The 227612-nt window shown below is 32.6% G+C and overlaps 7 protein-coding genes and 1 pseudogene across 11 annotated transcripts; 5 read left to right on the top strand and 3 right to left on the bottom strand.

The window, feature by feature from the left end:
* Positions 1–7031: 7031 nt before the first annotated feature.
* On the top strand, positions 7032–24436 carry LOC135141182 (sodium- and chloride-dependent GABA transporter 1-like). The gene is made up of 11 exons (XM_064072028.1): positions 7032–7153; positions 10214–10477; positions 10529–10792; positions 15780–15876; positions 16074–16206; positions 17125–17363; positions 17418–17634; positions 17718–17870; positions 23555–23758; positions 23813–23980; positions 24029–24436. Exons 2-11 carry the CDS (start codon positions 10225–10227, stop codon positions 24152–24154), a joined length of 1854 nt encoding a protein of 617 aa, XP_063928098.1. The 5' UTR covers positions 7032–7153; positions 10214–10224; the 3' UTR covers positions 24155–24436.
* Positions 24437–32030: 7594 nt separating this feature from the next.
* Positions 32031–35270, bottom strand: LOC135135899 (uncharacterized). The gene has a single exon (XM_064065023.1). It carries the CDS (start codon positions 35268–35270, stop codon positions 32031–32033), a length of 3240 nt encoding a protein of 1079 aa, XP_063921093.1.
* An 8774-nt stretch (positions 35271–44044) lies between these two features.
* Positions 44045–135903, top strand: LOC135141189 (leucine-rich repeat-containing protein egg-6). 3 transcript variants are annotated; one of them, XM_064072060.1, is made up of 9 exons: positions 44045–44119; positions 117584–117713; positions 130613–130892; positions 130940–131162; positions 131784–131920; positions 131997–132149; positions 132550–132730; positions 133929–134068; positions 134116–135903. In XM_064072060.1, the coding sequence occupies exons 2-9, from the start codon at positions 117642–117644 to the stop codon at positions 134379–134381; spliced, it is 1452 nt and encodes a 483-aa protein (XP_063928130.1). In that variant the 5' UTR covers positions 44045–44119; positions 117584–117641; the 3' UTR covers positions 134382–135903. The 3 variants fall into 3 exon arrangements, with proteins under 3 accessions (XP_063928130.1, XP_063928112.1, XP_063928122.1); XM_064072042.1 differs by lacking the exon at positions 44045–44119 and adding an exon at positions 85894–86026; XM_064072052.1 differs by lacking the exon at positions 44045–44119 and adding an exon at positions 112156–112548.
* A 1125-nt stretch (positions 135904–137028) lies between these two features.
* On the top strand, positions 137029–140162 carry LOC135141202 (uncharacterized). 2 transcript variants are annotated; one of them, XM_064072074.1, is made up of 3 exons: positions 137029–137176; positions 137223–137514; positions 138233–140162. In XM_064072074.1, exons 1-3 carry the CDS (start codon positions 137118–137120, stop codon positions 140030–140032), a joined length of 2151 nt encoding a protein of 716 aa, XP_063928144.1. In that variant the 5' UTR covers positions 137029–137117; the 3' UTR covers positions 140033–140162. The 2 variants fall into 2 exon arrangements, with proteins under 2 accessions (XP_063928144.1, XP_063928152.1); XM_064072082.1 differs by having other exon boundaries at positions 137232–137514.
* Positions 140163–140230: 68 nt separating this feature from the next.
* On the bottom strand, positions 140231–141374 carry LOC135141211 (troponin C, isoallergen Bla g 6.0201-like). The gene is made up of 6 exons (XM_064072096.1): positions 141333–141374; positions 141253–141280; positions 141053–141196; positions 140887–141006; positions 140703–140834; positions 140231–140650 (listed from the first exon to the last, which is right to left on the bottom strand). Exons 1-6 carry the CDS (start codon positions 141333–141335, stop codon positions 140616–140618), a joined length of 462 nt encoding a protein of 153 aa, XP_063928166.1. The 5' UTR covers positions 141336–141374; the 3' UTR covers positions 140231–140615.
* Positions 141375–142726: 1352 nt separating this feature from the next.
* Positions 142727–202719, bottom strand: LOC135135018 (troponin C, isoallergen Bla g 6.0201-like). The gene is made up of 9 exons (XM_064063958.1): positions 202584–202719; positions 144144–144307; positions 144014–144092; positions 143510–143961; positions 143427–143454; positions 143204–143347; positions 143031–143150; positions 142853–142984; positions 142727–142799 (listed from the first exon to the last, which is right to left on the bottom strand). Exons 4-9 carry the CDS (start codon positions 143510–143512, stop codon positions 142765–142767), a joined length of 462 nt encoding a protein of 153 aa, XP_063920028.1. The 5' UTR covers positions 143513–143961; positions 144014–144092; positions 144144–144307; positions 202584–202719; the 3' UTR covers positions 142727–142764.
* On the top strand, positions 143870–145332 carry LOC135135909 (troponin C, isoallergen Bla g 6.0201-like; annotated as a pseudogene).
* On the top strand, positions 145342–146557 carry LOC135135004 (troponin C, isoallergen Bla g 6.0101-like). Of its 2 annotated transcripts, XM_064063947.1 has the most exons (5): positions 145342–145596; positions 145648–145705; positions 145747–145862; positions 145910–146195; positions 146334–146557. In XM_064063947.1, exons 1-5 carry the CDS (start codon positions 145594–145596, stop codon positions 146357–146359), a joined length of 489 nt encoding a protein of 162 aa, XP_063920017.1. In that variant the 5' UTR covers positions 145342–145593; the 3' UTR covers positions 146360–146557. The 2 variants fall into 2 exon arrangements, with proteins under 2 accessions (XP_063920017.1, XP_063920010.1); XM_064063940.1 differs by having other exon boundaries at positions 145342–145705.
* Positions 202720–227612: the final 24893 nt, after the last annotated feature.

A 227612-nucleotide genomic window follows, 5' to 3' on the forward strand; every position in this document is an offset into this window, starting at 1 on the left:
TTTCTAATGATGGAGATGCAAAGAAATACATAACGTATTTCGTTGTTTCGACAGAATTTCCCTCGCTTCCGAAGTACAGTCCAACAAATACTGCTTTTCTGAAAAATTCTGAAATTTATTTTTTCGTGATAACGTCTATTGAGTAAAAACAATATAGAAGGTACTAGTCACAGCGTACTAGAAAAAAGAGAATTTCACCTTCTTAAAAAAGACCAATGGGAGCCCAGAGAAGATTCAATATTCTTAAAAAAAGACACTTGGGACCCTCGAGAAGGTTTCACATTCTAAAAAAAATACATTTGGGACCCAAGAGGTTTCGCCTTTTTTAAAAAAGGACAGTTGGGACCCCCGAGAAGGTTTCACATTCTTACAAAAGACATATGGCACCCCCGAGAAGGTTTTACATTTTTAGAAAAGACAGTTGGGACCCCCGAAAAGGTTTCACATTTAAAAAAAAATACATTTGGAGCCCCCGAGAAGGTTTTACATTTTTAAAAAGGGCAATTGGGACCCCCGAGAAGGTTACACTTTTTTAAAAAAGACAATTGGGATCCCCGTGAAGGTTTCACATTCTTAAAAAAGACATTTGGGCCCCGCGAGAAGGTTTTACATTTTTAAAAAAGACATTTGGGATCACTGAGAATGTTTCACAATAAAAAAAAATACATTTGGCGCCCTCGAGAAAGTTTTAGATTTTTAAAAAGACAGCTGGGACACCCGAGAAGGTTTTACTATCTTAAAAAAGACACTCGGGGCCCCCGAGAAGGTTTTAAATTTCAAAAAAAAAACAGTTAGGACCCCCGAGAAGATTTCACATTCTAAAAAAAAAAACATTTGACGCCCCCGTGGAGGTTTCATATTTTTTAAAAAGACACTTGAGACCTCCGAGAAGGTTTCACATTTAAAAAAAATATACATTTGGGGCTCCTGAGAAGGTTTCACATTCTTTAAAAAATACATTTGGAGCCCCTGAGAAAGTTTTACATAAAAAAACAGTAGAGACCCCCGAGAAGTTTTCACATTGAAAAAAGAGATTTGGGACCCCTGAGAAGGTTTTACATTTTTAAAAAAGAGAATTGGGACCCCCGAGAAGGTTTCACATTCTTAAAAAATACATTTGGGCTTATCGAGAAGGTTTTACCCTTTTAAAAAAGACAGTTAGAACCCCCAAGAAGGTTTCACATTAAAAAAAAACATTTGGGGCCCCCGAGAAGGTTTTACATTTTTAAAAAAGGCAATTGGAACCCTCGAGACGGTTTCACATTTAAAAAAAAACAATTGGGATCCCCAAGAAGGTTTCACATTGTTAAAGAAGACATTTGGGGTCCGCGAGAAGGTTTTACATTTTTTAAAAAGACGGTTGGGTCCTCCGAGAAGGTTTCACATTAAAAAAAAAAACATTTGGGGCCCCCAAGAAGGTTTTACATTAAAAAAAAAAGACAATTGGGACCCCCGAGAAAGTTTTAAATTAAAAAAAAAAAACAGTTAGTACCCCCGAGAAGATTTCACATTCTAAAAAAAAAAAAACATTTGGCGCCCCCGTGGAGGTTTCATAGTTTTAAAAAAGACACTTGAGACCTCCGAGAAGGTTTCACATTAAAAAAAAATACATTTGGGGCTCCTGAGAAGGTTTCACATTCTTTAAAAAATACATTTGGAGCCCCTGAGAAAGTTTTACATAAAAAAAACCGTTGAGACCCCCGACAAGCTTTCACATTAAAAAAAGAGATTTGGGGCCCCTGAGAAGGTTTTACATTTTTAAAATAGAGAATTGGGACCCCCGAGAAGGTTTCGCGTTCTTAAAAAATACATTTGGGCCTACCGAGAAGGTTTTACCCTTTTAAAAAAGACAGTTGGAACCCCCTAGAAGGTTTCACATTAAAAAAAAGACATTTGGGGCCCCCGAGAAGGTTTTACATTTTTAAAAAAGGCAATTGGAACCCCCGAGAAGGTTTCACATTTAAAAAAAAAATACAATTGCCCCACCGAGAAGGTTTCACATTTTTAAAAAAGACAATTGGGATCCCCGAGAAGGTTTCACATTCTTAAAGAAGACATTTGGGCCCCGCGAGAAGGTTTTACATTTTTAAAAAAGGCAGTTGGGTCCTCCGAGAAGGTTTTACATTAAAAACAGAGATTTGGGGCCCCTGAGAAGGTTTTACATTTTTAAAAAAGAGAATTGGGACCCCCGAGAAGGTTTCACATTCTTAAAAAACACATTTGGGCCTACCGAGAAGGTTTTACCCTTTTAAAAAAGATAGTTGGGACCCCCGAGAAGGTCTCACATTAAAAAAAAGACATTTGCCGCTCCCGGGAATGTTCTTCATTTTTTAAAAAGACAGTTGGGACACCCGAGAAGGTTTTACAATCTTAAGAAAGACATTTGGGGCCCCCGAGATGGCTTTACATAAAAAAAAAAAAAACAGTTAGGACCCCGAAAAGGTTTCACATTCTAAAAAGAAAAACATTTAGCGACTCCAAGGAGGTTTTATATTTTAAAAATAGATACTTGGGACCCCAGAGAAGATTTCACATTCTTAAAAAAATACATTGGGGCCCTTGAGAAGGTTTCACATTAAAAAAAAAATTGAGACCTCCGAGAAGGTTTCACATTAGAAAAGACAATTGGGACCTCCAAGAAGGTTTCACATTGTAAATCTAAAATACAGTGAAATATATTCAGCATTTTTGAGTTGAGTTTTTACTTTACAGAATTTTGTAACCACGTCATCAACATTTTTGCAAGGGCCCGTATGTCAACTTGAATTGGTGTAGTGTAATACTAAAAATAAGAGTAAATTCTATTCTAACTATGCTATTCTATTGTATTCCCAAAATTTCTGGGAAAATGGAGTAAGCCGTTCCTGATTTAACCAATAAAATACATTGACACATTCATTAATTTTTTTTGAGCCACCCGCACCTGTATAAAAAATATGAATGCAATGATAAATCACAAGTAAAAACTCATCATATTTTGCACATTTTGGATAGATTTAGGAATTTAACGCGTTACTATTGAAATTTGCAATTTAACACCTTTAAATTTCACAAGTTTTTGCAAGATTAATAGGGGCAAAATCAGTTTTATCTTAACAAATACTAGGTACGCCCACCCGCCCCCTATTTTTCCTAAGGATATGTCATTTGCCAAAATCAGTCTTATCTTACCAAGTACTAGCCCCGCCCACCCGCCCCCTATTTTCTCAGAGGATGTGTTATTTGCCAAAATCAGTCTTATCAGAGCAAGTACTAGCCTAGCCAACCCCTATTTTCCCAAAGAATATGTCATTTGCCAAAAATCAGTCTTATCTTACCAAGTATTAGCCCCGGCCACCCGCCCCCTTTTTTGTAAGAGGACGTCATTTGCCAAAATACGTCTTATCTTACCAAGTACTAGCCCCGCCCACCCGTTCTTTATTTTCTCAGAAGGTAGTACTCGCTGGTACTTGCTCGCTAGTCTTATTTTGGCAAATGACATATCCTCTGAGAAAATAGGGACGGGTGGACACTTGCTCAGATAAGACTGATTTTGGCAAACGCCATACCCTCTGAGAAAATAGAGGGCGGGTGGGCGGGGCTAGTACATGCTAAGATAAGACTGACTTTGGCAATTGCTGTACCCTCTGAAGTAACTTATTTTGGCAAATGACAAACTCTGGGAAAATAGGAGGCGAGTGGGCGGGGCTAGCATTTGCTAAGATAAGACTGATTTTGTCCCTATTAAACTTGTAAAAACTTATTAAATTTAAATGTGTTCAGTCATGAATTTTTCTGACACACCCTGTAAAAGCAAATTAAAAAAATATTAATTATATTAAAAATAAATCACAACTATAGACTCATCATCTTTTGTATATTTAATGCGGAGTATATTCAGCATTTCAGCAATATTCATGATTTTTTTAGGGGGATGAGCAAATATATTTTGATCAAAAATTTACCATGCTTATGAAAACTTTAAAACATCTCCAAGATCACCCTGTTTAAGCACATTCAAAAGATATGAATGCAGTGATAAATCACAGACTGATCATATTTTTCACATTTTAGGTGGGATTTATGCGGAAAAATTTTGAGACGTCATCAATTTTTAGAAGGAGATAAGCAAATATATTTTTATTAAAAATTTATTATGCTCAACATAAATTTAAAACATCTGCAAGATTTCAAAGCATGCAGTTTGGCGGATTCAAAATTAAAATGCTGTTTTATAATTTTGATTTTTTTACAAAAATCTGGAAGTTTTGGGTAAAAACTCAACACGGAGTCATAAACTACATGTGTAGGTATAATTTAAAACCCATTTACTATGTACAATTTTGAAGTGACGTCATCACATTATTGTTGGGTATGATTAGACAAATTTGGGTCAGCGTTTTATCATCTACATGATATTCCTAATATAAATACAAAATTTGACAACAATCAGCCCAGTACTTTCGGAGATTATCTGTCTAGTAAAACTCCGTGACGGCAGACAGACAGACGGAAAAGGGAGACCTATTTCTTCGTACGCTAGGGGTCATGAAAGGTAGAGAAACGAAAATTCTAAAGTAAATTTAAAGAAGAAAAGGACAGGGATTACGGAAGAGAGACACTTATATGAAGAAATAAACATCAAAATGAAAACTTATCAAGAAGGGAAAATGAACACATTTTTGGAACTATGTTTTTGGAAATAAAAGATAGAGACAAGGTGAATCGGCGACGGTTTTTTATAAATTTAATCATTAGCGACACCAGTTATGTTTCCACTTAAAAATAAAATTTATAAACTGAAATTAAACCAGTTAAAGAGATAGTAGGAGTATTTTTTTGTAATTAAGTCAGATAACTCAATAAGACGTTAACATTTTTTTATTTTGACTCAAGTTTGTATCAGACTCAAATCTAAAGCAGAGATTAATTCAAATCTACCTGCTACCGTCTGGTCTTGTTTTTTATTTCAGTCAGTATTTTTCCTTTGTTACATCATAGTCAACGAATCCTAAAATTCAATTCTTTAAGCGGAAAGAATCAGGGAACTGGCAAAAAATACATACGTCCTTGGTAACTACGTTGTTGATTATAGTGCATTTTTTAGAGAAAATACAACTACTCAAGAAATTGTAATATCCATCTCCACTCCCTAAATGTACAATTTCGTAACTCAGAATAAAGACCCAAAAATCCAGCCAAATTAAAAATAAACATCAACAGTTCCAAAAAATGGTGAAAAATGTTTTCCTTGAATTAAAACCCCCTGTGAGAAGCATTGTTTGAAATATTACCGTCATTTTAAAGAGAAAAATCAGCACAAAAAAATCGCTGCTTGATGAATTTATTTGAATGAAATATACTTAGATAAAAAGTGCATCTCGTTACTCCTGTCTTTTCAGCAGTTATTCCCTTGTTGTTTCTGTGCATGCATAAATTTTCCTCGTTTTCCTCTAACAATAGCTGAGTTCTTTTTCTTTATCGTTGAAAGAATTTAACACACACACTTTCTCATAGGTATTTAATTCCATTTATTCTTCCCACCTAGATTTATTTAGTTGCACCCATTTATCACTTTTTATTGATTGCTTTTTACACTCATTTGTTCAAAACACACGCTCCATTTCCGAAATAAATTTATTATCCGGCCACTGCGGTCGTGAAAACTGCATTTATTTTATAAATTTTTTAATATTACCCCAAATATTGTAATATTGAATAACCAAAAATTATGCGTCACATTTGCAGAAACGTTCAATTTAGTTCCACAGTTTATACGTTATGCTTCATTTAACTGAAAGTTTCTTTATTAAAAATATTTCATCTGATTTTCGTTTTTGAAATAATTTATTGCATTGCATCACGAAATACACGGATGCAAAAAGTAATAGAATCAAATATACGTGCTATAAATTTACAGTGTGCAAGTTACACAAGCGCTTGATTATTTGCTCAGTAAAAAATATTATTGTTTCTGTATTTGCTGATTAAGCGTTTCCGGTTGACAATGTGGCAAGAATTAACTAGTACGAACTTTTCGAATTTCAAAATTTTTCGATACTCTTTTTGAAAGCGTTCGTATTGTTCTTGTTGTTTATGGATAGTATGCTCACTAGACATTAAGTTTGTCAATGAAAATAGTGCGCATTACCACCATTATAGAACACCATAGAAGCGTGATGTAAACTCTCTTAGTACTCAAAGTTGTCATTTGACACATTACTATTTATCTAACATAATTTGTTGATTTTTGGGTCACCATATTGTGTGTGTTATGGTCACCTTGAAACCACTGGCAAACGACTCAAAATATTTTCGTCGCAGTTTTATCGATTTTTCGTTTTCAACCGGAAATATGATCTGCAACTTGTTTTCAAAACGGGTTAATTATTAAAGGCAGCTTTGTTATCACTGATAACGAACCAATTTCCTGGTAAAAACATGGATACTTAAATGAATTGAACAGCGCTAATTCAATTAATTATGTGATTGATCAATAAGATAAAATTTAATATAGACGTAGCGTTTATACCGAATAGAGCATCCACTGTACACGTGGCCAGCTCGTAACCTTCATTACCATTATCATTAGCAATTTTCATTCCCTAACGCTTGTATTTATTTTGACAACGGTAAGTTTTACAAAGACTAGAAAATCCGCCACCACAGGACGATTTTTTGCAAACCCCTATTACGCTTTCTCTCAAAGGAAGTGCTCACTCGCACAGATAAAAAACCAAATTTAACGTCAGCATTTCACCCAGAGCTCATCTTCCTTGCCAACATTCTCGACTTCTTAATTAAAAATAATTATCAAAACAAACTTCCTCTCATAATTTCTTTGGAAGTCGACACCCCGCGAGTAATGATGATGAAGATAATGAACTTTTTTCTGCAAAAATAATCCAATATTAAATCGCGTAAATAACGAGCGACGCATTCGGTTTTTTAATCTGGTAACTGGAGAGAATGTGTCCGTTGCAAAATATCCTACCTATCCGATTGGTATTTATAGAAAGTGAACGAACTGTATTGTTAGATGGCAGTCTGGTAGCGGTCTTGTATAGTTAGTTCAGCGGTGTGGCGTTGGTACCACGCGAAAACGCCGACAAAATTCGGGGTCCCCGCCAGAAATTATTAGTTTGATTTGAATCGACGGTTATCCAACAACCAGGTAAGCATTAGTTTCCAATTATTATTTGTTCATCTTTATTGCGTCAAAGTTTTTTTTCACTTTCAACAGTATTATTACTATTATTTGTTTTATTTTTGTTTTTTTATTATAATTTTCGTTGGGTATATGTAGTATCTAATGCACTTGGTAATTTTATTGTAATTAAATTCTGATGCTCTGTTACACCGTCGACGTATTGCATCAGCCAAACAATGCATTTTTTATCGCTTTTTGTGCTTCACGGCTCATTGTCATTCCAAATCGTCCAAATTCAATGCATTCTTTCACCACAGTATGCAATTTTTTGGCTGTTACCAACCAAAAATCTATTTTTTCTGCGAATTTCAAGTCCAGAACACGTGCCAATAGATGGAGACATTGACCTCTAAAAGTGCTCCATAGAAAACACATTTCTGGATAATGATTTGGGACGTATTCAGCAGGGATCATTTCGTCCCCTATAACATAAAACCCTTCGGTTTTAAATTTGCCGAATTGTCGTAAAACTGAACCCCAACTAGGTAATAAACATGAATAATGACGTGTGTTTCCTTATGTACGTGTTGTGTTTCACCTAGGTCCTTCTCTAAGTGAAGGTTTTAGAAAGGTGCTTGATTTGTTATATTTTGGGTCTGGAACGAACTTTGACTCGCGACCAAGTGCAATCAAAACAAAACGAAATTGTTTAAATCGATTTCAATTGACAGACTTGTTATTTGTGAAACACAATCACATGTTGAGTTAACTATTGTTCCAATAATTGGACGCTGGGTTGCATGTTGTCACACAAAAGTTCGGAGATAGGTAATTTAGCCAGTAAATATAATTCTGGTAAAATACGTAGTTGTGTGATAAAATCTGTGGTTACCACAAATTTGTGTAATAGAAAGGAAAAAGGTAAATTATAGGGGTTAGAGTCAGAATCGGCGTAGTCCATGAACCGAGACTGTTCGAAATATATTCGCACAAAAATCGATTCATACTTTTTAATAAAAAAAAAGTTTGTTACAACATCTGTACGAAATGCCTCAGCAATTATCTTCACTACGGTATTTAAAGAATTCAGAATGACCCTAAGGCATTTTTTTAAGACCAGTTTGCAATGTAGTAAAGTTGAATCACAAGCTCTCAAATTAAAAAAAGTATATATCACGACCGGCAACTGCAGAACTCGTTATAACCAGTAAAACTAAAGCTTCTAATTTTTCCTGTAGTGTTACTTTGATTTTTGTTATTTTCTTTACACACGATCAGCAAACATCCATAAATATTCTTGTTGTGTTAATTTAATTGTTCACGTTTGATGGGTCTAATGAATGACTGCATTACGCAGTCAAACAATGCATGTGTGAAAATGACACCCAACGAATCTTATGATTTAATGTGTTTGTATACAACGTGTCATTTTCACAATATTTATTCATTTCTAAATGGATTTTCAAAGCACTGATAATTGATAGTGTGTACTGTGTAAGCGTTTTAAATCGTGTACCAACCCCTCATTGAATATTTATTTCCGCTTCGAAAGCTTTCCTATTGACACACCCTTGCAAAAAGGTGTTTGCTCATACATATATTTAAATTTTTGGTGTGCTTTTTCGTGGAGGTGTTAATAATTTACAACCGTTTTAGAATAATTGAAGGTTGTGTATGTTTCCGAATGCAGCGTCCTACTTTAGTTTTTTTTTAGACTCACTTTTGCTTATACTTCGCCTCGATTTTTCCGAAAGCGTGATTTGTATTTTTAGAAGTTTGTATTGACGAAGATTTAAATAGTTGTCATTCCTGTTGCCAAGCTGTTGTTAATTAGAATTTTGCAGTTATACAACAACTTATTTTTAAATTAGGTCTAAAGACGAGTTGGAACGGAGATGAAAGAATTTAAAAATGTAAAATGAGTTCTGAAATCTTTTCCACGTTTTAATTTCGTGTGTGTTAATTTCGTGGAAACGGGTTCAGTAGGTGTAAAATTTGAAAGTAGGTGCCTTACCTCGATGCGGTATGATATAACTTTCCGTTCCTTTGCTTCTATTATTTATCATATATTTTGACGTCCGCCTACGGCTTTCCCATTTTTTAAATAAAATATTTCGCTTGTACTGATCCGTATGCTTTTTATAAAAAATGCTCACACGATATTTCATAAAACTTTTTATAACTCGTCGACGAAGCAGGATATAATAGAGCAAATGCACTTAAAAACGAAAAGGTAAAAAAGTAAGTCAAGGCGACGTATTGATCTAAGTTCTGATTTTTTATTAAAATTAATGAAAACAATTTCACGTTATTTATGCCACAATATGCTTAATAATGCGGCAATTGATGTTCTTTATCTCCATTATCTTCTCTAATTTATATGTCATTAAGTTTTTGATACTTGAAATCCTTAGGGTTAGCTGAATTGTTTCGCTCCACTTTACTACAATGAGTTAATCATCCGAACATTAATAACGTGCTCTTCATGTGCTTTATAATGAATATACCAAAGTGATTACCAAGGATTTAGCTTGTGACGTTTTTAATCGCGCGTTTGATTGATAATTTTAGGTCGCTGCGTTAAAAGCTCGTGATTTTAAAACAAAATTAAGAAACGAATTTTCCCGACCCGTTCGATTGCCAATTACAAAAATAATTCGGACCCTGCTCCCCAAAGTTTAACCGATTCCAACGAAAATTTTTCCGTTTATAGACAAAATTATTTCGCTCTAGAAAAAAAGTTATGTCACTAAATATTTAATTGATTTGTGTCCACTCACATAATTGCGGTGAATGTTGTAAAACAGTAATCGAATTAATGAATTTTTAATTTGTTTGTAATTTAGTCCACATCCAAGTTGTCGATTTTCAGCCCTGCCGAAAATATTCGTGCTTTTTTTGTCCGTTTCTATATAAATCTTGCGTTCTTAATGCGGCTCGAATCGAGTTCTAAAAATACAAAACCTGACCTAACGTAAGCAAAGCCGTGAACTTGTTTCTTAGCTAGAGTTAGAACTGCGGACAATTATAACACTCGATTCACAATTCTGGCTCTACTATTATTATTAGTGTAATTTTTCGCAGCCCCAGCTACAATGTCGAACCTCTGGGAGGCCCATTCCACTCCACAAACCTTCGAAAAACCATCGTTCATAAAACTGAAGGTGTCTCCCGAAGATAACCCCCAGAAGGATTGTAAGACGGTCACTTATAAACCACCTGCTCATGACGACGACGAACGAGGCGGCTGGGGAAATAAACTCGACTTTCTTTTTTCATGTATTAGCTTGTCAGTCGGACTGGGAAACGTCTGGAGATTCCCGTACTTGTGTTACAAAAATGGCGGAGGTAGCGAGATGTCGGGATTTATCGCACGGTTTTACAATTTCATGCTTTCAGGAGCTTTCATACTCACGTATAGCATCGCCATGGTTATTTGCGGGATACCCATGTTCTTTCAAGAAGTCGCCATTGGCCAGTATTTGGGTTCGGGAGGCATGACCTTTGTGGGGCAGTTGTGTCCCATTTTCAAGGGCGTGGGATATGCCGCCATGACTCTAGTGTTTTTGTTAGATATTTATTATTGTATTATTATAGCGTGGACTATATTTTATTTGATGAGTACGTTTTCGTATCTACCGACGCTGCCATGGTCAGGTTGTGGTAAGTAGAAGAATTTTTATAGTTTGAGTTTGAGATCTAGAATTTGAAATTCGCCCATAACAATTTTATCTTGATATTGAAATTTTATCTAAATCCTATCGGAAAATACCGGGTCTATTTATTGCATCAGCTGCAATTTTTCTGCTCTTTCTAAATTCGTAAGAGAAAAGGAGGAGTTAATGACTCTTAACTTGCATTTCACATGTCGATGGTGCCAAAACATTTTATTTTTAAATTTAGCGTCAGTGCAAGTAAATACAAAGTTCTGTTTCTTTGCACTAATGTAATCTAGATTTCGGTCTTTTCTTAAAATATTTTGCATCGACATCTATGTACATATAACACTGCAAACAAGAAAAAAACACCCCAATATCGACAAAGAATTTTCTTTTTTCAGTGTCGTATAGAATTATCGATACAATGGCTAAATGCCAAGAAAAAAATACATTTATTCCAAGCGAAAATTTTTAGAAATATTACATTTTTGGTAAACTGAGTTAAATATCTACTTTCTTGAATAGGATGACTAATATGTTGATATATTTTTTCGTATTATCAATGTATCAGAACTATTGTTATGTTTTATCTTTTTGAATTTCATATCTTAACGCTCCTCAACAAAAAATATTTAAACCCTTCATCCTGTGAAGTTCCCATTCTATTTTACAGATTACATAGTGGATTTAGAAATTTTGGTGAGGGATTAACGTGATTAGGGATTATAGAACTTAGCTAAAATTTATTTATAATCCTTTCCAGGAAATTTATGCCGTTATCTCAAGAATCACGCAATAGATCTTTAATGAAAAGCTAGAGGTGAGGTGCAGAATTATGAATGTTTACTAATATTATATATTTTTTAAATAACTACATGGCGTATCTCAAAAGTGCACTTAAGACACATAATCTCCGAAATTACTGGCCCGATTGTTGTCAAATTATTAGTATTACACTGTATCTATCCAAAGAGATATACATACGTGTCTCTGGAAAAATGTTGAAGACGTCATCACAGAATTTTGTAATGGAAAAACGCACTTGAAACAAACGGATTTGCTTTAACATTACATACATATCTTTAATTTAATTTATAAAGGTTACCATAAAAAAATAAAATTCAGAAAATAAAATCTTATACTTTTTAGAAAAATCTTTTGATATCACAATATTCGTCATTTCTTTTTCTTTAATTTTTTAATTTTTCCGTTTTTTAATGCTTCCGATTAATAGTTTTTTGTTTCTTGTTCGACTTTAATTTTTTTAAATTTTTTAATTTCTAGACTACCAATTCTCTAAATTTTTTGATATTACAATTTTCCATTTTTCGATTTCTCGTTTCCTCAGTTTTTGAAGTTCTTGATTTTTAAAATTTCATTTTCTCGATTATATTCTAATTTTTCGTTTTTTTTTCCTTTATTTTTTCAATATCTTTATAAATTTTCATTTACTCAATTTTTCAAATTTTGTATCGTTGATTTTCAATTCTTCGATTTTCCAAAATTATTCAATTTTCTGATTTCTTTAATTTCCAATATTTCGTTTATACAATATTTCGTTGTTTCGATTTTGCAGTTTTTTAGTTTTTAAGTTTTTTAATTTTTGATCTTTCGATTTTTTTATTTTTTTCATTTCTTCAATTTTTCAAGTTCTTGATTTCCAATTTATAGATTTTTCAAAATTTCTATTTTATCCTTTTGCTTTTTCTTCGATTTTTCAATTTTTCGTTTCCTCAATTTTTCAAGTTCTCTATTTTAAAATTTTCATTTTCTCAATTATATCTTAATTTTTCGTTTTTTCATTTCCTTTATTTTTTCAGTGGTTTTAAAACTTTTCGTTTACTCAATTTTTCAAATTTTGTTTCGTTGATTTTTAATTCTTCGATTTTCGAAAATTTAAATTTTTCAATTTTGCAATTATCATTAGATTTTCCAATTTTTCATTTCTTCAATTTTTTAAGTCCTTGATTTCCAATTTTTAGATTTTTGATTTTCTTGTAACACGGCGTTTGGATTTTTCTATTTATGTATTCGAAAATTTGAAAAATCGAACAATTAAAAAACAGAAAACTAAAAAATCTGCACTTCGCACTTTTTCGATTATTTGAATTTCTCGATCTTTAATCTCCCGATTTTTCGTTTCTTCAATCTTTCAAGTTTTCATTTTATAATTTTTCGTTTTTCATTTTTGTTTTTCCAATTTTAAAATTTTTTTGATTCGAAAAGTTCAAAATCCGAAAAATCGAAAGCTTAAAAATCGGGAAACTAAAAAATCGGAGATGATTGAAAAATCGAAGAATTGAGAAAACCAAAAATTGCTAAATCTTAAATTGGAAAATCGAAAAATTGAATACTCCTGAAATTGCAAATGGATAAAATTCAAAATCTAAAAATCGAAAGACTGAAAAATTAAAAATGAGTAAAAGGTGCATATTGTATAATTGAAGAAACGAAAAATTTGAAAAATTGATGTTGGAAAAACAAAAACCGAAACTAAAAATTGCAAGTCTAAAATTTCAAGAAATGAAAAATTGAAGAATCGAAAAATTGAACAATTAGAAATTGAAAATTCGAGAAATTTTAAATTGAAAAATTACAAAATCTAAAAACTGAAGAAACAAAAAAATGAAAAATTGAAAAATTTCAAATCGAAAAATTGAAGAAACGGGAAACTGAAAAAATTAAAATTGAAAAACAAGCATTTATATAATCGGAACATCGAAAAATTGAATACTTGAAAAAATAAAGAAAATAAAAAATCGAAACTACAATAAAGGTTATCATAAAAAAAAAATTCTCAAAATCAAATCTTAAAATTTTTTGAAAAATCTTTTCAATTTTTCGTTATTCCGTTTTCAACGACTTTACGATTTTTTGATATCACATATTTTTCGTTTTTTCATTTTCTTTCATTTTTCAATTTTTCCATTTTTTAATGCTTCGGTGTCATAATTTTTCATTTCTTATTCAACTTTACTTAATTTTTTTAAACTTTATTTAATATTTAAATTTTTTGACTACCAAATTTTTCAATGTTTTGATTTTATAATTTTTTATTTATTCAATCTTTCAAAATTCAAATTTTGCATTGTTGATTTTCAAATCTTCCAAAATTTAAATTTTTCGATTTCTCAGTTTTTCGATTTTCCAATTTCTTTAATTCTCAATATTTCGATTATACAATATTTCGTTTTTTGGATTTAGCAGTTTTCCAATTTTTAAGTTTCTTAATTTTTGATCTTTCGATTTTTTAGTTTTTTATTGCTTTAATTTTTCAAGTTCTTGATTTCCAATTTTGTAGTTTTTCCATTTTATTTATTCGAAAAGTTGAAAATCTGAAAATCGAAAAATTAAAAATTGAGAAACTAAAAATTCGGGAATAATTGAAAAATAGAAAAATTGAGAAAACCAAAAATTGCGAAATCAAAAAGTGGAAAATCGAAAAACCAAGAACTGAAGAAACGAGGAATGAATATACTGAAAAATTAAAAATCGAGAAACTTAAAGATCGAAAAAAAATCAATGAAAAACTTCTAAAACGTAGTAAATGAAAAATGGGAAAATTCTAAATCGTAAAATTGAAAAAGCAAAGAATTGCAGTTATCATTAGATATTTAAAATGCAAACTAGAAAAATAGCAAATCAAAAACTGAAGAAACGAAAACATGAAAAATTGAGAAACTGAAAAATTAAAAATTGAAAAATCGAATGATTGAAAAATCCAGAAACTGAAAATTTTCACATGAAAAAAGAAAAATTATAAAATCAGAACATTGAAAAACCCGAAAAACAAATTGAAATTGAAAAATAAAAAAAAAATATCGGAATATTGAAAAACCGAAAAATTATCAACATAAAGCAAACAAAAGACCGAAACAAAAAATCGCAAAACGAACATTTGAGCAAATGATAAATAGTCGAATAACTGAAAAAGTATTAAAATCCAATAATTGAAAAATGGAAAAAAGTTAGATAATTAAAAAATTATTATTATATATTCAATGTGAGAACTACAAAAATTGCAATTCAAAACCTGAAATAACGAAAAATAAATCGTGAAATTGAAAAATCTAAAAATTTCAAATCGAAAAATTGAAAAATTTCACATTGAAAAGTCGAAAAATTGGAAAAACGAAAAATTGAATACTCCTGAAGTTGCATATGGAAAAAATGCAAATCTAAAAATTGTAATATTCCAAAACTAGGAATTGCAAACTTAGAATTTGCAGAAATGCAAAACTGAAAAATCGAAAAACCGAAAAATTAAAAATAGAAAATTCGAGGAATTTTAAATCGGAAAATTGAAAAATCTAAAGATTGAAGAAACAAAAAAATGAGAAATTAAAAGATCACAAATGGAAAAATGAAAAAACTGAATAAATTGAATTTAACAAACAAAAAATTATAAAATCTTTACGTCGAAAAATGGAAGAATTGAAAAAACAAGGAAAATAAATAATCGAAATTAAAAATTGGAAACCCGGGGAAGCTCAAATGGAAAAATTGCAAAACCTAAAAATTGAAAAATTCAAAAGTTGAAAAATTCAGCAACTGAAATTTAAGAAACAAAATTAAGAATTGAAGAATTGAAAAATTATAGAGGTTATCAGAAAACAAAAATCGCAAATAATTTCTGTAATATATCAAGGAAGTTGGGCTACACTTCAAGGGCCAGGGCAACAACCTTTGATCAATTAACTGTTTGAAATTTGACACATTGTAGTTACAAATCAGCGCACGTTAAAAAACTAAGTATATCGGATTCAAATTTTTATATTAAAAAGTGCAGTTTTCACAACAAATTTGAACTAAAACACAATTAGATTGCTTTGAAATTTCTGACGAAAACAAACATTGCCACTTAGCTCTTAACCACAATTCCATATTAAATTCTTTACGTATTTAGACAGAGCGCAAAAATTCTGGCAGATACGATTTTCATCCAGGAATTCCTGCTTCCCTTATTTACTCATTCCGCTTTTTTCTTCCAGGAAACTGGTGGAACACCGAAAATTGTTTCTCGTCCATCGAAAACAACACTGTGATAAACTCAACACTACGTACTACATCTGTCGAGGAATACTTCGAGTAAGTGCCAATTAAAAAACCCCCAACGACCTAATTTCCCCATTCTTCTTCTAAAATGGCCAAAAAATACGCCTCAACTGCGCCCCAAATTATTCATAGCCCCTAATCCGCATAATACATCGTAAGCCTTCTCAAAGGCATCAGCTTACAAAATCCTCGCTGAGTGAGCAATTTAAAATTGAATTAATTTGTTTCAGGCGTCGAGTCCTCGGCATAACTACCGGAATCGAAGAAATTGGGGGGATGCAGTGGGGGCTGTTCGTGTGTCTGGTGTTCGGGTGGCTGATAATTTACATGATTATCCGGAAAGGGTTGCATCAAAGCGGAAAGGTAATCGGAAGAACGATAAATTAGGTAAATTCCGCGAAGCGGGAATCTTAGCGATTCATTTTTGGCACACTTGTTTGTTTTAATTCGTGTGGGAGTCCTTTAATGGAATTTGATTAGTGGTTTTAAATACGCTAGAAAATTTGGACAGAATGTTTGCACTAAGCAGTGAAAGGTGCAAATATTTATAAAGTAGAAAAATATACGGTGGAGATGCAGGAATTGTAAAATTAATTAGTTTGCATACTTTGTTATGTAACGGTACATTAGCACTTGCTCGTTTTTTGATTATCCAGTTTTTTCCGGTTCGGTTGGGGTCATTAAAGAATAATTACTCTCATCGTCGACAATCAAACGGTGGGCGTATCCTGTTAGCCTTTTACAGGAATTTATAAAGTGGTTGTAATTTCAAGACCAAAACTGAGCAACTAATCCCTCATTATTTGATTTCCGACCTTGAACTATAGCTGAAACTGTAAAAGTGTTTAAAACGACGAACTCATGCCACTCCATGAAAGTTGTTTCCGTTATCCCCTCCAGAAATTCGGTAACGTCATCACAAAAAATTATTAGGTCCGCATTTTCCACTTGCTCTGTTCCACCTAAACCCCTACCCTAGTAACCCTCTCCGCGCCTTCCCTTGAGCTTGCCATTGACAGAGTTCATTATCATACGGCAGGATCGAAGGATCGTTCACCCAGATCCTTCCTTATTATCCACAGCTGGTCGATTTCGAGCATTATTTGATTATGCTGTTCCGTGTGTGACAAGAGGGATCAAGTTGTTACAAGAACCATTGTTCATGATAGTTGTCGCATGGATGGGTCCGTCAGGGGCCGTTGACGTCATTTCCTACTCCCCCAACTTAATTCCGCCTCCAAAATTTTCTTGCGTCATGTTTTAAAGCATGAAAAATTTCAGGTAATCTGGTTCACGGCCTTGTTTCCATACTTCGTGCTCTTGATTCTCATGGGCCGTGCCGTGACCCTTAATGGGGCTGCTGACGGGTTGCTGTATTTCATCACGCCGAGGTGGGAGGAGCTGTTAACCCCTGGACCATGGATGGACGGGGCCACGCAGATATTTTTTGCCTACAGTATAGGGTGCGGAGCTTTGCCGGCTTTGGGGTCGTTTAATAAATTCCACCACAATTGCTACAAGTAAGTGAACTATAAATATTGTTTTTTAATGAACTATTCACTGTTTCATTTCAGGGACTCTGTCATTACATGCGTCATCAACACCCTGACCTCCCTCTTAGCAGGAGTTGTAACCTTTTCGATCTTGGGATACTTAGCGGCGGAGCAGCACACCAGTGTTGCCGACGTCGTCAAAAAAGGGCCCGGTCTAGTCTTCCTGACGTATCCAGAAGTGGTCCTCAAGCTTCCGGGATCGGCTTTCTGGGCTTCCACTTTCTTCATCATGCTTGTGGTGAGAACTGATTTTTTCTGTTACCACAAACGTGACAGGACCACAGAGGCGCGTAGTAACTTCTCTTAACAGCAAGTTTACAGATTTTGGGAATCGATAGCGAGTTTTGTCTCGTGGAAGCCTTCATAACTGGACTTGTCGATAATTGGTCGGAAGAACTGAGACCTCATCGAGGAAAGTTTACTGTGGGTGTGTGCACGCTGATGTTTTTGTTAGGAATTCCGATGGTAACCAAGGTAAGGAATTTGCGATTTTATTTCTGTCTGTGTTTATTTTCTCTAGCCGTCATTTTTCTGCGCGTTTTCTATAATCGGACCAACGATTTTCAAGTAGGTTTGTTAAGAGTAGGTTTTAGAAATTGGTTTTATGGTTGACTGCGTTGGTATCACGTGATTTAGATTCAACGTCATGTGATCGTACGCACATAGTCTGAGTTTCGTTATTTATGGGTTTGTACGTCAAGTTAAGGTTAATGCAACTTTTTACGATTTTATTATCTTAGACAAGTAATTGAATTTTCATTTTACGTATTTTACTACGTATTCGCTAGCATTTTTAGTATTCAAATATTTGACGTAAATATAAGATCCAATTTACTGCTTTCTTAAAGATAAAGTAAAACGCTGAGTTTTACCTTAGACGTCTGGATTTTTGAGGAAAAATTAAAAACTGTATTTTACAATTTAACTTTGAAAACGTAAAACCGAATGCTCTGAAATCTTGTAAACGTTCTAAGGTTACAGGAAGCATGATAAGTGGTTCTTCAAAATCTATTCGCTATGGCCTCCCCAAAAAATGAGCATGCTCTTACATGTGTGATTTATGAATCCGTGTATAGTTTTTACCCTTGACATCCAGATTTTTGGGCAAAAATCAAAATTTTATAACAATATTTCACAATTTAACGTTGCTGTGAAGTCTTTCATATATTTTGAGGTTATTGGGTGCATGATAAATCCTTAATCAAAATTCGTCCGTCATCCTACAATAAAATATAAAACATGAATAAATGTTCTTCAAATTTATGAGTGTTTGTGGTTAATTAATTAATCAATCAATCTTCTCTTCTGCGTCGAGGAGACAAAAAATATCAGAATAAGGTTAAGGTATGAAAGTAAAACACTTAATCGTAAATTTTCTATTACCTCTGATAATTTTCAAGTTTACTCGATAAGACCAATTAAAAGTCGGAGATTCTATACAGCGTTTACCGAACATAAAAAGCGTCGTTTCTTATTTCATTAATTACAAAATTCTGGTTTTATTTTGGACTAAATTTTTATATAAATGGTTTTGTAATGCACATGTATGTTATTCCAGATTCTAAAACCCACCAACACCTCAATTTTTTCGAAAATACGACTTACTAACTATTTTTCGCGGACCCTTTGAAAATTGTTTAAAGAAAGACTTTTTTTGTAAAAGTTATTTTCGACTTAATTTCTGTGTTCTTTATATGTATTTGAAAAAATCTCATTTTCAAACCGAATTGTCTGAAAATCTTGATAACTTGTAGGCAACTTTTCAAAAATCTCAATAAACTTGTATGATTTCTTTGACCGTTCTTTGAGCTTTCGAAACTATATGTATTTCATTCCTTTTAAACCGCCGATGCTAGTAATCTGAATGGGCTAATAGTCGAATTTTTTCGGAGCATAAACATAAACAATCAAAGTTAAGCATGTACTAAAAAATTGAGAATATCTACATTTTTCCCCTAAGTTGTCTGGTTTAAATATAGTCGCAAAATCCCATTTTATAATATGTATATATTTTAAAACGGTATTTGTCGACAACACTTTAAGGGTGGAAAAATTTCAGTGAGAATATAATTCATGGATCACATGTCCCCATTTCTTCCAATAGAATTTGTCCATGCCCTTAGTTACATGTCTATCACAGCGATAATAATTTTATTGCCTTATTGTGGTCTGTTGCTACCTAAATTTAAAAACTGTCAAATTTGACAAATTTTAGAATTTCATAAATTTTTTTGTCTATTATGGCTTGCCAACGTTGGGGGCAAGCTCAAAACGACGAAATTAATTCTATGATCAAAAAATATGTTCATTTATTATATTCTCATGTTGAATATAACTCGTGATATGATTAATAATCGAAGATATGGCTCGTGAAACCAAAGCAGCACATTCAACTCGTGTTTCGCACTCGTTGAATCTGCAGCTCGGTTTCACTCGAAATATTATCGATAATAATCATATCACTTGTTATATTATAATTGAAAATAATCTTTGAAAAATTGTTTTAAGGTAAAATCTTCTCAAGGGCCCCAACTGACTTTTTTTGAGAAGGTGAAACCTTCTCCGAGGTCCCAACTATCTTTTTCTTTAAAGAAGGTGAAAACTTTTCGGCGGTCCCAGTGGTCTTTTTTTTTTAAAGATGGTGAAACCTTCTTGGGCCCCCCGAACAGTCCTTTCAAAGAATGTAAAACCTTCTCGAGTGCCCCAACCATGCCTTTTTTTAAGAAGGTAAAACCTTCTCGGGGCATCAACTTTTTATTTTTAAATGTGAAACCTTCTCAGGGAATCAACTTTTTTTTAAATGTGAAACCTTGTCGGAGGCATCACATTTCTTTGTCTTTTTTTCAAGAGGGTGAAACCTTCTCGGGGACCTAAGTGTATGCTTTAAAAATGTTAAACCTTCTCGTGGGTCTTAACCGTGTCTTTTTTTAAGAAGGTGAAACCTTCTCGAAGCATCAACTTTTTTTAAAATGTGAGACCTTGTCGGTGGTCCCAACTGTTTTTTTTTAAAGAAGGTGAAACCTTCTCGGAATCCCCAACTCTATACTTTCAAAAAGTAAAACCTTCTCGTGGGCCCCAACCGCTTCTTTTTTTAAGAAGCTGAAACCTTCTCGGGGCGTCAACTTTTTTTTAAAAATGTGAAACCTTCTCGGGGGCTCCAACTGTTTTTTTTAAGGAGGTGAAACCTTGTCGGGGGCGTCACCAACTGTCGCTTTTCAAAATGGTAAAACTTTCTCGGGGACCCCAACTGTCTTTATTAGAAATGTAAAACCTTCTCGTGGTCCCCAACCGTGCTTTTTTTAAGAAGATGAAACATTTCGAGGCATCGACTTTTTTTATGTAAAACCTTCTCGTGGGCCCCAACCCTGTATTTCTTTTAAGAAGGTAAAAACTTCTCATAGAATCAACTTTTTTTTTTAGTGTGAAACTTTGTCGGGGGCATCACCAACCGTCTTTTTTCAAGAAGGTGAAACTTTCTCGGAGACCCCAACTGTCTTTTTTACAAATGTAAAACTTTCTCGTGGTCCCCAACCGTGTTTTTTTTTTAAGAAGATGAAACATTTCGAGGCATCAACTTTTTTTTTAATGTAAAACCTTCTCGTGGGCCCCAATCGTGATTTTTTTTAATAAGATGAAACCTTCTCGGGGTATCAATTTCTTTTTAAGAATGTGAAACTTTCTCGGGGGTCCCAACTGTTTTTTTTTAAAGCAGGCGGGACCTTGTCGGGTGCAACACCAACTATCTGTTTTCAAGAACGTGGAACTTTCTGGGGAGACCCCAACTGTCTTTTTTAGAAATATAAAACCTTCTCGTGGTCCCCAACCGTCTTTTTTTTTAAGGAGATGAAACTTTTCGAGGCATCAACTTTTTTTTTAATGTAAAACCTTCTCGTGGGCCCCAACCGTGATTTTTTTTAATAAGGTGAAACCTTCTCGGGGGTCCCAAATGTTTTTTTAAAGGAGGTGAGATCTTGTCGAGTGCATCACCAACTTTCTGTTTTCAAGAATGTGAAACCTTCTCGGGGACCCCAACTGTATCCTTTAAAAATGTAAAACCTTCTCGTGGGCCCCCAATCCTGTATTTTTTTTAAGAAGGTAAAAACTTCTCATAGAATCAACTTTTTTTTAGTGTGAAACCTTGTCGGAGGCGTCACCAACCATCTTTTTTCAAGAAGGTGAAACTTTCTCGGGGACCCCAAGTGTCTTCTTTAAATATGTTAAACCTTCTCGTGGATCCCAACCGTATCTTTTTTTACAAAGGTAAAACTTTCTCAGGACAGCAACTTTTCTTAAGAAAGTGAAACCTTCTCACAACACAACATTTTATTTTTAAATGTGAAACCTTATCGGGACGTCAACTTTATTCTAAACATGTGAAACCTTGTCGGCGGCATCACCAACTGTCTTTTTACAAGAAGGGGAAACTTTGTCTAGGACCCCAATTGTCTTCTTCAAATATATAAAACCTTCTCGTAGGGTCCAACCGTCTTTTTTTAAGAAGGCAAAACCTTCTCGGGACACCAACTTTTTTTTTAAGAATGTGAAACCTTCTCGGGCCACAAACTTTTTTCAAGAACGTGAAACCTTCTCGGGGACCCTAAGTGTCTGCTTTAAAAATGTTAAACCTTCTCGTAGGTCCCAATCGTGTCTTTTTTTAAGAAAGTGAAACTTTCTCGAGACATCAACTGTTTTTTAAAAAATGTGAAACCTTCTCCGTGGTCCCAACTGATTTTTTTTTTTCAAGAAGGTGAAACCTCGGCAATCCCAAGTGTCTTCTTCAAAAATGTTAAACCTTCTCGTGGGTCCCAACTGCGTCTTTTTTTAAGAAGGTGGAACCTACTCGGAGTACCAACTTTTTATTTTTAAATGAAACCTTCTCAGGGAATCAACTTTTTTTTAAAAAATGTGTAACCTTGTCGGGGGCATCACCAATTGTCTTTTTTCAAGAATGTGAAACCTTCTCGGGGACCTCAAGTGTCTGCTTTAAAAATGTTAAACCTTCTCGTGGGTCCCAACCATATCTTTATTTAAAAAAGTGAAATCATCTCGGGACAGCAATTTTTTTTAAGAATGTGAAACCTTCTCGGGGGTCCCAACTGTTTTTTCTTAAAGGAGGTGAGACCTTGTCGGGTGCATCACCAACTATCTGTTTTCAAAAAGGTGAAACCTTCTCGGGGACCCCAACTGTCTCCTTTAAAAATGTAAATCGTGTCTTTTTTTTAAGAAGGTAAAACCTTCTCAGGGAATTAACTTTTTTTTTAATGTGAAACCTTGTCGGGGGCATCACCAACCGTCTTTTTTTAGAAGGTGAAACCTTCTCGGGACAGCAACTTTTTTTAAGAAAGTGAAACCTTCTCACAACACATCGTTTTATTTTTAAATGTGAAATCTTCTCGGGACGTCAACTTTATTTTAAACATGTGAAACCTTATCGGGGGCATAACCAACTGTCTTTTTACATGAAGGTGAAACCTTCTCTGGGACCCCAACTGTCTTCTTCAAATATATAAAACCTTCTCGTGGGCTCCAACCGTGTCTTTTTTAAGAAGGCGAAACCTTCTCGGGACACCAACTTTTTTTTTAAGAATGTGAAACCTTCTCGGGGCACAAACTTTTTTTAAGAATGTGAAGCCGTCTCAGGAGTCCCAACTGTTCTTTTTTTTCCTTTTCTCTTACACTGACTAGACTTTCTATAATGTTTTTAGTCCATAGAAGTTATCACAAAAGAGTAAAATTTCACAAAATCAAATTTTATAATTTTCAAAGAAGCAGGATTTGTTGGACTGTATTTCAAGGGCGAGGAAAGTTCTGTCGGAATAATTTTCGGTCAATTTTTTTTACTTACGTAAGTGCCACAAACATGTTTACTACACACAAATTTACATTTTATATGAGATATTATAGCAACTGTAATAAAATAAATATAGGGGCTATAAAAACAGTGTCCGTATAAAATAGTTTGATATTCGTGATTACATAAACAAAACGAATTTAGTTTCGTGACGCAGCTAATGTAATGTTTATTATTAATAAATACAGTTTGGAATCATGTTATATTAATTTTTTTTAATTTCTGTTTGTTTAAAGAGAAAACATTATAATATAACACACAAGTTACTAAAAACGCGGTTCAAAAAACTCATGCGTTAATTTTCCAGGGTGGCATGTACATATTCCAGCTCATGGACTATTACTCCGCGTCTGGAATGTCCCTCCTCTGGGTCTGCTTCTTCCAAACCGTCGCCCTCTCCTGGATTTTCGGCGTCGACAAAATCAGCGACTGCATCGAACAGATGATGGGAATGAGACCTAACAGATACTGGACCATCTGCTGGAAATACTGCGGTCCCTTGATCATGATCGTAAGAACTAAATCAATTACGAAATTCCCAATAAGCTCATATATCCCAATCCAGGCAATTTTCGTCAGCCACTGCGTCCAATACGTGAACCTCACTTACGGGTCCTATAAATATCCAGACTGGGCAGAAATTATTGGATTTGGTTTGAGCATATCTTCCATGATATGGGTGCCCCTGTACGCCTTTTATTTCGCCGTCTCCGGTCCCGGAACTTTCGTCGAAGTAAGTTCAAGGTTGCTCCAATATCCTGGTTATAATCTAGTTTTATAGAACCTGAAGGAAGGGTTTCGGCCTCACATCAAGATGAGAAAAATATCGATCTGCGACAAAAGGACGGGGCTGCCAATTACGGAAAGTAACGTCGGCTTGATTTCGCCCAGTCAGTCTTTCAATTAGAGAGAGAGTTGTATTTTTGTTGTGTGGTTTATGATATAAACGAGCAATTAAAAGGATAATATAATCCAGTTAAGGGACGCTTCGACCGTACTTAAAGTTAAATAAAATCCTGGAGTAAAGGTCAAGTTTATGTTCCTTTTTGTGGGCGAGGCGTTCCGTATTTTTAAAGCCGTATCATTTTGAGGAAAATTCTCAACGTTATCACGTATCAGTATTTTAATACCAAATTTAGTATTTTAACATTAACTTATATTTTAGTGTATTAAACAGGCACCTAAACGATGCTGAAATTTTTGAAATAAAATTTTACAAGTATTCATGGGAGTTTTACCCTTTCAGCTTTAATTACGTCCGCATTTCGGTTTTTTGTTGCTTCAGCATCCCATTAATTCCTCTGTATTATTAATTTAACTAGAAACAGGATGTTGAAGAATTAGCTTGTGAGCACATCTTCGTAAAACATCCAGTATTAATAACCCGTGGGAGTATCGATATTAAGCCAAAACGGACACAAAAATCCCAACGCGTTGAAAATTCCACCGATTTCAATTAAGATAACGCAAAAGAGACCCAAATAAACGCAAAACAGTCTAACACAAAATGCAAAATCATGTAAATCGAGCACTTCAACAGATAATCCCGACATCACGACATGCAACGTTTACATCGACCAATTTTCCTAATGAAGACGTTCAATCAAATCGAAAAAACTTAACCGAACACGGTTCTCCTAAAAAACTAAAAACCGCTTAATCGTTCATTTAGCGAACATACGTCATCCCTTTTTACCTACCCCAAATCAATACAAAGTCGCTACGTTTCTGGGAAAACATCCCGAGGAAAATTGCAGCTGATGGTGGGTTTTATTTTTTTATTACTCACTTTGCACCTGGTGGAATTGCTGTATCGAAATAAAAACATGGTCTTACTCTCGAAGAAAATCCTCTCGAGGCTGAGAAGAGCCGCCGAAATGCTACAATATGGTGGGGTAGTGAGGGCTGCGGTTTTCACAGTTAGGTACGACGCTTTAATAAATGATTTAATTTGCTATAGTGAGGGAAGAAGTGTTTTTGTTGCACACTCTGCGTGACCTGAACGTGGAGAGGTGGGATACTTGTGGAACGAAATGGGAAGAGAAAATCCAATAATTTTATACAGTAAATAAAAAATATCAAGGATCGGTGCGGTTATATTTTATCTAGCTATAAATATAAATAATGTTTCGGTGGGAGTAGAAAACGCGAAACCATAACGGGTTAATTTTTTGTATGAATATTTCTATAGTCTCGAGATGGTTATAAAGCTTTTGGGACTGAATTTTAACATCAGTTCAAATAGGCAGTTTTTGCTACGAAAGTTGCTCTGGAAATCATTTAAGTAAATACTATCCAACCCAACTTGTTTAAGATATTAAATCACTCAAGTCAGATTTCAAAAGTCTAATTCATTAAGGTTGTGCAAAAAGGATAAAAATATGTTCGAAGTTTGTCAACAAGATTCGCCCTAACAAGATGAGCATTTAGTAATGAAGTTATTAAAGAAATTTCTCCGTTTCATTCGTAAATTCCAGTGAAATCAGCTTCATTATGATTAAAATTTAAATATTCTGTAATTGCTGTAGCGTCACCAAAAATGAGTGCTCAGGAAATTCGAACTTTTATTAGATAAGCAAAATCTTGTAATAATAATAAGTAACTTTAATAGGATCGTTTAAATTTGAATAAGTTAGTGCGTTAGTGGTCTCGGGCACCAGTTTTTTTTTTTAAGTTTTTTCAACTTCGGTGGTGTTTTTGTAATATTCGAAGAGTATTCGAACAGATGAAAACGGTTTAGTTATAAGATTCTGATCTTGAAAAAATTGGTCGAAAGTTATTTCGACGGAACTTTCTTGGTCTATGAAGTACACTCGTGGCACCCGAGAAGGTTTCACATTTTTAAAAAAGATAGTTGAAGCCCCCGAGAATGTTTCACATTCTTTAGAAAAACGACCCTCCAGGCTCCCGAGGTTTTATATTCTTAAAAAACAGTTGGGGCCTTCGAGACGGTTTCACCAAAAGATATTTCGGGTTCCTTGAGAAGCTTTAACCTTGTTTTAAAAATGGCAGTTAGAACACCCGAGAAGGTTTCACATCCTTAAAAAAGAACAAGTTGAGGCCCTCGACAAAGTTTCATATATTTAAAAAAAGACAGTTGGGACCCATGAGAAGCTTTCGCCTATGGCGGCACAATAACACGTTGGTAAGCGGAGAAAGATAAACTCCTCCATAGTCTAGTGGTAAGGGCACCCGCCCGGCAAGCGGCAGGCGTGTGGTTCGATTCTCACCGAAGCAGCAACATTTTTCTTCGCGTACCTACATACCTTTAAAAAAAAAGGTTTTCCCTTCTGGAAACAAAAATATAATTGGGGCCACAGAAGGTGTCACATTCTTAAAAAAAAATTCGAAAATTATTTCGATAGGAAATTTCTTCGCTCTTGAAGGGAAGTCCGACAAATTCTGCTTCTTTGAAATAAATTTGTATTTGGAATTTTCGTTTTACAATAACCTGTATAAAGTAGAAACTAGTGGTGTAATTAATACCCCACAGTCCGCACAAGTGTGGACAATATGAAATAATAATAATAATAAGATAATAATAATAGCCTTTGTTGCCCAACAGGTTGTTACCCTACTACAGGACAAAATCTAGATTAAATGAAATATATTTAAAGCACATAACCAACGGGAAAAAATGTAGATATTCTCACTTTCTCAGTACATGCTTAATTTCTACTGTGTATGTTTATGCTCCGAAAAAATTCCACTATTAGCACGTCCAGATTACAAGAATCAGCGTTTAAAAGTAAATTTGATTTTTGTCTCCTTATATCAGAAGAGAGGATGGATTAATTAACTAACCACACTGTATTGTTTTCTCAAAACACTCATAAATTTGACGAACTTTTTTTCGGCAAAACTGTAAGATGACTGACAAATTTTGATTAACGATTTAGCATGCATCTACGAGTAATAAAAACAATCTAAAAAACTTAATATATTCTACCAATTCCAGACACTTCATAACGCCAAAAATTACAAAAAAGTTAATATTTTTAAAAATTCTTGAGATTTCACATTCCAAAAACCTATTATATAATAGCGATTCCAAAAACTATGCATTTAAAAACAGTAAAATTCCTGAGATTTTAAACATTTCTAAAAAATCGTAAGATATACAGAACTTTCAAAAGTGTCAGCAATCTAGAAAATCCTGAAAAATCCAGAAGTTCCAAAAGTATCAAAATTTCAAATTGTTTTTTTAATAAAGGAAATTAGAAATCTGCAAAAGGGCCGTAACTAGTAAAACTTATAGATCTAAACTAGAAAATTCTAAAAAAAATATAGTTCCTACAAACTTCAGATACTTCATATTGCCAAAAATTACAAAAAGTTAATTATTTTAGAAATTCCAGAGACTTGAACAATTCCAAAATATGGAAAAATTACGAAGGTTTTAATAATTCGAAATTAATAACAAATTAAGAATTACAAAAATTTATTAAACGAAAATTTTAAAACAGCAAACTCCAAAGATAGTAAAAGTGCCTGAAATTTTGAAATTTTCAAAAAAAAACCGCAAAAACCTAAAAAATCTATTATCATTATTCATTAGAATTCCAAAAACCCATAAGTTCCAAAAGTGTCAAAATTTTAAACTGTTTTTTAATACAGGAAATTAGAAAACTCCAAAACGACCGTAAGTAGTAAAACACGTGTAGGTCTAAACTAGAAAATTCTAAAAAAAGATAAAGATTCTACAACTTCCAGATATTCTTCATAATGTCAAAAATTACAAAAAGTTAATAATTTTAGAAATTCCATAGACTTGAACAATTCCAAAATTTGCGAAAATTACGAAGGTTTTAATCATTCGAGATTAATAACAAATTGAAACTTGAAGAAATCTATTAAACGGAAATTTGAAAACTCCAGACTCCAAAAATTGTAGAAGCGCCTGAAATTTTGACGTTTTCTAAAAAAACTAAAAAATTCAAAACTTTCAAAAACGTCAAACAACTATTAGCTTGCAAATTCTAAAAACCCAGAAGTTCCCAAAGTGTCAGAATTTCAAAATTGTTTTTTTAATAAAGGAAATTAGAAAACTCCAAAAGGGTCGTAACTAGTAAAACACCTGTATATCTAAAGTAGAAAATTCTAAAAAAATTAAGATTCTACGAATTCCAGATACTTCATAATGGCAAAAATTACAAAAAGTTAATCATTTTAGAAGTTCCAGAGACTTGAACAATTCCAAAATATGCAAAAATTACAAAGGTTTTAATACTTCGAAATTATTAACAAATTAAAAATTACAAAAATTTATTAAACGAAAATTTGACAACAGCAAACTCCAAAAATAATAGAAATGCCTGAAATTTTAAAATTTTCTAAAAAAAAAACACAAAACTTTAAAAAATCTATCAGCATTAGAATTCCAAAAACCCATAAGTTCCAAGTGTCAAAATTTCAAATTGTTTTTTAATACAGGAAATTAGAAAATTCCAAAACGACCGTAAGTAGTAAAACACCTGTAAGTCTAAACTGAAAAATTCTAAAAAAAGATAAATGTTCCACAACTTCCAGATATTCTTCATAATGTCAAAAATTACAAAAAGTTAATAATTTTAGAAATTCCATAGACTTGAACAATTCTATAATTTACGAAAATTACGAAGGTTTTAATAATTCGAAATTCATAACAAATTGAAAATTGCAAAAATCTATTAAACGGAAATTTGAAAACTCCAGACTCCAAAAATAGTAGAAGCGCCTGAAATTTTGAAGTTTTCTAAAAAAACTAAAAAATTCAAAACTTTCAAAAACGTCAAACAACTATTAGCTTTCAAATTCTAAAAACCCAGAAGTTCCCAAAGTGTCAAAATTTCAAAAAAAATTTTTTAATAAAGGAAATTAGAAAACTCCAAAAGGGCCGTAACTAGGAAAACACCTGTATATCTAAACTAGAAAATTCTTAAAAAATAATGATTCTACGAATTCCAGATACTTCATAATGGCAAAAATTATAAAAAGTTAATCATTTTAGAAATTCCAGAGACTTGAACAATTCCAAAATTTACGAAAATTAAGAAGGTTTTAATACTTCGAAATTAATAACAAATTAAAAATTACAAACATTTATTAAACGAAAATTTCACAAGAGCAAACTCCAAAAACAGTAGAAGTGCCTGAAATTTTAAAATTAAAAAAAAAAGCAAAAACGTAAAAATCTATCAGCATTAGAATTCCAAAAACCCATAAGTTCCAAAAGTGTCAAAATTTCAAATTGTTTTTTAATAAAATAAAAATCTGTTAGCTTTAAAATTTTAAAAGGCCAGACGTTACAAAAGTGTTAAAAATTCTAAGTCAAAATTTTCAAAATGTTATTTAATAATATAAATTTGGAAATTCTAGAGCTGTAAACAGAAAAAACTTGTAAGTCCTACAAAAATAAAAAACGCTTCAAATTTTAAAATAAAAATATACAAAAATTTCAGAACTTTACACAGAAAAGTGTAAAAAAAAAAATAAAATTTTGAGAATTTCAAACCATTTTTTTTTTATAATATAATTTCGATCACACCAAAAGGGTTGCTAACAGTACAACACTTTTGACATTTGGAAACTTGGTTAAACTAGAAAATTTTTATAAATATTAACGTTTCTACAAATTCCAATACGGCTAAATTTATAAAGAGTTTAAACAATTCCAAAAATTGCAAAAACTACAAAAGTGTTAATTAATAATTCATAAATTATAAGAACGTCAATTTTACAAAATTGACACAAAAATCTGTTAACAAATGGAAATTCGGAAAGCCCATGGATTAAAAAATGACGAAAAGTGCTTCAAATTTTGAGAATTTAAAAAAAAATGGTAGAAAATTCACAGCCTTCAAAATTCCATCAGTTTTAAAATTGCTAATTATTTTCTAATAATAGAATTCGAAATTTGCAAAAGTATATATTAAAATATCTGTAAGTCTTGGAAATTAAAAAAATTCTACAATTCCAAAAATTCCATTAAATAAAAAAATCCTGAATGAAAAGGAACTTTAAATATTCCACAACTTCCAGACACTTTATAATAGCAAAAATTACAATAGACATTATAAAACCTTAATAAGAGTTATAAAAATCTATTAAGATATGAAAATTCGAAAACACCATAGAACCCAAAAACAGTTAAAAAAAAACAAAAATTTTAAAAATTTTAAATTCCGAAACTGTTTTAAATAAAAAAATTGTAAATTCTAAAAATATCAGTTGTCGGTAATTTTTGAAGATAAAAAGATATTTGCAAGATTTTACAGCATTCGATTTTTTGCAGTTTCAAAGTTAAATTGTCACAAATTGTTATAAAATTTTGTTTGTTTTCCCAAAAATTTCTATGGCATGGGTAAAAACTCAACACGGATTCATAAATCACAATGAAGGAGTATGTAATTCTACATAATTAAAAGAACATTTATTTGACAAAACTGTACAAACACGTCATCACTTTTTTTGGAGGAGATAAACGAAAAAATTCTGAATAGCGATTTTCCATGCTTACGATAACCCAAAAACGTTTGCACCTAAGAAGTAAAATTTAAATTTTACAAGAAAAAACTTTTTAATGATTTCCATGTGAGCAGTACGGATTTTCTAAACATTTTTTCTAGTTTAATTTTACAAATGGTTAGAAACAGAACTTTATTGAACACATTAGTGAATCTCCTCATGCCAGCTGTTATGTAAACACTAATCTAGAGTTACATAATAACTACAACACATAACAAAGGGGATAATTATTATCCAGGGTTTTCCAATGTAGTGGATTTTAACCATACAATACTCTCCCCTAAAACTACATTATTACAATGAAAACACTTTCTCTTGGTCAGATGTTTTCCGGCCGAACATTTCCAACTGAATTTCTCGCAGCTACAACAAGGTTTTCTGGAAACTTAGTTTATGCACGAAACAAGAGTTCGAAAATTTAATCAAACATGCTATACTGGATTAGAATCAACTTTTCATTAAATTTAATGCTTTTGAGGGTAGTTTTTGAATAAACTTCCTACAAAGTTGACTCGCGTTTTGTCTTTTTACGTCAGAAACGAACTCGCAACGGCAAGAATTCCCAGTCTGCAACAAGTTTAATTTAATCAAACTTTAGCAGGACTGTCACATAGCTAATTAACACGTTGTTTGGTGGACTCTCCTGTTTCGCAGGAATTAACGTCTAAACTTCGGCAGTCGATTCTTTTTAACAACACTTGCAGAGACCCCTTGTTGGACGTAAAGGCTTTGAAAACACCTTTTTTCGCGGCGATTTTACACTTCCAAAAAAAATAATATTAAAATTTGGATCGAAGCTGACAAACGCATCAAAAGGTCACCTACCTTGTTTTGTTCAACCTCCTGGGTTGAGGGTTTGTAGACCGCATGCACAAAGGAACCACGTGTCTAAGTTTCGCGACAACAATTCGCGATTGACGTCACACAAGATGGCAACTGCGTTCACTTAACGCCCACCTTAGCGATGTTACCTCTCTGAGGGTTTCTCGATAACTCTGTTCGATAACAGCGCCAACCCCAAGTACCGGGCCCTTTTGCTCGGTACTATGGCGCCTCTAGTGGAAAGTGACCAAAATACACTTGTCAGCAATCCGCGGGAAAACAAACAAAATCAAAACAAAATATTAACAAACTTCGAACCGGAACATTCCGCCCACCAAAAGAAAATTAAACAATTTTTTTTTTTTTTTTTTTTAAACCTAGGTTCCAGCACAATATAAGGTTAATTGACAATCTAAAAACTAATGACTAAAACTAAATACAATATGATATACAAACTATTGACGAGGAAGCGGGCACAGCTTCACTCGAGGACGTGTGATCATGCCGCAAGTGGTACGTACTTGTGCAACTCGCACTATACCGTCTTTTCTCGGGTGCAGCGCGACAATTCGGCCAAGTTGCCATTGCAACGGGGCCACCGAATCACCCTTGAATACGACCAGCGCACCTACCGACGGCAGGTTATTCGACGTGTTCCACTTATGCCAAACATCCTGGTGCAACCGTTGCACGAGCTGCCATCTACTTAGCCGATTTGACCGCATTGTCTCCAACGGTTCATCGGGATTATCCGCGGAGGCGGGACACAGGGGTCGCGAATTCAATACGGCTTCAAATTGCGCCAACACGGTACTAAATTCTTCGAAGGTTAGGGGTTGCTCGCCTACAACGCGCTTAAGATGGGATTTGAACGATTTGACGCCCGGCTCCCATAATCCTCCCATATGGGGGGCCGACGAGGGGTTAAAATGCCATTTGAGGGTGCAGTTACCGGCCGCTGCTTGCAATAACAAATACTGTAATATCCGGAATCTGACATGTAAATGTTTCCGATGAGCGGCCTCTAGTTCGGTTAGACTGTGCGAGCGCGGCAATAACAAGGGGTGCTTAGTTTCATAGGGCAGTTCCGTTTGGTGCAATCTTCTAGTGACGCGAATCAAACCGTCGTCCAGGAACGGGGTCAATTCGTGGAATGGTTTTGAACACGTGCCATTCTTTTGCAATGAACGAATTTCATTGGCAAACACTTTACTTTGTTCCGTTCGCACAGGTATTAACAACGCATGATGCAATTCCCTTCTGTGTACTTCAAGTTCCCTACCGGTACCAACTTCTAGGTCTACTTGTAGAGGCCACTCAGTACCTGTCAACCACATGGGATCCGCCCACCATAGCGGATATGTGACACGCTCCTGTAAAAGTAACCCCCTCGAGGCACAGTCGGCTAGGTTATCAGGGCCGCTTCCATGATTCCATGCCGAAGGTTCGAATATACCTTGTATGGGCGCGATTTGATTTGCAACAAAAGTGGTCCAATGACCGGGCCGCGACTTAATTCCCGTTAGCGTTACTCTTGAGTCGGGCCACGCACACACCCTGTGTGTGTTCAACACACCCTTGAGGGTTTCCCGGGCAAATGACAATAGGTCGGCCGCAAAGAGGCGCGACTCAGGGACGAGAAAACGGCGCACTGCTGATTCGGAGGACCGACCTAATAAGGACGGCGTCTTGTCGGCGAAAGGTAATTGAACATGGTAACTACCCTGGATGTCACATGCGATCGACGACGTGACTTTTTCCTCACACCAAGCGTCTTGCGGGGCCGCCATACTGCGTTGTGAGCCCTGCTCAGGCTGCCAAAAGCGTTTTAATGCCGCGTCTACAGAGTTGTCTAGGGACGTACAAAAGGACCTAACCGCGGTTTGTTGTTTGTTACGCCTAACACCCCCAATCAGTACCCACCCGAAAACAGTATTTAACGCGGACGGTTTCTCGAGCCCACCTTTCCTGAAGCCGGATGTCACGATTTGTCCGTAAACATCAGCACCCAACAAGACATCCACTTGTTGTGGTTTACCGAATTCCGGGTCAGCCAATTTCAAATTACGTATGTGACGAAATTGTCGCAGACGATCTTGTGATACTGCCCTTCTGGGGACGTCACCGCAAATTTGAGGCACAACAACCATTTCAGCTTTTAACGAAAAGCTACGTACTAAATGCGACCTAACTTCGCATTTCAATACACCCGACGTACTGCTTGACGACATTTGATTCAAGCCTTGAATTGGTACCACCGCGTTAGTTTGAGGGAGCCCTAAAACCTTTGCACACCGCTCTGTGACAAAGGTGGCCTCGCTCGCAGTATCCAAAAGCGCCCTAAATGCGCGATATTTACCTCGCGAATCCACCAAAATTATTCGCGCGGTCGCCAACAGAGTGAAACTATGGGTCGCGATCGCGTTAGTCATTACTTTGACCCCGTCGTCGACCGATGGGTCCTCAAAGATCCCTGACGTCTCTTCCGGCTGGGCGCTAGATTTGGGGACAAAATGTAACAACGTGTGATGTCTACAATCACAAACCCGGCAGTTTAATTTAGATGGGCATTTGCTAACCGAATGTACCCTCGACAAACAATTATAACAGAGATTTTTCTTACGCGCGAAAGTATGTCTATCCCGTGGCTCCATTTCTAAGAAAGCATCGCATTTCGTTAATGGGTGCTCATCCGAACAATTAAGACATTGTTCCTTGCTGGTCGGTGATCGCGTGACAAACGATGACGTCACGGGACGCTTAGCAGGTACGGAAGATGCAGCTGTGGGTTTATGAAGGGCGGATGCGGAATTATGACCCATTGTCATGACGGAAGTTTCCAATGCGGTACAATGTTTAAGCAAAAATTCTTGGAGGGCATTATAAGCAGGTACGGAATTTCCTACAATACTCAACTCAAATTTCTGTTTCCACGTGGTGTCCAGTTTTTGCAACATTAAATTTAATAACGTGAAGTCCCACAAATCGACTTCATCGTACTGCTTCAACGCGGCCAAATTTTCAGAGAACACGTTTAACAAATTTCGCAACAAACTCGGCGAATCTCCATTCACTTTGGGTGCACTATAGATCGCTTGCCAATAATTTGTCAATAATACGCGCTTATTGTTATAACGCGCCACCAGTGCATCGAATGCGATAGCATAATTTGCCGCCGAAATCGGCAAATTCTTGATGACGGTAGACGCCTCGCGAGACAATGACGTCGACAAATATTGAAATTTTTCAATTGCGCTAAGATTTGGGTTATTGTGGATAAGCGACCGAAACAAATCATAAAATGTGGGCCAGTTTTTGATCTGACCGTCAAACGTCGGAATTTGAATTTTGGGCAATTTGACGTTGTTTGATGTTAAATTGCCCCTAGGTGCGGATGACTGCGCGGCCTCGCGATTTAATTCGGCTGCAACCGATTTAATCGAGTACTGCATATCGTCAAATCTTGATTGTACCTCGTATTGTTCGTCTAGTTGCTCAGGGGTGGTGCATAATTCGACAATCTGCAACTGTCGCTGCTCAAACTGGGCAACAATGTGGTTTAAGTCCGCGGCTCGAATAAAAAACTCTCCTCGTACAGTTTCATGGACTCGGACTTGTTGCGATAGATTCACTAAAGCCTCCACGCGTTTGATCAAACTAGCGCGTCCATTACTTAGTGCGGCGACGGTAGCCATGATGTAAGCTCGAAGTTACGTATTTCGATAAATTGAAAATCAAATGAAAATGCGTGCTAATCACGCTTAGCAAAACTACAACAAATTTGTGCTGGAATCTACAAATCTCTCGTAATTACCCTGGATCCGGCTCGAAGGAAATACACTTGTCAGCAATCCGCGGGAAAACAAACAAAATCAAAACAAAATATTAACAAACTTCGAACCGGAACACCCCTAATCCCCTCGGAATTAATTCGTCAATCAACCAACATCCGAGGTGTTGCAGGAATCTGTAATATTCATTTTTATAGAATTTTCTGAAGTTCGTAGTTGTCAACAATAGCAATTTTTAGTTTACTTATTTATTCTAATTAAAAATGAGTGAAACTTTGGGGAAGTTGTCAGGTCCTGGATGAAACTCGTTGTAATAACCCATTTTTTTTGGGTTGTTAAAGAATTGAAATTCTGTAACGCACGAAAAAGTACTTACATATTCAAAGAATGTACAAAAAAGCCAAAATCAATAGAAATAAGCGGTTTCAATTGCTGATCAATTTACATAATAAAGAAGGAATTTACCGAAGCCGCCATTTGCCATCGATTATTTATTTATGGCAGACGTGTTCAAATCTGATCTGGAATCCTGCACGCGACTTACACAACTCCCAATATCGGATTATGAGGATCCCGCTGGCCTGCAGGACGGCGGGAGGATTTAATCGTTATTGGCAGAATTTTTGTGAAAATCGTGTCCAGAATAACTCGTAAAAAATCCCATTCGCAACTATCCGAATTAGCAACAAGTCCTGCAAGGAAATGGGAAATCCGTCACGCAAAATGCTAATTCTGGCACGCCGAATCCGATTTTAAAACGGGAATGAATCCTAATTCGAAGTTGTGGCTTCGTTTTGTTATTTTAGTCGAACAAATTGAAATTTCGGTGCGATGGAAAGGTCGTGCATGACCTGTTTCGCGTGTTTTTCAATTCCTTATGAGATTTCTCGGCGACCATATCTCGCTTAGTATTGGGGTGTATTGGAAGCTGGCGGTTACGTGGCTGGAAATATTTTCCGATATTAAGGGTTGCTTGGTTAAGAATACGCTCAGGGAGGGTAAATATTGAACTGCGTTGCGGTGCAGCTTTGCCGGTCGCACGGTGGTTGTGTTCTGCGAGGTAAGGCTGAATGGTGGGTGAGTGGGGCGAAGGATATGTGTGCTCATGAATAAAATAAAATTTTTAGTACAGTTTGAATGGGAAAGCTGGAAAGTTTTAATGTTGTTTGGGAAGTTAACTTAACTAATATACTTGCGTTAAAAATGTTTAAAAGTTTTGTAAAATGGAACGACCGTTATTGAGCTATGTATTTACAATGAGATAGGAAAACTGGTCTAAAGTTATTCCGGCAGGAGTTACCTCGTCCCTGCAGCCCAACAAATCCTTCTTTTCTTGTTTTCTTATAACTTCTGTAAAGGAAAAACTTGGCGTAAATAGCAGCTCGCAAGCATTTTTGACTTGAATTTTTCATTTCTTCAGTTATCCACTTTTTTATTTCTTCAGTTTTCCGATTTCAATGTTTCCACTTTTCAACTTTTGAATTTTTCAATTTTTAGATTTTGCAGTGTTTCGATTTGTAGTTTTAGGAGTATTCAATTTTTCAGTTTTTCAATTTTTCATGTCTTTATTTTTTCGATTTTAGAATTTTTTGTTTCTTCAGTTTCAATGTTTTTCATTTACTGGTTTCTTCAATTTTGCATTTCTTCAATTTTTCATTTCCTCAATTTTTCGTTACGTCAATTTTTCGATTTGCAATTTTTCAGTTTTTCATCTTTTTTCGTTTCTTCAATGCAACTCTTCGAATTCATTTTTCAATGTTTCACTTTTTCGATTTTCCAACTTTTGGATGTTAGAATTTTTCGATTTGCAATTTCCCCGAGTATTGAATTTTTCAATTTTTCAATTTTTCATGTCTTCAGTTTTTCAATTTGAAATATTTCGTTTCCATTATTTATTTTCTTGGTTTTTTTCTTTTAGGTTTTTCACTGTTCTGATTTTATATTCTTTTTTCAATATGAAAATTTTCAGTTTTTGGATTTTTCAATTTGTCGATTTTTCAGCTTTAGATTTTTTTATTTTTTGATTTTTCAATTTTAGATTTTCCAGTTTCATGATTTTTCAATTATTCGTTTTTTCAATTTTTATTTTCCAATCTTTCTAGTTTTCATTTTAAATATATATGTAACAATAATAATTTCAAAAATATATGGCTTTTTTAATTTTAAGAATTTAGAACTTTTTGGCTTATTCAATTTTTAATTTTTCAATTCTTTAATTTTTCATTTCTTTATATTTTCAATTTGCTATTTTTCGTTTCGGTTTTTTATTTTATTTAATTTTACATTTTTTCCAATTTTCATTTCCTGTATTACAATTTTTTGTTTTCTCAATTTCAATTTTTTCAATTTTCCAATTGACCAATGTACAATTTTTCAATTTTTCTTTTTTTTAGATTCTTTAATTTTTGGGTTTTCACTTTTTCATTTTTTCAACTTCGAGATTTTTTAATTTTCCCTTCTTCAATTTTAGATTTTTCAGTGTCTTGATTTTTCAATTTTTCATTTCTTCAGTTTTTGATTTGCAGTTTTTCTTGTTTCCGTTTTAAATGTATAATAACAAAGTTTTTTTAAAAATTTTCACTTATTTAATTATCTGATTTTAAAACTTTTTGATTTACTTATTCGATTTTTAATTTTTGAACTTCTCGATATTTCATTTTTCAGTTTTCCGACTTCACAATTTTGACGATTCTATAATTTTCCGATTTTACAATTTTTGGATTTTCTAATTTTCCAAATAAACTTAAAAAATTGTGAAATTAAAAAAAATGTAAATTGGAAATATTAAAACATAAAGAAATGGGAAAGTCGGAGAACTGGAAATCCAAAAATTTCAAAATTGTAAACTGAAAAATCGAAAATGAAAAAACAAAAAAGTATGAAATGAAAATTTTGAAAAACCTAAAAACTGGAAATCAAGAACTTGAAAAACTGAAGAAACGAAAATTTAAAAAATCCAAAGATATAAAATTGAGAAACTTAAAAACTAAAAAAGTGCAAAATCGGAAAAACGAATTACATAGTATAAATTCCAAATATTGAAAATTAAAAAAATCGGAAAATTGGGGAACTGGAAATCCAAAAATTGTAAAACTGAAAAATTTAAAAATTGGAAAATCCCGGAAAATTCACAGATTGAAAATTTGAAAAATTGATTAAAGAAAAATTAAAAAATTTACAGAAACTTTGAAAAAATAAAGGAAATAAGGAAACAAAAAATTGTGACATAAAATCGAGAAAATGAAAATTTAAAAGTAGGGAAAAAAATAAAAATCAAGAACTCGAAAATCGGGGTACGAAAAATCGAGAAATTAGATAGAAATTGATAAAACTGAAAAATCGCAAAAAGCGAAATATTGTAAAACCGACAAAATTGAAGAAACAAAATCGATAAATTTGAAAGCTGAGAGATTGAAAAATTAAAAAAATTGAAGTAGAAAGAACGAAAAATGATGAAACCGAAACACTGAAGTGGAAGGATTGAAAAATCAAAAGTGGAAAAGCGAAAAAGTATAAAATGAAAATTTGAAGAAACGAAAAATTAAACAATCGAAAAATTAAAAAATTGAGAAACTTAAAAACCCAAAAATTGCAAAATCGAAAAAACAAAAAATGTAAATATTAAAAATTAAATAAACCGAAAGTTGGAGAACTGGAACCAAAAATTGTAAAATTGTAAACTGTAAAACTGTAAACTGAAAAATCGAAAATGAAAAACAAAAAAGTTTGAAATGGAAATTTCGAAAAACCTAAAAACTGGAAATTAAGAACTTGAAAAACTGAAGAAACGAAAACTTAAAAAATCCAAAGATTCAAAATTGAGAAACTTAAAAAACAAAAAAGTGCAAAATCGAAAAAACGAATTACGTACTATAAATTCCAAATATTGAAAATTAAAAAAATCGGAAAATCGGGGAACTGGAAATCCCAAAATTGTAAAACTGAAAAATTTAAAAATTGGAAAATCCCGGAAAATTCACAGATTGAAAATTTGAAAAATTGATTAAAGAAAAATTAAAAAATTTACAGAAACTTTGAAAAAATAAAGGAAATAAGGAAATAAAAAATTGTGACATAAAATCGAGAAAATGAAAATTTAAAAGCAGGGAAAAAAATAAAAATCAAGAACTCGAAAATCGGGGTACGAAAAATTGAAAAATCGAGAAATTAAAAATTGACTAAACTTAAAAATCGAAAAATGAAATATTGTAATACCAAAAAAGTGAAGAAAAGGAAAACTGATAAATTTGAAAGCCTAGAGATTAAAAAATTCAAAAAATTGGACTAAAAGGAACGAAAAATGATGAAACCGAAACACTGAAATGAAAAAATTGAAAAATTGAAAAATCGAAAGTGGAAAAACGAAAAAGTATGAAATGAAAATTCTGAAAAACTTAAAAACCAGAAATCGAGAACTTGAAAACTTGAAAAAACGAAAAATTATAAAATCGAAAGATTAAAAAATTGAGAAACTTAAAAACCGAAAAAATGCAAAATCGAAAAAACAAAAAAATGTAAATATTAAAAATTAAATAAATCGGAAAGTCGGAGAACTGGAAAGCCAAAAATTGTAAAATTGTAAATTGAAAAATCGAAAATGAAAAAACAAAAAAGTATGAAATGAAAATTTTGAAAAACCTAAAAACTGGAAATCAAGAACTTGAAAAACTGAAGAAACGAAAACTTAAAAAATCCAAAGATATAAAATTGAGAAACTTAAAAACTAAAAAAGTGCAAAATCGGAAAAACGAATTACATAGTATAAATTCCAAATATTGAAAATTAAAAAAATCGGAAAATTGGGGAACTGGAAATCCAAAAATTGTAAAACTGAAAAATTTAAAAATTGGAAAATCCCGGAAAATTCACAGATTGAAAATTTGAAAAATTGATTAAAGAAAAATTAAAAAATTTACAGAAACTTTGAAAAAATAAAGGAAATAAGGAAACAAAAAATTGTGACATAAAATCGAGAAAATGAAAATTTAAAAGTAGGGAAAAAAATAAAAATCAAGAACTCGAAAATCGGGGTACGAAAAATCGAGAAATTAGATAGAAATTGATAAAACTGAAAAATCGCAAAAAGCGAAATATTGTAAAACCGACAAAATTGAAGAAACAAAATCGATAAATTTGAAAGCTGAGAGATTGAAAAATTAAAAAAATTGAAGTAGAAAGAACGAAAAATGATGAAACCGAAACACTGAAGTGGAAGGATTGAAAAATCAAAAGTGGAAAAGCGAAAAAGTATAAAATGAAAATTTGAAGAAACGAAAAATTAAACAATCGAAAAATTAAAAAATTGAGAAACTTAAAAACCCAAAAATTGCAAAATCGAAAAAACAAAAAATGTAAATATTAAAAATTAAATAAACCGAAAGTTGGAGAACTGGAACCAAAAATTGTAAAATTGTAAACTGTAAAACTGTAAACTGAAAAATCGAAAATGAAAAACAAAAAAGTTTGAAATGGAAATTTCGAAAAACCTAAAAACTGGAAATTAAGAACTTGAAAAACTGAAGAAACGAAAACTTAAAAAATCCAAAGATTCAAAATTGAGAAACTTAAAAAACAAAAAAGTGCAAAATCGAAAAAACGAATTACGTACTATAAATTCCAAATATTGAAAATTAAAAAAATCGGAAAATCGGGGAACTGGAAATCCCAAAATTGTAAAACTGAAAAATTTAAAAATTGGAAAATCCCGGAAAATTCACAGATTGAAAATTTGAAAAATTGATTAAAGAAAAATTAAAAAATTTACAGAAACTTTGAAAAAATAAAGGAAATAAGGAAATAAAAAATTGTGACATAAAATCGAGAAAATGAAAATTTAAAAGCAGGGAAAAAAATAAAAATCAAGAACTCGAAAATCGGGGTACGAAAAATTGAAAAATCGAGAAATTAAAAATTGACTAAACTTAAAAATCGAAAAATGAAATATTGTAATACCAAAAAAGTGAAGAAAAGGAAAACTGATAAATTTGAAAGCCTAGAGATTAAAAAATTCAAAAAATTGGACTAAAAGGAACGAAAAATGATGAAACCGAAACACTGAAATGAAAAAATTGAAAAATTGAAAAATCGAAAGTGGAAAAACGAAAAAGTATGAAATGAAAATTCTGAAAAACTTAAAAACCAGAAATCGAGAACTTGAAAACTTGAAAAAACGAAAAATTATAAAATCGAAAGATTAAAAAATTGAGAAACTTAAAAACCGAAAAAATGCAAAATCGAAAAAACAAAAAAATGTAAATATTAAAAATTAAATAAATCGGAAAGTCGGAGAACTGGAAAGCCAAAAATTGTAAAATTGTAAATTGAAAAATCGAAAATGAAAAAACAAAAAAGTATGAAATGAAAATTTTGAAAAACCTAAAAACTGGAAATCAAGAACTTGAAAAACTGAAGAAACGAAAACTTAAAAAATCCAAAGATTAAAAATTGAGAAAATTATAAACCAAAAAAGTGCAAAATCGAAAAAACGAATTACGTACTATAAATTCCAAATATTGAAAATTCAAGAAATCGGAAAATCGGGGAACTGGAAATCCAAAAATTGTAAAACTGAAAAATTTAAAAATTGGAAAATCCTGGAAAAATCAGAGATTGAAAATTTGAAAAATTGATTAAAGAAAAATTAAAAAATTTACTGAAACTTTGAAAAAATAAAGGAAATAAGCAAGCAAAAAACTGTGATATAAAATCGAGAAAATGAAAATTTAAAAATAGGGAAAAAAATAAAAATCAAGAACTCGAAAATCGGGGTACGAAAAATTGAAAAATCGAGAAATTAGAAATTGACAAAACTGAAAAATCGAAAAATGAAATATTGTAAAATTGAAAAATTGAAGAAAAGGAAAATTGATAAATTTGAAAGCCGAGAGATAGAAAAATACAAAAAATTGTAGTAGAAGGAACGAAAAATGATGAAACCGAAACACTGAAATGGAAGAATTGAAAAATTGAAAAATCAAAAGTGCAAAAGCGAAAAAATATAAAATTAAAATTTTGAAAAATCGAGAACTTGAAAAATTGACGAAACGAAAAATTAAAAAATCGAGAGATTAAAAAATTGAGAAACTTAAAAACCGAAAAAATGCAAAATCGAAAAATCCAAAAAATGTAAATATTAAAAATCAAATAAACGGAAAGTCGGAGAACTGCAATTATTAAGCAAAATTGTAAACTGAAAAATCGAAAATGAAAAAACGAAAAAGTATAAATTGAAAATTTTGAAAAATCTAAAAGCTAGAAGTCAAGAACTTGAAAAAATGAAGAAATTAAAAATTAAAAAATCGAAAGATTAAAAACTAAGAAACTTAAAAACCAAAAAAGTCCAAAATATGTATTGCAAACTGAAAATACTCAAAATTAAATAAGTCAGAAAATCGAAGAACTGGAAATTCAAAAATTTTAAAAATGGAAAATCGGGAAAAAATAAAAATCAAAAACTCGAAAAATTGAGGAAAGGAAAATCTGGAAAATTGAAAAAAGTGAAGTTGAAGGAGCGAAAAATGATGAAACCGAAACATCTTAAAATGGAAAAACGAAAAATTGTGATTCCAAAAACTTAGTCGAAGGTAAATAAATCCAAATATTTCGAAAAATTATAAGATTGGGTTGTGCGAATTTAATTTTTTTTATGATAACCCTTATAAGCTAAAATAAACATATGTATGTAATACGCTTCTTCACAATTACTTTAATATTACTGCATCTATCCAAATTGATGACGTCATCAAAAAATTTTTGCAATGGAAAAACTTTCTCGAAACAAACACGTACAACTTCTTATGGGATAAACGAATAAATTTTGATTAAACGTTAAAATGTGTGCAACATTTCAGAATATTCAGTTTTGCCAAATGTTGTTATAATACAATTTTAATTTTTTCCAAAAATCTGGATGTGTGGGGTGAAAACTCGACACAGATTTATACATCACAATAGCAGAAATATGGTATTTTATAAAATTAGCTTAGCTTACGCTCACGAAGTAAAAAGTCATTCAGCCAACTCTAAATGTAAAACTAGTCGAACAGTCTTACTTCACAAAGCAATAACAAACTTTTAAAATCCTTTTCCACTTTATTAGCGGAATGGAAATTAACTGCAGACGAGTTTTAAAAGGGGAAACTTTTCCTCACCAGTACAGATCCTGAATTAATGAAAATAGTGCACCATCCCTTAATTATCCTAATCACAAATTCCTAACCCCGTGAAGTGAAAAATGCAAAATCTTCTGCATTTCCCATCGGCTCCAGCTCGCATCCCTGACACAGATTGTGAAATATGCATGCATGCAGAAGCCGTATTTTTCCAACTATTTAATAAATCATCCACAGGTCGAGAACAAAGACGATAAAGTCCAGAAAGCCGTTCCTGCAAAAACTGCGACTTTCCAATCGCACATTTTAATTTTTCAACCCCCTCAGTGCGCGTCTTTCAAAATTGAAACACACGAGTTACTCGTAACGCGCATTAAGGGAATATTTCATCATCTTTCCCTCGGGACGTTCTCATTTTTTATTACGCACACATCCATTTTGCCCCAACTTTCCTGTCTCTTATTTGTCAAAAGACGTACAATATAAATTTGTATTTTTTATCGTTTGAAAATGATGGGTAGGAAGTTGTGAAGATTTATTGACCCAGTTGTAGCGTCAGTGGCGTTCCGACGCTAGAGTTAGTCAGTCGGGGAGTTTCAGGATGTCTTTGTTCGCGTTTACACCATTTTGGGACGGGAATTGGTGAGTTGGAATTTTTTAGTAGATACGTGTTTATTTTGTGTAAGCGGTGTGGTTTGGTTAGAATGAAAACAAGAGAAACTGAATTGCGTGCTGAATTGGAAATGAGTTTTTAAGCGGAGCTTCGTTATTGCGATATTGAGATAATGATGCAAATTGTCGGAAAAATTTTTAAAATGGGAGTAGTTTAAAAAAAATTGAAACATTTCGTATACGGCTGCTTGCTATTTAGATTATGTAGTGTTCTTTACCAGAATGATTAAAATCGCGGTATTTTCTTTAAACGACATTATATAGTAAAAAGAAATCTATAAATCAATTCATTATGTTACTATACTCACTCATATCTGACAGCAGCGTGACACTAATGATTGACACCGTTGTATTGTATATTCTACCATGTATCATAATGAATAAAGTATGTCTATCCATTGAAAGTTACTGAAGAACCTCGCAAACAGATTTAATTAATGTCTGATTTTTAGAGTCATCGTTTGTTTGATAGACACTTGATGTTACAATCATTTTGTTAAGTGAGTCGATCGTTTATGATAAATGAATTGAACACAATTTCTTTTTAAAAAACATAATTAGATGAATAACAGTTTGATAACCCTTGTTATTAAATATTGTTGCGTTTCCTAAAACAAGTTATTATTAAGTCTGCTGAATTCAGAATTCTAAGAACAGTACCAAAACACAGCGTTGGCGATTTTGAAGTTAAAGCCCCTTGAAGTGTAGCAGGATGACGTCATACCAACGTCTAGCCGATGCTGTAGAAGATAAAATTTTCTGTATTTACGATTTGCCACTGTGTTTAGTCGAAGGTTATTTTGATAGAACTGCCCTCGCTCCTGAAGTGCAACCAAACAAATCCCGTTTTTTTGAAAAATTATAAAAATTATTTGCTTTTTTTTTTTCGGATAACCCCTATAAAATAAAAACCAGTGGCGTAAATAACATTATTGCAGATTTTTAGATTTGAATTTTTCAATAATTTTGTGTCTTTAATAATGCGATTTGCGATTTTTTCGAGTTTTTAAGTTTCAATTCTTCAGTTTTTCAATTTTCAGATTTTGCCATTTTTAGATTTGAGTTACTATAGGATCCGGTTTATAGAAGGCGAATTAAAAGTTAATCGCGATTAAGGTTTAACTGAGCTCTGTTGCAATGCAACGTGCATATTTTAACCAATCACGAGCTCATAGTGGACATTTCAATCGTCTGTTAAATTAATCGAGAATTTCAATATTCAATTCGCTTTCCATAAATCGGCCGTAGAGTTTTCAATTTTAAATTTTTCAATTTGCAATGTTCGTTTCGGCTTTATATTTTCTTTATTTTTTAAATTATTCGATTTTTCAGTGTTCGATTTTATAATTTTTTCCTTTTTCAATTTTAATTTATCAATTTTTCGTGTCTTCAATTTTTCAATTTCTCGATTCTTAAATTTTTCATTTCTTCAAATTTTCGGTTAGCAGTTTTTCGCTTCGGTTTATTATTTACTTTATTTTCACAATTTTTCCGATGTTCCGATTTAATTAATTTTGTTTACTAATTTCAGTTTTTTTAAATCTTCGATTTGCAATTTTTCAGCTTTGCGATTTTGCAACGTTAAATGTTTAAAGTTTTAAATTTTTCGATTTGCAATTTTACGAGATTTCATTTTTATAATTTAATATAAGTTAAGTTTCCATTTAAAATTTATCAAATTTTCAATTTTTAATTTTTCATTCTTAGGATTCGTGAATTTTTCATTTCCTCAAATTTTCGATTTGCAATTTTTCGATAATCTGTTTTGATAATTTTTTGTTTTTTAATTTCAGTTTATCTTTTTTTTTTGTTTCGTCAATTGTACTACATGGAACTCTTCGAGTGTTCCTTTTTAATTAAATTTTTCAGTTTTGCGATTTTCCAACTTTGAATGTTTCAATTTTTTGATTTTGAAATTTTTCGATTTGCAATTTCACGAGTTTTAATTTTTTTAATTTTTCGGTATCCAATTCTTCAATTACTGGATATTTAGTTTTCCAATTTTTTGATCGTTTAATGTTACTTTTCTTCATCTTTAGAATTTTGACGATAATTTTTCGATAGTACAGTTTTTGGGTTTTCCAATTTTTCTAGATATTTAGATTTTGCAATTTTTCCATTCAAAATTTTTCGATTTTTAATTTTTAATTCATTCCATTCGTAAATTTTTCATTTCTTCAAATTTTCGATTTGCAATTTTTTCTTTCGGATTTTTATTGTTTTCATTGTTACAATTTTTCGATGTTGCGACTTAATAATTTTTTGTTTTTTAAATTTCAATTTTCAGTTTTTCGTTTCTTCAATTTTACGATTTACAATTTTTCAATTTTTGATTTTTGTTTGTTTCTTCCATTTTATGTCCTGCAACTCTGAAGTTTTTATTTTCTAAATTTTACAGTTTTCGATTTTACAACTTCTGAATATTTCAATTTTTAATTTTTCATTTTTTGGATTTCCTAAGTTTTCTTTATTTCAATTTTTGGATTCCGTTCTCTCATTGAATTTTCTTAACTTTTTAATTTTTCGATGTTGTGATTGTATAATTTTTCTTTTTTTCAAAGTAAAATTTGTCAATTTGGATTTTTTGATTTTTTGGTCCCAATTTTTCGATTACTCGATATTTATTTTTCAATTTTTCGATCTTTTAATGTCGCAGTTTCTCATCTTCAGAATTTTGACGATCATTTTTACAGTTTTTGGGTTTTCCAATTTTTCTAGATTTTTGGATTTTGCAATTAAATTTAAAATTTCTCATTTTTTTTTCATTTCTTCAAATTTTCGTATTGCAATTTTTCGTTTCTGTTCTTTATTTTCTTTATTTTTTCAATTTTTCGATGGCTCAATTTAATAATTTTTTTGGTTTTTAATTTCAATGTTTTCATTTTTTCTTTTCTTCAATTTTACGATTTGCAATTTTTCTAATTTTCATTTCTTCAATTGTACAATAATCATGAAACTCTTCGAGTTATCATTTTAGAATTTTTCAGTTTAGGGATTTTACAACTCGTGAATGTTTCAATTTTTTGATTTTGAAATTTTTTCGATTTGCAATTTCACGGGTTTTATTTTTTTTAATTTTTCGGTATCCAATTTTTCAATTACTGGATGTTTAGTTTTCCAATTTTTCTACATTTTTAGATTTGGCAATTTTTCCATTTAAAATTTTTCGATTTTTCAATTTCTAATTCATTTCATTCATAAATATTTCATTTCTTCAAATTTTCGATTTGCAATTTTTTCTTCCGGACTTTTATTGTTTTCATTGTTACAAATTTTCGATGTTGCCACTTAATAATTTTTTGTTTTTTTAATTTCAATTCTTTCAGTTTTTCGTTTCTTCAATTTTACGATTTACAATTTTTCAATTTTTGATTTTTTTTTGTTTCTTCCATTTTATGACCTGCAACTCTGAAGTTTCTATTTTTAAATTTTTCAGTTTTCGATTTTACAACTTTTGAATATTTCAATTTTTAATTTTTCATTTTTTGGATTTCCTAAGTTTTCTTTATTTCAGTTTTTGGATTCCGTTCTATCATTGAATGTTCTTAATTTTTTAATTTTTCGAGGTTCTGATTCTATAATTTTTCTTTTTTTCGAAGTAAAATTTGTCAATTATGGATTTTTTGATTTTTCGGTTCTCAATTTTTCGCTTACTCGATATTTATTTTTCAATTTTTCGATCTTTTAATGTTGCGGTTTCTCATCTTCAGAATTTTGACGATAATTTTTCCTTAGTACAGTTTTTGGGTTTTCCAATTTTGCTAGCTTTTTGGATTTTGCAATTAAATATAAAATTTTTCAGTTTTGCAATTTTTAATTTTTCAAATTTTCGATTTTTAAATTTTTCATTTCTTCAAATTTTCGTTTTGCAATTTTTCGTTTCGGTTCTTTATTTTCTTTATTTTTTCAATTTTTCGACGGCTCAGTTTAATAATTTTTTGGTTTTTAATTTCAATTTCTAATTTTTTCTTTTCTTCAATTTTACGATTTGCAATCTTTCTAATTTTTATTTTTGTTTCTTCAATTGTACAACAATCATCTACTCTTCGAGTTATCATTTTAAAATTTTTCAGTTTAGGGATTTTACAACTTGTGAATGTTTCAATTTTTTGATTTTGAAATTTTTCGATATCGTTGTTTTTTTTTTATTTATAATTGTTCTTCTTTTGAAAGTGGAATTTTTCGATTTTTGGATTTTTTAACTTTTCGGTTCTCAGTTTTCAGATTATACAATGTTTAATTTTTCAATTTTTCTATCTCTTAATGTTACAATTTTTCGTCTTTAGAATTTTGACGATAATTTTTCGATAGTACAGTTTTTAGGTTTTCCAATTTTTCTAGATTTTTAGTTTTTCCAATTTTTCCATTTAAAATTTCTCGATTTTTAAATTTTTAATCCTCCAACTTTTGGTTTTTTAAATTTTTCATTTCTTCAAATTTTCATTTTGCAATGTTTCGTTTCAGTTGTTTAATTTCTTCATTTTTTAATGTTTCGATTCTTCCATATTCTGATTTTATAATTTTTCTTTTTTGAAATTCGAAATTTTTTAATTTTTTGATTTTTTTTTTGACGGTAGGTTCCAATAGCACAATTTTTGGGTTTTCCAATTTTTCGATTCGATTAATTTTTTTTTGTTTTAAATATTTCGTTTCATTTTTTTTTCGATTTTTAAGTTTTTCGATTTTTAGCTTCTCAATGTATCAATTTTTAGTTTCTTCAGTAGAGCGATTTGCAATTTTTCGATTTCCATTATTTACATTTTGAAATTTTTCGATTTGCAATTTTACGAGTTTCCAATTTTTAATTTTCCAATTTTGCAATTTCTCTAGTTTTTTTTTCTTCAATTTTTTAATTCTGCGTTTTTTATCTATATTTTTTAATTTTTCGATACATCAGTGTTCCGATTCTATAATAATTTTTCTTTTTTTTCAATTTGAAATTTTTCAATTTTTGGATTTTTCAATTTTTCGATCTTTTAATGTTCTCTTTTTCTTCTTTAGAATTTTGACGATAATTTTGGGTTTTCCAATTTTTCTAAATTTTTAGTTTTTCAATGTTACAATGTTAAGTTACTTTGGTTTGCAATTTTTGATTTTCCATTCTTTCAATTTTGCAATTTCTCGTTTTTTCAGCTTTTCGACTTTAAAACTTTAAAACTGAAAAATCCAAACATTGAAAATGAAGAACTTGAAAAATTGAAAAATCGAAAGAACAAAAATTAGGAAACTTAAAACTCGAGAAACTCCAAAATCGAAAAACGAAATATTTTAAAATCAAAATATTGAAACTTAGAGAAATCGGAAAATAGACACCTAAAATTTGCAAAACTGATAAATTTAAAAATTGGAAAACCGAGGAACTGATAAATCAAATATTGAGAATTAAAAAAATTAAACAAACTAAAAATTATAAAATCGAAAGAAACATTAAAAAAATTCAGTCGAGAATTGAAAAATTTAAAAAATTAGAGTTGAAAATACACAAAATTATAAAACCGAAACATTGAAAAATGGAAAAATTGACAAATTAAATAAAATGTGATACCAAAAACTGTAAAATCGAAGAAAACGGAAAAACGAAAAATTGTGATATCAAATAATTGGTCTAAGGTAAATAAATCTAAACTTTTCGAAAAATTATAAGATTTGATTTGGCGAATTTTACTTTTTATGATAATCCTCATAAGATGAGTTAAAATCTTAAAGATTTGATTGTAATGTTAAAGTAACAAAAAAAAATTTATCACGATTACGACAACCTTAAAACGTTGCAAAATTTCAGCATATTCGGTTTTTGCAGATTTTCATCAAAGTTAAAGTTGTTATACATTTTTGTTTTTTTTTCCAAAAAAAACTGAATGTTTAGGGTGAAAACTCGACACGGATTCCATACACCACAAGTTCAGAAGTATCTTATTTTATAAAAATAAGAACAAATTCACTTTTGTAAATTTTGGAGATGACGTCACCAAATGTTGGCGAGGATGAGTAGTCAATTTTTGGTTAGCGTTTTACTATCAACATGATATTCCTAATATAAATACAAAAATGACAACAATCGATCCAGTAGCTTCAAGGACTATATCTCTAATAAAAATTGAAAAATGAAACGTGAAAAAAACCATGAAAGTGGCAATTCGCCCGATGGACTCGATTACCAAACTTCTTTAGCTGACGCTTAGGAAATAAAAATGGACTGGGAATGCTTACAACAAAACAACTCCGTAAAAGCAAAACAGAAAAAACTTTTCTCCCGGAACCACTTTGCTGTCGTCAAAATTTAAAATGTTATAAATAAATTGGCGGAAAATTTTACCCCAAACTCCCTACCTAGTGAACATACAATAAATCCCTTTAATTTTTTTCCCCCAACAAAATACACAAAAGCTCGTTCTGCGGCAAAACTCCGTAAAATCGTACTTTACCTTGAGATGCCAGCCCCGACCAGCTGAATTCCTCCCCCCAAGTCCATTAAAACTTCAGCAATGATTACAATCGAGGACTTTGTAATTCCCCGAAATCAATTTTTGGGTTCGAAAAAATTTGATTTTCGGTGTTATTCAGATTTCCCACGTGTAAAGGAGCGCACGTTTGCAGAAGCAATTCAAAAAATGTAAATTGAGGAAACGTGACGCTCTGTTGAATTCAACAAGGCGAAGACCTGAGCTTCTCCTATTATGTCTTGAATGGAGACGAATGCTTACACGTAACAAAAGCTTAGAAGCTTCCGACTTGCTTGTCTCATTTGGTTTAAATTTAAATTCTCCGGGAAACAAAGATATGTTGCTTTTTTCACACTCGCTGGTAATGATGGGGAAACTCGTTGCGAGGAACAATTAGAGTGGCAATTACGGGGGTGGAGGGATTGCGCCATCCATTAAAATAACGGGGAGATTTCGAATGGGAATAAAGCTTTATAAATTAAAGATCAGTACAGCTTTAACGATTCTGCTTCTAATGATTTTAAGGATTTAATGTTAAGGGTATAAAAGGCATTAGTTTGACCTTTTCTTACAGAATTTTGCAACTGGTTAATTTATATAGAGGAAGAAGTCATTTTGGGTGTAAATTAAGTTGATGGTAATTTTCTCCAAAACTTCTTTGTTGTTGCAATTAATACATACTCTATGTATAGGACGAACGTAGGAGTGCAGGAGAAACAATTACTAGATTGTTTTCTACAACTGTCTAAAATTAATTGCTTGTTAGAGGAAGCAAATATTATTCAAGTTAATGAATTATTTGTGTTTGAAATTTGGTTTCAAGGTGGCAGCAACCCGACTTGTGACGTCTAAACACCAAGGGTGGAATATTGATATTCGTTAAATTAATTGTTATTTAAATAATTCCAAATCAGTAGTGTTTGGAAGCCCACAAGTCAAAAAAATCAGTAGAGGTGATTTGACGTTAAAACCTCAGTTGGCAATCTTTTATATGAATATAATATCACGTTGGTGATGTATTCCGGGCTTGTTACCATAATTTAACGTTCAGGAATAAAGTTAACGGAAATTTAGTTTTTAAAATGACTGAAGAGAAGAATATTTTCTCATTGAATGTTTCCTTAGTTCAAAATAAATGTGGTCTTTTTTTTTGTAAAGAAATAAAAGTGAAAAAACGTGGATATTTTGCGTTCTCCTTCGAGTCCTAAGTGATAGCTTCACTTGTTTACCGCATTAGGAAGACCCTTTTGGTGTAATCCATTTCATCAGAAAGTAAAATTATGTTACTTAATAAAAATTTTATGGGCAAGGTATCCGCCCACATCTTTAATTAATATTCATTGTTTTACGATTTACATATTCATTCGACCGCTTTACAGCATTTAGATTTGACCATTTTGTTCGTGATCCCATTTACACAATATCCACTGGCTTTCATTTTTCGACGTACTTTAAATTTAAATATGGTGTTTTATGTTAGCAGTGGTACCTTTTTTTTCTAGTTGTATTTAGGAATACCATATTTACCTGCTTTATGTATTTTTAAATTGGTTGACACCCACTTACTTCTAATCTAAGTAAATTTCATTATAAGGAAAAATCATTTTCTAAGAATTTATGAAACTCCAAAAACTCGTGATTCGTCAAAATCGCCCGGTAGATATTTTTGTAGATAAAAAAGGAATTATTTTAAATTTTTTAAAACTGTTTTAAGCATGTACTTTTTGGTTTTTTATTTATTCACAGAAATGTTTAAAATTTATTTATTTGAGACAACAGAGTTCAGGTTAGTTTAGGTCAAGTCAGGTCAGGTCAGGTCAGGTCAGATCTGAACACGTCAAAAAAAAATCTATAAGATGTATTTCGTTAAGTTTCAAAATGGTTTAAAATTGGCCAAAGTTTTCGTTGGGCGAGTATTGAAAAATTTTGCCTTGCCGAAAAATTCAGCGATTTAGATTTCGACGTGCTGATTCCAAAAATATAGCGTGTTTATGGTGTCGGGTCAAAATTGTAGAAATATTCAGTTTGAAAATCAATTTTTGTTATAAATCTAAAATAATTGCAACATTCCGCTGGACACTTCTGCAAAAATGGTAGAAGTTTTCGTAGAAATAAAGCTGAAACAAACTTCTGTAGGGCAAGATCCATAGAAAAAGTATCTTAGTTAAGCTTCAAAAAGTTGTCAAAAAATCTCAAAAAATGTATGGCTTTCCACCTGCATTTTCCAAAAGTATGCGTGTTTATGGTCCCGGGCAAGATTTTTGGAATACAGTAAACCCTCGTTAACACGAACCCGTCGGGACCATGATCTTGACCATTTCGTGTTAACCGAATTCGCCATAACCGAAAATCACTTTTTGACATTTTAACACACATATAACAAAAACAACTTATTTAAGCTGAATTTTTTTTCGTATTAGATTTCTAACAATGCCATTCCTAAATTTCTAACCAAATTTTGAACATTAATACTAGTACTACATACATATAAAATTTCATGGATCAATTTTCCTAAACAACTTTGCGAAAAAATTTGACGCAAATGATCCCAACACTATTTTTTTTATTTGAGATCGGGTTTTCAGAATGGTGGACTATGTAGATTTTGGAATGGTGAACTTTTTAGCTACTGCAGTTTGCATTTTCGTTTTGATATTAATGGATTTTTGGCCTCGTTTTGGTTTTTGCTATGCCATTTTGGACGTTAGCACATTAAACAATAAGAACGAACTGATTACAACTCGGTAAACCACACAGAGACATACTTTTGTGTTGTGCTTACTAGATACCCATTAAGATAAAGTAAATCGTATTTGAGCACGATGCAAAGAGTTTGCACTTTTTGTTCGCGTTAACCGAGTGATTTTATATGAGAATTATAAGTTGGGGCCGAAAAAGTTGTTCGAGTTTCGTATTAACCGAATTTCGCGTAAACCGAATTAAGTTGCATTCGTTTTATAAGTGGACTGTTTGGGACTTCGCTTCCAGTTCGTATTAACGAGGTGTTTGTCTTAACCGAGTTCGAAGTAACGAGGGTTTACTGTATTCGATTTGAAAATCCATTTTCTTTAAATCCAAAGAATTGCAATATTTCTTTTTGCTATTCCGGAAAAATGATAGAAATTTTCGAAGAAATGAAGCTGAAACTAACTTCTGTAGGTCGGAATCCACAACAAAATGTCTGCTTAAAGTTTCAACAATGGTCAAAAATTAACCAAAATTTTCATAGGGAGGCGCTGAAAAATTTTGCTTTTGAAAAATTTTGCTTTCAAAAAAGTTGTCAAAAATTGCCAAGAATTTCAAACATACAGACTTCGACGTTCTGATTCCAAAAATATAGCATGTTTATAATCCCGGATCATCCCGGTATGATTTTAGAAATATTCGGTTTGAAAATCTCTTTTTTATCCAAAAATAGCAATATTCCCATGGGTGATTCTTGAAAAGTGGAAAATGTTTTTGATTAAGTTTCGAAAATGTCGAAGAAAAAATTTTACGTTATCAAAAAATTTCAAAGATATTAGATTTCGACGTGCTGATTCCAAAAATATAGCGTCTTTATTGTTCCCTGTTAAAATTTTAGAAATAGTCCGTTTGAAAATCAATTTTTTTAAAATCCAATATAATTACAACGTTCCAAAAATAGTAGAAATTTTCGAAGAAATGAAGCCGAAACTAAATTCTGTACGTCGAAATTCATACCAAAATGCCTTTGGTTAATCTTAGAAAATGTTGAAAATTGGGTAAAATTTTCATAGAAAAAAATTTTGCTTTTGAAAAATTTTGTTTTTAAAAAGTTGGTAAAAATTCGCAAAAAACTTATGGATTTTGCGTTATCGAAAAATTCAGCGATATAGACTTCAACGCGTATATTCCAACAATATAGTCTATGGTCTTGGACAAAATTTTATTCGGTTTGAAAAACATTTTTTTTATCCAAAGAACTTTTTTTATTCAAATGTTCGTTTCTAGAAAAATGGTAGTTTTTGAAAAAATTACATCGAAACTAACTTCTGCAAGTCTAAAACCATAAGAAAATGTCTTTGGTTGTGTCGAGAATGGTCGAAAATTACTGAAAATTTTCATAGGAGCTACTCAAAAATTTGTTCTGAAAAATTTTCTTTTTCAAAGAATTGTCAAAAATCCCCAAAAAATACAAGGATATAAATGTTGATATGCTCATTTCAAGAATATAGCATCTTTATAGTTCTGGGGCAAGATTTTCTAAATATGATTTGAAAATCAATTTTTTTAAATAGTCGAAATCCATAACAAAATGTCTTTGTTTAAAGTCTGGAAAATGGTGGAAAATTGACTAAAATTTTCAGGAAGGCGGTATTCAAATTTTTGTTTTGAAAATTTTGCTTTTAAAAAAGTTGGCAAAAATTTCCAAAAAACAGAAAGATATAGATTTCGACCGCCTGATTGCAAAAATATTACGTATTTCAGCTCTGGGGAACGTGTTTAGAAATATTCTCGTGGGCGATTTTGTAAAAATGGTAGGGGATATCTAAAAAACTAGGTAGAGACTAACTTCTGCAAGTCGAAGTTTATAAATAAATGTATTTGATTAAGTTTGAAAACGGTTGAAAATTGACTTAAATTTTTATAAGGAGTATTGTAAAATCATGTCTTATCAAAAATTCACAAAAAATTCAGGGGTATGAATTTATTTCAAGAATATAGCGTGTTTATGGTCTCAGGGCAGAATTTTAGAAATGTTTTGTTTGAAAATATTTTAAACCAAAAAAAGCAATATTCATATGGTATGGAAAAATGCTAGGAGTTTTCGAAGGAATGAAGCCAAAACTAATTTCTGTAGGGTGAAATCCATAAGCAAATGTTTTTAGTTAAGTTTGAAAATTGCATAAAGATTTCCCGTGTCAAAATTTTAGAAATATTCCAATTGACAACCAATTTTTAAAAAAGTCAAACAAATTCTAATGGGCGCTTCTGCAAAACTAACTTATGTATGTCGAAATTAATGAAAAAATGTGTTTGGTTATGTTTTGAAAATGTCGAAAATTGAGCAAAATTTTCATTATTAAAACTAGTTTTTTAAATTTTGATTTAAAAAAAGTTGTCAAAAAATTCCCAATAAATTTAATCGATATACGTAGATCTCGACGTGCATGTTCTAAAAATATAGAGTGTTTAAGATCCAAAGTAAGATTTTAAAACTATTTGCTTTTAAAAATAATGCTTTTTAAAATAATGTTTATTTCTGGAAAAATGAACACGAAATTAACTTCTGCAGCCATAAAACCATAGGAAATTGTCTTTGGGTGTTCCAAAAATGGTCGAAAATTAAGCAAAATTTTGGTAGAAAGTACTCCAAAATTTTGTTTTGAAAAATTTTGCTTTTAAAAGAGTTGTCAAATATTCCCAAAAAATGCAAGGATATAGATTTCGACGTCCTGATTTTAAAAATATAGCGTGTTTGTACTTCTGGGGAATGTTTTTAGAAATATTCTGTTTGAAAATGCTTTTTTTTTAATCCAAAAAATTGTAATAGTCCAATTAGCGATTCTGAAAAAATAGTAGGAGTTTAAAAAAAATGAAGTCGAAACCAACTTCTGGAGGTCGCAATCTACGAGCTCTTTGAGAATTTTTGGTTAAATTTCGAAAATAGTCGAAAATTGGCCAAGACTTTCATATAATTCAAAATTTTGCGTTTGAAAAAGTTTTCAAAAGCTCCTAAAAAATTCAAGGATATAAATTTCGATGTGGTTATTCCAAAAATATAGGGTTTTTATAGTTCCGGGACAAGATTTTATAAACACCTGGTTTCAAAATATTTTTTTTAATTCGAAAAAATTGCAATATTCCAATGGTAGAAATTTTCGAAAAAACGAAGTCGGTAATAACTTCTGTAGAACAAAATTCATAAGCAAATAAATGTCTCTGATTAAGGTTCGAAAATGTCGAAAATTGTGACAATTTTTATTCAAAAATTGTGTTTTTAAAAAGTTGATAAAAAATTCTCAAAAATTTCAGGATTTTTTTTTTATAGTATAGGTAGATTTCGACGTACATATTCCAAAAAATATGGCGTGTTTATGGTCAGGGGCAAGATTTTAAAAATATTTAGTTTGAAAACAAATCTTTTTTTATCCAAAAAATTACAAGATTCCAATTTACGATTCTGGAAAATTGGTAGAAGTTTTCGAAGAACTGAAGCCGAAACAAACTTCTATAGGTCGAAATACTTAAGCAAATGTTTTTTATTAAGTTTGAAAAATGATCAAAAACTGCACAAAATTTTCATAGGACTGGTAGTACTCAAAAAATTTTGGTTTTAAAAAGTTGTCAAAAATTCCTAAAAAATTCAAAGATATCCATTTCGATGTGCTGATTCCAAAATTATAGTCCCCGGGCAAGATTTTACAAATATTCGGTTTGAAATTCAATTTTTTCAAATCGAAAAAAAATTGCAATATTCCAATGGGGGCTTCTGCAAAAATGGTAGAAATTTTTGAAGAAATGAAACCGAAAATAACTTCTCTAGGTCGAAATCCATAACAACATGTCTTTGTTTGAAGTTTCAAAATTAGTAGAAAATTGACTAAAATTTTCATGTGGTATTCAAAACTTCGCTTTTGAAAAATTTTGCGCCCAAATAAGTTGTCAAAAATTCCCAAAAAATTCACGGATATAAGTTTCAACATGCTGATTCCAAAAATGTCGCATGTTTATACTCCCGGGATAACATTTCAGAAGGATTCGGTTTGAAAGTGGCTTTTTTTAAATCCAATAAAAATGGCCATATTCCAATGGGCCATTCTAGAAAAATGGTAGAGTTAACCAAGAAATGAGGCAAAAACTAACTTTTGCAAGTCGAAATCTATAAGAAAATGTACTTGGATAAGTTTCGAAAATAATCGAAAATTGGCCGAAATTTTCGTAAGAGGTATTGAAGAAAAAAATTTAGAGATTTAGAGATCGATGTGCCCATTCTAAAAATATAGCGTATTTATGGTCTCGGGGCACGATTTTATAAATATCCTGTTTGAAAATATTTTCTTTTAATCCAGAATTCAAATTCAAACTAATTTCTTTAGGTGAAAATCCATAAGCAAATGTTTGCGGTTAAATTTCGAAAATGATCGACAATTGGCCAAAATTTCCATAGAGAAAGTACCTACTCAAAAATTTGTTTTTAAAAAGTTGTCAAAAATTCCTAAAAAATTCAGGGATATAAATTTCCATGTGCTGATTTCAAAAATATAGCGTTAAGTTTCAACTTCTGCAGGTCTGAAACCACAAGAGAATGTCTGTGGTCGTTTTGTTGTTTCGAAAATGGTTGAAAGTTAGACAAAATTTGCATAATAGGGGGGGGGATACCAAGAAATTTTTGTTTTGAAAAATTATGCTTTTAAAAAGTTGTCAAAAATTCGCAAAAATTCAAAAATATAGATTTAGAAGTCCTGATTTCAAAAATATAGCGTGGCTGTTTATAGTTCTGGGGAAAGTTTTTAGAAATATTATGTTAAAAATGTTTTTTTTATTCGAAAAAAAATGCAAAATTCAAATCGCTTTTGCTGGAGAAATGGTAGGAGTTTTGGAAAAACTAGCTTCGGTAGGTCCAAATCCATAAGCAAATGTCTTTGGTTAAGTTTCGAAAATTGGCCAAAATTTTCACAGAGGGAGTACACAAAAATTTTGTGTTTAAAAAAGTTGTCAAAAAATCATACAAAATTTAAGGACATAAATTTCAATGTCCTCATTCCAAAAATATAGGGTGTTTATAGTGCCAGGGTAAAATTTTATAAAAATTTCGCCTGAGAATCAATTTTTGTTAAAGTCAGAAAAAATTGCAATACTCCAATGGGCGATTCTGGCAAAATTTTAGGAGTTGTCGAAATCAATTATTAAATATCTTTGTTTAAGTTTCGAAAATGTCCCTATTGACTGAAATAAATAATTTTCACTCTCCCGCCCTCATTTGAAATATTTGTTAATTCGGAATACTAACGAATGTCAACAAATATTTTTTTGAATGATGTGCATTCAAACATTTTTCTCGGTGTGAATTTTCTCAAAATTATTGCTTATCAAATTTTATTGCGTACGTACAGAACACACATTTAACAAAAGTAAAGTCCTTAGTTTTCATTAAAATTACAAAATTCAAGTTGAGCACTACATTCAGAGCTGTAAACGTTGGCCATGTTGACATTAAGGACGCTAAAATTTAACTCCGTAGTACCTACTATAAAACACCCAAAATAAAAAACTGCCACGTTGGCACATACTCTAACAACATTTTAACTGGGCTTGGAGTAACAAAGCGGCAAATCAAATTGGACAGCGAGATTTCATAAAAGGATGGACCGTTGTAAACACATGAAAACAGCCCACGAAAAAATGCTCCCCGCCAATGAATTCCCAGATTCTTTAATCATTTACAAAAATCTCACTTTCTACAGGTGATACTTAATTTAGCTATCCATCATTGTTTGCGTCTGTGTAGCACATGTCAGCTGTCTCCTGAACCATTCATCATAATTTAGTAGACGTTGTTTGTTTTGTTGCGGCAATAAACACAAACCGTTTTTCGAATGACGTACTAGTATGATTATTATGTTATGTTTCGAATCCGCCACGGAAGAATAACGTTTGAAAGACCACATATAAAACTAATAATTTCTGGATTAAATCATGACGCAACGTATGACATTAAATTGAAAGTGAAATCCCACACAGTTTCTTTGTGGTTCAGGTCTCGTACGACACGAAAATTTACCTTTCTCATTTCCGCCCATTTGTTATTGTAGCGATTTTCGTAGACAAAAAATTCTCCAATCCCATACTTGAAATTCAGCTGATCACGAAGACGGTAAAACGCAAAGTAAAATTGCTTATCCCAGCTAGTCTGGATAAATTTCCGTTTAAATTATATTTTTAGTCCTGTGGCGCTAGCTTAAATCAATAAACGTAAATAAAAAATCACGAAAAGTGGTAAACTAAATTGCTAAAATCGTTAATGCCGTTTCAAATCCCTCAACATTATTAATGTAGCCACTTACAGTTTGCATCTTCTAACGGTGAGGTGTAAAATGTCAAGTAAACTGAAGTTACCTATCTTGTCACCAAATTTACTAACTTTATCCTTCGCGTGTCTGTCTAACTGATCCTTTTGTGATGTGACGCTTTGATATCCGAGCAGCTCTCATCGTTTGCTTTGTAACTGCTTCACTACTTGACACATCTCTCCTAATTCAATGTTGGCAAATTGTAGAAATACCATCTGCGGATGCAGACTGAAATTCCGTCTACAAATTTTATGAGCAAATGATGATAATGAAAATTGAAAATGTTCCGAGTAAATATAACCAAATTAATTACTCAATTGAAAACGATGCTTGCTTCCATGTAGCGAAATCAAACATGTTAAAATATTAAAAGTGTAAGAATCAATTTTTTGTGATAGACAACTGATTTATAATTTCCCGAGAGCGGCACATGGGTTTGAGTGATAATCAGCGGCGCCGCTCGACTGAAACCACACACCGTAACTACAACGGCACTAACTTCAATAATGCGGCATCAGCTGTACAAGCATTGAACAATAAAACCTAAATAAGAGCGTAAAACCACGTATGAAACGTAGAATTGTTCCATCGCAAATAAACTTTGTAAAATACAATTTATTACGTTTCTATATTGCCGTTTCAAGCTACGTATTATATGAAAAGTCACAAAACATCCAATCCTCCGGGATTTTTCATATTAAAAGTTTTATGAAGCAAAACATCAGAATAAATTGCACCCGAATCAAAACTTCCGCAATATATTATTCGACTCGAGCAATAATACTTGACGTGTCTTATATTTCTAGGCCGGTGTGCCCCGATTCAATTACTGTCCAAATAATTTTCCCCGATACAACGAAAGGTCAAAGCTTCACTAAAGATAGCAAAAGCTAGTGGATTTATCGTTAGTCAGGTTTATGACAAAGCAGGCAATTTTCCGAAAATACTATGCAGTATTTAGCAGGAGTCCGTTTATATAGCGTGCTTTCATGAAAGCTCATTCATATTTTATAAACTGCAAGTCCGCCGATTCAGATGCAAATTGAGCAACGCTTTCTAACTTAATTTTAGAGCTTCGAGTAATAGAGAAAATAGAAAAAGAAGAGCCACCGGTTTTTTTTTTCCTGTTTTATGTTAAATACGAAACAGTGTGTGTTAAGATCATAAAGATAAAACCTTTAATAAATCCCTATCGTTGCGAACTAAAGTAAGGTCAATTGAGCATTTATTTATTAACGTTGTAATTAAACTTTAAACAACTACACAGTAAATTATCTGGCGGAACGTGGAGGTTAAACGTAATTATTCGATCAAACGAACTTACCTGTGAAGTTTGATCGTAATTACATGAAGCTGCTAGTTTGGAATAGATTAGTTCGACCCAAACCCTACATTTATACCTCCTACACACTTCATGCATAGAAAAGCTAGGTGATGTTGTAGCACTTCCAGTTGACGACAGTTAAGGCTACAAATGAAAAAAATTGGTTGAAAGTTATATCGAAAGAACTTCCCTCGCCCATGAATTACTGTTCAATAAGTAATTGTTTTAAAAATTATAAAAATTGATTTTGCGAAATTTCACCCTTTGTTAAAACCTCTATGGATTAAAAACAATATTAAGTGTAACATTTGAGCCCTCAGAGAACGTTTTATATTCTTAAAAAAGAGACGCTGAAGGGTCCCGAGAAGGTTTCACATTCTTAAAAAAAAAAAACAGTTGCGACCACCGAGAAGGTTTTATATTCTTAAAAAAAAGACAGTTGGGGCTCCTGAAGAGGTTTCACATTGTACAAAAAAAGACAGTTGGACTCCCGAGAAGATTTCAGATTTTTAGAGAAAAACAGAACATTTGAGGGCTCGGAGAAGTTTTTATATTCTTAAAAAAAGGCACTTAGGGCCCCGAGAAGGTATCACATTCTTAAAAAAAAGACAGGTGGGACCTCCGAGAAGCTTTCACATTCCTAGAAAAAAAAAAAACAGAACAAATGAGGCCTCCGAGAAGGTTTTATATTCTTAAATTAAAGACACTTGTGGCCCCGGGAAGGGTTCACATTCTTAAGAAAAAAGACAGTTGGGACCTCCGAGAAGCTTTCACTTTCCTAGAAAAAAACAGAACAAATGAGGCCTCCGAGAAGGTTTTATATTCTTAAATTAAAGACACTTGTGGCCCCGGGAAGGGTTCACATTCTTAAGAAAAAAGACAGTTGGTACCTCCGAGAAGCTTTCACTTTCCTAGAAAAAAACAGAACAAATGAGGCCTCCGAGAAGGTTTTATATTCTTAAATTAAAGACACTTGTGGCCCCGGGAAGGGTTCACATTCTTAAAAAAAAGACAGTTGGGACCTCCGAGAAGCTTTCACTTTCCTAGAAAAAAACAGAACAAATGAGGCCTCCGAGAAGGTTTTATATTCTTAAATTAAAGACACTTAGGGCCCCGGGAGGTTCACATTCTTAAAAAAAAGCAGTTGGGACCTCCGAGAAGGTTTTACATTTTCAGAAAAGAAACAGAACATTTAAGGCTCCCGAGAAGGTTATATATTCTTAAAAAAAAGACACTTGGAGCCCTCGAGAAGGTTTCACATTCTTCGAAAAAGACAGTTGGGACCTCGGAGAAGGTTTCATAATCTTAGAAAAAACAGAACATTTGAGGGCTCCGAGAAGTTTTTTATATTCTTAAAAAAAGACACTTGGGGGTCCCGAGAAGGTTTCACATTTTTAAAAAAGAAAGACAGTGGGGACCCCCGAGAAAGATTCACATTGTTAGAAAAAAAAACAGAACATTTGGGACCCCTGAGAAGCTGCTTTCACATTCCTAGAAAAAAAAAAAAAAACAAATGAGGCCTCCGAGAAGGTTTTATATTCTTAAATTAAAGACACTTGGGGCCTCGGGAAGGGTTCACATTCTTAAAAAAAAAGACAGTTGGGACCTGCGAGAAGCTTTCACATTTCTAGAAAAAAACAGAACATTTAAGGCTTCCGAGAAGGTTTCATATTCTTAAAAAAAGACACTTGGGGGTCCCCAGAAGGTTTCACATTTTTAAAAAAGAAAGACAGTGGGGACCCCCGAGAAAGATTCACATTGTTAGAAAGAAAACAGAACATTTGGGACCTCGAAGAAGCTTTCACATTTCTAAAAAAAAAAACAACAAATGACGCCTCCGAGAAGGTTTTATATTCTTAAATTAAAGACACTTGTGGCCCCGGGAAGGGTTCACATTCTTAAAAAAAAAAGACACTTGGGACCTCCGAGAAGCTTCCATATTCCTAGAAAAAAACAGAACAAATGAGGCCTCCGAGTAGGTTTTATATTCTTAAATTAAAGACACTTGGGGCCCCGGAAAGGGTTCACATTCTTAAAAAAAAAAACAGTTGGGACCCCGAGAAGGTTTTACATTTTTAGAAAAGAAACAGAACATTTAAGGCTTCCGAGGTTTTATATTCTTAAAAAAAGACACTTGGGGGCCCCGAGAAGGTTTCATATTCTTAAAAAAGAAGGACAGTCTGAACCCCCGAGAAAGATTTACATTGTTAGAAAAAAAACAGAACATTTGGGACCTCGGAGAAGCTTTCACATTAAAAAAAAAGACGTTTGGAGCCTGTGAGAAAATTTCATATTTAAAAGAAGAAAACAGTTGGGACCGCGAAAGGTTTTATATTAGTTATTAAAGACACTTGAAGGCCCCGAAAAGATTCCAAATTCTTCAAAAAAAGACAGTTGGGACCCCCGAGAAACAGAACATTTAAGGCTTCCGAGGTTTTATATTCTTAAAAAAAGACACTTGGGGGCCCCGAGAAGGTTTCATATTCTTAAAAAAGAAGGACAGTCGGGACCCCCGAGAAACATTCACATTGTTAGAAAAAAAACAGAACATTTGGGACCTCGGAGAAGCTTTCACATTAAAAAAAAAGACGTTTGGAGCCTCTGAGAAAATTTCATATTTAAAAGAAGAAAACAGTTGGGACCGCGAAAGGTTTTATATTAGTTATTAAAGACACTTGAAGCCCCCGAGAAGATTCCAAATTCTTCAAAAAAAGACAGTTGGGACCCCCGAGAAGCTTTCACATTCCTAGAAAAAAACAACAAATGAGGCCTCCGGGAAGGTTTTATATTCTTAAATTAAAGACATTTGGGGCCCCGGGAAGGGTTCACATTCTTAAAAAAAAAGACAATTGGGACCTCCGAGAAACTTTCACATTCCTAGAAAAAAAACAGAACAAATGAGGCATCCGAGAAGGTTTTATATTCTTAAATTAAAGACACTTGGGACCCCGGAAAGGGTTCACATTCTTAAGAAAAAGACAATTGGGACCTCCGAGAAGGTTTCACTTTCCTAGAAAAAAACAGAACAAATGAGGCCTCCGAGAAGGTTTTATATTCTTAAATTAAAGACACTTGGGGCCCCGGGAAGGTTTCACATTCTTAAAAAAAAAACACTTGGGACCCCCGAGAAGATTTTACATTGTTAGAAAAGAAACAGAACATTTAAGGCCTCCGAGAAGGTTTTATATTCTTAAAAAAAAGACACTTGGAGCCCTCGAGAAGGTTTCACATTCTTCGAAAAGACAGTTCGGACCCGGGAGAAGGTTTCACAATCTTAGAAAAAACAGAACATTTGAGGGCCCCAAGAAGTTTTTTATATTCTTAAAAAAAGACAGTCCCGAGAAGGTTTCACGTTCTTAAAAAAGAAACACAGTTGGAATCCCCGAGAAAGATTCACATTGTTAGAAATTAAACTGAACATTTAGGATCTTGGAGAAGCTTTCACATTAAAAAAAAAGACGTTTGGAGCATCTGAGAAGTTTTCATATTTAAAAGAAAAAGACGGTTGGGACTCCGAAAGTTTTTATATTAGTAAAAAAAGACACTTGAAGGCCCCGAGAAGATTCTATCTTCATCAAGAAAAGACAGTTGGGACCCCCGAGAAGGTTTCACATTCTTAGAACATTTGAGGCCTCCGAGAATTTTCTAGATTCCTAAAAAAAGACACTTGAGGGGCCCTAGAAGGTTTCACATTCTTAAAAAAAGATAGTTTGGACCTCCGAGAAGATTTCACATTCTTAGAAACAAACAGAACATTTGAAGGCTCCGAGAAGGTTTTGTATTCTAAAAAAAGACACTTAGGGACCTCAAGAAGGTTTCATATTCTTAAAAAAAAAACAGTTGGCACCCCCGAGAAAATTTTAGGTTCTTAAAAAAAAACCAGAACATATGAGACCTCCTAGAAGGTTTTATATTCTGCCACTCCGTTATAATGATTAAGATCATCATTCCCAGCATAGTACACTCGGTGACCGTCAACTTCACATTCTCCAGACCCAGGCCATTGCGTTTCACTCACTCCTAGAATGTCTACATTTGTTCTTCTCATTTCTTTTATCGCGTTATGTGTTTTGCCTCTTTCATACAGGCTTCTTACATTCCAGGTACAAATTCTTATATTTTTGAAGTTGTTAAGTCTTTGTTTTTCAGATGTTCTCAAATATTTATAGTTTACTGCCTTGCTCATGTCGTCTGTCAACATAGTCCCCCCCCCCCCTCCCCAGAGATCCGATTTGGGGAATCACTCCGGACTATAATTTAGTATTGATCATTTCGCCATGTGATTTTATTAGGAAGTTTAAGGCAGTGATTTCCCGTTGCCTTCTGTATTCTTATGCCGTTGACTGATTAACAGCTCCTTCAACTTTGAGGCCGCTTTCACAACCTCAGGACAAAAGAGTGCCCTCAACTTCTGCCAGCTCGTCCATTCGAAACTGTTGGCCGTGCAGAAGGGAGCTGTTTATACCGACAGCTACTCGGTCGCCATTGCCTCTTTAGTATGAACAGGGTATACCACGTGAAGGGGAGGCTGACATTTGAGTAGGAGAGGCTATATATTCCGCATCCATACCCCATTATACCCCAGAGAAGGTTTCACCTTCTTAAAAAAGAAAGACAGTTGGGACCCCCGAGAAGGATTCACATTCTTAGAAAAAAGCAGAACATTTGGGGCCTCCAAAAAGGTTTTATATTCTTAAAAAAAGATCCTTGAGGGCCCCGAGGTTTCACATTCTTAAAAAAAAAAGACATTTGAGGCCTCCGAGAAGATTTCATATTTAAAAGGAAACAACAGTTGGGACCCCGAAAGGTTTTGTATTCGTAAAAAAGATACTTGAAAGCCCCGAGAAGGTTTAATCTTCTTCAAAAAAAGACAGTTGGGATACCCGAGAAGTTTTCACATTCTTACAAAAAAACAGAACATTTGAGGGCTCCGAGAAGGTTTTATATTCCTAAAAAAGTGACACTTGGGAGCCCCGAAAATGTTTCACGTTCTTAAAAAAGACAGTTGGGACCCTCAAGAAGATTTCACATTCGTAAAAAAAAACAGTTGGGACCCTCGAGAAGGTTTCATATTCTTAAAAAAAGAGTTGGGGCCCCGAGAAGAATTCACTTCTCATAAAAAAAACAGAACATTTGAGGGCTCCGAGAAACTTTTATAATCTAAAAAAAGACACTTGGGGGCCCCGCGAAGGTTTCACATTCGTAGAAAAAAAACAAAACATTTGGGGCCCCCAAGAAGGTTTTATATTCTTAAAAAAAGATCCTTGAGGGTTCCGAGGTTTCACCTTCTTAAAAAAAGACAGTTGGGGCTTTGGAGAAGCTTTCACATTCTTAAAAAAAAAAAGATATTTGGGGCCTCCAAGAAGACTTCATATTTAAAAGGAAAAAACAGTTGGGACCCCGAAAGGTTTTATATTCGTAAAAAAGATACTTGAAAGCCCCGAGAAGGTTTTATATTCCTAAAAAAATGACACTTGTGGGTCTCGAGAAGGTTTCACACTCTTAAAAAAAAAACCGGTTGGGACCCTCGAGTAGGTTTCATATTTTCAGAAAAAAATAGAAGATTTCAGGGCTCCAAGAAGGTTTTATAACTATTCTTAAAAAAAATACACTTAGGGCGCCGAGAAGTTTTCACGTCCTTAAAAAAAGACAGTTGGGACTCCCGAGAAGATATCCTATTCGTAAAAAAACCAGTTGGGACCCTCGAGAAGGTTTCATATTCTCAGAAAAATTTAGAACTTTTGAGGGCTCCGAGAAGGTTTTATATTCTTAAAAAAAGACGCTTGGAGGGCGCAAAAACGTTTTATATTCTTAAAAAAAGAGTTGGGGCCCCGAGAAGGATTCACTTCTCATAAAAAAGCAGAACATTTGACAGCTCCGAGAAGCTTTTATATTAAAAAAAAGACACTTGGGGGCCCCGCGAAGGTTTCACATTCTTAGAAAAAAACAGAACACTTAGGGCCCCGAGAAGGTTTCACGTTCTTAAAAAAAGACAGTTGGGACCCCCGAGAAGTTTTCATATTCTCAGAAAAATTTAGAACTTTTGAGAGCTCCGAGAAGGTTTTATATTCTTAAAAAAAGACACTTGGAGGGCCCAAAAACGTTTTATATTCTTAAAAAAAAAAGTTGGGGCCCCGTTAAGGATTCATTTCTCAATAAAAAAAAACAGAACATTTGAGGGCTCCGAGAAGCTTTTATATTTAAAAAAAAGAGACTTGGGGGGCCCGCGAAGGTTTCACATTCTTAGAACAAAACAGAACATTTGGGGCCTCCGAGAAGGTTTTATGTTCTTAAAAAAATACACTTAGGGCCCCGAGAAGGTTTCAGATTCTTAAAAAGAAAAACCATTTGGGACCCTCGAGAAGATTTCACATTCTTAGAAAAAATCAGAACATTTCAGGCCTTCGAGAAGGTTTTATATTCTTAAAAAAAGACACTTGGGGACCCTAAGGTTTTATATACTTAAAAAAAACCAGTTGGGGGCCCCGAGAAAGTTTCACATTCTTATAAAAAAACAGAACATTTGAGCCCCCGAGAAGGTTTTATATTAAAAAAAAAAAAATACAGTTGGGGGCCCCGAGAAAGTTTCACATTATTAGAAAAACAGACCATTTGAGGGGTCCGAGAAAGTTTTATATTCTTAAAAAAAAAATTTAGGGGCCCCGAAAAGGTTTCACAATTTAAAAAAAAAAAAACAGTTATGGTCCCCGAGAAGGTTTCACATTCTTAAAAAAGAAAGACAATTGTTACCCCTGAGAAGATTTTACATTCTTAGAAAAAACTAGAACATTTGGGGCCCCCGAGAAGGTTTTATGTTCTTAAAAACACTTGAGGGCCCCGAGGAGGTTTCACACCCTTAAAAAAAGACAGCTGGGTCCCCTGAGAAGGTTTAACCTTCTTAAAAAAAAGATAGGTGGTACCATTGATAAACGTTTTACATTCTTTAAAAAAAGACAGTTGGGGCTCCCAAAAATGTTTCACCTTCTTAAAATAAAAATACAAGTGAAATCGCCGAGAAGGTTTCAGATTCTTAAAAAAATATTTCGAAAATTATTTCGGCAGAAATTCCTGCCTTTGAAATATAGTCCGTCAAATCCCGCTTCTTTAAAATATTATTAAAATTTTATTTTCCCATATAAATTTTGGGACAAACTGGATAGAGTTAAAACTAGTAACTCCGCTGTCCGCACAAGTGTGGCCAATATAATATACTATTTAAAGCAGATAACCAACGAGAAAAAATATACCTAGATATTGGGGCATTACACTGTCACCTTGTAACAATAATTTTGTGTAAACTTTTGTCATATTAGTTTTCTAACGCGGAAATGACCACAATGGCTGCTACCTTTGGTTTTTTTTTTTATGGTTTGTTTAACAACCTTTGTCAATTTTTTTTTAGGTTTTTGTTTTGCATATTACAAGAACTCAATACTACAGTATGGAACATAAAAAATCTCACAAACGTCTTCTTTATCTAGCTTGATGTTCAGATGAGAAGACTAGTACAATTTAGGTCGAACATCATTAAAAATTAATGACCTATTTAATTATCCAAAAAGGGTGTATTTTTTATATTAATAATAGAAATACTAGCTTTAATTTTGTTATTATCTTAACTTTTTGACTTTAACGGTTTTTTCAAACAAATTATTTTTAAACTGTCACGGTGTTAACACTAAATTAATAAAACCTTTTAATTCACAATTTTAATTACTAGCAAACACACACCATAATAACAGAACTAAACATAAATAATAACAAACAAATCAATTACAACAAATTACGTGATTTTTTAATGTTTCTATTATGTTTGTAAAATCTAGAGCATTTTTTTGAAATTTACAAGTCCCAGTTGCTTCGTATGCAGTGATATTGTACTGCTAAACATTTTGACATAAGTCAACTTATATGTGATAATTATGAGTCATGGCTGAGTACGAATTTTACGAACTTTGGGCAATATAAAATTTTAAAAAATTATTGCAAGTTTCTGTTTTTGGTGAAATGATCCTATTCTCAGTTTCTCAGTACATGCTTAACTTTGACTGTTTATGTTTATACTTCGCAAAAATTCGACTGTTAATGTTCAGATTACAAGCATCAGGGGTCAAAAGAAATTTGAATTTCTATTCTTAACTCAAAAGAAAATATTGATTAATTAATTAACAACACTCAGTTTGTTTCCCAAAAACACCCATAAATTTGAAGACCATTTATCCGGGAAAAATGTAAGATGACGGACAAATTTTGATTAACGATTTACCATGTATCCAACAACCTAAGATATTTGCAAGATTTCAAGATTTCACAGCATTCGGTTTTGCAATTTCAAATTGAAATTGTAAAAATTGTAATAAAATTTTGATTTTTTCGCAAAATTTGGATGCCAAGAGTAAAAACTCAACACGAATTCATAAATCACACATGCAGGAGTAAATAGGAATCCTATAATGTCCTTATATGAGAAGTATGGGTGAAATGGACTTTATCAATATTTCTGCTTAGTCCTAAATTCTGTGAAATTCGGACAGACTGCTGACAGACAGACGAAAACGGGGACCTTATTTTTCGTACTCTAGGAGTCACGGGACGCTAAGAAACAAAAGCAGGAAGTCGTGCAATGGATTCAGTTACAATACTTCCTTAGTTGACGCTCAGGAAGTAAAAAGAACTTCTCTTGTAGCCAAATTAGACTCTATTTTTTTTTTAATTCGTTCTAGAACTATTTGCAGCACTCTGAACCTTTCGTTTAACCTGTTGCCTAATAAATTCCGCAAAACCGCTTCCTATTTACCAACATCCTACATCATAATACCTACAGCTTGAACCCCGCCTGAAGTGCACTTTAAACTTTCAAATTTACCGTTTTCGATTGAATTTCCATTTTCTATAAGGACGTGTCAATCCTCCAAGGAGATAGCCAGATTTAAAATGTGTATCGGATGCGAGGAATACTCAAATACAGGGCTTGATCTTGTTCCGCCTTTTAGCACTCCATTCTAACGAGCGCATTTTTTCACGATAAACGAAGCAAAAACTCAATTTCGGTCTAGCAACCAGACTGGATTTTTGTCGAGAGAAAAAATTAAAACTTGGGAAAATTGAAATTTGTAGTTTCATTTAGACGTGTAACAAGGGAAAATTGAATTTTGTCCGGCGCCACTATATTAATTAGGCGATTTTAGTGTCCTTTCGAGGGTAATAAAATTTCAGGCCTGACATTTCGAGTGATTTAATTAAAAATTACCGGCAAAGAGTTGTTATCGGTGCGAGTATCAGGTAACTCGAGCGAAGTCCTAATTTGGCTCTTAATTTAAAAATAATAATTTTGCTTAAACTGAGGAGGCGGTGTTCTATTTCCTGTTATTTTCTGTTATGAAATCTGCCACGAAGCCACTCAGATACGCAACAACAATAATTACAGTAGCAGAAGAATTCTCATATTTCCGTCTACGATTAAGTTACAATTATTTCAAAGAGTAGGATATTTTCAGGACGCTCGTCACACAAACAAGCAATAACCCTATCCAGAAATTAATCCGAATTCCAGATTCGAATAATATCCCTCCACAACGCGTGCACACAGCTAAATTACATTCATTTCTCATAACCAACAATAAAAACGTGGAACATCAACCGGAGTCACCGGAAATTGGAGCGTCGTCGCAATCGAAGAAAAGCCGGATTAAACAGCGCTTAGTTCTAATTAGCTTCTCTCAGTTTAATTACACGTAAAATTAATATTTCTGCTCGTGTATATTTTCTACACTTTGTCCTCTAGGCAGGATGCAATCCTGTCCGAAACAGGTCTTTGTTTGATTAACCGGTTTAAATTGCTATTTATCTTGATTAGACAGTCAGGTTCAATGTGACCCTTGGAAATTGTGTTACCTTGTTTGTTTTACCAATTTTCTTACTCTATTGATTACTATGAGCTTTTACTTCGGTTCGGATATCGAGTTTAGTTCGTGTCAACGCTGATAGAAAAATCAAAGTGTTTGTTTTGTTTTTTACGAGTTTTTAGATTTTTTTGGGCGATTGAATTAGTGTTCTTGATCGTTTAATAAAATAAGATCAGACTGAAAACTTTTCTGCCGACACGAGAGAAGGTGGGAAACGTTGCAGGAAACGAAGTTCGATCCATACCGGATAAAAATCTCTATGTGGTGGTGAAAGATATTATTCGCGAAACATTTTAAAACTGTAGATGTAGAGCGTACAAATTTGCTATATTACTTTTAAAAACGTTGCAGTGTATATTCTCTAGATTCTGTAGCGAGTGAAGCGAGCTATTTTATATTACGTTTAAATACAAATCGAGATTATTTTACTTTTAAACACAAACCGATTTTTGCGAGATTTCTCAAACATGTAACGCAATTTTCCTCGAGGGAAAAATTCTCAAATGTAACATAAACAAGGCGAAAAACGATACCGTAAATCAAATTTCTGCAGCTACTTATTTGTTTCACGTAATAAAATCAGATTTTATAACCTTTTCCCTTCGCAACGAATTAAAACTCGATGAGAAAAGTCAGGTAATAAAGAAACATGATAAATAATTTGACCTTTAACGTTCGTAACCGCCATCGTAAACCAATAATTCGTTTCTCATTATTTTCGTTGCGTGGGGCATATTAATTAAGCACGACGTCCTCAGATCAAAATGTCAACGTGTTTTGCAAAAGTGTGCGTATGCGTGTGACGATTTTTGTTTTATCGGTGGGTTTTTTGAATAAATCATGGTTTGAAAATTTCAGGACTCCAAAATCGCTTGAGAAGTTAGAGAATTAAATTGCGCCCTTGAGCTGTCAGACGCAGTTCATGAGCCTAAAATTTGATACAATCTTTGCTTTTCTTTGTCGAATTTAAATCAAGAGTTGTTACTAGAAGTCGAACACACATTCGCTCGTGCGGTTATAATCGTACTTCAGGACGAAAACAGTGGCGAATTGAAAAAATACGTTGACGATGAGATATTCTTAAGATTTTGGGATGACGTCACCGCTTTGTTTAGGGGAATGCATTTTACCATTTTCACCACACAACATGTGCTAAAATATATTCTGGCGTGCATTTTAAATGATGCTGAAATCACCCTCATTCTATATAATAATATGGAATAATTCAAAGTGTAATTATGCAACAAATGTACATAAAATTTAGGGGTGGCGATTCTGATTTTGAATCAAATCATTGACATGTATGTATTTTGGCCTACAAATGAGTGCAGTTTTAACAAGAGTGTGAACAATATAATCAGAAAAACTGAAAAAGGAGAATTTTGATGACAGGTGATAAGAGCAATAGCAACCAACAGAAAAAACGAATTAGCAATTATTTTTGGCTACACGCTTTTGTAAAGAATTGTGCGGTTTATATTTATATGAACATGCTAAATTGAATTTTGTCGAACAAATAGCTTTGCAACGTTTTAATCAATAATGTATAATTTACTGCTGTTTGACGTTCAATTAAAATAATTACCATATGGTTTTAGTTGATTAATAAATTATCACTGTATGTGTGACATTTCAGTAAAATTTTGGCTGCATTTTAACGAAGTTCCAAGTATTTAAATTATTCCAACCTAAATTTTAATTAATTAACCGATAAATTCTAATCAAAAATTCCACAAAAAATCTTTTTCAAATTGAATGAATCCGGATTTTTCACCGTCTTTACCACATAATCGAAAAAATAAGCAGTCTAGACAGACAACTTTAATATTTTATTAAAAATGGTTGGATGAGGAGATGAGTGAGAACTTTGGTTCACGGTTTGATAGAATATCACAAAAATAAGTATAGATTCGTGATCCTAAGGATATTTCTGATAAGATAACCACTTCTCGGTACTGATTTGTACCGATTTAGACGGTTTTAATATCTTGTTGAAATTGGTGGATGTACCAGATGAATGAGTTTTCTCATTTTTTTTTTCAATTTTTACTTTCAACAACATCGGTCAGGTCAGGTCAGGTCAGGTCAGGTCAGCTCAGGTCAAGTCAGATCAGGGGCGAAGTTGCTCTATTCTGTTACGAATTTAATTGGAATGTGTTTGCGTTCATAGCTGGATACGCATATAGTTAGCTTTAAAGAATTTCGTTTCATCATTTAGGAGAATAAATCCCTGACGATGAATAATTTGCTTAAATACAACCCTGAAATTTGAGCAGGTTTTAAAGCGACACAAGTAGCCTCTGTAACTGAAGAACAAAACAAGTAAAAGTTTGAACTAAAATAGAACGAAGCGCATCATTTTATAAATGAGTTTTCCTCAGTAATTGGAAAAGATATGTTAAAAATGACCGCAAATTTGGAATCCTGGGAAAACTTAGTAGTGGAATTAAATTTTGCACCAAGTTTAGCAATTTTATTCATTTTTTTTTATTGTTGAATGCGACAGAATAATAATTAAATAACAAAATTTATTTCAAAAATGTTTAAGGTTTAAAGTATTCTAAAAGAAATTATGCTTTTCTTCAACTACCCTGATGTCTGGACAAAATAATGAAAGAAGCAAAATTTTGAATCATGATAAATGACTACATAATTGACCTAACCTAATCATGATACATGTAAAAATGAGATTTTCCTCATACATCTGATAAGGTACAACAAAAATAACTACAAATTCGTAATTCTGATAAAATTTCATAAAAGAAAAACACAATTTTTTACCAAGTAGAGCAATTTAATTTTTGATAAAATTGGTGGAGGCGCCGGGATAATTAAATAGCACAAAATTGATTTCGAAAATGTTTAAAACTTTATAATTCAAATACAGAATTATAAACGAAGTAATGTTTTCTTTAACTACCTTGGTGTCTGGACAAAATAACAAAAGAAACAAAAGTTTGAATCGTGATAAATGGCTGATCTGATCTGATCTGATCTGATCTGATCTGATCTGATCGATGTGGCTAATCTGTTTTTATTAAAATGAGATTTTCCTCCGACATTTGGTAAAATACAACAAAAATAACTACAATTTCCTAATCGTGAGAAAATTTAATAGAAGAATAACACCACTTTGGACCAAGTTTAGCAATTTAATTTTTATTAAAATTGGTGGACGCGCCGGGATAATAATTAAATTAAACAAACTTTAATCCAAAAATGTTAAGACGCTCTACTTGAAATATGAATTTTGAACGATATTATGCTTTTCTTTAGCTACCTCGATGACTAGACAAAATAACAAAAGAAGTAAAAATTTTATTCATAATAAATGATTAACAGAATCTGATCTAACCTGATCAACGTGGCTAATTTAACAAATTAACTACAAATTCATACTTCTGAGAAAATTTCATAGAAGAATAACACCATTTTTGACCAAGTCTAGTAATTTAATTTTTTGATAAAATTGGTGGAGGTGCCGGGATAATAATTATACTAAACAAAATTTATTTCAAAAATGTTAAGACTTTCTGCTTCAAATAAAGTATTCTAAACAAAATTATGCTTTCTTTATCAGCTTGACCTCTCGACAAAATAATAAAAGAGCCAAAATTTTGAACCATGATAAATGACTATTTGACCTAACCTGATCAATATTTTTATTGAAATGAGATTTTCTTCAAACATTTGATAAAGTACAACAAAAATAACTACAAATCCGTAATCCTCAAGAATTTCATAGACAAATAACAAGATTTTGGATCAAGTTAAAAATATAATTTTTTTATTAAAATTGGTGGAGACGCCGGGATAATAATTATACTAAACAAAATTTATTTCAAAAATGTTAAGACTTTCTTCTTCAAATAAAGTATTCTAAACAAAATTATGCTTTTTTTTCTAGCTTGATTTCTGGACAAAATAATGAAAGAAGTAAAATTTTGGACCATGATAAATGACTATTTGACCCAACTTGATCAATATTTTTATTAAAATGAGATGTTTCTGAGACACATGATAAAGTACAACAAAAATAACTACAAATTCGTAATTTTCAAAAAATTTCATAGACAAATAACAAGATTTTGGACCAAGTTAAAAATTTTATTTTTTTATTAAAATTGGTGGAGGCGCCGGGATAATAATTATACTAAACAAAATTTATTTCAAAAATGTTAAAACTTTCTACTTCAAATAAAGTATTCTAAACAAAAATACGCTTTTTTTATTAGCTTGATCTCTGGACAAAATAATAAAAGAAGTAAAATTTGGAACCATGCTAAATGACTATTTGACCTAACCTGATCAATATTTCTATTAAAATGAGATTTTCCTCAGACATTTGATAAAGTACAACAAAAAGAAGTACACATTCGTAATCCTCAGAAGATTTCATAGACAAATAACAAGATTTTGGACCAAGTTTAACAATTTAATTATTTATTAAAATTGGAGGAGGCGCCGGGATAATCATTATATTGAAGAAAATTTATTTCAAAAATGTTTAAATCCTACTTGAAATAAAGAATTCTAAACGAATTTATTAATTTCCTTAATTACCTTGATGTCTGGACAAAATAAAGGAAATAAAAGTTTGAATCACGATAAATGACTGACCTGATCTGACCTAACCTGATCAACGTGGGTAATTTATTTTTATTAAAATGAGATTTTCCTCAGACATTTAATAAGGTATAACAAAAATAACTACAAATTCGTAATCTTGAGAAAATTTTTTGAAGCATTTTGGACCAAGTTTAGCAATTTAATTTTTTGTTAAAATTGGTGGAGGTGCCGGGATAATATAATTAGATTAAATAAAATTTATATCAAAAACTAAGCTCAACACTTCCTAATTGAAATAGAATTATAATTTTCTTTAACTACCTCGATGTCTGCAGAAAATAGCAAAAGAAGCAAAATTTTGAATGACGATAAATGACTGATCTGATTTGACGTAATCTGATTAATGTGGCTAATTTGTTTTTAGGAATATGAGACTTTCCCCAGATATTTGATAAGATACAACAAAAATTACTATAAATTCGTATTTCTGAAAAATTTCATAGAAGAATAATACAATTTTGCCGAAAGTTTAGTAATTTAATTTTTGCTGAAATTGGTGGGGGCGCCGGAATAATAATTATATTAAACAAAATTTATTTCAAAAATATTTCAGAATTCCTACTTCAAATAAATAATTCTAAACGAATTTACACTTCGTCTTACCTACCTTGATGTCTGGACAACTTAATAAAACAAGCAAAATTTTGAATCATTATAAGTGACAGAATTGATCTGACCTAGACTAATCAACCTGGCTAATTTCTTTTCATTAAAATGAGACTTTCCTTAAACATTTAATAAAGTTCAACAGAAAATAACTACAAATTCATAATCCTGAGAAATTTTCATCGTTTCATCAAGTTTAGCAAATTAATTTTTTATTAAAATTGATGGAGGAGCCGGGATAATTAAATTAATCAAAATCTATTTCAAAAATATTTAAGACTTCCTACTTCAAATACAGAATCCTAAACGAAATTATGCTTTTCTTTAACTACCTTGATGTCTGGACAAAATAACAAGGTCTATTCTTGAATATGGCTGTGTCATTTGGAATCCATATTACAGAAATGGAGTTGAGCGTATTGAAAAGATACAAAGAAAGTTGCTTAATTTTATTTTATTTAAACTTAAAATAGATAAAAATAAATATTCCTACGAGGATCGCCTTCAGTTGCTAGGATTGGAATCACTTGAATTTCGTAGGAATAAATTTATGTTAATTTATGGTTATAAACTTTTGCATATTCAATTTAATTGTCCAATTTTAATTAATTTTTTTAACTTTCGAGTTTCTAATTATAATACTAGAGTATTATAATACTAGAGTATTATAATTAGTTTCTATGAAGCTTCAGAGAACTAATTATGGATTTCACTCTCCTTGTATGAGAACTGCAAGACTAATTAATGACCTACATTCATCTATTGATATATTTAATTGTATATTTGAACCTCTTTAGAAAAATGTTATCTTATAATCATATTTATTGAGTTTTATTATTTCTGTTTGTTTTGAAGGTACAATCTGCATTGTTTAAATTACTTTGTAAATTGCCTATTTGGATTTTTCTGTAATTAAATAACAACAATAAACAATAAACAAATAACATCAGATTTTCCTCAGACATTTGATAAGGTATAACAAAAATAACTACAAATTCGTAATCCTGATAAAATTTCATTGAAGAATAACACCATTTTGAACCTATTTTAACAATCCAATTTTTTGTTAAAATTGGTGGAGGCGCCGGGATAATAATTAGATTAAACAAAATGTATTTCAAACGTGTTTAATAAAGGATTCGAAACAAAATTATGCTTTTCTTTAACTATCTTAATGTCTGTACAAAGTAACAAAAGAAGCAAAATTTTGAACCAAGATAAATTACTATTTGACCTAATCTGATCAATGTTGCAAATTTGTTTCTACAAAAATGAGATTTTCCTCAGACATTTGACGTGATACAATAAAAATAACTGCAAATTCGTTTTACTGAGAACATTTCATAGAACACCATTTTGGATCAAATTGGTGGAGACGCCGGAATAATAATTATATTAAATACAATTTATTTCACTAATTTCTTTTTATAAAAATGAGATTTTCTTCAGACATTTGATAAGGTACAACAAAAATAACTACAAATCCCTAATCCTATTTTGTTAAAAATGTTGGACGTTCTGAAGAGGGAGACCTACTTGTTTATATTCTAGACTACATGAAACGTCAAAAAATCGTAAAATTAGCATCACGTCAAGTAGAACACCATCTACTTCATTTCTTCTTAGCTTACATTCGAGATGTAAAAGGATACTGAGAACTTGTGAATCTCTAGAGGGTAACGTGCTTAATAATAATTTACCGTTGAGCTTCAACGACTTCATTTGCATCAAGCTGATGGAAATACTTAACAAGATATTAAATAAGTGTCATATGCACCCCTGGAACACTTCCTTTGTTAAATGGAAATTTAATCTTTACGTTTATAATAGTGTTAGAACCCTTTCCACCATACGAATAATCTTAGTGAAAAGGAAAAAATTCCTTAAGCCGTTACAGTCTACTCCGAAGTAAGTATACACAAAATTATTCATTACGAAAACACACATACACACCCCGATAAATATAAATTTACAATTCCAAATCAAAAAATTGCGATGCGTACTAACGAGATGTATTATCAGGGTAGCGAGTGGTTACTGCCTCGAGCACTCGGCCTCGAATTTCGATAAGGGAGTCCAGAAAAACAACAAAAAAACAAAGCGCAACACAAAAAATTTACAGGAGTGTGTTTCAAGCTTATACACCATTAATTTCCTCCTCGAATTGTGGTTTTTACGAAATTAGAGTACAATACAACGACAACCAACATTGTATTGAATAAACCCCGACAAATGTGACAGCTTTCGTGCAACGCTCTAATTCATGCATTAAAAGCGACTACAAATTTAATAAATTCCACAATACAACCGTCCACACCTCAACAAAACATTAACCACTGGTATCGAGATCACCACCCCTTCCACGCTCAAAATTTCTCATAATAAATCACAATATGTGGTGCGATAAAATTACATGGAGCTGTGTTTGCTTCTGATCACGAATATCTCCATAATCGATTCAGAATTCAGAAAAATAATCGGAGACGCTTTACGAAATCGACTCTCCTCCATTTACTAAAAGAAACGAACAAAACTTGTTGCATTTATTTGCTTTGGGAAACGCTCTTCCAGCTAAATCCCAATTTTACAACCGGAAAATTGTCGCAAATCGATAGTTATTGGACAAATTCCCCACTTTCGTGCCCGAGTCCCGCTTTTCGTTCAGTCCCCGAAAAACGAAAATATTTTCATTTCGACATGTATTCTTTCATTTATCACTGGCTTAGCTGGGTCGTAACTCACGTTCGAGCTCGCAAAAAACGAAAATAACTGCAAACTCCGGGAAGTGTTGCTCTGGACGCACGAGTGAATGTAACATATATGCAAATGATCGTTCGAAGTAGATGAGGGAGTTGGGAAAGTTCACGTTACACGTAAACCTATTTAGAGTAAATACACAACTTTGTAATAGTGAAAAGGAAAGACAATTAGCGAAGGAATCGAATCGAGTCTCAAATTGAGATTAATCGGGCGAAGCGGAATGAGGGATAAATTAAACTTAACTCTGGCGTTTAAGGAAATTGTTCATTGTAAAACGGCGTGCTTAATGGCTGAGTAAAGCCGAAGTTACAAATTGTAATTTATTTTGAAGCGGTTTAGCAAAAAATCGAATTGTGGATGAGGAAAAATCATAACAGAAATTGGAATTGAATGAAGAAAATTTATTTTACTACTCCTTAACGAAAAAATAGCCACTGGCCAAATACCATTTTAATAACTATATTCTGCCTTTTAAGATTACAAAATGTATATTTCATTATTTGCGCAAACACGCAAAAAATTTAGCCCGTTTCACAATACAAAGAATAAATATTTATGAAACGGAAAAATAAGCTATTGTTTCTCCAACAAACAAAACAGATTTTTTCATCTTATAATAATTAAGCTCGCAACTTGCTGCTTGCACATTTATTATTTTTACAATCTCGAATCTAAAAGGAGACTGTAAATAAAGAAATGTGAAATACGTGGAAGATGAGATTCAAAGGGAAAATGAAATCAAAGAGTCTGAAATTATTGTAAGAAAATGATTTCGATGCGAGGTTGCGATTCCATCGGAAACCATCAAAGGAAAGTAATGAAAAATTTATGATTCACTTCTTTTTGCGTTATTTATGTATACCGTTTTAGCAACGTACACCCTTTGGTGTTCATTAAAATTATTACCTCTTCATTTAGCAATTTGTGTTCTGATGTAGTTGCTTATTGACTTATCAGCACGAAACCACGTACAAAGGAAATGCAATCTTTGTTTAATGAGAAGAGTCTCTCCGACGACCTTTGATATAACTACATTTCAAAGAAGTTTTTTTTCTTAGTCATACTGTTGGGTTAATGACGAAATACTTAATAAAAAAAAATATTTACCATGAGATAACTTCTCCCAATGCGACACGTCGAAACTTAACCTTTTATTGTATCATAGAAATGTTTCCCCGGAAAGACTCAAATTCTCGTCCGAGCTAGAAACTTTATTAACTTACCAAGAACGACGAACAAAGGAATTTAAAAAGTAAGTGAAAACCCCTAATGGTTGCAACGGGATAATCTTGCCATTCAATTATTTTGTTGGTTTTGTGTCCATTCTATCTAAAATTTTGTTTCTCAGTTTTGCAGGACTGTGTGAAGAATTGGGAACACAAGAGATTTAAAACAAAACGTTACAAAAGTAGAAAAGAATTAGATACGACACAAAATCGACAGAAAGCGGTTTAAATTAAATTTGTGTAAAATGTCGTGACAGAGCTCACTGCAGATGCGCGGACGACAACAGAGTAACAAATGCGGTTTAGATTCATTGGGATGCCTAGATTTAGTACCAGAATTTATTCGTAGTTTATAGCTACCACGACAACCATTAGATTCGTTTTACGATGGAACTCCATTACACAGTTGTGACCAGAAGATAGTTTTGAACTAAAGTGTCCAACTCAAACTAGTGTGATTTTAAATTCCTGTTCTAGTTGTAGATCTTTAAAAAATCGCCCTATACATTTCGAAAAAATTGCTATTCATAATAAAAAAGTTCTTTTTGCCCAGACGAAAAAGTGCTTTTACACCTCGGAGAAAAATGTACTAACAAGAACAATAAAGTCAATAAAAATGATGGCTGCTTAATTATAACTACATAACATTTTGCTTGCTCTGTATTCTTTCTTTATACTTTGCTTTTTCGAGTTAAAAAAATTCAAACGATTATTGAAACTTGAGTGAAATTTTATTTTATTATTAACACCTACTGATTAAAGCCCTGTTTTCTTTTGTACTGCGAGTATATAACCAATTATTTTCGTTAGTCGGTACGTGCGAAATTTAATCCGCGTTAATGTTTTCAAGCGATTCTAATAAAAATTAGCCTTTTTCAATCAAACCTGTTACAAAAAAGTATTTATCGGGATTACGTAAAAATTTACTTATAAAGAGTAAATATTACGTGTTTTGAAAAATGTTTACTAAAAATTTGGTTATTTCGTTATTTCGATAAAACTTTCCTCTCGCAATAATTTTTCAAAGAAGTTTTTCTTTGAAAAATTATAAATTTTTTTGCTATTTTTGTAAACTGATAACCTCTATAAACTTAAAACGAGTGGCGTAAATAACACAGCAACATTTTTTTGACTTCAATTTTTTTTTGGTCGTTTCAGTTTTTCGATTTGCAATTTTTCGAGTTTTCAAGTTCAAATTTTTCAGTTTTTTAATTTTTCCACTTTTGGATCTTGCAATTTTTCGATTTAAAATTTCTGGTGGTTTCAATTTTAATTTTTGAATTTCTCGGTCTATCAAATTTTGGATTTTTCAATTTTTCGATTTTTGAATTTCTCCATTTTTCAACTTTTCGTTTAAGTTTTAAAATTTTCCTTATAAGTATGTAATAATTATTATAATTTTTTTTAATTTTTCCCTTCAATTTCACGGTTTTAGAATTTTTCCACTTTTCAACTACAGGATATTAAAATTTTTTCATTTATTGGATTTTTTAGTTTTCGGATTTTTCAATTTTCAATTTTTTAATTTCCCGATATTTAATTTTTCAATTTTTAGAATTTTCAGTGTTAGTTTTTCAAAGTTAAATGCAATTTTGAGGATTGCATAATTTTTCGACTCATTATTTCTTTCGGTTTTTAGGTTTTTTAATGTTTCATTGTTCAATTTGCGTTTCTTCAGTTCTTCAATTAGCAATTTATTGATTTTCCACGTTTTCGATTTGGTAAATATTCGTTTTTTCAGTTTTTTTGAATTTTCAAATTTTTTCTCATTTTTAGTTGAATTTCTCGATATGCACTTAATTTTTCAATTTTTCGGTTTTTCAATATTAGTTTTTCGAATTTACATGCAATTTTGACGATTCCATAATTTTTCGATCTTACAATTTTTGGGTTTTTAATTTTTCAATTTGCAATTTCTCGGTTTTCAGTTTTTCAGTTTATCAAATTTTGAATTTTTCAATTTATCGACTTTTCAATTTTAGATTTTTCGTTGAATTCATTTTTCAACTTTTCGTTTCTTCAATATTTGATATGAAATTTTCCTAGTTTTCATTTTAAATAAGTAATAATTATTATAATTTCTAAAAAAAATTTCCGTCTTCAATTTACAGTTTTACAATTTTTCCACTTTTCAACTATTGGGTTCTAAAATAATTTTTTTCATTTATTGGGTTTTTCAATTTTCGGATTTTTAATTTTTCAATTTTGAATTTTCCGATATTTTATTTTTCAATTTTTCCATTTTTCAATGTTAGATTTTTCGACTTTATGTTAAATTTTGAAGATGCCATAAGTTTTCGATTTTACAACTTTTGAATTTTCCAGTTTTTCGATTCATCATATTTTTCGATCTTTAGGTTTCCCGATTTTTCGTTTTCCTATGTTTCAATGTTCAATTTTTCGATTTTTCCAGGTTTTCGATTTCTCGTTTTTTTCAATGTTGGTCTTTCGAGTTTACGTGCAATTTTGACGATTCCATAATTTTTTAATTTTACAATTTTTGGGTTTTCCAATTTTTTGATGAATTAATTTTTTCGATATTTAGGTTTCTCGATTTTTCGTTTTTCAGTGCTTCATTGTTCAATTTTTCGTTTCTTTAGTTCTTCAATTAGCAATATTTCGACTTTCCACATTTTCGATTTGGCAATTTCTCGGTTTTTCAGGTTAGGTACTGATTTTCCATTTTTTTTTTAATTTTAATTTTTTTATTTTTAATTTTTGAATTTTTGGATATTTTATTTTTCAATTTTTGGATTTTTCAATGTTAGTTTTTGGACTTTACATGCAATTTGGTAAAGTCTGTAATTTTTTTATTTTACAATTTTTGGATTTTTCAATTTTTAGGTTTCTCGATTTTTTTGTTTTTCCATGTTTCAATGTTCACTTTTTCGATTTTCCACGTTTTCGACTTGAAAATTTCTCGTTTTTCAGGTTACTGATTTTTCAACTTTTTTCAATTTTTAATTTTTCTAGTTTTAATTTTTGAATTTCTCGATATTTAATTTTTTAATTTTTCGATTTTTCAATGTCAGTTTTCGAATTTGCATGTAATTTTGACGACTTTCAATTTTTCGGTTCATCAAATTTTGGATTTTTTAATTTTTCGATTTTTCAATTTTAGATTTTTCATTGTCCCCATTTTTCAACTTTTCGTTTATTCAATTCTTATATCAAATTTTCCTAATTTTAATTTTAAATATGTGACAATTATTATAATTTAAAAAGAAATCCGTCTTCAATTTTACGGTTTTAGAATTTTTCAATTTTCGAAATTTTTATTTTTCAAATTTTGAACTTCCCAATATTTTATTTTTCAATTTTTCGATTTTCCAATGTTAGTTTTTCGAATTTACATGCAATTTTGACGATTCCATAATTTTTCAATTTACAATTTTTGGGTTTTCCAACTTTTTTCAGTTTTCATCATTTTTTCGATTTTTAGGTTTCCCGATTTTTCGTTTTTCAATGTTTCATTGTTCAATTTTTCGTTTCTTCAGTTCGTCAATTAGCAATTTTTATATTTTCCATGTTTTCGATTTGGCAATTTCTCGTTTTTTCTGTATTTTAATTTTTCTTTTTTTTTCAATATTTAGTTTTTCAATATTGGTTTTTGAATTTCTCGATATTGAATTTTTTAATTTTTCGATTTTTCAACATTAGTTTTCCGAATTTACATGCAATTTTGACGATTCCATAATTTTTCAATTTTACAATTTTTGGGTTTTCCAACTTTTTTCATTTTTCATCATTTTTTCGATTTTTAGGTTTCCCGACTTTTCGTTTTTCAATGTTTCATTGTTCAATTTTTCGTTTCTTCAGTACTTCAGTTAGCAATTTTTCGATTTTCCACGTTTTCGATTTGGTAATTATCCGTTTTTCAGTTTTTTCATTTTTCTTTTTTTTTCATTATTTAATTTTACAAATTTTAATTTTTTAATTTCTCAAAATTTAATTTTTTAATTTTTCGATTTTTCAATGTTAATTTTTCGACTTTACATGCAATTTTGACAATTCCATAATTATCCGATTTTACAACTTTTGGGTTTTTCAAATTTTTTATTCACTATTTTTCAATTTTTCCCGATGTTTTAGGTTTTCCATTTTTAATTGTCCGATTTTTCAACTTTTCGATAAAAAAAATGGAAAAATGGCAAAATTCTAAAATTGAAAAATCAAAAATTAAGAAACGAAAAAGTATAAAATGAAAACTTTGAAACATTAAAAAATTGGAAATCAAAAAATTAATAATTGAGAAACTTTAAAATCGAAAATGTGCAAAATCGAAAAAATTAAATACTGTAAAATAGAAATATTGAAAATCAAAGAAATCGGAAAATCGGTTAATAGAGCAGTTCAAAAATTGCAAAACTGAAGAATAATTGTATCAACGAAAATTGAAAGAATCGAAAGAAACATTGAAAAATATAGAAAATGAAGAAACGAAAAATTGTGATATGAAATCGAGAAAATAAAAATTAAAAAATCTGGAGAATGAAAAACAAAAATCAAGAACTTGAAGAAACGCAAAATTTAAAAAGAAAATGAAAAATTTTGATACCAAAAAATTGTAAAATCGAAGAAAAATGGAAAACGACGTCATCAATTTTTGAAAGGGGATAAATAAACAAATTTTTATTAACGATCTGCGATAACCTTAAGTAGTTTGAAAGATTTCAAAGCAAGTCGGTCCAGTAGTTTCGGAGATTGTCTCTCTAATTAAAATTCGGACAGACAGACGGACGGACAGACATACGAAAACGGGAGATCTATTCTAAGATCATGTAGACACTCCTCTTAATACATTATTCCCACAATACCCAAAAATATCCCCAATATTCGATTTATGTATTAAACCCCGATACTTGAGAATGGGTCAGCAAATTTCTAATTCTAGTTGGTTATTATCACACGAGGAGGTGAGATGGTGTGGGTGTATAATTTCTCCAGGAAACATCGTTACCACACGAAGGTGAAATGTTGAAGGTGTATAAACCTACACAAATAATCACCACCCAGAGCTAACACTATTGGAAATTTCCATTTATAGATACTGCACAGACTTTGGATTTCTTTTTCATTTTTCATAACAACTATTGATTGTATTCGCATGCTTCATTCCTTGTCATTCCATAATTTCGAATGTTTAATTAATAACACCCATTAATTATAACGTACGTCATAACTCTAAATACCATTCTGGTTAGTTTTCCGCGTCACAAAAATTTGGGCCCTTTGCTCTTCTTAGAATTTACGAATGATCTAATATTTGAATAAACTCTCAATATTTACTCTCTAATACATACTATAAATGTTAATATTATTAGTATAACAAACCTATTCGACAAATAAGTTCGCCGTGTAACAAATATTAGAATGTCGTCAAGGGTTTATAAAAGCCCTAAAAGTATCCTTTTTCCAACATTTCAAAAGTTTCTATCTATCTCACAATATCTCACGTTTCCAAACTTACCCTTAAATAAAAAATCGCCCCTCTTAAATTACCTCCACCAAAAATTCCACCCCACAAACCTGGCAAAACTTTTTCGCAAAATTTAAATAGCCGCTTGAAGCGATCATTGCCCTTTCCCAGCTCCCCAAAGACTCAAAAATCATAACCCACCGTCTGCGACTCGCCATAAGCTCTCCTGCATTATTAACCCAGCCTGTTATGACGTCCGCCGGATCCCCAAAAACGGCGTTCCAGGCTCGAGACGTCCGTCGATCCTCTCGCATAGCGTGGGAGTGCGCCTATGGCGCACGTCTAGTCCAAAAGCTTACAGGTGAGTCTGAATTCTGGTATTGACCCAGCCGCATTTGCAAGCGTCTCCGCACCCGGATCGGGCGCTACCGTCGCTCGACGTCGTCTGGCGTCGGGCTTCAGTTAGCGCCCGCCGTGAGTGGAGACATGTCTTTGTTTCACTGTGCTGCTGCTGACACGGAGCTTAATTGGTAAGTCGATAAAAGAGCTTTTTTTCTAAGGGTCGTGGATCGTGGAGGGAAATGTTTGGGTTTTTGCGATTTTTGGGGCGGCGGGAGGAGCGGCAGAAAGTTTGAGACTTGGAGGGGTTTCCCGCGGAAATGTATGCTGACGCTCGAAATGTTTTTTGCGTTGGGGTGAAAGTTGGAATGGCGCCAAAAATTGGAAAAAAATGGTTAAAAAATGCGCATGATTAAATTAAGACAAAAATCTAACAAAAAAACTTAAAAAAAAGGTTATTAATTTTTAATTTTGTGTTTTATTGTTCTCTGCTATAAATCATGGTTTTTGACGGATTTTTTTTCTAATATTGTGTTGATTTTGCAAGGCTAAAAAAAGAAATAAGATGGAGACGAGATGAACAACTTAATCAAGTTGAAAAAGTAACGAATGTGTTTTTTTCTAGTTGAGCAACATCGCAATCTAACAAAAGAGTAAAAACTTCTTTGCTCAAGTTTGTTGATAAGAAAAGATTTTTTATTTAAAATAGGTTTTCTTAAAGTTATAAAACTCGATAATTAATCCTACATTAATAATGAGAGAACGCACTTAAAAGTTAATTGACTCTTTTAAGTCTAAAATATTATTAACTAAATGGAAGTAATTATCATATACATTAACCCATTCCCGAAATTTTTATCAACTGAAATTAGTTAAATGTTTCAGTTCGGCAGTATTTTTATAATGAAATTTCGTCACATAAGAAACACATCATATTAGTAAGACTTCATTTTCTAAGTCGTACTAATATTATTAAATATTTCCAGAGCAAAAAAATGTTTCTAATTTAATTATTAATTTAGAGTTACCCCGATTTTTTAATGTCATCTACAAAAGGTTATAGTAAAAATGTACTAAAATTAAAAATTATGTAATAAAATAAATATTATAATGTCGTTTTTGTTTTTAACATGTTTTTGAGTTTATCGGGGATATGGTATATCACTAATCCGAATTAATCAGTTTATTTCTTCCAAAAACTGGATGACATAATCTCAAAATTTTACTATGTAAATCTCATCTCAATTTTACTTTCTCAAAAAAATTATCAACAGAAAATCTATTTTATTGATTAAATCAAAACGACAAAATTTATTTTTAAAGTTCTGGGAATCTATAACACTTTATGGTAGTGATAAAATTTTGTTAAGACAATTTCTCTTGAATAGACACAACGTCCTCCTTTATTAGTCATTTAATAATCCATCCGTATAATGTTCTTAAAAAAAACACTAGGCGTTGTCTCAAAAACATCCTCAGACGCTCAAGATTTTTTCAAATTCTTTCAAAAACAATATACCAAGGGGCCAGAGATTCTTTCAAATTTTTGAAAAACAAAGCATTCAGAGCTCCAATTCCTTTCAAGACAAAAGACTAAGGCATCCGAAAATCTTTAGAACTTTCGAAAACAAGGCATTTAGAGTCTCGAAGTTTTTTCAAATTCTTTCAAAAATAAAAAACCAAGGGGTCCGGTCAGGTCAGGTCTTTCAAACTTTTTCAAAAACAAGGTATCCAGAGCTCCCAGATTTTTCCAAATTGTTTCAAAAACGAAACACTAAGGCGGAATCTTTAAAATTTTCAAAAGCACGGCATCTAGAGCCCCAAAGTTTTTCAAATTCTTTCAAAAACATAACACAAAAAACCCTTTAACTTGTTTCACATATTGAAAAAATGGCTCTAAGTATGTATTAAGAATTCTTTCAAATTGAACAAAAAAACACTAGGCGCTCCTAAAGTTCTTTCTAATTCTTTCAAAAACAAAACACAAGGAACTCCTAAACTTATTTCACATATTGAAAAAAGGCTTTAAGAATCTCAAAAATTTCTTTCATATTGAAAATAAAATGAACACTAGGTTGGTGCCCCCAAAATTCTTTGAAATTATTTGAAAAACAAACTCCAAGTAGTCCAAAAATCTTTCAAACCCTTTCAAAAACACGACATCCAGATTCCCAAGATTTTTTCAAATCCTTTCAAAAGCCAAACACCAAGGAGTCCGAAATTTTTTTAAACCCTTTCAAAAACAAGATATCCACAGTTATCAAATTTTCAAGGGGCGCGAGATTCTTTCAAACTCTTTCAAAAACAAAACGCTAAGAACTCCTAAAGTTATTTCACAAATTGAAAAAAAGGTTTTAAGGACCCCGAAAATTCTTTTGATATTAAAAAAAAAGGGAAGACTAGATGTTCCCAAAATTCCTTGAAATTTTTTCAAAAGCACCAAGAAGTCCAAGATTCTCTCAAACTCTTTCAAAAACAAGACATCCAGAGTTCTCAAGATCCTTTTAAATTTACAGAGAGATAAAACACAAAGGGGCATGAAATTCTTTCAAACTTATTCAAAAACAAAACACAAGGAATTCCTAAATTTATTTTACATTTTGAGAAAAGGCTCTAAAACTCCGAAAATTCTTTCATTTTGAAAATAAAGGAACACTAGGCGCTCCCAAAATTCTTTGAAATTATTTGAAAAACAATGCATCAAATAATCCAAAATTCTTTCAAATTCTTTCAAAAACAGGATCTCCAGAGTCCCCAAGTTTTTTCAAATTCTTTCAGAAATCAAATACCAACGGGGGCGAAATACTATCAAACTCTTTCAAAAATTTCCAGTCTCCAAGATTTTTTCCAATTCTTTAGAGAAATACTCCAAGGAGTCCGAGATTCTTTCCAACTCTTACAAAAACAAGGCATCTACAGCCCTCAAGATTTTTTTTATTTTTTTCAGAAATAAAACACCAAGGGGCACGAGATTCTCTCCAACTCTTACAAAAACAAGGCATCTAGAGCCCTCAAGATTTTTTTTTAATTTTTTCAGAAATAAAACACCAAGGGGCACGAGATTCTTTCAAACTGTTTCAAAAGCAAAACACAAGGAATCCTAAACTTATTTCACATATTAAAAAAAAGACCCTAAAAACCCCGAAAATTCTTTCATATTGAAAACAGAAGGAACACTAGGTGCTCCCAAAATTTTTTGATATTATTTGAAAAATAATGCACCAAATAGTCCAAAGTTTTCCAGATTCCCAAGATTTTTTTAAATTCTTTCAAAAACAAAACACCAAAGGGTCCGCAATTCTTCTAAACAAGATGTCCAGAGTCCCCAAGATTCTTTCAAATTCTTTCAGAAACAAAGCATAAGAGACCCGAGATACTTCCAAAATCTTTCCAAAACAGAAAAGAAGAAACCCTTCAACTTATTACACAAATTGAAAAAATCGTTCTAAAAACTCCGAAAATTCTTTCATATTGAAAAAAAAGAACACTAGGTGCTCTTAAAGTTCTTTCAAATTCTATCAAAACAAAAATTTTTTCAAATTCTTTCAAAAACAAAACACTAAGGAGTTCAAAATTCTTTCAAACTCTTTCAGAAAAAATATACCTAGAGTCCCCAAGATTTTTTCAAATTCTTTCAGAACTAAAATACCAAGGGGCACGAAATTCTTTCAAACTCTTTCAAAAATAAGACCTCCAGAGTCACCAAGATTTTTCCAAATTCATGAAAAAATACTCCAAGGAGTCCGAGATTCTTTCCAACTCTTACAAAAACATGATACAAGGAACCCCTAACTTATTTCAAGTATTTAAAAAAAGGCTTTAAGAACCTCGAAAATTTTTTGCTGTAGAAGGAAAAACGATCACTAGGCGCCCCCAAGATATTTTTCAAGTTCTTTCAAAAATAAACCACCATTGCTTCCACAGATTTTGTCAAATTCTGTTAAAAATGAAACATAACAATACCAACAATAAAACGGAAGAGACTTCTATAAAAAAAAATATTCTGCGAATTTTATTTTTTTATGGTAACCGCTAATTAAAATGAAAATAGCTGCTAGGATTGTCATCAACCTTATGGCATGGACAAATATACGCTCTGATTGAAAAAAAGTCCTCTAGTAAGCCATGAAATGAATTTCTAAAATGATAATGTTGGTATTCCGACTATTTAACAGTTTAATCGAAAGTTAATTGACAGGAACTGTCAACTTGAGAAAAAAACGCGTTCATACTGCCAATATCATTATTTTAAAAACAAATTTCCTGGGCTACTAGAGAACTTTTTTTCGATTATGGTATTAAATTAATAAAAGTTTAAACAATAAAATAAATTGTTGATGCATCAAATTTTTGTCCTTTTGCAAATATATTGATAAATATTTTGAGATGATGTCATCAAATTTTTAAAAGGAAAAATAAAAAAAATTGTGATTAGCAATTTATGACAACATTAAAATGTTATAATATTTTACATTTTTTTTTTATCTTAAACATCTAATTGTAAGATAAAAAGAAGAAAAACCATAAGTTCCAATTTCGTGGTCATATTTTTTATTTTAAGTTAAATAAAATTCACTTAAGCTTGAGCCTGTGTTAGAAGAGGCGAACATTATTTTTACTTAAAAGCCACGTCATTGTCAAAAACCCTAAATAGCAGGGAACCTAATACATATACAAGAAACAGTACTCTTTAGCAAAGAAGATTTAAAATATTTCGCAACAATTATTAGGAATAAAAAAAATCTTAAATAATTCAAGCATTCCTAACTTTGTTTAATTTAGGATAATTTAAATGTGAAAATAAAACGCTGGTAATAACTAACACTCAAATAAATGAAATCTTTACGTTTAATTCTCTGTCTTGCCACTACAATTTAATTGTTATTTCCAGCGCCGCTTGCTCATTCCTAAAACATCCTAGCTTTAATAACTGGTCTACTAATTAAAGCAGCAGTATCACATTAACTAATTAAAACTATTTTAAACATGCATGGCCTTAATGAAAACTTCTGTAATTACTCTCAACTAACCGGCTTCTTCAAGAGGAGCCTACTTTTCCTCCACTTCTAGTATTTCCCCGTTTTAAAGTAGGATTCTGTTAAACTAAATTTTCAATGAACTTATATGGTGTTTATGCCCCATTCATTTTGTTTGTTTATTATTTGTCTAACAATGATACTCATAATTTCAATTGTGTAACGAACCTGTTGTAGTAACAATAAGTCTGAATTACAATGGTACAAAAACCTGTAACAGTAACATTTATCGGTTGGATTATCGAGCTATTGAACTAACCTATCGAAATGAGCCCCGTTAAAGCGTAATTAATTAATTATTAATTGCGTTGTGTAAGTAGTGACTTGCCAGAAATAAAATAATGGAATTTCTCAAGAAAAGTCAATTTTAATTATACTCCTACTAGCTTAATTAACATAAAAAAATCTCGTCCAAAAAAGAGGAAGGAAAATTAAGTTACTTGAAGCGTAGCTACAACTTTTATAGACAAGATACCATTCCTTAAAATGCAGACCAAATTAGAGCCGTCAATTATTTGCTTAACTTAAAGGTCATGCCGGAAAAACATTCCGATTTCCAGACCCCTGGGAATCCACAATTCGTAACACATTTTTACTAAAATTAAAACCCAAATAATTTTGTAGTCAATTATGATTTTAAACCCTCGAACAAACTTTGTTTATTTCAACTTTGTTATCGCTTCGCCGTACTGACTAAAACAGCAATAGTTACGATGGAAAGATTTACAATAACACCGCGCTTATGTTCAAAGATATGCGAACTAATAACCTAATAAATGGAAGCCTAAAATTGCTTCACATACGCCGTAGAGATAACAACCTCGCCTGTGTATCAACTTTATTCGCACATTCTCCTCGCAAGAACAACTATAAAGTAGTGTTATCATTTAAACCTGAACGTGCCGCTTCCCTAAATGGGTCCTTCGCCGCGCACTATACCGACTTCATTTAGTGGTCTGATACTAACCAAGAAAATACACCTAATGCGACTAATCGATCAAAAAAATTGTATTATTTGTGTCATTTTTAAAGACAAACAACGTCAACGTTTTTTTAAACATCCAATTTGTTGACATGTAGACTTACACAGAAACTTCAGCCAACCGAAACAATAGAATTTGTGGGATTACGCGACGGCAAAATAAGATAAAAGAATAAGAACATACGCAATACACTTGCGTGTGACCTATATTCAAGGGAAATTACATTTTTATACGCAGATTAGATCTGCATCAGTATGTGTTCCCGTTCGTACATTCAGGATAATTATGGCCGCAGGCCTGCGAAACACCCGTGTGTTTAATACTCGGTGTACGTTTTGTTTGGTGGCAAAAATAGCGACGAAGGAAAATTACAGCGGGTTTTGTGCTTTACAACAATAAAAAATGTGGGTAGAATGAAACATGTACACCACGATAACTGATTCAATATAGTTCATCAGTGGTTCATTTTGTTATTTTTTCTTGAAAGACCAGACTCAATGGAGTTCGATATCTGTACCACGGTCATGAATTATGCAGTCGCTTCGCTCGTAAATTATCTTTCAACGCCACTTTGTTAAATTTACAAGAATTAATGTACTTTTAGAGCAGATCGATGAGGAATTTCAAAAATTTTCGAAATGAGAGAAACGTTGACGCAAAATCAATTCACGTTTTCGTTGTTGTGTTATGTCAGTGACATGACATGGTCGTCGCTACTCAATTATCTAAAAGCCTTTTATCTATTTTAGTGGAACTCCAGCTTAAAGTAATTGTTGACTGTATCAAAACTCTTTCCAGTTGACGTTGGACTCGACTTATCCTTTCAGCTAAAAAATCATGTTAGGATATAGATCCACTTTGAGCTGACATTTTAGCCCAAACGAGGGAGTGACGACAACCGAGAGAATTAAGGAAACGAAAGAAAGGATGTTATTGGGTCGATGCCACCCCAACGCATAATAAAATCCAGTATATCCTGGAATTTAATTAGTTAACCCGACCGACGTTTTCCCCATTTCCATTATTTTGACTACTTTTGTGAATATTCTGAGTGAACATCCCACGTCATCTTGAGCTTCATATATTATCTATTATTCCCTTTTCACCTCGTGAAAAATGTATTTGACGTTCCCACCGACGTTCAACAACACCTTGTTACGCACATTCTAAATGAAAAATGAACCTTTCAATAATAAAAAATGTAAAGGAGACCAGAAAGTAAACATTTTTTTGGTTGTTTTTCTCGAAGATAAGCAATGGGTTTAGGTCAGACCTACTTCGTAGTAATTTACTACCTAATCGATTTTCTGTCTTAGTTAAAAGACAAAGAGCTTATAGAAATTCGTAATGTAGTTGATAATCCATCAAAACTGAAAAGGGTATTGTAGGGTTGTATAAGATTAAATTAACGTAAAGAACCTCGGGGCTAGTTATAACTAAATTATCTGATTAAATTAACGTTTGCGTAATCCTAATTGATTTGAGTGCATGTATGTAGTTGTGGTAATGTTGGTAATCACTGTTTTATCTGATATATGGGACACGCTGTTGATTTAAGCTCTCTCATGTCCTGTAAAGTGTGCTGTAGAGACGATTACTGCACCAACAAGCACGGAAAACCTTGTTAATTTCGATATGTATTTAGCATTAATTTTGCAAATACTCTCAAAGAAAGTAAAATATGACCTTTATCGCATGTCACTATCCATTTACCTCCAATAAATTTGTTCTATGAAACTGACATGAATAAGTTTACAGTACGTATTTGAAATCAATCAACTCTAATCGATTGTGATGTTGATATGACACGAATGAAACTTTTATGGTTCGTAATGTATCTATACTGAAGCTTCACTTTTTTGACGATTTTCACACGCAATCTCTTTTGTACAATATTCACCACCTAATTGAGTTTCAGGTTGTGTATTTCAGATTTGGTGAATGCTTGGTTGGAGGTGTTAGTTAAAGCAGGGAGTGCTGAATTAATGACTATTAAAACGCGAGCCTGATGTACTTTTGCTATTAGTTTGACGCAGAAGCGACACCATATTTTTCGCAGCACTAATTTTCTGAATTACATCCATTATAATTAAAACAACATATATCAGAGACATAATTTTCAAACTGCGAAATGCACTTTTCCGGGATTTGGAATAACGGGAAAATGAAACATCCATTACAACCGAAACATCAGCATGTTGCTTTTTTCATTTACGGTTTGTTTTTGCGCCAACTTTTTTAATTACGTGGATACGGTGATAATTCAATACCATTTCGCATCAACATTTATACAGAAGGAAATAAAATGATCCTAAGTTCTATATTAACATGTTTATTTCATTAAACAAACTTTAACAAGTTCTATGTGTGAAAACAATTTAGTTTATTACACATGTCAACTTATCCAAACAAATTTACTGCAGTTCCCGGTTCGAAAAGGCAATTCCAAGTTGTATTTGTTAGTTACAAATGGTTTAACTCTGCTTTGAATAAAGATAAAGCTGCAGTTAATTAAAATTCGTGTGGCAGAAAATATGGTTATTATTCTCGGTACGGTATGATCATCTTTGATTAAACTTTGCACATTCCATAAAATAAATAACTTAAGATAGGATCTCTTTTGTGTTTTTTTCTTTTCTTTGTTATACTTTACTGCTGCCTACACCAGTTCTGTTGTTATTTAAAAAAAGTATCTTAATGAACAAAATATCGTCCACTGGAATAATTTACAACCAAACCAACAAGATTAATGTTTATGCTTAATAAGACAAATGTTCAAACTATACATCATTTTCATGTCACGGCGCGTTGTCGCTTTTCGTTTATACATTTTTTTAGTCGGAAACACATGTAAAACCCCTGACAGCGTTGAAACGCCGGGTCATGAAATACTGTTGCTTCGCATCGCGTATTAGCATTGCAACACGTTTCCGCTGTTTAAAAAAAACATTTCGTTGAAAGCGCTGCTGTTCCCGAATTCAGCTTTTTCTAGCTGGTTTGTTTTTGTATTTTCACGTCAAGTAATTCCGAATTGAACGAAGCAAATATTGGGAGCGACGGAAGTGACATGGCACCTAGGTGAATTTAGCATGATAAATTATCTTGGTTGAAAGTGGATTGAATAAACAGCGCCTTGCAAATGTGCTCGAACTTTAGAATAAGAACAAACATGGTTTTAATTGTCGTAACGCTGGCTCTAGGATATATAGAGCGAAAATGCTCTTAACTTAATTAGCAGTAAAATTATTATTGTTTAATTAAACCCCTTTGAAAAATCCAGCTACCGGTATTGACTTCCTGATTAAGCAAAATTTCACCTTCGTGTTGGAACAATTGTCAGCTCTCCTGCACCCATTAAACTGGATCGCAATTTCACTAAACCCCTCTTAATTTTTCATGAACGCATAAAACCCGAACCGATATGTGATGGCTTTTCCAAAATTCATGAATAAAGGGGATTTTGCCGTGAATGCCTCCATTTTGTTGCGAATCATTTCTAAATTTAGTACCAAACTACAACGTTATATTTCCCCCCAAAGATCTTGATTTAGTTAACGGGAGGATCTTGCTTGTCCTTAGAAAATTACGAGCTTCTACAAGTGGTTTATGGCTCTTGCTCCGTCCAAACTCAATTTCAACACTCAGCGTGCAGTTCCACGACATAAATGGATCAAATCATGCAATATAGTAATAGCCCTGTATCGATTATCTCGAGTGCAGGTGCATTCTGGTAAGCACGGTTAAAATCTGGGTTAATTGGAAGAATCTGGTGTGACACGACATGAAACCAGATTTTATCAGGGATTTTGCGCTAGCACGTAGGATATCTGAAGAAATTGATTGAATTACTCGACTCATTATCGGAAACTAGAAACAAACGCTAAATTCATCCCTCGGATAAAGATACTGTGTGTAATAATGACGTGCGTTGCTAATTATTATTTGTGGCGAGGAATCCAAACAAGTATCCGCTTCATAAAAATTTTAATTTTCCGTTGTTTACTCTTTCCTCGCGCGTTTTTTTCTTTGCAAATTTCTACCTACGGCGGCCATTAATAAACAAAATCGTCTGTTTTTACGTCAACACAAATTGTCCTGGATGATTTAATTGCGCTGCGTCGGCAAGTCCCTGTTTCAGCAAACCTGTGGGAAATCCTGAATATAAATTGGATTAAATCCATCTAAACCCAACTTTAAGGAGTCATCAAGCGATTTTTCTGTCACCTAGAAAATCAGCGGAAGATTGCTCGGCGAACAAAGACACTCAAAGAGTGACTACTCCCCCGAGTACCGTCAAATCACGCATTGCTTGGTGGCTTTTTATTAAACTTTTTCTCCATTTTATAAATAAGCAATGAAAGATCGAGCAAAAAGCTTGGTTTTTTCCAACTTTTTGTCGACTGATTTTCCGCCCAAACTAACCAAGAAATTTCTGATTTATGAACGTCTTGTTAATTCTGTCACTTCCTATCCTTCCGCATGTCTGATTCCGACTGGGCGTCTTTCGATAAAGAGATCAACAAGTTATATCACTGATTTATGTTCAGAACTTTATCACTCGACTTTGAGGATTTAAATCAACACAAACTTTGAATTTAGCGATCCCCGAAAGAGATATTTAATGCTAGTCACAAATTTTAGGAGTTTAAAGCTTCGAGGTGTTGGTTGTGTTTATTATTTATGAGTTGAGACTCTGCGACTGTGTTTTTGTTTGTGTTGCTAATATATCGTGAAACTTTAAGCTTAACTATTTTTAAAGCACTGTGTACGTGAGCTAGTCGATTGAAATTCTATTGTGCTATTCGCAACGTGGAGTTTTAATTGCGTGATTGGTATTAACTACCAGAAGCGTTTTTAATTAACCTACATTTGAAGCGAAATAATGGAACGCCAATTTTAAAACAATTTTTTGTTTTTAATATTAATAGAGGCGCTCGAAAAAAATTGGCGTCGCTTCCAGATAAATATTGTACAATTTTTTACATGGAATAAATTTAAAACAAGCGGGTATGCGAAACGCTATAACATATATCCTTATTTCACGAAACTGGAGGGCCCTATTAGACGTATCTTCCTAAATTAATAGCCAGACTTAGTATTAAATGAAGACGCAACCTTACCCTGGTAATAACTCCGCACATAAACTGGTTAAAGTTGTAATTATGTCGTAATGCGTGATTTAATGACATAATTATCATCTATTTATACTTTAGAGCGAGCTGACATGTTTACGCTTTAGCTAATTTATCATGTTAACTTATTGTTAGTGAGCTAATTAGTTAAGCAAACTGCTTGGAATTTATAGAGCGTTAGGGTGAGACTTAATTTTTAAAGCAAACTTTTCCAACTTCCGATCGTTTCAAAAAGTTTGATAAATTGATCCAACCTACCCATTCGGGCTAATATTTTATTCAAATTAATCGTTTGAAAAGTCGTACTTACGTATCATTTTATTTCATCCAAAAGTTGTTCAGGCGTAAACCGCCCTTGACTTTTATAAATAACAAAGAAGGAACGTACTTTAACACAATTTGAGTTTTTCACTCCAGGTTTTTAATTAGCGAGCTGAAAATGTAATTTCTCTGAAGGACTCTTCTCGTCGTCGTTCTGGTGTAATGGAAGTGTAATTATGTTCTTCATATGTTCTCTCCAGTGTTAACACCATATTCAACGGTCGAATTTTATACTTTTGTTTAATTTTCTTCCGCTATATAGTGAATGAATGACAAATTTAGTTCGCATTAAGCCCGTTTCAAATTTAGATGTGTCATATTTGCGGGGTCTTTGTCAGGCTGCTCAAATATTTATTTAGAAAGTGGACCCTTACATTTGTGCTAAAACAATATTGATTTATGTAGCACATAGTCAGGCATAAAGAACAATGACTGAGACTGCAGGGGGTTGGAAATCTGTGGGGAGTCGCAAACGCGGCCATCATTGTGTTGAAAAATGTTTCTGTACTTTACAAACGCAGTTTGAGTTCAAATAAAAATAGAAAACGATTTGTTTGGGCTTCAACACCAACCAGCGGGAGTCGTTACAGGGAAAGCCAGCGAAATAAAACAAAACTAGCTGGTATAATTACAAATATCGCATAAAACCGACTGCGAATTACAAGTATTATTTGTTTTTAGTGAAAGTTAATGTAATTTTCTTGTGTTTTTAGAAGTGCGTTATCCGTCGTTTCGCTTTATTTATAATCCGGAAGGCGGCAGGTTCATTAAATGGTACCTAACAACCAATAAAAGCTCATAACGCTAAATTTACCGTTATAAAATCATTTCAATTAGATTAAAATATGAGCAGGAATGCCCGTTGGAAATTGCTGCAATAAAATGCCTATAAAAGCATTTAACAGCTCATTACACTCTCAACTTCAGTGCGAAATGCGAAAGCCGGATTTGGATAAGCCGTAAGTTATAATTTATCTCGGCAAATTTTGGAGAACTGGCGCATGACTGCTTATATGCTCCGTTGGGTCGAGAAGCTATCAGTTATCTAAAATTGCTGTTTAATAGAAATTTTAAATTATGAATCTGTAAGTAAATTTACAAAATTTAGACCCGGCGCATCCACCAAATTTACCCAGCTTTTCAACCTAAATCGTTCAGTGTCATAACAGCCTTTATTTAACTACTAAAACAAATTTAGTTTTCGTTAGACCAATTCCGAATGTCTTTGTCAACAAAGTAAATAACCCTCATCTCTCCGTCCTCGCCAGTTTTTAGAATCCCCTATATTCAAAGAAACACTGCTTAATTATTTATACCGTCTGCCTGTAACTCCCGACGAAGTTAACAAATTTGAACAACCACGTCTTCAATTTTTCATCAAATATACGTGCAATTGAAATGCTCGACGCGCTTCAAAATAAAACCACCAGTCTGCGAAGATATTGCCTTGAAATTTCAGTGCTCGCAAAAACTAGTCTGGGCTTTGAAAGTGAACAAAATCCAACTTTCCATCGTAGTTGTTTCAAAATTAGATTATTCAAACCCATTTCTTTTCATCTCGTACGAAACTCCGCTCCATCTGATTACAGAAATCTCCTTCACGTAGTCCATATCCGAACAAGGTTGCGAAGCCCGATAACAATCTAAATTTTCTATTTAGTCGAGATTGACCTGCTACGAAAAAATCTCGAAAGCGATTTATGCGTGACATTTAAATCAGTGTTTAATTTCGCAGATACAGTTTTAAGCCGACGTCATCGCTTTTTTGGAGGGGGATATTAGAAAAGTTTCGTCAGCGCTTTAACTTTTCGCCATATTTTAAAGAACAATGAGGAGTTGGACAGTTGAAAATTGTTCGTGTAATAAATAATAACAGAAAATCGGAAACGGGAAATGTGAGACGTCAGGAAGCGTGAAATTAGATACTGGTCAAAATGATCCTGTTACATTATTCCCCTAAAGTATCGCTGGGGAAATAAAAGAAAATCAAGTGTCGTAAATGAATCGCTGCGATTTATTGATTATGCAGAGGAGAATTTTCATTTCAGACGGAATTTTCCGGTCCGTCGATAAATTATTTTGGATTTAATTGAGGGAAAATCGGAAAACAGAAGGGGTAATACTTCGAGGGTGAAATACCGTGGTTAATTTTTTTTCTTTTACGCTTCGTAATTAGGTTGCAGGGGTCGCTCCATTTGACGTCCTGATAAAAAATAACATCTACCAGTTAAAATATTGCCAGCGTGAAGTTTTTATAAGTTTAGACATGAGTAGGTGCGTGTTAAGATAAGAATAACGCACAAGAAGATTTAGGAATATCGGGGATAAACGGTGTCTTTGAAAGATGGCCATAATTAAACTCACCCTCGTTATTAACCCATCATGCGAAATATTCACTAAGCAGTCAAGTTTCTACGAAACCAATCACTCTGATAAAATCTGCTCGTTAGTATTCACGTTAAAAACTCCACTATAATGTAACTTTTACACAAAATGACTTTTAAAATTCTTATCAGCCCCCACAGAATGAAGATATTGCACGCATACTTTTTAAAATCGTAACCTTTTAGAACCTCGTGTCAATTCACAATCTACCCTCTCGTGCCCATGGAACGATTGAAAAGGTGATTTACTCCGTTTCGAACTTGACCTGTTGCAGATAATATTCAAATATGGTTCATTTTACGAACGACATCCACATAAAATTAGTTCAACAGGATGAAGTGCGTCGTTCGTGTTCAATTCCACTGTGTTTGATCGGGGTTGTAAATAATGAGTCAACATCAATTACATTAAGTACGACATACGCTGGATTAATTTATCTGGAGGATCTGTCTCCTAGCACGTTCCACTGCGGCGGAAAAACATATCGAGTAAATAGATCACTGGAAAATGACACCACCGGTTTATGAAAAATTATAGGGTTTTTAAATTTTGTGATTGGAACGATTGCGTGGTCATAATTTGTATAGATATCGTTGACAACACAAGGTCGGTTAAAAAGGGTTAATTTGTTAATGTAAAAAATACTGACCAGGAAGATTAGCAAACGTGTTTGGAATTCGTGTTTATTTTTTTTTTTCAAACATAACGATATTGTTTTTATTAACAAACACCTGCCACGCGCAATCTGACTTTTTATTTTTCAGAAGAAATCGCCAGCACGCAAGCTAGCTCGCATGAATAAAAGAAAGGTAAATGAGCTTCAGCAAAGGTTGAAGCAAAAGAAGTGTTTACTCCGAATAAAAGGAAGGTTAAATAAAAACATGATTCCTTGTCTGTATTCATACAAACTGTTTAAAAAACTTTTAATTTTTAACTTTAACACAGAGCGTTATTAACTATGCATCGCCTTCATCATAATTACCACCTCTTGTGCAACCTCAATAGCCCAATTACTCTGCCAGTGTGGGGAAAAAGTTGCCTCTCTTCAATCATACTGCCGTTTAATTTATTCGTAACTTAATATTCGCGGTAGCGTGAAGTTTCGTAAAATAATAATCAACGATAATTATCCGAAAACGCTGCTACCAAAGCCATAAGATTAACCCTCGGCTTTTTTCCACCCTTCTCATCCCGAGATATGTTCTGCACCCTTTCCACACGGAATTAATTACGTGTTAATTACGTAGATTTCACCTAACGCCTTAACCATACATCTGACGTTAATGAGACGTCGTAAGGACACTCCGTCCCCTGTTGCTGGAGAAATCCGGGCTGGATAATGAGGTCGACCGGAGTTTCCACCCAGATTACACGCCTCGCATTGCATGTTCTACCTACACTCTTGATTTATCACAGCCTGTTTTCTTCAGCAATTGCCGTCTACTTCTTTTTATTCTACTTTACATTAGGGAATTTTTCACTCCAGGTTGTTAAATCACGTTATAAGAATATGATCTCCACCTACTGGAATATTCTTCGGGAACTCAGTTGATCCGGAGAATGGATGAGCAGGTGGGATGCAATTTCTGCTGGAAGTAATTTATTCCAGTAATAAAATGTGTATGGTCGTTTTTAACTTGGCGGAAAATTTCATTCGGGTGTGGTTAAATGGGTTGTCGACGCTCGGGTTTGGTAATCATAAAAGAATAATTTCCAGTCTCTTAGTGAAAAGGTGTTGGAAACAACAAGAGAAAATGAGTCATAAGTTTCAAAATGAAAAACGCCGAACAAAAATAAAATTACACCTATTACAATACTTTCCTAGCTTGTTCCGGGATAAAAACAGGAAATAATAAGCACGACTTCCGACTTCCTGTCGGAAATTTGTTGTCGGTAATGTTAGTTTCTACATATAAGATAATAATAAATTATTTAAGCAATAAATATCATAAACTAAATTCGTTTCTGTACACGTCCATTTACAAAGTGATATTGATTTTATAAAAAAAATATGAATAATAAAATATGAGTTTGACGTAACGTGACAATTTAGAGGTAATTTTTTTGTTGTGGAGTAACCATCAAAATTTGTTTTGATGTACCAAAGTATTTATTTACACGAAAAAATTAATTTCAGAGTATACACCGCTCTTGGACATAAACACTAAACAGTTTTATTCACATTACAGAAATCTCTCGTCCGCCCAGCATGGTAATAATTTCCTTTAGTACGTGTAAAAATATTATGTTGTTATTAAATTTTTGTAACAAAATACATTACCCTAAAAGGCTTTGAAACACAAAACATTCGTTAAACTTAGTTAGGAGCACATGTAAAATATGAAATTAAACAGAGATTTTTAAACACCAACAAAAAAAAATTACACAAATGATGGCAAGGAAGCCGAATTTATCATTTGTCTGACAATAATGTCCTTTATCGCTTATAATTAACCCAATATAGAACTATAAACCAGATGCAGGGGACCCATTAATCACCCGTATTGAATAACACAGCCCGTACTTAAATTCCGGACAAAATAGAAGTGTGCATTAGGTCTCAGGTGCTCCATGCGGCTTACAAATCTTGTAAAATGACTCCTCCAGGATTTCAGACTCAAGCCGGAAACGTAGAAGTGCGAATTACCCAGCTTTACGTCGCAACGTTTTGCACCAAACATAATACAACCGAAAATAAAATAAATTTCGTCTCAGAAATTAACGACACATGGTATTTATGTTTTTTGGTTTCTGCGAAACTTTGAACAAGATGATTATTAAGACTTTCTCGAGTTTTACAAGGCAATAACTTTTATAAACCACTAAAACAGGTAATAACCGGCAGCTAAGCGAAACTAGAGCAGTAACTTTCCCGGTGTGTGTGAGTTTAAAATTCTCGGCACAGTTTGCTGTTATTATGCTGAAAGCCATATTTCGAGTTTGGTGATCAATTGGGAGACGAAAGTCAGAGTTGTGCTTTCAGGAAACATAAATTTTATATCCTGCCTGGATTATGGCTAGTCGATCCTGGGATTATGCGATATCTTATGAATATTCATGGTTATGGTAACAGGTTGGAACTGGCTGGCCAACATAAATCAAGTTTGTAGACTAGTTGCGTTCGTCTTGCATGAGAAATTTATCAGTGGATATGCTCTAAGTTGCATGGGTAGTTTATGGACTTGCCGTGATCAAAATGTAACAGCACACATTTTCCATTGAATTTTTTGAACGTTTTTAAGCTTCACCAGAGACCCGATGTTTTTATTGTCTGACTTCCTTATTATTTTTCTCTTCCTCAACTATTATATTTAATTTGAGGTCGAAGCCGTCTTTTTCCAGTCCTTTAGAAACTTTCTATAATTCCCCGACTTTCAAGAAAGGAAAAAGAAATTTGATTGAAAATCACCGCTCCGCATTTTTTTAAGGTCTCCGAAATTTCTCTTATTGAATGGCCTAAATCGAAAAAGCGAATCACATGGATTTATTATTGGTCGTTCATCGGGAACCAATTTGTGTTCCTTTACTCAATTTGTGTGTGATAGCTTTGAAGTTAAACAGCGCGGATTTTGTCTATATTGACTTGTTTAAAGTTAGCGAACTTAATATAACATTTTATGGGTGAAGTTGCAAATGTCAACACTCACTTAAGTCGATAAATTCTTGCGTTTGTCAAACACTAAATTGATGGATCTCTGGTTTTTGTTATTTTTTATAGAAAAATGGAGCTTCCTCATAAAATATTGTGCGCTGATTTCCTTCAGCCCCATTCATTTTTATGTTTTAAGGAGTGTTCATTTTATTAAACGGACACCTTTAAAGTAACGCCACTTTTATAATTTTTAATCTAAATTATTCTAGTTTGTATATATGAAAGCTTTAAGTTTTATCTATTAAATGCCATTTTTGTTTTCAAAATAACGTTATTTCTTTTTGAAATGAAGCGAATCGCCATTGGGGCAAAAAAATTATCTTTGCAAAAGTGATGCTACGAAAAATTTCCGTTGGGGGGACTGCCTAAAATAACTAAATTTTCAAAATCAGCAGTGTTCCAAATAATCAAAAAGTTTGGGGAGTTTAATACTTTAGAAGATTTGCTCAAATCCAGACCGAGAAAAGGCCCGCTTAACGAAAATATTGAGGAAGACATCATTAAACTGCTAAAATTAACGAAATGTATGTCTGTGCGGGAAATACCGAAGAAGCAATATGTTACCGTAGGTACTGTACAAAATATAAAGACTCGGAATAACATTAGAACGTATTAAAGCAAAAAATCCCAAAAAGAAGCGAAAAGCAGCGCATACAGTTTCAAAAAAAAAAGCAGGAAGTTATGAACAATTTTGGTCAGGAACAAAAATCGTTGTGTTTTGATGGACAACGAAACTAAGGTTAAAATGGACTGCAATACACTACCCGACTCCCAGTTTTTTAATGCAGTCGTAGGGGAAGATGTCCTCGATGACATGAAAACAAAAAAAATTGAAAAGTTTGGGAAAAAAGTCTTAGAGTGGCAACCGATTTGTTCTTGTGGGCTAAAAAGTTTTAGTTTTTTTTTACGATTGGAACAATTGGGGGCGATGATTACAGGAAAGAATGTATAAAAACGCGATTATCGCCTGTTTATTGCAAACATCATAACCCTCCATTGTTTTGGCCAGATTTGGCTTCGGTTCACTACGCTGGTGCCACTCAGGAGCTTCTTAATGCCAATAATGTACAGTTTTTAAAAAAAGAAGATAAACCACCCAACTGTCCTGAGGTTCGTCCACTTGAGCGATAATGGGCAAATATGAAAGCAGTGTTAAGAAAAGATGGCCGAACAACATCATGACTTGGAGAATTTAAAAAAATGTGGCCTCCTGCTACGAAGAAAATCACAAACAAACCTGTGCAAACAGTGATTCGCGGTATTCGCGCAATAGTTAGAAAATTTTATAGTTTCTGAATATAATTGATTAGAGAATAAGAATAATTATTTCATTTAACATTGTTAAACATTTTTATAACAAAAAAAATTAAATTAGCCCAAAGTACTCGAATTAGTAGCAATTTTTCAGTGTCCGCTTTATAAAATGAACATTCCTTATAAGAACGAAAATACAATATACAAATACTGTTTAATTTACATTCACCCTCTTTATGTAAAGTCCAGAAAAGCTACAGACGTTTTTGAACACGTTGAACATTCATTTTTATCTTCCGATAAATTTGAATCCATAATTTCAAACCTAGATGTAAAAATTTCAAAAAATAATGTAATATTTTTCTGCAGAACTCTAGCAAATGCACGACTGCAATCAAAACTTCCGCAATCACAGCATCAAAACGTATTTTCTGGATTTCATTAGTGTTTTATTTCTTTGAAACTCCCTACCTCAATTATTGTTTTGTTGTTCTTTCAAATGAGACATTCTATGCTTAACAAAACAACGACTACTCCACCATTTGTTCCCGCTGAAATTAACTTATTTGTCACAAAAGTTTACTTCAACAATTTAGGTCTGCATCTAGGGCAAGCATAAAATTAATTCTCGGTCGGACTAATGTTCCCTTGCACAATTATTACGGCTTTCTGCTTGCATCTGCAGCGCTAAATTCCCAATTCGATAAATTTGCAACCTGCATACATATTCTGTGCAGTTTATCGCATTAAATTCAGCATTTATATTGCTTTGGTGGCAACGAATCGACGGTTGTGTTGATTGAACACAACGTGACAACAATGATAATGGGACAGGGATAAACATTTGAGTTTTTGGAACAAATTACAGAAATAAATTACGAATGTTTCGATTTACAATAAAAAATGTTAAGTTGTTTACACAAAATTTCCATTATGCTTGAACACAATGTATACTATATATTCACGTCACAGCTATTTTTACCTAAACGTACTCGTATATTTAATAATTTCGGTGATGACGTCATAATTTTTTGGTGGGAGCAGATACGTCAGTTTTAATAGGGTTTAAAAGGGCCTCTGTGTGATATTAAAATTCTGCGTCGCGCTTCAGTAGATAATCTAGACGAGGCAGCCTTGACGCCTACGTCGCGACGTCGAGAGATTTTTTAAATAACACCTACCCGATTTTTAATGAGGTTTAGGACATTAATATTCCCTTTTATTTTTGGAGAAATTATGAAATATCATCTATCATAATAAAAAAATATCGAAAATAAATAAAAACGAGGCCGCGTAATATAACGGTCTAAATATCGCTGGGCACTAAATTAGTGGTCGATACGTCAAAGGTGACTGGTCACCGATTGACCTTAACCACGTGGAGGTGTCAGTGCACAAATAGTAACCGCATGGATTAGTTTAACAAAATCGTTTTACCTCCAAAACTCTGAATTTAATAGTTGATCAAAATTCAAGCCAAATGATAAACTCCAGCGAAATACATTACATCTTGATACGACCAAGGAGCGGCAAAAGAAGGCGATAATAAAGAGCAACGAGGTTTATATTAGATTAAAAAATCGCGAAATGAGATTTCCTTAATCCTGAAAGCACGTAGCGACCCTCCAATTCAACCCCCTTTCATGTTTTGCAGAAAGTAATTATTAGTTATCAAAGAACCCTCTTAACAAAAACAGATCTCCGTCTATTAGTTTCTCCATTTTCAAGCATAATGGGTTCTACCAAGACCTGTGCAATTTCGCAGCTTATGTTTCTACTAATCACACTGCAGTGGGAATCAATTTGAGGTAGCAGGAGATTTGGGTAAAAAGCTTTTATTTTGTTTTTTCGAATGGAAGCTTGGGGAATGATAAAACATACAAAGGTTGGAATAATTGAGGCTATTCTTTGGCTATTCTTTGTAATCTAATTGTAACAGTTGATGGATTTAAAGAAGCACTGGTTCGCATGTACGGCGTTCATCTAATGGGAAGAGTGAGGGAGAAATTTATTCTCGTTCGAGTTTACTGAAGTCATTTGGGCTCCGTGATATGTTTGTTTAATCGATGTAGTCGAATAAAAATCGGATAAGAATAAAAGATTGCAGATAATGGATATACAACTCTTGAACAAACAACGAAAAAGAGCAATCCCGGCGCATCCACCATTTTTTAAATAAAGATACAGTAGTTATTTTTTAATAGTTTTCATGGTCTCGTAAAGCGAATGAATGAGATTTTAAGTAGAAAAAAGTAAAATCCACCCAGTACATGGCAACCAGTGACTGATAAATATTTATGGACTTTTGCGTCACGTCGCCGTGTTACCAAGCAACATGTTTCGAAAATTACGGTGCCCTTGGGCTATTAATGCTGATAATAATTAACTCCGAATAATAGGGAATCATTGATTAAGCAATGACAATTAATTAACTTGACACAAATGTAGAAAAAAAGCTAATTATAGTGGACTAAAGAGAAATAATTACACCACTGTTCAATAAAGTACGCTGACATATTAAAACCAAAAAGACGCAAATGGTAATCTCAATTTTTTTTATTTTATATTGGTTAGATTAAAAATAAACCCAATTTAAACTATCGCCAGAACAGGGCACAATATCCTAATCCAACAAAAGACTGCCAGTAATAGTCTTGGGAAATTCTATGTGGCTAAACACAAACGTAAGTTCAAAGCGGATTTCACCAACAGCTGTTTATCTTATGAATGTTTGTCATGTAGACAATAATTACAACAGTAAATTGCGTGCACTAAAGTTAATAAATAAAATTAAACATAACGCTACATCAAACAGTAGTGTAATTGGATTTTTCAAACTCACTTTGATAACACAATATTTAAATGGTTGAAATTAAAAACGTGCAACCGGGAATAAATTTATGCCCTCGATTTCGCCTCGTATTGTACAATTAAAACATCACCGGTCTTTGTGAACAAAAAATAGTTTATATTTTCAAGCTTAGTCGAAAACGCCGAAAAACTTTGTTCCGCTTTCGTGCTATTTCTAACTCTCGTTTCACCCTAAATCAGTTACAATAAAATTTACATAATCGTAAACCATCTTTCTTTTACCTTGTAGTGTGTGTGTTTATAACCCCTTAAGAAAGTCGTTAAGAACTACATATTACCTAAAAGATTTAAAATCGCTCCTAAACAGCTTTTATACCAATAAAAACTTTCCAAAACCTTCTCCCAACTTCTATAAAGATTTTTGTGCAAGTTAGATGCTACTCCGAGATATATTAAAATGACCATAAAAATTTTCCCCCTGGGATTTCTCGTGTTCAATAATGCGCTTGAAACGATACTCGCTTCTATTATGGTAATTCCATAATTTAATATCGCCCCGTTATTAAAAATGGTGACAAAATAAAGTCCCCAGTGGCTGTCAAAGCATAAATACAGCTCTAATTAATTGTTGACACAGTAATAAAAAGCTTTCCTCTCCTTTTTCGACGACGCACATTGTGTAAACATCGTGCACACAACATTAGCAAACACAAAATCCCCAGCTCCTGCAGACACGATAATCACAAATCTCCGTTTCAAAATCGTGCTAACAGCGAGCAAATTACTTGCAAATCCTAAATTTCCCAAATTGTTTCAAGAAACTAAATTAACACAGGGCCATTACTTATCCGAGTTTGTGCCGCAGATATCTCCCTCGGCTTTAATCAAACCACAAAAAAGACACACCCACAACTGAACATAATTCCGGAAACACTTCACAATATTGCCATTAATTTCGAGGTACATGTCCAAAGTCGGTATTTATTGTAGCAATTTTGCGCCAATTTAATTATGAGAAAAACGCTCCGGAGTTGGGAAGTTTTATTAATACTCCGGAAACGGCGAAGTTATAACGATGTGAAGATTATTTGTGGAGTGCTCCAGGCGTCTGGACCATATCGGACCGGAGTTATCGGTGACGTGAATTTGTACTTAATAAAATTTTCATTAAAAAAATGCGTATCATTATTAATTTAATTGGACTATAACGTGCTGAGGAAACCTAACAGCTTTAACAAGATTACATAAATTGACACTACAAAATCTCTAGTTAATCCTGAACTTAAGCTTCCTTTGGGTATATCTCTCACGTAGGTACCGACATATATAATAATAACTTGAGAGTGTCTTCCTTATTCGTCGAGATACCTACAATAAAACGACAGTTGCCTTATATTTTGAATATTTTAAAACAGCGTCACGTCTAGTTGCTCGTTTCTTGAATTTTATTATTTCTCTAATATATCGCCAGCTGACAGACAGAAGGAAATAAAAAGCTTTTTGTTTCAGCGATCTATCAAACGCCAAGAATGCACATTTCGATATTCGCCCAAATTCTCCCGGAATAAAACACAATTGACAAGTTTGTTTGAAAATTTTCAAACTTAGTACGTGTCCGTTCCTCGAGAAAACGCAAAGGGCACGAATATATTTTTAGTTTTTACGAATATGTCATCTAAACGGTAATGTTATTTATCAACTTTTCCCGGCCGTTTCACAAGGCGGCAAGCGTAAAATGAAAGAAAATCGATACGGGAAGGTCATGGAGTATGAAGTAAATTATTAATTTCCATCGCATTCATAATTAAGTAACGTGGGGGACACACCCTGACAATGAGAGTACAGTGCTGCCAGCTCAGTTAATTTCATTAATGCAGCCCTTAAGCCGTTAGCACGGAAAAATTATCCCCATTTGTTACAATTTTCCGGCATAACAAGCGAGCCCTTTATTATTTACAACTGTGGAAAATAAACGGGCCCGATTCCTGAAGAATATTTTACATAGAGGACTAAAATACAGTCCCGACCTTTGATAAATATTGTATTTCCATTGATCCCTACCGGAGAACTTTGTATGTTATCCCCGGTATTTATTCAGCATGTGTCGCGAAGCGTGGAAAAATCGGGAAAATATCAAACTTTCCATTAATTAAACTTATAAAGGGAGAGAAACGAAGAATGTCATTAGTCGTCATCGGGATGGAAGGCTGAATTTACTCAGTTTCCATACATTAAGGCGTAACGAGCGCTATTACGTTACTCCACACAGATTTGTATAACGACCTCATTAATCTTTGCTAATTTCTGCAACGAAGATGAATGAAAACGCGGTTTCGGTGCTGTCGAAAACAGCGACATGAGGCGGTAATCAAATTCACGAGCTCTGTCAAGAGAAAATTGCGATCTTTTCGATTATTTGTGATAATTTATTCGCTTCAGCGATTTCTAATTTTAGACTGACATCTGTTGACATTCTTGCAAATTAATGATAAAGTAAACAAGGTGAAAAGACGCTTTTGTTTGCGACTTTCAACCGACTCCCGGAAGAAACGTGATGGTATTGACAGCTACTCCAATTTCTTAATGTGCGTGTCGATTAAAAAAAAAAACAGAGGCATTTTTTGTAGCTGTTTTTTCTCACTTCTAACATACACTATGGAACAAAATTTTAGATTATTAAAAAAATGCAGCAAATAGTTGTTCAAAAATATTATTCCAATGCAAATTGCTTTAAATAAATAATATTACACACTCTATTTGTTTTTAGTTTATTTGTAGATTATTTTGCTGGTGATTTCCATTATTTCCACAACCAAACTGTTTCAAAGTAAACATTTGCGTCCACGGGATCGCTTTATATTTGCACGAACAAAATAAATTTAAATTTCGTTTAACAATTTTAGTTTAAAATTATTATTACCCAAAAAAATCCACAGTGATCCCCCTACTAATGAATAATTCCCTCTGCTCCGCACACAATGGATTTCCATTCATCAACTTCCAAAACTAAATCCAAAAACAAATCCTCAAAGATTCTAAACCTTTACCCAGCTACGATAACGTGAATTCAGCTACGAATTAAAAGTGACAGAAGTAGGTCACAGACATTAAAATTCACGACGGACAAAATTAATATGAGACGGAATGAATTAATTGTAGCACGATCCACCATCCATCATCCTATTGTAGCAAAAATTTTAAATCTGCACATTTGGCTCAACAATGACCTGCTCACTCCCACCCATCATGGTAATTCAAGCAACACCTGTTAGGGGTAATGTCACAGGACATAAACATAAATTTTTTATCTGTTGTGTCACGGAAATAAACGCCATGAAACTTTTAGAGCGGCACATCAATTCCCGATCGATGCGAAAAGTCAAGAACGAATTCATTAACGAAGCTTTCTTCGAAAGGAAATTGTAACAACGGGGATGGGGAAGACTTAACTTATAAATGACGTTAACAATAAATGTTGCTGCATAGCAGATTTCATTTCATTAATCCGGTTATTTACATTTACAAGGGTAGAGCCATCTGAATTAACCGATCCCGGGGGATTCTTAACGCATCTCTGTGTTGCTCTCGTGTTAACCAACAAGTTAACCGTAGGGCCCCATTGTCACCAGAAGGGATAAATTGTTTATTGATTGTGGCGGATTTTTGAACACACAACGTCAAAATCGTGGTAACACTGGCCATCATTACAAATATGTATTCTGGTGGAAAATCTAAATTATGGACGGTTTGTTTGACGTATTATGAAGCTGTAACCTCATACAAATTCAGCACAGGCCGAAAACTGTTTTCTTACTTATGAAAATATTTTTAGAACCTCTACACACTGTACGTTCTATATTTATTGCACAAAAGTGTTTGTAGTGTAAACAGTGATCCATAATTCCACGTTTGTAATAATTTTCTGTTGGGAAAGGGGTGTTTACATTTTACGTACCATGTCATTTTTAAGTGGGTAAAGTGTATATCGAGTACAATCAATACCGTTATTCATTTACCTTCGTAACTAAGAAAGTCAGAAAAAGTATGACGAACTTTTCGCCTCTCTCCTATATAAAAAATATATCAATAATATCAACACGTCCGACTAACACACTAAAGCGTCCCCATCTTCATCAACTTGACCTTATTCGATCCACCCCTATCCATTTCTCTAAGCACCCTCAATCATTTATTTTCTAACTGTCACCTCTTAACCATTTCCACAGAGCGACTTTAGTAAAGTAAGTGCCCTCAGGTTGACACTTGTCACATTGAAACCACTATGATAATTGTCGATTTTTTTCTTTAACAAAAATTTTCCTGTATTTTTTAACAATCCTGAGCGTGTTTAATAGATGACGTCATTACCTGTAAATCATCAGTTTCAGTTTCAAATTTCTTTGTTCAATACATTTAGGACAAACTGTATAAAATAAAAGTGACGTAAATGACATCTTCTACCTTTGTGAGAATTTCCACGTAAGTGGAAAAATCCTAGTACAATAATGTCTAGAGTTCCACAGCAACCACAATCCAACGTATCTCTAAAAATAGAACTGCCGACTCTGCCGTTCTAACGAGCTGAATTAATTGTTGCATAACAAGCGAGAGTGTTTGTAATTAACCTTCAAAATACGATCTTGTTTTAATTAGCACCGAACCACTGCGTACTGTCACCATCAAGACGACGTGCCCTTCAAGATTACCACCAATAGAATAATAAACATCCTAGTCGGTGCAGTATTATTCAAGCCCGGTGGCAGGAAGCTTCCTATTATAAAAACCATTCATGACTGATACACAAAATTATTTGAGTAACCTATTCAAACGTCAAGGTTACTTCTATCTTCGACCCTTGTACCGAATACCGTGGCGAGAAAAATTCGCCTACATCTGTCAAAATAAGCGAAAAAGTCGAAAAGTGCTGTGTGTTCTATACGCGATAATTAAGTTGGAAGTGAGCTTTGTGTCGAGCGCCAGTTTAAAAACTTGATTGTGCTGTTGAAACTTGTATTGTTTAAAAACTTGATGAAAACCTAGTGTTTATTGTTGTGTTGTGCTTTTGTTTGTGATTTGTTCCGCTGAATTATTGTTAAACGTGCGAAGGGGAGCGCAACGTAAATAAAGAAACTTGTTATCGTAAGTTTTAATCATTTATGGCTTAGAAATTCAGGTGAAAAGATGAACAAAATTAATGACGGGAAATTGTTTCGAAATTTCGGGAACAATATCACTAAATCAATCGACCAAACGACGAGAAAAATTCTTTGTGCGAAAGCCACGTGTAATCGGGCCGTGCCAATCATTACACCAATTAATTTTTGTTGGCGGCACAAAGGAACGCGTTTTTACAATTCAAATGTGATTTTACAAATTTTAATAAGCGCTTTGAACGCGGCTTTTTCGTTACTAAAATATCGAAACCGAAATGTACGAGCACTTTTAAATAAGCTTAGTTAAAACAAAGCCGCAGATCGATGATTTGGTGTCAGCTGCGTAGTTTTTTCATTGTATGGATGTAACAACAGAACGAGGAATGCACACACATACACCACAACCGCCACAAAAACATTCCAGTTGAGCAGATAAAACCATGTTATCTTTTGACGCGCAAAAATAGAGCAACCAAAACACTGAATAACTTTTGAATGAACAATTTTAAACTTAGTTTTGATTAACGTGTCAGCTGAAACACTACAGGCACTTTTATGTGCTTATAAATAACCAAAATTTGTCTGTTCATCCTCACCAAAATTTGGATGACGTCATATGATTAGGTCGCCGGTGATTCAACAATTATGGATTTATTACGTTCGATAAATCAAAAAGGGAACACTAAATTAATCATTTCTTAGTCCTGGGTGTATGTAGTTGTTTTAGAACCCAATATTTCCCACGTTCTTTAGACTATCCAGAAATTTAATCTATGCTAACTGAATTATTAATTTACTTCTTTACACCAGCAGCAAATAAAATAGTCAGGTTTAATTATTGATTTAGAAAACAGCTGCTCAGAAAAACACCTAGCGAGTGTTTCAAATTAAAATCAATTATGAACGAATTGAAATAATTTATTATCTAACTACACAAGTTTTGCTAACATGAAGTATATTTATAGACCAACGTCAATACCAATTTCTAGAGCACCAAATTTTCATAAGCAAAAGCAAATAAAATGTTTAGTAATACGTAATTATGAATTTATTAGTCAAACACGATTCGCTTTTATAAATGAGACTTTCATAAGTCATAACCTACACAAAGAATACTGCCTAAGTATATTTACGTGTCACAAAACACAATTATGCAGCATTTGTGGCCCAAATTGCCTCTTATTTAAGCCACTCTATCGCCTTGAAAAACCTTGACCTTTGCCGAAATTGAATTAACCATTGTTTCGTATCATCCTTATAAAAGTTGATGACAGTTCCATTTTCCCGATAAGAAATGAAGAGCAACTTTTTATCGCAAAATAATTAAACCTCAGTGGAAATACGGCGGCTTAAAACTTTCCTTATTTAGAAGGAAAATTCAAATTACATCATTTCCGTGTAAAGAGGAATTTTTAATGAGACAACAAATTCGAACGAGGATTAAATAGTATGATGGAGATTGTAGAACGGTGGGATTCAAACAGGGTAATTAAATTGGTCAAAAATGCAGAGGAAACCGGTAATTATTAGGCATAAGGGAAATTAGGCAGATCGAGATAATCAAAGGGAAAATCCATATTCAACAGACATTCCCTGTACAACAACAAATCCCGTTTGACTTTTGATGAGGATTAATATTCATCAGGGCCAATCAAATTGTTCCATCGCGCAGCAATTTGTAATGAGGTTATGGCAAATTTGGCGCCATTCAAGCACATTTGCACGAGAAAATTGTTATTGGAATTGTTATTTCTGAAGACGTGAGCGTTTCTGAAGAGGCAATAATCCAAGATAACGCCTAACGAGAACGAAAAGCTCTCTGATGGCCGTTTAAGAGCTTATTTTCCACTGACAATTAGAGCAGACGTCAAAAATTATTCGATATTTCACTGAACGCGTTATCAAACAATCAATTTGCTTCGAAGGGGTGTTTTGACAACAGGTGATGTTGATACAATCGACAGACTATTGGGAAATGTTTGATAAGTATTTGTTGTTTCGAGAGAAATAAAAAATCGTGAGATAATATTTTTGCGATATTGTACTTGTATGAATTATAAATTAGCGTTTGATGAAATTTGCCTTCGCTACCGGCTGAAATATAAATTTTTTATTTCCGTGGGTAAAGTTTTTGTTGCTTTCGAAGTGAGTGTTTTTGATTTCCGTGCTGTATCGATTATCTTTACCGACAGGAAAATTACTGATGTTTACAAAAAAACGGTAGCATTGTGAGGATGTTTAATTTTGAATGAGTGCGAGTTTGACACTAATTCTATTATTGTCGCACTTGCTGATATTGATATTCTGTGACCAATGTTGTTAGAACAGGGTAAATGAGTCGGTGACCCACATTTCTAAAGTGAGAAAACGGATTTTATTCACTTTTCGTGAAAGCTTTTCGAAGTCGAGTTGATTTTAAATATATAATAAAATACATATTTGGAAACTCTCACAAATATAATACTTTGAGTAAGACGACGAATAAACGAAATGCTCCCGCTTAAAAGGCACTTAAAAAATCGCCGTATTTCCGTGATTTACTTAAAATTCACAATACCTAACTGTCTGAGTTAGATTTAGGACAAAGTAAATTCCGTTTCGTGAAAGTTGGAAAATGTATGTAGCACTAAATAAAATAGGACAAGCACAAATCTAGCGAAATTCTAAAACAGGGTAAATTGGTTTTTCACCAGACGCTTTAAATTTTATGAAACTTGTTAAACTTAGACTCGCTTCTAACCCAGTTTAAGTATACATTATTTAAAATTCCACTATCCTTGTAATATCTGGTATCTCGGAAATCGTGGACAAGTAAAATCCTAAAAGCTGAGTAGGTGCTTAAGAAAACTGCACAAACGAAATGCAAAGTGCACTTTATATTACAGGATTACTGTTGTAATATTCTTTAATGAAAGTGGTTCGTTATGCTTTTAAACTTATATCCCCTGTTTAGCTTTTTTTAATTTCCTATGCGAGTATTTCTGCTTTTAAGCTACCAGAAATAATAGATGCTTCTTAATGTTTGCGATAGCTTAATTTAGCTAAAAACAACAAATTAACAGAAATTGTTTGTTACACCACTTTCGTATCTTTTGATGTTTAAGGTCGCAGACACACAAAAACAAATCAGACTTTTTTGCCACAACATAATCATGTTTTGTCCATGTTTTTCAACTTTGATAAAAACCTAGACGAATTTATTCCACACGCTAGTAATTTTTGTTATTTTCATTGGAATTAATTCGAGAAATTCAAATTGAAGACACGTAAACTCAGTCGATAATTTCTCTTGCCGGCTTAGCCTTCTCATATCTTTAAAATCAGGCATGATGAAGGCGTTCTCTGCTTCTATAATTTAAGGTAATTTACGGAAATTACCTGCTCATTTATCGTAAAATAACGTACAAAACGTGAATAAAATCGCAATTCCAGTTTATGGTCTTCGTTTTGATGTTTGTAACAAATTATTATAAATTATAGTCCGTTTCATTTTAAATTGTTTTCGCTATGATCAAAGTAGACGAAAACTTTGTGTTATTTGGTTTGTAGTGAAATGATCTGACCTCTGAAGCATAACCTATTCAAATCCTTAACAAGTGAAACTTGTTACACAAACTTGTTGATTTCTTTTGTGTCACAAAACGTTGCTTATTTTAACAATTTATTTTAATATAATTCACGCATTCACGCAAATTGTCCATTAAGAGCTAGTTTATCAAAAGAAAATTAGAAATTAATGAGTTGTTAAATGCGTAATAATGCACTAAACTTGATCCTAACAATTTGTTGTGTTGAATTTAATCGCATGTTCATTTAAACGTATGTTTAAACGAACAATGCTTTTATAAACCCTAATAATATTAATTATGTTTTGTTGTTGTATAAATCACTCACCGACAAAGGACGGATATAAAATGCCTGATGACTAACAACCTAATTTAAATGTAGGAAAATAATTACTAACTCGTCGAAAAAACTTTAACCGAGTCAATTACTGGACATAATCTTCAATTTGAACAGAAAATAAATTAAGTAGTTAAGCATAATTTCTTATCAGTGAGACAATCATTTAAGAAATGCAGCAGCAAAACAATTTCATTTGTACATAACACATTAAAATTATTATTACTGCTGGCATTTTCTAGCCAATCAACAAGAAATATGTGGGAACCAAGCCTCGTCGAATTAGAAATCTAGCACAAGTCTCACTAAAGTTTAAATGAATTATAAACATTACTTTTACGGGTGAGCATGAACTCATTAAATATTGAACGACTTCCAAATGTCATATTACGGCCCCGAAATGAGGATTTGAATAGCAAAGCAAATTTAAATAATGGTCGGCTACTGTAAAGTACAACACTAACTTTTCAAAGTTTGTGTAAGAAATGAATAATTACTTATGATTATGAAATGGTAGAGATGAACAATTCAGTTAGAATTGTGATAGCGAGATCCACTTCCTGTAAAAGCGTCTCTTCGCCAAAATATCTCAACATGAAAAATGAGACTACAAAAAGCGGAATTTAATTCACTCAAAGGTTCACGAGGATTATTTCGTTGAAACTGTTTTTTTATTATCGTTTGCTGAATACATTGTACACCGAAAGTGTTAAAGCGTCAGCTAAACCGCTGCACTGAAGCCGCGAAAATTTAATCATTTCATTTAATTTAACACGTTATTAAAACAACACGAGTTTCGAAACTTAATTGCGAGAATTTAAACTAAAATGAATAACTCGACAACTTTTTAAGGATTGGTTAGTTTAACACAACAATTATTATTATTATTATTGAATCAAAATTTTAAAATTTTTCTACAAAAAGTAAATATCGATAATTACAAAGCTCACCAAAGCTTACAGCACGAAGCTCCCTCTTGTTTTTGACGGCATGAAATTCCTGAGGCTTTTTCCAAACATGGACTCTTTTTAAGTTTTTAGGGACAAAAAATTTCAAAGGGTTTGATTAAGCTCGACAAAGCGTATTGTGTTGAAATTAAACCCGGATTTTTGTTTCAGATTGCATGAGAAGCCGGTGGTGATGGCATAGCCGCCACGGGCGAGGATTGTAGATAGCATGGCCAGAGTGCGGGTGGTCAGATGGACTTGGATTGTGTTGGCTGGACTGTGCGCTCTGGCCACATGCGAGGTAAGACATTCAGCCTGAAATTATCAATACAGTCCACTTATGCACGCGGAAATCGATACCCTTAATGAAAATTTCACCCGTAACCCAGTAACCAGACAATGAAACTCCTTAAAAGCTGTAGCGTTTGTTCGTCAAAGGGCTGAGTCAGGAAAAGGGATTCTAGACAAACATATCGGAGAACCTCAATTTGCGTCATCGTCTTAATGATGCTTAATTATTCATGGCGTCGTCGCTAAATACCCAAATCAAATCGATTAATAACACGTCGGAAATACAAATTCAGCGATTTAACTGATATTGATTTTCTGGTTTTCGTGATGGGAATGCAAGCGTGGTACAAGTCCCAGGCCGTCGGTAATTGTAATTATTTACAGACGCGTTACAGGCGTTTCAAGGTGGTGGATAGAGACAAAACATTTTTCCGGAAATCGTCTTACAATCTACGCGCAGGAAAATTACATTTTCTTGACTAGTACTGTAAAGACTTCACAAGACGCAAAATAAAAAAGATACTTTAAAAAAGAACAATTTATTCAAAACTATTAATTAGAAATGTTAATATGAGCTTCAAATTTTCAGTAAAAGTCCCAGTCAAAATCTCATTGCCGGCGAGATCGCAGCAGATAAATCATTACTTGTAGAGGGATTATTGCCCATACTAGTAGTTGTGTTTTTGCTGGCCCTGATTGTATTTTTCTTGCTATATCTAGCTTATTTTGGATCGATTCCTCGATATGGCCCTAATCTAATCTACTAGTCTACTAATAAAGTCGCCGAACTGCGGCACATACAATGCCCCGTGTATTCCAGAGGTAATTCAAGATACGTTGCAACTTTAGAAGGGCGTAACGAACCGGGCGTACAAAGCAAAATTTCCTTCATCAACAAAGCGACGAGGTTTTTTTGTTTTAGAATCAGGAATGTGTACTATTAGAACGTTATCTTCATCTTCAATATCATCCAGTAACATCTTTGATAATTTGTCACATCGACAAGCTCCCGAAACGCCACAATAAGCGCGACCTGTAAATACATAAAAAAAAATAAATTAATTTGAGGTACTTTTTTAACCATTGTCACAACTTACATTCACCAATAAAAATTCCTTATCGGGAGCTTCAAGAAAAAATTTATCAATCTGGTCCCGGCACTAACATTTCGAATTTTTTGGTTGGTAACCAGTCGATTTTCGCTTTAAATATGCAACAACTTTATAAAAGTTGCTAATGTCCAAATTCTGAAAATATTTCTTCGGTAAATGCAGTCATTTTTTTTTCTCGACGCCAAACTTCGAAAATTTGGTATGCCCTCACAATGATTTTCGTCTCCTTTCATCATTACTTTATGAATTAAGACTGTTTTCACAAGACACGCACAAAATTAATGAAATTTTGTTGATGTTGTTTTCTGTGTAATAGTGGTGAACAAAATTAACAAAGTTGATTTTCGTGAAATTTGTAAACACTTTTTCTAAAATTTGTAAACCTCGTCCTTTATTTACGATTTCAGGAAAAATTTTATACAAAACACGTTAGTAAAATCTCTTACTTGACTCGGAGCTTTAAAATACTCGGCACAAAGTGCCTCGTACTTCAATTTAGTTCCTATTCAGTAATGTGAGATTTTTCTGAATTTTTTGTAAATAACTATTTCGGAAATGTCGGTAACTGCGTAAATTATATGGATTTTTACTTCCTGAGCGTAAAGGAAGTATTGTAATCGAGTCTGTCGGCTGACCCTCTACTTTTACATTTTCTCGACCTTTCATGATCCCGACAGTACAAAGGAATAGGTCTCCTGTTTCCGTCTGTCTGTCCGTCTGTCTGTCCGTCTGTCCGTCCGTCTGTCCGTCTATCCGTCTATTCGCCTGTTCGTTTGTTCGTCTGTTCGTCTGTCCATTTGTCCGTCTGTCTGTCTGTCGGTCTGTCGGTCGTTCTGCCGTCCCGGATATTTATTAGACAGATAAACTCCTAAAGTGTGGGTCGACTGTTGTCAAATTTTGTATTTATATTATGAATATCATGTAAATAGTAAAACGCTCAGCAAAATTTGTCTGATTATCCCCACCAATAATGTGATGACGTCACTTCAAAATCGTACATAGTAAACGGGTTTTAAAATGTATAAAATAACATAGGCCTAACATGTAGTTTATGACTCCGTCTTAAGTTTGTACCCGAAATGTCCAGATTTTTGTAAAAAAAATTAAAAGTATAGAACAAGATTTTGCAATTTAATTTTGAATCTGCAAAACCGAATGCTTTGAAGTCTTGCAAATATTTTAAAGTTACGATAAGCATAATACATTTTTAATGAAAATTATATTTACTTATTCCCTCCAAAAAATTGATGACGTCAACTCAAAATTTTGCCGAATAAATCCTACCTAAAATGTCCAAAATATGACCACTTGATCAATCTGTACTTGTAATTTATCAGTGCATTCATATTTTTTAGATTGTGTGATTTATACTTGTGATTTATTATTCGATTCATATTTGCTGGATTTGCTTATACAGGGTGACTCAAAAAAATTAATGAATGCGTGAATTTATTTTACTGATTTAGTAAGAAACTGCAAAACCGAATGCTTCGAAATCTTGGAAATGTTTTAAAGTTATCATAACCATGGTAACTTTTTGATCAAATTGTATTTGCTCATCCTCCCTAAAATATTGATGACGTCACCTCAAAATATTGCTGAATAAATCCTATCATAAATGTGCAAAATATGATGATTCTATACTTGTGATTTATCACTACATTAATATTTTTTAGAATTGCTTATATGGGGTATCTCAAAAAAATTAATGACTGAGTCAATATATCATTTTGATTGCAAGAATTGCAAAACTGAATACTTTGAAATCTTGCAGACGTTTTGAAGTTCTTGTAAGCATAGTAACATTTAATCAAAATGTATATGTTTATCAACTGGAAAAAATTAATGACGTCATCTCAAAATTTTGCCGAATAAATTCTATTGTCTATACTTGTAATTTATCAGTGCATTGATATTTTTTAGATTTGCTTATACAGGGTGACCCAAAAAAATTAATGAATCAATCAATTTATTTTATTCAATAAATCAAGAATTACAAAAATGAATACTTTGAAATTGTGGAGATGTTTTAAAGTTATTGTAAGCGTGTAACCGAATATATCTGTTTATTCCCCCAAGAAACTGATGACGTTATCTCAAAATTTTGCCGAATAAATTCTACTCAAAATGTGCAAAATATGATGAGTTTTTACTTGTGATTTATTTGATAGCATTGATATTTTTTAGATTTGCCCCTATTATCTCAGAAGATGTCATTTGTCAAAATTAGTCTTATCTTAGCAAGGACTAGCCCCGCCCACCCGCCCTCTATTTTCTCAAAAGATATGTCATTTGCCAAAATCAGTTTGTTCTTAGCAAGTACTAGCCCCGCCCACCCACCCCCTATTTTCTCAGAAGATTATGTCAGTTGCCAAAATCAATCTTATCTTAGCAAATACTAACATTTTGGCAAATGATGAGGCGAAGTACTTGTTAAGATAAGATTTATTTTGGAAAATACCATACGCTCTGAGAAAATAGGGGGCGGGTGGGCGGGGCTAGTACCTTCTAAGATAAGACTTATTTTGGCAAATAGCATCCTCTGACAAAATAGGGGGCGGGTGGGTAGGACTAGTACTTGCTAAAATAAGACTGATTTTGCCTTTATTAATCTTGTAAAAACTTGTTAAATTTAAAAGGTGTTAAATTGCAAATTTCCATAGTAACGAGTTAAATTCCTTCATCTGATTGGTTGTTTACTTTTTATGTTTCATTCTACTTCAGGAGCTAGGGAAGTTCTGTTAAAGCAACGTTCGACCAATTTTTTATTTTTATTTTCCCACGGTTCGTGCTTTTCTCTTGTCCTAAAACTGGCCAAGGAATTTAGTAGGTGCAATCACAAATTTAGCTAACGAATCAGCTAAGTGTAGTTTTTTGTAGATGCCTAATTCCTCCAGGAAACATTAATTACAGCATATACAATATCTTACAATGAATTCTTTTGCCCAGTTTGCGTCTTTTGGTTTTCATATTAACAATAAAACTTTTCGCAAATAATAATAACAAGTTAATTTTCCAAACCTAAACTCGAGTATCTAAGATTTAATGAATAATATATAGTTGTTAAAAGAGCTACATTGATGTAATTGGAAACTTCCATTTTATCTCTTAGGATAAGGTAGGTATTTGATTGATATCTTCAGAACCCTAAGAAAACGTAATTTCATTAAGGATGTAAGAATGTAGTCAAAAGAAATTTTCTATTAGCCAAGATGAAATCCACCTCAAAAAATTGCTCAAGCAAGTATTAAAAATTGGTCGAAGATGATTTCGACAGAAATTCCCTCGCCCTTATGCGATGGTCCAGACTTTTTTGTTGCTTCGACTTGCGCTTATTAAATAAAACATTGCATTTTCACTTTTTACAGTATAACTTCGATAATTCGAATTAATTTGGAAAAAGGTATGTTCGGATTAGAGAATTTTCCAAAAATCTGAAAGGGAAAAATAACTTCGTACATTGCTAAAAACAAATTTCAAGAAATAAACCTTAATTTTATTAAACAAAAAAAATTTTTTCCTAAGCAACAACAAATAATTATCTAGGATGTGAAAAAGTAAAAAAAGCGCTAATCGTAACTTTTTTTGATCGAATATGACAAAAGTGCCAAAATCAGTCCTGTCTTATCAAATAATAACCCCGCCCATCCACCCTCTATTTTCTTGTAGGATGTCATTTGCCAAAATCTGTGTCATCATAGTAAATATTAGCCCCACCCGCCCACCCCCTCTTCTCATTCTAATGACTAATATTATTTCTGTTCAGTGTAAGATCATTCCATCCCTTCAGAGCGGATAAAACTAATCACCGAAATTGAGGCCGGGTGGGTGGGCGGGGCTAATTGTTCTTCTGTCGAGTGGGAGTAGAAACTAATAGAATCTAAGACGTGAAAAGAGTAAAACAAAAAGCGCTAATCGTAACTTTTTTTTTCGAATATGTCAAAAGTCCCAAAATCAGTCTGATCTTATCAAATACTAGCCCCGCCCATCCACCCTCTATTTTCTTGTAGGATGTCATTTGCCAAAATCTGTGTTATCATAGTAAATATTAGCCCCACCCGCCCACCCCCTCTTCTCATTCTAATGAGTAATTTTATTTCTGTTCAGTATAAGACCATTCCATCCCTTCAGAGCGGATAAAACCAATCACCGAAATGGAGGCCGGGTGGGTGGGCGGGGCTAACTATGTTTTTCTGTCGTGTGGGAGTAGGAACTAATAGAATCTAGGATGTGAAAAAAGTAAAACAAAATGCGCTAATCGTAACTTTTTTTTGGTCGAATATGTCAAAAGTGCCAAAATTAGTCTTATCTAATCAGATACTACCCCCGCCCACCCACCCTCTATTTTCTTAGAGGATATGTCATTTGCCAAAATCAGTCTTATCTTAAAAAGTGCTTTAATTATTAATAGATACATTCGAAACAAATACGCTCAAGCTATATTTTTGGAATCGAGCATGTCGAGATCTATAACCTTGAGTTTTCAGACATTTTCAAAAATAAAATTTTCCACAATGTGACCACTTTTCGACGATTTTCGAAATCTAAATAAATACATTTTCTTTTAGATTTCGAGCCACAGAAGCCTCATTTCTTCGAAGGTGGGTGGGTGGTGCTAGTAACTGCTAACATAAGACTAATTTTGGCTAATGAGATATCCTTTAAAAAAAGAGAGGGGGGGTGGGCGGGGTTAGTAACTGCTAAGATAAGGCTGATTTTGGCAAATGACTTAAACTTTCTGCAACTTTTCACAATCTTGGAGATTATCAATTATTTTTGCTAATTTAATGTCATCTGCATACAAAAAAAAATTACAAAATATACCTATCTTATGCAAATTTAGACCCACTTTCGACAATTTTCGAAATGTAAATACATTTTCTTATACATTTCAGGCCGCAAAAGTCACTTCCGGCCCCATTTCTTCGATAACTCTAACCCTTTTTTCAGAATCGGCCATTGAAATATCGCCATTTTTGAAAATTTCAAAAAATTCGAATTTCTCGCGGAATTTTTCGTAAATATTTCTCCGTGACCCTAAACACGCTATATTTTTGGAATCAGTATGTCAAGATCTGTAACCCTGAATTGTTTGAGACTTTTTAGACAACTTTTTCAAAAATGAAATTTTCCACTACGCTCGAGAAGTAAAAATCAACATTGGCTAATTTTAACACATATTCCAAATTTAGCGCTAGATTTCCAGAGTCATGAAAAAAATCACCAACACGCTTTCACTCTAGCACATTTCAATCAAATTTTCGCCACATTCACGTTTTCCAATAACATAAAAAAATGATGGAACGTGAGCGCACTTTTGCCAAGAACAGAGGTCGGGCTTTCAGTAATTGAATTTTTTCTGGTAAGTTTTTTACACAACAATGAATACCTCGAACGTACGTAGTTTATTTTCTCGTCGGAGAAAAACTGCGTGCCAATTACACAAACACAAATTAATGCTGAGCAATTATTGTTGCTGGCCGTACTAATTAAGCGACATGAATTTCGTGAATAATGGTCACGTAACGGCGTTAATTAAGGGTTGCCGAAAAAAATTGTGAGGGTAGAATCGTGCTTACGGGATAATTACAAGTTTACTATTCGAAAAACTAAGAATAGCGCAGGTAAATGTAATTTAGGCAAAATTCGTGTGTCCCGAAAATTGCGAACGCTGCTCGCATATTTAGTCTGGAAAAGTTCGAATAATAAAAGCAAAACTCGCAACAAAATTAAACGCTTCTCTAATAAAATGTAAATGAGAGGCTTACTGCACAAAGCTGCTCAATCTCCTTACCAGAATTAGCGCTCCCATGTAATGTATTCGTACCATACCAACACAAAGAATTGAAACATATACACCGACGGGTATAAACCCGTCCCGGGTGGAATTTCAAACAAGAAAATACATTTTTTTTCTTTCCAGGATAAATATTTAAATTGCACACTTTTACAAAAAGGACAGCGAATGCATGTCTTTGAAGAGCACTCCTTCATTTGCATTTCACCACTAGTTCTAGCTTAACTCCGAATTCGCTACAAAGAACTTTTTAAAATTGAAATTGCGTCTAACGAAACATTAATAAGGGAAAGAGCACCCGTGGCGGCACTTGTTAAGATGTGGCAATAATGTATACGAGAACGGGGAGATACGCAATATGGAAGAATTCCGCGATGAATAATAAAATGTGGAGTATACCCTTGCTAATCATGAGGAAAAAAATTAAAAAGATTGCGTTTTATTCTGAAACGCGACAGTTATGCGGGCAATAAATTTGCAGAATTTATGAGGAGGTGTCTGGGGCTTGTGGTGCATTTTCTTTGCACCTTTATCGCTGAAAACACATAAAACGAGTATTTGCAGGATGAAAGCACCTGTGCACCGAGAAACAAGACCTGAATTACATTAATTAAATTCACAAACGAAGGTCTACCAACCTGTTCTTAGACGGCAGTGTGCTTTTGATAAACTGAGTTACTGGATAATAAACACCAGTTTCTGCGCCACAGTCCAAATTATTTATGCGTTTTCGGTAATAAAAGCTGAAAACTTTTTTACGGGAAATATAAAATCGTGACAGTTCGACATTTCGCGTTATCACGAATACTACACAAGAAGCTTATCTCAGTGCCATAATGAACATATTACTTAATAGTCGTAGGAATCATGACGCTCATTTCTCACGATCACTAAAATTTACAACGTGAGTCTAAAATCAATGTACAGTTCATGCGACTAATAAGAAATGAATATTTTATGTACTAAGCTATCCTTTGCCTGCGACTCGTTTACTCATTAAAGGTCGTCATGTAATACACGCATTACTTGGTAGTGGCCATCAAAAAAAATAATTTGTTGAAAAAACAATTAGCGATCTAATCTTACCCACAATGACGCATATGAATCACATTATCGCATAATGCACGAATGTTATCAGAAGTTTATAGAATCTGATTATTCGCAAACACCATAAATATGTAATTTAAAATCGTTAACTACGTCTTTATTTTGTACGTCAAGGTTGAATATTTTTAAAAAGTCAGAAGGAATCTCGTAAATCAGTCTGGATAATTAACGGGTTTTTTAAAAATTCAGCAATTAATTTTTTTAATAAGTGTGTACAGGTTACAACACCAATTTTGGAAGAAAAATGATGCTAAGGTTTTACAAATGAATATGTTAAGTTCACAAGTCATGTTTTTCTTATTGAAAAATTGGTCTAAAGTAATTTCGATAGGACTTCCCTCGCACCTGAAGATAAATATTTAAATAAATTCAATATGCCAGAAAAAATATGTCAACAAGGATGGGATCGAACTAACGCGAGCAGTCGCTAGGGACTTAACCCAAATATCAACTTTTTTGTAAAGTAATTGTGATAAAAATCAAGGCAGACTCATAAACCACAAATATAGGAGTATATGTTCCGTTATAAAGTGTAAATATGAGTTACTACGAACATTTACATCACGCGATTCTTGGTGAACATGAACAGAATAAAATCTATATAACAAACTCAAAATATTTGGAAAAAAAAGAGTTTCGGAGAATATTGATAATAAATATTTTCATTCAATAAACTGGGAACTGTTCAGAAAACAAGAAATGAAGGTTTAATAAAAATTACCCTGCTACACTAGGTTTGGAAATTAAGAACATTCTAAAATGACTGTAACCGAAACTTCATTAAACACTTCCCAATAAACTCGAACATTGAAGTCCCACTGTTTTCAATTATAATGAAAAAATATAGGTATTCAAAACAATTCTGAAATTTTAGAAAAACAATAACGATAATAATTGCAATGAATTATATTATTAATTGCAGTAATGCGTAACACGTAAAGACGGTCACTAATGAGATAAAAATTAAAATTGGATTTACTTTTCAAATAATTAACATTGATTAAAACCTATTAGACATTCCAAATTATTTCAGCCGAAAAGGCCAGTTTTAAACAATAAATATCTGAGGAGATATATACATAAATCCTGATTTCTTTTACCTTCCGCGCCGATCCTTACAGACTCCTTCCTCATGGACATCACAACACACACCCTTCCACTTCAACAAACTAATTTACACACCGCACACCTCAACAAATTCAGAACCGACAGAACTCCTTTGCATGCGTAACACGGAAAAATGGACAAAAAATTCTCGGCGATAGCTTATCATTCTTATCAGACAGTTTTTGCAGTTTTTTTTCATCGATGTATCGCACAATGATTGATTTTTAAATAAAATACTGCAACATTAGTAAATAGAACATAATTTTCACACTGTGTGGACGAATAAGAAATTATGAATTTTACATACAATTAGCCAAAAATAAATTAGAAAACTCGATTTAAATACGCCTTTCGAAACTATTTTATTTTTCGACAGATAATGACAGAAACACAGAATTCAATTTTTTTGACAATTTTTGATAAATAAAAAAAAAAGTACCGAAAATTAAACATTCGCTGTACTTTGTCAAAAAAAAACTCTTGAACTCAATCTAATACTATTACTTGCTAAGATAAGACTGAATTTGGCAAATTATATACCCCTTAAGAAAATAGAGGGTGGGTGGGCGGGGTTAGTATTTGTTAAAATAAGTTCGATTTTGGCAAATGATATGCCCTCTCAGAAAATAGAGGACAGGTGGGTGGGGCTAGTATTTGCTATGATAAAAATGACTTTGGCTAATGACATACCCTCTAAGAAAATAAAGGGCGGGTGGGCGGGGCTAATATTTGATAGGATAATACTGATTTTGACGAATGACATATCCTCTAATACAGCTATAATTTAAAAGTATTTTCCAACATATAGTGTTTCGTTTAACTTATACAATAAAGCTGTATGTTTACTTTCAGAACGTAAAGTGGGATTTATAAACTTGCTGTTTACGTTGAAGTTCCCGCTAACGTTGGTTTTAGAGCTGAAAATTGTCATTTATAAACTCCGTTGCCAAGTTGCCATTGATAGTAACTTTGATATTCCACTTTTGCCGTATTTAAAGGGGTTGTAGAAGAAAAGTGGAGGATTCATTTTGATTTCTACAAAAAATTACCATTTTAGACATGTTTTAAGTTTCTTGTTGTCGAAATAAGTCTACACATGTAAAGAAAAAAAAGGGCAAAATGTAGCCCCGCCCACCCGCCCTATCTCAATTGTGATGATTTTTTTTATTCGTCGTGAGTCAAGGGGGCGGAGCTTAACTGCAAAATCTTTATTTCTCTACGCGAAATTAAAAACATGTTTTTCAGTATCGTGTTCTTCAAATAATACTATGTATATTAAGAAAATCCGACTACATATATTTAGAAAAAAGGCAAAATATAAGCCCCGCCCACCCACCCTATCTCAATTGTGACGATTTTTTTTTTTAATCGTCGAGAGCGAAAGGAGAGGAATTTAATTGCAAAATCCTTATTATTTCTCTACAAGAAATTACAATCTAAGACATGTTTTTGAGTATGGTATTATTCAAAGAATATTATGTATATTAGGAAAAAATTAAAGCCAAAGATTAAGTTCCACACATATCTGCCCTGACCTAAATAGTAATGAAGTTTTCATTTGTTAGCAAACCTAGGAGCAGAGCTTAATTGCAAAATCCATCTTCCGTTTGAAAAATTTACCATTTTAAACGTGCTTTAAATGAGTTTCTAAGAATAAAAAAATCATCATAATTGAGACGAGGTGGGTGGGCGGGTTTAATACTTTGCCTTTTTTTCTTAATATACATAGCATTCTTTAAACAGTTAAACAACACGATACTGAAAAACAGGTTTTTAATTTCTTGTAAAGAAATAGATATTTTGCAGTTAAGCTCCGCCTACTTGATTCACGGCCAATAAAAAAAATCATCACAATTGAGATAGGGCGGGTGGGCGGGCTTATATTTTGCCTGTTTGTTTTAATATGTGTACACTTCTTTTCACAACATGAAACTTAAAACATATTTAAAATGGAAAATTTTTATAAGGAAATATCATTTTTGTAAATAGGCTCGGTCCCATAATTGCAAAATCCATATTTCCTTGCAAAAATGTACCATCCTAACCATGTTCTAAGTTTCTTGTTGTGAAAAGATGTATGTTAAGAAAAAAAAGGCTAACTATAAGCCCCGCCCACCCGCCCTATCCCAATTCTGATGATTTTTTTTATTCGCCGTGAACCAAGTAGGAGGAATTAATTTCAAAATACCTATTTTACAAGAAATTAAAAACATGTTTTTGAGTATCGTGGTTAATTGTAAAATCCTTATTTTTCTACGAGAATTTACCATGTGAAATGTGTTGTTAAGTAATCGTGTTATACAAAGAAAACTAAATGTTTTAATTAAGAAAGAAAACCAAAAGAGAAGCCCCACCCATCCGTCTCGATCTCAAGGGGTGGAGCGTAATTGCAAAATCGATATTTCCCTATACAAATTTACCATTTTAAACATATTTTAAGTTTCTTGTTGTGATAAGAAAAAAAAGGCAAAATGTAAGACTCGCCCACCCGCCCCAACTCAATTGTGACTATTTTTTTATTTGTCGTGAGCCAGGGGGGTGGAGCTTTATTACAAAATTCTTATTTTTCTACAAGAAATAAAAAACATGTTTTTGAGTATCGTGTTGTTCAAAGAATACTATGTATATTAAGAAAAAAACAAGCCAAAAATCAGCCCCACCCATATCCATCCCAAGCTCAATTGTGATGAATTTTTCATTCGTTGTCAGACCGAGGGGCGGACCCTAGTTGCAAAATCGATACTTTCCTACAAAAATTTACCATTTTAAACATGTTTTACCTTTCTTGTTATGAATATTAAGAAAAAAGGGTAGTAGTTATTTCGTGAAATTAGTGCTGTTAACCAGAAACATGTTCCCCCTACTTCAGAGAATTTTCCTCCAAGTTGGCAGCACTACCGCAATTTGATTGGTTGAAAACCCAACGTCAACGGCAACGTAACCGCGAAAGGTAAAAGTTGGTCATCTCGAACGACACCCCAACGGCGATGCGAACTTTCAACGGCAACGTCAACGGATAATATAAACGACGCATACCTTCGCTGCGTATTTATCTTACAACAGCAACGTCAGCGGCAAGTTTATAAATCGACCTTAAGTTACAAAAGTATTCTACTAAGAATCCATGCGGCCACTTTTAACACTGAAAAATTGTAAATCGAAAAACTGAAGAAACAAAAAAAAATGAAATTTAATTAGAATTGAAAAATTCAAGACAAAGAAATGGATTTAATTGGGTTGTACTTGAAGGGCGAGGGAATTTCGTCGACCAATTTTACCAATTTAAATAATGTATTTAAATAAATTCCAGTAATAATGGAGACTCCAGATAGCTGTATTAAATGTGCTTATGCAACTCACATTACACAGGTCGCTCTAGTGTTACAAAAAATATGATTCAGTTTCACAACTCTGAAACTTTACGACTTTGCGATTTTTCATGTAAAAGACTCGAAACATATAATGTATAATTAAGTTAAAATATTTCGTTCAAAACGAAATTTACCTGTGTTTCAAGAGAGGTAAATATGAGTACAACAGATTTTTTTAAGTGTTTTTTAAGTATATCCTGTATTTTTGTGCTTGGGGCTGACACTGGATTTTAAGAGCACTTTTAACGAAACAAAAGAAAATCGCAATCCTGAAAACGCTTTGAACATACTCTCTTCCAAATTTAAAATTTTTTAAAGTAAATATTTGGACCCATAATGTCCTAGTCGTTCCAACTAGACAAGTTAGTTCGATTAATTATTTAATAATAAATTAACTAAACCCCTGTCATTCTAGGTGCAGCAGCAATGTCCAACACGTGCAGAAATCTCACCATGCTCGTGTACATTGAAGAAGAACGGTTTAGATATCTTGTGTGAGTTCACCGACCAGCAACACATCAGTAGTGCCATGGGAGTATTAAAAAGAAAAGAATTCGTTATCTTTTACCTGAAGCTTCGCCACAACAATTTGCGAAAACTACCAGCTTTCATTTTCTTAGGTTTAGATATCCGTCATCTGACCATACACAACAGCAGCTTGTCGACGGTGGAAGAGACATCTCTTAGCTCAATCGGTAAGACAGGACGCAATTTTTTCAATGGTTTTAATAGAATCACTTAGGTAAAATGTTGACGCAACTCGACGTGTCCCAAAATAGCCTAACGGCCGTTCCATCTGCGGCCTACAAGAGCCTGCACCAACTACTCATTTTGAACATGAACCATAACAAGATCAGCAATATACATTCGAGGGCTTTTCTGGGACTCGACACGCTGGAGATTCTTACTTTGTACGAGAATAAGATTACAGCGATTGAGGATGAGGCCTTTGTGGGGCTGGAAAAGTGAGTTATTTTAAGCTTTAAGAGGTTTTGTAATTTTTGTTATTGCGGGCGAAGCTGTCAACTAAATCCGCAAAATTTGTGTACCTCCTCAGTAGCGTCCACTCACTGACGGAGTTATTTTTCAACTGAAAGTTTTTTTTGACACCGGAAAACATGTAGTATTTCTAGAGTTTTTGATATATCTAGAAACTTGAAGTACTTGAACCTTGCCTAATCTATTTTTAATTATACATTGGCTCTTATTTGAAATTGTCGGTTAGCAGTTCAATTTACCACGTTTACGTAATTTAAGCGGTCACTTAGCGAAGTCAATCAAACACATTTATCACTGTCATCCGTAGGAAACTGTCCATAAATTATTCAACGATTTAGAATAATTTCAGGTATTACATTAAGTAATAGCCATCACCACGTATAAGCGCACCACCATTAAAAATAAATAGCAACTTCTCACGTTCCTGCCATCGATTACCTTTAAGCTCGTCCGAATGCTTATTCAAAAATCCTCAGAAAGTACATTTTAAAATTCCATCTGCACGTTGCATCACCTCGTTCCACCCCCGCCTCATTTGAAATTCACCCAGTAGAATGCAATTTGTCAAGAGTTGTTCTTTTTCACAGGAAGTTGAAGAGGTTGAATTTGGGTGGCAACGGCTTGACGGAAGTGCCGCAGAAAGCTCTTTCCATTTTAGACACGCTGAAAAAGCTAGAAATGCAAGAAAACCGCCTCACCGACATTAGAGAAGGGGATTTCGAAGGTGAGAAGGCTTTTATGATTTTTGCGACTTGTTCATTGAATTCCTGAGCGAGCGTTGTGTTATGTATTCTTCGCAGGCCTGAGAAATCTCGATTCGTTAGGATTGGCCCACAACAAACTTAGGGAAGTTCCATCCAGAGTTTTCTCGCATCTCACGCTTCTAAATTCCTTGGAACTTGATGGGAACAATATAGAGACGATCGATCCTGAAGCTTTCGTGGGACTTGAAGGTGAGATTCGGAAAACAAAAACTTAAATGCTTTAAACAAAACAGCTTGGGGGAATCTGGGTTTCGAAGCACGTTTTGGCGCGATCTGCATGCGGAGGGCGAAGTTTGCAGCTCATTAACCGTACAAAAAAAAGGTTTCATTTTGATGGTGGAGAAAGACACCAGTTTTGTTTTTCTTTTCGATTTGTATAAGCCACTCGGGATATGCGACTACGAAGCTTGAAATTCGCCGGAATAATCCACTCGGAGCGTTTCCGAATATTGTTTCCGAAACAACTTTTCTGTCATATCTAAATATGTAAGAAAATTCTCCATTTGCCTTTTTTCTGCGGCAGTTAGGCGCAAACTTTTAACTCGGAAGAGTAAAAATGAAAATGCTTCATTTGCAATTTTTATTGCAGAGAATCTTCAGTATTTGCGTTTGGGGGATAATAAGATCAACACTATCCCTACAGAAGCTCTGAAACGACTACACAGACTTCGACACTTGGACCTGCGATCGAACAACATCAGTGGAATATCAGAAGACGCCTTCTTAGGTTTCGGGGACTCTATTACCTTCCTCAATTTGCAGAAAAATTTGTAAGTCAGATTTAATTCAAATTTCTCGCATTTACAGCCCACGCATCTGTAAATCTCCGTGTGATCAAAATAGATTTAAACTTAGACGGAAATTACACTTGAATACCTTTAGAGTATCATAAACAGGAACCTCTTCCGCATTCTAAATTGATCCTTGCGAAGAGAGATTTTCTGTGGCTCATAAACGTATGTCTACGAGCACTTTGCCAGTGTCAAAGACAATATAAGGTTTAGAGGAACTTTGGCGAAAATGCCAAGTTATGGCTCGACAAAATTAGGATCTGTAATTAACGTGTCGCTTTTACGTTTGCTATTAATGCCTTTATGGAGTTGAGTACTTTGAAGTTTCAATTAACCGTGCAGTTGTGACGAAAAGTTGAAGCTTTGATTAGTTGAGTTGGCTGAGTTTTGGATTATCTTAATGATATTTGGAAACAGGGAAGTGAACAAAGGGTTGTCATCTGTTCGAGTTCCATGTGTACACTGCGGCTTCCACTGTACTTGTTTGCAGAATAAAAAACAAAGAACAACTTCGAGTTAAAAAATCATTTCATAATTACCCACAAATACAAAGAGTTGTGTATAAAAAAAAAATTATAATTGGAAGCAGAAGTTGTAAAGACATCCTTTGAAGTTATTTTTCCGCTTATACTTTTTATTAGACAAAGCATTATGTACCTGGAAAATATCATAATACTAAATTCAAACATAAAAATCTTAAGTGCTAAGCTCTTCATTAGCATAAGAAGAGTAAGGCATTAAAAAGTTAGGCATTAAAGTGATGGTGATGGTTTTACAGCTTGAACTTTTTCTTAATAACATTTATGCACGGTTTCACATTCAAACCACTAAAATTTAAAGTACAAATTTGTGATGTATAAGATCATGTCATCAGGTTTCTTAAAGTTTTTGCGGCTTGAATTGAACATTTATTCCCACTCTTAGACGAGCGTTGCCGAGACCAGCTGACTTTGATTTTAATCGTATTAACTATGTGTGCCAAACTTTAAAAGTTTCTAAAAATTTGTTTTCCCGTTTTTAATAGAGCGTCGGATGTTGCTCACGATAAAAAATTTTGAGCTTCACGATTCCGGGAGTATTTGAAAATTTCTCTTCGAACGTTCCTCGCCCTTGTTTGTTTAGGCATCTCTCCGAACTTACTTTTCGAATGTTCTAACGTTGAAGTTTCCTTTGCAAGCATCCGTGCACTAACCGGTATAAGTTTCGAAAACCTCAACTCCCTGGAGACCCTAAACTTGCAGAACAACAAACTGATGCACCTCGGAGAAGACGTGATGGAGCCAATTTTAGACACTCTGCGAGTTGTGGACATAATGGGTAAGTTTAGAGGAATGGAACGATCTGGTTTAAATGCGTCGTTGCAGATAATCCGTTGATATGTCAGTGCGACCTTCAGTGGTACAAGAACTGGCTGAGAGGCCTCAAAGACAAAGACGACGAAATGATGCAGAAGAAGAGAACGGTGTGTATGATGTCGCTGGAGCATCGCGAATATAACCTACAACATTTGCCTTTGGAGAAGTTGAACTGCGCCATAAAAGATCCTAACATTTCGACGAGCGGTTCTAGCCGGATCGGTTATTGTGTTGCGGTTATGGGCATGTGGGCGAGCACAGTGAGAGTCGTTTAACAGTAGTTATAGTTAGAGATGTGTTTCGTTTGTAATTATTATTGAAGTGTAGTTAGCAGGATTAGCTAGAGTTTTAAAGTAAACATTTTATATTTAAAGTTAGATTTATCCTGTTTTGCAACAAGTTAGAGCATGTACGTTGCTTGTAATGATAGAAGAACGTATTTCAAAGCTTCTTGTTATGTATTTCTTAGATTTATGACTTTCTGGGGAAGCTGAAGTAGAGAGACTTGCGTCCGATTTTCATTGCGTATTAGCTTTCAACATCATGGTTAAAGTGATTGTGTCTCTTTCTCGATGAAGGTCGGATCTGGGTGTCTTTACACGGATTCTGCACATCATACATATCAGATATTCCGCATGGAATAGGACTGAGTATCGTCTGAAATTTACATCCACCATTCTCTCGAGTGTCCCAATTCTTAACTATATGTCTTTTTCTCTATCTCTCGATGTTTACGTGATGTCTTAGCTGTAAGTACGACATTTTATTCATTTCTAAATCTCTTGGTTGCGAACGCACACAGCGCAAACATCTAGGTTTTTGATTGGGACGAAAATGGCCTACTAACATATCACGGTGGAGTACATATATCATATCAAAGGTGCCGCATTAATTGTATAAAGAAACTTATTTTTTAAAACATTTCATGCACGTTCTACCATTTTGCGAGACAGAAACGTCCCCGCCGGGGACATTTTCAAAATGTGATCGTCATGAAAGAACTTTTTATAAAATAAGAGGGAGCCAAAATTGCATGGTAGTTAACATAAACATAAGAGATATTTTAACCCAAAAACTTGTGAGCTTGATTATCCATATCATAATTGTTAAAGAAATATTAATTAAGAGTACCTATCTTAGCGTCTAGATATAGCTAGTTAGATAGAGAACATTTGTCAATGCACTATCAGTGTGTTCAGCAAAACGCGGTTACATTTGGAACAAAACCACACGATTGGAATCTCTGCTATCACGTACCTAAAGCCCTAGCTCTAGCTACTAATAGAAAACAACCACCATCCCTTCCATCCCGAATCAAAATTTACTCTGAACATATCATAGTAATAGCTGCGATATTTTGTAAAATTTGTATTAAGGAAAATCGCAATTGTGCAATTGATAAATGGCAAATATTTTTGTGGCAATGTTTTTGTGATCGCTGTTTTTGAGGCGTTGCCAGACCATTTCGAGACATATCCGGTCGAGGTGTTGCAAAACTTCGCGTTGCTATGTAAGCTCAAAGCAAACGTGCAATATTTTTCTAAAAAATTTCTAGTGTCAGGTCGTTATCGCATAGAAACGCGAAGGGCAAACCCGGCCACACCATTTTTTACTATTTTACCGTATTCAATGTGTAATGTCATATTAGCACTATAGTGGAGTACTTGTCTACTATCATTGAAAATGGCTGTTGTGTTTTGTGTCATAATATATTCAAATTATTATATTCAATGTTTCCAAAAGTGTAATATTCTATGTATATGTGAAAGTCAATAAAGAAGTTTATGCTGACACTTACACACTCAGATTTTTCTAATACGAGCGCTTCAAACATAATTTCAATTCTAATGACTTTTTCACACTGTGTTAAACCACGGTGTTAGAATAAAATTGCTCATAAGCCAAATTCACAACACAGCAATGGCAGATTTTACTGATTTTACTGATTACATAATTACAATGACGAATGGAGATTTACTTTATTAAAGACATGTGTCATCTAGCTGTCAAATAACATACACAATGTAAACATAGACATATGAAAATAACTTTGGCTTAAGTTAAATTCCATTTCTAGTCTAATTCGGGCACCGTTTACAAATTTAAGTAGAAATCCACTAAACTAATTATTGTTTTTTTAAATCTATGAGAAAATATATCAACGTCATCATTACTCAATAAATTTGTGGTTGTAACTAATACGAATAACAACATACGAAATGACGAGAAATTATTAAATCTCGTTTCCGTATGTCGTCTGTTCCAACTTTTATTAGACACGTAATTTCCGAAATTACTGGACCGATTGTTGCCAAATTTTGTATGTATATTAAGAAAATCATATAAATGGTGAAACGCTACCCAAAATTTGGTTACTTATCCCCACCAACAAAATTGATGACGTCATTCCTAACAATTCTAATTTTAATTTATACTCCTATATTTGTGGTGTACGATTCCTGAACGGCCAAATGTTCACAAAACGATTCACACAGTGTAGTAACATTTTACCACTAACTCAGGATATAACCGTCCGTTTTTTTCTCTTTTTCTCTCGCGCTGCGTATTATCGATAATTATGACGTCATAACAATTTTTTTGTTGATCAAACACTTCAACTTCATATCCTATTTATGAATGAAATAAATTTAGTAAACCAAAAATACCTTTAAAAAATTTAAACCCAATTATCACCGATTACATTACTGCTACTTAGCGCAACGCCAATCAGAGTAGTTAATGCACGTGCTTTCGATAAAGCTCGGAAATAAGCTCTCCCAGCACTCCCGCGCGTTCGCAGAACGACCATAAACCCAACGTATTCCACCATGAAAGCACAATGAACACTGTCTTATCAGAAATTATGTGATACGGATTAATTTCTGATACATATTGGCTAATTAACATCTGCCAATAAATGTAAATAGTTCACTTTATCTGGATGAGTTTGCGGGCGACATTCGTCCTTTTTATCACCAAGTATTTGCTGAAAGGTACGGAAACCAAATGGGATGACTAAATTCAAAAAGTCCTTGAAACTAGAACTCGAAAAACAGGACGAACACATGAGGTATGTTAATGTGTGTGGTGTGCGACAAGTAACAGAACAGTTGTAGAGAACACAGGGTTAGAGAATGGTTTTCGAAATGGGATAGAACAATAGCTGCGATCACAGCTCTTGTTGTATTTTGTGCCTTACTGATTTTGGTTATCGTAAGTATTAAAGCACGTGGAGACGGTGAAGATGATTCAGAAACCGGAAATGCCACGAAGAAGACGCTCATATTTTATGGGAAAGATAGTTTAAGTTGCGGTTGCAAAACGGAAGGAACAGTGTTAACATGTACGGATACTGCCGTCGAAAATGTGTGCAGTGTCGTTAATGACTGTTCGACCCACTATGAAATGGTAAGTAAATGTATTAATTTGGAACGAAATCATTGAAAGTTAGTACAATATTACGAGCAGTTTTTCGAAATTAATTCTTTTAATCTATACAACAGGATTAATAAAACTAAAGCTGCAATGAATCCCAATATGTACATAAACAAATAAAACAACGATATTAATTAATACGTTTTCGGTACAAACGGCGCCAATTTTTTCCAAAATTTGTACATTTTACGTTTTTCTAGTGCTCTTTTGACAATAAAATGTTTTTCATTCAATTTTACAAAAGTTACACACCGACACTTTCTTTTATCTTGACATTGTGTTATATTTCGTTATCAAAATGTAAAGTACATAAAAGGATCGACAACAGCAGACAGAAGTTTATAAACAGAAAGTACAAAAGTTCAAATTAACGTATCGAGAGTTAAATAGCGTCAATCAAACAAAAGCTTGTCGCCGATTACACGAACACTTATCACACTCATATAGATTAAATTAGAGATAATAAGCTTAAATACAAAATATTGATCGAAAGAAGATATGTTCAATATTCGAAAAATTTATAATCTTATGTTTAATTATTCCAGTTTCGGTGTCTATAATTAAAAAAAAAAAACATTTTGTGTGTTCAATTTTTCTTCACTATGCATTGCAAACTTAATTGACAAAACGCGTCAACGTCTGTATCAAACTTTATTTTTATCCTGTTATTGTTTCATCTTTTTTGTTTTAGACATTCGAGCAACTCATATTAACAAATATCAAACCGCAAAACAACCAAATCGAGGAGGGATGGTTGGACTGCGTCAACTTTAAGATAACTAGGCTAACCATATCAGGCTCTGAACTGACAAACATAGGTGCAAAAGCCTTCAGTGGACCTCAGCTTACGTTAAATTCATTAAATCTGAACAACATCGGTGTTAGCGCTTTCCGCAAAGACATGTTTGAAGGGCTCGCAGTGATTAATCTTGCAATATCTTGTGATTCGTCTGACGCAGATTTTGAGGCAAATGTGTTCGAAGCCGTTTCACGAAAACTCCAAATTTTGCAGATAAGCAATTGTATAAGTCAAAGTGAGGGTAACGATAGACTGACCAATATAACTGGTTCTAGTCAAAACTTAACAGCGCTGGTCCAGCTCGACATTCGGAGTAACAACTTAAATTATATAAAAGCTACCAATTTTCAGAGCGCGAAAAGTCTAACAACATTGTACCTTGGAAATTCAAAAGTCGTCACAATTGAACCAAATAGTTTCAAAGGATTCAGTTTGGGCATGTTGGATTTGAGCTATAATGATGGGCTGAAAACATTACCCAATGGACTTTTCCATTCCGGAACGAAGGGTATCACTATTGCAGGGAACACCTTCAAGTGTGATTGCTATTTGGAATGGTTACAAGAACTGTTCGACAATCGACATGATCTTTTCCAAGAAAAAGTTTTTTACTGTGAAGGTAAATACGGAGAATCTTTACCTTACAAGGAGAAAATCCCGTTTTGCCCAAACGGTACTACTACTACAACTCCTCCACCACCAACAACAACAAGTAAACCAGATACAACGACAACAACAACAAATACACCCGAAGATTCCGACACTACAGATGGATCAACAACAACAGCTGCACCTCCAGCACTAATGAAAATAAAGTGCTCGGACCGTACTGGTGTCAATATAACCCCTCAAGATCAACTATGTGGCGAAGTCAGCATTCGCGACAAAAGTGTAAAGATGGAGTTTTTTGTTCGAAACAAAGATAGTACACCCACTTATCTCTTACAGATCACGGGTAAGGTGTCTAAATCTAGCTTTGAAAACATATTGTGGTACAATACTAATAACAATGATATAATAATGTGTGCTAATAATTTAACTGACGGTATTGAAATAACTCTGGGAGGTCTAGATGAAAACGCCACGTACATTTTCTGTGTGATAGATCCTAGTAATGGCAATGGTACTGTTTCACCTTTAGACTGCGGGGCATTCACAATTCCCTTCCGCATAGACGAAACTCTGGCGTGGATTTCTCAGAACGACATGATTGCCGTCATTTGCGGATTCTGCGGATCTTTGATCCTAGTCAGTCTTATAACTGGTTTCATCGTCTTCTATTGCATCCGCCAACACCCTAGTCTAATTAAAGGCAACAAGCGGGTCATAATTGTGGAAAGTAAGGCAGCAGATGCTATAGTAATGCCTCGGTACTACGACGAAATCAACTACAACCCCCCATCGCTCAACAGCTACAGCAACGGATACCTCACCCCTAAACATCGAGGTGTTTACAGCCCTCCTAGACCGTCCTCACGACTAAGAACAATCTCAGAAAACACCGACTTTTCCGTTCCTACTACAAGTTCAGGGGGAAGAATGAAGAAAGGCCACTACAAGAAACGAACTAGATTGGAACACGTGACAAGGGCTTTTGATGAGCACGTGTACGAACCGCCACCGTTACCCCCGAACCACCCTTCAGGATTCCATTACAACGACAGCTTCAATCGAAATTACAGTCGAGTGTGAAAATAGAGATGAAAATCAGGTCGCAAGGTAGTAGGCAGCCTTGGTTTAGATCAATGTGATAAGGGCAAAATCACGTGCAATAATGCTGCAATATTAAGTTCATTTATGTATAAATAAATTTTTATTAAAATTTGAGGGTTTTATTTAGTGCTTTGGTGTAATTATAAGTTCCGTTGTGGAATAAGGTGATGGCACAAAATCGACGAGAAATAAACACAAAAAGAATTAATTGGATTCAAAAATTAATCAGTAAATCTGATCACTAATTAAACGTGGCAACGTGCCATTGCATTCTGTAATTTTGCTTTTGCCAAGTGTGAGCTGCCACTTTTCACAGCAGGCTAATTCACAATTGATATAAAAATTAATAACATCTGCCTGTTCCCCCAAAAATATTATCAATACACTTGTCAAAATAGAGTTCGGAGTGTAATCAGTAATTACACACAACGGAGATCCATCTGTTGACACGACTGGACAAATGCATGTCACACATGCCAAATAAACGGGGTATACATCAATATATTATTAATAAAGACTTACTACTTATATTATTTACTTGATTTATTGCACACAGTTTAAATTAGTCATCTCCACCTGTCATCACCTCCATAAATTCTGCAAAATACGAACACTTATAATCGCGATAACTAAGCCAAAAATCAATTACCATCGTAATCAACGGTCCCTGATCCATCGGTATCAATCTCAGTAATGATACCATCTAGCTCCTCATCGCTCAAGTTATTATCTAACTCTCTCAAAATTTCTTTAAGTGTGGCAGTGGTAATGTAACCGTTCCCTAAACACGTCAAACTAGATTAAGCTAAAAATCATGAACAACCAAAACTGACCTTCTTTGTCGTATAACCTGAAGGCTTCTTTCAATTCTGACTGCATTGCTTCTGCATCTTCCTCTGCCATGAATCTAGAGGCAAGAGTGATAAATTCTTCAAATTCGAGTTCACCGGAACCTGAAAATTTTGATTTCAGGGTTGTACTTTTACCAGCGAAAATTACCATCAGCGTCCACTTCTGCGATAATTTCGTCCAAAATTTGTTCGGTTGTTTGGACACCCAACATACTCAGGATGGTGCCAACCATGACGGTTCCAATGCTGCCCTTCTTCTCGACATCGAAGGTGTCGAAGGCCTTCCGTAGAACTACAAATGAATAATTAAACTAGATTCTAGTTAAAAAAAATTAATAAAATACTTACGGGCAATCTGATCCTTGCTGAGCTCATCCTAACAAAAGATTTAACTAATTAATTTCGGTGTTGGTCAACACACCACTTACCATTCTTTATGGATAGATTCTTTGATGTTGGTTGATAGCAATATGAAACACGTGTAAAGCACTCTCTTATAAAAGTTCGCATGCTCCGAATAGTGGGGTCGTGACAACTTCAAATTTTTTCGGAATCCAGCTGTTCATGTTTTAATTACTCGTAAAATCGAGAACAGAAGCGGATTGGGAAAAAAAGAGCCCTCGTAATAGAAAAATTAGACAAAATTCCAAAATCAGAGCAAAACAAAATTTTAGATACGAAAAATGGTTAGTAAGATTTTTCATTTAAATTAATAAACTATTGCAAAAGCTCATTGTAAAAGTAATGATTTTTTGTATTTATTTTTGTATGGAACCAATCAAAATTTTAAACAAAAAAAATTTTTTTACGCCACTGATTTAAACTGAAACTATTCAAGAAGCATTTAGCAATGATAAAAAATTTAGAAACCGACAGAGTAATTAAACAGTAAATTAAAGTGTGATTCACTGATTAGAAACACTGCAACTAAATAATTATTTGGAAATTTAATTTTTGACCAGTAACACTAGCGTGACGACACAAATTCGACGAGCCGACTCTGGAATTTCAGTTATCCGTCGCCACAAAAAAGAATCGATAGTTAAAAAAATAGAATACTAAATAATTTTTAATAAATAATGTTTCATCTGTGAACAAGAAAAAATAAATGAAGACCATCAAACGCCACTCCTAGTGATTAAGTTAGATTACAGTTTCAGATTCAAATGTAATTATGATTTTTCATATAGTTCTTTGGATATACTTAATTAGTTATTGCTTTACCAAAAAATATTATTTTTGCCTTGCCCCAATACTACATTTTGCTCCATCTTCCCCTAGATACAAACAAAAAAAGGTTTAGACGATTTGGTAATATATACCGACTTTAGAGTCCATTTAATTCGATTTATTTCCAAAAAAAAACAATAAACTTTTAAATATAAATTAATAAACCTGTTTGTTGGAACACGAAGGGTCTAAAATAGTACACAACAGCTAATTTTGGCAGGTTTTTTTTTAAGATAACACGTTTTCGTTCTGTAAATTGCATTCGTTTATTTTAACGTAGCAGCACATTTTATTTAATGGAGTTAAGTTTGCCACTGAAGCCATAATATTTATGTTAATTTTCACTGAATTCTGAAGAAGACAGATTAACTGACTTCAAATCTTGGCAAACTATTTATTTGAAAGATTTGACACTTTAATCCTGCATTATATTCGCTGTTATGTAAAGTTAATAATCCGTGTTGTAATAAATGTTTTGAGTTCAACCGCAATGTCAAGTGTAATTTCACACACCTGGCACAATGCACAAATGCATGTCACACGAGCCAAGTAGTATTACTCAGCAGTCACCGTAACAACAAACAACAAAGTACTATAATTATTTATTTAATTTATTAATTATAAGTTGAATTAGTCATCTCCACCTGTCATCACCTCCATAAATTCTGCAAAACACATAATATCATAATCCTGATAAACAAGTCAAAAAATCAATTACCATCGTAATCAACGGTTCCTGACCCATCAGTGTCAATCTCAGTAATGATCCCATCCAGCTCCTCATTGCTCAAATTATTATCTAATTCTTTAAGAATTTCTTTAAGCGTGGCGGTTGTAATGTAACCATTACCTAAACACAAACACTTAAACGTGACCCCAAAACCCTTAAAACTTACCTTCTTTGTCATATAACCTAAAGGCTTCTTTCAATTCTGATTGCATAGCTTCCGCATCTTCTTCTGCCATGAATCTAGAAGCCAGCGTGATGAATTCTTCAAATTCCAGTTCACCGGAACCTGGAAAATTGTAACGTTTTTTCGGGGGTAAATTTTTATGTGGGGGAAAATACCATCAGCGTCTACTTCTGCGATAATTTCGTCCAGAAGTTTTTCAGTTGTGTGGACGCCCAACATACTCAAGATGGTACCAATCATGACGGTGCCGATGCTGCCCTTCTTCTCGACATCGAAGGTGTCGAAGGCCTTTTGCAAAACTGGAATCGAATGTAATAAATTCTAGCAAAACAGTTACACAAATATTAAAATAAAAATTAAAAATTTTAAAATCCTTACGGGCAATTTGATCCTTGCTCAGTTCATCCTGGAACAATAATTTTAATGTGTAGCTGCACTATACGCGTCAACACAGCACTTACCATGGTGTGGAGAGATTCTTTGATCTTACGTGCAAGCAATACGAAACACGTGTAAAGCACGGGCTTATAAAAGTTCGCATGCTCCCACTAGTGGGGTCTCGACAACTTCATTTTTTCGGAAACCAGCTGTTCATTCGTGAATTAATCGTAAAATAGAGAACAGAAGCGGATTAAAATAAATAAGCGCTGGAGGCTGAAAAACTGAAACAATTGAGTATCTCTGTGGTACACCAAAGCGTTTTTTTCAGTTCCATAAAATTTAGGAGCGGATGACAGGTTTATAAAACATAAATTTCCAGCGAACTAACGTCTTGATAATTTAAGTCATATTTTAGGCATTTTGCGTGAAAAAAATGATAAATGGAGCAGCTGCGCTGTCAGTTTTTCTTTCAATAAGTAAATTATTATTGAAGCGGTGTCCAGTCGGGTCTTGAAAAACTTCCATTCCTACCCTGGAATCCCTGCGTGAAACAATGTGAGCGATTTAGTAAAACAATTTATCACTTATGCTTGCGTTGGACACGTGGTCTCTCCCCACAAAGTTTTATACCCGCTTTCGTGTTTGGCGGTTGTCCAAAGAGTGCTCCAATCAGATCAGTTTATTTAAAATTCTAATCTACTATAAAGTACCTACTTCGAAATGTTAATGTAGTCTAGATAGTGACGTTACACTCGAGCCCAGACATCTGCCCTTGAGTTATTTATTTTTGTTTACGGGAATTTCCTTTGTTATATTTTAACTGCTTCCGTGTTCTCGATTTCCATTGAGTTTGGCATGCCTATTTCCCGTGGGACATCCTGTAAAAATTGGAGCTTTTATCCAAGGCGGTTTATTATTCTAAATTTGGAGAATGAGGCGATGTAAAAATAATGTTGCCTCAATACAATGCTGGCTGAAAATAGGTGGATCTAATTTATAGTTGGCTAACGGAAATTTTCCGAATAGTCTGGGTGTCTATAAAAGAAATCCATTATACTTTGGGAGGCTCCACAATAAATAAAAAAATTCTAAATACATCTATAAATACTCATAAAACGGTCCCAAACTATTCATTGTACGTCTATGGAGCGTATGACATTTCGATACTTAAAATAATAGGCTCTCTTAATAAGCACCCATTAATCTATTTTATGCATTGGAATGTACCCCTTCTCTGTACTTAAGTAGTTATCGAACTCTTCGAGTCCAGTGCACTCCAGGTGCTAATCCTTTAACCATGGTAAATATCCTCCCCAAAAACAAATTTACCATCTTCAGTTATATTTTTTTAGGACGAACTAGACAAAGAACAAATTTCAAGTAAAAACACACAATCTCAGTTACCACCGTTTAAAAAATGTTTTTAAGTGTTAAAATCAACCTTCGACGCCTTCGACGTCGACAAAAAAGGGTACATCGAAGTGGAAATGATTGGAATCATTTTGGACATGTTGGGAACTCAGTTAGTTGGCGAAGAACTCGACAACATAATTTCAGAAATCGACGAAGACGGAAACGGTGAAGTTAATTTTGAGGAGTTTGCTAACATGGCGGCTAGATTTTTAGTGGAAGAAGACGAAGATACGGAAGCTGTACAAACCGAGCTTAAAGGAGCTTTCAGGTTGTATGACAGAGAAGGCAACGGTTTCATTACTACTGAGGTTTTGAGGGAGATTTTGAGAGAGCTTGACGAGAAACTGACTGAGGATGATTTAGACAACATGATTGAAGAAATAGATACTGATGGATCAGGCACGGTCGACTGGGACGGTAAGTCGTTCTAACTCGACAACTGAAAAATATTTCTTCGTTTTTAGAATTCAAAGCGGTCATGATTGGTTAAAAACGATAATTAATCTTCAGAAAATGCATTTGTTAATTTTTCACGTAATAAATAGTAGTTGAATTGACTCCACTTTTATTGCGTATTTCAAGCGTAACCTTGTTCCGGTGTACTCAAAATCGGCTATTATTTTTTACCCACTATCCCCTCCTTCATTGAAAGGTGACTCTGATTGATAGTTCTATAAATATTTCGTCCTTTAATTAAACCTGCTTTAGTTAATTAGATTCTGCTCAGCATCAAGTACACGACAGGTGAAAAATGGTAGGTTTTTACTTTCATTTTCTAGTTTTATTCAGTTTGATTTTTTTAAAGGAAGAGGAAGAACTAGAGAAATTCAAAGACCTCGATATCTCCAAAGATCAGTTAAAATGTAAGTAACTAGAAAGAGTGTTAACTATAACGTCTCCTTAGTGCTTAAGCAGATTTTCGATTCCTTCGACTTGGAGAAAAAAGGTGAAATCGGTGTGGACATGATCGCACCAATTCTAGACATGTTAGGCCATCAACTAGGAGTCGAAGAACTACAGGTAGACCCAATTTTTCGTTTGCACTAGAAACCAACTCAAAATTTCAGGGAATCATCTCAGAAATCGACGCAGACGGCAATGGCGTGATGAACTTTGAAGAGTTTGCAAATTTAGCTTCCAGGTTTGTAGTAGAGGAAGAGGAAGACACTGAAGCGATTTTACGAGAGCTGAAAGATGCGTTTCGACTGTACGACAAAAACGGCTTGGGTTACATCAGTGTTGACTTACTAAGAGAAATTTTAAAAGAGCTCGACGACAAGTTGACTCCTAACGATCTTGAACAAATGATCGAAGAGATTGATACCGACGGTTCAGGAACCGTCGATTGGGAAGGTTAGTAATTTTTGGCAGGAAATTAAAAACGCAACTTCTGATTGCTTCCGTTTCTAACAAAGCGTTTAATTTATTTTTGATAATTTCAATTATGTAAGTGCAAAATTGTTTATATAATTTTGTATAATTTATTTGCAGAATTCAAAGCGATGATGATTGGATAAAAGTGTATCCCGTAATTAACAGTCAACGCAATTAGAAAACAGTGATAATATTTCGAACACAATTTAATTTCGTCCTGTCATCGTGCCAGAACTTCTATAATAAGTATGACGCTGTTATCGAACGTAAGAACATGGCATTGTCAAAACTTTAATTAAACGTGTTTTGTATCAAACGTTAAAAATATCACCAACAGGCTACGTTCCCATATATCTGTATTTATAATATTAATACAAACATGTACAAGTAAGGACGTGTTTTATTTGCCAAATCGAGATGATGTTGAAATAAATCAACACATCAACCTCATTCTGCGAGCCAACACTCGTAAGCAAAAATAAACAGGTGAGGAAAATGTTTATAATTGCCGACTGTTGTCAGGACAATGTGCAAAAATGGGAAGAGTGCCGAAATTCAACAGAAGTAAATTATAATAAATTATATCAAACTTAAATCTGTTTTTTCATTTTTTTATCATTGCTATTATTCACATCAATTACGGATACAAACATGTGTCACATTATGTAATAATTAACTAAAAACTCAAACCACACTACAACAATAATGTATGATGAGTTGCCTATAACTTTCATTATGTTGACTCGACAAATTTAGATGTCCACTTGTATACGATCTTCCGGTTGAAAATTATAAATTTATTTTTGGACCTTTTGCCGAGTGTCAATTGGTAATTTTTATTAATTTTTTCTTACTTCTTACCATTCTTACTATTTATTTATTCAATAGTTTTATAACCCTAGATTCTCGTCATTTAAAACCTAAAAAATTGAGAAGGTAGATTCTAAAAAAGAAATTCCACGGTATGCAATCCATACACGGCACGTGGCGGTCTATTATCAGATCAGTGTTGGGGTTTATGTGAATCCTTGTGCGGTGAAGATAAATTAATCACGTTCATAGTTTACCGATATTTTCAGTCAAAACAACACAAAAAATTGTCAACAACCACATAATTTGCACTTGATATTTAAAAATATCAGCGCGTTATTAAATAATTTAGTTTTTCTGAAACCGCCAAGTTATTAATTTTCCTGACAGATTTTGGTTAGATAAACACCGTTTTGCAGGTTATGAAAATAGTCGAAATGTCTTCACTTATAAATATTTAACTGTATTTACAAATTAAATTAATGTGAAACATTAATACTAATGGATAGCTGCATTTAAATATTTATATGTTTGTCCTTGCTAGTAATGCAACTGAGGCAGACATAATATCTTCACTGGATAAAATCAGATAATTCAGATATTGATGATTTATTAACTTCGAAATATTTTGGTAATTTTTTCATACCCTTCAGTTTCGAACTGGTTTTCCAAAAACTGTGCTTTTGCAGATAAATAAATCGCAGGACTACGCTTAAACAACGACCTGTTTATTTCGCATGTTCAATTCTATAAATTATTATTTATTATTATCTTTCGATCTTATCTTTTCTGATCGCTGAATTTCAGGTAATGTTTATTAAACCATGTTGAAATTTTAAAGATCACCGTAATTTACCTTGAAAAAAAAATAATGAGGTTAAGTTTTGCTGTGAAATACATAAAACGTTTATTGCCAAGATGAATAAGAAATGGGTCTTTAAACAATCAATAAATAGAATAAATACTATCTTCTAGATTAACATATGGGTGTAGTTAATAACACAATGATTATATTCAACTAGATACAAATCTAATTAATAATGACTTTATACGTATGATAATGTGGATTTTACTATTTGTCACAGTGTGTAATGTCTTACAGATTTCTCCATCATTATACTTAGGGTTTCCCTCCACTTTTATTGTTCCGATACCATGAAACCACATAACCACAATATATCTAGTAATAATTTGGAATATAGCTGTGGTTAACGGAAGTGGAGTAAAAAAATTGAAATAAACTAAAATGACAGATTTATCGTGAAGAGAAAAAAATAGGTAATTCAGCGAATCGTTACATGAATAAGTTCCTTTATAACAGGTGTCTGGAAAATGGCGAATTAAGTCTTCAGTACGTTATGTACGGGGTCCCAAAAAAAATTATTAAAAAATTCTTTATGATGCAGATTACGAAAAAATAGTTATTTTCCTAATGGCGTCCGTTAAAGCATAACCAACTAAACACTAGAGAAGATGTTCAAAATTCCTGCCTTGTACTTATAAGTAAGCTCGTAATGTTCTCAAATTTTGACCGTTTTTTATTAAAGTTAATCATCAGTACTTGCTAAGATAAAACTGATTTTGGCAAATAACATACCCCCTAAGAAAATAGAGGGTGGGTGGGCGGGGCTAGTACTTGATAAGATAAGGCTCATTTTGGCAAATGACATACCTTCCAAGAAAAAAGAGGGTGGGTGGGCGGGGCTGGTACCTGCTAAGATCATACTGATTTTGGCAAATGAGATACCCTCTAAGAAAAGAGGGCGAATGAGCATAGCTAGTACCTGCTAAGATAAAACTTATTTTATCAAATGACGTATCCTCTAAGAAATTTAATTACGTTATTATAAAAAAAGACACTAGAGGCTCTAAAGCACTTTCAAATTCTTTCCAAACAAGAATACCTAGAAGCTGAAAATTGTTTTAAATTTTCGAAAAAAAAAACGGGGTCCCAAAGTTAAATCAAAAACAGGTCATGTCAGAACTTTTCAAAAATAGAGCACCAAAGTCCCCCAAAATTATTTTAAATAATTTACAAGAAAATCTTCATGGGTTCCCAAAATATTACACCATGGGTACCCAAACACTGCGGCAGTCGACTTTTTCAAATTCGTAAAAAATAAAACAGCAAACAACAAAATTTATCTTTTAAATTTATCCGAAAATAGGCGACCTAAAATTAACTGCGAACATTTTAAACGTAGGGTTTTGAAAACTTTTGATAACTTTGACACCCGGTATATCGTAACAGCACTTTGAATGGACGCTACTGATTTGAAAAACGGGACAGTGACTTTGTGAAAACTATTTGATTTGTCAAACAAAACATCAATTAAATCCTAAATTTTTTTAAAATTTGGAAGTGTGTCAAAAATTATTCAAAAAAATCTATGAAATGACAACCGAAGCTTTGGAAATTTTGACATTTATTTGACACTCTAACAAAAATGTGTTAGTTCTTTTTGTTTTTAAAGAATGGGTTCAATGGAGCGATTTATTAGCATACCAAATCTGATTCAGAATACTAGAGATTCTAGAGATACTAACTACACTCGCCCACCCTCTCTTTTCCTAGAGTGTATGTCATTTTCCAAAATCAGTTTTATCTTACCAGGTACTAGCCGTGCCCACTCTCTTTTTTTAGAGGGGATCTCATTTGCCAAAATCACTCTTATCTTAGCAGGTACTAGCCCCGCCCACCCACCCCCTCTTTTCTCACAGAGTATGTTGTTTGCCAAAATCAATCTTATTTTAGCAGATATTAACCCCGCCCACCCGCCCTCTATTTTCTTCGAGGGATCTTATATGCCAAAATCAGTCTTATCTTAGCAGGTACTAGTCCCGCCCACCCACCCTCGAATAAATGAGGCTGGAAGTGGCTTCTGCGGCTCGAAATCTACAAGAGAATGTATTTAGTTAGATCTCAAAAATCGTCGAAAATTGGTCATAACGGGGGTATACATTGTGGAAAATGCCATTTTTGCCATGCTCGATTGTAAGTGCTTTGGAGCCTCTAATGTCTTTTTTTGAATATAATAATTTAATCAAATAACTTAAAGGATACATCATTTGCTAAAATCAATCTTAACAGGTACTAGCCCCACCCACCCGCCATTTCTTTTCTTAGAGTGTATGCCATTTGCCAAAATCGGTCTTATTTTAGCAGGTAATACCCCCCACCCCCACCCGCCCTCTCTTCTCTTAGAGGGTATCTCATTTGCCAAAATCAGTCTTATCTTGGCAGCTATTAGCGCCGCCCACCCACCTTCTGTTCCTTAGAATGTATGCATTACCAAACTCAGTTTTATCTTAGCAACTTTGATGACTAACTTTGACAAAAAATTTTGAACATCTTCTCTACTATTTAGTTGGTTATCCTTGTATGGATTTTTCTTTTGTTGGTTTTGTCCTTCTTTATAACTTTTTAAATGTCGTATTAAAAGTTTTTTTTTGGTTTGTTTTATTAATAATAATCCACAACTATTAAGGACTACTGGTTGTTATGGTTATTGTCCTAAAAAAAAATAAATTGGTGGATTTCAGTCACCATCGTTACTAAGAAATCAGAAAGTAAGCCGGAGGTATTCACGCGTAACTTTTATAAAATTACGTTTTCCTAACGGCGTGCGGAAAGTGACTAGTTTCCGCACGCTAACCCGTGCGGGAAGAGATACTTTGCCGCACTAGTGCGGGAAGTAAAATGTAAGTACATTTCGAACATTTATTGATTAATGATTACAACTATTTATATTAAATATAAACTTGTTTGCGGTTAAACAATTGCATTCGCAGTACCTTAACTACTCAACGATATGATTTTCGAATGTGCTGCGATTTCTAAAGACGCCATTAGGAAAATAACTATTTTTTCGTAATCTACATCATAAAGAATTTTTTTATTTTTATTTTTTTCGGACTCCCGAAACCCCCGTACTGAAGCGTTAATCCGACATTTTCCATACACCCGGTATATTAACAAAAATAACAACTAAAATTTTGAGATGACGTCATGAACTGTTTGAAGTGGATAGATAGACAAATCTGGTTATGCATTACCATTTTCACGACACACTTACCTACTATACATCTAAAAGCTTAAAGTATTCAATTAGATAATATCAGAGATCAACTCTTGCAATTTCCAGCAGACAGGCGACAGACGACAAACAACGGAAACAGGAAACTTGCACTTTCGTGTTTTACGAGGTGTGAAAGCGAGAGGTCAACAAAACATGAATTGGGCATCCATTAAATGTCGTTATTACAATAATTCTCTAATACACGCTGCCTGTCTGGACGGAAAAGTGCATTAAAAATTAATTAAATCCATTACGTGTAGTGTTATTACCACGTTATAAATTCTTTTTCAGACTCTATATATAACGCAATAGATTCCTCTGTAAAAATGCTATAAATAAGCGTCAGTCTGCTGCACATGATTGGAATTTGGTACCTAATCGTGTCATTTCATGACGCAACATTTGTTTTTATATAAATTCTGTCAACGGTAATTTATCAAATATTAACAGATGTTGAGTGACGAAATTGGAAACCTACACACGAACTAAAAAAAAATAATTTAATTAAAAATGAAATTAAAAGCTACCGATGTAATGTAAAAAGACAAATAATTGGGCACGCGAGAGCGACTACGAGATACGATCTCGTGTAAATATGTTACATAAACTAACGCGAACGTATTAATTTCCAATTATCCAACGGTTCCATCTTCGCTACTCTCTCCCGATTGCATTAATTTGCTAAAAACCGTAGGAAAGCTTGACTGAATAGAGCCAGACTCGCAAAAAAGCATATCGTTTAGTTAACCGCAGAATAAATACCAGTCAATTTCATTAAAAAGTTTCATATTTATTGGCGATGATGAAATCGCCAAAATTCTAAAGCGTGGCCAGCCAAGCTTGAATAATAAGTTATAATACCGACTTCGATTTAAAATGTAAATACCCCCTAGCCAATTAAACTTTTTTCCACACCTCTTTGGATAAAAGTGCAATTTCCGAAAATAAATAGAACTCATCTATTTTCGAGATTTCACCTTTTCAGTGCGACAGTTAATTGATTTCTACAACGAATAAAAAAACGGTTATAGAGCATTTTAGTAACAAAAATTCGGCTATTAAGCCATGAATTCGACTTTCACAACCGAAAAAAACAGTAAACAATGAATGGTTCCATGCGATTAAATAAAATTTGAAAAGTGGACTGAACGCAGATCTCGAATTAACATGAAACAATGCCGAAATTATACCGATTCCTTTCTTCTGTTGAGCAAACCGATGATTAGCAGAGTTTATGTTCGTGTAAAGCGGCTATTATGTATTTGGGGCTTGCGCAACGTCGCGGTATCATCTGAGGGAAAATTGTGCTAATTTTTTAAGTTTTCGGGCGCACCGCAACGGTCTGCTATTAGACCGTTAATTATATCATCGCCTCTAATGCAGGTGTAGAGTGGCCATCAATCAGTCTTTGAGCGATTTCCTGTCGTTTTGTTTTACTTCTTGGAGTTTTGCGTAACCTTGACACTCGCCAGTTGGTATAATTGCGAGGCATTTGCCTCCAATTAGTGTGATAGAATCTAATGACGATATTAATTTTAGGAAATCAAAACGGAAAGAAAAAAAATCTTCGTTAAGTAACCAAAACGAGCAGAAATCCCAGAACGTGTGGTCAAGGGCAGCCTTCGAATCCCATTTCCATCACTAAATTAATATTAATTTTGATTCTTTGACGCGGAAAAATTGCCTAAACAATGTCTCAACAATGGTAGATCCTTTTACAGTTTTGTAATATAAGTGAGGTATTTAGCGCCGAAATTGATTATCGTCGCCTTTTCAACATTCTTAACCAAGTAAGACGAAGTGCCAGAAAAAATCTTTGGCTCTGAAAAATGTGCTACTTAGGTTTTTATGTAACTATCAATGTAAATTGAACTGCACGCCCATAGCTGCTGTCACTTTGACGAAAAAAATGTGTTCATTATCTAACAATAAAAAAGCGATTTACTTGTGCCCGATACGTTTTATTAGAAAACCACATAATCGTACTTTCGACTTATAGAGAATACAAGTAGGTAGGAATATATCGAGTACTGCATGCTGATTAGGTTTCGTAAATAGGTAGAAGAGTAAAAAAATTACTTTCGCTCTTAATAGAAGTTGTAAAATTTAATTGATATAACTGTGTTTCGAATCGCTACAAGTTTTTATTTGAATTATTGACAAAATGTTACATAAAGCGGCAACTTACTTTTTTCCGTTTAAGGTGCATTTATGAGATTATAAAAGTGCTGATTCAGATCGTGATGAGATGAATCAATTACAAAGTTACACAGTCTTTAAAAATCTGCCAACGGCAATTTCTTATACCGTCTTTTTGTGCAGGGACAGGTTTATTCAAAAAGAAGAAACACTGGGAGCAACTGTGTTCACGGCTTAATTTGAACCATAAACAAAAAAAATGATTTATTCATTCAGTGAAAATGAGCTTTACCCAAGCGAAAATCGGTCCAACATTTATTTGAGCATACTCTAGACCTATATGTTTACAACGAAATAGGTTCCACTCTGTTGAAACGGAAATTTCTGCTGTTTGTAGTATTTAATTTAGAAAAATAGTCCTTGGGATGTAAAAAAATGACAACATAACGTATTCTTTACTGAAGTTGGTATAATATTAATTACAGCAGTCGATTAGATATTTAATATTTCGCATTATAATATCTACTACTATTATTATCAATACTATGACATAAAACGCTACTTAAAAATTCAGCTAAGCGCAGTTAATGGTCTAAAAAAAATGTATAGCTATCAGGTCTCAAGGACACCACTTGTTGTAAATACTCCTAGCAACAAGTTTGCAACAAGTCATGAAAACGTTGATATGTATGATATAACTGGTGTACAAAAATCGTTTTCGTTGATCATTTTACTTTCGACAGCAGTATATACAACGGGTACGTACATTATCCTCACTAGTGTAATAACAATGCATAACTAAATTAGTGTATTTTACATAACACACACATAAATTCCAGCAACTTTCAAAAACTGTCGCTTAAAATAAAAATACGCACATATTTCCTTATGAATCGGCCCTTATTCATACGTTCACCTTTGGGGTCACGAACACACGTCACGTGATAAATTGGAGAAAATGATGAAGAAAATTCTTGAGGATGAAAGTTCCACAATTACTCTCAAGATTCATTCCAAAGTCAATAGTTCTAATTGGCGCAGATAAATTATCAGTCTGTACTACATTTCATGATAATTTCTACGCGAACAAGCTAGTTAATTGGATACTTACTGAAAGGACATGTCACAATTAGTAAACCTAGGGATTAGGCTAAAATAATTGACTCGTTATTACCAAATCTGCGTTTTTCTTTACGTTGCGTTGTTACACTTTCTGTTCAGATCGTTAATAGCCGGATGTAACACCAGATCGAAATAATTTCCATTACGTAATTATTCAAATAAATCTAAAATAATTTTCGGTTCATATAAAACCCGGAATGTTGAAGTGGTGATTTACAAAATCAATACTTTCGTAATAGGCGCGGGTTTTATTTTAATTAAAATTCGTTAATAAAATTTCCGCGCTGATTCTGCTCCGATAACACTAATTTAGTCAAAATTCGACACAATGAACAAGTTTTATGTAAGACTTGGCGAGGGTGAAAGGGTTAACTTAAACTTGAACTACTTTCCAAATTCAACTTAGTTTTGTTAATTAAGCAAGTAGTTAAAAAGTAGGTGAGGAAAATGGTAATTTTTGGAAAAGTACTGCAACAATGGAAAAGTGTAACGAACAACACTCAACTTCACTTAGCGCAAATCCACATGTAATAACTGCGAGGAAACTCTATTGTTTTGATCTTCAGACAATAAATTGAGACGTCGCAAATTAACAATGCAGATGAAGATCTCACTCATTGAACGCTCGGTATTACGCTAGACAGAGCGGCAAGACAAGTTTTCTTAAGTACGATAAATTAAGATGTCCATTCATCTTTTCACCTTATACAGAGTGGAACTAAAACGGGAACTGAAAGATGTCTAGTGTCACCACACGACTTTTGATAGCTTCCTGAAGTGTCTCGTTCTCACATTATCGACAATGACACTAATTTTAATTCGTCATTTCCTTTAATTAATTTATTGTTACTGGGCTTTACTCATTATGAAAATATCCCACACTAAAAACTTACTTACATTTAGCCGATAATTAATACAACTTTCTTTGACTTTATAGGGAAATCTTAATTGCGCTGGTAAAATCCCGTAAACAATTAATGGCTCATCGAATTTGCCTAAATTTCACATTTGGAAATTGTTACAAGCAATATTTTATTCGGCATGGTAAAAGGTTTAAATGTTGGATGTTGTGGGTGACAATAGGAATCTGCTGCAATAAATCAGGTTTATCTGAGTAGTCATCAATGTCAGTTGCGACATGCGCCATATTTGGGACACGGAGATTCAAATCTCTTTTGTTTTTGAACGGGTAATATTTGTCAGTTATGCTAGTTATCTGTTGTACTATTTATTGTATTAATAAAATTGTAATAATCAATTGCTCATGGCGAAATTTAACAAACTTTGCAATATTAACATTAAATTATTATTTGTTTGGCAATAGCAAATTCGATAGGTTGGGTTACTTAAATTCGTGGGGGGCCATTCAGATGTGATTCAATCTTCTACATATTCAGCTATAATTGTAGCATTAAAACGGATTATTATTAATCTCTTTTTTAAGGTTAACCGTACAACTGACCTAAATAGGCTGAGAAAAATCGTCATAGAAGCGTCATTATTTGTTTATTCACTTCTATAATTAAACATTAGACAAGTAATATTTTTTCGAATGCACATTTAAAAAAACTTACTCAGTAAAAGATCGGTCTAAAGAGTTTATAGAATACTTCTTGTATCCTCAGAAACGTGTACAAATTTTTTTTTCATGCAGATTTCTTTCAGGAAAAATTTTTGTAGAAAAATCTGAGTGGATCACACGTATCATTTTATGCGTTTTAATTAAGGTTTACTTAGCAAGCTTTTCAGGTGATGTCATCAAAATCCTCGTGGGCATGGATACGCAAATTTTGTAATGATGTCTCAGGTTGATATCATTGTTTGTCACTAATATTTAAATGATTTTTAATCTTAATTTAAATAGTAATCGAAAATTACTAAATCCTCTTTTTGTGAAACAAAGTGGTGGAATGTGTTTAACTACTCATAGTTAGATAGAGGGGGTCACATGAAAAGCGAAATACGAACAATGAAAGAATAAAAAAATATATACAACGTCACTAAGTGCGCGATCCTTGATTTCTCATTAATTACACAGGCCTGCGAAATATAACTTTTAATTTCCCTTTTAAATAATATTGTTTTTTTTTTAGGTATTTATGTATGCCAAATTAAAATATAACTCTAGTTTTTTTGTAGCACATCGAGATTTATTTTTATGTAGGCCTAAATATTCATAGTTTTTCAAACAATTTTTATGAAAAAATAAAATATAAAGAATATAAAATTGAATATTTATTTATTAAATGAACTAAATTAGTTATAAACAAGACTTAAAAAACAAATAAACCAAGAAGCTTCTTTTTTTCTTTCTTCAAAGCTCTGATTTAAGCGTTTTCTCTTGTATTCACGATAGGATATGTTATTGCTGTTACATTTTTCGCATTATATCTTTTTATATTTGAACAGCAAAAGTAACAATCGTCTGTATGATTTTGTGGCTCCATCCAAATCATTGGTGTCAGCAAACTTAAAGATTTTTTTTTTCCTTTTGACCATTTGCGAGATGCATGAACACATTTTATGAGGCACCCAATTTTTGTTTTGGTTTTTTATATTAACTTTAAAATAACTTTCGCATAGTTGTTCGATAAATTCAGAATTTATTTGTTGTTGTTTTTTGATTAAATAACTTCTACAAATGTAACAGAATTTATCTGAAGAATTAACCTATTTCCGAGAAGACATTAGTAATTTTTGTTTAAATTCAGGGTAGTAAGCGCATAGTCGACACAAATAACTCTTACTAAGCTAAACAGCAAATGAAATATCAACATCATTATCCATACATATTATTACCACAAAATCTAGAAGTTAATTTTTATGGTACTAAGAACAAAATTGAAAAAAATATTTTTTGCAGAAACTGTACGTGATAGAAATTTTTGCAATTTTTTTTTATACATGAGTATCTAAGACCTACCCAAATTACTACTTGATTTTGTTGGGGGAAAACCATCGCAGGCCTGTGTTATTATTAGATGTAGAAAAAAGTCAAAAACCCAAGTCTTTGTGGACCATACTCTAACATTATTTTTAACTACACAGAGCGTTCGGTTTTAAAGGCGTAACACGCAACGTTTTTTTAAATAAAACACTATTACATATTTTTATATATTCCCATTAGCTTTCTCCTAGACTTTATAACCACAGTTTATTTTTAAAATTGCGATGCAACGTTGCCATGTTTTCCAATTTTCTTGATTTTTTTTTTCATAAAAAAACAGCTGTTTATAAAAAAATTTAATAGGTTTACAATTTTCAAATATGTATAGACATTTCAGTTTTTTCAAAAGGAACATGTATTTTATTAATGTATACCACTCTATTTCTTGTACTCATTCGTCCAACATGTCGGGGCGTCTCAAAAAAAGAGAACAAAAAGTAGAATAAGCTGCAATAATAAAATACAGGGTGTTCTACTTGAAAAAACTGAACTATTGATATTTGGAACTTATAATGATTAAAACTTTTTTATAAACACTGAATGAAGATTAATTTAATTTTGTTCATTCCACAACAAAGTGAGTAATTTATTTTTCTCTCCACGTAACCAGATTTTGAAAATAAACCTGCAATTTTTTGTAAATCATTTTCATTGCTAAAAAATTCAAAAAAATTGGATAACGTGGCAACGTTGCATCGGAATTTCAAAAATAGTGTACTAAGGAGGGGTAATTCAAAATATGTAAAAATATATAGGATCTTTCATTAAAAAAAAGTTGAGTGTTACGCCTTAAAAACAAAATACTCTGTATAGTTAAAAATAATTTTAGAGTATACTCCTCAAAGAACCGCACAACTTAATTTTTAACTTTTTTTTCTGCATCTAATAATAATTAATAAAATATCGAGGAATAATGACGCTTAAAAGTGATGTGTTTCAGTAGGATTAGATATTATTAATCATGGATAATGATCATTGTGTTCTAAATTTATATATTAAGTATTTTTATTATCTGTTTTTATATGACTGGTTTCAACTGTAGGGACTAATCATCTTCAGGATTAATAATCATTAAGACGTCATTCATCACTAAAATTAAAAAGAAAAATTTTTCAACAAACTAAGAATTTTTGATGTCACAGAAAAAGTTAATGCATTCTCATAAATGTTTTTGGTAAAAAATCTTGATTTATTCAATAAAATAAATTGACTGATTTATTAAATTTTTTGAGTGACGCTGTATAAGCAAATCTACAAAAAGGTTCTTAATTTGATCAATAAAAAATTAGTCAAAGGCTATAAGTAGAATCGGGCAAATCCAACTTTTCAGAAAAATTATAAAATTTGATTTTACGATGTTCCTTTTGTGATGACCGCTGTAAAGTAAAAACCAGAGGCATAAATAACACCTCTTGTCCTTCAGCACTGTTTATTTATGTTTATACATCGAAAGAATGTCATGTAGAAGTTAGTTTGATTTGAATGAGTTTGTCGTCTCAAAACAGGACTAAAATTATGAATTAAACCACAATCGAACAAAATGTTCTGAATACTGTAATTCTTATTTTATCATTAATGTATAAAGATGTACGTATTCTTCACATTTTCGAAAAAATGGGGTGACTCGTTCTTAATTTGACAAATAAAAAATTTGTGAATTTGAGAAATTTGTGTCACAGTATAAAAGAAAATTAGTCACAGCGTTCTACCAATGCAAGAAAAAAATTGCAGTACGGAGACGTTTAAACCGTGTCGAGAATAAAACGTTATTATACCTTGCAAATGTTTTGCGAAAATTTGAACGTTTGGTGAAAAAACTGAAAGGGATTCGTACACTACAAGTATATGAGTATATTTTTGTGTAACATTCAAATCATTTTAGAAAACCATTCATTGAAATGACGTAATCAAATTGTTGGTGGAGATGTTTAGCCAAATTTTGTTCTAATATATGTACATACAAAAATTGACAACAATCGGTCCAGCAGTTTCGAAGATTACGTGTCTAATAAAAATGGATACAGACAGACGGAAACGGTAGACTACTTTTTTCGTACTGTAGGGGTCATGAAACGTCAAGAAAACATAATAGTGACCATTCGTTCGATGAACTCCATTACAATACTTCCATCGCTTACGCTCGGGAAGTAATAAACCTACGATTTTTTTGTAAACACTGTCATTGCTAAAAAAATTAAAAAAAAAAAAATGGAATAACGTGGTCACGTCGTATCAGAATTTCAAAAGTAGGATATGACTGTAAAACCTAAGAGGATGTGACTCAAAATATGAAAAAATATATAGGATATTTCATTAAAAAAAACTAAGTTGTGTAAATCAAAACACTCTGTATAGTTAAGTATTCTTTTAGAGTGTACTCTCCAAAGAACCGCACCATTTTTTAACTTTTTTTCTCTAATAATAATTAATCAAATTTGGAGGAACTGCGCTTAATAGTGACTCACCCATCACCCTGTATATTCAAAGAGTATTTAAAAGTGACGTAATTCAATAGTATTAGATATAACTAGTCATGAATCGATCGTGATCTAAATTAATATTTTCAGGATTTTTATTATCTATTTTTTACGACCGGTTTCAACTATGGTGACTAATCATCCTCAGGCCTTTATAATGACAATACCTTTAACTATTTAAATATAAATAAAAAATTATTAATCACTCGGACGTCATTTGTCAGTTAAATTAAAAATTAGAATTTTTCAACACATTAAGAATTTGATTTCACAGAAAAAGTGAACGCGTTATCCAAATGTGTTTGAAAAAATCCCCCTTAAATACGTAAAATAACCAGCTTCGTTACCTATGACTTCTTTAAAATTTTTATTAACATTAATTTATTGAATATTGAACATAACATATTAAATCCATGTCTACTAATTTAAAATATATTTTGAAATATGCTTTTACATGTATGTGATTTATTAACAAAAAAAAGATACTTAGAACTTTTAATAGCAAAAGGTTACTTGATTTAATGCTATTCAGATTCATATTATATTAACAGTTAATCTATTTTTGTCTTATTAATATTTTAATTACAAAAATTAATCCGACGCTCGAAAGGGCATAGAAAAAGAAGAATGAGAAGAGAACAGAAATTGATCATACAGTGCTGATTATCATGGTACAATAACATCATCTACAATAAATCATCGCCTAAGATACTTGTTTGATCTACAGACCAAAGCGCACTCAGGCCAATATCGACTCTAAGCGATTTGATCTATAACCCGACTTTCGTTAAAGTTGATCTGACTGATATACATCCACTGCAAATAACTAACTGGTTTCGACCATCTAGCCGGACTTTACAACGAATAAGTGAACATCTTAACGATTTCATACATAATGTTCCCGAATGACAAAATTTACATTTCAAACTGTATTATCAAATTCAAATGGTAAAACGCTCACCAAAATTTGTCTTCTCATCCCCACCAACAATGAAATGAGATAACTTCTAAATTTTACAATAGTTGATCTTATTTAAATTTTATATCCTCTGTTTGTCGTTTATGAATACATGTTGAGTTTTTACCTTTGGCATTAAGGGTTTTTCAAAAATAAAAAATTAATAACATTTTACAATTGAAACCATTTTAAATCGTTAGTCAAAATCTATCCGTTCAAGCCCCCTAAAAATTGATGATCTCAACTTACAAATTTGTCGAATAAATGTTATTTAAGCCTTAAAAAGTAGTGTAGTCGTGAACTTGGGGCTTATGAATAGGTTGAATTTTTATCCTCGATATTGGGATTTTTCGGCTTTTCAATTTCAACTTTAGATTTCTCAATTTTCCAATATTTAGATTTTGGGCTTTTTCAATTTTTTCATTCTTTCTCGATTTCTCGATTTTTTATTTTTCGATTTCTCAATTTGCCAACGTTTTAGTTTTACGATTTCTCAATTTGCCGATGTTTCAATTTGACGATTTCTCAATCTTTGTCCTCTTAAATTTTCAGTTCTCCAATATTTCGACGATTTGAATTTTTGGAAATTGCTTTTTTGTTTTTTCGATTTCTAAATTTTTTACTTCTTTAATTTCTCAATTTCTGGATTTTTTTCATTTCAAAGATTTTTGAATTTTTCGATTCTTCAGTTTTTCAATATTTCGATTCTTGGTTTTTCGATTTTTCGATTTCTGGATTTATTACTTTTTGAATTTTCAGTTTTTCGTTTTTTAAATTTTAGATTTTTCAATTTTTCAACTTTTCCATACATTAATCTTAGACTTAATGATTAATCTAGATATTTTGATTTCTCGACTTTTCAGTTCTTCTATATTTCAATTTTTCAATTTTCCGATTTTTTAAATTTTCGATTTTCCAATTTTTCTTTTTTAAAATATTTCGATTTTTTAATTTTTTGATGTCTCGATTTATCTATCGAAATTAGGACATTTCGATGTTTTGATTGTTCAATTTCTCCATTTCTTTCCCATTTTTCAATTTTGGACTATTACAGTTTCTTAATTTTTCAACTTCTCGACTTTTCGGCTGCTCTATACTTCTTGTCTTAGTTTTTGAATTTTTCGATGTTTCGATTTTTCGGTTTTTCGATTTTTTACTTTTTAGTTTTTACTTCCAATTTTTTGATGATTCGATCGGATAACTGAACAATTATCCGATTTTTCAATTTTTTTAAATTTTGGAGTTTCAATTTCTCGATTTTTCAATTTTTCCATTTCTAAATTTTAGGTATCCAGATTTTTTTTATGTTTGGACTTCTCGATTTTCAATTTTTCGAAATTTTAATTTTTCAATGTTTTAAATGTTAGATTTTTCGATTTTTCAGTTCTTCATCTATTTTTCAATTTTTCGATTGTTCACTTTTACGGTTTTACGATTCTTTTATGTTTCGATTTTTTGCCAACTTGGTTTTTCGATTTTTAAAGTAATGTCAACTTTTCAATTTTTTGATTTCTCGATTTTTCAGTTTTTCAATATCTTCATTTTCCAATTTTTAAAATTCTGGATTTTGCGATTTCTCGAGTTCAGTTCTTCTATATTTCATTTGTTATTTTTCCGAGTTCTTAAATTTTCGATTTTCCAATTTTTCCTTTTTTTTAATTTTTCGATTTTTCAATTTTTTGATTTCTCGATTTATCGACATTCGGACGTTCCAATGCTTTGATTGTTCAATTTCTTGATTTATCAATTTTTGAATATTTAACTTTCCGAATTTTTGAGTTTTTTCGGTTTCTCAGTTTTTCGATTTTGCAACTTCTCAACTTTTCGACTCCTCGATTTTTTCGATTTTTTACTTTTCGGTTTTTCGATTTTTTAAATTTTAGAGTGTCGGTTTCCCGATTTTTCAATTTTTCGATATTGTAATTTTTCAATGTTATAAATTTCAGATTTTTCTATCGGATTTTTAGATTTCTCGTTTTTTCAAGTTTTAGAGTTTTAGGAACTTTTCAATTTTTCGAGATGTTAATTTTCGATTTTAAAAATTTTTGTGTCTCTGAAAATTCAACTTTTTATTTTTCAGTTTTTCGATCGCTGAGAGCTTTTTAGGTATGTGGCGTTACTGCTGAATGCTAATATCATACCATATGTGGAAAATAACTACAAAAGTTGTCACTAATAATTAATATGTCAAAAATTAATACAAAATAGAACACAATACATATTTCTAAAACATTAAAATAACTGCACTTTCCCGAAAAAAATGTATTGCATTTTTATTGTTCCACTAGTATTGTTAATTTAGGATGTTTTGCTAGTATCAAGCACAATTAAAGAAGTAATTCTTAGTTAAACAAAAAAATTGTTGCATGTATATCCCACAGAAATTCTGAACGCTTAGAGTCGACATTGCTCCGAGCGCGCTCTGGTCTGTAGATCAAACAAGTTCTCAGGCGACGAAATTTTCTTTACCAATTTGAATTTTTACAAAAATCTGTACGTCTATGGTACAAAATGAAGCGGATTAATAACCTACAAATACAAAAGCAAATTTAAATAAGATAGATAACAAAAATTTCGTATGACGTTTTCAAATTGTTGACAGGGATGAAAAAACTAGTGCTTTTCACGAGATCCGATTTTTTTTAAATCCAGATTTAACCGGATCAGACCAGGATTTTCAATTTTGAAAAATCTACATCATAGGTTCATCTGAATCCGGGGCTACACCCGGATCCTTGTTTCTTTTGAATCCGGATCTAAACTGGAACACCCGATGGATCTGACTGTCGACAGCTACCCGGACCTAAAACATTTTCATTTTAAAATAAAGAACTCAAATCCAAAACTAACATGTTAATATTTTCACGATAGAGAACTTTTTTTCCAGCCATTACGATTCTACGTCTTGAATGCTAATCCAGATCCCATCCGCATCTCCGGATCCGATTTCGTTACAGAATCTTGGATCCGGACTTTTTTAGAACGGAATTAATTACGAATCCGTACACTAATTCCACGGTAATTCGTCCAATAGTTTCAGAAATTAGGAGTCCAATAAAATTGCCAGCAATCAGAGCAGAGACGAAAACTGTGGATAACGTTTTTTTTTAAACTATTATTTATTCGAAAATAAGCTAAACTTGTCGAGTTATTTTAACTGAATTGGAATTGTTTTAGTTTTTGAACTTGCTCAGTTAACTTAAAGTTTATTTTTTTTTTAGTTTTATTAGGAGATTTTCATCAATTTTTAGAATTAATCGGTTAACAATTTACAACTCATTTACAATATCATTAATAAAACACAAAAACAGAATGATACCTTGTAATATTCCTGAAAATATACATGCTGAAACAAATTTTACCGGAATTTGAATTAAAAAAATTCGTAATGTAGTCTAAAATCGGAGCCACTTTCAGAAATTATGGTTTCGTAAAAAAGTCACCCTGTGTTACGACATAAAAATTGGTCGTTTTGTTTTGAATAATTATAACAGGGTCTTGTGTAACAAATAATTCAAAAATAGCAGACAAATTACTCGAAAAAAAAAACACAGTCGCTGAATGTGGTTTAAGGCAGTCGAAGTTCTTGGAAAAAAATCACAATTAATTAGCCTTGTACCCAAATATATGCATCGAAAATTGCTTGCGTACCAACAGTGATAATAGGTAATAAATTCAAACGGTAGGTGTCCTTTAAAAATATTTTTGATATGAAGCATCATAAAAGTCTGTATAAGTCACTAAACCTGACATTAGTATTACTACTGCAACTGTTATTATCTTTATTTATAGCCACGGGTTATTTTTTATTGCCGAACGTAAAGCACATAACGTATTTTTTTTATCTGGAATTAGCGTACTTTTACTTTTTGGTTTTTATGATATTATGTCAAAAGTAAAATAGAGTTGCACGAACCATTAATTACGGCTGACACCCTCAGTAGCCCAACGTAATTACCGTAATAAATAAACGTCAGCTCTTGAATTGTCTGTTTAAATTATAATGATTAGTCTTTGCAGCACTTCAAGGAGATAATATTGTTAAAGCGATACCCGGTCTATCAAAATCGCGCACTGCACCTAATGGTGATTTAGCTATCAATTATTTTCTTCTAATTAGTTGGAAAAAAATACTTTTCGTCAATATTATTAATAACACAAGTCAAAAAGATAAAAGCGATAATGGACCACTAACCTCCCTTTTAATTACTCGATTTAATATCCGAACAATCAAAAATGACCCCGAACCTGAGATCAGCCGTACACCTTTCACAAAAACTTCGTATCCGTATTGTAATTGAATTAGACTATATTGAACAGTTTAATCCGTTTGAAATCATTATTTCACGATTTGTCATTAATGCCTCGGTCCACGCTTTTTGCTCGAAATCCATCATTTTATAACAATTGATTCCGTCGATCGTTACGCATAATTACTTTTACTGCTCTTGTTTAAACAAGTTTATTGGTCGTTTTAACGACATACTTTTTGTTAAGGAGAGATTGTCCTCTTTCGGAAACTCACTTTTCCATCCGAAATGTAATGTTGGTAATTATCGGCACAATTTGCCAATACGACCATGCTCGTAAATACACCCAAGAAATTCTTTTAATCGAATTCGTCTGAACGCCGATGGGACACCCATATAGTGAGCCCATTTACGACCCACGTGCTATTTTTACCGAATTTATTAGTGCTTTACACGTTTTTCTCTCAGCGGGATGTTCACAGAAGCTATTACAGCCGATGGTGAGGAAGATAAGAACACGTGTGAGCTGAACCACACCTTGACGATAATTAGAAATTGAAGAATTATTCAACTGTTACTAAATTAAAAATTTGGGAGCGAAGTTTCTCAGCCAAAACTGTAACAATCGGAGCGGTTTTTTCAGGGAGTGAGTTTTGTAACGATAATTGGTTAAAAACGTCAAAGTTTACTTTCTTGGTACAAAAATATTGGCTGTTGGATTGAGTTGTGGGTGAATTCAAACGGGCAGTTTTTCATTTTTCACAGTTTATTATTTGTTGATTCGTTATGATCTGGTAAACTTGTGAGGCAAAGAACAATAGGAACAGTCATCTGTAACGTTTTCTGTGAATTGTCTTTTCTGGCAGGACACGAACTATTTTTAGAGCAAATATTTTTACCACAGTTCTTGACAAAAAGACTTATTGTTGATGAATAACTGCAATTTCTTTACAATTTTTCATTGTTGCAAATATTTTCAAATAGACAATACAAAGTAAATGTCACAGTGTCACACTACAAATTTTAAGCAGGATTTGCGTAAAAAATTTTGGGATGACGTCACTCCGTTTTGGAAAGGGATGAACTAATGAATTCACGAAATTAATCGTTCGTCCGCGTTCTGGAAGTAGTAATAATTTAGAGAGCGAAGTAAATAAAATGAATTCAACGAAAAACGTACTTAAATATTTTTTATTGTCCGCGAGGCGTTAAGTTGGACATAAACTTGCTCGTCCAACTGAAGAAAGTTTTTTATTGATCACGCGTAATAATTATTATGGCTCTTGTTCAATTAAATAAAATCAATATTTACAAGTATTTAGGTGAACGTAAGATTTCTCCGAGATTTGATTTGATAAAAAATTTTATTTCTTTTGGCAACTGTGCACGTATGCATTATTTACTCCAAGCAGGTACACATTGTATACAGTTGTTTTCGAATTTACAAGATTAACATCTAAACACTATCTCAGATGACCTCTGTTGTTAAGTAACTCTTTTATTAATAATTTATTTTTGACGGTTCCGATAAATATCTGCCAATATTTTACCTTGACATACAGAAAAACCGTTCAAATATAGCTACACTTTAAAACAAAATCAAAATTTCTTTTTTCAAACCTCAAAATATACCGACGTTGATGAATTAAAGCAGAAAAAAACCGACCAAACTGAATTTCTCATGTTTAGCAGTCATAATCATTCGACTTTCAGTGCTAGCCAATATAACTTGAATGAGTTTGCAAATAATATTGTAATTAGATACAATATCTCTGACTAGTTCCTGCCACGAGTGGTAATGAAACACGCACATAACAGTTATTGCCACTTCTTTGGGTGGGAAGCTACCACAAAAATTTATTGTTGAGACACCTTTCACTTGATCCCGAAGATTCAGTACGATAATTACAGAGCAAACGCAGTCACGACTGAAAAATCCCTTGTTGATTACAAGCTTCGAATCGGTCCGATTTCTTCGATTTTATTAATTGTTTTGACTGTTGAAAAAGTTTCGCTCCATTCCACTCTGTTATTAGCATAAAGGTGCAAAAACACGAAGTTATGCTCTAGAAAAGAGGCAATTTATTGGCACATGCCAATGTAGGAATTATAGGTAATTAGCATTTACTAGCGTTTGAGAGGAGAGTAAACAATGTGCGTTAGAATTACGTTTATTCACTTAACTTGGCAAACCCCTGAGGGTTTTAGTTTAGAGTGAAGGAAAACGATTATGCTGTTACTACAAACGATTAATTAATGCAGTTCCAGCACAATTACTTCCACCTACATCTTTCGAAATAAAATTTGGTTCATAATTACAAGTGTGGCAACTCTGGTCACGAAATTTCTTGTGTGTGTTTTCCGCCAAGGACATCGCATCAATTTCGACTGATTTCGGATCATTAATCAAAATGTTGAAGCTTCTAAATTGAAAAGTAGAGTCGTACTTGGAAAGGAGTGCAGATGCAGTTTTTCCTGTTCTTTAAAATAATGAGCCTGAACCGGAAGAGAAATCATTGGCAGAGGCGTCGACGCCAGAGGGTCAGAGGTTCAGACCCCTGCCGAAAATTACATATGTTTTGATGTTTTAATACCAGTATGGTAATAAGCATCATGTAAGAGAGCTGTTAAACGTCTTTGGTTTTATTATTTTAGTTGTTGTGCAGTTTTAACACGATCATCGGGATGTACGTTGGCGTCATTCCATTTTTCGAACGGAAAATCGGTCCCTCCTGGGTCGGTGTTTCTCTTTCAACACATGATAAATTAGAAATAAATGGTAAATATAAATTCTCTTTCAAAAAATAGTGGCTAGTCAAGGCTGTGTTGTGTGTTTTTCCCCAGGCTTGAAACCGAATACGACAGCTTATGTTGTACGTTATTTTTTTTACATTCGGTTTAGTAGTCAAGTTCTACTATACAATTTTTTCTTCCAACTAACTGACTGTTAAACTGTTAACAAATTACTCTTTTCATAGCAATTAAGTATTTGAATGTTCGGCTATCAACTCTAAAAAAATGTTTGAGGGCCAAGATAAACGAAGGTTAAGCAAAAAAAATCGACATTTTTTTACAATCTCAATAACACAATTTACCATAAATTTTCAAATAAATGTTTACCTGGTTTTTGACACTCCCTTATGAGTTGCGTCAAATTTTGGATCAAAAAACTCTTTTTAAAATTTTATGGCAAAAGTCAAGCAACCAAAACTTAAGCAATGGAGAAACAGATGCTTGATGAACTCGTATTAGTAATCGAAATATTACGTTATCGACACAGTTTTATAAACCAAACCGCGTATGTTTGCCATTATGATTCACTTATGTATTAATCATGGTAGTACTGAGAGAGGAATAAAAACGCGATGAAAGAGGCAAATTCTATGAGAGACAAGTCTTCAAAAAACCCTGGTTGTCTTTAATCGTATTTTTATTGTTCTCTGGGTACTACCATGATAAATCCAAATGTCTAGAACATGATTCGCCTTATGCGTCACTACAGTACCCAAACAAGGTCTTATGACAACAACAAAGAATTAAAGAGAAAAATTAAATTAACTGGTGGTGGAAAAAATATGTTCTTTTTTCGTAAACATTAGTTTGTTAACAAAATGTTTATAAAGTGAAACATAATTTAAAACAATAAAGATCAATAAGGAATATGGAAACGAACACGTGTTTGTTTCTCTGTGGGATAATTTGTGGGCAAATTTAGGTGTACCAGTGAAAGAAGATGAGAGAAAGCTGAAAACATAGAAACACAATTACATTTTTGTAAGCACAATATAAAACAATGAAAGAAATCTTGTAATAAATCAGTGAACGACGTTTTGTAGGTGGCATTGATATGACAACGTATTGAATTTATGCTAAGTAGGAAAAATACAAGATTTATGGTGTTTTAATGATAAAAAGGTTGGAAAATTTTTGGTCCTTATACAAAAAATTAATAATTAATATAAAAGAAATATTAATTAAATATTGGAACCTGTTTATTAATTTCATAAAGAAGAGTAAAAGTGAGAGGTAGAAATTTCCAGAATTGAGTGTTCTTATCAACGTAGATCTTCTTTTTTCACTGCTTTGATGACCTCCTAGAGATCACTACTTAAGTATATCAAGCCAATTTATCGAAGAACTATTTTTATTATTTGAAAGAAACGTTAGATGATATACTACCTGAATGTACTGTCTGTACGTACAAAAATTGAATATATGCTACATTCACCTCTATATGTGCGTAGTTCCTGGAGGAATTAGACACCTAAAACTTTTTTTTTTCTTTTTGTAGTGACTTTTAGTCAACGTTTCTTGGAAGTTTTGGGCACCTAATATATTTGATCACTGTATGTAGCGGCATATGCAGGTTTCCTGGAGGAACTGTACACCTACTGCACTTCATTTTCGCGTAGTATGCACATATGGAAGTTTTCACAAGTTCTGTGACCACACGAAATCCGGTGTCTGAAAGACCAAAATTTTACTTCATTTAAAAGTATATAAAATTTGGATTCGAGCACTGGCGCTCTAGTGTATCACAACTACTGACGAATCTTTGTTTTTGAAGTAATCTCGGCGACTCCTTGTGGTAGTTTTTTGAAGTAGATTTAAAGAATTTCGAGGTCCTCTTGTGTCTGGTTTTAGAAGTAGTTTGAAAGAACCCCTTTTGTTGGGGTTTTGAAGTAATTTGAAAGAATCTCGTGGACCCCTTTTGTTTTGTTGATTTTGAAGTAGTCTGAAAGAATGTCGCGGAACCTTGTGTATGTTTTTTGAAGTAGTTTTAAAGAATTTCAGGTTGGTTTTGTTTTTGAAATAGTTTGAAAGAATTTCGTGGACCCCTTTTGATTTAGTTTTGAGGTACATTACCCTCCATAAATATTTGGGCATTTTTAACATTTTTTAAAAACCTAATTCTCTTTGGCGAAACAAATCTTCATTTATCGGCGACTACTCTATTCCTAATGTCTAAATGGTGCTTGTAATGATATTCCTTTGATTTTTGCAATTTTAGTTAGAAAAAAACAAATAAAATTTAACGTTAACGCTTAATGTTAGTTAACATCATATGAAAATATAAAGCAAACCCAACTAATCAAAGCATCATTCGAAGCAAAAAAAAATATCACACCAATTTTACCTCGAATTTTCAATAAACAAAGATTAAGTAAATGATATTCCACAATTTATAAAAAATAATTATTTGGCCTTATTAAAAAAAGATAAATATATAAAAAGACACACTTAATAATATATCATTATCTCATTAACAGTATATTATTTCTACCTAAAAAAAATGCAGCCGTGCCTAAATACTGACAAAAACTTTTTTCTTGAAAAACATTGGTGCCTAAATACTTACTTACGAAGGGTAGTGTAGTTTGAAAGAATCTCGAGGACCCTTTTTGTTTTGGTTTTGAAGTAGTTCGAAAGAATCTGGGAGACCACTTGTGCCTGGTTTTTGCAGTAATTTGAAAAAATCTTGGGGATCCTTTGTGTATGGTTTTTAAAGCAGTTTGAAAGAATCTCGGAGCCAATTTTTGTTTTTTTTTTTTGTTGAAGAAGTTTGAAAGAATCTCAGGGACCATTTTTGTTTTAGTTTTGAGGTAGTTTGAAAGAATCTCGGGGACTCTTTTTGTTTTATTTTTGAAGTGGTTTGAAAGAATCTCGGGTGCCGCTTTCGTTTTGTTTTTGAAGTGATTTGAAAGAATATCGGGTGCCAGTTTCGTTTTATTTTTGAAGTGATTTGAAAGAATCTCGGGTGCCAGTTTCGTTTTGTTTTTAAAGTGGTTTGAAAGAGTCTCGGGTGCCACTTTCATTTTGTTTTTGAAGTAGTTTGAAAGAATCTCGGGACCCATTTTTGTTTTAGTTTTAAAGTAATGTGAAAGAAGCTCGAGGACTCTTCGTGCATAGTTTCTGAAGTAGTTCGAAAGAATCTTGGAGACCATTTTTGTTTTGGTTTTGAAGTAGTTTTAAAGAAACTCGGAATCCCTTTGTGTCTGGTTTTTGAAGTAAGTAGTTTGAAAGAATCTCCAGGACCCCTTTTGTTTAGTTTTTGAAGTGGTTTGAAAGAATCTCCGGGGACCACTTGTATCTGGTTCGTGAGGTGGTTTGAAAGAATCTCTGGTGACACGTTGTGTCTGGTTTCTGAAGTAGTTAGAAAGAATCTACGGGGACCCCTTGTGTCTGATTTTTGAAGTAGTTTGAAAGAATCTCGGGAACCCCTTTGTCTGGTTTTTGAAGTGGTTTGAAAGAATCTCGGATGCCGCTTTCGTTTTGTTTTTGAAGTGGTTGGTAAGAGTCTCGGGGCCCACTTTTATCTGGTTTTTGAAGTACTTTGTAAGGATCTCCGGGCCCCTTTTTGTTTTGGTTTTGAAGTAGTTTGAACGAATCTAGGATGCCGCTTTCGTTTGGTTTTTGAAGTGGTTTGAAAGAATCTCGGGGATCATTTTTGTTTTATTTTTAAGTGGTTTGAAAGAATCTCGAGGCCCACTTTTAGCTGGTTTTTGAAGTAATTTGTAAAAATCACCGGGCCCCTTTTTGTTTTGGTTTTGAAGTACATAGTTTGAAAGTACCTCTAGGCCCCTTTTTGTTTTGGTCTTGAAGCAGTTTGAAAGAATATCGGAGACTATTTTTGATTGGGTTTTGAAGTAGTTTAAAAGAATCCCGGAACCCATTTTCGTTATGGTCTTAAAGTAATTTGAAAGAATCTCGAAGACTCCTCGTGCATAAATTTTGAAGTAGTTCGAAAGAATTTTGGGGCCCATTTTTGTTTTGGTTTTAAAGTAGTATGAAAAAATCTCGGTGACCCCTTGTATCTGGCTTTTGAAGTAGTTTGAGAGAATCTTGGGGACCCCTTGTGTTTGGTTTTTCACGTTGTTTGAAAGAATCTCCGGTGAAACCTTGTATCTGGTTTTTGAAGTAGTTTGAAAGAATCTCGAGGACTCTTTTTGTTTTGTTTTTGAAATGGTTTGAAAGAATCTCGGAAACCTCTTGTGTCTGGTTTTTGAAATGGTTTAAAAGAATCTCGGGTGCCGCTTTCGTTTTGTTTTTGAAGTGGTTTGAAAGAATCTCAGGGACCACTTTTACCTGGTTTTTGAAGTGGTTTGTAAAAATCTCCGGGCCCCTCTTTGTTTTGGTTTTGATGTAGTTTGAAAGTGTCTCTAGGTACTTTTTTGCTTTGGTCTTGAAGTAGCTTGAGAGAATCTCGGGGACCATTTTTGATTGGGTTTTGAAGTAGTTTGAAAGAATCTCAGGGACAGCTTGTGTTTGGTTTTTGAAGTAGTTTAAAAGAATGTCGGAGTCCATTTTCGTTACAGTTTTAAAGTAATTTGAAAGAATCTCGAGGACCCCTCGTGCGCAGATTTTGAAGTAGTTCGAAAGAATCTTGAAACCCATTTTTGTTTTAGCTTTGAAGTAGTATGAAAGAATCTCGGGGACTACTTTTACCTGGTCTTTGAAGTAATTTGTAAGAATCTCGGGGCCCCTTGTGTCTACTTTTTGAAATAGTTTGAAAGAATCTTGGGGACTCCTTTCATTTTGTACTTGAAGTGGTTTAAAAGAATCTCGGGGACCCCTTGTGTCTGGTTTTTGAAGCAGGTCGAAAGAATCTTGGCGCCTATTTTTGTTTTTGGTTTTGAAGTAGTTTGAAAGAATCTCGGGGACCACTTTTAATTGTGTTTTGAAGTAATTTGTAAGAATCTCGGGGCTCGCTTTGTTTTGGTTTTGAAGTAGTTTGAAAGAACCCCGAAAACCCCTTTTGTCTCGTTTTCGAGGTAGTTTAAAAGAATCTCGGGACCCATTTTTGTTTTAATTTTGAAGTAGTTTTAAAGAATCTCGGGGACTCTTCGTGTCTAGTTTTGGAAGTAGTTTGAAAGAATTTCGAGGCCCATTTTGATTTTGTTTTTACAGTAGTTTAAAAAAAAATCGGAGATCCCTTGTCTTGTATTTGAAATAATTAGAAATAATCTCGAGGACTCCATGTGTGTAGTTTTTGAAGTAATTTGAAAGAATCTTGGAGTCCCTAGACCCGGACTGGAAAGACAGAAATTTTACTTCATTTAAGCGTATACATATTCGGGTGCGGCGCCTACCGGGGTCTCTGGAAAATTCTCGATTGCCAGATGATCTCATCCTCCCCTGACTGCAACTGATTAACATTTCGTCTTCATATAAGGTGCCCAGGTAAATGTTTCCTGGAAGAATTGTACACCTACTACAGTTAACCTGCATAAATGGTGTGCAAAGGTGAAGGTCTTCGCGAGAAACTGAACATATATTTAAATTTCACCTACAAATACCGTGTTAAAGTCTTTTTCAGAAACAGAAATTTAGGGTCACACACTTTAGATTTATGCAATAAAAAATCGGAAAAACGAACAAGGAGAACATTTTAGAATTATTTATTCTTTAAAACTGAAATTAAATTCCTTTTATGAAGACAAATAAGAAATGTAAATAAAAACTTAGGATGGCGAAATGAGGGAATTTTTTTGAGAAAATAAGGAACACTAGCAGATATTTTTATAGTGAAAGAAAAATAACCGCAGATTGTAAGTTTAAAGGAGAATGCTCTGAATGTAATATCTACATGGTAGGTACACATATACGAAAATGGACAGTTTCATATATGCAATGTTATACACTGCATTATGCATCATGGGCGTAGCGAGCTAACAGAGCGGACGAAGCTCCACACGGTTTCATTAATGCGCTATATAATAAAACAATTTCATATTGATTTGTGTAATTTACCGTCAACAGTTTTGCTAAAACTTAAAATAATAATTGAACAGTAGGTATATTTTATAAACGGAGGTGGCTTCCAACTTTTTCCGAAAATTCCAACAGGCTTTCAGCCATCCTGTCAGACTTTTCCTTTCCAAAAAAAAAAAAAAAAATTGGACTGTTTTTTTTTTCTGAGCATTAACTGGCAAATTCCACTACGTCTTCGCCTGCGTGAATCGCAGACCTTGAGGACTTGCGAAACCGCATCCCATTGACCCCTAGCGACCACCACCGAGCAATGTGGAGCAGCGGCAGGTGTCTGACTAATGGCGGCGTATTTCGGTGCAATTTGGCAAGGCATGTGTCCTTGTCCAGTGAATGTTGGCAGGATTGTTAGAGAACGGATAAGTGGCGGGCTACGCCTTTCACCGTCGTAGTCAAGATCACGTTGTGATTGGCTGCTCGGGGTTTCGGACAGCGGTGTGTCCTGACGTGTGCCTTACGTATGTGATCAGGATATCGAATTTTTTCGGAGCATTTTCACACGAGCCCGATAAATTATTCATCGCTGCGACTGGTTTTGAGTGAATAAAAATGATAATTTAGGCAAATATGGAGCAATGAACCGACCTGTCACCGAGAATTTCGGACACATTCTTCGGCTGTAAACAGAGCTGCTTAGGATTAATTAGTGGGGGTTATGTAAGCGGTACGGTTTTCCTTTCAGCGGAACAACCCGGCTTTCTGGCGCAGTTACCTAAAGCCATTAAAATCGGTTTGCGAATTGCGTGTCCGCCTCTGTGGGAGTTTTTCGATTCGGCATGCTAATTCTAGGTCTGGTTTCCACTTTCCTAACAAACACACATTCAGTTCTCGCACCTACCAATTACATGCTCTGCGTATGCCTTACTTGTTAATGCTGCCCGAAATAGCCGCACAAGGATAAAATAATCATTTAAATCTATTAATTATCGCCAATTAAAATACCTAAATTCAGTCAAGAAAAGCCAATAAATTAAGCCGATCTTGAGTGTTACGTAAATGCGCCGCAGGAAGCTGCTTAGGGACCTTTCCTTTTCCATGTAGACTGCATGTATGGGCCTACTTCGCAGCAATCTAATTAATTTATGTCGGATTTAAGTAATAAACAATCACTCTTAACACGAATACAGATTTTTTTTTATTCATTGAGAAAAACAAATAAATATTTAACGTTTTCGTTTTATTATATTTCTTTGAGTTACTTTCAATGAGGTTGCAGTTTAACTGCAATAAACTAGCAACTGCAGAAGCGCAAGATTCTTCTCGTTTGAAATTTGAGATTTATGTGAACTTAAAATGTCGTAAAACTGCTCAGAACACACTATATTTTGTGTAACGTTCAAATGTCACAGCGATTAGGCGTTTAATATCAGCAGTTTATTTATTTTATGGTTTTGAATTTAAGCGCTTAATGGGGAGAGAGTTAGAATCTGCGACCCCATGGAGCGTTCTCAGTTTCCAATTTGTTATCAAACAAGAAGAAGACTAATATTGAACGTCGTCACAATCGAGATCATAATTTAATTCTTGTGAAAGTTACTAGTATCAGTAGCTGCAACTATAAACAAAAAATCAAAAACTTATAAGTTATGCTAATATGTAGTGACTTTACTTTTCAAAAGTAAGATTATTACGTTATAGATAAGTCTGTAGAACTGAACTAAACGTGATCTAGGTAGGCGTTAAATGTGCTTGAATTATGAGACGATTGTCGTTTTCTAATAGGTAAACATTTGTTTATATGTAGAGCTATAAATGTCGCTAAAAATTGTATCGATTTACATATTACATCTAATTATAAGTAAAAACATGTCCTCTAGTATTAAAAAGTAGCTGAAACGTGTTACAAAAAAAATTGTTCTTAGAATTTCTCGCGGAGGTGAAGTTGATATTTTAAATAGGATTCACTTTGCACATTTTTAGATAACGTCGTCAAAATTTTGAATAAATTAAAGGATGATTAATTTTTATTAGAGATCTATCAGGCTGATGATAACTTGAAAACACAAGCTAAATTTCAAGCGACTATCCTAGCAATTGCTAAAAGAGTCAAAAAACATCAAATACAACGACACTCTTTATATTATTTAAAAAATATATCACTGGGGATTTCACAACAAAATTCTGTTTATTTAGAAAAAATTTTTAAAAAATTTTTAAATTTTATTTATACATTTACTTTTTCTTTTGTTTTTATTGTGAATTTACAAAAATCCATATTTTTTGCAAAAAATCGCTATGCCAATTTCTTGAAAATATCGGACTACTCGGTTCTTGGAATTCGCAAACTGGAAAATAGATCGCCATTTTGCCTTTTTTCTTAATATGTGTAGTCTTCTTTTCACAACAAGAAAAGTAAAACATGCTTAAAATGGTACATTTTTGTAGGAAAGCATCGATTTTACAATTAGGTTCCGCCCTTCACAATTGAGGTTGAAATGGATATGGGTGGAGTTTAATTTTTGGCTTATCTTTTCTTACATAGTATTCTTGGACAACGCAATAGTCAAAAACATGTTTTTTATTTCTTGTAGAGAAAGAACCATTTTGCCTTTTTTTTTAATACGTGTAGACTTATTTCGACAACAAGAGACTTAAAACATGTCCTAAAATGGTAAATATTTGTAGTAATCAACTTAAATCCACCACTTTTCATCTACGACCCCTTTAAATGAGCAAAAGTGAGATAGAGCGGGTACGCCAGGCTTACATTTTCCTTTTTTTTCTTAACAACTATGTGTAGTCATCTTTTCACAACAACAAACTTTAAACATGTTTAAAATGATAAATTTGTATAGGGAAATATCGATTTTGTAAGTACGCTCCGCCCCTTTGTAAGTACGCTCCGCCCCTCGGTTTGACAACGAATGAAAATTTCATCACGATTAAGATCGAGACAAATGGGTAAGGCTTCTCTTTTGGTTTTCTTTTTAATTAATACATTTAGTTTTATTCCTTTGTATAACATGATTACTTAAGAACAAATTTCACATGGTGATTGCTCATAGAAAAATAAGGATTTTACAATTAAAGTCCGTCCCTCGGCTTAGGACAAATAAAAAAATATATGAAAATTGAGATATGGCGGGTGGGTGGGGCTTATATTTTGCCTTTTTTGTCTTAATATACATAGCCACCTTTTCACAACAAGAAACTTAGAACATGGTTAAAATGATACATTTTTGCAAGGAATTATGGATTTTGCAAATTTTTGTAAGGAAATATGGATTTTGCCATTAGGCTCCGCCACAAGGTGTGCCAACGAATAAAAAACTCCATTAGTATTTAGATCAGGTCAGGTCAAGTCAGGTCAGGAGCTTAATCTTTTAATTTTTTCGTAATATACATAGTATTCTTTGAATAACATGATCCCTACTCAAAAACATGTCTTACATGGTTATTTTTTGCAGAGAAATAATAAGGATTTTGCAATTAAATTTGGCTCCTTTGGCTCTCGACGGTTATTAAAAAATTCATGAAAATTGAGACAGGGTGGGTGGGCGGGGCTTATATTTTTCTTTTTTTTTTAATATCCGAAGTCTTCTTTTCAGAACACGAAACTTAAAACATGTTTAGAATGCTAAATTTTTCTAGAGAAATGTGGATTTTGTAATTAAACTCTGTCCTTCCAACAAGAGAGAAATTTATCACAATTGAGACTTCAGATCGGGCCGGGTATGGGGGTGGTGCCTAATCTTTGGCTTCATTTTTTTTTTTTTTTTTTTAATATACATAGTATTCTTTGAACAATACGATACTCAAAAACATGTTTTTAATTTCTCGTAGAGAAATAAGTATTTTGCAATTAAGCTCCACCCCCTTGACTCACGACGAATCACAAAAAAATTATCACAAATGAGACAGGGTGGATGGGTGGGGCTACATTTTGCCTTTTTATCTTAATATATGCAGACTTATTTTGACAACAGCAACCCCTTTAAATACGGCAAAAGTTGTTAATTATTAATTGAAGATGAACACTGACTTATTTTAGAAAAAAATATTTTGGTTTTGGTGGATAAAATATGGAGTTAGTTATAGAAGGACGTAAGAGGATTTTCTGGAGATTCTACTATTGGTAAGTTTGTACTAGGAGCAGTGTAATACTAATACTAAGAGTATTGTTATCCCAAATTTCGGGAAAATGGAATGACCCATTCCTGATTTAAACACTCATTCATTTTTTTTGAGTCACCTTGTATAAGCAATTATAAAAAATATTAATTTAATGATAAATCACCAGTATAGACTTATCGTATTTAAATACATTTTGGATAGAATTTATTTGACTAAATTTTGAAATGACGTCATCAGTTTTTAGGGGGGTCCTAAACGGATAAGTTTTGATTAACGATTTAACATGTTTCCGATAACCTTAAAACGTGAGCAAAGTTTTAAGCACTGAGTTTTGCAATTTCAAAGTAAAATTTTCAACTCAACACGGATTCATAAACTACAAGTAGAGAAGTAGGTTAGTTTATAAAATTTAAATAACATTACAATAATATTGTAAAAGCGGAGATGACGTCACATCATCATTGGTGGAGATAATCAAACAAACTTTCGTTGACGTTTTACCATCTACAGGATATTCCTAATGTACATACAAAACTTAACAACAATCGCTCCGATAGTTTAGAAAATAGACAGACAGAAACGGGATACATGTTTTCGTATTCTAGGGGTCATGAAAAAATAGTGAGTCACCCGATAGACTCAATTACAATACTTCCTTAGTTTACGTTCGAGAAGTACAAATATGTTCCATTTGAATTTGAAATTACTACCATGAATGGCTTGCAGTAGCTGGGAACTTGAAATTCCACCAAGGGAAACAAGATTGTCGAGAATCTCCTCAAGAATTCTTAACAAGTTACACTGACACGACACTAATAAAGGCAATTTGTTTTTGCAATAACAACAGCAGAGGAAGTCAAGCACGTTTTTCAAAGACTGTAAAACCAACCTTGAAAAAAGCTTCGAAAATCTCCATTTGAAAGAATCTAACTAAAGAGGGTTCAGAAGTACCATCACAATGCTACAAATTTCAGATGCGTATAATAAAGAAAACGTTTTGTATGCGGGTTCAGTGAACATCTAGCAAATCGATGCAACAAGAAAAACATGTGTTGCAACTTCTGCATTATTGACTGACATCAAGTAAAGTCTGTTGTAATAAATCAGTTGGAGAAAATATATAATACTAAAGAACAGGTAGAGTATCGCTATAAATATTAATAAGAGCATAATTATTGTGCAGTTATACAAAAAAAATCATGATTTGCAGTCTTTGCGTCTTGAGGTAAAAGGCAGTTAAGCTCGTCTTAAACCTAGTTGACTAGTGTCGGAATAATAAAATCAAGATAAAAATTCAGACTGATTAAGTTTTACTTATAAAAGACACATACAACATTACGCATTCTTTTTAGATCTAAATACGGTATTAAGTATTGCCTTTCGGCAGTTCGTTTAATATGTAAATCTCTTAAGTCGAATTTCAATTCGACGTAATCAAGATTATCTTATTTAGCAAACCAAGCAACTGCCAACCTTATTTGTCCATGAAATCGTCTTCTCTTCTAAATGTTTTCTTTATATAAGAGATGGTTATGAATCATATATAAACATAAACATAAACAAAGTGGAAAGAAAAAAGTCATGTTGACCAGATAGCACCTGTGGGACAGAAAGAACTCTCTTTTATCTTTGAACAATAATTTGCGTGTTAATTTCAAATACTAAAACGTCAAACCTAACACTTCGTTTTCCTCGCATTCAATTGTAAAAGGGAAATATGCTCCGGAAGTAGACAGATATATTTTTTTAGTTGTAGCCACACTTTCGTCAACCTAATTTAATATCTATTATTTAAGAATATGCTAATTTTAAGTATGGCAAATAAAGAAATCGTGAGTTTTTATCAACTACAAGAACACGCAAACCATAAGAGCGCATTACATAAATTACTAGTAAATGTATTTAAATATTAATAGAAGCACATCTTTCCCGATTACAAAATATGCTTTTTTATTACCTAATTAGAACACCATGAATGAAAATAAAAATGAAAGTTATCTGAACATAAAAATTTGGACACAAAACAAGTTTTTACAATTATATCAACATCATCCCGAAGCGGATCTCGTAAAGAGAATGTAGAACAACTTACGAATAAAAATTTTAAGGAGCATGGTTCACCATTGTTTTCTTATCCTTTTTTCGTGATAAGATCAACAAATCACCCGCTGTTATTCGAACAATTGGCAATAAGTACATCGCAAAAGCACCTACAAGGAGACAATGGCAAAAATCACATCTCAGTTTTAGAAGAAAAAATCGAATAAGCGAACACTGATGAATAATCGCGTATGTTGTTTAAATATTTTTTTTTAGAAAAACCGTGTAACCTTTGAAACTTCCAGCATACGACAGATGCGTGTTTTTAATTTGTGAGCAGCCATGACTTTTTCAACTTTGATTTATAACAGCACATCTATCTCCAGTTGCACCTTTTTTAACGAAAACCGTATATCACAAAATTCACTGCAGTGTACGCATATATGGAAATGGCGGAAACTTGTGTAACCAAAATTAACACAAGCGAAGATTTTCATCAAAAACGAATTATCTTAAAACATTTTTAATGTTAAAGAGGGAGCCGCTGCACATTTGCATATGCTTTATGCAAATGTGGCACATAAAGTTTAATAAAATACCACAGTCATCAACATTATTTTATCAAAGTAATGGAAGCCCGAATGTGTCTTCAGAAAATCGAAAATGCTGCTGCAGTGTAATTGGAAGTATATACTCAAGTACTGCTGCAGTAAATTAAGTTTCACTTAAATGTTTTTAAGACCTACACAAAGCTTCTCAATTACGTAGGTAAAAACCAAAACATGAAATTTACTTAGCATAAATAAGACAATTTAACAGGCTCTCACCCTGAATAAGCTTGTCTAGCAAATAAAGCTCGTGAAACTTTTGAAATCTCTTAATTAATTCACTTTCAAAGCATCCAAAAAAAAGCTGTTTATTGAAATCGAAGGTTGCCGCAATTTGTATGAGAAATATGGTCATTAAAATGCGAGTTTATTGAATTGCGATTTTTTCAAAAAATGATCTAGTTTTTCTCAACAGGATGCAAATTCTTGCAACACCATCGTCGTGGTAGTTTGACATGAGAGTCATGCCTGGTGAGCAGCTTACATCATGTTAACACTTGTTCTTTATGCTAGAACAAAAATGCTTACGCATTTCAAAGGAAGATTCCCACACAATTGTGGAAAATTTTTTAATCAGCTGAATTCGTTTATCAATAACACCTCGACTCGAAAAATTTGAGAAATGAAATTATTATTCAGTTTTATGTTAATCTCAAATCAATAGCAGCCGAAAGCGTGCATAAAATTATAAAAAATTCTCTGCTTATCCACGAACGATTCAAAAAATCAACAATTAAGCGATAACGTAAAAATTTAAAATGGCACTTTCTTCATTTTTCGAAGTATCTACTGACGTAAAACCCTGAACGATTTAACCTTAGGATCACAGAACGATAAAAATAAACAATGGCATTCCAGCTTATATTTACTAAAACTAATAATTATGGGGTCACTATTCCATTGTGTACACTAATCAAATTTTTTTACCTAATTAACAATTTCGTAATCGATAATTCTAGTGTGCTAAAGTGAACGCATGAAATAGTTTCTAATTAAAAGGCACGCAAGGTTGGTACCGAAAATTGGTCTTCTCCATCTCAAACGCAAGCGAACAATGCCACTGATCAGTCCTGAAATTCCTGAGAATGAATTACCGAAGAAAACTCACACTTAACTCCAATTAATCTTTGAAATAATTAAAAATCGGATTTCTGCGCAAACACGCTAATTGCTTGCCGCAATAAGGATCATTTTTCAAGAAAACAATAGACGTGGCATAGACCTCATCAATGGGAACTAGAGAACTAGTACAAGTTTATGTTTACTCTCTTGATTAATTAAAAGGCGAAAAGGATTTCGCGCAATTTAAATGCTATTAGAACGTACTCCAACGTTTCGTCCTTCATCTAGAACTTTACCGACATTCTTACATGTTTTCAACAATAGCCGCCTACAATTCACACCCAAACTTGGCAATTTGGATTTATATTCTGATTTATTGTCGACTGATCCTTGCATTCGGATTTCTGAAACGCTAAGTCGCTGGTCAGTATTTCGGAGTTGCGCAATTATTGCGTGATTATTGTAAGCGTGCAATTAATTCTTTTAATAAGGCATTACTATTACGTGATACTGATTTGCATTAGTTTTGTAGGCCCTGAGTTGGGGCTTTCACTGGTGTGGGTGAGGCTTTAGTTTTTTTCGCGTGTCAAAAATGGTATCGAGGGATTTGATGCAGGAAATCGGAATTCTCGATCACTTACGGGATTGAATTAACGTGCGTGAAATGGTGAGGCACGCTCAGAACGCAGTGATGCAAAAAATAAAAAAGATATTTTTGCTCACGTCCCTGAAAATTCATGTCGAAATTTCCACCGTTTTCCAAGTAATCATTCCGCCTTCATCTTAACGCAACCGATTGCCGCCACCCAGTTTAGGCACCTAATTTTGTAAAACACAACGTTGCAGACGGTTTGACGAAATTTCCAACATTAATGATGTGAACGTGCTCGTATTGCTCAAAGCTTTTTGTTTAACAAAACAATGGTATGTTTGATGAAATAATGCAGCGCAAACATAACTCATAACGCATATTTTAATTAACAACAATTTGTATCAAAAACAAAGTCGGCTTAAGTTGTAAATGACAATTAGTTGGATTATCGCATGAAAGTGATTCGTTGTGGTCCCGTAGTAATCGACACGAATGGATGTCTGAATATTCAGAAAATTACCTTGGAAGGTGGATGGAAAAAATCGCACAACAACCTTGTAATTGACCATGGTTTCTCTATTATTTTTTACTGATAAGTGAGTAAGCGGTTTAGAGTTTGATATTCCGTGTGTTTATCTCAAAATGTGTTACGGTCTAGGAACTATTCCTAATTTAGTTTCAGGACAGTGTTCTGAAAAGTCGGAACTATGTACGAGGTATTTTCTCAGATTTATTACGATACGCGTGCTTCAATTATGCCTCAAACAATGCGAAAAAATTGAACAGAACGACCTTCTCATACTGCGTTGCCTAATAAGAATGCAACTGCAAGATCTAGGGTAACGAGTTTATTATCACGGCAAAAATGACTTTGAATTTTATCGATTTAATCTATAAATAGTATTAGTCCATTTGCGTTATGATTTTGTGGAGATTTAAGTGACACATAAATCTCGTAAGTGATTTTTATTGTCGGTACGTGAAAAAAAATCCAGATTGCAGTTCAGTTGCCTACCATAAATTGTGATAAATTCGCCACAAACAAGCAATAAGGAGCGATAAGATCTGATTTCGAAAACGGTTTTTGTGATCTTTGCTCATACAAATATTGTTGCTTTAGTGTTAAGAGCTCGGATAGTGTTCTAGCGAAAAAAATCTCGTAGCTTTCTCGTACTTTAACATTTATGGTAAAGCAATTTGGACATGGTGTTCAAAGATCAACTAAACTGTGTCAGAGAATTGTAATAAAAATTTCGACTAACACAGGAGGTTATTTGGGTTGGTTCAATCGGAAGAATGGGGAATCCAGAGAAGGAATTAAGTTCTGTAGTGAATGAAAGTGTATTTCTGTATCGATGGAGTACACATAATACCGTTATATTACACATCCAAGATCGAAGTATACATAACTTTTTTTTTATAAATTCACACAATTAAATACTACTCCCAAGTTGTTACAAAAATAGAAGGTATCAGTTAACTCGCAATAGTCCTTATATAGCGTTAATTTAGGTTAATACATTCATAACAATTAATAATTAACATAAATCTAACTAATTGCCACACTAATAACTACAAACTTGTCTGATTACAGCTATCACTTACATTTATTCATTGTTACTACTTCGCGTTAAAACTGAATTTAAATCAGCTTTTTACAGCTTTGACAGTGTTTCGTTTGTAAGGTAATTTGAGATTCCTTAAAACTCTTTGAAAAGAAAAACGCTGGGTGCCCCTGAGATTCCTAAAAAATTTGTTCAGAAAAATACAGACATAACAATACATACAAAAACATCCAGACCCCTTCAAGACTCTTTAAAATTATTTAATAAAGAATACTGAGGTCCTTTAAAAGTAAAAACAAGATTCTTCAAAAATCTGCTATTAAAAAACACCAAAGTTGAGGTTCTTTAAAACATTTTCAAAACCAAACACCGGATGCTCATGAATGACATTCTTTAAAACTCTTTTAAAAACAAAACACCGAGGGTCCCTGAGATTCTTTAATAGTCTTTCAAAATAAACACAGAGATTCTTCAAAAATCTTCTATTAAAAAACACAGAAGTTGAGGTTCTTTAATAGTATATTAAAGAACGAGTTTCATAAGGCAAATATTAAGGCAAGAAAGGATGAGTGCCACAGTGCCCTTATGAACGAGTTATTTATACTAATTTTTCTACCGCGCACGTTTATTCGCAAAATTTAATTGAAATTTTGGGTTTTTTTAATCTGGGGAATTTTGTCGTGGTTGGTGATGGGTTGGTCTGACACGAACCACGAAATATTTGAAGTTCGAATTTTCACAACAACTATAATTCGAATCAGTTCGAGTTTTTTGTAAGTTAAAATTGGATAAAATGTCTTGTGAAGAAGTTAGTGAAGTCCTTACGCCTCCCGAAATACAGGAAATTTTAATTTGACATTTGCCACTAACATTCACCTGACATTTCTCGTCATGGCTACCAATCTTACCGATCTAAATTACACCAGATCTATTTCAGAACCACATTCCGCCATTAACGAACCGCTTTGACGTCATTTGGGTGCTTTAATAGCTCTATTAGAAAATCAAAAAACATGCGCGGTAGAAAAAACACTTTCAAAACCAAACACTGGATGTTCCTGAAATTCTTTAAAACTCTATCAAAAACAAAATACCGCAGCTCCCGGAGAATCTTTAAAAGTCTTTCAAAGGAAAAACACTGAGTGCCCCTAAAAAAACGTAAAGGGTAATCAGGTTCCCTAAAAGTCTTTAAAAATCAAACAATGGATGTGCCTGAGTTTCTTTAAAACTTTTTCAAAAGAAAACACTGGGTGCTCCTAAGATTCTTGAAAATTTGTTCAGTAAAATACAGACATAAACATATATATAGAACATCCAAAACTCCCTAAAGACTCTTTAAAATTATTTCATAAAAAACTAGAGTTTTTTAAAACTCTTTAAAGGTAAAGACAGAGATTCTTCAAATTTTTCTATTAAAAAACAACAAAGTTGAGGTTCATTAAAACACTTTCAAAACTAAACACTGGATGCTCATGCGATTCTTTAAAACTCTTTCAAAAACAAAACACCGAAGGTGCTTAAGATTCTGCAAAACGCTTTCAAAGAAAAAACACTGGGTGCCCCTGAGATTCTTAAAAAATTTAAAGATTTATCTTTATAAACGTCCAGAACCCCCTCAAGATTCTTTAAAATTATTTCATAAAAAAACCCAAGGGTGTTAGGGTTCTTTAAAGTTCTTTAAAAGTAAAGAAGAGGTCCTTCGAAAATCTTCTATTAAAAAACACCAAAGCTGAGGTTCTTTAAAACACTTTCAAAACCAAACACTGGATGCTCATGAGATTCTTTAAAACTCTTTCAAAAACAAAACACCGAGGGTCCCTGAGATTCTTCAAAACTCTTTCAAAGGAGAAACACTAGTTGCCGCTGAGATTCTTAAAATTTCAAAAATAAACATCCAGAACCCCCTGACGATTCTTTAAAATTGTTTCATAAAAAAAGACAAGGATCCGGGATTCTTCAAAAATTCTTTAAAACTAAAGAAGTATTTCAAAAATCTTCTTTAAAAAACACCAAAGTTAATGAGGTTCTTTAAAACTCGTTCAAAATCAGACACTGGGTCTCCCTGAATTTCTTTAAAATTTTTTCAAAACAAAAACACTGGGTGTCCCTGAAATCCTTAAAAATTTGTTCAGAAAAATACAAACATAAACATACACTTAGAATCACCCTTAATCCCCTCAAAACTCTTTAAAAGTAAAGATAGAGATTCTTCAAAAATTTTCTATTAATAAACACCAAAGTTGAGGTTATTTACAACACTTTCAAAACCAAACACTGGGTGCCCCTGAGATTCTTAAAAATTTCTTCAGAAAAATAAATATTCAGAACCCCCTCAAAATTCTTTGAAATTATTTCATAAAAAAGCGTTAACTCTTTAAAACCCTGTAAAAGTAAAGATAGATATTTTTCAAAAATCTATAAAAAAAAACAAAGTTAATGAGTTTCTTTAAAACTTTTTCAAAAGAAAAACACTTAGTATCCCCTGAGATTTGTTCGGAAAAATACATACATTCAGAAACATACAGTACCCCTTCAAGACTCTTTAAAATTATTTTATAAATAAAGACAGAGATTTTTCAAAAATTTTCTATTAAAAAACACCAAGGTTGAGGTTCTTTAAAACACTGGAAAGAACGACCCTTGGGGTTCTTAAAAACCCTTTAAACACAAAGTGACCGCAAGATTCTTTAAAATTCTTAAAAAAGGGGATTTCTAGGATTCTTTCAGCTTATTTTAAAATTTAAACACTTGGTAATCTCAAAATTCTGTCACATTCTTAAAAAAAATTGGTTAATTCAACAGAACTTCCCTCGCCCCTGAAGTGCAGTCAAATAAATCCCACTTCTCTGAAAAATTATCTTTTTTTTGTGATTTTTCTTTTCTGATAACCTCTATAAAATACAAACCAGTGACGTAAATAACGTTCCCGCAGCTTATTTGACTTGAATTTTTTCTTCAGTTTTTAATTTTTTTTTTGTTCCTGGATTTTTTCGAGTTTTGAAGTTTAAAGTTAATTTTTCAATGTTTCAACTTTTCAATTCAATTTCAAGATCTTGCAATTTTTCAGCTTGAGTTTCTCGAGTTTTCAATTTTTAATTTTTCCATTTGCAATTTTTCGTTTCTATTTTTTATTTTCTTTATTTTTACAATTTTTCAGTTTATCAATGTTCCAATTTTATAATTTTTGGTTTTTTCAATTTCACTTTTTTTCAACTTTTCGTTTCGGCAGTTTTTCAGTTCGCAGTTTATCAATTTTACGTTTTTTTTTAATTTTACGATCTCTTCCAGTATTCATTTTGAAATTTTCCACTTTTCCGATTTTCCAACTTCTGGACGTTTCAGTTTTTCGATTTGAAATTTTACGAGATTTCAATTTTTAATTTTTCAATTTTTAGATTTTTAAGTTTTTCATCAAGTTATTCTACGTGACTTACATTAGGAGTACAGTCCAAAATTATTGAATAATAGATTAACTTTATGTTTTTTATTATAATTTCACTTGTTCTATGCAGCAAAAAATTGTTGAAAGAAAACTATGTATATAAAGAAAAAAAAACAAAGATTATAAACTCCGCCCTTCAGCTCACGATGAATAAAATTTTCATCACAATTGAGAAGGGGTGGGTGGGCGGGGCTTATATTTTGTCCATTTTTTCGTCATATATGAAGTTTTCTTTTTCCAACAAGACACTGAAAACATGTTTAACTATCCTGTTGTTGCAAGAAAATTCTACATATTAAAACAAAACAAAGATTTTTTTACACAAATTTTATTCTACTAATTTTATTTTTTGTTATGACATTCCCTACAAACGTTTATTTAAATTTGAAGTGTATCATAAAGTGCAGGTAAATTTACTTAATACAGTTCTGATCAGATTTTAGGATATAAATCTGGATAGGAACACGGACTTTCATATTTTCGTCTCGGAAAAACCATTTCGAAAAAGTTGGAACTGTGTTTAGTCCAAAATCACGAATATTTGGCAGATGTAGCGACTAGTTTTCAAAGCATCCGAAACCTTTGGCTATATTGTTAGAAGACGATTTAGTCAAAATTACTCAGTAGGAGTAAGTCGCTCGAAATTGTTGGTGTTTACTTCACTATAATTAATCATTATCAATCCTAATCTCTAAATATTATAATTTCAGGATAATTACCATTATTATTTGTTTGTGGCCATTACCTCAACAACACATCCTTTTTTCCACTAGTAATTAGAAACCTTTATACCCATTTCCTTCCACTTGAATTCATTTACTGCATAATTGCCACCATTTAAAATACTTCTGTCCATAGTCATACTTCCCCATTTTCAAAAAACTGTGTCTTGTACTCTATAAATATCACAGTTACGCAGTAGTGACTCAGATTACGATACCAATTATTTCCAGCTTCCGTTTGAGCGTTGCGTTATTCCTTACAAAAACTGAATGCTTTTTCTTACTTCTGATTAATTAATTATTATTAAACAATTACATCTCGCTGGAGTTAACATTCAAAGATCCTTACTAGAATTGCGTCACTGAAGTGACCACAATCGGGAAATAATCTTGTCAAATATTACACAAGCCGTAATTTCTCTCCTGTGCGTAACTTCTGCAAAACATCGCAGATAAAATCACGTACTTGAAAAACGGCAAAAACGAACTAGGAATGAAAATGATAAAATTTTACGAGTTATGTATGATTATTGATTAATAAATAAATAGCTGTGTGGTTTTCATGATTACAGATTGCGATCAAATGATATTGATTGAGATTCTTGCACAGAAGTGAAAATCTACATTGCTAAAAATTCTTCAATCTAGGCGTGGTGCGTACAAATATAGACCTAATTCAAATGAGTCACATTTGACTCCTTTAAGGAAATCCGAAATGTGAAAGTTAAAAAGAAGAACACTCTTAACCCAGACACTGATCGAAAGTGATGTAAATGCCAACTGATCAATTTCGAGACAATTAAGTTGTTTTAGGATGGTACGTGTCGAAGTGCGTGAGAACGGTGGTTTGTAATTTTTATGGATCCGAGATAATTATGGAAATTTATGCTGTTTTACAGGCAATGTTTAATAATTACTTTATTATATACAATAATAATATCAATAATTAATTATGTATCGCAGTGTTGCAATTTTTATTTGTTGTTGATTACTTGCCACTACAAAGTTGTACAATTTGTATTTTATGAGGAAACGAATCTAGCTGCATTAGCAGCATTCTTTGAAAAAACCTACTTCTGGAAGGCGTAATCTGGTGAAAAAAATCTTTCCTGCAGCGAGAAACCATACTGCATTAATACGGCAATAAAAATGTCGAAAGTTGCTAAATTAAGCTAATTTATCCTAATTGCCACGGGTTATTCTGCTTGATTTATCTTATTTTCCCGTTCGCCCATTTCCTTCTACCAATTGCTTCATAAAAATTGCTTGTTGGCACACGACAGTTATCACCAAATTATTTTTGACAAAATAAGATATGAAAGCTTACAGCCACATAATTTATAGATTGATTAGGCAACGTGTATCGGTGTCAAATTTCGATAATTATACAAACGATTTAAAATAAAAGATGGGTGGCTTTAACAATAAATCAATCACGATTGTCGCTAGACAATAATTATGTATGTATCGAATTTGAAATTTCGCTCACTTTCTCGCTTTTTTTTTGACGGATTTTCTCAATTAAAATGTAATCGATAAAACGAAAAGCGTCGGTAATGAATGAACATTTAAAGCAACTATCACTGATTTAAAATGAATGTTTTTACTTTATGAGGTTGTAATTAAAACAGTCGATTAACCGGAAAGTAGAATGTGATTCGGTGATTATAATTTACGTTTTATGTACATTTTAATCTTGTTGTTGATTTATTGGCGCTTTTATCCTATTATATCGAGTCGTACTAAAGTTTTCATGTATAGCTTCGATGAAAGTTAAAATTTTCGTTTTTTGTATTTTATTTTAGGCTTGAAAGTGCTCACAGTTTGAAAATTCTTTAACCAAAGTTACCTAAATACAACTGTAGGCGTTTGCACCCACATAAAATTTTGTTACAACAGACGTTTAAGATTTGAGAAACCAAACCATAAATATTGTGAGCAAACTCGGATTTAACTGATTTTTGCCAAAACTGCTATTTGTTACATCAAGCAGAAACACTATAAAACAATTCTAAAACCATAAAACGTCTTGGAGAAATTTATCTACAACAGTAATTAGGTATCAGTGACAGGTAAGATTAACTAAAACGTTGTAACGATATTAATTATTACAGTTGCGTCATTTGCATACATATGCAATCAACAAGAAAAGAATAAATTGGTACTAATAGATACTATAAATACAATAAAAGAAATAAATTTTAAACGTTTCCTGCTTTTTTCATATCACTGATAAATATGAAGTGAGCAAGAGTCTTAAAACGAATCCTTGTAATTTTCAGTTTGGTACAATCATAAAAATTGGTCCAAATATTTTCAAAATTGTAGTTGTTGTTCGCTTTCTCCTTAATATCCTGTGTGTCTCGACAAAATTTCACTGTCTGCATTCTGGGAAGTTAATTTTTACGATCATGTAATATCTCATTAAAATTACATTATAAAATGCATTGAATGTCAAACACTTAAATCTGGCACCCCGAAAATTCTACCTTAAAGTGTACAAACTACTGCAGATAAATTCGAACTTTACAGTTGCGCTTTGAAATTTTTCAGACCAAGGTCCCAAGGTAACCGTTCGCCCTTCAATAAAAATTAAAACAAAGCCAATCAGCATTAAAATATCTGATCTGAACACAATACAGTTCCGTGGATACCCCATAATTAAAAATTTTATCGTTCATGTTACCGTTTACTGTCTCACCTAGATTCTTTCGCAAGCACTGAGTCACGTATGAAACACACATAAAAAAGACAATATCGTTCGAAATTGCCGGCCATAAAAATAACAGGCAATTATAAAGCCATAAGTCCGTCTCCGAATCGTTCCTTCGGAAAATCGAGGGAGTGTCCTCAACCATAAACCCGCGAAACACTGAAACCCCATTAAAGAGCTATCACCAATCATTTTCGTTACGCAAACCTGCGGAAAACATCGAGCTTGTGTAATTTTCTATAAATTAGGTAGTTACTTTGGCCGTGAGGTACGGAGCAATGTCGTGTGCTTAAACTGTGCTACAGTTACGAAGTCGATAAAAAAATCCACATTTCGAAAGCTTTTGAGTGAATGTGCGTATACTTAACAAAGAATTTCGTTCCACATAATTGACTCTGTCTCGTTTAGGAACGTGGACGTGAATGAGATGGAGACAGCTGAAAATTTCATTGAGTTATTGACTCTTTTTTTGGATTTATTTAAATTGCATTATTTTGACAAAACACTTTCACATTCTGTTAGACTATTTCGACGATTATTTCTAGTGGTCAGTGGGGGACTGCGTATTGCATGTAATTGTCTGTGTGAAGAAAGTTGCTTTGTTGTGGTGGAAGTTGGACATACATATTTATTCGATTTGAAGAATAGGAAATGCAGCAACTGGTAGAAAACTTAAACCATAAAAGAGATTTATGATTGGTAGCCGGCGATGACGAGTCGTTTATGTGTTATTGACGTATGAACGTGGATTTTAATTAACGGCTGTCTCTTCATTAACATTTTAATTTATCTAATAATTCGCTACAATATATTCGTAAAATTGTTACCGTAATTATTTGCATTGGTAATTCTCGAATCGTATGCCTATCATAACAAAAATGTCTATTCTACTTTGCTCTAGTTACGTTTAATATTGCGTTATTATTGCATGTAGATTTTTTATCAATAATATAAAAAATTGGTCAATTGCAACTTCATTACCACATTAGGTATTACACACTTTTTAGCAGTAAACCATTATAAATAATGTTATAAAAAAGTGGTCCCTATTTAAATAATCTTCTGTTCCTCTGGATGGTTCGCGAACGCCGCTTCGAGATTTTTCTGGAGCCCGCCATCGAGACTTCCGGCAACCCGCTCCAGGCTTTTCTTTATGCGAACGGCGCCGTACGTACTAGAAAGTCCTCGAGAAAACCCAAAGGCGTCGTACTGGGCCAGCGTATGTTTAAGGCAACTTGTAATAGACAAACGGACACGAGAAGGCCTACTTTTACATGTTCTAGGAGCTACGAAGCCTCGAGAAAATATGAAAGTAGCTAAAAATGTCTAAATACATCGTTCAAAATGTGTAATTATCCAGATAAAAATGTGTAAGAGAACATACAGCACGATTACTGTAATTAACATCTTACCGGTGTATCTGTACTGTAATCATACAAACTCGGTAGCAATGACTTAATTGTAAAATTCCTATCTGGTAACTTGTGTTATTTAAAAATTAAGAAATGCAAGTTGCACGCATTTACCGTAAAATTATAAATGTCTAGTTAAATTATCTCTCAATAAAGCCACTCCGAATGTGGTAATTAACTTTTTTTAATGCATGTTGAGATCTGTACCTATAGAATTATCCAACAAACCAAAGATTAACACCCGACGTTTTTAAAAATGTCAATTTCTTAGATAAATTTCTAACCATTACCTTACATAAAAGGAAGTATCGCATATCGCTAAAATTATATCACTTGCTTGTAAATGTACAGAAATTTCCACTCTCCAGTGATGACCACACGTTAAAAATTACCCATCATCAACTATTAAGCAACCTAAATAACCAAATTAACCTCAGGATCCAAGTGTCCCAATTCGACAAGGAAGCTTAAGTTTGTCTTAATTATAGTTAATTTCTAACTAAAAAATTTCACAGTGCAAACACTCCACAACGGTTTATTATTTAAACATTACTTCCAACCGACCGAATTGTTTTCATAATAAGACAATAATTAAACTCTTAATTACTTTCACTGGCGTTCTGTTATTTTAATTGAGTAAATCGGATGTGCGACAAATCGAAGATCATCGGTATGTTGGACACGAAATATCAATTTCTAAATCGCTTTCTTCTACTTAAAACATGCTTCGTCGGATGTTTGTTAATCGATTAATTACCGTTCGACTAATGCAACATGCAAGCCCATTCACGACCCATCACAAATGCACCCAAGGCGAAGTGAACTTGAACTAAGATGAACTGGGAAGAGCTATGGAGGACGTCTGCAAGAACAGCCTTGCATCTTGCATAATGAAATTACAAAGATTAGCACTGGGGTAAAACTACTTTCAAGACATGTAATCAGGACGGCTGAAATTCGCAGTAAACTGAAATCTCGGATACGAATAACAAGTGTACGAGTATTACCCCATCCAGCGATCGTTGCTCAAAAGTAACAGTACTTTTTTTATTTTCTTAAAAGTATTACATAAAGATATACGTGCAAATAAAGTAGTAGAACATTCATATTACAATCCAATAACACGTTATTAACTTTACGACTAAACGATATCCATTCTAAATCATTCATCAAAATTGCAATCAGCAAGGGTCTCAAACTGGAACCTTGACACAAATCTGTGTTACAGTTACAAATAAATGACATGCAATTTTGATAATGAACGTTGCGTTTTTGAACAAACAGAAACATTTGGCCACATTTTCTTTTTTAAACTGACTTAAATTTCGTACAGTTTAACATTTCCAGACAGTTATCGTCGTATTAACTGATAACTCCGTTCATTTATACTACTGTTGTTGTTGTTCAAGACACGAAACTGAAGACGTTTTATTTGTCTACATGACATTGATTTAGCGATTATATTAGCATAAGAAAATACACTTTTTTAAGAGTACTTATGAATCCATGGAAATCGGATTCCGTAAGTTATGCATCTAAGGCGAAATGAACTTGAACTAAGACGACCTAAGAAGACCTCGGAGGACGTCTGTTGCACCAACCTTGCATCTGTTGCACCGGTCAGACTGAAATTACGACTCTTTCACGTCTTTGCGTGTAAAGTTCCTTTCTAGGGAATCTCATTAGAGAAATTAAATTTTCCCACAAAATGCTTCCATTTAATCATATCCGTTCCATTTTATCCACTAATTAAAATCCCCCGACAAAAAATGCAGCTTACAACACCCACAGTCCCTAGGTGTGTCACCGTGAGGTCACGCACTTTATGATCCAATAATTTTCAGCAGGAAAATAATTAACAGAGTCCTGCATCAGGATAAGTGATATAACGGCATTGTGTAATACAGACGACTACATTATCCTGCAAACTCGCCTTAATATGGTAGATGCATGTAATTGATATCGTAAACTTATGCCTTGCAAGGCGGCATTTCTATTCATCAGTCGCTCTACAAAATCGCCTTGAATGTAAACTCAGCTTAGCAAGGATCAAACAAGATACTAAAATACCTGGGATAAATGAAAGTAGTACTGCGCTTATTTTGTTACTGCTGTCGGTTGACTTGAAGGATCATTCATTATTGTGTGTGTGAAATGGTAGGAAGGAATGATTCGACAAGAGATCCAAATATCAAAATTTTAATAACAATAGGTACTGTGGGACCAGCACTTTGTCATATTTCATAATGGATTGTTGATTTTAGCGATAGGAGGTCCTGGAGAATATTTTCCAACAAGCTTTTTTTCCTGAAATTCTAGTTAAGACCAGTGTTGCAAAATTGATATCTCGGAAGGTAAACAGGAATGCGGTATTTGTTTTGCTTCAGAGGCAAGGAAAGTTTTGTTAAAATAAATTACAATGACAATTCTCGAGGAATTTACAGCCTACAGGACGTTTCAGCCGCCTTTTCCTTTAATTAAATGCTACCTGAACATTAATTTGTCAAACACGACTTGCCATTGTTTATGTTGCGACATTTCCAATCAAACGGCTAAATTAATTTAAATTAACACGATTTTATTATATTGTTAAAGGCTTTAGCTGACAGCATTATTATGTACGTCCTGTATCAATTTCCACAGGATAATGTCAATTCAAACATAAAACTTGACTTAATTAAAAAATAATAGAACTGTTACGTCGAATCGTTCACGCTCTCTCACATTTTTAATCGACAAATATAGTAAAAATATTCCATTAAGAGCGTTATTAAATTTTTATTTCACAAATAAATAAACGCCACATGGAAACCAGTGAAAACAATAACTACTCGTTTATAAAGTGAAGGTTGTTTTTCTAATGTTAATGAACGTTTATATAAATAGTTAAATTAATCGTATTAATTATTTATGGTATTTTCAATTAACGGCTCGTAGCTCTAGCAGTTCTCCAGTTGTTTCCAAATAATTTATTTATTTTTAATATTCTCCAAAGCGAGTCATTATTGTCGTGTTTATGGCTCGATTATCGAGCAAATTGCATAACTATTGTGATTTTCTGCAATTATTCATTCCTTTCAAATAGATTGTAGAAATAACTATAATGAAAGTAGCCGATTCGATATTATTATAGTACAATTGACAAATCATTATTCGTTGTTTGAATTAGATCATTTCCTGAAAATCGCGAAACCGTTTTTCAATCAGAGTGTTTTCGGATGAGATGCTAATCGTATTAAGTGTAATTAATGGAGGTGGCGGTGATTTCCTGTTGCAAGAATGAAATATTTCAGACCTACCCATGCCATGGTTCACGGGTTCGAAATGCCATTTCTTATTTTTATATGGGGAATTATGAAATGGTCGTGGGTTGTGGATGACAAAGTGATTTGTAAATATTTATATTTACAAGAGCGGCGATGCAGTAATTTAAGGGACACAATATGTGGCGGCTGCTTTTCAGACTTCAAAAGCCATAAAGCTTTCGATTCAGTTTTTAGAAAATTATTCTTAAACAAAAAATACGAATATATGCTTTATTTTGTAGTCTTCTTATCTCCCATTTTTCGCATTTTTCGCTGTTATGTCGTCAAAATAATATTTCTGAACATTTTTTTGTTATCGTGGATAAGAAAAGAACGCATTTTTTTATGGGTTTCACAAAAAACTACGCAAATGCAATTTTATCAAGACCGTCGCTTATCTATGCAAAAAATCACTCATAACTTGACGTTTTCCATTTACTTCGAATATCACGCATTGTTTAACAGTAATATTGTTGCTACGTGACAAATACACGTTATAAAAGTAAAAGCTAATCAAAGTTAAGATTTTGACACCGCGAAAACAAGCACCCATTAGTTTTGGATATAGTAATATTGTATCTGAAATGGCATGTGATCTCCGTAAAAATTTCAGAAGCCGAATTTTCACCTCGATCTTTCGTATAAACTTAAACAAATAAGAACAAGCCGTCTTCACACTTGTCGTTTTAATAACATCGGCACAGATTGCTGTTCAAATTGCAAATCACTTACGTCACGCGAATAGGCGCAGTTTCGTCTTGCCCATAAATCCGCCTCCCTACAACTACCGGATTTCTTTGGTTTCAGTAATTAAAGTTAAAAATAAAATACATAACGGTTAGCAATAAATTTCACAACTACCTAACTGATTAACGACACACTACTTGGTCTGAAAATTCGAACACCTTCCGGCAACGATAAGCGCTTACTAAATGTTTCCTAAAATCAACTCAAATCCGTAAACAAGAGAAATTTTCACATAAATTTTCGCACTCGCTACCAAATAGAGGAAAACTAATCACCCGTTGTGGCTTGTATACATCGTCCTTTCTAAATCAATTTGGCTTTTACCAATTAAATAACTAACTATGAAAACGGAAACACTTGATATCGTTCTAATATTGCAATTAAGGTGCAGCTGTAAATTATTTTCAGTTTATTTTTCAAAAATAGTGGATTTTTTGAAATGACTAATGGTTTCATGGTGACCATAAACCTGATAAGTTTACTTCTGTAACAGTAGATGGCATTTATATCCATTAACAATTTAAGTCTTCGTACGTTTATGATCATTTAACTACACGAACACAGAAAGCTGCTTTAAATGCAGTTATGCTACATGCTGCGAACGTAAAAAATGAGCAGGAAGTAAACCCGAATACGTTTTCCTGCGTACGTCATGTTTATCTACTAATAATAATGCCGAATGAAAGCACTCTCTACATTCTGTTAAATAAGCCACTAGATCGATAAATTATATTAATTGCTATCTCACTATATTGATATTTATCTCATGTGCTGCACATTGTCCACTACCAGTCACTGACATGAAAGTAAAATAGTAATTAGTAATTATTTCTCGAAATGCCTCTTCTTACCGCATTTGAACAAGCGGTAATTACGACAGTGGGCAGCGTCGATAAAAAATTCACACTTCAGCGGATAATATGTCATATCCTGTATGACTTTACCGCTGCTCTAATTAATACAATATGACACTATATGCACGACTGAGTGCGATTTTTAGCAATTTGTCTGCACCTCCAGGGATAAACACAACAGTTTAGAAAGTGTAAGCGAGTAATCGTGCGTACGCAATTTAGTCATGAACTTCTATGGAAAAAGAATTGGGAAAGAGCGATATTCAAGGTTAGAAAATGCTCCCTTAACTTTCCCACAGTCAATTTAATTTAATGCTTGTCAGGATGAAGGAAAATCAGTGTTTATGTAACGATCAAATTCGCGACGTTTAATCAATTAGAAAATCTGAAGCAATTCCTTTTTAAGAATGCACGAGTCGAAAACTACCGGATCAATCAATTTTTTTCATTCGTGTTTAATATCCTAGACGCTTTTGTTCCAATTTTTTTTGCCACTATTGTTTGTGAGGAGGGGAGTGCTAGGTCTACAACTATCGTTTCATTGGCCACTTGCCCCAAGGAAATTACTTTTGCAAGTGTTATAATTGGAATGAGTAACAAATTTTGTCGCCTGTTATTTAATTTACGTAATTTGAAGGAGCTGGTGAGATTTATTCGAGTTAGAGGGACAAAATTTGGACAAGCGTAGGTAGCGGGAAAAGTGGAATGCGTTTTTTATGATTCTAGGAGAAAAAATAAAGTGTGTCGAAGTGCTTTTTGATGAATTCTTTTACACTTTGCTACTTTTATGTTTTCTCGACATTTTATGGCCCCTAGAGTACGAAAAAATAGGTCCCCTGTTTCCGTCTGTCTGTCTGTCTGTCTGCCGTCTGTCCGAATTTTTATTAGTAATTTAGTAAGTTGAATAATTTCAATTTTATAAAATAAGATAATCCTTCCTGTGGTTTATAAATTAATTTTTATTTTTACCCTAGACATACAGATGTTTGAAAAAAAAAAATCTAAGTTGTATATTAAAGCAATTTAGCTCTTTGAAATCTTGCATATGTTTTTTAAGGTTAACCAAGGTAAATCATTATCAAAATTTATTCGTTTATCCTCACTGAAATATGAAAATATTACTTTATAATTGTGGTTTATCAATGCACTGATAGATATTCGAAATGCTTATAGACGGTGGCTCAAAAAAATTAATAAATGAGGCAATATATTGTATCGATTAAAATCAAGAACTACTCATTCCATTTTCCCGAAAATTTTTGAATACAGTTATTACTAGTAGTTATTACATCCATCCAAATTTCTTTCTTATTTACATTTACTTTGCCATTGAATACATATCTTTATTTTAACTTATTAGGGTTATAAAAAAAACAGTAAAATTCGCAAAATCATATCATAATTTTTTGATATCAGAATTTTTGGTTTTTTCTTTTTTCTTCAGTTTTACAATTTTTCGTTTCTACAATTTTTCGGTTTACGATTTTCCAATTTTGCAGTTGTCGATATTACAATTTTTTATTTTTGGTTTTTAATCTTTTCGTTTCTTCAGTTCTTCAAGTTCCTGAGTTCCTATTTTTAGATTTTTCAAATTTTTCATTTTATACTTTTTCGTTTCTGCATTTTAAATTTTGCAGTTTTGCAGTTTTTCGTTTTTTCTTTAATTTAGGAAGTTCAAAAATCGAAAAACTTAGAAAACGAGACATTGCGAAAACAAAAAAGTAAAAATCGAAAAACTGCAAATCGAAGAATTGAAGAAACAAAAAATTGAAACATTGAAAAATTAAAATTGGACAAACTTAAAAAATTGGGAAGAAGAAAAAACGAATGGAATCGAAAAATTGTACAATGTAAAAATGAAAGAATCTTCAAAAATGCAAAGTAGAAAAACTACAACAGTGGAACATCGAAAAATCGAAAAACTAATAACCGAAAAATTGAAAAATCACGTGAATGAAAAGTGTTAAAGTGCAATAATTGCAGAAAAAGGAAAAATTGTAAAATCGTGAAATTGACAAAGTGAAAACCTTTAAAAATTATAAATATTATTATATACTTAAAATGAAAACTAGAAAAAATGCAAAACAAAAATTAAAAAATCAAGAAGTTAAAAAACCGGAATATTGAAAAATCCAAAAAGTAAAAGATTTCACTTTAAAAAAAGAGATATTATAAAAACAGAACATTGAAAAACCTAAAAATAAAAAACTGAAATGAAAAATTTCAAATATAAAATTTGAAAACTCGTGAAATTTCAAATCAAAAGACTGTAAATCTAAAAATATATCCACATATCAAAATATTCATATCATAATAAAAAATTGAAAAGTGCAAATAAAAAATAAAATAAACGGAAAATTGCAAAAATTGAAATTGAGAAAGCAAAAACTTATAAAAACGGAACATTGAAAAATCGAAAAATTGTAAGAATAAAGAAAATAATAAACCAAAAAGAAAATTGCAAACGAACATTTTATGAAACGAAAAATCAAAAATTCCAAAAATAGAAAAATTAAAAATTGAAAACTGGACAAATTTTAAGTCGAGAAATTACAAAACCTGAAAAATTTAAAACTTGGAAAATTTGCAAATCGAAAAAGTGAAGAAACAAAAAATCGAAAAACCAAAAGATTGTTTTACGAAAAATTATAGAATCATCAAAATTGTAAAGTCGAAAAACTGCAACACTGAAAGGTCGAAAAATTGAAAAATTAAATACCTATCGAGAAATAGAAAAATCGAAAACCGAAAAATTGCAAATCGAAGAATTCAAAAATCGAAAAAAAAGAAAAATTATAAAATCAGAACATCGAAAAATTTAAAAATTTTAAAAATAAGGAAAACGATGGAAATCATTTTACATTTTTCAATTCTACAGTTTTGCAATTGTTCCTTTTTCTTTTAATTCTTTTAAATCGAAAAACTAAAAAACCGGAAAAATTGAAACACAAAAATCGAGAAATTACAAAAACAAAAAAATTAAAATCGAATGTGACCAAACGAAAAATCGAAACATTGACAACTAAAAATCGATAAAACTTAAAAATCAAAAAACATTAATGAATAGAAAAATTGGAAAGAAGAAAAAACAAATCGAATCGAAAAGTTGGAAAACACAAAAATTGTGAAGTCGAAAAATGATAGAATCTTCAAAATTGCAATGTAGAAAAACTAACACTGAGAGACCGAAAAATAGAAAAATCAAATAAATGAAAAAGTTTTAAAAAGCAATAATTGCAAAAAAGTGAACTTTTAAGAACTATAAATATTATTGCATATTTTAAATGAAAAGTAGAAAAACTGCAAATCAAAAATTGAAGGAACGAAAAATTGAAAAATCCAGAAACTGAAAAATCTAAAATTGAAAACAGAAACATTTCGAATCAAAATATGTATTGGAAAATCCAAAAATTAAAAATTTTAACATTGAAAAAAGGAAAAATTATGAGAAAAGAAAAAAGTTTGTGAATTTGCTAATCGAAAGATTGTAAATCTAAAACTTGAAATATCCAAAAGTTGTAAAATCAAAAAACTGTAAAATTTTACAAAATTGTAGAACCAAAAATAAATACATAATTGAAAAATTGCTTTAAAAAAAAATGAAAAAATTATAAAAACTCGAAAAATTGAAAACTAAAAATTGCAAAATTGAAAAATTATAGAATCATCAAAATTGTAAAATCGAAAAATTGAAAAATTAAATAAATTAAATATCGAGAAATAGAAAAATTGAAAATTTAAAAGTCCAAAAATTGAATTAAAAAAAGAAAAATTATAAAATCAGAACACTGAAAACCCGAAAAATTAAAAATAAGGAAAACAAAAAACGGAAACGACAAATTGCAAGTCGAAAAATTGAACAAATAAAAAAACGGGCAATTGGGAAATTGAAAAATTAAAAATTGAAAACTCGAGAAATTTTAAGTCGAAAATTGCAAAACCCAAAAATTGAAAATTTTGAAAGTTGTAAACTTGAAAAACAGAAAATTTTAAACTTGTAATTCGAAAATTTGCAAATCTAGAAACTGAAGAAACAAAAAACTGGAAAGCCAAAAAAATTGTAAAATCGAAAAATTATAGAACAATCAAAATTGTAAAGTCGAAAAACTGCAAATCGGGAAATTTAAAAATCCGAAGATTGAAAAAAGAAAAATTATAAAATCATAACATTGAAAATCCGATAATTTTTAAAAATAAAGAAAATAAAAAACGGAAACTACAAATTGCAAATAGAAAAATTAAACAACTGAAAAATTTTAAAATTGAAAAATTAAAAATTGAAAACTCGAGAACTTTTAAGTTGAAAAATTGCAAAAATCAAAAGTTTGAAAAAGGAAACAACGAAAAAGTTAAAACTGAAAAAACAAGCAGTTATAAAATCGAAACACTAAAAAATCGAACAATTGAAAAAATAAAGAAAATAAAAAACCGAAACGAAAAATTGCAAATCTAAAATTTGAAAACTTGTGAATCTGCAAATCGAAAGGTTGTAAATATAAAAATTGAAATATCCAAAAATTGTAAAATCAAAAAACTGAACGATTTTACATATCTTAAAATTGAAGAGACAAAAAAAAGTTCAAAATTGAAAAATTGCGAATAAAAAAATCGAAGAAACGAAAAATTGAAAAATTGAAATTAAAAAGACAAAAAATGATAAAAGCGGAACATTGAAAAATCGAAAAATTGTAAAAATAACGAAAATGAAAAACCAAAACAAAAAAATGCAAATCGAAAACTTGAAGAAATAAAAAATTAAAAAATCGAAAAATTGAAAAATTAAAAAATGAAAAATTTTAAAATCGGAAAATTGTAAACTTGCAAACTAGAGAATGTTCAAATCGAAAAACTAAAAAAACAAAAATTGTAAAATCGAAAAGTTATAAAAAAATTAAAATTGTAATGTCGAAAAACTGTAACTCTCAAAGATCGAAAAACTGAAAAATTAATTAGCGAGAAATAGAAAAATTGAAAATCGAAAAATTGCAAATCGAAAAATTCAAAAATTCCAAAAATTGAAAAGTTTCTCAATGAAAAAATAAAAATCATACAAACAGGAAAATAAAAAACAGAAATGACAAATTGCAAAATCTAAAAATTCAAACCTTAAAAAGTTTGAAAATCGAAGCACAGAAAAAATTAAAACTGGAAAAACAAAAAATTATAAAATCGAATAATTGAAAAAATAAACTAAATAAAAAACGGAAAGGAAAAATTGGATATCGAAAAATTGAAACCTCGAGAAGCTCAAATCGAATAATTGCGAAATCTAAAAATTGCAAAATTCAAAAGTTGGAAAATTGCAAAACGAAACTAAAAACTCGAAAAACTGCAAATTGAAAAACTGAAGAAACAAAAAAAATAAAAAACGAAATGGAAAATTCAAGTCAAAAAACAAAGATCGCAAAAAAATGTATAGTTTTACAAAGAAAACGGGATCTGTTGGGCTGTATTTCAGTGGCGAGGGAAATTCTGCCGAAATAACTTTCAACCATTTTCTTATCTGAGGTATTATGTGTTTATCGTAGTTAAATAATTTTAGAAGCAATTATTGTTAATTATTAGGTACCTTGCACTAACTAAACATTAATTTTAGAATAAATACCATTGTTTTATAACAACAAAGAATTACTTGCAATATTCTCTATAGAACTTACTATGGTTTTATATCGAGGCATACCTTGTTATTCACTCGCTAAATCCACAAGTAATACAAAAACAACTTCTAACTATTGCATATGACTAAAGCGTAGCTCCGGATTCTGTTGATACATTTGTGTTCCGTGATTCAAGTATCCGGATAGGGTTTTTTCACAAAGTTAACTAAGAATTGCTTTTACCATTATTTCAACTTAACTTTGCACCGCATTATTTACGAACAATGGGAAATAAAGTTAAATTACGAACAAATACTTGAACACATAGAACTGAAAGTATTTCACCATTTTTGATTTCACTGTTTGCTTTAAAAATCCAACAACAACGTATTTTAGCTATTCATAAGCATTTGTGAACCTGTTGAACTTTTGACAACAGAAAGACATGCACTTCAAAATCTTACCACATTATGCATATATTTGCATTACGTCATTTAGCAAATCGGCGCACTATGCAAACATAAATTAATTTTCTTATTTAATAGAAGGTCTAATGAAGGCCGCATTATTTAAGCATCGTTTGTTCAGGGCGTTTCCCTTGTGCATTAGGCGATCCTTTTTCTGAAACAAACCAAACGAGGTTAAGGATACAAAATCCTGGACAATATCGCTTAATTAAATCGGCTCCAGCACAGACAATTAAAGTCGAACCTTTTGAACCATTATAACGCCTCGTAACCATATATCTCGATTATAGCCTTACACAACGATACTAGTTATCAAAGCTTAACAAGTAGCGTTCTGCTCTGATATGCATTCAGCGAATGGAAAGATTATAATTCGAAAAAGGCCTTTACTGACTATAAACCAGAAAAACACGCATCGCAAGAGTGTAGTAAATACAGAAAAAGAAATTATTTTCATGATGCGAGAATACTAATCGCTTCATTTGCCATAGTTACGTTAGCCACAAATCGGCTTCCTCTTGTCAAAGGGACGATTTATTTTTAAGACACAATTGACTTTCAAAACACAATAAAAATTATCGCACGAAGTGTGAAAGGCTACATTTCACTTTTACGAGGAAAACGCGTGCCAACTTGAGGTGTAAGTAATGTTTTCAATTAAAATAAGTGTTGGATATTACTAATAATTAGCTCCTGTGAGATAGACCTGAAAGATCAAAGCTTTCGACTCGTGTTTAATAACGAACGTGACATGTGTGGACTTACGCAACGCGAGAAAATTTGATCTTGCATATTCGCCATTAGCAAAATAGATTGTTGTATTGTGGTCACCTTGTAACCGAGTAATTTCAACAATACACAAAGTTGATTTGTTGCTACGAAAACGGTGACTTGAATAAATTAATCGGAACCGATTATAGCAGTCGCTTGCGCAAAACGTTAGATAAGGTAAGTGTCCAAAAATTCGCCTCTTAATCTTACGAAAGAGAGTGCACCTATATGCTAATTTTCGCCAAATAATCGCATTATTAACGATTACGTTTACGTGCAACCGTTACGCCAAGCTCCACTACCGTGCAAGAGTTTGTTAGAACGATCGAAAAACAAGTGTAAATTGAATTTGCGAGCTGAAGCACGATTTTGCTTGGTTACCACTCGAAACGACGTAAATTGTAGCAAAAATTTTATACGTTGGAAACGACATGACGTCTTTGTATTTTACATGACGTCGAAATGCCCCTTATCAGACCACAAGCAATTTCAAAAATGTACTTATGGAAAATGCATACATTACTATATGACGTTCGAAACGGACAACAAACTCAAAATTGTTTTGTTTGTTAGTGTCTGTATAGACAAAATGCGCAAATATTTTGCATACAGACATATTATACCAATATTTGTTTAATATTAACATGCAATCGCCTGTTTAATCACAAAATTTAAATTTTGCATAAACTCCGTCTAGGTATAATAGTATACTTTGTCAAAATTTGTATTGACTTTCAAATTGTATGTAAATTCTGCCCATTCTAGAAAAGGTTTATGTGCGTTTGTTATTGTAAAATGTTCAGATTTTATTTCAAAAACCTCGATTCCTAAGATAAAAAATTGGTCAAAATTTATAAATTAAAAATTAAAATTATAAACCACTATTTACGCCCCTGGTTACACTCCTGCAGCATTTTTCAATGCTTTAATTTTTCATTATTTATTTGTTTCTTCAGTTTTTTGATTTGCAATTTTTCGAGTTTTCAAGTTTAAATTTCTCAGTTTTTAGATTTTAATTTTTCAATTTTTCGATTTGCAATTTTTCGTTTCGGTTTTTTGTTTTATTTATTTTTTCAATTATTCCATTTTCCATGGTTCGATTTTATAATTTTTTGTGTTTTGAATTTTAATTTTTAAAATATTTCGATTGGCAATTTTTAATTGTCCATTTTTTTGTTGCTTCAATATTTAGACTTTTTTATTTTTCATTTCTTCAAATTCTCGGTTTTCAATTTTTAGTTTCGGTTTTCTATTTTCTTTATTTTTTAAATTTAAATGTTCCAATTTTATAATTTTTTGTTTTTACAATTTAATTTTTTTTTCATTTTCCTTATATTTTTCGATATGCAATTTTACAATTTCTCATTCTTTGTTTTTCAGTCTTACGATATGCATCTCTTCGAACTTTGATGTTTAAATTTTCCAGTTTTACGTTTTTTCAAATTTTGGATGTTGCCATATTTCGATTTATTTTCAATTTCACTAGTTTTCAATTTTTAATCTTCCAGCTATTAGATTTTTCGGGTTTTCATTTCTTCAATTTTTCAATTTCCGGCTTCTCGTTTGGGTTTGTTATCTTTTTTTTTTATTTTTCGGTTTTTCAATGTTCAAGTTTCCAAATTTTTCTATTTTCTGATGTGAAATTTTTCAATTTTTGAGTTTTTCAATTATTCGATTTTTCCATGGTTGGATTTACATAATTTTTTGTTCTTTGAATTTTAATTTTTAAAACTTTTCGATTTGCGATTTTTAATTTTTTTTTTGTTTCTTCAATATTTAGATTTTGCAATTTTTCGATTTAAAATTTCTCGAGTGTTCAACTTTAAAATTTTAATTTCTCCATTTTTTAATTTTTCATTTCATCAAATTTTCGATTTGGAATTTTTGGTTTCGATTTTCTATTTCCTCTATTTTAAAAATTTCTCCAATTTTATAATGTTTCCTTTTTACAATTTAAATTTTTTCAATTTTTCCTTTCTTATATTTTCGATATGCAATTTTTCAATTTTACTATTTGCAACTTCGAGTTTTCACGTTTAATTTTTCCAGTTTTCCGATTTTCCCATGGTTGGATGTTACAAATTTTGGATTTTGCCATATTTCGATTTGCAATTTTACGACTTTTCAATTTTTAATCTTTCAGCTATTAAAGTTTTCGGGTTTTCATTTCTTCGATTTCTCAATTTCCAGTTTTTCGTTTCGGTTTATTTTCTTTTTTTTTCAATTTTTCGTTTTTCTATGTTCTGATTTTCTATTTCAACTATTCGATTTTTCCATGGTTCGATTTTATAATTTTTTATTTTTTGAATTTTAATTTTTAAAATATTTCGATTTGCAATTTTTAATTTTCTTCGTTTCTTCAATATTTAGATTTTTTAATTTTTCGTTCCATCAAATTTTCTATTTGCAATTTTTGATTTCAGTTTTCTTTTTTTTTTATTTTTACAATTTCTCGATTTTTCAATGTTCCTATTTTATAATTTTTTGCTTTTACAATGTCAGTATTTTCAATTTTTCCTTTCTTATATTTCCCGAGTCGCAATTTTTCAGTTTTTCATTTTTTTATTTCTTCAAATTTACGATATGCATCTCTTCCAGTTTTCATGTATAAATTTTCCAGTTTTCCGATTTTACAATGTTTGGATGTTTCAAATTTTAGATTTTGCCATATTTCAATTTTCAATTTCACGGGTTTTCAATTTTTAATCTTTCAGTTATCAAATTTGTCAATTTTTCATTTCTTCAATTTTTCGATCTGTAGTTTCTCGTTTCAGTTTATTTTCTTTATTTTTTTCAATTTTTCGGTTTGTCAATGTCCTGATTTTCCAATTTTTTTATTTTCTAATGTGAAATTTTCCAACTTTTGAGTTTTTTGATTTTTTCATAATTGGAATTTACAATTTTTTGTTTTTTATATTTTAGTTTTTAAAATTTTTGGATTTGCGATTTTTCATTTTTCATTTTTTTGTTTCTTCAATTTTTAGATTTTGCAATTTTTCTATTTAAAATTTCTCAAGGTTTCAACTTTTAAAATTTCAATTTTTCGACTTATTAATTTTTCATTTCTTCAAATTTTCTATTTGTAATTTTTGGTTTCGGTTTTCTATTTTTTTTATTTTCACAATTTCTCGATTTTTCAGTGGTCCAATTTTATAATATGTATTTTGTTTTTACAATTTAAATTTTTTCAATTTTTCATTTCAACTTTTGGATTTTGACATTTCTATTAACAATTTCACGAGTTTTCAATTTTTAATTTTTCGGTTTTCAGATTTTTCAACTTTTGATTTCTTCAATTTTTGGTTTTGCAGTTTTTCGTTTCCTGTTTATTTTGTTTATTTTTTTCAATTTTTCGGTTTCTGAATGTTCCGATTTTCTAATTGTTCTATTTTCTATTATAAACTTTTCCAAGTTTTGAATTTTTCAATTTTTAGTTTTTGAATTTTTGATTTGCAATTTTTCGTTTCGGTTTTTTGTTTTCTTTATTTTTTCAATTATTCGATTTTTCAAAGGTTCGAATGTATAATACATATTTTGTATTTTCAATTAAAATTTTTTCAATTTTTTCTTTTTTCAACTTTTCGATTTCCAATTTTTAATATTTTGTCTCTTCACTTTTATGATAGTTATTTCTTCGAGTTTTCGTTGTTAAATTTTCAATTTTCCGATTTTTCAACTTTAGGGTGTATCAGGTTTTAGATTTTGCCATATTTAGATTGGCAACTTCACGAGTTTTCAATTTTTCATTTATCACTTTTTAGATTTTTCGATTTTTCAATCTTCCGGTTTTTCAATGTCCTGATTTTCTAATTGTTCTATTTTCTAAATTTTCCAACTTTTGAATTTTTCAATTTTTGAGATTTTACAATTTTTTGATTTGAGTTTATACAGTTTTCAATTTTAGTTTCATTTTATAATTTTTGGTTTGGCAATTTTAATTTTTGGAATTTTTCCTTTCTTTAATTTTTCGATTTGCAATTTTTCAGTTTTTTTGTTTCTTCAATTTGATGATATGCATGTCTTTGAGTTTTCATTTTGTAATTTTCAGGAATTTAACGAGTTTTCAATTTGTAATTTTTCAATTTTTAGATTTTTCAATTTTTCATTACTTCTATTTTTCGATGTGCAAATTTGCGCTTCGGTTTATTATCTTTGTTTTTAAAATTTTTCGGTTTTTCAATGTTCTAATTTTCTAATTTTTCATTTTTCCAATGTGAAATTTTTTAATTTTTCGATTTGCAATTTTCCGGTTTTCACTGTTTCGACTTTTCAACTTCTAGATTTTTAATTGTTCGTTTTTGCAGCTTTAGATTTTTTAATTCTCCATAATAACTGTGATTTTTAAATTTCTTCGGCTTTTCAATTTTACGATTTTAGAGTTTCTGCATTTTTCATTTATTGAAATTTAAAGTTTTCATTTCTTTAATTTTTCAATTTCTGGGTTTGTCTTATCTTATTAATGTTACAGGTTTTCGACTTTGGAATTTTGACGACTCTGTAATTTTTCGATTTTACAATTTTTGGATTTCCCAATTTTTCGATTCGATTCGTTTTTCCTTCTTTCATTAATTTTTTTTCGAATTTACAATTTTTCGTTTTTGTCGTTTTTTGCTTTTTCAATTTTTCGAATAAAAAATTGGAAAAATTGCAAAATTGTACAATTGAGAAAAATGAAATATTGTAAAATCTAAATAATGAAAATTAAAGAAATCTGAAAATCAGATAATAAAATAAAAAATTAAAAGTGTAAAATTTAAAATTCAATAATAATTGGAATCTCGAGGAATTGAAAAATCAAAGATTGAAAATTTGAATTGAATAAACGAAAAATTATAAAATCGAAAAAAACACTGAATAAATAAAGAAAATGAAGAAACGAAAATTTTTGGGGAAATGAAACACTAAAATATCGAAAAATTGACGGCAGACAGACAGACAGACAGAGGGGAGACCTATTTCTTCGTATACTAGGGGTCAAAGTCGAGAAAACACAAGAGTAGGAATTCGCCAAATGGACTCGCTACCTCCTTAAAATTTATAACGACGGATTAATAAACCACGGATATTAAATCAGCTTAACTGATAAAATTTAACTAAGATTTGCCTAATTTTAAGATGGCATCACAAGTGGTTGGTGGAGACCATCAAGCAAATTTTGACTTCTATGATATTCTTAAAATACATCTTAAATTTTAATATAATCACTCCAGTAGTTTTGTAATATCATAAAAACAAATGAAAAACAGTCGAGGGACACACCGAAACTGGAAACCTACTTTTCCACGCTTTGGGAGTTATGCAATGTCGACAGAAAAGGAAATTAGTCATTCACCAGATGGACGCTATTAAGCTCACGTTATAAAAATTGTTACATTCCTATAGACTAATCCAACAATAGTCAGACGAAAACAAATGATTCCCGTAAAGCATAAATAGAACGTGCCAAGTTTCCTTCCTTGCACTACTCCCTAGAGTCCCCAATGAGATAAAAACCACACCATCTCTAACAGGCAATAATTTGCCAACAGAATATAAATTTCCACTTTAACATCTATCCCTTTTAGCCTTCCTGGTGGCCTTCGCGTTTACCACGAATGTATCAGGTTACAAAATGCCCGCTCACATGCTCCGATATAAATTTAGGGACTTTCGGCTTTCATCTGCAGAATCTGAATCGGAATTCACTTGCGCTACCTTGTTTGGCTAATGAGGCAGGTTATGCTCTTATTACGTCGCACTGCCGGTTCGAAACACATTCATTTGAGCGTTAGTGATTTAAGTCAAATTAAATTAGCGCTAAAGTTGCATAAATTGGCCAGTAACTTAATCAACACGGGCTTTCGCGCATTGTTGGCCTCTCGAAATAAAGACGTATGTTATCAGGTTATGTAATTTTCCGAATATGTACAAACGCCAGACTCTGAGTGGTTTACATACAACCTAGTTTTAAACGAAAAAAAAATGCATTTCTGTATCTCTTGTGTTCTATTAGAAGTCTAGTTTGTAAAATGTGTGTGCTCTCACACCGGAATTGTCGCCGGTTCTGCATCCGACTAATGGTAATAAGCTGAAAATTAATGAGTCTGGAAGGAAGAATGTGGCCGGACTTGTTTTCAAAAAAAATTCTCGAGCCAATCAATAAGTTGCCATAATCTGTAGTGCTTAACGCACGTAATTTCTGTACGTCGTGTACTTAGAGTGAAAGTAAAATGCAAATGGTAGTTGGACCAGCAGCAGGTTCAAGAAAATAGCGTCGGAAACAGCGTCATGCACAATTGCCTTGTAATATTCCTCGGCTAAATTCATACAATAAGATTACTTTTCTCGAAAAAATCGCACAGATTATTATCTTTCTACTTTCTTGTTTAATTACGACGTTTAGGAATTTTGTTTCGATTAGCGTTTTGTTATGAAAATGAAATTTCTCTTCGTATGAATCGACGCAAGGAAAACGTAGCATTATGCAATCGTAACAACAATTTTTAAGTCTTAATTCTCTAACACGATGTAATAAATAATAAACCAGTCCGTGTTTGGTTTATAGACCGTATATCACAAGTCGGTTCCATCATAATTCCGGTCTGTCAAATTAAATTACGTAAAACAATTTCACTGGTTGTCAACCGACGGTGAAATTTTAATAACTGCAATTGTTGGACACGACGCACATGGTGTTGAAACGGTTTAACAAAATTAAAAAAAAAATAAACAAACAAAACAAATGTCAAACAAAACCGCCTCATCATAATTTTTCAGCTTTCTACTAATATTTTATTGTGGTTTATTACAGTTGTGCGTTTTTTAATTACTGCTAAATATTTGCAATTTTCGTTTTTTCGACCATCATTCCGATATTAATTACCTGTTTATTACGTAAACTATTAATTTATGGCAAAGAAACGCGTACAGAAATAAAACGAAAGTTATGCCGAATTTCGGTTCTGCTAATCAATTTTTTTCTTGTGAAATATTTAAAATTGATGAGATTGATGGCGACAGTTAGCACCTTCAGATGTGGCTCACTTGGCCACCTAGTTTAGTGATTTGTTGATTTTGGCGATTATTCCGCATTAGCTAAGTTATACTTTTTGGCTTTTTACTAAATTAATATAGTTGTCACGCTTGAACTGGATGCATAAAAATTATTGTTCTTGTGTTGAATTTACCGCTGCCAGATTAAACTGTAAACGCTTATTAACATTTGAATGGACAGTGGCCATAATGCGTGAAAAATAAAAGGTACACAGTATGAAAGACTGTTCTAAAACGAGAGTTTACATAATGCTAATATCGGTTGCTAAGCTGATACGTAATGCAGTTCCTAATTTATAATCACAAGCATTTTTAACTGCACATATAGTTTATTGCCCCCATTTTTTTATTTAAAAGTATTCATAATTGAATTTCACGTGAAATGTTTCGTACTTATATAAATGAAGACGTCCAATTTTTACATTAATTTTGATGTGATCCTTATCACAACGCAACTCATTTCTACAGTTTCAAGAAAATTAATTCAGCAGTTAATATTTATATTTAAAAAAATTTGTTTCCATTTTTCAGTGTTTTTAAACAACAACGTGTGAAAATTTAGCACCTTTTGCACGAATTTTGAAATTTTACGCACAAAAACCTGTTGTTTGCAAAACATTCACTCCGTTTCGCAAAGTCCCGACAGACCGTTTAGTGTGATCATCTCTAGTTACTACTATTACATCAACTACACAACAATGGTATTGTCATAGAACTTGCGACAATTTTTACCACAAGCGTGAAAAAAAATTATCGGTACCATAACCTTGCTCCATACCCATTTATCAATTTTGCAATATATTAGCACTAATACATTAATTAAAAGGAATGTTGAAAGTTCAAAGCCCTGTAAATTATTAGAAGATGATATTTAAATCGGCAGATGCATGACATTCAGTGGAGCGAAAAATGTAAAAATTTGGAATAGGCTAAGTTAAGAGCAATAAAGGACAACATATTGTGGATGCAACCTAACCTACATCCATAAATATTGGCTAGATTAATTAATTAGTAACTAGAGACGGTTTCTTAAGAGCAATAACTCGATAAAAACGTTATTGCCACTTAATTATATAGATACACAAAATACGTACTTTCATTCGCGTTATTTCTGTTTTTCTTGACTTTCATGCCACACTCCTATAAATAAGTATTGTCAAAAAACGGGAGTGTATATGTTTTCGAAGTTGTTGATGTTATGTGATTATCAAGTTAGAATTCTCTTAATGTTGCATCATTTCTTTTTTGTGCCCAAAGTTAGGCATTCTTTGCACGGCAAATTGGTTAATCACATGTCCAGGAGCACGTTGTGTGATGTCTGATCTTATCTGATCCACACGTGATGTGAAAATAATAAAATCTAATCTGTTGACATCTTAAACTCAAAATTATAACTTAATTTTTCGTATCATTTCAGCTTTCACTACGTGTTGAAAAGGGTTCAAACCAGGTGACATACGATTTCAGAAAGTAGCGTGTAAATTGTGAAACAAATAAATTTTAATAATTACTAATTGTACCAGAACACCTGACGGAGTGCGAGTAAATTGCAAATGTTATTTTTAAAGAAAGTGTAAGAGTTTGTTTGGCGTGAAGAATTTTTAATTGATTGTAAAAATTTTAATGTTATATGGAAATTCGAAAAAGTTGAATATGCAAAATTCGTTGAAAGTGACTTGAACAAGCCGCGAGCATTCTTTTACAACGCTTCACTTGTATTCTAATGCCCCAACCTGAAGACATTAATTATGTTTTAAACTAAAAACGTACACAAATGATTTATAATGTGATCCTGAAACTTTCTACTTTTCATGTTACAGACGTGCTCATGTGACGTAAATTTTCCTCAAAAAATAATTAGGTGTGTCGGTTTAGTGCAGCGTTTCTTGCTGAGGTAGCGACTTGGAGCGTTTGTAACATTGTCTTTCATTTATCACTGTCGAGAAGTACCTAAGGACAAATTCCACACGGACTGCGAAAAATGTGTCAGGTGTCTCTAAGGTTTTTCTGAGAAGGAAATTTTAATCAATCTTTGTCAGTTTTTACGTTTCTCCGCTGCTAGTTTTTACATTTTATGAAACACGACCAACACATAATTATATCATAAAAGTTGTATGTATAAAACAATTCAAAATCGGCTCTTACATATCCCTGGAAAGCGAAAGTGTACTTTTTTTGGTTATGTGTACCTACATATTTCGAAAAGTACGCTTTTGTATGAGCAGACATCAGTCAATGAGAAAGAAAATCATTTTCCATTCATAAAAAGTTTCTTAAAAAGGTGTCTTTTAAAGGTTCTCACATTAAATTACCATAAGAAAGATCAGATTATGCAAAATTAGCCGTCACCTTTACGATAAACTTTATTGTGAGTAACTCGTAGACTGGCAAATTGTTCTGTAAAAGCTCACTTTTCAAGTTACTTTAATTTACAAATGAAAATATATTTATAAGTTTTTTAAAGAAAATGAAAAAATGAAAAATTGTTTAATTGAAAATTCACTCCAACGCCTTCTTTGAACGATTTTTCAATTGAACACCCGTTACAATTTCTTATTAAGAAAAGGTAGATGAGATTATAATTTTATATTTAATTGTACTTTAAACTTTTGCTCAAAGTCTACAAACTCCTCTAATATTTAATGTTATCTGGTCACAAACCAAAGAAATTGGTCGAAGATTATTTCAACAACACTCCGCTTGCCCCACTTCTTTGAAAAATTATAACATTTCATTTTGCGAAATTTTGCTTGTCATAATCTCTATAAAAAAATGTTATTGTGTTTTTACTTCCCGAGCCACTTTTATGTTGTCTCCCGTTTCCGTCCGTCTATCTGTCCGTCTGTCTGTCTGGTGGCTGTATCCATTTTTATTAGACACATAATCTCCGAAACTACTGGACCGATTGTTGTCAAATTTGATATGTAGGTATGTTAGAAATGTGGACGGTTAGACGCTAACCAAATTTTTGCTGTTCATTTCCACCAACAACGTTATGCCATCCCCTCAAAATTTTTAACAATAAATGAATTTTACCCACGCCAATTTTAGTTCACCGACCATCGTAACAATATAATTTTTCCTTATTTAATAAAATAATAAATTAATAATAAATATAACATAATTCAAAACAAAACACCCCGCCTTCTTCAAAAATAAAACAATTGCTTCATTGTCCACCTGGAGTTGGCATTTTGCTAATTCAAAACGTATCTCAATGGAGTTGCATCTTTTTCTAAATCAGATTTAAAAAATTTAATCAAACACCAAGAGCATCGAAACTGTCTGGTCGAAGCATTTTGACTCTTACACTCCAAAAATAAATATCATATAAAATTTAAATTTCGGAAAAATTCGAGATACGCACTTTGAAAATTACGCCGACGATATTTTCCGTATCAAGCTACAGTTTTTTTTTCTGAGAAAATACCTTAGTTGCCAACCGTAAAAGGGATTTGTTGGGCTGTACTTCAAGGGCGAGGGAAGTCCTGTCGAAATAACCTTCGATCAGTTTTTTTACATGTACTTGTAGAGCTTGTTTTTCTGAATTCAGTAATATATCATCCGCCACTGCCTGTGATTCGAACGCATTATGTTACGAAAACACACTCTGTAAACTTGCTTGATGCATTGATAAAGCACAAGGTTAATCCTTGTTTCTACTGAGTTTTTCCATTGGAAAATGTCCCGATCAACATTTCAACAAGGACACGTATGTCAATTCAGACACGTGCAATGCTAATAATAAAAATGGTGTAAGGTTAGTCAGATAGAATTTCCCTCGCCCTTGAAATAGTGTACATCTTATCCAACTTTCTTGAATATCTGCTTTTGAAAATTTTATTTTTGTATGATAATCCACATAAGTTAATGTTAATATATAAAGAAATGTATGTAAAAGTAAAGGTAAAGAAGCATGCCATTTGCATGTTTCAAGTGAATTTTGTGATGGCATGATCAACATTCTAACAAGAAGACATGTATCAATTTGGAACGATGTAGGATGTAGTGTAATACTTACAATAACAGTAGTATATTCCCAAATTTTCTGAAAATTTAGACGCCTACTATAATTTATTTAATCAATAAAGAAGTTGTCTCAATTATTCCATTAATCTTTTTTTTATTCTTTCTATCCAAGTTGTTGTAATAGTGGATTATTAGCGGATTCCATTAATTTTCCATTGATACAAATGTATTATTCTAAGAAACCATAAACTCAGAACAGAAAGCGAAGACGCCCGACGGTCTTAATTTAAGATTGATTTTTATAATGAAAAAAGATACATATTTCTTAGCATTTTGTAATGAAAGAAAAAACGAGATATTTTTAATACAAAAAAATGTATCCAAAATTTATCGAAATTATCTTCAAAAAATTATACCTACATAAAATTAAAATAACACAGACAAGCAGACGACAGATACAAGAATTCCTTAGGTTACATTCGGGAAGGAAAAATATAGCTAAAACAAGTCACGGTGTAAAAAAATGTAACCCACGAATCAATCAAACCAGCGTTGGTAATTTAACATTTTTATAACACAACCACAGAGTTCTCTACACGTCGGTGTTCTAATACCGGCATAAAATGTTTTGATGCAATTTGGATTTTTTTTTTAGAGAATTTAGACGCCTATGATAAAAGTTCAAAGCGGATTTATCAACCACAAATACAAAAGTATATTAATTTATAAAATTTAAATGGGGTTTTAAAAACAATTTTGTGTTGATGTCATCACCATTGTAATAGTGACACATATGTCAATTCGGACAGGAGGAGTGTCATACTAACAATAACACAACAGGGTGATGAAAAAATGACGTATAAGGTCGATGGTACGTTGTTAAAAAGGCTTTGAGGAACTCGAAAAAAATGGTTAAAAAAATCCCTGAACAAATTTTTGAGTGTATTAAACTTCAAAGTTGAAGAATTAACTTGATAATTATGCGAATGTTGAACGTGAATTTAAATGATAATTGGCAAAAATGACAACCGTAAAAAATGAAGTTGTGATCGAATTCTACAAAATTGAGTATTTTTAAATTATTAATAATCAAATATTTAACCGTCTTACGAGGATAATTGTTCTATTTTGAAGTTTAATATTTTCAAACCGTTTTTTTTTCGAGTTCTTCGGAGCCTACTTAACAACGTCCCATCGGGTTATACATCGTTTTTTTATCACCCTGTATTCCCAAATTTTCTGGAAAGCTGAACCATTCATGAATTAATCAATCAAAAATTGCCTCATTATTTTTTGCAACTCACAACAGACTCACAACCACACAACAAAATATCAAAAAAAAAAATTGGTCTAAAGAGTTTAGACAGTACTTCCCTCGCTGTTGGGAACGTGACGACTGCATGCCTATTATGTTTTTTTCTTGCACATTTAAAATAGCATTTATTCAACAAAATTTTGAGGTGACGTCATCAATTTTTTACGGGGGATGAGCAAATATATTTTGACTAAAAATTTAATATTCCTATGATAAAACAACTCCAAGATTTCAAAGCATTCGGTTTTGTAGTTCCTGATTAAATCAATAGAATAAATTCGCACATTAATTTTTTTGAGTACAGACTCATCATATTTTGTACATTTTAGATAGTATTTATTTAGCAAAATTTTGGGGTGACGTCATCAATTTTTTAGGGGGAATGAGCAAATCCATTTTGATAAAAAATTTACCATGCTTATGATAACTTTAAAAGATCTCCAAGATTTCAAAGCATTTGGTTTTGTAGTTTCTGATTTGATCAATAAAATACATTCACGCATTAATTAATTTTTTTGAGTCACCCTGTATATGCAAATCCAAAAAATATGAATGGAATGATAAATCACAAGTATAGACTCATCATATTTTGTACATTTTAGATAAGATTTATTAGGCAAACTTTTGAGCTGACGTCATCAATTTTTTGGAGGGGATAAGTAAATATTTTGTGATCAAAATTTTGTCATGCTTATCATAACTATAAACCATCTGCAAGATTTCAAAGCATTCGGTTTTGTAGATTCCAAATTAAATGTCAAAATGTTGTTTCCTAATTTTAATTTTTTTTACAAAAATCTGGACGTTTCGGGTAAAATCTCAATTCGGAATCATAAACTACATGTGTAAGACTATGTTATTTGATACAATTTGAAACCCAATTACTATGTACAATTTTGAAATGACGTCATCACATTAGTGGTGGGGATGATTAGATAAATTTTGGTTAGCGTTTTACCATCTACATGATATACCTAATATAAATACAAAATTTGACAACAATCGGCCCAGTACTTTCGGAGATTATCTGTCTAATAAAAATCCGGGACGGCAGACAGACGGACAGACAGACGGAAACAGGAGACCTATTTCTTCGTCCTCTAGGGGTCATGATAGGTTGAGAAAATGCAAAAGTAGAGAGTCGACCGACGGACTCGATTACAATACTTCCTTTGCTTACGCTGGAGAAGTAAAAACAAAGGATTGTTAGCGGCTTCTGTCGAGGACTCAAGACGACAAAAGACGACCCACTTTTTCGTACTCTAGAGGTCATGGAACGTCTAAGAAACATGGAAGTACCCATTTGCTAGATAGACCCTTTTAAAAGCCTTCCTTGGAAAGTAAAAATATAGATAATATCAATCACAGTGTAAAAAAATACGACAGAGTTCACTATACATGCTACATAATAGTTGTTGCTATTTGAACTGTTTTTGCGTAAATTTGGATGCCTAGGGTAAAAGTTCAAAGCGGATTAATAAACCACAAGTACAGTGTATTAATTAAAAAAATTGGTCTAAAGAGTTTAGACAGTACTTCCCTCGCTGTCGGAAACTTGACGACTGCATGCCTATTGTGTTTTTTTTTCTCATTACATTTTTGTAGTGGGAATTTAAAAAAAAATTGTGATGACGTCATCAACATTTTTGCAAGGACACGTATATCAGTTGGGATAGATGTAGTGTAATAGTAAGAATAAAATTATTGTATTCCCAAATTTTCGGGAAAATGAATCGGGTCGTTTTGAATATTGATTTGTTATAATCAATAAAATAACGAAACAATTTACTCACGTATACGGCGCCGGTGTGTAATATCTAGAGAGCGGATTTCTGTCGGGCTAGGCAAGGCCAAACTCGGTACGGCTCGTACGGGATGCGAATTCATTGCGGTTGCGGACTGCACTTCGTTTATTTGAGATTAGAATAACGCTGTTTCGTTGCACTCTGCTGTTAATTCCCGTTCTCATTTACTTAGCCGTTTGATTAATAAATCGTTAATTATATTTATGGAATTAGTACCGATTAAAGTCAGTGATTATCTATCACCCGGCGATCCAGTGCGTCCCCACCTATAATCGTGACGTAGCCCGACAGAAATCCGCTGTCTAGTAATATGAGGGGCAACTGAAAATCGTTTATGTATAACCATTCTTAATTTAAGATGACAAGCGTAACAGCATACGTGAGAGTCAAACAGAGAAACTGTAAACAAAACGACCATCGGTTTTATTGCTTCGACTTCCGCTTATTACATAAAACATTGGGTTTTATTTTAATTCTTGACGGTGAAATTCACAATTGGTTGATTATAAACATGCCTATTCCACATTCGCGGAACCAAGTGAGCGCATAAAACAAATGCAGGTCTGTAATGTTAAAGTCGATGTAAATAAGCGTGCTACCCTTATGTTTCAACCGAGTTTTTCCTTTAACAAATTTTGTGTCTACCAAATTGGGTTGGTTGGGGTGTAATACTAATAATAAGTGTTGCCTTTAATTTAATCAATAAAATAAATTGACTTCATTAATTTTTTTGAACCACCTCTTAAGAAAATCTAACAAATATGAATGGAATGATAAATCACAAGTACAAACTCATCATATTTTTTGCATTTTAGATAGGATTTATTCAGCAAAATTTAAGGGTGACGTCATCAATTTTTTTAGGAGGGATGAACAAATACATTTTGAACAAAAGTTTACCATGCTTATAATAACTTTAAAATATTCCCAAGATTTCAAAGCATTCGGTTTTGTTGTTTCTGAGTAAATCAGTAAAATAAATTTACGCTTTCATTAATTTTTTTGAATCACCCTGTATATGCACATCCAAAAAATATGAATAGAGTGATAGATCACAAGTACAGACTGATCATATTTTGTACATTTTAGATATGATTTATTCGGCAAACTTTCGAGCTGACGTCATCAAGTTTTTGGAGGGGATAAGCAAATATATTTTGACTAAACATTTATTATGCTCTTTATGACCTTAAAACATCTGCAAGATTTCAGAGCATTCGGTTTTGTAGTTCCTGATTAAATCAATAAAATATATTTACGCATTCATTAATTTTTTTGAGTCACCCTGTATATGCAAATCCAAAAAATATGAATGGAGTGATAAATTACAAGTACAGACTCATCATATTTTTACAGTTTAGATAGGATTTATTCGGCAAACTTTCGAGCTGACGTCATCAAGTTTTTGGAGGGGATAAGCAAATATTTTTTGACTAAATATTTATGATGCTCTTTATAGCCTTAAAACATCTGCAACATTTCAAAGCATTCTGGTTAGCAGATTAAAAATTAAATTTCAAAATGTTGTTTTATAATTTTGATTTTTTTTCCAAAAATCTGGACGTTTCGGGTGAAAAGTCGATTCGGAGTTGTAAACTACATGTGTAGGACTATGTTATTTTATACAATTGAAAACCCATTTACTATGTACAATTTTGAAGTGACGTCATCGCATTAGTGGTGGGGATGATTAGACAACTTTTGGTTATCGTTTTACCGTCTACATGATATTCTTAATATAAGTACAAAATTTCACAACAATCGGTCGAGTACTTTCGGAGATTATCTGTCTAATAAAAATCCGGGACGGCAGACGGACAGACGGACAGACGGACAGACGGACAGACAGACGGAAATGGGAGACCTATTTCTTCGTCTTCTAGGGGTCATGAAAGATCGAGAAAACGTAAAAGTAGAGAGTCGGCCGACGGACTCGATTACAATACTTCCTTTGCTTACGCTCGGGAAGTAAAAATTTTAATGGTGTTTATTAAAAACAATTTTCTAATAACGTCATCAACATTACTACATGGTTGATACAAGTTGATGAAAAAATTACGTATAAACTCAACGGTAAGTACGTCGTTAAGAAGGCTCTGAAAAACTTGAAAAAATTGGTTAAAAAATCCCTGAACCAAATTTAGAAAATATTAAACTTCAAACTGAAGAATTAATTTCGTAATTCTTATATTTTTTAATATTTGACAGTCTAAAATTTCAATATAAATTGGCAAAAATGACGTCTGTCAACTACAAAAAATAACGTTGCGGATTTTTTACAAATTATTTTTAAATTATTAATAACTAAGTATTTAACTGTCTATTAGACATGCAGTTCATTAAAACAAATCAGAATTACGAAATTAATTCTTCACCTTTTTCAATATTTTAAATTTAATTTTGAGTTATTCAGAGCAATCCAACAACTCACCATCAAACTTATACTTCATTTTTTCATCACCCTGTATTACCAAATTATCTGGACAATAGGTGAACCATGCGTAATTTAATCAATAAAAACAATTGCCTCATTTAATTTTTTTGAGTTTTTCTGTATAAGCAATTCTAAATAAGAGGTCACTCACAACAAGCATACACACCAAAATATCAACTAATGGATTGGTATCGGCTTCTATCGAGAATTCGATTTTATAAAATTTGAAGAGAATTTACTATGCAAAATTTTGAGGTGACGTCATCAAATTGTTGGTGGGGATGATCAGACAAATTTTAGGGAGCGTTTTACCACCTGTACGATGTTCCTAACGTATACTTAAAATTTGAGAACGAAATTTTGGAAATTATCTGAAATGGGGGGTTTCTTATTTCATATTCTACGAGTTATGAAATGTCGAGAAAACATAAAGTAGATCCGGACGGACCCTAATAAAATTAATAAATTTACGTAGAAAAAATATAGACACTGTAACTGACAGAATTGAAGACTACAAAAGAGAAATAACAAAACATGATTAAGGAGCAAAATTGAAAATGCAATGTTCCCTTTTAATACAAATTTCGCTTTTGGACAGGATCTGTTACTGGTACAGTATGACAGTCTGTTTACACACTTTAAGTTTACAGGATTACAAAATTGTGGACACAAAAATAACGTTCTGGGTATACACTCGTTTGAAGTAATCTTCCTTGTGTGTTTTCAAAGTGAAAAAAAAATCATTCAATGGGCATATTTTATGACACCCTTAATTCAAACGAATAAGTTTGAAGTTTCCTTGAACCTCCTACCACATGACATTACCTCCGTTAACGTGACGCAATAGCAATTTTGAAAATTACTGATATTATCAACAGTGGCAACTTAACTCAGGAGTTCGTGAAATTCGCGATATATTATAACATGTCTTAGTAATTATCTGATAACAATTCGAAAAAAAACTTGCACGTGCGTAACAACTATTTGAAGTGTTCGTTACGCGTTACAATAATTCCTTTCGTCGTCGAATGTAACATTTTTAAACAAATTTTCTTCACACAAACATTAAATTCGAAAAATTTTCTTCACACAACGTCGAAAAATTAATCATCGCATAGTTCGTGATTCCAACCGAAAAAAAACCGGTCTTCATTGGATTATAATTACTGTTAATAGTACACACACTGTAATTAGACAAATTTCCAACAAGGTGTAGAAAAGTTGAATCAACACGAGATGCCTTTCACGTCAAAAACCCTATAATCGCAGATGAAATTTCATTTTTCATTTTTAATTATTGACGCAAACCAACAAAACAAAAATGATAATTCTCATTGTTGCACCTTATCATTCACCATCATTCTTCGCACGGTTCACATTAGACGGGATTGTCAGACGAAAACATGCGTGTCGCTCCCAATCATTGTTAACCATTTTTTTCATCTGATTATCATAAAACCAGTTTCGAGTATAGTATATCCCATAATGAAAAAATCATAATTAATTTTTCTTAATACTTTCACACATACGGTATTGTCTTTCAACCCAGAAAAGCCTGGAATGAAAGTGCGATTTTGCAAAACGAGAACGGATTTATCCAATTTTTATTAGCATCTCCTTTCGTCACAATAAAATTTATTTGCGGTGGATAAAGTAAGTCATTTATGTAACTTCCAATTTTTCTAACCGCGAACCAGCCGATTGGTTGAAGTTATTTATTTGTTTGACCGGAGGCATTCGAAGTATCTAATTTGTATGATATTATAGCGGCAGTACTGGACGCAGGAGCAAATAAATTAAGTCATTTGAAGGATATGCGTAGACTTTCAAAGCGCTGAATCCGGTAGAGGATTGGTACAGTGTGTGGATACCCTAATTTTTTATTACATAAGTAAGTGTCACAGTAGCTGTTATTAAAGCAATAAATTTAGCTGCAAATGCTTAAAAAAAAGTGGATCTTGTCGTGCTTTATTGAATTGGTTGAACCACTTGTTAGTCACGTCGAAATTTAGTTCGGCGATTATTAAATAATGTAATTACTGTGAACAAAAAAGTACTTTCTAAGAAACGCTTAGTGGTCGTTTTGTACCAATTGAAAAGATTTTTTCGAAAATAATCATTTAATGGACTTCGAGAAACATTTTCACAGTAGGCAATTTGCCCTTTCTTAAGCGCTTTTGTTATTTTCTGCCAAGTAACGAAAAAATTGTCAAAAGCACTGAGTTCCTTATCGATAAATAATAACTCGGAGGTGTGTCCTATTATAGATCCCTATTAATAAATGTGTATTAACCGGATATTCTACAACACGTAAATTACTCACTCAAAATTTTTTTTCGGGAAATGTACAATCTGTTTAACAGTATGTGGTCTTGTGTCTTTTAGAAAGCGAAGTATCACACTTTTTACAACTATATTAATAACTGTAAAGTAAAAAATTAACCGAAGGAAAGAAACACGAGGACTCTATTTTTAATAATGGTGTTACGGTTACCCTTCAAAATCACCGTTGCACAACGATGTCAAAATTTATTTTCCCTTCGAGTTAACACGCATTCCGCATTATTACGACACTGAAAATATTTGTTTCAATATTATGAAACTTGACTTGGGACTTCAATTGGCCTTCCTGCGACGTTCGTCCTTTGTAAAAATAAATTCTTTCCACTTTTGATATGACTAATTTTTGACAGTAAATCTCCGCCTATGCAGTGTTAAGATAAAATTCATATTTGTCCAGTGAAATCATAAATCTTTCATAACCTATCAATTTTATTGTCTCACTAATGTTGTTAAATTCCTAATGTAGAGGACATGGAAAATGAAAGTTGATCTTGGGAGATAAATAGTATAATAGAGCTAATGTTTTGTTTAGGCATATCTATCATCTTCACACTTTTCCGTTGTTTCTCATGTGCTTAATTTTTTCTAGAACTGACTACCATATTATTACTACATAGAGGGAGTGCACAATGTTTCCCAATGCCTCAAACAAGTTTATTTATTTAATTAAGGCTTGTCCGGAAAGTACGTTCTACGGTTTTTTATGCAGTTATTAGAAACATATTAGATTTTTTATAAACTTGTTTACACAAATAAGAACAGACTTTGCTCTATATGGGTCACAATTTTAGTATTATAACTATCGGCTACAAGAAACATAGAAGAAGGAGTGCCAAAGAACGACAAATTAAAAAAACCATGTAAGAAAAAGAAACGATTTCTCGTCAATAAATGATGAATTTCATTTAAATATTGTGACAAAAACTGACGTTCTCTTTCGACTGGAATTTATTTTTGTGTAAATTTGAGAGTAAAATTTACATTCCCGGTCTAAACCATTGCGCAAACTAAATAGAGAATTTAAAATTAATTTTATAATGAATGTTTAGAACCTCATAATTATTTTAAACAAAAAATGTTAAAGGACAATTTCGTTCAAAGTAAGTATATGTTACCAATACTTGACATAATTTAAGTGAAACAAGTCGTTTAAATTTAGAAATGAATGTCCCACTCGAACAACTCTATTACTAATTTTGCATATAATATCTATGTGCATGGCACTCAGATAAGATTATGTTAACAACTGTTTTTACTGGGAAAATAAACTTGTTTACTGAATAGTAATAAGCTCTACAAATCAATTAAACTACACAACAAGATCAAGATATCAAATAGTGCAATGAATACGCTTCATTCATAGTTAATAACAATTATTTTCTAATCGTTTTTGCAAAAACTAATTGCAGCTATCAACAATTTGGAAAAACTAATTAATCTTACAAGAAGGATTTCAGCGTCCTTTAAAAGTAAAAGCAAAAACGAGGCTAAAATCTATAAATTTTCGTGTATCTGTCAATAGGTAATTATTAATGGGTCGACTTGTAATTACAGCATTAAGCAAATCGTACAACAGTTTAACCCAGTGAACAAATTAGTTTTTCCAACGAATTATTTTTTATTTAATTATTGTTTTAAATAATAATGCGGAAATTGCATGGCTCCGTGATTAATGATAATTTTTATGCACAATCTCGTACGATATTAAGTCACGATTATCCTCACGTGATTATTTTCCAAACTTTGATAAGGTCGCGATAATTTTCGTATCCTGGTGAGATTTTCAGTTGTACAATCGATTTTATCGCACCGACTACAGGAAAGCTTTTTTCACCACTAATTAATTTAATTCGCGTTGCTTAAAAATAATAATCACGCAATTCTCCGCCTATTTCTATCACTTCGTTAGAAGAGTAAGTGAATTATGACGACGGTATGTATGAAATTACTATAATTATTGTAATGCAGGAAATTCGACTTCATATACTTAACATCCAGTTAATTGTTAATGTGCAAGGTCGTCGGCCAATAAACAAAATGAAAATGTTTATATCGAGCTCGTAAAACGCTAACATTAGAAACGGGTGAAAGCAATATAAATTACTTCATAATCTTCCAGCTAATGTTTTTAATAATGTAGTTTAGTGTTAGGCGTGAAGAACGTTTCGTTGATACCATCAATATAAATTAATTGGTGATTTCGTAAACGCCGCAATTTGTCATCTTTAAATAAAACTCCCAATTTCGATCGGTTATCTCCCAACAACACAAAATTAAAATGTACGAACTCGAAACGAGATATTTTGAAAGCACGAGGCGCATTCTTGTAGTCGTTACATGAATGTCTGATTTGAAAAAAGGTGGATATACGTCACCTGGATATACTCGGTTTCTCTGAATAGTTATTTTAACCGCATATCTAATGAAATCTTGAAAATAGTCGTGCGTGAAGTCATACGCATTCCGTTCAGAGCTTAGTCCGGTGTTTTCCAATTTCTCCGGCAAATTCGAAATTAACTATTATTATTGGGTATCAACGGTCTAGACGTGAATTATGGCACCTGGTGGATGGCGAGGAGTACTAATGCATCTGTTACATTTTCTCAGGTTTTCTAACCAGCGCATTTTCACTTTTTATTTATAGAAGATCGAATGATAATTGCTGAAATGTCAGTTTATTTTGCAACTATATCATACACTATTTTTACACGAAAACAAAAAATCGGCAACTGAAAATTTTAAATTAATGTTGACAATTTATGATTTAGTGATAATTAATAAATCATATTTTATAAACTGGTTGAACCAACGAAAACTCTTTATTAATTGCGTGCTACCTAACGGACAGTAGCTGTTAGAAAAAAAAAAAGAAATGAAGTAGTTAAGGCACATTAATCTTAGCAGTTACTTTAAAAAATAAACAAGACCTAGTTTCTCTAAAATAAATAAATTAAATTAATCCACATCATAATTGACTGTCATTGTTTTTTATTTAAGAATGACTTTTCTAGATTATGGAAGAATTATTTATCAATATTTACTTTATTCATGAAACCAAATAAAGTACTACATAAACTAACAAACTAAATCTTTACTAATATTGCCACATTTTAAATAGAGATTTCTGAGAATTTCTGGCGTTCGAAAACAACGAAAGGGAAAATTTTGAGTAAACCTGGAATTTCACTGAATTGTCTTCACAGGTCTAGACAATTAAAATGAAGAAAAATATTTTATAACAATTAAATTAAATTAAATTTCTTACAGCTTATGCAACGGAAAAATTACAACGCTGTTTGCTCATTCATCTTTAAAGTTAATAAACTTTAAATAACAGAGGGACACATAATAAATATCAAAGATATAATCTGGGACTTTTTATATTTTTAACTAAAGGTATAAACATGTTATTCGTTTCATTGTTACAAAAACATGGAAGTTTTCTCAATAGCACATGATTAATTTTTAATTTTGTGAATCCTGAATTATAACGACTTGACATTCAGACTGAACAATGCTTGTCGTCAACAATAATAAAATATTGTGACCTCTTATTCATAGTCTATTCATATAAAACGTCATTCTAGTAACATAAAAATGATTTTTTTAAATATGATTTTACTGGACGAAAATGCTGCAATCAAATTTAAGATATTTATTTACACTTATTTGCTGCATTTCAGTCGAGTACTAAATAATTTACCATCGATTTACTTAGTAACCTACCTACAAATGTCAAGGTTGCCATAAAAAATTTAGGCTTAACTAATCGACAAAATCGCTTGTGGTTTTGCTGTTCTAAATTTTTATCATGACTGTATAAATCTATAAATAAAATTTTATACCTAATTTTCATTATGGGAAATGTCACCACAAATTTGAAACCGCTCTAATCTGGTAAAATTTACTCTTATAATAATTCAGATTTCAGAAATGGATTCTGACAGTGTCATCTAGAAGAATAATTAGCGATCATTAGAGCATCCGAGAGCTAATTAGTAAAAATTTATTTGGTGCTTTTACAAAAAGCGCTAATGAATTGCCATGATAGTGCTACATTTGGGTTGTAACCTATTTTATGGGAACATTAGCACTTTTGAGGCATCCATTCATAACCGCTAATCCATTTTTTACACTAGCAGTAATAACCACTAGTAGTCCAACCAATTAAGGAATGCATTTATGGAACAAATCTGTGGAAAAATAAAGTGATTGTGCTTGATACGTTACGCTGCATTTTTTACTTTTACCTAATTTTTTACCTAAATTGAAACGTCTGTCGAAACCTCAAATAACATACACAAACATTTATTAGAAATATAATACGAGCGGTAAAAATAAATGTGTCAATTTTTTTAAACAGTTTAATGGTCCACAAAAATCTGGATTTTCTACTAACAACTTCAAAAAGTCCGTCACGTAATTGCTGACATAAATTATAAAATTGGATTGTAAATTATAATTTTTTAGATTAATCCTCTAAGTAGATAGTTGAAACTAGGCGTGGATTATTAAAAACCAGTTTACTTAGTAATATATTTTTGCAATATTTTCTCTAAGACTCGAAGACAAAAAAAACCGAATTTATTTTATCGCCAAAATTACGATAAAGGAGCTGTATTTTAAAGAAAAAATGGGGACAAAATTATTTGCACCAATGTCAGTAAAGATATGGTGCTTCACCTTATGTTAATTATTAAAGATAAATATGAGTCAAAACATAAAAAATTATTTTTACTTGCGTCAAAGGGAATAATAAATCTATTTTATGTCTGTTTTTCAGTAAAAAAAAAAACATACTACAATGTTTTCTAGAATCAAAATTTATTTTTACTTATCATTTTCCAAATGTCCACTATTTACGAGTTTAAAATGTTACAGTGGAACATCTTCACTGAAAACAATCTAAGTTTCACAAATTTTCTCTAAAAATCCACTAAAATTCGCAATAGGGTAAACTTTGATTTTTTTACTTT

Source organism: Zophobas morio, unplaced genomic scaffold (genome assembly GCF_036711695.1).
Source record: "Zophobas morio isolate AGI-343-1 ecotype UQ-CSIRO unplaced genomic scaffold, CSIRO_AGI_Zmor_V1 ptg000004l, whole genome shotgun sequence".
Taxonomy (NCBI): domain Eukaryota; kingdom Metazoa; phylum Arthropoda; class Insecta; order Coleoptera; family Tenebrionidae; genus Zophobas; species Zophobas morio.

Bases quoted from the DNA above. Each gene is read 5' to 3' on its own strand.
- LOC135135899 (XM_064065023.1), bottom strand. From the start codon at position 35,270: ATGGCTACCGTCGCCGCACTAAGTAATGGACGCGCTAGTTTGATCAAA.
- LOC135141211 (XM_064072096.1), bottom strand. The intron at 140,835-140,886 runs GTCAGTTTTGGT...TGACGTGTTTAG, and splicing joins CAGGTTATACGACAAAGAAG to GGAACGGTTACATTACCACT. The intron at 140,651-140,702 runs GTAATTGATTTT...CGTATTTTGCAG, and splicing joins AGGGACCGTTGATTACGATG to AATTTATGGAGGTGATGACA.
- LOC135141182 (XM_064072028.1), top strand. From the start codon at position 10,225: ATGTCGAACCTCTGGGAGGCCCATTCCACTCCACAAACCTTCGAAAAA. The intron at 15,877-16,073 runs GTAAGTGCCAAT...AATTTGTTTCAG, and splicing joins TCTGTCGAGGAATACTTCGA to GCGTCGAGTCCTCGGCATAA. The intron at 17,871-23,554 runs GTAAGGAATTTG...TTAATTTTCCAG, and splicing joins GAATTCCGATGGTAACCAAG to GGTGGCATGTACATATTCCA.
- LOC135141202 (XM_064072074.1), top strand. From the start codon at position 137,118: ATGACTAAATTCAAAAAGTCCTTGAAACTAGAACTCGAAAAACAGGAC. The intron at 137,177-137,222 runs GTATGTTAATGT...GAACAGTTGTAG, and splicing joins AAACAGGACGAACACATGAG to AGAACACAGGGTTAGAGAAT. The intron at 137,515-138,232 runs GTAAGTAAATGT...TTTTTGTTTTAG, and splicing joins GTTCGACCCACTATGAAATG to ACATTCGAGCAACTCATATT.
- LOC135135018 (XM_064063958.1), bottom strand. The intron at 143,348-143,426 runs GTAAGGATTTTA...ATTCGATTCCAG, and splicing joins GAGCAAGGATCAAATTGCCC to TTTTGCAAAAGGCCTTCGAC. The intron at 142,985-143,030 runs GTAAGTTTTAAG...GTTTGTGTTTAG, and splicing joins TAGGTTATATGACAAAGAAG to GTAATGGTTACATTACAACC.
- LOC135141189 (XM_064072060.1), top strand. From the start codon at position 117,642: ATGGCCAGAGTGCGGGTGGTCAGATGGACTTGGATTGTGTTGGCTGGA. The intron at 117,714-130,612 runs GTAAGACATTCA...CTGTCATTCTAG, and splicing joins GCGCTCTGGCCACATGCGAG to GTGCAGCAGCAATGTCCAAC. The intron at 134,069-134,115 runs GTAAGTTTAGAG...GCGTCGTTGCAG, and splicing joins GCGAGTTGTGGACATAATGG to ATAATCCGTTGATATGTCAG.
- LOC135135004 (XM_064063940.1), top strand. From the start codon at position 145,594: ATGGTAGGTTTTTACTTTCATTTTCTAGTTTTATTCAGTTTGATTTTT. The intron at 145,706-145,746 runs GTAAGTAACTAG...ACGTCTCCTTAG, and splicing joins CTCCAAAGATCAGTTAAAAT to TGCTTAAGCAGATTTTCGAT. The intron at 146,196-146,333 runs GTTAGTAATTTT...ATTTATTTGCAG, and splicing joins AGGAACCGTCGATTGGGAAG to AATTCAAAGCGATGATGATT.